At 37.5% G+C, this 253,976-nt stretch overlaps 6 protein-coding genes, 1 long non-coding RNA gene and 1 other non-coding gene across 16 annotated transcripts; 5 read left to right on the top strand and 3 right to left on the bottom strand.

Moving 5' to 3' along the window:
* Window positions 1–10,836: 10,836 nt before the first annotated feature.
* On the top strand, window positions 10,837–81,982 carry unc79 (UNC-79 domain-containing protein). Of its 8 annotated transcripts, XM_089237774.1 has the most exons (53): window positions 10,837–11,006; window positions 11,161–11,244; window positions 14,493–14,613; window positions 15,789–15,949; window positions 16,085–16,255; window positions 17,850–17,939; window positions 19,070–19,125; window positions 21,948–22,077; window positions 27,023–27,130; window positions 29,837–29,901; window positions 31,687–31,848; window positions 32,975–33,189; window positions 33,811–33,985; window positions 34,577–34,643; window positions 36,370–36,407; window positions 36,791–36,894; window positions 37,005–37,092; window positions 37,223–37,311; window positions 37,454–37,577; window positions 37,697–37,972; window positions 38,406–38,639; window positions 38,736–39,042; window positions 39,220–39,389; window positions 41,102–41,250; window positions 41,876–42,033; window positions 43,876–44,057; window positions 44,192–44,393; window positions 44,805–44,981; window positions 45,957–46,082; window positions 46,378–46,499; window positions 47,105–47,161; window positions 49,550–49,638; window positions 50,596–50,638; window positions 51,729–51,911; window positions 52,632–52,770; window positions 55,730–57,571; window positions 57,704–57,812; window positions 57,964–58,203; window positions 58,385–58,423; window positions 61,344–61,459; window positions 61,636–61,721; window positions 66,453–66,695; window positions 67,722–67,832; window positions 68,579–68,683; window positions 69,110–69,190; window positions 70,577–70,666; window positions 70,772–70,947; window positions 71,609–71,798; window positions 71,937–71,987; window positions 74,242–74,382; window positions 77,944–78,021; window positions 78,880–78,924; window positions 79,737–81,982. In XM_089237774.1, exons 2-53 carry the CDS (start codon window positions 11,223–11,225, stop codon window positions 79,914–79,916), a joined length of 8,523 nt encoding a protein of 2,840 aa, XP_089093900.1. In that variant the 5' UTR covers window positions 10,837–11,006; window positions 11,161–11,222; the 3' UTR covers window positions 79,917–81,982. The 8 variants fall into 8 exon arrangements, with proteins under 8 accessions (XP_089093900.1, XP_089093901.1, XP_089093903.1 ...); XM_089237775.1 differs by having other exon boundaries at window positions 10,837–11,244; window positions 21,948–22,062; XM_089237777.1 differs by lacking the exon at window positions 27,023–27,130 and having other exon boundaries at window positions 10,837–11,244; window positions 21,948–22,062.
* Window positions 60,452–60,525, top strand: TRNAT-AGU (transfer RNA threonine (anticodon AGU)). The gene has a single exon. It is a non-coding gene; the product is annotated as a tRNA-Thr (tRNA).
* An 8,266-nt stretch (window positions 81,983–90,248) lies between the features above and the next one.
* Window positions 90,249–111,578, bottom strand: LOC149081034 (SPRY domain-containing protein 3-like). The gene is made up of 10 exons (XM_089237773.1): window positions 111,415–111,578; window positions 108,303–108,445; window positions 107,495–107,698; window positions 107,259–107,409; window positions 105,800–105,985; window positions 104,226–104,375; window positions 101,802–101,859; window positions 99,933–99,995; window positions 98,543–98,736; window positions 90,249–97,761 (listed from the first exon to the last, which is right to left on the bottom strand). Exons 1-10 carry the CDS (start codon window positions 111,454–111,456, stop codon window positions 97,627–97,629), a joined length of 1,326 nt encoding a protein of 441 aa, XP_089093899.1. The 5' UTR covers window positions 111,457–111,578; the 3' UTR covers window positions 90,249–97,626.
* Window positions 111,579–115,803: 4,225 nt separating this feature from the next.
* LOC149081033 (store-operated calcium entry-associated regulatory factor-like) lies at window positions 115,804–129,391 on the top strand. Its single transcript, XM_089237772.1, has 8 exons — window positions 115,804–116,008; window positions 117,514–117,701; window positions 118,313–118,423; window positions 118,521–118,606; window positions 120,997–121,241; window positions 123,365–123,479; window positions 125,275–125,396; window positions 126,730–129,391. Exons 1-8 carry the CDS (start codon window positions 115,948–115,950, stop codon window positions 126,753–126,755), a joined length of 954 nt encoding a protein of 317 aa, XP_089093898.1. The 5' UTR covers window positions 115,804–115,947; the 3' UTR covers window positions 126,756–129,391.
* A 6,387-nt stretch (window positions 129,392–135,778) lies between these two features.
* LOC149081032 (uncharacterized) lies at window positions 135,779–139,179 on the top strand. Its single transcript, XR_016193350.1, has 3 exons — window positions 135,779–136,193; window positions 137,412–137,488; window positions 139,079–139,179. It is a non-coding gene; the product is annotated as an uncharacterized LOC149081032 (long non-coding RNA).
* A 42,754-nt stretch (window positions 139,180–181,933) lies between these two features.
* On the bottom strand, window positions 181,934–184,081 carry LOC149081031 (vacuolar protein sorting-associated protein 51 homolog). The gene has a single exon (XM_089238286.1). The coding sequence runs from the start codon at window positions 184,079–184,081 to the stop codon at window positions 181,934–181,936; it is 2,148 nt and encodes a 715-aa protein (XP_089094412.1).
* A 13,031-nt stretch (window positions 184,082–197,112) lies between these two features.
* alpha-PheRS (phenylalanine--tRNA ligase alpha subunit) lies at window positions 197,113–215,756 on the top strand. 2 transcript variants are annotated; one of them, XM_089237771.1, is made up of 12 exons: window positions 197,113–197,376; window positions 200,775–200,912; window positions 202,310–202,411; window positions 202,542–202,660; window positions 203,900–203,992; window positions 204,192–204,320; window positions 207,156–207,271; window positions 208,859–208,943; window positions 209,050–209,149; window positions 212,114–212,279; window positions 212,425–212,617; window positions 215,541–215,756. In XM_089237771.1, exons 1-12 carry the CDS (start codon window positions 197,230–197,232, stop codon window positions 215,644–215,646), a joined length of 1,494 nt encoding a protein of 497 aa, XP_089093897.1. In that variant the 5' UTR covers window positions 197,113–197,229; the 3' UTR covers window positions 215,647–215,756. The 2 variants fall into 2 exon arrangements, with proteins under 2 accessions (XP_089093897.1, XP_089093896.1); XM_089237770.1 differs by having other exon boundaries at window positions 197,114–197,376; window positions 212,111–212,279.
* Window positions 215,757–221,578: 5,822 nt separating this feature from the next.
* Window positions 221,579–231,344, bottom strand: LOC149081029 (uncharacterized). Its single transcript, XM_089237769.1, has 5 exons — window positions 231,037–231,344; window positions 229,183–229,380; window positions 227,816–227,949; window positions 227,436–227,702; window positions 221,579–223,979 (listed from the first exon to the last, which is right to left on the bottom strand). The coding sequence occupies exons 1-5, from the start codon at window positions 231,112–231,114 to the stop codon at window positions 221,714–221,716; spliced, it is 2,943 nt and encodes a 980-aa protein (XP_089093895.1). The 5' UTR covers window positions 231,115–231,344; the 3' UTR covers window positions 221,579–221,713.
* Window positions 231,345–253,976: the final 22,632 nt, after the last annotated feature.

Genomic DNA, 253,976 nt, shown 5'->3' with positions numbered 1-253,976 from the left:
TGCTTGTGCCCTTAGGGAAATACTGTTTGAAAATGACCCTCCCTGAATGATCGCTTTACAATGTCTCTTCTTTCTTTGTCGGGGAAGAACTGGCCCTTGAGAGCTGCGTCTTGTAAATTGTTCTTTTCTTTCAGTTCCCGTTTTTCTTCCATAACTCATACGTACAGTATACAAAAAATAACAAAAATAAAAAATAAAAAAAAATTGCGGTTGAAAAAAAAAGGGAGAGCAGATACTGTACTTAGTTCAAGAGATTTGTTGATGCGCATGTAAATTCATATGTAGGATGAAGCACACAACTATTTGGAGGCCCCCCGCTCTGCCGAGGCCCCAGGCGCGCGCCTCATGCGCCTGTGCGGTAATCCGCCACTGTGCAGACGACAGAGTAGCTGATGCCAAGGCCATATACTATAATATAACCGTCCTGATCTGATGCGTCACGCTAGGAAAACACAAACGCGTAGCGTGATTATATAACAAGTTTCTGCCGGCGCGAAATGGTCTAATTCGGTTCACGCGGCGCAAAAAACCTATTCCTAGGAAAACCCGACTTTAACTACGATTAATTCCGTGAGTAAGATTTTCGAAAGAATTCTTTTGTTCAGACTGACCTTCAATTTGCTTTCAATACAATTTATTTCCTCCAAATTTTTAAGGTTTCAAACCTAAAACTGGCTCGGAGGCTTGCCTTCGGGATATTATCTCCTTTACTACTGAAGCTTTTCGAAAATCTAAATCTATTCATCTGGTCGTTCTTGACATTACAGCTGCATACGGCTCCATTTGGTTTAATATTCTCTTCCAGAAACTCAATAATGGGTATACAGGGTAGATTCATCAGTTTTGGCTTATCCAATACGGCATGGGCGGAGATACGGCGTCAAAGGTGGAGTCGACTGATCTAATGTATATATGAATTGACATCATCATCATCTTGCCCCCCCCCCCCAGACTTCCAAGTCTATTTCCGCCTATGCAATACGGCCACTATATTCATTGGAGAGGCTCTTCATCCCAAAAATCCCCCCCCCCCCCTCACGTGGCTTAATTCATGGTTCAACCCTTTCTCCTACCCTTTTCACACTTCGCATGCTAGACTACATCGCTTATATTCCACCGTCCGTTCATGGCCGGATTAAGCAAAATAAGCACGTGCTTAGACAACACCCCCTATAGATAAGATCTTATCTGTAGGGGGTGTTGGCTTAGGGCATCAGTACAAATTGGCTTAGGGCATCAGTACAAAAGGGGCACCAGAAAAAGATTATTTGATGGTATTTTTTTTAATGCACAATTTTTTTTCAACATCGATCATCCTATAGAAGATCCTAAAATTTTAAGAACACTTGTTTGTATAGTTGAATGATCTTCAACTTTAATGATGATCAACTCTAATGATCTCAACTTTAAGGATGGCACAAAAGATGAGAAACTAATAATATTGCAAACTAAGACTTCACATTATTGCTGAGTTTTTCGATTAGCTTTTCACAATTTTCGTAAAGTACGCCCACATACAAAGCGATTTTTCTGAGAGAGGCACTACTACCTAACTAAAAATTCCTACCTACCTACCTATTTGCATATTTACTCTTAAAAATCGGAACCAGATCTAATTGTCACTTGACACCCCGGAGAAGTGCCCAGATGGGCCCATGCAGTAAACCAAGTTCTACAGAATAAGGGCATGATTTTTGTGGGTCATTAGTGGATCAACTGTGTAGTTTGATCTGTAGAAGTAAAAGAAATGCCACCAGGTGTAAATTACAAACTTGAGAATGTATCTCAAAAAAATACCCAATATAGCGATGATTCATCAGAAATAAGATACATATTGGCAGAGTCGCAACTGGATACTTGGTTAGCCGGGGTAACTACTCATTTAGGCATCCCCGCCCCGTAATGCTACTACTAAACCATACATGTACCTCGTCCATATTCCTCTGCGGAACCTCTAACGAATTGGTACATGTTGGAATGTGCGTGTACGAGTAGTGAAACCTGACGTGAAGTGTGTTTCTGTGTAATGCTTGTTATGTGTAGTGCTGCCATCTGCCACCATTTTTTTCTAACTATGAGTGAAGTGTAATGATTGAGTAATTGTATCGTTGTAGGACTGTTTATCTCTGTGCCCCCGTAATGCTGAAAGATAGGCTAAATGGTTAAATTTATGATGCGTCCGGGGCACCAGACTCGCCTGCTCCCCCCACTAGTTGTGGCCCTGCCTATTGGTAATATTATGGCCATTCTAAGATTCAATGGTTTGTCCTTGGAGTGTTGTTACAACAGCCGTTATCTCATCGATCGTTCGTCGTAGTGGTATGGTTCTAATTTTAAAAATTCTCAAAATGTGACCAGAAATCACCCTGTACGAGTTTTGAGGATAAAAATACAGTACACAAAATGAAAAAAATTTAAATTTTTTACGATCCCTCGTCTGCTCTTTCTCTTCTGAGCAAAACAAACAAATTGCATATTTTAACCGGATTATTCCCTGAGATATTTAAATTCAAAAATGAGAGACATGTCCGTGCTTAGTAGTATTTCGCGGCACCTCTAATAGAAATTTTATGTAGTTGCTCCCCGACTTACAAACTTTTCGTGGACAGCTACGGACATAAATCTTGAAGGGGAATTTTTTTTTACCCTTCAAGAATGGTCCATCTGCTGACACTTCATCATGGCTCGAATCATATTGAACAGACAGACATTTTTGTCACACTTTTAAAGCGCTTCATCATCTCTTTAAAATATCGACTATATTGCAAATGTAAGAATTTTGTTAACCCGAATGTTTCGTCATAAAAAAATTTTATGCTAAAAAATAACAATATATATCTCTCTCTCTCTATTTTATTTCATCATTGCATGAGTTGCCTGAAATTTCGAGATTAGATGGCAGCACAAACAGTATGTAATTTCAGTAGATAATTTCAGCATTAAGGAAAGAAAATATTCTAGAATTAATGTAAGAGATAGTTTCAGCATCAATGAAACAGATAATTTCAGCATTAATGAAACAGATAATTTCAGCATTAATGAAACAGATAATTTCAGCATTAATGAAACAGATAATTTCAGCATTAATGAAAGAAATAATAATAAAATTAATGAAAGATAATTCCAGAATGAAGGAAAGAGATAATTCCAAAATTAATGAAAGAGGCAATTCCAGAATTAATGAGATATAATTTCAGAATTAATGAGATATAATTTCAGAATTAATGAGATATAATTTCAGAATCAATGAAAGAAATAATTCCAGCATTAATGAGAGAAACAAATCCAGAATAGATGAAAGCAATTATTCCAGAATTAATGAAGGAAAGAGAGAGAGGTAATTTAATCTTTTTCACCTTTAGAAGAGTTCGCTATCCTTTTTTCAATCTTTAAAAAACAATATTTAGAGACCGAACAGTACATTTCTATGGGCAAATTGCCAGGCGGGAACTTTGTTTTCATTCAGTTACGTAATTTCCTTGCATTTGATTTCGCTGCCGTCGCGGCGGCTAGAAGCTCCCTCCAGTAATATAAGCAGTGGCGGATCATGATTTTGGGAGGCCCCAGGCACAACCTAATCTGGAGGCCCCCCTATCAGGGGCGGATTAAAGGTACGGGCTGTCACCCCCCCCCCCCCCCGAGAGCAGAAAAATTAAATGGAAAAAAAATATATTTTCTACGTTTTCGACTGAATAACAAACCAAGAAAATAAATTTGCTTAAAAAAGGGGGAAAATTCAGAATTTTTTCCAAAAAAAATCAGAACCGTCCTGAAAAATTGAACACATGGTCACAACCACCGCCCCCACCCACAAATTTGCGTTTATCCACCACTGCACCCTTTTGGCCCTAATAAGAACGAGGTGGTTCACTAAAATGAACAATATTATGAAAATCATAACTTTTTTTTATTTTTGCATCACCAAAACCATAAACACAAAAATAAGATAAGGAAATATAATGATATTCTCTGGTACTAGATGAAAAATAATCACACTCCCATTAAAAAAAAAAAAATCGCAGTAAAATTCTGCATCATATTTTTAGTAATCTAAAATGTCCGTCCTGGTGCCTTCAGCCACACGGCAAAAATGGAGATCCGTCATAGTTTTAGTAATTTAATATTACTGATTAATAAAGATTTGATAATATCTCAAATATAATATATTTGATTTGATATAAAGATACTGATAATATTTAATAGAAAAACATTTCTTCAATAGAGGGAAGAAATTATATCAGAGTAAATATAAGAATTATATTTTTAATGGAAGAAATTAGGTCAGAATGAATAAAATTTAATAAAAGAAATTAGGTCAGAATGAATAAAATTTAATGAAAGAAATTAGGTCAGAATGAATAAAATTTAATGAAAGAAATTATTTCAGAATGAATAAAATTTAATGAAAGAAATTATTTCAGAATGAATAAAATTTAATGAAAGAAATTATTTCAGAATGAATAAAATTTAATGAAAGAAATTATTTCAGAATGAATAAAATTTAATGAAAGAAATTATTTCATAATGAATTAAAATTATTGTCAATGAAAGAAATTATTTAAAAAATTTTTTTTAAAAATTATTATTTTTTATTTGTTTATTCTATTTTATTTTTACTATTATTATATGAATTATTATTATTATTTCTTTCAGCCACCTCGTTGGGCACTCTGCCTGTTGTGGCCTTTGCCTTTGTATTATTTGTATTCAGAGTGAATAAAAATCTTCTATATTATGCCCCCCCCCCGTTTCGTTTAATAACGAAAAATGCCACAGTATAACATTGTGGCCCGCGTACTTTATAAAATGTTTCAATATGGCCTGCTATGCCTCAAAGGTTGAAGACCACTGCAGTAGACTCTCGCTAATCCGGTACGTATTAGACCACGGTGTGCCAGATTTTACCGAAATTGCTGGATATACTTTGAAGAAACCCATTGAAATAATATATGAAATTTCGTGCAAAGACATAGTCAGGACTTGATCAGCAATTAAGAAATATTAGAACGTGTTAAGGGGTTAGGGCATCAGGAGAAAAGTGACACCACACCACCTAAATATCCTGGACTACTGGACGTGCTGGATTAGAGCACGCCCGAATTCTCGAGAGACTACTGTAGTTGAATTGAAATGCTCAAATAAAAATTTATCAGATAATTTATATATTTTTAGTTTTGCTTACCGTTATTTTTGGAGATTCTGCAATCTAAATCCTAAAGGAAATCTTGAGGATCGGCATGAAATTTTTTTTCATTACAATAACACACATTACAATTACATTAACAATAAACACTTTTCGGTCTGACACAAAGATGTTGTCTACCCAAGCCTCCTTGACCAATTCAAAAATGTAGTTTTTTTTTTTAGAAAGAAGGAAAAGAAACCCCCTTGATTTTTTTCAGCCGGGGAGGGAGTGTTAAAAGAGAAACAGAAAAATCACGTGATTCAGAATGCATGTCATTCAGCATTCATTTCAAACCCCACTTTTTTTTGTCATATGGTCTTATGGTTCCAGTCATAGATTGCAAATGTATATGTGGTTTGAACCAGCTTATAGTATTTCATTCAAACAAGTGGGAGACAAAATCACAATAAGAGCTCTACTACATTCATTTTAATTAGTACGAGTGTCTCTTCCTGTCGATGTCGCCGCTTGCCGATAGCCATCTTGCCATCCATTATACTGTATACAAAAGCTTACACCAAAGCTGTCATATTATCGGCGCCCATAAAAGCATTTAATACTGTGGAATGAGACATCTGTTTATGCCTTCACTCCAATTTGCATTTCGGACAGACATTAGGACCTGCTGTTCTCACCCCTCCTCCTGCTTGTGCCCTTAGGGAAATACTGTTTGAAAATGACCCTCCCTGAATGATCGCTTTACAATGTCTCTTCTTTCTTTGTCGGGGAAGAACTGGCCCTTGAGAGCTGCGTCTTGTAAATTGTTCTTTTCTTTCAGTTCCCGTTTTTCTTCCATAACTCTTATACGTACAGTATACATAAAAAAAAAAAATTGCGGTTAAAAAAAAAATAGGGAGAGCAGATACTGTACTTAGTTCAAGAGATTTGTTGATGCGCATGTAAATTCATATGTAGGAAGAAGCACACAACTATTTTGAGGCCCCCCCGCTCTGCCGAGGCCCCAGGCGCGCGCCTCATGCGCCTGTGCGGTAATCCGCCACTGAATATAAGCTCGATGCAAGCCTCAGAATCTCTGTCGTCGGCTTCTCTCCAGGTTCCTTGTTTTGGACGTCTCCTTGTTTCTTGAAAAAATTACTGAACTGAAAGTTCAAACTGCCAGTTCTGTTTGTGAGCTAAGCTTGTAGGGAACCGAACAAACCGACTTCTTGTCTGTCGTCTGCTCATTAAGAGGTTCTTTGTTTTGGACGTCTCCTTATGCTCAATAAAAATAACCGAACTTTCAGTTTAAATTTCCAGTTCAGTTTATGAGCTTTGTTTATAAGGAACTGAGCGGAATAAAGAATATATTTTTTTATTTAAACTTCATCATCACCACATGAGTCACTTTTAAATTTGAGATTAGATGGCAGCACATAAAGTGTAGTGTGGAAAAATCACTGAGCTATAAGTAAACCTCATTGATAAAAATTCACTTTTTACCATTTTATCTGTCGTCTGCTTATGAGGAGGTCTTTTGTTTTGGATGTCTCCTTGGGTCTTGAAAAAATAACTGAACTGGAAGTTTGATCTTTCAGGTCAGTTTAGAAGATTTGTTTATAATGAGCAAAGCTGAATGAAACATTTAGTTTTTTACATCCACTGAGCTATAAGTAAAGCTATAAGTTTACTTATAGCTCAGTGTTTATACCTGAGCTTCGTGATCACCACATAAGGCATTTCTAATTTTGAAAGTAGATAACAGCACCAACAATATTTTTAAAAACGAATGTCTTAAAGCAGCGGTTCTCAACCGGTGCTCCGCTGGACCTCCCAGGGGCTCCGCGGTGACTCGAGGAAAATAAAATGAATCGGTAAATTTAATAGATAAGTAAATAAGAGAGGTCTACAAGGTTCTGCCATAAAAATTATGTACAAAAAAGTGCTCTTCGAATCAACCAGGGTTCCATCACAGAAATTATATACTGAAAAGGGCTCCGCGAGTCAAAAAAGGTTGAGAACCGCTGTCTTAAAGTATTCTAGTGCAGCAGTTCTTTCTCTCTCTCTCAACCTTTGACTAGTGGAGCCCTTTTCAGTATGTAATTTCTATGGCGGAGGCCTGTTTGATTCGAAGAGCCCTTTTTTATACATAATTTTTATGGCAGAACCCTGTAGACCTCTCTTATTTACTTATCTATCAAAATTTACTGATTTATTTTACTTTCTTCGAGTCACCGCGGAGCCCCTGGGATGTGCACATGGAGCCCTTGGGGTTCCGCGGAGCACCGGTTGAGAACCGGCTGTTCGAGAGAGATTATTAAATTAATTTTAATTCCCTTAAAATTGTTAGTGCCATTGTGAATTCGCGGCAAATGCTACAAGGCAAAAAAAAAAACTGCTATTGGCGGACGGCGTAACGTTTCAAGTCACCCGGTATATACGGGACTCATTACTTCCTAGATAAAATATCTATAGGATGTACTGTAACTGTAAGACCAGACGTGATCCAGGCTCTGTCCCAAGTGGGATATAAGCCTTTTACCCCGAGGGGTTGGACCACGCTGGAGATAGCCAACTGCGCCGGGTTGTCTTGCAGCAGGGGCCACTAGGCTGGGATCTTTGTTGGGACCTTAGAGGTCATATTTTTCACTGGTCCCTCGATAAAGAATTTATAGTATGAAAAAACAAAATTATAAGAAACTAGGCTGAAGCCTTTCAGCCGCCCACAGAGGCCGTGCGACCTGTGCAGCCACATGGGGCACCTCTCCGGGAAAGGATGCCAAATCCGAGTTGGAAGGTAAAAAAAATTGTTGAGCTGAGAAATGTCATCGGGGCACCAAAAATAGATCCCGCACGGGCAGAGATGCCTTTCTTTTTTCTGCCCCTACCCATTGGTACATCAAGGCCACTTTAAGACCGTTGTAGACCCAGGGCCACAACTACAGGTTTGGGTCAGCTATGTCAAACAAGCATTTTGGCACTCTCTTGTAATTCCTCCCTCTGTCCAGCACTCGATTCACCAAACCAGCCGGCCTCGTTGCGGCCCTGCATAAGCCCTGTCGCGAAGTGATTTTTCTGATTCCCCCCCATCCCCCATCTGGTTATAAAAAATACCTGCCTACCAATTTTTGCGTGTTAATTCTCAAATTTTTCTATCGGATTGTATATTCATGAGGCCCATTTCTACAGTCGAGCCCCGTCTCCTCCCGGCCGTGCTCGGGTGGGCCCCCCGAATTAAGACGGCACTTCCGAGATGGGGGGAAGGGGGCACATAATCAGCCGATAAGGTACCTGTCAATAGGGAGTTTCCCAAGCCAGGCAAGTCAATAGGGAGTTTCCCAAGCCAGGCAAGTCAATAGGGAGTCTCCGGCTCCTTACCAAGCGGTAAGGAGCCGGATTGCAGAATTTCATATGTTACAAGTCGGAACGAGTGGCCCAAAGGGGCGTCCCCTGCTGCTTTGCCAGCCTGATGGAACGGGACGGGATAGGGGCCCTCAATATGGTTTTAATATGGATAGGGGAGGATAGTGGGTTGGATGTGACGGAGCGGGGAGCCATCGAATGTATCTCGAGGGCGCCCCGGTCGGGCACATTCAGCACTCTCCAGCACGGACCAACTCATCATTTGCCAAAGTGTGATCTTGCCCGGCTGACCAAGCATCGACCTTGTTGCGATCCTGCTTGTGGGAAGGAGCCTATGGGGGTCCACCCAGGGACGTAGCGTGCCTTCTCGGGGCCCCGGGGCAGACTTTCTTGGGGCCTCTTTAAAAAATTTATTATCATGCAAAATAAGTGCATATTTTTTGTTAGCCCCCCCCCCCCCCCATTTGCTCGAGGCAGTACTCTGGTTGCCCCAGCCCTTTTACGGGCCAGCGTCCACCTGGGGGGGGGGAATCTCAGGATAATAGGATTATGTGAACGTTTTTTCAGAGCATTTTTCATGCAAATTATTAGATGAGCGTTTTCCAGCCAGAAGGGGGTGGGGGACTAAGATATATCACTTTCTTCGGGTGCAGGGTCGTCTTAAGAACACCATGGTCTCCCGAGCCAAGTGATTTTTCTGAGGCTCAATCTGGCAAATTTACATGTATGCTCCTCGAAAATTTCACTTTATCTCATTCCCCTTTTCTCTTGAGGCCCCACGAGCCGTTCCCGGGTAGATCCAAGGGCGTAGCGAGGGGGGGGGGACTTGGGGGGTCTGGTTCCCCCCCCCCCCGAAATGTGAGAAAATGACCGAAAAAAGGGAAAAAGGTGGCCAAATCCATTGTTCTGTCACTTTGGTTCCGCCCCCCCCCCCGAACAAAATTTCTGGCAACGCCCCTGGGTAGGTCCATGCGTTAATACTGCACTGCTGACAGGGCTTCAGCCCTGGGATCCGGAACAAAAACCATCATTTTTTTTCATGCGATAAATTCATTACAGAAGGCCGCGTGAAAAGTCTGGCTTGGGGCCCACTAAAGATGTCAGCCTAGGGGCCCTGCTCCAGGATGTGGGGAGGTGGGGATGTGGAATTCACAAAACTAAAGAAAAACATTCTGAAACACGTTAGAACTACATCTGAAAATTTAGATTAATTTAAAATTACTACAGCATATTCCAAACTTAACACACATTCCCACTTAAAAAGTTTTCTCGCTTAGTACGACTTATTTTCGTGATCCTAACTTTTACTAACACTTATTGAAATTTCCCGTTTAAAACGTTTTCCTGCCAACAACGTTTTTCATGAGTTTTTGGAAAACGCTATAAGTGGGGTTCACTGTATATGAGCCTTTCAATGTTATTACTTGTTTAAAACCGTTTCTTGCCACAAACAAAATCCAATAAGATTGCAATCTGAATATTTGAATATTCAAATTCGAAATTCAAGAATGCGCTCAGGTTGTGTCGAATATTAACAACACTAGCTGCAATAAGCCTAAACCTCATATAATTTATTTAATAGTAGGCAGTGAACTACCGGGGCTGTAAGCAACGTAGCCTACATCTTAAATGTTCGAAAATTTGGTGCTCTTCAATGTTTTTATACATGAACTCTCTATTCATGAACAGGATCGGTTCTGGAAATTTTTCAAGTGTAAGCGAAGGATGCTTTGGAAATTAATAAAAATCACCACTTTCAGTCGGCGCCTTTTGCAGCCGCGTAGTTCGCAGGATTCAAAAAAGATCCAATTCTGTTCACTAAGCAAAATGTCTCTAATGTTGGTACTGTATGTACTAGGTGAATAATTAGGTTGAGGAAGAAAATCAGAGAAACGTCTTACCTTTTTTTTGGAAGTTCAGTAGTAAAAATGATCAAAATTTGAATTTATATATTGTATATCCTTCTTTATTCAAAATAAAATGATAAACGAGAAAGTAATGATACTTCTGAACTTTCCATTGTCATCGCTATGTAGCCAATTTTCTGTAATACCGAGATCCGTGGTTTTAAATTCAAATTTTATTAATTTAAGCCATAATCAAGGTGGCAAAAAAAATTGCCAGTAAAGATCCCTGTAGAGTACTAATTCAATAGAGTACTAATTAACTATAGTCTGTAAATAAATAAGCAGGTTTGTTGTTTTTTTTATTTAAAAAAAATTATGGTCAGCTTAGAATCATCCTGTTTTCTGTCACTCAAAGTGATGACGTCAATGTGAGATGTCTCATATGACGTAAATAACAACTACGACGAATGTAATATATTTGTTTACAAACAAAAAATACCACTGCAATGCAGCTGTTGACATTTGGTTGATGGATAGAAGAGAGTTAACAAATATTAATCCATAAAAATGGCAATTTTTTTAAAAATTCAATTGAAAGATAAGACTTGGAAATGAAAACATTATTTATGAACATTGATGAGACATTTCGGGAAATTCATGTTGAGAAATAGAAAGTTGTTTTAATAGTCAACTTATATTCCCCCCCCCCCCCCTTCAACTAGGACTTGAAATATAAAAAAATTAACTTTTAATTGCAAATAAACTACCCTTTAAAATGTATCAAATAATTCAATTTACTCGTTACTGAATTGGAATATTTTTTTTCAGGCTAGAGGTGTCGTCGCAGTTGATTAATCTGTGATTAAATTCGAGTAGGGCACAACTCAGACATGGGGACCAGAGCTGCTGCTTGTAAATATTATATTGCTGTTATTTTCATATTAATGTTAAATCGCGTGTGAGAGAGATCTTTATTATCCGGAGGTGATGTCACTTTACACTATTACTATGATGGTTTCAGCAGCTGGTTGATGCTAAGATAAGTCTGGTGGTAGTAGTCTAGTACGCTCACCCGGCAAGTGAGAGGACGTGGGTTTGATGCCCCGCAAAACCAGTAGAATTTTCTTTCCTGGACTTATTTTCGCATCAACCAGCTGTTGAAACCTATGTATAATGACATCATCTTCGTATAAGTCGTTATCTGGTGGCAGTATCAGAAATTGTGAGCTTTAACCTGAGTTAAGTCTGACTGTCTTTGTACAGCCCCATTCAGCGCACATGAGCTCCTGGAAAGAGGATTTGTTATCTTTATAGTCCAGTGGTCTAAAGTGCTCACTGAGCAAGCAAGAGGATGTGGGTTTGATTCCCCACTGGGCCAGTTGAGTTTTCTTTTCTGAATTTATCTTTGCATCAACTAGCTATTGAAACCTTTGTAGATCCTTATTAGTCATACCCAATGTTACATTGTTACAGATTAGCTTAATTTTCAAAATTTTTTATCTATGCCAAACCCTTATACAGTGGTATCTCGAGTTACAGGTTTTTCTACTTTCGAGCAACCCAAACTACAATACAAAAAGTATTTATTAAAAAAAACTATAGTTCACGAGAAAATAGTGATCTCTCACTTATACATTGGGCCAATGGAACAGGAAAAAAAAACGTATAAGGGAATAGAATTATTTACATAAATCTTTGAGCTTGTCGTAGTAGAAAATCACCTTATAAGTAAGAGAAACATTTAAGTGAGAGAGTTTATAACTGAGACACCACTGTAATCAATCCATAACCTTGAAATGAACCAGAAAAAGCTCATTTGATGTACTAAAGCTGGGGTGATTTCAACAACTTAAAGCCAGTGATTGTCAGACTGTTCTGTATAGGTCATGGTCCCCACAAAAGGGGAGCTGACAGGACTTCAGCCCGGGGGCACTCGAGTCAATTTTGCCTTTTTCTTTTGTCTTAACACTAGCTGTAAATTCACTATAAAGGGGCCTTTGGCAAGTAACCTGAGGCCCAATAAAGATCTCGGCCTAAGGACTCTGTCACAGGATGTGTAGGTACTCTTGATAACCATGTCATGAAAGCAAAACTACTTTTATTTTGCACAAATACGACTGTATTACAGTGCTTGACAAATCCAAAAAAAAGGTGGCAGTTAAATTTGTTTGGAGTCAAGCTTTTTTTTTTCAAGAGAAATAGTCTAAAATAATGTTTGTTTTTTCTAGAACTGCACCATAGGCGTTGGTTCAAGACTTCAAAGATTGGGGGGCATGGTGGGGATTTTGTGGAGGGAGCAGGATGATGATTATATCATTTCATATATACATATATATTAGATCAGTCAGCTAATCATTGACGCTGGGGGGGGGGGGGGTAATGTCTGCTCCCCCACTTCTGCATCTCAGCCTATAGACTTAGCAACCCCTTCTATGTTGGTAGGCATAATGACATAATTTCTGAAAAATTATCATGTCCTCAGACTTCAATTTATTAATTGCATTTACAAAACTGTACGTGCCAATAGACAATGATTTGGCTGCCATGGTGGCTTGCAATATGCCAAACTGTACTGTACCATTTTAAATGAATTTTATATGGCAAGAAAAGAAAATGTGTAAAAAAATTCTCTATTTAAATTCAACAAGGAAGTTGGCTTTGAGACATAAGTTTTTGATATAGGGCTGTAATTATAAACAAAAATTAATTTTGCTTATATTTTTTGCTCCATTGCTCATAATTTTTAACGGAAAAAGAGTGAACTCACTGTGCCCTTCCTGGTCCATTGTCCCAAGGCACCAGAATCCCCCCCCCCCCACCTTAGTTGCAGCCTTGCGAGTAACTATCTTTATTATTTGTATTACGGATAGATTTATGATATATGATTGTTGCCAGAGAGCTATTCAATTTTTTTTTTGCCATTCTCCCGTACTAATTAAACGTTTTCACCACTAATTGCTAAAATTTGCTGCCTCCCCCCTTCAAACTCGCTGCCCTGAGCTACATCCTGCTAGTGCTGTCTTAATGTATAGGCCTCACAAAAATGGGAACTTGTTGAAATTTTCAAGAATTTGCTGGGTAGGGCTTCAGAAAAATCACTTGACCCGAAGGTCCATGATGCCCTAAAGACGGCCCTACATATTGCTTAGGCCCCTTGTGAATATGCCTCTGAGTTATGGCATCAGCAAAGTATTTTTGTTCTTAAATTAATTTTTGTGTTATTATGGATGATTAAAACTTATTCATAAGTCCAAAATTTTGATTATTTATTCATTCTCAATCAGCCATCCATGCTCATTCCTCATATGGATGACAGTGTTAAACTCAAGTTACAGTATAATATGTTCTGAAAATTTGTCTTATTCATTGTGGCAGAGCTTTCAAGTGTTCAATGAGTTTTTCCCCCATATATTCCAAGGTCTTATGCTCAATATTTGCTCTCAAGTTCAGTCATTCTGAATAAATAATTTTTGTGCATAACTTTTTTCTGATTAGTTACAAGACACTATAGCTACTTACTATCATACAGGTTGTCTGGAACTCTGTGTACAAACTTGGAGGGGAGGTAGAGAATATCGTCAGGAATCATAATCACATAGGAAAGTAAGTCGGAAATGCCACCTTCACATGATAAAGACACAGTAAGGACACAATAGAGAAAGCAGTGTAAAACGCTTTATTAACAAAAAAGAGTACAGTAATAGTTACAAGCATTACAGGAGGTGTTCAAAATTCCGCCCTTTGGCATTGATGTATGCATGACGTCTACGGCATAAGGATTGACGAAAATTTTCAAAGATACCAGCCATTTCATGGATTTTTTAGCAGCAGCACTGGCAATTCGTTCCACCAAGTCCATGTCTGAATCTACTGCCGTTTTATAAAAAATGACTTTCAAGGTACTCCAGAAAAGAAATCAAGAGGAGATAAATCTGGGAATCTTGGGGAGGGATGCAACAGACAACCACGCTCAATCCAACTACTTTCGAATGTCTGTACAGCGTCACCTATCCATTTTCGACCATGCTTTCCTGTGGGATTATATGATTCCTAACGATGTTCTTTACCTTTCCTCCAAGTTCGTACATGTTGTTCCGGGACACCCCGTATTTTTCTTTTGTTTCCATTAATACATTGTACTAATTCTATTTTATTGTCAGTCACTGCAAAAATCCATAATCTTCAGCACTACAACGCAAGGATCCAGACTGGCATATTACCCTTGCCATCTGGTGATGACGTTGCCAATACTTTGAAGTATTTCTCACAGACATTACTGAGGTGAGCAATTTGTTAGACTGTCTGACAGTTCTATTAACAACCTGGCTGTGTGAGATTTCTTCTTTATATGTGCATAATACCATGCTCTGCATACAAGCTCCTACCCAGATATTTCTTACTACAGTGGAATCGAATAACAGACACCTGTTAATGAACACTTTTTTAAAATTCTGTCTATGGGCCCCCCCCCCCATGTATTCTACTACCTGTTAACAAGCACTCCCTGTAAGGCCAGTCCACACCAGTAGTGCTATGCCGCGTCGATGTGAGGAAAAAAACCAATAGTGATGCAGAAGAGTGCAGAACAACTTAACAGAGCAAGGTGTGAGTGGTCGAGAAACTTGTTCCATATAAAGGGAGTGTTAATACTGATCCTCACACGAAACAGTGACAAGCGTTGAAAGAAGAAAACCTTGTCTAAATAGAATGTACATGAATGAGCCAATTTCTTTGCTGTACCGACTCTCAGCTCTGAGGAAAACAAGGGTACGCAATGTTGCGCTGTTAACCATCCCCATTGATATCTGGGTGCAGCTTCATCTCAAAAACCTGTTTTCCTCTGTGCAGTCGTGGGACCTAGCTTTAGCAGACAAAACTTATGGTCCCAAGAATGCCCTTTATTGGGAGGTTCTACTGTACCACCAGGTTGCGCAGAACAAACACCGAACAGAAACAAGGATGCATTATTGGAGAAATACATGCTATAAGGATGGCGATAGAGTTTAGGATTCACAGATTCCAGATGAATTTATCAAAATTAAAAAAAAAAGATTGCCAATTGAATGGATTTAGTCAGGGGTTTTAATCATAACCCAAAATTAACAACACGATCAACTTCGTGACCAAGGGTCTGTTTGTTTTTTTAAATTAGTGAAGCCAGTGTCACAATAAGCACATTTATAACAGGAACGTAAGTGTATTTGTACTGCCTATCACAAAATCCCCAGTGACCCAAGTTTAGGTCGTGACCCATGGGTTCAGAACCCCCTGGACTAAACATTTTTTTATGATGTGGATTTCTTGTTTGGGAGAGGCAAGAAGTAACAAATTTTAATAATTTAAGAACCTTTTTTGGTAGGTAGAGCAGTTGCTCTCTACTTGAGTTCACAACTTTAAAAATTTTAAATTTGTTATAAAAAAATTTCTAAATTTCATTGGTGTTATTATTATCATAGTGTCTTGAAAGATGTCCCGAGTATTTCACTTGAGATGTTACGATCTGTGGACAGGGATTTTGCACGAACATCATTGTTTCCAAGTTTGGACTATAAAGGCTTGTTTCTTGCTATAGTTGAGCTGGTAGATGCTGTCCCACTTGTACAACATGGCCCACATGGTAATTCTTTCTCTGTTGTTTTTGCTTAGATGAATATCAACTAAGAAATGATTTTTGTTTGCCTGTTAGGATTTTTTAATGTATTTTAATAATCAATCTAGTAAATTTTATGGATGAATATTTTTCCTCTTATAGTTCTGGGACAAACAATACTGCACACTCTTGCTTGTTTGGTGCCGTTTCTTGAGCATGAGTACATGGATACATTACCGTACTTGCTTGCATCATCCTTGACTCTTTTTCCTATTTCTTTGCACAAAGATATTATTGACATGCTCTGTAGACGTCTGCTGCCATTCACATACAGTGAGTACTTGTGCATCATTTAACTTTGTTCATTCAGTTGTGTGTAAAACATGGTTTGTGGTTCATAAAAAAAAAATTTCAAGTCAGTGGCATATTTATAGGAGGGACTGATAGGTTAGATCTGTCAACTAACAGTGAAATGCACATGTACAAAAGAAGCTGTATCCATTCAACTTGCACTGTGTCTTTTTTGCTGACCTCATTCGTTTGTCAAGGTGACAGATGTGGTTGAAGATTGGTTTAAACAGCACAACCACAGTTTTTCTTTGTAAACAAAAATCATTGCTATGTAATGGTCCAAGTTTGAAGTCTAGTATCTTCATGAAGTTATCAGCCACTTCACACATTTGCCCAGACTTCAGACACTAGCCACTTCATAAAGTGGTCAACCGATTGCCAGAAATTTCACAAAGACACTAGATTTGGACATGGATTGTAACAGCTATAGTAGACTCTTGATAATTCGGCCTTGTGCTAGTCCGACTCGTTCAGTAATCTGGTGTTTTTGGGTCTTTAGGTGTTCGAGTGTTTTTTCTTTGAGCGTAGAAGAAGAGAACATGTCCCTGCATATCTTTACGCTGAAGTTTAAATTATTTAAATGGCCTTTTTGAATTAACTTCAAGTAATCCGGCACACCCTGGTCCGATATGTGCTGGATTAACAAGAGAGTCTACTATATACAGGGTGTCCTGTAAGTGCTAATACAGGCTTTATCTCATCACTCTTCCATTGTAGAGACGTATAGTTTCAATTTACAAAATGCTCAAAAAGCATTCAGAAATTACCCTGTACCATTTTTGAGAGTGCAAATACAGTATATAACAAAATAAAAACAAAATTCTAAGAAATAAAAAAATCTGTCCTACTTCCAATTAGAAAGGTGTTGCCCTGTCTCTCCTGATGACAACAAAAAAAATTTTTTTTAAGTTTCCAAGTGCAATATTCGTTTAAACATTTGCATTAAAAAATTGGAGAGAAGCTGGGAAAGAACAGCATAAATGATGGAAAGGAGCACTGCCCATTAGTTTTTTGCGGTTCTTTCATAACTTTTCTCCAATTTATGAATATAAATATCTTAGCAAATATTGCACTTAGAAATATGGAGTTTTTCTGTTGGTCTCAAAAAATATGGGGCGATAACCTTCTAATTGAAAGTGATGGGATAAGAGGGGACTGTTAAAAATTTAGATTTTTTTATTTTTTGAAACACTTTTCACTCTCAAAACTGGTACAAGGTAGTTTTTGAGCGCCTTTTGAGCATTTTTTAAAATTGAAATCATACTTCTATGATGGATGCTTGATGAGATAAAAGCTGCATTAGCACTTACAGGACACCCTGTATAAAAACATTCAAATGTTTGCCCAATATTGTTTAAAAGAAACATGTGCCACAATGTGGATTGAATGATTTATCCAAAAAACTGGTTTTTTTTAGCTCAATTATAATTGAGCTCTGATATTAACAACATAAAGTTTTTTATGTTCAAGCATCGAAATGTTCAATTATCTGAAAAAAAAATGGAGAGAATTGAAAAATATTTTTTGGCATCAGACATTTTTCAACATTTAATTCAGAACTTTTCCAATTTTCAAGGGCTTGATACTGAAACTGAGATGCAAAGCTATTCAAACATGTCCACACCAGCAATACTTATGATGATCTTTCAATACACTGACTGTTCAGGTATTTAAATTTCATTACTTAAATAATTGTCGCTTGTATGTCTTGTGCATTACACTGATTTATAATGTGTGTCGATAATAATATGCTGTAATTTGAATTAATAAATTAATTTAGTAAATTATTGTGATATTTTAATTTTTTCTTGTGAAATATAGTTAAAAAAAGTATTTTAAGGCCACAGGCCTACTGCATGATAAATATTGATATATATATATCATGAATATTTTCTGTTTTTATAAATAAGTGATGCAATGAAGTAGTTATAGTTTTTTCTATGGTGTTCTTCTTTATACTAAGATTATATGAGTAAATTTTGTATACTGATATATAGAGGGTATACGTAAGTCTGTTAAAAAAGAATTGGTGGGGTGATAGTACCATCAAAACAAACAATATTCATAATGAAAGCTATGGTCATAATCCACTGAGTTCAGAAAATCTAAACTTACTCAGAAGCACGTCCAACAAGCACAAGTCTTTGCTTCAGACGTCATTTCCACTCTGCCAGAGAAGCAGAACTTTCCTAGAACATAATCGTTAACCATTTGCCGTATGCAAATTTCTAGTGAGGCATGTCCTGAATGCCAGATACCCTGAACTGTTGGATGTGATGGACCAGTGATGTGGTCTCCATGCTCATTGGACCTAAATCTATTTGACTTCTTTTTGTAGGGACACATGAAAGCATTGGTGTATGAGTGGCCTGTAGACTGCAGAATATCTCATAGTAAGAATTCTTGTTTGATGCAGTAGAAAAGATCAGTATGACACCAGGAGTCTACAAGGTGCATTCATTGTGTATAGTAGTAGTTGTCTTTCAATTGGTGTAGACTGTGCCACATGACCCACCATCAGACATCACTTTGAGCATCTCCTCTGTGTCTTTTGCTGATCTGCTTGGGTTGTGCAACTTTTGATTTTCTTGTGTCTTTTTTTTCACTTCAACATGGACAATTTACTTTACGCTTTTCTGACACTGAGTGAATTGCGACCATAGGGTTCATTGTAAATATTACTTGTCTTGACGGGTACTATCACCCCCTCTAATTTTTTCAAACAGTTTATGAACACCCTTTATACGATTGCTATAATAAAATTGAATAAAAATAACTGACTTTTCCTTCTTACAGCATTCCATTGTCAAGTACTAGAGTGTTACATGAGTTTGAAGAAAGATGTTGTAAAGGTTTGACTTTAAACTTTCAAGACATTTTTTTTCATATAATAAATGTTTTATTTAAAAATCAATTAAAAAAATTAACATACCAAAAAAAAAATTTTTCAAAGATTCCATCTTGAAGCTTATTTTTTTCTTCATTATTTACACGTGCATTTTCCATTTTTCCATAGTTTTTATTCCATGTATTAAAAGAAAATCTACAGTATTCCCACTCGTCCTACTTTTTCTACTTTTTTGGTAAAATGTCCTACTTTCTCAGTTTTTGTCCTACTCTTCCACCAAATCCTATCTACAAAATTGGTGCAATTGGTTTTAATTGAGCAGGGAATCATTGATGTATTGCCAAATAGTATAAATGTTGTAGATTGCAATTTTATGATTCTGCCAAAGCAGAAATTTTATCGTTTTCAAGGGTATTTGGGGGGCATATGTGGACCATTTGGTTTATTAATTTTTCATTTGCTTAGTTTGAGATTTCAACAAGTCGAGTAGTAATTTAAAAAAATGTGGGGGGGGGGGCTGGAAAACATTATTTTGTATTTACTACTTCGTGGTCTTGGACAATGACATTCATCATTCAAAATTATGACACACATTTTGTGTATAGGTGAAACAACAGTTTGCATAACAAAGCAGTTGTATACATAGGCCTATTCTAGGTTTGGTGATTCTGATGCTACCCAATAGCATTCCATTGTCTTCTGTATTTTTAGGGTATGCAGAGGCATAAACAATGTACAGAATGCTTCGCAAAGAGCTAGAAATGAAAGTGCTTCATTTTTCAAAAATGATTACACTGTCATTGAACAGTAAAATATAAACAAATCCCTTTAAAAAAGGGATGTCAACGCAGTAAAACCATCTGGTTCACCTTGACTTATTTATATCGGAGCTTGTAATTTACACATTTTGCACTGTGTTTTCGAAAGTGGTCTTGAAGGAGCATCATTCTTGAAAATTTTACATGGCTTCATAATTTGCTATGTGCATTGTCAAAGAGAGTTGACAGATTGGACTGTGGAAAACTCAAAAAAAAAAATTAATTTATATTGTGAGGAGAACACACAAAAAAAAAAAAAATTATCTGCAGTTACTAGTTTTGGCCAAAAATTGTTTTTGTAACCCAGTCATTTCTGTCATTTTGCTTTGACTTGAGTCAATCTTATAGGATACTGAAATAGTGCTATGGAAAAAAATATATAATTTTTTTTTTTAAATAAAATTTTTTTAGGATAATTTTTGTTGTGTTATGATTATGTTGTCTAAGGGGACCCTCCCCATCCTACTTTTTAGTCCTGCTTTTTCCTACTTCCTGTAATTTTTCGAGTGGGAGAATCTACTTACTGTACTGTCACTATTGTCATCAATAATTACAAAAAAACTGTTTTCTTTATTGGGAAATCATGTACAGATCTTGCAAAAAGATTAAAACTATTGAGAGAATCATATGATTTCTTCCTGAAATGGTTTTTGGAGGAATAGAATTTTCATGAAATTGATTAAATATCAAAGTATGTTTTCCATTGATTTCACATGAAATATTTTTATCTATTTAAACCAGGCTCTTGAAAAGTATTAAAATGCATTATGTCACTAGTTATTTGTCAATGTTATAAGACTTTCTAGTGTGTTGTTCTCTAAAACATTTTGTGATCTCTATCTGAATTCTCTCAGATAGAGTGGAATCGCTGTGCTCCTGCTGTATACTACCAGGCTATCTTTCCACCTTAGATTAGTGGCACTATTTTATATTTTTCACACAATATAGTTTTGTCTGATGTCAATATAAGGTGCAAACAACACTGTAGGTATATAGTGTGGTTCAGAAGTCTTGACCTCTTTAAAAAAAAAAAAAAATTAAAAAAGGCTATCTCAAAGATAAAGACAAAAGACTTGGAGCATTAGAAAAAAATGTTTCAAAGTTTTTTATTTATTACGAACTAAATTTCTATATGCACTCTTTTAGTGACAATGTCAAGTCTAAATCTACATAGTATTTCTTGCCATGTAATTTGCAACATGGGTGTTACAAAGAATAGAAGTGAGGATGAAAGTGAAAAAAAAACCAGTTTTTTTAAATACAAATATATTAATTTAATTCCTGTTAGGCAGTTGTCGTTTTAACTTTTCAACTGAATTTATGGATTTTTTTATTTCTTTATATATGTACTTGCATTAAATTCTAGATGATCCAGAAGTCTGGAGCTTGTTTTGAAAAAAATACATTTAAAAAAACTGTTGAAGATAGAGACAAAGCATTCTTATCTTAAAGCATTTGAAAGGAAACGTTTCAGAGTTTTTTTAACTTTCATTTACTTTACTTCCATCCTTTGTAATGCCCATGTTGCAAATGACATGGCAAAAAATGCTATGTAGGCCTGACATCTTTCGCATCACTAAAGGTGCACATGTAAAAATTTTGTAGTAAGTAAAAAAGAAAGAGACAGAGAGAGAGAGAGGTTAAACCTTTTCTTCCAAATGCTTCAAGCTGTTTGCGTCTGTCTTTGATGGCTTTTTTTTCAAATATTTTTTTTCAAAAGAAGTCAAGACTTCCAAAAATCACCCAATATATCATGATGCAAACAAGGTTGTCATATTTTAGTGACTTCTGAAGTGGGTTAATGCGCATATTCCTTGAATGAGTGGGTTTCAGCCCTGGGTTCCTTTGGAAAAATTGCTTTTCTTGACTTGTACTATCACATGTCTCATTTTGACTGTAGAGTTTTGGGCCACCCTGTATATGATGTTGAATATCAAACTAATTTTTCAAAGTGTATCTGATTGTTATAAATTTTCTCTAAAATTTTGTTTTATACATTTCATTTTAGGACTTACTTTGTGTCGTTGCCCATGGAACAGCAAAAGTTAGGGGTCATGCAGTAGAATTACTTTTCCAGTATCTGCCTTCCCTAAACCCAGCTTTGTTGGATAGAAAAGGAATTGGTAATAAGCTTAATGGTGTGTTCTGTTTTAGATTTTCATGCTTTTCCAACTGTGATGTCCTGTGACGTGACGTGCCCCGTGAAGTGAAGTGACATGCAGGATTTGTTTATGGGCCATTTGTTGTGAGCAACTCTGCTTTTTAGCTTTTTGATATTTCCCATTTTTATTTTTTTTAAATTTTGAATATTTTCTTTTTTCTCATTCTCTTATTTGTAATTTTTTACTTACCTATAGTTAGTTTATTTCCCTTATCTGAATCTTAGTGCTGATGTATTAGCATGTAGCTGCAACCTTTCCATTGTGGCTTCTTTAGTATGAGGTGTTTTTATAATGGTTATTTAATCTTTTGATGTTTGACTTAAAATATTATTACTGGTCACATTGTTCTTTAATATTCTACCGATTCTCATGATTATGAGGCAGTTAAAAAGAGATAGAGCTGTCAATATTTTCAAGTACAGGTATATATGTTTTTGAAACCACTTTAACCCTTTAACACCCAAAAGATGGCCCAGATAAGGAGTATGGATATGTTTTGGATGCTTTTGTGAATGGCAGGGAAGAAGATAAAAAAATTTTCTGAGGCTGGAACTGAAAAGCAGGTATAAGTCTTATAGAAGGGTGAGGAGAAAGATAATAGTGTCAAAACTTGAATGAGTCCATTTCGAGAAGAAATGTCTGAGTGAATAATTATAATTCTGAGAGTTAAACTGTTTGTTTATGGCAGTTATTCTTAGTGGGTGTTCCATTAGTGGCCAGAGATGTTACGATATACTTTGGGGATAAAATTATATTGAACATAGTGATAGGACAATGATTTCCAATCAATTTTGGCACTTTAGGGTGGCACTGACGTGTATCAAAATTAGTCAGGGGTGTATCAAAGCATTTGGAATATTCAAGCGAGCCACAAATGCAAAATGTTTGCAATTTTCTGATCTATGGTCTGAGAAAGGATGGTGACAAAAAGAGGGAATAATTTTTAGGGTTCGGTGCATATCAGAAATTCAATTGAGAGTGAGACTTTCAATGCATATTCTTCACATTCTGTATGCTACGAATGTTACTATTTTATGTAAGCATGATTAAAGAATGTAAGTAAGAAAAAGAACAACATCTGAATGAACATGATTTAGCCTACACTAAAAGTAATGAGGTTGTTATACATCAAAATAGCAAAGCATATATTTATGTTAAACTCTGACTCATTTACAATCTTACGCATGAGAGACATTTTTTTTCATACTTCTATCACACATTCAGTTATCTTTCGTAAAAGTGTTATAAGCAATTTTATACTTTGGCCTGAAACAATGCGCTATAATAATTTGGCCTATAAATAGTATGTGAAAATAGCCCAGCTGCAGTTATAGTTGGTGATCTCTAAACATATATCTATCCCTGAAAGCATGTGTCACCTATAAAAATGAAAAGGAGATAAATGCCATAACAATGAAAAAGAAAGGGGGAAAAAACATGTTTCTCACCATGTTTTTGAACTATGCATAGTTCTGGGTGAGTAATTCTTCCTTTTGCCCTTCTTTAAGGAGGGAAAAATTATTTAATTTTGTCACAAATACCCGGTCAACACAACTTCGTTGCATTTAGATCAGTTTATATTTAAATTTTGTTTTATCAATCAGCAATCCTCATTTTCAGATTGCATCATATTGAGATCGTATCTAGAATTTTTTTTCTTATAAGTAAATCCAAACTTGTGAGATTATGATTAATAATATTCACAAAAGGGAGAAAAATATATTTTTTGTAATATGATATATATCTTAGATATTATCATGTATTTAAGATGTTTAAGAGACAAAATGTCATAAAAACACTTTCAAATTATTTTAACCTTTTCAAGCTCAATTTAATCTAGGTTTGACTCAAAAAAATATCAAATTTTTTAAACATAATAGCAAAATGAACAGGTATGGCTTATGTGCAGCACTGCAATCTATTAAAAATTTTCTAATCCTAAGCTCTAAGCAAGTTACATTTGAGAAGTGCCAGGATGGCAGGTCAGCTGTGCCTGAGTGGCGCAGTAGTAAGATGCTCATCTTCCACTATGAAGGTCCATGGGGTTTGAATACGGGCAAGGAACATCAGAAACAAGTTCTTTACTTACTGTGTCTAGGGTGACCATCAGTAGATGGTGCCTTCATTTCCCACCCAACTTCACTGGTTGGAAATTGCCATATAGCTTTATATGACCAGAGTTAGTGTGTGGTAAAATAGTCAGAAATAGATTGGCAGATCAGTTGTGCTCAATTTCAACTTAGGTTGAACTGGAAAGGAGGTTGAGAAAAACATTATTATTTTTTTTTTTTTCAAACTGTAAACTGATTGGGCATCTCAACTTTGCCATCACTCTATAAAATAATTGCTCTCATATTTAGCTACTACCACATCCAAATCATGATAGTTTTGTTTCTTGATTTATATTTAGTGACAGCTTTAGCAAATTTAAAAAATGGAAAATTGTGACTCTAGTCACTGCAAAGAAAGATTCTTGGAAAATTTTGTGGTGGAATAATATCAAAATATATACAGCAATTTATTAAACTATATGTTTATAGAATTTAGGTTCTGGGAGTACCGCTGTGGTGGTCGAGTGGTCATAGTGATAGAATTGGGTTTGAACACCACCATTGCCATAGTGGTGGTTGACTGAAGTTGGTTTTCTGTGGTTTCCAGCTTTGAGGCGCGAATGTGAGTTGACTTTCCCGTTGAAAAGTCTCGCCACAGAGAGCAACAGGCCTCTACAACAATACCAGTATTCAATCATTACATTTCACTCATAGTTATAAAAATTGACAGCAGATGGCAGCACTACATATAACAAGCATTAAATAGAAACATCCTTCACATAAGGTTCAAAACACATACATGCACAACTTCCAGCAAGGCCCTGGTCTTGTTCAACCACCTGCTAAAATCTCGTCATTCAGACAGAGTGGTGGGCCATGATATGGTTAGAAGGAAGAGGTTCTGGGAATTATTGGTTCCAAGAATTCTAAGGAGGTTAAACTTGTAATGTTTGAAGAAAGAAAGCACTGGATTTACCATATTGTTTATGTACCTGTAAGATACGTATATTGTATATGTGGAAGAGCGGGAGTAGCCAAGAGAAAAATAAATCCTCTGAAAATAGTGATTAGATGTGGGATTTTCTTTTTGTGTTAAGGGTTTGGTCGCTGAAGGAGTCCCACCCTCAGTATGATGAACTCAGCCTATTCGTCTTATAACATTAGCAGAAAACATTCTTTTTTTCTGCAGAGTGTGAGATAAATGGCCTGTGAAAGCAATGATTTATCTTTAGCATGATGAGTAGGAGAACATAGCTGCAATATAAAATGTGGGAGAAATTGGAAGAGTGAAACGTTGATGAGGGAGTATCTTGCACATAGTGAGGTGTTTGGAACTACTTCACCAAACACCAACTCTGGCCATATCGCAATTTACTGCCATTAGAGAAAATGGGTTGGAAGTGAAGGCGCTGTCTATCGGTGGTCACCTCGAGTTCGTTAGGGAAAATATCTTATCGATATCCTTCCTTGGGTTCGAACCCGTGACCCTGACAACAACCTTCACGATGGTAGACGAGCATCTTACCACCATGCTACTCGGGCACGGTGTTTGGAACTGGGGCAGTCTAAATTTTGAAGTGTTTCTGGTATTTCTTTTAGAAAAGATTGCTGAGAAATAAAATGCGAATCAAATGGAATAGTCTACAGATGTTATAGAGAAAAATTTTGGAAATATCCTATGTGGAAAAATACTTTTTCACGATAGCTTTTTTTAAAGTAAAATATATATATATATATATTTATTTATTTATTTATATATATATAAGTGCTTCATCTCATAAGTAACAGATCCCGAAGATTTCTCCCACGTTCACAAGAATGCTGATCTTGATCCCATAGAGTGTTTTAAATAAAAATATTGTGTATTAGTAATGTCCATGTTCATCTTACTTAAATGTAACTGCAAAAAGAAGAATCATGTTGAAGATGTCATTTTTTTTGTATATAGCAATGATATTGTCTCGTGAATGTCATTGACCATATATTCAATACAGACCAGTGTCTTTGAAATCATTGTTCTCTCTGATTTCTTTGTTTGTTTGCTCGCTGTCTAACTGTGTTCAGCCAAACAAAAACATTGTTTATGAACAAAGGGAAACCAATGTCAAACATTCAGATATTCATTGTTGAAGCAGAAAAAATATTTTTTTTTTGTTAAACAGTTTTTGACAATTTTGGACATTCGTCAAGTTTTTAAAGTATCCCCTCATTTAAATCAAGTTTTGTATGCTAAATTTGGCGCTGATTGGTCAAGCAGTTCCTGAGACATTTCAGGGTTGCATAGAAATATTGCATAAAGCCATGACAGTTTTGAGCGAATATTTTGTAGATATGCAATAGGCAATTGAAACGCTAAAAAAGTGACATAGACTAATGCACATTTTGAGAAGGAAAAATTATACTGAGACGTATGTGATAGAACTTCTAGCTATACAATGCATCTGTGTCCCTAATTATTACTCTAGCTAAAATAATATATTATGCCACATTAATTTAAAAAAAATTATTTCTATATCAAAGCTAAAAGAAAAGAAAATATAATGTAATGAGATACTTGCAGCTTATGTGAAAAGCAATTGTAAATGTTCAGCTTTGTTTCAGAGCTGATAAAAAATCTGCTTTATCGCTTTGCTTAATTTTGCATTTCAGTCTTTGTTGCGAAAATGAAGGTTGCTGAGTGCTACTGATGTCATTTCTATTTTCCACCTTGATGTTTTCCCTCTCTCGTATCAAATGCTTCATAATATTCATGTTTCATCTTTTTTTCACTTTCTTTCAATTTTGCTGTCTGTTTTCTGTTTTTTTTCTCTCTTTTTTCTGTTTCTGTTCATCAATTTTTTTGTTTTCATGCTTCCTCATTTGCCTGGTAGGGTGGCTCCTAGACTCTTTGTGTACTCTGACCTGCCTTGTTCTCTTTCCCACCTTCTCTCCGAGTTCTGTGTCACCTTCTATACTGCCTACGGGATCTTCTCATACTGGTAAGAACTGTTCTTAAAATCTCTGTCTTCCACATCTCTTTTTCCAGTCCTTCATTCTTCTGCTTCACCCCTTCCTTTTCGTTCTAGCTGCCACCCCTTGAGTAACATGAATCTTAATCATTGCAATTGCAAGGATGGATGCTGTGTTGCATGCTTAGGCATGAGTGCTTGTATTTGTCTATGGAACTCATACATACTGATACAAGTAAATTGTTACCCTGTATGTAGCATGAATTTCTTGCCTTTTCATCAAAATTTGCAAATAATATCTGTATGATTGTTTTATGCACTAACACATCAACAAAAAAAACAAAAAAAACTACAACATTAAAAGGTCTTGTATATATTTCCAAAAGTATTCTATGTAATCATTTATGACACCGTGAAAATAGTTAGAATTTGTTTTACATCTATTTCATATTCATAAATCACCTTCACTTCTAATATTCTTCTTTTTTCTGAGCATATTAAAGTATCAAACTTACATTTGAATTTAATGTTTGGTAATACTTATGACAATTTTTTTTTGTGTAAATTTTCTTGAAAGCAAAAGAAATGGAACTTTGAATTAAAAAAAATAGTTTTGTAAATAATAAAAATGTTCCATTAAATATCACGTTTTTTACAGAGTCAGAGAAGGAAAAGTGATTTCTAATCAAAAATAATAAAAATGATTTCAAAACATAGGATTTTTGTCCCATCCTTAAAGTATGGTACATAAAAAAAAAAGGGGGAAAAAATACTGGGGGGGGGGGGAAACTAACCAATTCATTTTCCAAAAAAAAGTTGTGTAAAATAAAATAACTTAATTTTTTATTTGATTCAATAATATACTGTAAAAGCAGTTGAATTATAAATCTTTCTACAGGATGGTTTTACATGAAACAACAGCCATAGTTCTCTTCTACAGAATGTTCACAGTACTGTACCTCTATATCTTGGACATCTAACTTGGACAAGTTTTATAGAACTGTAGATGTCCAACTTAGGTTTTACTGTAGTTATTTCAATCAAATAAAACACTATGTTAGCATTAAATTGGCAAAATCTTAAATGATTGCATGAAACGTATGTAAGTTTTCTACATTTTAAATTAAAGCTGTAACTTATGCTAAATAATTTGTTCCTTTATACTTCTTAAAGCTAAAATTTTAAAGATTGATTTTCTTTTTTAATTTCAGTGTCATTCATTGTTGAACTTCTTATTTTAAGAATTATAATTTACTTAGTTGGCCTATATTGAAAAAAAAGAACTACCAAAATTTAAAAAAAAAGTTCATTTGCCTCTTATAAAACTTATTTTTTAATTTTTTTAACATAAAATTTTTTTGTTTTAATATTGAGGGGAAGAAAATCTAACACTTGGCATGGCAAATTATTTAAATTTTTAGTAAATTTAGTTAAATGACTAAAGTAACAGTATTTATTAAAAGGAACTGAAAGATTTTTTTTAAGACCAGTAGTTTATAAAGTGGAACATTTGAAAAAAATAAGTTAAATTAATTACTGTATATCGTCTCTTATTATTTATAATTTCATTGTGAGAGGGATTGCTAGCATAAAATAATTTCACAGTTGGTTGCGTTATGTTTTGTGATGTGCTGTGGATTCCCCTGAATTTGTGGTTACAATGAATTAGTAATTACTCAGATCAATAAAGATACAGATTGAGTAGAACTTTCAATGTTAGTATTATTGTGAGCATAAATTATTTGATTCTGAATATCCAACATCAAAAATCAGAAACTTGAGAGAAACAGGGCAAAAACTTCAGTTCAATGTTCCTGACCTTGAGTTTCCTATGATTCTCTTGGTCTTACAAAATTTTGTTCAGAGAACTTGATATCGCTGACTTGATCCATATATGTGACTCGTGGGAAACCTCATTATTTATATCATTCACTGAATCTACTTACTTCAGTAGTTGCACTAGATTGCATGGCTCAGACCAGTAGAATTAGCAACTGTAGATTTTTTAGATACATTTTCTTTTCAAGTTTATTACCAAAATTATTCAACCTCCACTCTTTACTCTCAAACCTTGCACCGCATAATTTATTTTCAATATAAAAGAATCTATATTAGAATACCTAGTCTAGTGCAATTAGCTGTAGTTTATCTGCACAATTTTTTTTCTTCTACTGCATCCCTTCCTTTCATGTTTGAAGAAAGATTTGTGGGGGTTATTTGTGAGATATTTTTTGCACTAGAAATAATAAAATACTATTTCTTATTATGCATATTGTATAATTAACTGTTGTCACTTGTGTTTTGGGATTTTTAATAAAGGTTTTGTAAGAATAATTATCTGAAGGTTTATTCAAGTCAAATTAATTATTTTTTTAATGTAATAATTTGTCAGCAATAATGACATTTTGAAATAGTCAAAATTATATTAATTTTTTTTATGACTGTCATTTGTTCACTCATTTTAATTTCGATTACTATTGGATTTTCTGCATTCAGTAGTTTCTACAAAATAAATTTCCTTACAAGTGTGTTGTAATCAATTTGATTGCTCCATATTCTAACACACAGTTCCATTTATATACGTATCATAAAATTTACCAAAATGTATAAATGCTATGATGAATGCATAAATTTCCATATATCCTCATGTATATTAAATACATATATGAACATGGATTCAAGATTTTTGCAACAACTGAATTTTTTTTCATGTGAATAATCTTCTTTGTGTTTTAGGATGGAAACCTATGTCATGTCAACGGGAGTGTTGCCAAAGTCTTGTAGGAAATGAGGCTGTTAAGGTATTCCTATAAAATACATAACAATTCAATAATAAATTAGTTAATAAAATTTTTTTTCTAGAAAACATTTTTTTTTTCATCTAGGGGTAGAATGAATAGTAATTTGGCTGAATAACCAAATACCAAATATTTGACTAATGTTTTGACCGAATATCAATTTTCTTAAAATTCATCATAATTATAAATAAAATGGTGTTTTTAATTGAAAATAAAATTATAGGTAATTTTGAATGATGTTGAATTTTAATTATGCAATTTATTATTTAATGAGAAAGAGATATTGTAGTTTAATATTACTTACAGAACCAATTTTTTTTCAATGCTTGTTGCCAAGTTTACATCTAATTCAGAAAATGCCAACCATTATATACTTCCAACTAGTAATGTATTATAAAATTTATGACTTATTTTTTTTCTTTAGATGCTCTTTGCCCCTTTTGCCTCTTTCAGTAGCTCAATACGTATCTTGTCTAGGTACAGGGCATCCATAATTAAAAGACCCTATTTTAAAGTAGCCTACAGGCAAAACCAGTCATCAGAAAAGTGTGAAATTTTGTGGAAGACTTCATGAAGTGATGGGAATTTGTTTCAGGAAAAAAAATTAGTTGCACGTGTCGCCACCAGAGGGCGTTTTGCTTTGAATACCTGTAGTAAACATGTAAATTTATATGATTCGATGGGCCTTGGAATATCCTCTGGTCAGACGAAGCGCATTTTCACTTGGATGGTGCAGTCAGTACTCACAACTGCCGAATTTGGGGAACCAGGAAATCTACATGCCATCTTAAAGGTTCTGTTGCATTCACCAAAAGTGACGGTATGGTGTGGATTTACTGCATCATTTTTTCTTGGTCCCTACTTCTATGAGGAGTTACGTTCTACATGTCCAGTGCGATCACTGGGAAGCGATATGCATTGCTGTTATAGAACATAATTGTTCCAGCTCTGGAAGCATTGCACTTCTCAGTTCTGCTCTTTAATATTTAAAATTCTTTATGGGAAAAAAGATCTTGTATGATGCCCTAACCTAGTGATAGACAAACTATGATCACTTTGAGCCCGCTGCAGATTTCAACATGCAATAGTAATGCATACTGTGTTTTGAATCCATATTAAATTATATTTGTCTGCCAAATGTTTTAAATGGTTTTTTTGGCCCTCTCCTAAAAATGTCCATCACTGGCCTAACCCATCAAAAGTCCATGAGAAATTGTCTTTTTTCCGTTCATCATTTTTATAGTAGTGTGAAAGGTTGATCAACTATCAAACAGTCCCCTCTTATGGACTATGTGGGCATCTCATTTTCGAAACTTGTGTTTCTAATCATCACATCTCATTAATTCTTGTTTACTATTATTGTTTTTTGTTTTTAAAAATGTTACCAAACCATAATAACAATAATTTCAGGTTTTTTTTTTTCTTTTTTCAGCCAGTAGATGATATTGTGAAATGGTTTAGGCCAGTGGCCAGAAATTTCGTTCGGGGAGGGGCACTTTCATTTTTTTGGGGGGAACCAAACCGATAGAACAATAGATTTGGCCATCTTTTTCCCTTTTTCTGACATTTTGAGGGGGGCCAGGCCCCAAGTCCCCCTCCTCGCAACGGCCTTGAAATGGCTAGTAAGAAAAACAAACCATAGTTCTTTTATTCTTACTGGGCACTGACATTCAAAAAACACAATTTAGTTGATATTCCCCTTAACTACTGGTAAATTTTTTTTTTGTGATTGTGGTTTCATTATTATTTTCATCATGAAACTGAAATAAATCTATATACTCAAAATAGATGTGTTTCAATCACTCAATTGCCATTGGGTCAGCAGAACAACCACCTCCTTTGTATTTATGTGAGCCTTGTTCTGAAGAGATCACCAAAGAATATGGTCCCCAACATATGATTGATATACTCCTACCTATGGACAAAGTGTCTGTGACTTGTGAAAATGCTGTAAGTATAGTTGTTCCTCTGTTGCTAATGCTAAAATTAAAATAAACAAAGTTTCAATCTAACAAATCTTTATAATCATTTTGATATTACACTGTTATTGCATGCTATCTGTAAGTGCATGTCAAGCAGTAATTTAAATTTGAAGATTAATACTCTACTACTCTACTTTGTAGAAATTTTAATAGTATATATTTAATAAAATTTGCAATTCAAAAAGTAAAAGTACACACTAGGCTAATTATGAGCCAAAGGGGAAGCAAATCCAAATACAGTGTATGCTTGTTTCTACATACTTAAATGGACTTGTAAAATTAGTTAGTAAAATCAAAAGTTCCCAGGCTTATATGGAAAAGACAGACAAAGAAATAGCATCTTGTTTCTGACAAGTGAAAACGTGTCAGTTTATAAATTGGAGGTTTATAAAATCAAGCCCCGACTGTAGGTGGAAAAAATCTTGAGAGGATCTATCATTTGTTGAAAGTAAATTCAATTTGAGCTTTCAGGTGATAACATTCTCATTTGTAGACACAACTTCTTTAGTGAAATTAAACACATTCACATATGCATCAAAGTTTGTGCTTCGTTGAAATTTTCAGCTAGTCTTGATTATCTGAGCTTCATCTAAATAGGAAATTAAAACAATACATCAACACTGCAATTTCATTAATTGGAGTGAATTTTTTTAATTAGCTGAAATGGTTAATTTAGGGCAAAATATGCTGTTTGCCTTTATTTTATTATTACCTATAAACAGATAAAATCTTGCTTAGCAAAGTTGAATAGTTGTTACTTTAAACTTTATTAACGATTCCCGCAATTTGGTGGGATTTTATGTCTCTGAACAGGTAAAATTTCAGTAGCACAAAAAAAAAAGGCACACACAGGTAATCAACTCTTTCTAGAAAAATAGTTTTGTATTGCTGTATTTTGTACTAAAAAAAGATGGACTTCTAAAATACTAAAATTGAGAAAAGAAATCAGTATTATGGGTTTTTCGACCATATGTATATTCAAATATCATATGGGATCATAGAGGATTAAGAATATCACCCCAATGTTCCTTTTTTGAAATTTGTGATGCATTATGTTGTGTGCATCCTTAATCATTTTTTATGATTTATCAAAGGACTGTAAAGCAACAGACAAATCTGCAGTTGCAACATGTTTCTCTGCTGAATGTGCCAACCTCAACAGTCACAGGCCTATAAGATATTGCGCCCAGTGTGTTGTGCAATTTCACAATGATGAATTAGGAGTAGATCATCTCATACATACAACCATTCCATCCCCATGGAGTATGGATAAAGAAACGCAATCGTACATGGTGGAAGCTGTTGTCAGGTAAACAATAATAAAACTTTTACATGTGAGAATTTACAAATATTTTCTTGAGTTTGCCATATAATTTACTTTAATATCAGATTCGAATTTTCTAATGTGTTGATGGTGATAGTTTTTTTTTTGTTGGAAATTTTTTGTGCAAGTGTTCAGTGATTTTTAAGATGTACATTTTGATTTGATTTTTCTCATTGTTTGACAATTTGCTTGACTAGAGTTTTTTTTTTAACAAAACATTAGTGATTCTTGTGTGATAGTTAATTTTTTCACAAATACAAACTATAATTATTTATGGTAAAATTTGTTATAATATTCAGTATCTTTTCCATGGAAATCGGGTGAGTGTAGATTTAGTCAATCTTCAATGTTTCCAATATGAATGGACCATAAGATGTAGATGACAAAATAAGTTAGAAAGTTATCCTATTTTGCAGTGGCCATGTGGGGGGAAAATATCCTTGAGCGTGGTAAAAGTTAAAATAAGTAATTAAAAAAAGAGGAAAGTTAATCGTTCTGATAATAGTAATAATAAAAAAACTCATTCTTTCAAAAGTTTTCCAAAAATTTACTTTGGAAAAGAATTATTTGATTTCTGAAATTATTTTTTTTTTGAATACCGATTAGCCTTCTTCGAGAAGCTGAACCACTGAATGACAAAAACATTAAAGAGCAGAACATCAATCAAGATGATGCAGAAGAGAGTACTGAAGTCAATGTTGTTGAGGAGCGGCAACTATTAAGCCGGTACGGAATTTGGCTTCTTGTTGGCTTGTGCATGCCAACTGATGACACTCCTGATGTAAGCATTTTTTCTCCCCCACTTATTGTTCAATTAATGTAGTGAAATGCCCATATAACAATACTCAAGGGACCGGAAAAACATTTTATAAAGGAGTTATCACTATAGATGGAGTATATTAACACTATACTCCATTTATAGCAATAATGCCTTTAACATGGAGTATATGAAAAGTGCATCTGGACCAAAGAGTAATATTGTTATATAGGTGATTATTGTTATAGAGGATATCTTTATATAGGTGATTATTGTTATAGAGGATATCTTTATATAGGTGATTATTGTTATAGAGGATATCTTTATATAGGTGATTATTGTTATAGAGGATATCTTTATATAGGTGATTATTGTTATAGAGGATATCTTTATATAGGTGATTATTGTTATAGAGGATATCTTTATATAGGTGATTATTGTTATAGAGGATATCTTTATATAGGTGATTATTGTTATAGAGGATATCTTTATATAGGTGATTATTGTTATAGAGGATATCTTTATATAGGATTTTCACTGTATATTCAATTAACTCTTCATCTGAGATGTGTTATGTGACATTATTTGCTTTATAAGAACATCATTTTTTGGCAGGATTCATTGGGGCGTCTTCTAAGCATACTTTTCCAATGGTTTCACTATACTGCTTGCCTACCTGATGGTATGCATACAAGTATTTGGATCAGCTGCTTTGAATTAAATTTTATTTTGAGTACAGTAATACCCCAGCTTACGCTATTCCGAGTTGCACAATTTCAGAGTTAACAATCTTTTGTTAGAAATGCATATTTCTGAAATTCAAGCATAATCACTGAACTATTGCTGAGATAGCAGAGATTAATAAGTGATATCACGTCAGAACCGCTTCATTCGATCAGAACATCATGTGTAATGAAACTAAATTAATTTTTTGAGTCTTCACATTAAATAAAGATGTAAAATTTGCAATGATGTTAGAAATGGAATTCCAAAGCTTGCAAGGCATCTGCCATTTTTGCAGAGAAAGTCATTCCCAAAGTCTAATGTTAACGCCAGTCTTGAATAAAGTTTGTTCAATGTGAGGATCTTTGATGCATTTTGCAATGCACCTCGTGTGCAACTCTTAATTTATTTCAACCCACAGATAAAAATTGTTTTCTTGTCTCCAAGCACAAGCAGCTCATTTCTTTTGATGGACCATGGTCTTATCAAAATATTTAAAGTGACAACACATGACTTTTATTTGCACAGATTTTAGAGAAAGTTAATTTTTATGAAATCTTAGGAAAATACTTCAATGGTACAGCCATAATAAGGAATAAAAAGTCAGGTATTTTTCTGAAATTTTGGTCCCAATTAACTGATATTTATAGTTATTTGTATGCAAAATTGCACCCCCCCCCCCAATTTATACATACTCATATGGCATCCCACCTATTACGTAACTTTGGGGTATTACTGTATCCTTAAAAAATTACTCAATTGAAAAATAAATAATTGTATTTTATACTTTTTTGTATTTATTATGATAATTATAATTATTTTTTTAAAGTCTTGGGGTTAGAAAGTTTGAAGGGACTTCACTGAAAATTCAAGTCACATTTAAACTTTTTCAGTGAAGTTATTCCAAAACTATCACACTTCTTCCTGTATGGAGGCGAATCAATTTGTTCTGAGCAATTTTAAAAAAATGCATATAAACTTCCCCGTTGCAACTGCAGAGTGAAAGTTAATTTTTTTCTGTGTCATTTATCTCAGCATTATCTCTCCCATTTTTTTAAAATTGAAAATCATGATAAAAAGCTGTTTGATGAGTTCATAATGGGTAAATGAGATAAAGGAAGGGTGGTGAATGCTTTAGAAGAGTTCGAATTGATAAAGACACAGCAGTAAAATTTAGTCTGAAAAATTCCATTTTTGCTAATTCCTATGTGTAAATATAGTTTCCAGTTTTGAAAGATTTATCACTGGGACTTAAATTGTGCATCGTCTATGGATTTTTAAGAGAAGGGGGCTCAGCTGTGATCCAGAATTCAGTGAAATTCCATAAAATATAGATACATTTTGAGATACATATCCAAAATGATATGTGCAAGAATGAAATTTTGTTAAAAATAAATGTTATTTCGGTTTTTCCTGTATTGGTGAATTTCATACAATTTGCATAAACAAGAAAAAAATGTTTATGTAAATTGGTGATCATTTTGAAATTAACCTTTTTTCAAGGGACCTCTATGCTTTTATTTTTTGATTGGGGTTACAATGTCATAGATAGTTTTCACACTGTTTGTTCAATAGACTTTATTTATCCAATATGTCGGATCCTGATCTCTAGTGAAAATTTAATTTATGATTTTTTAGGTTTTTAAATTAGTATGTTGATATTTATTATATATAAATGTTTACAGATCAAGCTGGAAATGCTCTTGAAAGACTAAAAGCAGAGGTATGTGTTTATAGCATTTAAATGTAAAAAGTTGCTTCCCTCACCTTTCTTTTTTTCCCTATTGATTCCTGTGGTCAAAATTATGTTTTTTTGTTTCACCTTTTCTTCCATGTAATTTCACTTTCAATAACTGTTTCTTCTCACTTTCATCTTTTAACTGTTATATTAAATACATACATACAGGTTTTATTGACTTCTCTTGTTTTTTACGATTGCTCCTTGAAAATTTTTAAAATAATCTTTTTTTTAAAATTAAATTTGTATATTTTTATAAAAATTTACTGATAAATTGCAACAGATACTCAATTGAAATCAGTGAAGCTGAAATCAAGTTGAATAACTCACTGTAAGCACTCATATTAGCTTTCATGATTTTTTTTAAGTACATACATGGTTGGCTGATGGAGATAGTGAAAAGCCACTTCAATGTTTTTGTGTCTTGTTTACTTCCTCATCCAGCTGAATATGCCAAAATTGGAGGCCACTGGTAATTTTCTGGATTATAATTCTAGATTCAGTAACTTTCTAAATTAAATTATAATTAATCATGGAGTTTTATTTGCATAATTTTTTTCATGAAAAAATGGTATTTTTAAGGGAAACTTGGCCATCTTACTCTAATCAAATAAAAGAAGGTTTCAAGCGACTTCTTTGCCTTGTACCATATGACATCATAACTTTGGAGGTGAGTGTTAACCACAACTGCTTTTTCCCTACTGCTGATAAGAGATATTGTTTTTGTATATGTTTATTTGTGTGTTCAACGTATTTTACTTTTCATATTCCATTAAAAGTTGTTGTATATCGTGTTAAAGGTGTGGGAACATATCATGCCATATTGGATGGAATCATTCCGTCATGAGCAAATGGAAGCCGATTATGCTGAGCTAAAAATATTACTTAGGTATTATTATCTTAATATTGTTTAAAAAAAACTTAACAGTTATTCTTCTGTTATTTTTCTCAGAATTTTATTAACTATTATATTGCTAATTCATTATTTTGGTGTGAAACTGAAGGTTTGCATTTTCTTTTTCTTTACATAGCAAAGTGTTTGATCCAGACTTGAGTCCACTTGGGTTTGAAACAAAGCAGATGTATAGATTTTTAACTCTTCGCTTCGAAAACAACTCTTTGACAATCCGTGAACAAGCCCTGTCATGGCTTCAGGTAAAAATTAATTTGAAAGTTTGAATCAAATTTATCTCTCTTATGTATTAAACCTTTTTTTAATGTCACTACGGGGAACTTAAGGTTGAAAGGCTAGTTCATGAATAACTTTTCCTTAGGTTCTAACTTTGCTTGAAGTTCCAGTGCCATTAGAGCTACTTTATGACATGTTCACGAAAGGAATTGAAGCTGCAAAAGCAGGTGATAAAGAATCAGGAACAACAACCTGTCAGATTATTCCACCTGCAGCTGAAATGCAGCGTTACTTCACTAGCGAAGCTTCCACCAAATCTCAGATAACTGCTGCGCTCGAGAAAGAGGCGGCTTCAGAAGAAACTTTGAAGGAATCAACAATATCCTGTTTCATTTTAATGTTGGACATCTTGATTAAACAAGTAATGTCATATCTTTTTTTTAATTACTTTCTTTCTTATTTTTTCCTTCCTTTACTAACAAGAATAATTATTATTTGCAGATGGGAATGAATTACATTTTTTAATTTATCAATTGAAAATCTTATATCAACAGATTAATCCCATTTTTATTTTGTTATTTCTATACCATTTATAATGAACGCAGTATTGATAGCTGTATACAGTAAAAAAAATCCCTCTTTTGCAGACACCAGTGAGGCAAAAAGAATTTGTCTTGTGACCATAAAAAAAATGGGTTTTTATTAAAGATTTTGTTTTTTTATGTAATTTTTTTGGCTGTAAAAGAGGGGGTTCACTTTAATATGAATTTCTTTAAAAAAATTATTTTATTTATTTATAATGAATTTGATACAACCAGGTTGTATTTGATAATTTTGTTTCGTTTTTTGCTCAGCTGGAATTACAAGAAGTAGCTTCTCATAAAGGCTTGTTGCAAAACGATGCACAAAATGTGATGAAGCTTGCTAGAGGAATGCTGAAGGTCAATTGCTTTGGTTCACATACATGCACTGCATCTTCAGAAGAAGGAAGCCAGTGTTCATATTGTGAAATTTGTGCTATATGGTTCCAGCTGTGTCTTATGATTATCAGTTACTTTTGTCCAGTTATGGAAGTTACAATGGCAGATGTGAGTGATTTTTTTTTTCATTTTGGGATGGCTGGGAAGGTAAATTCCTAGTCTAGCAATAATATTGCAATGATTTTTATCATTTCTAATTCATAGGTTAATACTGTAGCCACTCCAACACACATGGTTATTGATGAACCCGAACCCTCAGCTGAGGAACTGAATCAGGAATCCAGAATGGAGTATGATATGGCAGAGACAATGAAAGTGGACATACCACTACAGGAGATGTCTTCTGTTGAACAGATTCCCGAATCAGTCTCTGATAGAAAGCTCTCTGGGCCACTTATGGCAGCTATTGTTCAAGATGTCTGCCCAGAACAAGACACTGTTGCTTTGATGCCAACTGAGAGTGTTGTTGCTGTTATTGCTAATGAGGTCACCATAACAGAAGATGAAACTGGTATGATTTCAGAGATTTATTAAACATACATGATCATAAAATGCATTAGCAATATCTATATTACATGGTCACTTGTTGCCATTTCATCCAAATTTAACTTTTTTATGAATTTTTGCTAATATCATACTTGAAATTTTTTTTGGTCTAGTATGAATATATTAACCTTTGTTTTTGTAGCTCGAGCAACATGTAATGTGACTGAAGCCCAGATCTTGGATGAGAACAATCAGCCAGTACCTCCTTCACCGGCTGATGATACTGAATTTTGGTGCACTAGTGAAGGGAAATACAAGTTCTCTCTAGAGGAATTGCCTCCACAGATGCAACTCCTGTTTGTTCTGTTGAAAGTAAGTGCTCATTTTGAATGAAATATCAAATATTTTTCGCAAATTAATTTGATCCTATAAAGATTATTCATTTCCAAATAATTATGTTTTCAATGCATGCATGTTTATAAATTGCAACTGTTATTATTGCAGAGTGAAATTCCTATATAAAGATACCATCTATAACTATAATTACCAATTCTGTGTCATTTAAAGGTACATTTTGGAAAAGCTCATTATCACACGTTATTCAATTCATTATCGTTTCTATGGATCTTTATATTTTTACTACATTGCATTTGCTAGTAAAATGTTGCAAAAGGAAAGTAATCTTCATTTTTTTTCATGATTCTACCTATGGTCAGAGCTCGAGCCCCAGAAGCTAAGACGATTCTTATAATTTTTTTCTTTTTTCACAAAATAAATTCACTATAGAGGAGCCTCTGGGAGAGGGGCACTAAATATAACAGCCTAGTGGACCTAGCCGTTGTGGTGGTCGAGTGGACTCGCATCGTGGGTCCACTCGACATCCATATTGACGGACTCGCATCGCGGGACCCGGGTTCGAGCCCCACCGTCACCACAGTGGTAGTCGGCTGAAGTTCTTTTTCTGTGGTTCCCAACTTCAAGACGCAAATGCGAGCCGATCTCCCCGTTAAAAAGTCTCGCCACAGAGAGCAACAGTCCTACAAACAGTACAAATATTCAGTCATTACACTTCACTCACTTCACTTCTGAGATATAGATGGCAGCACTAAAAATCATACACAACACACACTAGATACGCACTCAGACTGTTAGGTATACCTACTCACACTTCCGGCACAACTCACTAGGTAGTAAATTGCCCATGGCGATAGACTGAGTTGTGCTCGGCTTGAAAAAAAAAAGCCAGTGGACCTGCTGAATGATGTGATAAACTATTAATTTACCACATATTATGCTTTTGACTGAGCAAAAAAAAGAATTCTACAGTTGGTAAGCAAGGGAAATCTGGGTCTTGAGTACCATGCACATGAAAAACTAAAATTGTGGACAAAAGAAATTTATGTGAAATTATGAAATTTCATTACTCTACTACTGAATGTTGTAGATGTTTTTGACAGAATAAATCCATTCAGTGCAAAATACTATTAGCATTGAAAAGCTGTCTGTCTCATGTATTTTACGTTGCTCAGAATTTGGCAGCTACTCACGGTTTTTCATTCTGCACATGCAGAATGAAATGAATTTAAAATTTCTCAAGTGAATCATACATCAAACTTTGTCAGTGGACTGCCAAATGAAAATGAAGCCACGATTTACAAGAGCTCAAAAAATCATAGTCAGACCTTTTTTAAAAGTAACAAAACACAGGATTAGTCTTTGTCATAACAAGCCCTTTTGTCCAAAATTCCAAAAAATTTGTGCATAAACAAGGGTTTCAAGTACAATAAACAAATTCCAAGTACAATAATCCAAAATAAAAAATATTAAAACATGAAAAAAAATAAACTAAAACTAAACTGCACTGCCCATAAAAACAATTCGTTTTCATCCATTGAGAATGGATACTTTCTCGATTTGTCCCAACATGAATGCCATATTTCATTTAATTAGTCGATACATTTGCATAATCATTTAAATGGCTCTCCACAAAACCATTTATTAGTTGAAACAAAAGAGGAAAAAAAAACTGAAAAATGGCTATCACATTCCTAATTATTTTTCTTGCTGTGATTTTTTTTTTCAAGTCACTTGCTGTACATGAGGATGCAGAGGTACTATATCACATCCTGTCTTGTATCAAAATGATGTGCTTACATTCTGAAATACTGAACAAAGCAGCCCAAACAAATCGAGGGTTTGTTGTTTGGTGTCAAGAAAATCTACTTCTACCAAAGTAAGTAAGAGTTTTAGATTAGTTTAAATGATTTACTATTTGCACAGACTTTTTAAATTTAGCACTTGTGGAACAAGACATGATGCACGTTGTGTGGAAAAAAAAGAAATTTATCTAGTTTTTGAAAAGTTCCTGTCAACTTTTTTCACATTCATTGAAGAAAAAACATATACTGTCATGTTAAAAAAAAAGATCCTAACAACTCCCTCAAGTTATGTCATTGAATGAAATCTGAAGAAAATTATATTGGTATTAGATGTAAATTTTTATATGGTCCCTTGAAGCTCTGCTGGAATAATGCATTTCCTGGCCAGAAATTTGCCTAAAATTTTTTAAAATTCTAATGTTTCTCTCATAACTTGTCACATAATTTTTCTTCTTAAGAAGAAGTTTGTTAATGAATTTTTGAAGTCAGTTTTTGTTATTTGCATACAGTTTTCTGTTTAGATTGTACCAGATTTATTAATTATGCTAACATTCATTGATTATCAACTTCTCATTAATTATGCTGTCTTAAAATGGGTCTTGTGCAACGGGATCTTAGATGTTGCTGTTGTACAACAGAATATTTTTCAGTCATTTTCAAAAGAATTTAATTTAGTAACTACTTTTATTACTTTCCCAGCTTCTGGAAGCTCTTACAAGGAGAGTATTCGCACATAGCACAATTAAGCACAGCGCTTCTTCTTCATTCTGTGACACTACCTGGAGGATCTGACATGTTTTGGAAGAGATTGGAAAATGAGTTTTATCATGATTCTTGGAGATTAAGATATGCTGCTGGTACTGAAAGTGTTACATTTCAAAATTATTAGCAGAAATTTGCTTGAAAATTGTATTTTTATATATGATAAAAAATTTTAATAGGTATACCAGTGATTTTGATTATTTGAAATTCACAATCAATCACTATACAAGCATTAAGCTTAATTATTTATTTACATTTCTTAAAAATTGTGTGCTTTGTAGGTAATTAGACATAGTACATTTTAACCATCTATATATCAGTTACTGCCAAAGCCTGAAATAGGCCAGTTTACGAATGGGCAGGCCATTTCACATATTAGTCAATTTCGCTGTAAATTTACCAGCCGATGTGTGGATTTATTCTTGATTTTGGGCTTTAGCCAGCCAGTTTGTGAAATAGCATAGAGTGATCAGTCCGAGTGGAAAGAAAAAAAAGGCATAATATTAAATTTATTTATTTATTCTTTGTCTATTAATGGCTCAGGGATCCATGATGTTCTTAAGTCAGCCACCTCGTTGGGCAATTTGCCTGTTGTGGCGTTGTATTTGTATTTGTATTTGTATTACCATCACTTGCTGCAACAAGGTGAACTTCTATCACATTTCAAATTGCTCAACAAACCAGAGATGATAAATGGGCCACTTACCAGACTGTCTCACATCAGCACATCAAATTTTGGCCAGGGATCTCCATCCACTTTAGGAAATGACTGGCCAAAGCAGAAAAAACACTAGTGATTTCTAATAATCACACCTCTTGGCCAATACACAAAATGGTCGGTCAATTCGCATATACTGGCCAGACTTTGGGCTTTGGCTGTAACATATCCAAAAAATAAGAAAAAAAAATTAGAATTTCACTCAAAATCTGTAGTCATTTTAATGGTATTACTAGCAATACATTTCATGCTAGCCCATTCAGATAATTTAAATGCTATATCTTTATTAAGCCTGTAATCTCCTTGTTCTTGGACCTCTTGTTATTTACTTTTCTCTTAAAATAACATGAAAATGATTAATAATTGATTAAAATAGCGTTTCCTCAACCTTTCTGAATACAAGGACCAGTAAAATGCCTGAAACATTTTGACGGTATTATGGAACATTCCTGTAATTTTCATTGTTTCAATTTTTTAATGCATTTGTCCCATTTTTTCCAGTGGTAATTATTAAAATTTTTAATATTTATCAACATCTTGAACACACACACCGCAATTTAAAAAAAATTTTTAATTATGATTGGTGATTGCACCCACTTCTGACAATGAATAACAATGGCGATTTCCGGCATTTTACGGTTTATTATTTAGGATCTTAGTTTGCCGTATTTTTCCTCAATGAAATATGGTCATCAGATCATCTGAATATTTTTTCCATGAAATACATTTTTTTACTGTGATTTGTAGCAGCTCTTTCACATCCTTCAGCAATTTTAGCATTAATTAGCAAAGTGCCTTTAAAGCAGCAAATTCTGCTTTTAAGTAACAAACAAAGTTGCTTTTAAAGCAATAAATAGTAATTTTTGGCAAAATTTAGTAATATCTCGTATTTAAGATTGCAATTTCCTACATTCTCCTTGATGATGTTTGGTGAATCTAAGTTTGAAGGAATAGTTTTATTGGAACCCATATGGATATTACCAGTTATCAGTTGCAATAGATGAAGAATTTTATTGAGTCTGCCTTCGGGGACCACCTATACCATCATAGGACCATAGGTTGAGAAACGCTGGATGAAAGGTTTAATGCACCATGCATGCTGAAGTTTTTAATCACAATTGGCATGCGTAGTTACATTTTAGATTGATTTTTTATGCACACCATAAAGCTCACTCGTTCATTAGGATTCAAATTTTCTTTACTTTATTTTTTTAACCAGTGGAAAAAGTCACAATGATCGCCCATTTTATGGATGCAACTGCTATTAAAGCGAGTCCTCTTCTTCAGTCAGCTCTTGCTAATGCTGTGTGTTACCTTGTGCGTTGCCTGGATGATTCTCAGCCAGTTGTATCTCAGAGGGCCCTTCTTAATCTCGATTCAATCAAAACATCTTCTCTGAAGGTAAATTCTGTATTTTTTTTTAATTTTTTATATTATGAGAACAGAGAAAGATTGAGAACTGGTTTTTCACGATGCAGCTTCTGTGAAAGGAATGTTTGATTAAAAGTTCTCACAAGTATGGCATATGCTTTTAGGTATTCTTGTGGTGTTTAGAAGTTCAATTTGACTGCAATATCTTGGATAGGCCAATGATTTTACAGACTGTATCGCAGATGTATAATCACTTGAGTCACAGGCGGTTTGTTACATGGGATTTCTTCTTGACAAGATTTGATACACTTTTTATGGAAGCGCAAGTTTTGCTTGAAAAATATGGAGAAGTTTCCTACATTAGAGGTTTGTTTATTAAATTTTTTTTACTATTTATGAATGTTTAGTTATTTTTTGAGGGAAAAATATACATCTTTCATGCCAGCGATTACCCATCAAGTGTAAATTTGGCTTTCCTTAGTTATAGTTACTGAATAATTTCATTACTCAAGCTAAGTAATGATATAATTTCATCTGCTAATACTTAACCTAACAAAAACTACTTAACACATATGTTATTAAGAGAATATAAAGCAATCAGTAATTACTAATTATGTTTTAAGAAATGAGTAAAAATTATTTCTAGATCATAAAAACTTACCTTTTATTTATAATTTTCTTGATCTAAGTTGCTATTTTTTTACTTGTATGTCTAAAATGAATATCGTACCACAAACTAAACCTCTACTCAATCATTATTAATTATGAATGTTCCAGATTTGAAAAACACAAACACCAACAGTGAAATGTTCCAGAGAAAATTAAAAAGAGCTAATGAAGCTGTAGCATTGAGAGGGAGCTGTCGCTCGCTAATGGCTAGTCTTGGAGTCAAATGGAGTTGTCAGAGAGCTATGTCTGCACCTGTTAGTATGCTGTCCAGGCAAGAAAAAATTGGTTGGTATTTGTGTTATATATATGGTATTACTAACATTAATACATAACGGCAAAAGTACTGCTGAAATTATGAATGTTTTTCCTAAGAAGAACCATCAATTCTAATCTTATTTTTTCCATTTCCTCGAAGTAAAAAAAGATTCCAGTTTTGGAGAATTTTTTCTGCTTACTTTAAGCAAATAGTAACCCTTAATTAAATATTATGAACCCCAATTATTAAAACCTTAACTATAGCAAGCAAACGTTAACCCCTTTTTTGATAGAGTTCTGGCAAGAAATTTGGAAAATAAGCATATTTTTCAAATTTCTTGCCAGAACTCAAGACTCTTCACTTGCCAAAAGGGTTAATATTTGGTTTCTACATTTTTCATACAAATTTCCGTTTTGTTTGCATTTTTTGATTTGAGCTTATTAGCTCAATGCTTTATAAAACATTATTTTTTGAATTATATAATTATTGTAAGAAAATTTAGCCATTTCTTATAGAAAGAAAAAAGAAAATGCTTAATGAGTTTTCAAAAAGGAAAAGTTTAATCATTTCTGTAAAGTTTCAATTGTATTGTCAGGGAAAAATAGTATATTACACAGGGCTATGACAAATTTTGGGCGCCAGGTTGACTGAAAAATCGGCATTGGTGACTGAAGTGTGCGGTGACAATTGGCTAAATTAGGGACTGAGGACAATGCAAATTTTTCTAAATTTTTCTTTCTATCAACAGGGAATAAGATCACCAAGTCCCGGAAAAACCTATAAAAATTATTTTGATTCTCTTCAGAAAATAAATTTTTTGGCTCCTGGAAAACTTGGCTGATGCCTATTTTTTTTTTTTTCAATTTGTTACACTCTGATGTTTCAAGAAGTTTCATAATACCAAAAATTAAGTAATGTTTGTACTTTTTTTCTGTTCAAATTGTCTTATAATTTAATAACTAGTTTGTTGAATCAGAATTCTATTTCTTAATTGTTTATGGCAGATAAAGATAAGCTATATGAGAGACAATCATCTGCTCCAGTTCTGAAAAGAAAGAGTTCAAAACTAATTGGTAGCACGATATCATCATTGGCTCCTGTCCAGCATTTTCCAAACAGTTTCTTTACAGGTGAGAAATTCGAAACGATCATCATTTTAAATTTTCAAATAAAGAAATCGGAGCATGTAATCTTGTTCCTTGATTGTAATCTTGTTCCTTGATTGAAATCTTGTTTTTTGTAACTTAAAATACTTGAAGGATATTTATTTATTTTTTGGAATTCAGGTTTTATAAACACTGAAAACTATTGTAAACTAACAGATTGATGATTGTGCCTAGGTGAATACCCACAGACGTTAAATTGACTGATATTGAAGTGATGTTTTTTATTCTGTTTTTTTTTTTTCTGCTATTCCATTTTTAGACAGTCACCTGAAAGAGACAGTGCAAGAGGAGAACCATTTCTTGAATGTTCTGCATCGTTCTATGGATCTTGAAGAACATGATAGAGAAACCCTTCATCTGTTAATTTTCTTATTCATGCAGGTTTGCGAAATAAATAGTCAAGTATTTTCTTTATGTCTTTCTATCAGTTGCTTATTTTTCCCAAGGTAAATGAGATTATTTCTTTGCTAATAAGATTTGATTCAGAAATGTAATAGCTGATTGCTAAATTTCTATCTTTTGAAAAACAATTTTTCTTTGATGATGAAGCTGATTGATATTATCTAATGTGCATCCAAACCAACAAAAAATTTTGTTAGCCGACTCTGCATTTGTTAGCCAAGGCAGAAAAATCACTAAGGAAAATCTTTATTATCCAAAAAGTTCGTAAGCCGAGGTGTTTCTTAACTGATGTATCACTTTATAGACAAAGGTGCAGTAAACTTTTTTAGCACTTGAATAAATCTCTTTCTCAAAAATATAATCACATTATTGAGATTTCATTCAGTAGAGTTCTACTTATGAAACCAAATTTTTACTTGTTTGTTCTATTTATTTAATCGTTCTTGTTCTCAAATTGAGCATTTCAAGTTATTGAATTGTATTCAAGTATTAAGATGAATTATTTTCTTGTATTATGGTCAAGACTGCTTTCTTGTTTTTTTTCTTTCTCTTTGTTTGGTTTGTTTTTGTTTTGTTCTTATCAGTTTTTATCTAGCCCAGATCCTTCCTTCCATACTGAGGATAAAGTCTCAAGAAGCCAGGTATTAATTTTTTTAATTCCTTACAGTTTGTTTCTTTAGATTTAATGTTTATGCTAGAATTAGAAGAGCTGTGCAGATTATTATTATTGGAAATTCTAATCTGAATAAAGCAAGTTGAGAATATTTTTGATAATATGTTTTATTACTAATCTATATAAAAGACATATCATATGCAAATAGGTAATGTAAACAACAAGCTTTAATAAAGTTTAATATACTCTTATTTTGAGTGCTATTCATTTACAAGGCATTTAGCTTATCTCAAAAGTTCAACTTACATTAGTATGTTATTGCCAGACTTGTTTTCATACAGACTGTCCAAAATTATTGACTTTAGAAGCATACTTTCTGTTACAAAAATTTTTCAAATGATGTACAATTACTCTAAATGTTTTAAATTTCCCAAGGAGTTGTATACATAATAAAATAGAAAAAGTAACTTTTTATGTAGACCCTTGTGTGCTAGAACTTCCAATTAATGAAATATAAATGTGGCTGCAAAAAGCCATTTGCGAAAAATGGTATATTTTTAAATGCAATATTTACAAAGATATTTGACTTTTAAGTTTTCAGAATTTGTCACCAATGATTGAGGATGTAGTTCGCAAATTGTGAAATTTCAATTCAATCAAAAATTGTAAAAATTTGGTAATTGTCAAAAAATTTAATTGCTATTTATTCTATTTGTGAACAGTCCCTACAAAAGGCAACTTTTGAGCCAATCAAAATTTTCCAAAACACAGTGATAAGTTGCCAAAGCTTAGTGATTTCAAATATTTAATACAATCAGACTCGCTTATAACAAAAACGGATATTACAAATTTTCACATATAATGAAGTTTTCCCATGTCTCGTGAATTTTGTATTGCTTATCGGTGTCATTTTGATTGGTTATAATGAACACCTATTTCAGCAAAGTGCGCCTATAACAAATTTTCAACCGGTTTTCGAACAGGAATTGTCAAGCATTCCTGTGTAATCTTATCTAAATCTATTACTAAATCTGAAAATTTACCTTCAACAATTCTGAGCTACAGCTAATGATCTTTACCACTTTGTGCTTTACCTAGATTTAGACATTGCTCTTGGTGGTGCCATCATGTGCGAGGGAATTTTGAGAATATTCAAGCACTAAACACTTTCTATTGCTTTCAAAATTGAAGCTATACAGTTGGTTTAAAGCCAAAGAAGGGCAAAAATGAGGTATCAAAGAAATTTGGGATTATACTCAAACTTGGTAATTCATGATTTTGAAGAGCAAAGAGGAATTGAAAAAAAAAAGTTTCCAATTGAGAAAAAAGAAAAATTAGATGTGGTGATCATCTGTAAGAAAAGATTCAGAAAAGGAGCTCATACTGATGTGAAAGCTGTTCTTTTTAAACGGTTCTCTGAAAAATGAGAAGATAATACGTATGTTCCAATGACCTTGCTATAAAAAAACACCCTGTTTCACATGCATATTAGGTATAAGTAATCCTAACACAAATTATTTAATGTCCATAACCATATCAAGGAAAAGGAAACAAGTAACGGTCAACACATTTTCATTCACGTGTTCAATTACGTAAGATTTCAAACATTTCAATAGATAATCTTAATTTAATATAATAATCCATTTATTTTTAAAATGCTTATGCAGTATTGTATATATGTGCTTGTAAATTATGTTTCATTTTACTTAAATGCATCATTTTCCAAGTCGGTACAAATATAAAGAAGTTTGCTTATAACAAACAAATTTGCAGTTTTTTTCCGACTTCCTTGTAAGCAGGTCTAATTGTATCTCCATAAATATTGCATTAAAAAATAAAAACTTTTTGCTAACAACTTTTTAGAGCAGAATCTACATTTCAATAATTGGAACTTTTAGCACATAAGGACTGTATAAAAAGTTAATTTCGTTATTTTTTTATGCACGCGATTCCCTCAAACAAATTTTGAGATTTTAAGTAACTGCACATTAAAACTTCCGATAATTGATTTGAATGGGAACTGCGGTCTTAATGATACTAGAGTGGAGATTAAAAAAAACTAATATATGAGTTTGCGGTTGTATTATGAATTCATCTATTTCTCAGTGTGGAATAGAGTAGAGTAATCATCAATGGCCACTGACAGACGATCTAAAGACCGTAGAAAACTTTTTGTAATTTCAAGTATGCTTCTCTAAAGTCAATGGTTGCAGATATCTGATGTGCAAACAATTTAGGACAGCCTGCATAAAAATTTGTTTGCGACATTAAAAACTTGAAATAACATCAATATGCATAAGATGGTATTCAGTCCTCAAACTTTACCATTGAAAACATCGAAATATAGATGCCTTTTAATATAATCTAGTTGAAAAGTAAGTTTTTGTAATCACAAACTTTCGCACCCTCTTTCCAGCATATCGTGTTGAGACATTTGAACTTTTTGCTTGGCTACAGTCAAACACAGAGTGAAGGGAAATTCCTTATTCCTCCTCATAAAATTAGGTACGTCTATCAAATTTTATATGTGTACATAAGTTTTTCTTATACTGTGAAACCTCACTATAATGATACTCCATATAACGAACAATACTACAATATTTTACATTACCCTCTACAACAATATTTTTTTCATGTTTTGTTTTGAAATGCCTGTACTGCAGGGCTGGACAAACTGCAAAAAAATCTAGGCACCAGAAAAAATTTTTAGGTGCCAAAAAAGTTTTACCCGAAGAAAAAAGGTCCAAAATAATGCTTCTTTTTACTTTTTTCAGGGCATAGTGACCCTCTTTCATGTTGGCAGGTATGCTTCTATAAACTCAAAACATTTTGTGCTGCTCTCAGCCTGCAATTTAGTAACTGCACAAAGAAAATTTTAAGTGCCAATACCAATTTTCTAATCACCATGGCGGCCTGGCGCTTGTCCAGCCCTGCTGTACTATAATGTTAAACTGCTGCTTCTCTCTCTTGATATAGCGATAATCCCTCTAAGACATTATTTTTTCTTGGTCCACAGAGTATTGTTATATCAAGATTTTACTGTGCTGTATGAAACATAAGTTTCATTTGAATCATTTCTATTTAACAGAGATCATTTCTATTCATGATTAGTTATAAGTTGGGTGTGTGATCTGCATTTTCCAGTCCATTCTAGTGTTTTTATCGAAATGACTAATTTTCTTGTTTTTAACAAGGCAAACTTTCATAACCCTGACTGAAATCATAGATGAAGATTATTTTCATAACTTATAAATTATATTAAGATAATGAAATGAAAAGCTTTTGCAGCCATCAAAACATGGCTTCCAGTTTATCAGGCTGACATGGTTGAAAGTTTTCCAATTGTTCCAATATTGTTTTCCATATACCGTTCGCATGATTGACAACAAAGATTATTATACGTTAATTTTCCTGCATTTTTGGTTTATGTTAATAGACATTGTTCTTCTTTTCATCAATTAGAGGCTCTGTGGTATTTGATGCTTTCATGATGGCTCTACCAAAAGTAAGTATTACTTCTCTTAACTGATCTGTAAATGTGCTGCAGACCACTTATGTGATCTGAAAATGTGCTGTGAGCAAGCCCGTCATTTCAACATTTTGGGGGGGGGGGGTGCAAAGAACATATACTCAATATATAAATATATATTTCACCGTGTTTGTCCATTTCTATTGTATTTTTTAAAGCCGGGGGGGGGGGAACAATTGCCTTCTGAATCCCCCCCCCCCATCCCAAATGACAGGCTTGGCTGTGGGCCACTTAAGTGATCTGGGAATATATCACAGGCCACTGAAGTGGTGTGGAACTTCATTGCATTCACTTAAGTGGTCTGGTAATGTGCCACGTAGTTTATTTTTACAAATGCATGTTTGAGGTTACAGGCAAGGGCGTCGGAAGTGTTTTGAACCTGTGGGTGCCGGTCTTGAGATTCATGCAGGAAATTTCGATTTTTGAATCAATTCTGTGGGTGCTCGGACCCGTTCTACAAACTTCCGTGGGTGCTCGAGCACCCACAGCACCCCCGGCTCCGACGCCACTGGTTACAGGTCATATCAGAGGACTCTGGGGGCCAGTGGCATTGAAGCTGGGACTGTCGTGGGTGCTCGAGCACACACTGTATTATGTTGCAAGGGTCTGAACACCCACAGAATTTATTCAAAAATTTAAATTTCCTATGTAAAGCCCAAGACCAGCACCCACAGGTTTGAAACGCTTCTGACGCCCATGCTGAGGGCCACATTTGGTCCGCGGGCCAGGGGTTGAGCATATGCAATCTTATACTGTATGAAAGAAATGTATATTTTACCCTGTTGAGAAATATTGGGGGTGACAAGTAAATAATTTTTATGGAAGTTGTAAACAAAAATCATTTTTACACATGTGTGTGAAAAAAAAACCTAATTTTAATTCTTGACTTAATTAAGTTCTCCCTGGATTTCCATATTATTTTACCTTAGCCTTTGGAATTACCAGAATGACTAACTTTGTTTTTGCATCCAGATGGTCGCACACATTTTCTGTTATCATTATAAAGGGTCCACAATATATGATGCACTGATGAAAATAATAATCTACCCTTCAATTCTTTTTCAAGGTTCTGGATTACAACTTTTCGATGGGAAATTTCTTGCTCAGCACTTGTATGTCTCTTTTGGTATGTTGTCCATCACCACAGAGGTATCCCAGTGAACATTATCCTCCAACATATACATTGTGGCTTTTGGAGCCATACTGTCGACATTCTTGGCTCTTGTCTGTACTAGTGATCATGTATAAGGTAAATTCATTCCTAAATATGATTGCAAATAAATTCCATACAGCATTGTTTGCTTAATAATAACAAGTTATAAGGAAGTATCACTTTATATCAATATATTATAGTTTTTTTTTTTTTTTTGGTTCTGAAAGATTACTTCTGGTATCAACTTATCATTCTTATTATTTACTCTTTTACTGAATGCATCAGCATTCAATTACAATTTATCTACTTCAAAATAGGCTGTATGTAATTGAATTTTAGTGTTCTGTTTGACTTCTCTTCGGTTCTCAAACATACAGGGTGTAAGTAGGATCACCTTTTGGAGGGGGCACACTGTTTGGGGGAAGTAGGCACAAAGAATTTCTTCCAGAGAATTTTGAATTACCAACCTGTAAAAAACATTTTAAATCAATAGAAATTTATTAAGATAGCATATAAAGCTATTTTCTGTTGCTGTTTTAATTTTTTTACAGATATATTAAAAAAATTCACATTTTGATTGTCTGGTGGGAAGGCCATATGCCCCTCCTTGTGTATGCCTTTGCAAGCATATAAACTTTTTCTAAATGAGGAACAGTGAAAATATCTAAGAAACAGCAACATGTGGACATCTCTCAAAGAGAAGTTCCTCCAGTGGCTATTTTTTATAGGTTATTCTGAAGCCATTTTACTCTCTCAGATAGATAGATACAACTGGTTTATTCTTTTTTTCTTTTCTTTTTTAAATCTTCACTCTAGTATCATTATGACAGCAGTCCCTATTCAAGATATATCCACTGGTTGATAACGATAGTGCTCAACACCCTCAAAGTTCAATGGCACAAATGCAAGCTCAGTCATGAGCCTCTTTTGAGTCCACTCCCATCAAGATCAAGAGGTGAAATTCTTTTTTCAAGAACATAAACATTTTTGTAAAAATACTTTTATAGTTCCTATCGATGTTATGTTTTATCCAGGAAAAATTCATATAAATATTATAAATGTGAATTTTGCATACATTAAAAATATATGAATGTGTATATATGCCTTTCTCCTGCTTAGTTTTTTTTCTAAATAGTGATGCAAAATTTATCAGACAATTTTTTTATTCCTCTTAATTGATACCAAGTTGAAATTAGGATTTATTTTTGTTCTGCTCAACCGTCGATGGTCCATCCGCTGTCCAAGCAAAATTGCGAACTCGATGACATACAATTGTACAACTATGGTACTCGGATGGATATTCAGCTCCCGAAGCTCATCTGTTGAAGCGAGATTCCTGTACACCCTTGAATCCCATTTATATAAGACTTCTAGAAATCCCTCCCTCCCCCCGAATGTAAGTAAAACTTTTGCCTAGGGACTATCGGCAAGCAAATGCCACAAATCTCTTGCCAAGAAAGAAATCTTCAAGTCACTATTGAGCCTCCTAGACTTCGAACAGTTTCAATCTGGAATACATAGTCCACGATCGTACTGCCGATAATAACGACAGACAGCGGCGCAATTACATACATTGGCCCTACATTCCATTCCACAACGTGGAGCCGGAAGTAGAGGGGTGGCAAACTTTAAGGGTAACAGTAAACTTTTCCCCGACTTCTTATCGGTCGTAGGTCCTCGGCTGTACCTCTACTACGATTTCAGGACGAAATAACTGGGTTCTAGACTGCCAAAAAAAAAAAAACGCTTTATTTCATTTATTATCAAACACCTCCAATGAGAAACCATCCCGTCTCTTCAGTACAAACCTTCACACTCCTCTCTCTTTTTCGAATATCTTAAATCGTTCTCTTTTCTTTCTCTCGCGACTCCCGTTTTCTCCCAGGCCTTCTTTCCACTCTTTTTTCCTGAACCTTGCAGTAACAAAGAAAAATTTCACAGTGCAGAGAGGGAAAAATCACATTTGCGCCCCCCCCCCCTTCCAAAAAAAAAAAAACTGTCTCAATTCCGGTGTCGCAATAAATAGTTTTGATATTAGACTAAAATTTGTGTTCTCATCAAGCGATTGGTATAAGCAAGAAATCAGCAAATTTCAAAATCGCATTGGATTAGTACCTGGTATTCTCTCTGGTATTCGTTTTCATTGGTCAAGGGATTCTTCAAAGACTTGTACTTGAGTTGTTGTGATAAGGGGTTCACTGGAAACTAGGTGGAACCGCAAATGTTGGCTTCTTCCAATGTATTGTAAATGAACCTGTAGTGTTCCTGTTTCGATTGAACAAGATGCTGAAGTTATTCTTTATATCAGGAGGTATCTAAACCTTTTTGTGGGTTACATTGGGAGAAAAGAAAACACTTTGGCCCACACTTGAGCACATTGAAGGTACATTTACTGCTTGAAGTAGGAAAAATCTACTTGGCCAAAGTCCTTGAAAAAAGTAACATACTTAGTGGCAAAAGAAGCTTAAATTCGATGGAGAAACGTTATTGAAGTACAGCAGTACTCCAGTCTATGTTCTCGACTTGCATCACCCCATATTTACGTCTCATCCTAAAAATGATTTCGTTCAATTAGACACAATTTGATCAAAACTTAAAGACCTTTGACATTACGTTCTTAGAAAGAAATGTTTTCCTGAAAGAGTCTAAAAAAAACCAAAAAAAAAATAAAAATCGGGTAAGGAAGAATAAAATTTGCATATTTTCCTGATACACCTGCATATTACTCGCTAATGCAGAGGAGGAAAGGGCAATATCATTGGAAAAGTTTACCTTGACTTATGTTATTAGTCTTGGAATGAATAACCAACTTAAATCAGAGTATCACTGTATTTATTCATGTTAGTTTGAAATTGCTTGTTGTGTGTGGGCCGCATTTGTATTTGTTCTGGACTTCATATCCTTGCTTTACATACAATCATTAACTGATCAAGGCACCTTAAAGCCAAACTAAGTAATTTAAAAAAAATCACCCAAGCACATTCTTTTTTTTTTTTTTTTGAAACTTTATTTAACATGATGAAATAGCACATAATAATGAAACTAATTCATCAAGAGATCCTGTGGATCTGTACTGATGAACACGAAGTATCAATGAGTAATTACAATGCAATTTCAAGGACAGAACAAACAAACAAAAACAAAAGAGGGGGGGGGGAAAGATTGATAAATATATCGAAATAATTCAGCATCTGTGAGCAAGTATTATATTACAATAGCAAGTATTTAGAATACAATACAGCATTTCAGATATACAGTATGCTTTCATATACATTATAAATGAAGATTATGGAATGCTAGAGTAATGCGAGAATTGTTTAGCGACTTCTGCGTGTGGAGGCAAACAGCAAGAAGTGTATTTAGACATTTATAAAATTCAATTTAGCACTGACTGATAAAGCTCTGTTATTGTTGTTTTTTCTTATTGTTTTTCAAAAATGATCATTGATGTTAGCTATTGAGAAAAGATAATTTTTTTAACGTTTTTTCAGTAACGGTATTGAAGGGGTATTCTCATATTCTTTGAGGATAAAAGAATTATTCAAAACATTATCAAGCTTACGGATGAATTATTTTTTTGTTAAGTTAATATTGTGTCTAGGAGACTGCAATCATGGCTGTTCTGGGCCACATGTGGCCCACTGTTAGATACTTCTGCTTTGTGTAGTACTGTCAGGATTTTACTTTTTTTTATTATTGTTCTGTTCAGGCTGACAGTAAATGTAGAAGTATAAAAAAATTAAAAGTTTAATTGTCAGGCTTAGAAATTGCTTTACTTGCTCATGATTGTGTTCATCTAGACTGAAATTAGAATTTTCAGGTAATGAATGCATTTAAGTTAATATATAAATGTATTAAATTACACCAATAACAAGTAAATCTGATCAATTTTCTTTTAATTTTCTTCATTTCAGATTTCAGTACTCCATCTGCAGATTTAGAAAATGTTCAGGAAAAAGAAAGAGAATCAAGCATCGATGTGGGATCCATTCATGATGAGATTATTAAGCCATATGTAGGAAGTGGGATAAAGCTAAAAAGTTCGAAATTCGGATCAACTGAGAAAAGTGATGATGTAATTCTTGAGCAAGTGCAAAAGTCGAAAGATAAAAGTGAAAGGCAACAGTGGAAACCTTGGAAAACTTCAGAAAGAAGTTGCTCAAGTGAAGGGGAAGATGCTGAACCGGAACTGGAAGCCATTCCTGAAAGTCCTAAATCAGAAGGATCTGTACAAGAGCATTTTCAATCAGAATTCGCTGTTGATGTAGTTGGGCAAGCATGTGTGCAATTGGTGAGTAGTGGTTTCGATGCAGAAGAACAAATTATTATCACCGATCCAGGAATTCAGGTTTCAGAAGATGCTCATTTAGTCTCAAATGTGCCATATGATTATCAGGATAGAATGAATACAGGATCATCAGAATGTAAATCCCTTCATTACATAGAGAAGGCTAGTATAGAAATAATGGAAAAAGATGAAAATGTAAAAGAACAAAAGCAAAGCAAAATTCCACATGCTTTCACAACACAGTTATCCATGGAATCCAGCAACCATGCACCTGGAGATCAGAAAAACAACCATGTAGCTTCTGAAAATCATCAGATACATTCAGAACGTGGTGCAAGTAACACTTCTCCTAAAGCTATCAGAGATTTTGGTTCATTAAAGTCAAACAATACCCATCTCTCAGAAGTTGCAATCAGTCACAAAGAGCCAGATGTACCATTTACTGTTAAGAAGAAAACTCTCACGCACAGCTTAAGTCTTCCCAAAAGTGAAGGGTCAGGCAGATTGTACTCCAAGTATCCACGGCCAAAACTGTTTCAGGGTAGAAAAAAAGACATTCACAAAATCTCTAGCCAGAAACAAGATGCTCAGGACACTGATATTCCACCTATGACACTTTTCAGGCCACCACTGGAAAGACTGTTGCCAATTGGGATGGATAAAAATAGAAAATTTGACGCTTTTGAAAGTCGTCAGTCGATGCATCATGCATTAGAGACGCCACTTCCAGTTCTTGAGGACAAAGGTGTTCAGGCCGGTGGAGGGGGGTTGCCATTTGATTTACCCGCTCCAGAAAGGCTTTTACCTATCGGGCCTCCTCCAGGCAAAAAAGATTGGCTCACAGCACCAGTTTTCAAAGGAAATGTGGGTTCTCTGGATGACCAAAGATCTTACATGAATCCACAGATGTTTCAACACATTTCAGAAACATCAAAACCACCCATAGACAGCTCCTCACCTCCTGAAACTGCCAAAAATACTGATATGGATCAAGACAAACTATCAACACCAGCAAAAGAGGGAGAAGAAAAAAGAACAAGCAAATCGCCTAACAGATTACTCAGGCAAGCGTCTATTCGTGAAAGCAAGACTGAGGATGAAATACGACAGACGCTGGGATTGAATCTGGAATCTGTGGAAGGAATTCAGAATGATACTTTCAAAGCTAGCAAAACATTCTGTAGTTTGCCTTCGACGACAGGAGATACTGAAGCTGAGACAAATGAAGAAGATGCCAAACCTGATGTAATTTCTTCTAGTTTCGATCTTTTCTCGTCTTGCAATAATGTTTTTGAATCTAAAGATGGAGAGAGTCAAGCAAAAAATAGTAATGTCGGAATTGGAGAAAGATTTAGTAGCACAAGCTTTCATAATGTGAGCAGCATAGCCGAGATGTTACAGAACGAGAAAGCAGAGGTTGTTGGATTCACTTCTGAGTTTGATCTCTCTTTAAAGCATTCAGAAAAAGGTAAGTATTCTTATGTTCATATAGGCCTACTTTCCCAATTCTTTATTTTTATAGCTATCAATTTGAAAACTGGATTATATAAAATATTTGATCTGTCAATATTTATAAAAATTTCCTCTCTCACTTTCTCAGATGAAGAAATAAAATGCAAACTACCATTTCGACAACGCAAACAACGCAAACCTGGATTGTGCTCTTTGGAACCACAAAGAAGTTTCGACTATCAAAATGCTGGCTTACGGTATGTTTTTATAATCTTTATTCAATACTTCAGCATCAATTGGCATAGTTTTTGATAACATGTATTACAAAACTTTGTTTTTTTTAAAATCATGATTTATCTTTGTATACTTCATGTACGGGTATTAATATTGGATTTTTCGTATTTCCAGTCGCATGAGAAAAGCGGATAATACTAACCTCATTGGTACACCAGCCTCTAAGAGATCTAGCACAAGTGGAGCTAGAGCTGAGGACGTAGTGGTAGAAAGGTGCACTGAGTGTGGAACTATTCTGGAAGAATACAGTGATGAGGAGCTAGGATTGTGCGTTGTTATCTTGGCTACATTTGTGCACAGAGAACCTTCTATGGCAGCTCCATTCCTTCCGAAAATGCTAAAAGTTGTTTCTCGGTATATGATCTATTTTATTATTTGTTGATTGATTATGATTAACAAATTTTCTGTATAAATATGAAATTTAAGTTGAAAAAGATTTCCAATAACAAACATAATTAGAATGTGATTTTAAATTTTTCAAAAGAAAATAAATGTTTTTATTAAGGAAATCAACAAATTTTTTGTTTGTTTGTAGAATCGCATCTACCACAAGCTATCCTTGGCAGAGTGAAAGGTATTTTTTTATAATTTATTTCTTGACAGATTTAAACAAAACTAATGTTTACACAGCTATAATATTTCAATATATTATATTATAATATGCGACATAATGCATATACACAATAAAACCCCTCTTAACATACATCCCTCAGATGCAGTCACCTCTCTTTTACAGCCACATTATATTTTTCCCTTGTGTGATAAAAGTATGCATTTAAAACCCTGACTAACGGTCACTCCCCTCTTTTATGGATGAATTCTTTTGTCCCGCCATTGACTGCAAAAGAGAGGTCTTACTGTAATTACACTGAACAATAAATTTTCACAAAGTTTCAGCATTGGAAACAAAAATAGTACTTATGTAATTCAGTACACCGAACACAAAGTTTGCCATAAAAAAGCTAGTTTGACTATGGTTTTCTTTGAAATTGCATATTTAATACACTTATAATAACACAATACAACACTTTTAAACACAACATCAGTATATAGAAAGCAAAATAAATAAATAGAAAAACACAACATATATTAGTGTATAGAAGTACAGCATTAATATACATAAAAACACAACACAAATACATACAAAAAACAAATACATTATAACACAATTAATTTATCTGAATCTGACACATTACTTTGTTCTCCATTATGTTTGTACTAAGCATAAGGAGTATCTCTTACAATTATTATTAGCCAACAGTAGTCAGCCAGCATCAAGGTCAACCATATAAATCCCTGATAACTGTGTTATTTGGTACTTTTTCTCTCTACCACTTTTTCACACTATACTAACTCTTGTACCACACTTTTTTAATTGTTAATATGGTAATATCTAAAAAACAAGAGAAAATAAAAATATTTTATGGTCATATTCGTATTCAGTAGGTCAAAATTTTTGGAATTGTATATTTTGATGTGCGATGCAATTTCATGGTTGTCCAGCATTATTCATCTCAATCCAGTCATTTGAAATTTTGAAATTAAAAAAAATTTTCTATGTTATTGATGATAAAAATTTTTAAATGATGATTCAGAAAAATTTAATTTCTGCTGAAATGAAACTTTTTAATAGTTATTTTTTCCATGTTTAACTGAAACATAATTTCAAATATTTCTTTTTCCTGCAAAGACAGCGCTCCTAGCGAATTTGAAAATCAGGAAAAAATTCTGTAAAGGAAAAAAAAAACTCGAAAAACAAACACTTGGAAACAGTTATTTTCCGGATATTATGCTGAGGTGAGCTCGGAAAGAAAAGTCATCACGTCTCCGCCGGGACTCGAACCCAGGCCCTCTTGCATACCGGGCAAGCATGCTACCATCTACACCACTGGAGACACATGAATCTGCCTTCCTAATTTCACGCACTGTGTCGTGAGGCGCTGAAGTAGAGGCATTAGTAGCCTCTCTTAACTTCAGGAAATGGCCCCCGGGTGGGACGGTTTAGAGAGATTTAGATGGCTTTTTTCTCAGCCAGAGATATCAAGGAAACAGTTATTTTCCGGATATTATGCTGAGGTGAGCTCGGAAAGAAAGTGAGCTCGGTGAGCGGCGGAGACGTGATGACTTTTCTTTCCGAGCTCACCTCAGCATAATATCCGGAAAATAACTGTTTCCTTGATATCTCTGGCTGAGAAAAAAGCCATCTAAATCTCTCTAAACCGTCCCACCCGGGGGCCATTTCCTGAAGTTAAGAGAGGCTACTAATGCCTCTACTTCAGCGCCTCACGACACAGTGCGTGAAATTAGGAAGGCAGATTCATGTGTCTCCAGTGGTGTAGATGGTAGCATGCTTGCCCGGTATGCAAGAGGGCCTGGGTTCGAGTCCCGGCGGAGACGTGATGACTTTTCTTTCCGAGCTCACCTCAGCATAATATCCGGAAAATAACTGTTTCCTTGATATCTCTGGCTGAGAAAAAAGCCATCTAAATCTCTCTAAACCGTCCCACCCGGGGGCCATTTCCTGAAGTTAAGAGAGGCTACTAATGCCTCTACTTCAGCGCCTCACGACACAGTGCGTGAAATTAGGAAGGCAGATTCATGTGTCTCCAGTGGTGTAGATGGTAGCATGCTTGCCCAGTATGCAAGAGGGCCTGGGTTCGAGTCCCGGCAGAGACGTGATGACTTTTCTTTCCGAGCTCACCTCAGCGTAATATCCGGAAAATAACTGTTTCCTTGATATCTCTGGCTGAGAAAAAAGCCATCTAAATCTCTCTAAACACTTGGAAATTTGGAAGTTTAAGATTTTGAATTCTTTTTTCCAGAGTTTCATTCAGGGAAATTTTTGAATTTTTGTCAGAAAAAATGATCAAGCAGATTTTGCTGGCAAACCTAAAAGAGCTAAAATTATCATATTACTCATAACTTTTCAGTTATGTAAATTCTTGTTCTTGGTCAGCAATGTCAACAGCAAATTATTGTCTGAGGCCTTCATGCAACTCAGCAAATTAGAATATTAAGGATTATTATTATTATTTTGAGAAACTAGTTGAAAGCCTCGTTATATTTTTTTCATGAAAAAAAATATTTTCACCTGAATTCAGGTGAAAATGTGCATTCAAATGCATTCAAATTCTTTCAGTTTATCATAACCTTGGTCTTTCAAAAGTTGTGAATTTTTTGTGTATATTGGAATTGTGAATGGAGAGGTTTTTCTATTCACAATAACTTAAAATCAAAATGCTTTCTACACATTTCTGTAGGAAATCTGTTTTAGTTTTCTGAAATAACAATCCTTTCACAAGTGTTCCCTCCGAATGTAAAAAGAAAGAAAAGAATATATTTGTGATATTCTTTTTTTCTTTATTTGTGATATATTTTTGATTACGTATATTGCTCTATTGAAAACAATCATGATGTCCTATGATTGAATCGATGTGTAATTATAATCTATGCCCACAAATGATTAACCAAATTTCCTAATAATTTAATTTCAGTAACGTTCATCTTCCTGGTGGCTCAGTGAGTGTTGCACGGCAGTTCCTCAGATGTATGCTTCATCAGTTGGCACCGAATGATATCTTCATTCAGATATTCCAGTCACATACACTTGGTAATACCTTGTAACTTCTTTTGATGACCATTTTAAAATTACGCTGCTGAGTACGAAATGTGAGAAATGAATATAGTATGATTGACTTTAACAAGAGGATAATTTTTTTTAAATCTTATATATATATATATATATGTTTTTTTGGTAATTTCTCATAATAACATAATCAATTTCAGATCCAGATTTCTACAAAACAATGGCTGCTGCTTTGGCTGACTTCACAGAAGTTAATCAGGTTACACCACTGTTGAGTGTCTTTGAGGTATTTTTTATTTTTTTGCTATCTATCTATCTATATACATATACACTGAAGAGCCAAAAAAACTGGTTCACCTGCCTAATATCGTGTAGGGCCCCCGCGAGCCCACAAAAGTGCCGCAACACGACGTGGCATGGACTCGATTAATGTCTGAAGTAGTGCTGGAGGTAATTGACACCATGAATCCTGCAGAGCTGTCCATAAATCCATAGGAGTACGAAGGGGTGGAGATCTCTTCTGAACAGCACGTTGCAAGGCATCCCAGATATGTTCAATAATGTTCATGTCTGGGGATTTTGGTGGCCAGTGGAAGTGTCTAAAGTCAGAAGAGTGTTCCTGGAGCCACTTTGTAGCAATTCTGGACATGTGTGGTGTCGCATTGTCCTGCTGAAATTGTCCAAGTCCGTCGGAATGCACAATGGACATGAATGGGTGCAGGGGATCAGACAGGATGCTTACGTACCTGTCACCTGTCAGAGTCGTATCTAGACGTATCAGGGGCAGTGCCGTCTTAACGCATGGGCCTACCCGGGCACGGCCCCCAAGAGAAGAGGGGCCTCAGAAAAATGAGAAGTAGTTGAATTTTTCGAGAATTTGCGAGGTAGGACCTCTGAAAAATCACTTGGCCCGGGGGCCCATGTTGCTCTTAAGACGGCCCTGATCAGGGGTCCCATATCACGCAAACTGCACACGCTCCATACCATCACAGAGCCTCCACCAGTTTGAACAGTCCCCTGTTGACATGTAGGGTCCGTGGAGTCATGAGGTTGTCTCCATACCCGTACACGTCCATCAGCTCGAAGCAATTAGAACTGAGACTCGTCAGACCAGGCAACGTGTTTCCAGTCCTCAACAGACCAATGTCGGTGTTGTCGGGCCCAGGCGAGGTGTAAAGCTTTGTGTCGTGCAGTCATCAAGGGTACACGAGTGGGCCTTCGGCTCCGAAAGCCCATATCGATGATGTTTTGCTGAATGGTTCGCACGCTGACACTTGTTGATGGCCCAGCATTGAAATCTGCAGCAATTTGCGGAAGGGTTGCATGTCTGTGGTGTTTAATGATTCTCATCAGTCGTCGTTGGTCCCGTTCTTGCATGATCTTTTTCCGGCCGCAGCGATGTCGTAGATTTAATTTTTTACCGGATTCCCGATATTCACGGTACACTCGTGAAATGGTCATACGTGAAAATCTAAATTTCATCGCTACCTCGGAGATGCTATGTCCCATCTCTCGTGCGCCGACTATAACACCATGTTCAAACTCACTTAAATCTCGATAACCTGCCATTGTAGCAGCAGTAACCGATCTAACAACCATGCCAGACACTTTTTGTGTTATATAGGTGTTGCCGGCTCTGATTGGTTCCATATCTCTTTATTTGCATACGCATGCCTGTACCAGTTTTTTTTTGCTCTTCAGTTTATATAATAACATGTCCTGAGTAATTGACTGACTGATTAATCATCGCTGAGCCAATACGGCTGAAGCTATATGTATGAAATTTGGTCGGTAGTTTTATTTCATGACTCACTAAGAATTGGTTTTCCAAAATTTGATCCCTAAGAGGGTCATAAAGGGGTTCAAAGGTTATACAGAGAAATCATGCCGTGCCGAAATTGCTGGAGCTATCTATATCTATGAATTATGGTGCAATTATATGGGGTGGTGATTATAAAACTAATTTATTGCCTTTATTTTCAATACAAAAGAGAGTTTTCAAAATTTTGAATCGGGGTCAGCCTCATTCTTCTACAATTTTTAGAAATCTTAATCTACTTCCTTTACGCCATAACGCTCTTTTTTGTATTATTCTGTTCTTAAACCGTAATAAAGGCTTATGCAGTTTAAAAGATAATGTTTCCGAGTGAAGACCTCATATGATTTACCGTATTCCTACTTTTAGGAAAGAAATTTTTCGTAAACATTTTTATTATTTAGCTCCAAAATTATATAATTCACTACCACTAGAAATACAAAATATACCCACACACGCGGCATTTAAAAAATCATTATTCAAATTATTAATTTCAATAGACGATGTAGACTCTTATTTTGACCTTTAGTAGGAGCAATAAATTTATTCAATTTAGCTTTGCCACTTTAATTATGTGTATTTTTTCAATTAAAAAAAAATTGTTCTTGTTTGTGTGTGTTTATGTATGTGCGAATTTCATTTTTTTTACTCATATAATTTTTATCTATAATGTTTTGTTTTATTTTACATTTCTCGCCACGCATTAAGAACTTTGTCTTTTTTGTGTTATGTTTTTTCGTTCTTGATTTTTTTATCTTTACGTATTTTTTTATTTGACAGTGATAATTTTGTCTCTTTTATGTTGTATATCTGTCTCTTTTTTTTGTTTTATGTTTCTGTTCATGTCGTATGTTTTATATATTTTATTCATTAATTATCATATAAATTTTCAATCATCCGTACAGGCATCACAGCCTCTGGATGATAAATATGTTTTGTTTTGTTTAAACTAATCTAAATCTCTGTATGTTGTAAATGAATAAATTGATTTGATTTGAAATTTTGTCAGTTTTATTTCCTGACGTAGACTCACTAAGAGGGTTTTTTTTCGAAATTCGGCCTATAAAGTGGTCATGAGAGGGAGGGGCTGAAAGGTTATATGGGGCAATCATCGCTGAGCCAAAATCATCCAAACTATAAATATGAAATTTGGTCAGTAGTTTTATTTTGTAATGTGAAACTCATTAACGATGAATTAAAGGGGATGGGGGTTCAAAGTTATATGGGGCAATTATTGCTGAGCCCAAACTGCTGGAAGCTATAAATATGAAATTAAGTCAGTATCTTATATATAAATGTGAAAGTATGCATGTATCTATGTATGTATGTTTATTCTTTATACAAATCTATCATTTTAGACCAATTGTGGCCAAATTTTGCACATGTATCACACAGGACCAGGATTGAACCATAGGCTACTTTAAAAGTTCATCAGAGCAGGGCAAATGCCCAAAATGGGTAAAAAATCGTCTGGCAACAATGGTTTCTTTGCCTTAACAATCACTATCGAAATGTTTATACAAATACAACGCCACAACAGGCAAATTGCCCAACGAGGCTGCCGACCCAAGAACATCATGGATCCCCGAGCCATTTTTTGGAGGCCCTACCTACTACTACTACACCCAGACAACTTGTGGCAACATGTGCATTACCTTACTAGGACTAAAAGCTAAACTAAACTTAAATAGTTTTTTTTTGTCTGAATATCTTTTTTACACAATAAGAAACGTAATTATTGACACACAAAAATGTAGCATAACAAACATTCGGTGCGCTTCCAGTATTGAAATATTGATGGTACACAGAAAATTAATAAACAGGCTGCTAAATTTCACACAGAAACAAACATACATGAGGTTTTTTTTTTATTCAGACTATTCTTTTTACATTTTCCCACACACGATGCATGTTAAATTAGCGTAAAACCCAAAATTTATTTATTTATTTACAATAACCCCAGAAGGCATGAAATGCACTTATACTAAAAGAAAAATAATAACAATAATAGTCAGTACGGGAAGCACTTCGCATACGGAGTCAGGTCGAAATCCTCAATAGTGGAAGCGAATCTTGCGTAGGAGGCACATACAAGTTCTGATGGAAGACTGTTCCATATTCTTGCCACATGGCATCTATATCCGTGGAAAAAGCAATCCCTTCTAGCCGTTGGTATTCTTATTTGGAAGCGATGCCTACGTAGGTTAACACGCCTGTCTATGATCTCAAAGAAAGGCTCTCTCGATGGTAGATAAACAATTTGGTGGACTAGTTTGTAGCACATCTTCAGAACTGCAGTGATTCTACGCCATTCCAGTGAGTGTAAACCCAGAAATTGAAGTCTCTGGCAATAAGATAGACCGCTCATGCCAGGTATTCGTTTAGTAAACGACCTCTGTGGCTTTTCGAGGAGCTGTATGTCCTTGATTTTGTAAGGGCTCCATACTTGCGAACAGAACTCCAGAGTCGGGCGAACGTACACACAGAAAGCATATGACAATGTATGCGCATCACACTTACGGTATGCCGTACGTAACATATATGAAATTCTATTAGCTTTGCAGACTATGTCATGATAACTATATGAAAGATGATACTATAATATAAATCATTTTTGGTTTGGTTAAGCATGTGAACATAAAAATTTATGAAAATTATTCATTATTTGCTGTTTCCATTTGATCATCCGCACCATTTTGAAGTATGTTGAGAACTAAACATATACGATTCTGGTGATATTTTTGGTCTCACTACGGTTTTTTTTACAGGGAAAACAAACCCTCTGACTGTCATCTTGAAACCACACCCAAGCGAACAGAGTTAGATGTGTCTCTAACATCTAATTCCATATTCTTCCATACATAGTTGTATTGTATTTATTCGTCTAACGTATTTATGTTGTTAAAACTATGCTTGTTTCGTGTTATACTGGAGCTGCCTCAACTAGTTAGCTACAAGATAACATAGAGCAGGGATTTCTAAATTTTTTATCCTCATAGTACCCATGTCTGATCATTGATTGCAACACTTTGAATTGATTAATCATAGGTCCCATTACTTAAGGATGTCCACTGCTGTTTTGGATAAAATGTTCATCTTTCAATGTTTAGAGAAACTTTTTTTTGGCACATTTTTTAAGACAGACCTCTTTACTAACATTTTTATACGTTCCTTCATTACCATCCTATTTTACTCTTTTAGAATCTGAACGACAAGAAGCATCTCCATCATGAAACAGTCTTCCATATTCTAGATAATGTATCAGCATATTTAGGATGCCTACCATTAGAGAGCAGCATCCCACCATGGGGGTTGTTTCTCCAACAGCTGGAGACTTTCCTCAGGAAGCTTATTTTTGCTCTACCTCAGGCACCATGCCAACTGAACAATGTTTTGCAGATCATGCTGGCTGCATTGAAAACTCCTGTTATCAATAGCTCCAAGGTATGAAAAAACTAAGGTCCATTTATTCATTTTATTAAGTGAGGTTATTTATATTATACAATAAGTTTAATTTATTTAATGCTTCAAAGTGAATGCTTTGTTTATCTGTCAGAAACCCAGAGCCACTCTTAAGGGTATGTGACAGGTGCCACACTTACAGAATAGAAATGAAAAACAATTTTTTTGTAAGGTGACTGCTCTTCAACTATAAAAATGATTAAAACATCATTAAATGGCTATTTGCACAATGAGATGATTACATAAATCAATGGAATACAAATTTTGTCTGCAAGGGGAGATTGCCAGTGAATAACATTATGACCTTAAGATTTAGGGAGGTTCTGAAAAACACCTATTTTAGAGGCCATTAGATGGGCGATTGACAAAGATAACAATTATTTTCCTGTTGCTTATGACATCTCCAACATCTATGAGGCCCAAAGTGGTGCATAGTTCAGTTTTATGTGAGACTGCTGCTGTCCAGGATTCAGAAAAATGACCATTAATGGGAAATGCTCATTCTGGGAGTTCGATGTATAATGAATTTAAAATCATTCTTATTATGAAGATAGTTTTATGATTATTTCCACAATGGGCCTCAAGTCTGGTAAGAGTGGTCCTGCAGAAAAAATAGTCTTCCTTTTGCCAAACAGTCTATGAACATAATTTTTATTATGAAGGTTTCTTATAGGAGCTTTGAAGCCTTTCAAATTCCATACTAATTAGTTGATATATGTGTTTTCAGGATAGTCACATTTCTAGAAGGTGCAAGGGTCATCATCTTTTACTAATCAAGAGTCGAACCTAGTTGCTCAGTTGAAAAAGTGAAACATTCACTTAACTTGGAAAAAAAACCCAATTTCTTGTGTTTCACTTTGTAGGCTGAAATTTTAAAAATTTAACCTGTAAAGCAAAACACGAGAAATCAATTTTTTCCCCCTTTTCATTTACAAGAATTTTTGTTTACAAGTGATTATAATGAATGCAGCAAATTGAAATTTATATTATTTGTAACTTTTTTTTTAGTCTTTGTTGGATCCATTTTCAAAGATACTAAGCCATGCAATTCAACATTCTCAGCTTGATTATCAGCAACTTGTTGACCTTTGCAGATATTGCTTCCGGAACATTGTGAAAGTGAGTTTTTTAACATCTGTTGTTTTTATATTATTTTTTATTACATGGATATTGGTGGGAGCTGATCGCCTTGTTAAAAAGTCTCTCCACAGAGAGCACCAGACCTACAACAAATATTTAATCATTACACTTCTGCCCACAGTTTGAATTGGTAGCACTGAAAAATTCACACACAATGCTAGATATGTACTCAGACTTAAGTACACACACTTATGCCACAACTCAGTTGGCTGTAAATTGTCCATGAGGATAGACAGGTGTTGTGCTTGGGTCAAAAGAAAGAAAGATAGATATGCGGGAATGTCCAATTGTCATATGCTTCTGTGTTGATTAATTTTTGGCATTAATTGAAAAAAACTGTTCAAAATTTTACATTGCTTCCTTTATATGGGAGAAAATTCACAATAAAGGTGAATATAATGAGGAAAATAGACACAAATTTCTTTTTATTTATCTTAATTGTAGGTTGTTTTTTTTTGTTGTGATTTATATCAGAACATTACTGATCATTGGCGTACGCAAAAGGGAGGAGGAGGTTTGGGGTACTAACCCTCCCCCTCTCCCGAGCCAAGATTATAGTGTTATTTTTCAGGAAAAAAAAGTAAACCCCCCTCAGAAGGAAAAAAAATCTGGAACCCCCTCGAGAAAATTCTGCATACGCCTATGTTACTGATTATTACTTTTTTTATTGCTTTTGTTTCTGTATTCACAATTTCAAAATTTTCATCTCTCCCAATTTCAAATAGGAACGAGACAAGCTTGTACTCACTCGAACATCAGTTTTTGAACTCGTTCAAGCCCTCAAATTCAAATCCTCGGTTCCTGATGCCAATCTGTTGATTTTAGTTCAGGTAGGAAAGTAATCTTTTTATATATAAAGCAGTTACATGTTTACATGATTTTAGAATGGCATCAGAATGATTCATGATTTTTTTTCCTTTATTGCAACTATTAACCGGATTACTGTAAAAATGTTTTCAACCAAAATTTTTTTATTTCAGAGCAATACCAGCGGTGCACAAAAGTTTCTCTGTTTTCAAATATTTTTTCACCAGTATAAAAATTTTTGTGACATCATTTTGTATGCCATTCTCAACAATATGATGTGCCACTTTCTGCAGGTTTGCTTACCCCGTGGTATTGACAATTCCAGTCAGAGTATCATCAACACCAGAGTGTTTAAATTGAACTGGAAAAATGAGCAGTCATGCCAAATTTTTGTGTGCTGCTAAGTTTTCACTGTTACTATTCTAAGTGACTATTCTATTTCTTTCAAGTTTGTTCTTGAAGACGCTGGTGGATGCTTGGGGCCCAATATAATAGTTGAAGATTTCACTTCAATAGGAGAGAGTAATATGGTAAATTGATTTCATTTTTTTAATCTTTTTTTGTGTGCAATAGTTTGTACTAGAGCTCTTTGAAATACCAGGCTGCATTTCATTCCCAGTGGTGGCACTACTTATTATCGCTACTTAAATTCCCTTAAAAAACTCTATTTTATCATCATTAGAGTTATTTTTTATTACAAATGTTGAGGCAAATTTTAAGAAGAAAAAAAGGTTTCCAATATTATAAATTATTACCAATGAAAATTAGTACTAGAAGCAGTTTCAAGATTAGCAGATGTGGGCACTCTTCTTTATAGGAGAAACTTAGTTTGAAACATGCTTTGTTTTGTGGTTTTGGATTATTGCTTCATAAATTGATTGATTAGGTCTAAAAACATATTATAGGAAATGAAAGACTTTTATATGATGCAAATATTTTGTTTAAATACTGATTCTGAATGGGATTATCAAGTGCTGATAATTGACCCCCATCTTATATTGGATATACAGGGTGTTCCTAAACTGCTTGGAAAAAATTGGAAGGGGGTGATAGTGTCCTGTGAAGACGAACAATATTTATGATGGAATTTATGGTTGCAATCCACTTAGAGTGTTAGGAAAGCATAAAGCAAATTTTTCAGTTGGAGTTTCAACAGTTAAAAAAAAAGACATTGAAATCACAAGTTTCGCAATTCCCATGCAGATCAGTGAAAGACTCAGATGCTCAAATTGACATCCAAGGGTGTCATTGTACAGTTCCCATCGGCAAATGAAAGACTGGTGTACTCCTAGTTCTGGCAGATATAGATTCTTAGTGTCCTATATCTTGTCTGCTGCAACCAGGATTCTTCTGATGAGATCTTCTGCTTATGCAGATTTCTCATACACCAAATGCTTGCATGTGCCCCTACAAGAAATCCAGCAAATTTAGGTCCGGTGAGCATAAATAATCAAGTTTGCTTCAGCTGGCTTCAATGTTGGTCAGCCAATCAGATGCTTCTTCTCACTAGAAATGTGCGCATACAATGAATGATTGACTGTTATGCTTTGGAGAAGTGCTGCTTCTCTGGCAGAGCAGAAATGACTCTGCAGAAGTAAGGACCTGTGCTTGTTAGATGTTTTTGTTTAACTTTTCTGACACTAAGTGTATCGCAACTATAGGTTCCATTATAAACATTGTTTATCTTGATGGGTGCTATCACCCCTCCAATTTTTTCTAAAACGTTTACAAACACCCTGTATATTTAAACCTTGAATATTAATATTTTCCAATCTGATGGTATGAAAATGCTCAGGGTGCTTAGATTTAATTCTTTACAAATCTGTAATTGAAACTGTGTGTATGTCGAAACATGAAAAATGTTCAACTGGTGAGATTGTATTTCACAACTTAAATTCAGTTATTCTCTCCATTAGTACAATACATCTTCAAGTGAATGCATGAGACAATATTTGAATGATGTCCTTGAGTTTGTTGCTGATGTTCATACTTTGAATAAAGTTAAAGTAAGCTTGGGTTCGCATTATTTTTAAAGAAAGCTTTGATATATCAAATAATTAAAAAACAAATTTTAATTGGATCACTTCTGATGTTTGCTTATGACTTTTCAGAATTTGCTGTGTGGTAGTTCAACTCATCTCAACGAAGAAACGCTTGGTGGGCAACTGAAAGCGGGTATGGCCCAGTATTTAGCGATTGAAATATCCAAAGGCAATGGGAGAGACAATAGGGCTATTGGGCGTTATCTACCATGGCTCTATCATCCACCTACAGCACTTCAACAGGGGTATGTTTAATATGAGTTTTAATAAATTGAGATTAATTTATGCTTTTTATTAATTATAGAATTCAGAGGATTGCATGTGTCATGACCAATGGCAGAAGTCTGGTCAGTTCTCAAATTAACTTGTTAAGGTCCAGATTTTCCCCCATACTTCAGACTGTAGCCAAATGACTTGGTCAATACATAGAATGGCTGGCCATTAAGAATTAGCCAGACTTTGAACATTTGCTATAACATACACGGTAAAGTCTTGATTAACCGAGGCCTCTATTATCAAGGCACAGGGCTAGATCAAAGTCAAATGGCTGTGCATACCTTTTACTGGTGCAAAGCAGTGCACGATGGGTAGGGAAACCATTTGAATCAATAATTTGAAAATATTTCCAACATAAATCTTGCAATACCATTATGTAACAAAGTTCGGTTTTTATTTGTTTGTAATAAATTTCACCTGGGATTGACAGACTGTTTTTTTTTTCACATTTGCAGGTATTACCTGTATTAACTGAAGTGATCCAGAACCAATTATTACCATTTAATCGAGGCTTTACTGTATGAAAAATACAGTTGATCATGTTTTTCATATTATCGCCAAAAGTAATGTTCTCTATCACAGTTACTATTTTCAATTTAATAGTAAAACATTTATACTATACATTTTCAGGCCAAAAGAGTTCATAGACTGTGTGAGTCATATAAGGCTTTTGTCATGGTTGCTGCTCGGAGCACTAACTCACAGCTCACTTCTTCAGCATTCAGCATCTTTTGTTTGCCAACCGATACCTTTGGAAGCTAACAGCCATGTTGCTGAGCATATTCAAGTTATTCTTGCTGGCTTTGCAGAGCAGTCAAAAGTAAACCTTACACTTACATTTCTTCCTAAGCATTATTAATTTTGAAGTTATTTACTGTTATATCATTTTATCGAAATTCAGCTTTACATAACCAATGGTGGTAATAAGGATTTTCAACAGAGCTCTAATATGTTGCAGGTATCAGTTCTTCATATGTCGTCATTGTTTCATGCATTTATTCTGTGCCAAGTGAGTATTGATTTCTTTTATTGTTAATTGTATTGATATATCTTTTGGTGCCCTCAGAGAGATTTATTGTAATTTCGTCTTTATATTATAATGTCGGACCATATCAACTCTGTTTAATGAATTGCTGTATTCTTGTATGAAAATTCAAATCAAAAATTTTCCTAAAACTCCCACCGTTCATCTCAGTAGTAGGAACTTGCAGAATACAGTATTTTTGTTATTTGCAAGGTTATTTGGAAGAGCACTTATTGTCACTTTTTTTGTACATAACCTTAAATACAAATATAATGGCACAGGCAAAATTCCCAACGAGGTGGCTGAGGAAAAAGATGCCCATAACAAATATGGATGTTAACCATCCATGCTGACTGTTGTCTCCCACCTCAAACTGTGAGGATTACAGCTTTGTAGTAAAGTGAGCTTCCATGAATGACAGAACTTATCCATAAAAGGTTTGTGATAAAAAAAAAAGAAAACACTGGTCAGAAACCGGTTTAGTCTTTCGTCAAAGAAGTTTTTGATAAACAAATTTATCTCTCCGAAAACTTTTTGTTCCATCGCCCCCTTCTTCAGGAATTTCTTTTTCTCATTCCCCCCAAACTCAATTAAGCTAGCCTATAGGATCCTATGTTGCACCCATAGTTCCTACCACTCACCCCTAGACCATGATTGCCCACTTTGAGAACCAGATATAGAGTTATGCACTTGAAAAATAGTAAAGTATTAGTGCTTCACAGTTTAGTCAGTCTACATCAGTGTTTCCCAAAGTGGGCAATATTGCCCCCTGGTGGGCGATAGAACCTACTGATTTAACATAGAATCCTATGGTTTTACTTCAGTTGGGGGGCGATGAGAGAAAAAAATTTCTGATGAAGGGGGCGATGGAACAAAAAGTTTGGGAGATTATGGTCTACATCAGTGGTTCTCAACCGGGGGCCATATGGCCCCCTAGTGGTACTGGGATACTTCAGGGGTGGCCACAGAAGAAAATGTAGAAAGGGGGCCATGACAGGTGGTTTGGAGGGATGCAGAGAGCTGAGAAGAAAAATTAAGGTGACTATTCACTTACAGAATCTAACAAAACCACCCATAAAACCCAGGGCCGTCTTAGGGTATGGACCCACCCATGCCTCACGCCTACATTTTGCAGCAGGATCCTAGCAAGATCCCTAGGATGGGGTTTTTTTGCAGGCCCTCGGCTACATTTTGCACAGACCCCTCTTCTATATTAAATTATAGTGTGAAAAACAAAAAATTATGAAAACCATATCAGGCCCTGGGCTGCAGTTCTGTCAGTTCCACTCTTGTGAGGGGTCATGCCCGGAGGTCTCATGTCCATAAGTGGATCCCACCTTAGTACAATAAATTTTGAAAATAAGTAGGAAATATGTAGGCTGCTTATTTCCAGCTAACTATGAGACTACCATAGCATCACTTTGCCTGGGGGGGGGGGGGCCATGATGTTGAGATGGCCCTGAATAGAACTCGGACTAACGGGGAGCTCAATAAATTATAGGCCAGTGGTCTGGAGGCCAATCTTATTTGCAAAATTTTCGTTCAGTATAAATTCAGTGAAAAAATCAATTCAATACGTATAAAGGATCTTGCTTCTAGATGAGGGTCATAAACTCTGGGTAAGACAGGGGGGCCACGAGAAAAAAATATGGTTCAAAGGGGGCCACGGGCAAAAAAAGGTTAAGAAACACCGGTCTACATTGACAATGAATGATGTCTACGGATAACAATATGCTATGAATATTTTAACTAATTTAAAATTTAGAAAATTAAAATTTTATATCTAATAAGTAATTACTAAGGGTTTTTTCCTTCTTTTATTTACTTAAAAAAAATTATAATTTTGGCTTAAGCCTCCTCTTCAGCCCTTGCATACTCCAGTGGTAACTATACAGGAGCAACAGAAAAAAATCTATGGATGTAAGAGTTAGCCGCTTATAGGAATCAAATCGCTGAACCAAAGATAATTCTTAGGAATGATGGCTACTATAGTAGGGGTACCAGGAGCTGTAGTTGTCCTGGGGGACGATTCCCCCCCCCCCCAAAAAAAATTATCTTGAGGAATTTCAATTTCTCTCCTGAACTTTAGGGAATTTTGCTTTTTTACTTTCATGGGACATTGCATTAATATTTTCAGTGAAACGGGACTGCATCTGGGATTACATACTTTTGAAAAAAATATATAGTTAACTGGTGAGCGAATAAAAAGCAAAAAATTTTTCTCTTTTCCTCTTATCAGCTGTGGACTATGTATTGTGAACATATGGTGTCACTTAACCCTCCAGGAAGTGAGCAAAGCCAAAATTTCGGACTGACTCTCACTGATTTCTGGTCAAAAGTGACTCCGGGTATTTTGCAGCTGGTGTGTCACTCAAAAGTGGTGAGTGTGATCTTTGTGTATTTCCTTTTCTATCAAATTGTTCCTTATGGATTTTTGAGTTCTAATGACTATTTTTTCACTGAAAAATGTCTTTTTATATTTAATGACTATTAACGTCACAACCAGTTTAGCAAGACCTCCACATTAAAAGAATACTTCCCTGTTAAAATTTTTACTGCATCATCATGAACATTTTAGGCTATATTTAGACTAGCAATCAACACTATTCCACCTTTTTGATGCTTTGGAATGATATCAGCTTCATAAGTCATTTCTGGTATGACATACCACATACACTACATCAACCAAGTTTTTTAACTAATGCAGCTTATTTAGGGAAATGTCAAAGGGTAATTTTTAGCTAGATAATACATGTAGGTACTATAGCGTAGGGGGTGGTAAGTGTTCAATCTGCAGGGCCAGAAACTTGTGTATATGTAGCGGTTATAGGGTGATCATTGGGAATTTTACTTGCATTTGCAATTGTTTTGGCGATATCCTATATGGATTCCTATTCCCTATATTTTTATGAAGGTTATATGGTCAGCTCAAGTGTTTATCATATTGTATGAATTGTGATATTTTTCTACCAAAACGCTTTTCCCAAGCCAGTTGGAAACCCTCGGGCTGGAAGTTGTGCACCCCCTGCTGTCTAGCTACACTTGCTAGATTCACTATGTACAGAACCCATTCAGGATCGTACGTGGAAAATAGAAAAATAAGCTCCTAAAATGCCTGTGTAGTCAAACTAGATGTTAAGAGTTACCATGCACATGTTCAAGTGTAGGCTCTTTCTTTAAATATGTTTTCTTTTAACTTAACCTTTCATTTTGTATGGAATGGCGCAAAAGCTTTCTGAAAAAAGAAATAGAGATATACATGAAAAGTGATCCCAAGCCGAACACATTCAAACAAATTTAGCTCGAGTGACAGATTATTTATTCATTTATTTACATCCACAAAAGGCTGGTTGCACTTACATTGCGGGAAAGATAGAAAAAAAAGCATGATAAAAATACCTAATTATGACATACTGTGCATGCATGGGGAGGGCATTAAATTAAAATGGGTATCTGATCAAGAAACTCGAAATGTCGAAGCTTGATAGTCGTTTGCAAAATAAGGTGTACGTCAGTGTACAAACGAGATCAGATGCAAGTCTATTCCAAGCTGTGCCTGCCTGACATAAAAATGAATACTGTAATCAGTTTCTTCTCACAAATGGAATATGTATGCACAGCTGGTGACTTCCGGTACAGAGTTCATTGAACTTTATGTTCAATGAAAGTCTATGTACAGGCTAGACCACAGACAATTTTATACAGCAGTCTCAAGTCATTGATCAATCTATGCCATTCTAGAGAATGTTGCTCCAAGAGTTGCATTTGTTCAGAATAAGAGATGTCCTGGAGACCACGCAGGCACTTTGTAAAATGCTCTTTCTTTTGGGCTTTTTCAATGAATTTGATGTCGCCAATCAAATAAGGGTAAACAATTATGATGATGATTGCATGAAAATTCAGCTCAAAACCGAGCTATGTTATGTTAGCACATGCATCCATATCACCGAAAATGTTAGTTAGCCGAGGCTGAAAAACCACAAAAAAATCTTAGTGAGCTAAAAAATTTGGGAGTAGAGATACTCTTTCACCAAGGTATCTCACAGCTTGTTTTTATGTCAAATTTTATAGAAAAATGAGTATCTTTTAACAGAGTGGCATTTTCTCTGTAAAATAGCTAGCAATTATTATATATTTTTTGCAGAAAATGTTTTAGCCAAGTTTACCTTGCTAATACAGACTTGTTTTTTTTTTCTTCTGAAAGCTTGTGTAGGACCTTGCATCGATACTAACACTTATATTTCTTCTTACCTATCTTCCTTTCCACCCCTTTCTGATGCTATTCTCCTCGCTAGGAAGAACAAATTCAGGTTTGATATGTCTATTATGACCTCTGCTTTCTTTCCCTTTCTCTTCATTCATAACAAAAAAAGAACACATTTGACAGCAAAAAGCAGATCCCAAATAGAATAACTTAGAATCCTGTCATCACCTGCAATATAGAAATAGAAATGAGGGTTGAGGTTTTAATAGTGGTAGCAATGCTTTATAGATGTCACGCAACAGAGCAACACAATGCCACCGCATATACCATGTGTTAGTTGATAATGCCTACTCTGCATCCGAGAAAATTTACTTTTCCTTTTCTTACCATATATGTGTTAGGGCCGCCCTTACCAGATGCTGGGTGTGATGCAAAAATAATAGCAGGGAGGTCCCTAGCCCGATTTTTTTTTCTGTGATGGAGGGAAATCAAAAATATTCAGAAAATAAAAATAATGAGAATTCAGAATAAAAGAAAGAAATAGTTTCAGAACTGATGAAAATTCATAATTTGTGAAAGAAATTATTATAACTGTAAATTCAGGGTCTGGTGTAACTTTGCCTGTAGCACGCCTCCTAAAGACAGCTCTGACATATGTGCAATACGTCGAAAAGAATGGAGACTATTAGGAGTGAGTTGGCTGATGTAGTACAATAATGATATTTCCGAAACAACAGCTCGGCCTACCACAAGAAGTGATTTACTGCCCTTTACCCAAAAGGGTGAGGTGACGGAACAACAGCAGCAGAACTTTATAGAAATTAAATGTGCTAATGGTGTTACTACTGCTACTTAACCACACATATGCCTCATACATGCCGGAATGTATGTTCTGAGTGTATGCATGGCTCTAACGTCTTTATGTTGTCAGAATTGTGCTCGTTTTGTATTCTCACTGGTGCTGCCATCTGCCTTCTATATTTTGAAGTAAAGATGGTTGATACTTGATACTGTGGCAAATTTTAATGGGGAATGAAATAATCATTAAAAAATGATGGAGTTTTACAATGAGGGTCATCAAGATCACGCTTGTCCTCCCCCTCCACAAAATTCTTGGTTATGGCCTGGCCTGCCTTGCTTGCAGGCTGAGAATTTTGTCCCGAGCCGTCACTGGATGAAAGAACCGCATCCTGGAAATCGCTTCAGAAAAATAGCAGACATTGTTGAGCCTGTAGCCTGCTCTTTATTCTGATCATCAACAACAGATTAAATTAGTGGTTCTCAAAGTGTGCATCGCGATGAGTTGGCGATATTGATATGCACCTGTTTGGGGGTTTTGAAGTGGTTCTTTGATAGACTATTCTGGGCATTGCGAATAAATGTTGAACAGGGCAAGGAAGCTGCACAGGTAACCAATTATATCAATGTAACTCAACCTTATCAAGAATACGGGGCCACTTATGTGATTTGATAATATTAGGTCAGCATGTATGGATTTGCCAGCGGCAACAGATTGCTTCCACATCAATTTAAAAAACATTTTACCGTATACCGGTTATTACATAAAAATCTTGTAGAACTAAGAAGCATGCATTTCTTATGTTCTAGTGAATAAATAATTGCTATCACTATCAGAAAACCAACCCTTTCAGTTAGTTATAGAGCTTGCTTTCTAGTTGTGTTTTTTATGTTGGAAAATTGCTTAATTTCTGAACTGTACAAAGTGCTTTATTACAGCTTGCGGAAATGGTTAGTCTTCATTTCTTAAGTTTAATGGAAGCTCTGATGGAATGCAACTCTACAGTTCTTGCACGAGTAAGTAAAACTCTGATACACTATATTGTCAAAGTCGTCTTTTTTGAAGTACAGACATTTTCTCAAATTTCTAGAAAAGTATTTGGCCAATTGTTCTGAAATTTCAGTCACCTGAACCTTATGCTTGTGCCCATAATTCCCAGTGAAAATTTAGTCAGGAGTGCATATAAGAGCCTGATAAAAAATTAACTAGAAAAAAGGCTTTTCATCAACCCTGTATCAAAAAAAGCTGGAAATGATTTGTAACTTTCACAAAACATTGTACTAACTTGTTCGCATGCGAATAGGAAATATTTATTTTGTTTTTGGTCGCTAGATATATAGTGCAACTCATATAAAAATTCCAGTTGAATGTCGCAAAAATTCAGAAAGATCTACATGATATCGTGAGCTGTAATTTAAGTTACTAGCTGAGAGTTCTCCGGATGATAAGTAATTTTCCACAAATGCACTCATGACTAAATTTTCACTGGAAACTGTGAGTACAAGCATAGGGTTCACGTGACAAAAATTTCAGAGCGATTTGCCCGGTATTTTTCCAGAAGTTTGAGAAAATGCCTAAACTCCAAAAAGGACACAGACTTTTGGAAATATAGTGTACTTCCTATTTGGGATAATGATATCAAATTTTAAGCATGACATTTTTGAATAAGTGTTCTTGAATGAGATCAGGTTTTGGGTATATTTTTCATCAATGGGTTATGGTACTTCTCGTGTTACGGGAAGATATTTTATTGAAGATATATATCTAAGAGAATATATCTAAGAATATATCTAAGAGTATATTTTGTGGCAAAATATATTTTTGTAGCTGAAATATTTCATCACATTTCTTCCGCACCCCCCCCCCCTTTTCAGCTACTTCCGATGTGGACTCCTGTGCTGTACAGCTTTCAGGGACAGGTAAAAAAACCTTCATTTAAAAAATTATTCTCTCTTATTACAAATATGATTTTATTTGAGGATTTTTTTTTCACGAACACACAAGGATTGAGCAAGAAAGAATGTTGGGGCAGCTATAGATTCCATACTTGTCAGGAATAAGTTACATGATTGTTGTCACACCAGGTAAATAGATGTTGCTAGTTGTTCAAGACATTCATATGGAACTGCTGTGTCTGGTGCTCATAAAAGCAAAACAAATGGTGCTGCAGATAGAAGAGTGGGTATCGCAAGTGAGCGAGTCACCTAATCACTTTGTCGTTCAGTTACATACTCACTCTGTCAATAACTGTGTGACTCACCCTCACTTATACGGTTACTCACTCACTCTGTCATTCTCATGGTCACTCATATGGTCAGTGACTTGCTCAATCACTCATTCATCAATTCACTGGTTTTCTTATACTGTCGCTCACTAGCATATTCAGTAGCTCATTCACCAACTCATTTGGTTACTGACTCACTCACACATACTCACCTGCTCAATCACTCATTCACTGGTAACAAACTATCGTTTGTTAATTATCCCAGCCGTGATTTTTCTGTTAGGGAATTTCCTCGCTGTGAGTTGCTTAGCTGTGAATTTTCAGTAAATCTTTTTATTCAGCCATTTTTCTGACCCTAATAATCTGGCTTATCCAAATATTGCAGATGCCAGTCAATATTTGCCGTGCATTTCTGCCCATTAGCTATATTTTTGTTTTTAAGTCTGGAAGTGCCTTTATTTGTATTTTTGTGTGTATATGGAGGCTATACTTGTATTTTCTTGTCAGCTGCCGAAGAATTTACAGTTCCGACTGCGTGCGTGCATAAACAGTCCACCTACAGCGCATACTCGCGAGGATGCAACATCGGTGAGCACAGCGTTTCTCAGGTGGCTGCAGAGGCTGCAATTCAAGATGGGCCAAATAGAAGTGCAATCGTCAACTGCTACTCAGTTCTATTCCCTATAAGCGCTAAGAAAAGAAAGAACGAAAAACGCTTTGAACCTTGAGCATATACATACATACACAGGGTGTTTCAAAATTCTACATAGTGATTTGAGGAAGAGAAAGAAGGAGGACACTGTAATAAATTATATCCATAATCAAAAGCATGACCGTAAACATTCCTGGAAGGTTATAGAAGATGTTGCAGTCATATCAGGCCTCGGGGATATAGGGATATGAGACTTCCTTTCAGCCTCTCTTATAAATAGGCCATCAGTCTTGACAGATCTAATCTTAAAAAATGAGCCAGTGATTCTCAATATGTGCTTTGCGGTTCCCGGGGCCAACCTCTGTTAGGTGCATCGCGAGAAGTTGGTGTAGTGCAGGGGTCTTCAACTGCTGACTCACAATGAGGCAACATTTTCAGTTCCAGCCAGGCCCACAGGTTATTTAGCTATATTACACATATGCTATCAAAGAGCTTCGCAAGCCTCAAAAATCCTGTGGGTGGCCATGCATTGAAGACAGCTGATGTAGTGATTTGTGCCTGTTCAGTGCTTTGAAGTGATTTTTTTCTGGACTATTCTGGGGAATCTGTGGGAGGAAAACGTTTAAGAACCACTGAACTAAGAATATTACATTAACACTTAAATGAGCACTCACAAGATTTCTCTTGTTTCAGTGCTGAGACATAAAAGACCGGCAACAAGATTTCTCGATTTTTAATTTCCTATATGTATTTGTTTTTAATTTCCAAATAAGAAAATCACCGGTCTTAGTAAGCCTACAGGAAATAATATGCTGTCGTTTAAGTGTTAAGAACAAAATGGAGGAGACTAAAGAGCAAGTATATATGAATACATAAATCTAAGGCCCCACCCATACATAAGTCTAAGGCCTCCCCACCTCCTAAAAACCTATTTCTATTGGGGTTCTTTTTTTGCATGATTCAGGTTTTTAGTAATCTGAGGTGTCCTTTGTCCCATTCACCTTTTATTACAGAGACTACTGTATTCCCCAGTGCTCCTGGTGTGTTTTTTTTATAGAGAAGAACCTTGGTGTATGAAATACAAATACCTACTCACTCTGAAGTGAACCTCATGGCAATATCGCCATCACCACTGCTGATATGCGTAACTTCAGGTGCTATGTGGCAATCAATACATTGCTAGTGTCAGGCATACATCAATCAGGGCAGTTCTTGGACCGTGTGACCCATGCGGCCGCACAAGGCATTAGAAAGGCTTTAAGAGGGGGTGCCAAATCTGAGTTGAAAGGGTGGAAAATAAGCTTTGTTGACCAAAATTGTAGGAAGGAAGGGGCGTGAAAGATAGGTCCAGCACGGGGGGGGGGGGAGATTTTTTTCCCCGAGCCCCCCCCCCGGCATTGATGTCATGCACTAATACTAATTACGGAAATTCTTGTTACAAGGTTTATTTCAGAGCAAAAGACATTGCACAGGCTTTTCTTCTACCGAAAAAAAAAGTTCCAATTGTCCACCTAAAGCACTGGTGAGAAGTTCCTGCTATAACCTTTGGATGGTGTTTCTGTTGATCACTTTTGTTGCACCACATCATTTTCTGCACACGAGAGGTAAATAGATAGAACCCTCAATGTATTGCCGATTCTGAAAGGCAGTGTTTGACATTTTGCTTTTCTTTTTTTAATGCTCACCAAGGGGTTGGTGTGTTAACCTCTTGGTGTGGGACTCCCTACAGTAACAATCGTTTTCTGTGGTCATGTTGTTGTTGTTTCGGTCGTACCCCTGCCTGCAAGAAAGTTTCTGATAAGGACAAATCAGGTATCGAACTCGTGACATCTATTCCTGCTATGTTAATTTAAAAATATTCTATTGAATATCAACATGAACGTTTCGGTCATGTGCTTTTGATCATTTTGGTTGTTTTTTATCTCTTCCTTACACAGATTTTTGAGCCACCCTGTATACAGTTAACGTTTGCCAACATTGTAAATATAAAGATATATATATTTTTTGTGTTGTATTAACCTCTGAAAATAATGTTCGACATAGAATAAGAAATATATTACCAATTGAGAATTTTAAAGTGAAATAAATGACACTTATTGCATTGATAGTATTCTAAAATTGTTACGTCCTACCATACCATAAAGTGGAGTTCACAGTGGATGGATACTATAGAATGATATGATATGCAACATCGACACAGATTGTATCACTTATTGTTTGGTCCAGTATTAACCCGGCCCAAGATGGAACTATTTTTGAAATTATCAAAAGTATATTTAGTTATTGCTGAGGTGAATCAAATACCACTCTGGCAAAAGATATCAGACTTTTTTCATGGCCATTGTTGGTACAGTGGAAATATTTAACAGTATCTTTATAACAGTGTTTTCCATAGTGGCGATGGAATAGAAGGTGGTGAAAGCTATGGGGGTATTAAATGTAGTTCTTCGTGTGGGCTTGAGTTAGGTGCGATGAGACAAAAAAGCTGGAGGGATGCCAGAAAAAAATGTTTGGGAAACTCTGCTAAACTTTTTTGCATAGGTGGAGATAAAAGGCGGTGAAATGTGCAGTGAAGATTTCCCCCAGCATCGAAGATGTGCACCGGTGACCTCTTCATATATGTATTGCAGGGGCGGATTTTTTTTCAACATCGATCATCCGGTGGAAGATCCTAAAATTTTAAGAACACTTGATTGTATAGTTGAAGATCATTATCATAAGGATGGCACAAAAGATGAGAAACTAATAATATTGCAAACTGTATTACTTAGACTTCACATTATTGCTGAGTTTTTCGATTAGCTTTTCACAATTTTTATGAAGTACAGGGCTGTCTTAACATTATCATACGCCCACACACAAAGCGATTTTTCTGAGAGAGGCACTACTACCTAGCTAAAAATTCCTAACTACATATTTGCATATTTACTCTTGAAATCGGAACCAGATCTAATTGTCATTTGACACCCCGGTGCCAGAAGTGCCCAGATGGGGGCCCATGCAGTAAACCAAGTTCTACAGAATAAGGGCATGATTTTTGTGGGTCATTAGTGGATCAACTGTGTAGTTTGATCTATAGAAGTAAAAGAAATGCTACCAAGAGTAAATCACAAACCTAAGAATGTATCTAAAAGAAAAAATACCCAATATAATGGTGATTCATCAGAAATAAGATGATATGAAAATACAGTGTACACAAAATAAAAAAATTGAAATTGTTTTATGATCCCCCTCCCCCCTCCTCTAGCTTCAGATTAGACAGTTGTTGCATTTTCTCTTCTGAGCCCAACAAACAAATTACATGTTTTTAACTGCATCATTCCCTGAGATATTTAAATTCAAAAACCGGTGACAGGTCCGGGCTTAGGAGAATTTCACGGTTCAATGCAAAAAAAATTTGGTGTAGTTGCTCCCCAACTTACAAACTTTTCGAGTTACCAACATAAATCTTGAAGGGGAAATTTATTTTTCAGAAAGAACACTTTCTATGAACACTACAGAAAGAACACATTACTTTCATTTTTTCAAGAACGACTTGATAGTCTGGATCGTAATCAAACACGATCCATTGAGAGGGAATGGCATTTAAATTAATTTTACGAAATTCATAAGTTATTAGTAGAGCCCGGATTATATGCACTAAAAAAGTGGCAAAATATGCTCTCAAAATATGCAAATATGCACTTAAAAATGCAAAAATATGCACTTATAAATGCAAAAATAAGCACTTAAAATTTAAAATGTGCACTGAAAATTCCAAAATATGCATTAAACACCCCAGAATATGCATTAGAAATCTTGAAAAAGTCAAAAATTCCGAAATATGTATAAAAAAATGGAAAATATGCATTAAAAAAGAGAAAATATGCATTAAAAAAGAGAAAATATGCATTAAAAAATACACCATGCAAAAAAAAGTGAATGTGTTTTTAAAATACATGTTTTCTATTAGTGCATATGTATTTCATTTTTACCAAAAAATATCCCCTCATATATATGTATACAGCATATGCAAATAACTACATATTTTTTATTCAGGCATTTTTTTTAGTTTTCAGTTTGTTGTAGCTGCTCAATAACGAAAATAGCAGTAATAAAAGAATTTCGACACTATTTCTAAAAACAAAATTAACATTTTGACACATCTCTAGAAATAGCCTTACAATAAAACAGTTAGTAGTTGTAAAATACTTTATATCGGCGTCCCAACGCCCCTCGCCGAGAGAAATTCAAATCCCGACAGAAATCGCGAAATGCGGCTTATACATGGAAATTGAATTGACCGTGTCGGGATTTTGACCATGTCGGGATTTCGACTTGTCGGGATTCTGACCGTGTCGGGATTTTGACTTGTCGGGATTTCGTCCGTCGGGATTGTGACTTGAGCGCGACACGCCGCCCACTCACCAATAAGAAAAGCAGCATGATTGTTTTCCTACAGAGCGCAATACGCCTTACGACAGCGCTTTACGTCGGGCGTGATTGGCCGACTGCTTCTGGAGGAGTCAAATGCGTCGGGCGCCACGGTTTTGCCGATATTCTCTTCACTCTTGTGTGTTTTTTTTCCCTTCCCTTCAAACCGGAGCACGCAGACGACAGAGTAGCTGATGCCAAGGCTTTATATAGCCGCCCTGATCTGATGCGCCTGGCTAGGGAAACACAAACGCTTAGCGTGATTATATAACACGTTTCTGTCGGCGTGAAATAGTATAATTCGGTTCACGCTGCGCAACAAACCTATTCCTAGGAAAACCCGGCTTAAGGTTCGCACCAGGCGTCGTCCTTTTTACAGTTTCGAATCTGGTAACCCTATCTGAAGACCACATAATCCGTACTTTCACTTATTTGTTCAATTATCCAGTCCGAATTTTTTTGTGGAAACAAATAATTATTTTTTCTACATAAAATCGATTATTGCAAATGTATGAATTTTGTTACCGAAATTTTTGTCTCAAAAAATTTTATGCTAAAAATTAATTAAGAACTCTTTTTCCCCATCATCACATGAGTTACCTGAAATTTCGAGATTTGATGGCAGCACAAACAATGTATAAATCGAGCTACAGAATCTGTCGTCTGCTTCTCTCCAGGTTACTTGTTTTGAACGTCTCCTTGTGTCCTGAAAAAATTACTGAACTGGCAGTTCGAACTTCCAGTTCTGCTTGTGAGCTTGGCTTGTAGGGAACCGAACAAACCGACTTCTTGTCAGTCGTCTGCTCATTAAGAGGTTCTTCGTTTTGGACGTCTCCTTATGCCCAAATAAAATAACCAAACTTTCAGTTTGAATTTCCAGTTCAGTTTATGAGCTTTGTTTATAAGGAACTGAGCGGAATAAAGAATATATTTTTTTATTTAAACTTCATCATCACCACATGAGTCACTTTTAAATTTGAGATTAGATGGCAGCACCTGCTATGAAGTGGAGTGTGGAAAAATTCACTTTTTACGATCTTAGGGGTCATTCAAGTATTACGTAGGGAAGGGGTTTCGGATTTGCTGACTTTCGATGACGAGGAGGGGGGGGGGGTTTGAAGGTTGCTTATGTTCCCTTTTTTAAGATATTAAATATTCTAGGCTGCTGACGAAATTTTGCTGGGAGGGGGTCAAAAATGGCTGAAAATCTGCTTACGTAATACTTGAATGGCCCCTTACCTGTCGTCTGCTTGTGTGGAGGTCCTTTGTTTCGGATGTCTCCTTGGGTCTTTAAAAAATTACTGAACTGGAAGTTTGATCTTTTTCAGGTCAATTTATAAGCTTTGTTTATAAGAAGCAAAGCTGAACGAAGAATTTAGTTTTTTTATACCTGAGCTTCGTCATCACCACATAAGGCAATTCTGATTTTGAAAGTAGATAGCATCACCAACAATATTTTTAAAAATAAATGTCTTAAAGCAGCGGTTCTCAATTGGGGCTCCATGTGAACTTCGAGGGGCTCCGCGACCTCTCGAGAAAAATAAAAAACCCAGTCAATTTGAAAAAAAAAAATATATTTTTGGAAATAAAATAAATAAAAAAATGAAATTAAAAAAATAATTATTAAAAGATTTTTGAATAAAAAATAGGCGTCCGGGGCTCCGCCATAGAAATTGCATAGCGGAAAGGGCTCCGTGGGACAAAAAAGGCTGAGAACCCATGGAGGAATGAATAATAATGGTTATTCATTCCTCCATGTTGAGAACCGCTCTCTTAAGTATTCTAGAGTATTAAATTAATTTTAACTCCTTTAAAATTGTTAGTGCCATTGTGAATTCGCGGCAAATGCTACAAGGGGAAAAAAAACTGCTATTGGCGGACGGCGTAACGTTTCGAGTCACCCGGTATATACGGGACTCATTACTTCCTAGATAAAATATCTATAGGACGTAATGGCCTAGTCGGGAAGACTGGATGCATTTATCACACCCACGTCCTGTCGCAGGGGTCACTAGACTGGGATCTTTGTTGGGGCCTTAGAGGTCATATTTTTCACTGGTCCCTCGATAAAGAACTTATAGTATGAAAAAAAAGAATTATAAGAAACTAGGCTGAAGCCTTTCAGCCCCCCACAGAGGCCGTGCGACTTGTGCAGACACGTGAGACACCTCTCTAGGAAAGGGTGCCAGATCCGAGTTGGAAAGTGAAAAAAATTTGTAATTTGTTAAGCTGAGGAACGTCATCAGGAGCACCCAAAATAGATCCCTCACGGGCAGAAATTCCTTTCTTTTTTCTGCCCCTACCCATTGGCTCATCAAGGCCACCTTAAGACCATCGTAGACCCGGGGCCACGACTAGACAGGTTTGGGTTAGCTGTGTCAAGCAAGCATTTCGGCACCCTCTTGTAATGTTGAAGCAGAGATTAAACGGTGAAATTTGTTCCCCCCTCTGTCCAGCGTCCGATTCACCAAACCAGCCGGCCTTGCATAAGCTCTGTGGCGAAGTGATTTTTCTGAGCCCCTCCCCCATCTGGCTAGAAAATAATACCTGCCTACCAATTTTCGTGTTTATTCTCAAGTTTTTCTATCGGATTGTATATTTATGAGGCCCCCTTTTCTACAGTTGAGCTGTCTCTTCCCGGCCGTGCTCGGGTGGGCCCTCCGCATCAAGACGACATTTGCGAGAAGGGTGAGGGGGCACAATCAGCAGATAAAGTATTACGTACTTTCAGGGCCGCAACTAGATACTTTGTCAGCCGGGGCAAACCGGCATTTTGGCTGCCATGTGGAAGAAGTGGTTAAAGGGCGAATTCGGCGCCCCTACTGGTCCGACGCCCGAAGCACCAGACCTGTCTGCTCCCCCCTAGTTGCGGCCCTGCGTACTTTATCGGTATTGACAATTGTCAATAGGGAGTCGCCCATTAAATTATTTTCGTAAGTCCGGTATTACATTATAAAAGATTGACAAAAGTTCTTTTATAGAACTTGAAAAATTCAACCAAAAAGCGTATCGGTTTCATTCTTGGTTCTTACAATTTCATCAAGATCTCATTTCACGACCCCTTTACTGTGCCCGGGTGGGCCCATGCGTTAAGACGGCACTGACCTTGGGCTCCGGCAGGACGGTAGCGGACTTGGGGATCTGGCCCTCCCCTAAATGTGGGAAAATGACCGAAAAGGGGAAAAGATGGCCAAATCTATTGTTCTATCACTTTGGTTTCCATGTATGCCGTGGTCATGATGTGGATGCACTTACAATTCAACTTTATTAAACCAAATACGCCCAACATTAATATTCCTGAGGAACTTCTAACGTATAGGGGACACGCTGGAGCTTGAAATTCACCAAAGTTAGCAATCTGACCACTGTTCATAACATTTTGAGGTACCCCCCACAGCCAGAAGTTGCAAGGGTTAAGGTTAGGTGAACTGGCTGCCGGCCAGTTGTCATATCATCCTGTTATTGTCAAAATAGTTCTTCAGCAGCTGCTTTGCTGATATTACAATGTGATCTTGATAAAAGTTGTTCTATCCACACACTAATGCTGTTGACGTGCCGAAATAATGATGTTGCACAAAATAGATTATACTGCTGGCCAAGTACAGCATCATCTATACTTGCACATTCTGCACTACTAGCACTTTTTTCTTTTGCCAAAGAAATTTCCATTGTTTCAGAAGTATCCATGCAAATTTTCAAATCTTTCTGACCAGTACTTATTGTATAGTTTTGGAATCAAAACCTTAAGTATAATCACCCTGTATATAGCTGATTATTTTTCATAAATCTGTTACTACTATACAGTAGAACTTTGATTAACTGGACTTAACCATGAAAGTATAAAAAAAACTATTGAATATTTAGACTGGGTGATATACAGTGTGAGATGTTCTACTTCCTATGAGAAAGAAAATGAAAATGTCTGAGGTAATGTAACTACTAGTAGACTGGTCTTGTGTCCCTGAGGGGCAGCTGGTGTCTTTATTGGATTATAAGACCATCTGTGGCCCCCTAGCATGATGGTGTCTCTACTGTTGCTTCTTTGTGAGGAAAAAAGCAAAGCAAAAAAAACCCTGTGAGAATACACCACTACATTTAGATGTGATGCAATCCTTATTAATGAATTTGCAAAAGATAAAGCATCAGAATTTAGCCAAAGGTTAGAACATGTGGTAAGAATGAGACACGCGTGTGTGTGTGATTTTGGCTCCTTTACATAACTTTAACTTTAAAATACTTCATATGAATATACTGTATATATATATATAATATATGTATATATATATTCAGGCCACTTTTTTTATACTTTTTGGAGAAAAACCACTTATATCATCTAAAGATATACCATCTGAATGTACCAAGGATATATAAAATGTGGTAAGAATGAAAAATTTTGGCTAATAATGAATTATAATATTTTTCAAGGAAAGAAATTATATTTAAACAATTTTTATTTGATTTTTTTTAAAAAAACGAAACTATTTTTTAAAAACCACTTTTGGTTAAAACCAAGGTTTAAACCAAACAACCTTGCTGTGTTACATCAAACTTGGCCAAGGATCTCCAGCTTCTTTGGAAATCGGCCAGCCTAACCATTTCTGAAAATCAGAATTTGGCTGAAAGTCTCTGCCAATTCATGAAGCGGTCGAGTGACTTCGGTAGTATTGACATTGTTTCCCCCCATCCCCAGACTTTCAAGTCTATCTCTGCCTATAGCCAGGTTTTCCTAGAAACAGGTTTCTGCAGCGCTTGCAGTGAAAACTCTGATTGGTCAAAAAACCTGAATTTCAAGATTTTAACCAATCAGCGTTTACACGCTGCACATGGCACAGAAATTCTACTCCTAAGAAAACCTGGCTTATGCCTTAAGACAATAATCGCCAGACTCACTTTTTTATAGTGTTAATATATTTAATCTATAATGGGGCAACTCCTTTACAACAATACATTTCTCTGGTCCCTTAATCATTGTCACTGGATTATGATAAAAGTATATTGGTTGCTCAGCAGGTGTGTGTGAGAGAGAAAACGAATGAATAAACGCAACATTCTGCTGGCACAGGAGTGACAGGTTTCTGCTGGAATTGATCATAATCATCATTGTTTGATTACTGACTTCTGGACATGGCCATCACTTGTGTGGGTGAAATGCCAAGTTAAGTACTCGTTCACAGTAGCCAAACAGTTCGAAAACATTCCACTACAATTAGGACTTTGATGTTAATCTATCTTTTCTCTACATTTACAACTTCTGGTGACAGAACATAGCACTGGTGTACCAAAGAAGTTTATGTGATGATTAATAACTTTTAATGCTACAGATGAATAGTCAGTTTACCAGTGAGGAAAATTCACAGACAAGCAAATTCATTGACAAAGTGAAGTAGTGAGTGGATGAGCAAGTGAATGAAGCGGTAAGCGAGCAGGTAAGCAAAAGAATGAGTAGGTGAATGAACAGGTGAGCAAAAATGAGTGAGTAGGTGAATGAACAGGCGAGTAACTAAGGAGTAGGTGAACAAGTGAGTGGCAGTCACTTATTCGCTACCTCATTCACCAACTCATGCGGTCACTCAATCCCAGGTGAGGAACTGCTGCTTATGAATTGTCATGATTTTTCCTGTTGGTGGATTACGTGGCAGTGAATTGTTGTCTGTGAATTTTTCATAAATTGTTAGTCACACAGACGAATCCTGAACTCCAGAAAGACACCCACACAACCTCCACATTGAAGAGAAATGCAGCGAAATCCCTGATGAAGCGACATAGGTTTTCTATGTATAAAAAAATCTTCATACAAAAGATTACAACAGGCTCAACTTTTATACGACTTTACTCCAAACTTGTTTAAAGCGCCAAAATTCATGAACAGATGTTAGCGACACAACAGGGGTTTGATTGAACCATAACAAAAAGATTAACATCTCACAAATAAATAACTCTGATTCATTTTTTTTAATGAAAAAAAAAAATCTCATTTATTCCTTCATTGTCAAATATGAAATTCCATTTACACATAAGATTGAAAACAAAATTGATTAGCATTCGAACAACAATGTGTTGATTGACCAATCGAAACAAAGTATATGAGAAACCATTAAAAAAATAATAAAATTTCATGTCAATCAAAATATAATTGAAATTCTACAAAAAAAATCTTTCGACCACCTCGCACATACAGACTAGTCACTAGTGTTTCAAATAGGCGTAAATGACAGAATCATTTAGCACCGCTCGCGAGAGAATCGTGCATTAAAAACCCACATGTTTTGGGTGTTTTTTCTTCTATTATATAGCACCATTCTCACAAGGTTCACAGCATTGCATTATTGTAAAGCGAGAGAACTTTCTTCACACCTCCCTTGCATAGACGTACATGTGATTCATTCCATCAAACAAAAAGCTATTGCAAATAAAGTACCTTTTTTCGGTGATTTATTGGTTCTACAGACAGTTACAGATAAAACGGTAAATTTGCATTAATGAACAAATGCATAACCACAATCTAAGAACAATGAGGCGGATCCGAAAAGAAACCAAACTTTCGGAATATGATTCGATTTTTTTTGACAGATCTTGCATGTTTCAAATTCGATGAAAAAAGGGTGGATCAAATGGGAAAACGAAGCTTATTATAATTCGGTTTATTTTTGTATGAATGTGGCGAAAGTCTGTGTAGAGGTAGAGCGGGAGGTAAGGAAGGCAACCCCCTCTACTATGGAATGGTCTTACCTGTGGTCCGCTATCTCAAACCTAATTTTGTAAAAATTAAGTAAACTTCACATTTGCAGGTCAAAGCGACCTACTGCACACAGCCATGGCACATTTACAGAGCATTTAAGCTGCTTGTAACAGTTCCAAATCACTTAAGTGACCCACAACATATTTACAGATCACATAAGAAGCCTGTGCTACAGTTTCATATCCCCAAGTGGCCAGCAGCACATTGACAGATCACTCAAGTCACTCGACTCCTTTGGCACAGTTCCAGATAACTTAAGCTGCCCGCAATGTGTTTTCAAACCAATCAAGTGTGGCCCACACTCTCTCCTAAAGATTAAGCACTCTTGACCAAGGGCAAGTGTGCTCCGCGCACAGTAGGGGGTAACCTTCCTTATACACAGCTCTACTTCTATCTGCACAAAGTTTTTGACACGCTCGTACAAAAAATTAACAGAATCATAACAACTGTTCTGTTTCCATTTGATCCATCCTCATATCTAGATATTTACACATAATAATACAGATTGGCACACTTTGAAATCATAAATATCGACAAATTCATCCAAAACGGCAAAAACGAGAAGATTCTGCCTTACGAACACTTACAAATTTTTTATGAACCGTCGATTAATAAAAAACCGTAACATTAATTCAGCAATAATCGAACAACAAAAAACAGCGCCTTCATTCTGCTTGAATTTTCAATCCATATCTCAACGTCACAAATGATAACAGTCAATAATAAACCATATTTTGTTGATTATGCACTTATATATCAATTCAAAAATAACACAGTAGAACCTCTCGATAACGGACACTCTTGGGACAGAGAGGATTTTGTCCAGATAGTAAAATTGAGAAACGTCAACATAATTTTCAAAAAGTGCCTGTAAATGGGAGGAGTCTCTACTAACGGAGTGTCCATTATGGGAGGTTCCAGTGTATTCATATTCTCAACTCAACAAATACGGTCCAACCTTGGACGTGCTTTCTGGATATAATTTCGAGTTACAGTACTTTGATCGATCGAAGATGTACAGGGTGCACCAAAAATGTCATCCATGACACATTAAAATAATAATAATCAATATAAAACAAACCAACTGGCATAGGAGCGCATGGCTCACAGTAAAGTACACGCCACGATGATCAAGAATTTCGTTTGAAAACAAATGTTGGTTAAAAATTCGAATTGAATAGACGGCACTGTATCATACATGCTCAACCCACGGCCTGTGGCTCATGACCTCAAACCTAAGTTTGTAAAAAACGAACTGATCGGTACAGTTCTACATCACTGAAGTGACACGCAACACATTCATAGATCACTTAAGTTATCCGAGGCACAGTTCGAGTGGCCTCCCAAGTGGTCCACAGCACATTTTCGTACGACTTAAGAGGCCCATCACATATTTACAGATAACTTAACTTACCTGCAGATTATTCACAGCTCACTTGAATGACCACTTAAGAGATTCATGGTACATTTACAGATCGCTTAAATGACCCGCAACACATTTTCAAGCATATGAAGTGGCCTGCCCTCTTCTAAAGGTTAAGCACCCCTACTCTAAGCCAAGCGTGATCAACCTTTAAGCGAATGCAATCCACTTCATTGGTTTGAAAACGTGTCACAGGTTACTTGAGTGATCTGGAACAGCATAGCAGGTCTCTTAGGTGATCTGTGAATGTGTTAAGGCCATTTAAGTGCTCTGTGAATTTGCAGTGAACTTAAGTGATCTGAAAATGTGTTGCAGGATGCTGAAGTGAAAATCTTCAAATGTGCCACAGGGCCACTAAAGTGACGTGGAACAACACTGCAGAGGTATGTGGCGTTCAATTTTACAAAATTAGGTTCGAGGTTGCATGCAACATCAAATGACTCTGAGGGCCACATTTGACCCATGGGCTGAGCATATATGGCCTAGAGAGTTTACTTCTAACAATGCCGCAAAGTCATAAAGCACAATTACTTTTCGATTAATCAGAAATCTAATGTCCCGCATGTTCGGATAATAAAAGGTAGAATAGGAATATTGTCCAGCAAAAAAGACGACAATATGCATGAACAAGGTAACACTGAAAGCACCTTTCGAGATAAGGAATCCGTTTTGGACATTACTTCATCACATACTCAATACATTGAATATATTATATGAAAGCTTGATTTCTTAAGCTGAATCAAAACAACAGACCAGCTGCTTGAATCGTCAATAAAAGATAGAAAACAATCGAAGTAAAATTACATAAGATCGTAAAAAAAGTTGCTCAAAACCAGCACAATTTCAATAATACAATGATCAACAGTAAAATTTGGTGACATGAAAAGAAAAAAATTATTTGCCAAATTTATAGAACCTTATAACCAGCTATTACGGCAACATCAAAAAACTTCAAAAGGCGATTAATATGAAAAATTAAGTTTCACTAACACAACTGTTCCGAATTAACCCTTTTTATGTGCATCGTTTGATTCCTTATCGGATGGTGGCTACTGATAACCCTACTGGTCAGAACTATCGTCTTTACACACACTACTCCGTTTTACAGGACCAGTTGTGTGGTATATTAACAGATTTTGATTTTTCATATATATATATATTTGCCGATTCACAAAATGGCTGGCCACGTTTAACTCTAGCAGAGTGATGTGGTCGAAGTATTTAACGTATATACTTGTGTATAAGAACGCCCCCCCCCCCCGTATTTCCAGGACCACCAAAACCGCAATTTTAAATTAAAACTACGTATAAGTCAAATCCCCTCCTGCCAACAAAAAAATCAGCACATTTTAAAGTCTTCAGTTTTGTTCATCGCATTCCTGAAACAATGCTTTTTAAAGGATTTGATCATTTCGGTGGGAAACAGCTGGATCCTACGCCTCGGGAATCCACTGGCACACTAGGTCAACGACAAGTTTTGTTAAGACAGCGATTCTTTTTGTCTTTTTATCTTTTTGACTGATCCATTCAGTCCATGAATTTCTTAAATAATCTTCAAAAGGCTTGCTGATGCTCACATCTAAAGCTGTAAAATCGATGTTAGTTACCGGGTATCAAAACCAACAAGGTTTTCGATTTTTTTCACTTTGGCTTTAACATCATCGGTTCTGTGGGGTTTGAACATAGCTACAAAAACTACTGTACCGATTAGTGACGCTATCTCTAAAGTAGTCCAATGATGTCGTAGATCTTCAAGATAGCTGTGTGGAGGTAATATAGCGAAACGATTTAGTAAAGGGAGGGGGGGGGGGTCAATATTTTCTCCTCAAAAACTGACCCATGTATCAGCCGACACCCAAATTATGGAAAAAAAATTTCAAAAAAAAAAAAAAGGCTTATACACAAGGACGTACAGCACTAACATGTTTTTTGGACTTGAAAGACTGAGTGGCTGGACTAAAAAATACAGTGAAACTTTGGTTAATTAGTGTTTCTCTATACAAGCAAATATTTTGAGCAAATTTCAACTCAATAAACGACAATGATTCGCATTACAAGAAAACCCTTGCACTTTTATTACGCGATCACAACCAAACTGATGGGTCTTGACCTTTGCCCACTCTACCAAACGCCAATCTTATTATCAACTACAAATTCCGGACAGTGTATTTTCTATAATTTTTTTATTTATAAATTTAATTAAGGCTATTTAACGTTTAAATCTGAAATATCTTCAAATGAGTCACCTCCAACGACCAAAAATAAAAATTTCAACCAGCATGGTCAGACTTGGGTATAACATCACTGAATAAAACAACTTTATAAGCAGATCGACTTAGTAACGAATCCAATTTGCTAATTATGGTAACATAACAACATAACCACAGAATGATGTTAAAAGTGATAGATGTCATACCAAAGTCTGATTGTATTACACTTAAATGCTTTTTAAGACAATAAAAAACCTCGAAATTAAGATTTTTTTCCATACAGCTATTAAGTGATAATATTTATCTACTTTAAGAGCTCAATGCATTTCAATTTGATCTCGGCATGTTTCCTAACCCCTTTCCAGACAGATTTTTTGGCAGATGTAGTTAAAGTTCCAAATGTAAATTCTTAAAATCTGGTATCTAGGAAATAGAGGGGAAAACGATGAGATTTCCTCAATTTAACCAACAAAGGGAAAGCTAGATTGATCGTGGTCCTTCTAACTAGATTAGGACTAGTTATTTTGCCCAATGTCAGGAAAGTGGTCAGTAGAATTTGTTCAATAACAGGAAAAAGTGAACAACAAACTTTTAATACATCACAATACTACTACACCGCTTCATTAGAAGGAAAATTTCTAATTGACCTCGACTAAAAATTTGCAAATAAGTCAATCCCATTGTCATTCAAAGACTATACAGTCATTAGATGATTTTCGAAATTTTTTTTCTCTTTGCAAAAAAGTACTCAGACAATATATTGTCCACCTTGCGCCAGAAGCATGAATGTGTAAATTTTCACTTCTTGGGATCATCAGCTAGTTTGATCCCTTATTTTGTTATCCAAGTTTTTCCAGAAATGAATGTTTAACCCCCCATTGACACGCCACGCATGTTACAGAGCATTTTAAGAAAATGACACTCATAGAACAACATTGGTAGAGTAAACATTAGAACGCCATTTCCTAGGTTTCAGAAATTTTCAAATTCATGCTTCTCGCACGAGGGAGATAACATGACATTAAAATTAGCAGCTTACAAACAAACGAAATCTTTCAAAACCTCATCACTGTGACAATCACACTTCACAGCAGTCCACACAAAATATTTCAGGAATCAATAAGTTTGAAACAGCATTTCACAATTTTACTAGTTCTCAAGAAACATATTTTTGGAGTTTAGTTTATGCCAAATGAACTCTGAAAGAAAAGTAATCTGGTCCCCACTTGAACCCAGAATCTTTTGTATTCCCCCCCCCCCCACACACACACAGGCACGCTTGCCTGAAATGCAAGAGGGCCTGGATTCAAGTCCCGGTGGAGACCAGGTGACTTTTCTTTCAGAATTCACCTCAGTATAAAACGATATACGGAAATAGGGTCCTGTAGCTCAGATAAGAGAAAACAATATATTTTTTACATCATTAAACCTTGTACTAATACAAAGTCATGACAGAGCTCCAGACTTTTTTTTTAAAATGAAAAAAAATTCTCACGTTTCTTCCAGTATTTTCAATGAAGCTAACCTGAATACTATTCACTGGAATTAGGCTGATTATTATGACTATGAGTGTTCATTTCACATATTTGTGATCATAAATGTTCTTTTTTCGTGGAATTCATTTTAATCCACTGTGATATATGCATACTTTATTTCCCCCCGATTGGAGATTTTTCAATAATTGAAAACTTTGCTCGGTTTTGGAATCATATTTCGCTTTAATTGAGCAATTTCTCATATTTTTCTCGAGAAAACAAGGTCCTTTTGAGATCGCAAGGACTGAAAGATTTTCTTTATATTTAATTTCTCCGAAGCACAATTTGAGGATTTTTAGGGATTTTTTTTACAAAGAAATCGGAAGATTTTGGTAAGGCTAAAAAAAAATCAGACGCAGGCAAGAGAGAATTCATAAATCTTTTGAGAATTTAACTATTGTCACAGATTTCCATTTCATAAATTTGAAACCTTTCAACACAATACAGTATATCTACAGCAAACCACTGAGTCTTCAGTTATAGCCAAAAAAAATTCGTGCTCAAAGAATAATACAATGGTACATCAGAAATTCCTCTACCATAAAATATTCTTTGTCAATCCCCCCCCCCCCATAATTTTGAAAATTTTCTCTCGCAAACTTTCGAATAGTGCTCTTTGTACCGAGAGGTACTACTGTGGCACACACACACACATAACAAGTCGGCCACCCCGACCTAAACTGCAGCGATATTCCATTTACTAACTGCTTGACACTTATTGCTGGTTTTATTGATTTCTTTTCTACTGATGAACTAGAATTTTTCAAAAAAAATTTAGATTTGCATTGAACGTAGATTTCAAACATATTCGATTTCTACTCACTAACACACATCCATCGAAGTTAACTTTAAATACTAATCACATTCATTTAAGAAGCAAAAATCCAGCATATTGAAAGCTGCTCCGAAAAAAAAAAAATGCATACATGCGGCACACACACTCATAACTTCAGGGTATATATATATATTATATATATGTTATAATTACTTAACTCCAGGAAGCTCATAAAATAACAATTATAAACAACCGAAATAATTATATACAAAACATCCCTGTGCTGATCATCAAAGTAATAATAATATATAAAATTTCATTAATATTAGCTATATTTAAACATTCTGCCATTATTTTTAAATCTTCCATAATCGTCTAGGATACTGGCATAAAGCGCTATACCAATGACTCATAAAAATAAATTTGATGTAATATGTACAACATTTATACAGGACAAAATGCACACAGATTATTAGCCTATCATAGACGATATTAGCTTAATAAACACAAAGTAAATCGGGGGAAATCATCTCGAAAATTTTCTTCACCGTAAAAACTAAGGTGGTCGGAAATCGTGAAATTCTTCAATCATAATTATCACAAAGACGATTTAAAAAAAATTTGCATAGTTTTTGGATATTGCAGATATATCACCCGCTGAGTGGATGGAGGTCAACTCTGACCTTCTCTTCGCTGCTGAGCATGCCCACGGTGGGGTAGAAACCTCCCTTTGGTATGCAAACATCTTTTTGGCCGATGGTCCTTCCGTTACGCGTGAAAAAGACCTGAAAGAAGATGAAGGCCATTCAAATAAAACTGACCAATCATCCAAAAACCGATTTAAAAACAGAGAGAGGGAGGAAAAAAAGAGCTTGGCTTCTGAGAAATTTGGGCTGGCGAAAAAGCACTTTTTTTGGCTTTATCGAGCCCTGATATATACTACTCCATAATATGTTACAGGACTGGACAAATCCCAGGTCAAAATGGTGTCTAAACATTATTTTTGTGTAGTTACTAAATTGAAGGCTGAGGGTAGCACAAAATGTTTGGAATTTATAGCAGCATACCCATCAACATAAAAGGGGTCACAATGTTCTGAAAAAGCCGAAAGCAACATTATTTTGGATCGTTTTCTTTGGGTAAAAACTTTTTTTGGTGGATAAAATTTTCTTCTGGTGCCTAGATATTTTTGCGATTTGTCCAGCCCTGCTGTAATATACTTTACATCAAGGCTTCACAAATCCCAGGTGTCAGATCGCCATGGCAACTAGAAAATCGATATTGGTGCATAAAATTTTATAGAGATTGCGAAATTAGATTTACAAAATTTGATAACAGAAAATTTTCGGATATAATGACAGTGCATCTTGTAACATGGAAAAGGGTCATTTAAGTCTCTGTTAAAGTTGGCTATTTTTCATAAGAAAAAAGCCACCATAGGCTCCTAAGGAATTTAGCTGGTGCCTAAATTACTTTTTGATTCTCTTTCCAAGTCTTGCTTCACATCCAAAACTTATGAAAAGCTAAGAAACATATATCGAGCCAGAATTTATATTTGAAACTCACCTGAATGTTAGCACCAACTTCGATATTTTCTTTGCCCTTGTCCCACCACTCTTCATCCTCAGAATCACTGAGCACACCCGAGTTATCGTCCTCCAAATCCCCATTAAAAGATGAAGAAAAGTCCTGAGAACTATCACTGTCATATGAACATACGAAGTCTCTTGGGAAGATTATTCCACAACCCATGACATCACCTACAAATACAGGAACGACGGAACATATTACGAGTCTTTTTTCTATCGCTATATTTTTTTGCGACAAAGAAAATTCACTGCTAGGCTATTCATGTTCACTAAATTCATGATAAACAGACACATATTCATTTGAAAGCATATTTATTTCAGCATTGAGTTCTGTTTTTCGGTAAAGGGGCTGTTCAAATATTACGTCATCATCGATGGGGGGGGGGGGTTCTGATTTGGATAATGCTTACGTCATCAACCACCCTTCATGAAAATATGAGTAAGGATTCGAACGCGCAGAGCTGATGACGAAATTTTGCTGACGGGGGGTGGGGGGGGGATGGGTCAAAAATGGCTAAAAATTTGCTTACGTAATACTTGAACGGCCCTAAAGACACCGAATTAATTGAATTAGTAAATTAGATTTCACCAAGAATCTTCAGTTTTGAATCTCAAAAATTATAACATAGAATGTCAGAAAAACTATAGACTGCACTTTCATCAGCGAAACATTTTTATAAGCTCAGTGGAACTTGGGAGAGTTGAAATGCCAAAATTAGAGTCAAATCTTGATTAGTTACTTATGCAACAGCTGAGGAAAAACTTTGATTCAGACAAATACTTCAATCACACTTCCGGCACAATTCACTTGGTAGTAAATTGCTCATGGCAATAGACTAGAGTTGTGCTCAGTTTGAAAGAAAGAAAGTGTTTGATTTAATTTTTTCCCAGTTTAAGGAAAAAAACACAAGTTTTGTACGAGCAGACCTGGGTAGTTCGGACAAAAAAAAATCCTTCAAGATGGCAGACTTGGCCTTAAGTATGCTGTTAAACAATAAAACCAATAGAAAATAACACAAAAACGTGTCAGTAACCTGACATATATTTTCAGAACACAATATGTGGGCGTGTTTTCTTTCTATAACTTTAACATTTGGCTTGAGCACACGTGCTGCCATACTTGAGCAACTTGTGGAGAAGTGTCAGGCTAGCTCTGACTGAGACCAGGTCATATGATCAATTCCTAATCAAGTGTGAATGCTCATTCTTTTAAAAACAGCACCAATTGTTTACCGAAACGTATCTCAGAATTTCCTTCGCTCTTCCCATTTGATTTATCATTTTGTAAATCCAGAAAACTGGAGAAACCAAGAGATGTTCTAATTTAAAAACTTATTTGTACAATATAAATGCAAAAAAATACATACCTTTATGGCAACGAGGTCCAAATGGTTCACCAACACCACAGCCAACAAATATTTTCCCATCATCTGATAATCAAATATTGAAATAAGACTTTTAATGAAAACAGAGCAAAAATGTGAACAAATTTCAATTTATATACAGTCGGCCACACTCTTAGTGAGAGTTGTTTTAATGAGCAAATTAATGCATTTTGTTTGGTACAATGCATCGACCTCATCGCAAGAATCTCTGTCACAGCTGGAAACATCAGTGAAATGCTGGGTATTTTTGAAAGGATTCGTCAATCAATTCGTCGCCATTGTGAAGCGTGCATAACTGTGGATGGTAAGAACTTTGAGCACTTGTTGTGAAACTCGGCATCTACACATACTATCCTCGTGTAAACTATAGCTAAATAAAGAGTTTTTCCCACCCATTATTGGTGTGTCATTTCTGCATCTTTTTTTTTTTATTATCCTCCAGCTTATCAGCTTGGGGTTTCCGATCATACATTTCTAGGTGATTCTGTTTGGTGTTTTCTACTCCCCCTAACAGTTTGCACGTTGAGTTTTGAATAACTCTGTATACAGTGAAACTTTTCTACAACAATATTCAATATAACAATAAATCTGTCTACAATGATATTTTATCATATACTGTTTGGCAATGTCTGTCTCTAACATTAAACAGTTACCTCGATATAATGATAATCCCTCTATAACGATCTTGTTTCTTATTCCGTAGAGCATTGTTATATTGAGGTTTCACTGTTCTTGTTATAAGCTCTTAATTTTTTCACTAGATATGGATTTAGCGAGTGAGAGACTGGATTTCACAAGAATTTTCACTGTAAACAAGCTCCTTTTTATAAATGGGTCAGACTATATGTCTAGATCATTGATTCCCAACGTGGGCGTTAACACCCCAAGGGGGCGGTAGAAGCAAAGGGTATAGCATAGTATTCTATGGGTTGGAATGCGTTGGGAGAAAAAATTTTCTGAAGAAGGGGGCGATGGGACAGAGAAAAGGTTGGGAAACTATGGTCTAGACTATAACCAATTTCTATACTGATATAAAAAATTACATATGAGTAAGAATCTGTATTGCAATATCTCCACTTTTTATTTTCTTAACTCCTCAGTGCTCATAAATACACTTGAGAACCGGTAGTAAGAAAGAAATTAAAAAAAAAACCAAAAGAAATCTCTCATGTCTGAGTGTGACAAGCTGGCTTGAAAAGTTGGTGCTACTGATCAGGTCGAATTAAAAAACAAAAATGACCAGGAACTTGCAAAACTTGAGCAAAAAGTTGTCCAGATTTATCATAAACCGAGACTTTCTAGGGCATTACTATAGAATCTCATTTAGCTTCTTAGAATAAGAATGAAAGGAAATATTTATTTTAGGGAGTTTTTTCTTGGAAGAAAGCAAGTATTAACCTTTCAACTCAGAGGCACCCAATTTCTTTGCTCTATAGGCCAGATATGAGAGACGGCTACTGCTCATGAGCCACAAACTTGTGAACTTGATTTATATATAAGTACACTTCTCACGAGACGGGTGGAACCCTTTTGTGAGCCACAGGTTTTGCGAACACAAAAATTTTGTTTTTCTGTCTCATTATATAGATTTAATTTTTTATGAAAAATATTCCAAATATATTTATTGAAGAAAAATTACTTTCAGATGAACTGTCATATAAATTTTCAAGAAGTCACAATGTTTGTATTCTTTTGAAAATCTAATTTTCATTGAGACTTAAAATGCCATATCAATCGCTCACAGACAGTTATGAAGTTTAAGGATTTAAGGAATAACAAAAATTTTTTTTTCTTCTTTATATAAAAAAGATTAAACAATGGAAAAACTATATATTAGTAATGGATACGTGCCAGCATGATATGCGATCGATCCTTTGTTCCATCCTGGATGCCTATACTTTGGATAATCCTGGAGAAAAGAAACATAGCTCAAACCTTTACTCAAATTTAAACATATTCACAAATAAATCAATTAATATAAGTATATATAAAGTTTACAAAAATTGCTGACATAAAGAAAAATTAGTGATAAAGTAATTTCTATTTTTTAACATGAAACAATCATCACACACACACACACACATCAAACTACTGTATATATAATCACCCTTCATTATATCATGTCAGACACTGTTTCATCCAAGCTGCATGAAGGGAAAATGCTTCTGCACATGCAAAATCATAAAATATGACAGGTAGATATGGAATATTGCCATTCTATGCACAGAAGAAATAGGTCTGTGAACATAAAACAAAAACTATAGGGAACTGAAGAAAAATTGTGCGATACACATGATGTAACACATAACATTATCTAAGGTCAATTAATTAATCAACATTATCTAATATCAGTTGAATTTTTAACAGCAGTTCCATTAAGAAGGACTCAGACATGTTTTGCTTTTGTAAGGTGATGAATTTTTCACAAAAGAGTGTCAGTTGAGTGGCGATGAATGCCCATGCTCCCATGCCACTCATATTCAATCTAGAGCTATTGAACTATGAATTAGCAGTAACCTCTGCTTTCCACAGTAACTTTCTGGCATGTACTAGAGTAATAATTATGAGATGTACGCGAGGTTTAGTAATAGCTACTGCTGCCGGGCCACTTGAAGTTATAAAACACATGCTTTTAAATGTGGCTTTTATATGGCCGCTGTGGTGGTCGAGTGGTTATAGTGCCGGACTCGTGATGCGAGGATCCGGGTTCGAACCCCACAGTGGTGGTCGGCTGAAGTTGGTTTTCTGTGGTTCCCAACTTCAAGGCGCAAATGCGAGCCGATCTCCCTGTTAAAAAGTCTCGCCACAGAGAGCAACAGTCCTACAACGATAAATTATTCAATCATAACACTTCACTCATAATTAGAAAATCTGGGGGCAGATGACAGCACTACACATAACAAGCATTACACAGAAACAAACTTTACGTCAGGTTGCACTACACGTACACGCACATTCCCGCATATACCGATTCGTTGGGGGGTTCCGCGGAGGAGGGGGGTGCATGTGTGGTGTAGCAGTAGTAGGTAGGGGCTCGGGGATCCATGATGTTCTTAAGTCAGCCACCTCGTTGGGCGGTTTGCCTGTTGTGGCGTTGTATTTGTATTTGTAAATGCATCTATACAGAAAAAGTTTTTTATAACGAGAGCTGACAATTGTAAAAACTTCCTACTATGCCTGCATTATTTTTTAGAACATTTTGCTTTAATGTTAGAATGGATAGGACTAATTTCTGGAAATAGATTTTTGGTCCCCCAGTAGTGGTTGACATTTTTGCATAAAATTCATATTATTAAAGTGATTTGGCAGACTGGCTAAACAATTGCAACTCTCTATTATATTACTACTATTCTATGGCTATATGTGGACTTGTATACATTTTTCTAATCAAAGACTTTTTAGCATGATTTGTTTGGCCTTCCAGAAAAGACTTTGAACTGTAAGTTCTGATTCAACAAGCTCTGGTAGTTATTATGGTCTGTGGGAGATACAAAGTCAAATAAACATCCCATATCCCATGTGTATAAAAGAAAAGCCTATAATATGAACAGATGGTAAAAAATTAAACTTTTCCAAATCCATCCATTGTTTACGAGGAGCATGTGTGATGTCATGGTAATCCACCTTTTAAGTTCAACTCTTCAAGATAAATAAAGAAAAACTGACCTTTATGGAGAATTTTGTTGACATTATAATGAAAGCTTCATTATTTTTCAACTAGCTACAACTGAATATTTTTGCATCTTTAACATTAGCTATTTGAAAATTGCTCATTATAGCAGACTTTACAGCATTTTTTGAATATGCAATGCAAGTAGCTGTTGATAATCCTCTTAATCATCCAGTAATCTGCCATTTTTAGGTGGGTTTTCTTCAAAAACATGTCACTGCATGTTTGTGTGCAGAATTTTATATTACTTAGAAGAGCTTTTTCAACTGCCTTCCAGTAGTCCAGCAAATTTGGCAATCCTGCACAAACCTGTGTAGCTGGTCGGATATCTGCCTGATTAGTGAGAGTCTACTGTTCATAAAATTTACGTAGCAATATTGTGCCATACTTGTTCAATAAAAATTTTTGTTGAGTATTTGATTGTCATAAAATAACAGTTGTACACATTTTCAAGCATTTTATCACTGGTAAGCTTTAAATGGGTATATATAAACAAAACAATAGAGAGATAAAAACACACCGCTACAGTAACGCAGTAATCAAACAATGCGATAAACATTTCCATCATAAAACAAAAATCTACGTTTCAATTTTGTGATACTCACTCTTCTCGCAAGACCTATGGCAATGTAGCAATTTTCACCTGGACTCATGATCTCTATTTCAAAGTAATAACAGGTAGTTGTTAGTGGGAAACGTGCTTGAGCTAGACCAACATCTATGATGCTTTTACCCCTACCCGCATACTCTAGAATCTGTAAATAAATAATGACACGAATGTCTAAATGACAAATTATAACCCCAGCAAAAAAGATATATATTGTGAATCATACTTAATACAACTCCCGGCCCATACAACATAAATTTATTGAGCTGGAAGAACATCCTAATTGAGAAATGTTTAAGTATTAGAAAAAATTTGGAACTCTTTTTATATCACTTCTTAATCCCTTCATATACAGGATTTTGGCAACAAATTCGGACGATCTGTACTTGTATCAGCGAGGAATCTAAAAATCGGGTTTCCTTGTTTGCATGCTAGAAATAGGGGAGTGCAGATTTTCCTTTTATAATTTCTAAGGAAAAAAATCAGTGAAGTGGGAAAAATATTTACACAGCTCCAGAAAGAGACGATAAAAGAAGGAAAAATACTGAAGTGAACGGGGAGGGGGAAAACAACTTCCATTCATAGATTTACACCAAAGCTTTGCGATGATGAGAAAACAGAGAGAGATGGAGTTAATTTTTCCCATTTGCACTCGGATGAGCATAGGTGCCGATTCGTGGACTTGAAAAATCTGTAGGTTATCACATGATGACACATTCCGCATCAAAGAAAGCATGTCAAACAAATAAAAGGATAAACGTGAACACTTTTTGTTGAAATTTCAATGGATGATCATATATGACCCGTTCCTCCGGGATGCATTTTTTGCTGTCCCGATTTTTTTTCGCTATAATTAGCCACTTCGCTTGCTTTTGGTATTATATTTGGCGACAAATACCGATTTTTCATACTTTAAATCATGATTCCCCATATTTTTCTTGAGAAAACGGGGTTAGCTTGAAATTGCAAGGACTGGAAGAGTATTTTCTTCAGGGATTTTCCATTCAAACAAAGCTTAATTTGAAGACTTTTAGGGGATTTTTCTACGAAAATACAAAAAATTGGAAGAATTAGATTTTTGAAAGGAAGATTTTAATAAGGCTGAAAAATCGGAAGCATTGGCACCTATGGATAAGATATCCTGTCAAGGGGTTAAATGGGAAAAAGTCATATAAGTGGGAGAGTTATTTACTAGAATTTCCACTGTATTTATTTAATTAATGTACCATAATTTCCTGCTTAAAATCTGTAAGCACGAATTCCACAAATTTGAGGGATAAAATTCCTCTAGTTTTTTCCAGCAGAGGCATTTGATCTGTAAACAAAATATCGCACAGTGAATGCTCCTGTGGACCTTATACTTGAACCTATAAGTCATTCGAAATATCTAATATGGATCAATGGACTGCTCAGAAAAAAGTTATGGATGATAGGTAAACGCCTATAATACACACTGAGAGAAATTATTTTTTTTTATTTAATATATATTCTGCAGATTATAGGCAGGAGATTACGGTAATTATTTGCTACAACATCTATAAATTCAGTATTATATTATGAATTCATACTCACAACACCATTAAGCTTGATGTCATGGAGTCTGGACCAATCATCTTCGTTGCTGTCTATACACATGAGAATATCTTCCTCTGGCAGCCACCGGACGTCGACAGAAATACGGACCTCCTCCCCCATAGACTGCAGACTAACAGCAGGGAAGAATCCACTGGCCGGAGATGGATACAGTGTTGAGCCAATCTATGGAATGGTGGCAAAGAGATACAATCGAAACTGACATATTGATGAGAACATAATAAAGCTTTTAATCTATCGTTAAAATCCTCTCAATATATAATGTCTTTTATTGTTTTAATCATTTCTACAACGATATTCTTTTAAGAGATTTCAAAACCACTACAACAAAATTTTTTTAATATCTCACTCAAAATTACCTACAATATTTTTAAATTCCCCGCTGGTTGTTGTTTGTCCTAGGGCAGTGGTCGGCAAACTCATTAGCCAACAGAGCCAAATATCAACAGTACAACGATTAAAATTTCTTTCAAGAGTCACATTTTTTTAAAGTTAAACTATATAGGTAGATACATTGTTATTAACTTAATTAGGGTACTCCTAAGCTGGCCTTTGTTAAAAACGTCCTCGATCTGATTGAGGTACGTTCGCTGAGGAACACCCCTTCAAACTCTCCCATCCACACTTGTCTTGTATATGACCGATGTTGGATGCGGAGGGAGAGAGGTGGCCACGGGAGAGACGTCATGAGAGGTGGTGGCCCAGGTGCGTTGTTTTCTATGACCTGGTTGGGTAGAGGTTGACGTTCCTTAATATGGAAAACATTGCATGTCCCCCCTCTCATGTTCTGAGAGGAGACTCGTCTTTTGCGCTTATCTGCTCCCAAGTACATTAAGAAAAAAGCCTCATTTTCGACAACTTTTTCCCCGAACTTCCTAGTTTCAACCCACCTGATTAGTCGCGGAAGTGTCACATGACAGCAGCGAAAGGCTTTCGACAAAAGCCCACGAAAAAGATGACACTAAGGAGCACAAAAATGGCCAAAATGAGTGTCTAAACATGATTTTTCAAAAATCTGGAGTTTTTGTGTGCCTGAAAGTGGTATTTTGTGGAAGAGCCACACTCTAGGGGCTCACAAGCCACGGTTTGCAGACCACTGTCTTAGGGCATCTAGAAAAATCACTACTTTGCCATACTTGCCTGCTGCCCCTCCCAAATGTTAATAAATTCATGACAGTTGTCACTTTCTGTGTAAGACCCAAAAATGGGAGACTTACACAGAAAGCTACAAGTACTAGCTACACAGTTAATGCTACAATTTTGCGGTCACTGAATATCATTATAATAAAGTTTGATCAGATATAAGTTATGGTCCACTTTGCAAAGTGGCCAGTGTATGAAGTCTAGGTAATGTACAAAGTGGCCGACCACTTCCTGAAGATACCAGATTTCTGACTTAGAAAGTACCACATAGTAGATAGATGATATCAACACCCACCTCTTTCCGATTTTTTGTGAAGAATACCTCAACACAAGGTCTTTGGTTGTCCTGTGATGACGAAATATCAAATTTGACCCCACAACCTATTCTATCACCAGTTTCACATTTGGGACCGAATACTAGACCTTTAGGTGTACCTTTATACAGCCTGCAAAATATATATATATATAAATGGTAGGAAAGAAAAACAAAAATATAATAAATCAAAAATTTCCTCAAGTTTCCGGCTTTACCTTCCTTCGCTAGTGTGGTAACCAATGGAATCTGGAACCCAACCAGGATGCTGGTTCAGAGGATGTGTGGCAGAGACCAATCCGATCGCCATGGATCCGGTAACCCCCATGTCGAGGATTTCCATTTCAAAATAGTTACTGTCTGGAGTCAGAGGATTTGGTGCGATGTACATACCAACGCGTTCTGTTTCATCTGGTGAATAACTGAAAATATAAATTTGAGGCGATCAACCAAGAACTTCAATTCTCTGCCCACCCCCCTCATTTTAACAAATCTGCAGACCTGACAGTATCCTTAAATGGTAATTGGTGGTAGACAAGCATCTCACCAATGCACCACTTGTGTACCCCAGAAACTTAATACTTTCTTTCAAACTGAACACAACTCATGTATATTGCCATCTATGGGCAATTTACTACCTATTAGTTGTTCTAGAAGTGTTTGTGTACTTAACAGTTTGACTGCGTATCTAGTGTTGCAAACTTAATACCAATTTTCTTTCCTATTTATTATTCGACTAAAATCAAACCAAAAACACATACAATAAATATTTCTCTGCATTACCTTTGTGGAGATGCTAGTGCTGGTGGATGTGTCTGGTTGTTATTTCCGAAACATGCAGTCATGACTCCTTTCTTTTTTTTAGTTATTTAATAGAAGAGAGAGAGATTTTTACGACATGTTCGGTCGACAGTTGGAGCCAGACTGAACTCCAATACAAGAACACACTAGATAATGCCTAGCTAGGGAATGGCATAAAAAATATAATAAAAATATAAAAATTGTACAAGACAAGCAGTGCCACACCTTAATATTTCACCATCCACAGACACCCTGGCATGGCGCACTTTTCTTTTTGATTCAGCCAATTTGTCAACAGAATCTTTCCTGTATAAACGAGAGAAATGTCTTTGGAAAACACCATCCATCATGCACTTGAAACGGGAATCCTAGAACGAGATTGGGAAAAATATAATGAGTGATGATATTCTATAAGTTCAGCTAAACTAACGGAAATACATTGTATCAAATAAATGTCTGTCACATGTCTTCAAAAGATCCGGCTAGGTGCATGATGTCACTGCAAGTCTTCTGCTGTACAATGGTGCATAAACATTCAGCTCTGTATCCTCTGTCTTTATTTTTGCGGCCCAGAGATAAGAAATTCTCGAGAATAATCTTTAGGAGGATATTCTGTGGAACGACTAATATAAATAACTTGAGAATATTCTACAATTATTTATAATACTAGTCATTCCAGAGGATATTGTCCAGTTATTTATAATTAGAGTCCGGAAGTTCAGGCAAATTGCCATAAATGCTGTTTTTTGCCTATTTTCAAACGTTTTTGGTAAAAATGCCCTTTTTGAAATTTTTGTGCCATAAATGCCTATTTTAGTATACTTTTAAGTTTATTAGTGACTTTTAGAGGCTATAATCTGTACAACTCGGGCATTTCGAGCATTGAGAACTTCAAAAAGTATTGCTCTTTTAAAAATTTTCCAACTCATCAATAACTAACTCAATCAGTTATCATCAGAAAGCCTCATTTAAACTCAAATAAGTGATCTGAGATATTGGTGTTGCCATGCATTAACTTTGCTTTGACAGGATGGGGTTAGACGTGAATGATTTTGTTTCAGATCAACAAAGCCCATGTTAGAAAAGAAGAGGAAAATTAAATTTTTTTTGTTTCTCCACACACTTGACATGTCTAGCTCAGGCATTGGACTGCGTTGTATATATATAGCTGACTGATGACTGTCCCTAGAGGTCATGAATTGACGTCATGGCTCACACAATGCGGGATAGGAGCAGACAGGGCTCTGGGGTCCATGTTGCTCTGATTTTGTTTTTTATACATATATGCACTGCAAACCACCATGGCTATTTATTAAACTACATATTTAGTATTCGATTAAATTGATCAGAGTCACCATCAGGGGTGTATGATAGATGTGACCACACAGGACTCGCATATCCTGAACTTGCAGTCCCGCATATGTGGTAATATAAAAAATTACTTTTTTGTTTCACAAAAATAGAACAAGATAGCTATGCTTTAACTATAGAAATGACAAAGATTATTCATAACAATACAACAAATGAACGAGGATTATTCATAACTCAAAGGAGCCCCCCACACAGATAATTTCTCTACTGGCTCGGTGTCTGGTAATGGAATTGCCTAATGCTAAGGGTCGACTAATGCCCGTCGGTTTTTCACCCACACACACATTTCGGGCACTTGCCCAGCTCTGATGAACTGTGGCCTTTTATGTGGGGAAAATACCTACCGCAAAATATTCTGGAGAGCTACAGATAAACCATGAATTGAGGAAGGGAGCCACGGGTGGAAAAGTTTGAGAACCAATGCATTAGAAGGAATTCTTTTAGAACTACCAAAACATCCAGAAAAAGAAACTCTCTGCGGATTTTTTCTTCATATCAACAGTCACAGTAGTAATAAGGCAGAGATTCAGATGCTTTATATTAAAAATTTTCTCTGTTCATTAAGATTATGCAAATAACTATCATGTGAAGCTATTTTGTGCAATAAGATTAAGCACAAAATATTGCTCTATTCAAATCTCTTCCATTACTCTAGAAATCATCAATGACATATTTCTGCAATAATTACACTTATGAAGGTTTTCAACAGCTGGTTGATGCAAAGGTGAATTTGAGAAAGAGAGAAAATTCAACTGCCATTGCGGGAAATCGAACCCACATTCTCTCACTTGCTGGATGAGCGCCTTAGACCACTAGACTACAAAGGCAACAAATTTTAATCCTTCCTTATAGCTTGTGTGCACTGAGGGACTGTTCATGAGTGGATGGTCTGACCAACTTTGTACTCGCCTGGCAAGTGGTACCTAAGGAAGTGGATTCGGTTTCTCACAAGGGTAGTTGAATTTTCTCTTTCTTAAATTCGTCTTCACATAAGCCAGGTACTGAAAACCTTCATATGGATAGCGAACAGTGACATCATCCTCGGAGAAGTAGCCATCTGGTGGCAAATGCCAGCAATTGGGAGCTCTGGTCTGAATTAGGTCCAACTGTCCAAGCATGGTCCCGTTCAGTACACACAAACTCTAAGGAAAGATTGAAGTTTGTTGCCTTTGCAGTCTAGTAGTCTGAAACACTTACCCGGCAAGTGAGAAGATGTGGATTTGATTCCCCGCAAGGCCAGTAGAATTCTATTTCCTGGATTTATCATCACATCAACCAACTGTCAAAACCTTTGTAGTAATAGCGAAGAGTGACATCATCCACGGACAAGTCACCATCTGGTGGCAGTGTCAGAAATGTGAGCCTGAGTAAGGTCTGGCTGTCTTTGTATGGTCCCGTTCAATGCACATGAGCTCTAAGGAAAGAGGATTCATTGGCTTTGTAGTATAGTGCACTCAACCGGCAAATGAGAGGAAGCGGGTTCAATTCCCAGCAAGGGCAGTTGAATTCTCTCTCTTTTCTAAATCCGTTTTCGCACCAGCCAGCTGTAGAAAACCTTTATATTGATAATGGAAGTGACATCATCCTCGGTTAATTACGCTTTCTCAATGAAATGTCATGAACCATATCACTATATTCAACACTACATTTTAGACAATCACTTGATAAAATAAACTAATAAATTTTTACATCCTGACATCGCGAAAAATACTTTTTTAAACGAGAGGATAGCCGATGTGGTGGTACAATCTCTCAGAACCCGAGGCAAAAAAACCCTCGACAGAGGACGAAACACGATAACAAAATCCTCAACAAGAGATAGTCATTACAACCAAAGTAAAACCATACACAAACAAACAAATTTTGGTTATTTTTCGTTACTTTCAAAACATGGAACAACAACTTGTAAACAAATGACGTAAACAAAATCATAAATAATCAACTATTTTTTTTTTTTTGCACTCACCCAAACACTGCGGGAATGCGGTGCTATGTCATGTTGATTCATAAGTTTCTAAATAGACACTTTCAAAATTAAGAAACAACGTACTGACGACAAAAATTTACATGATAAATATACCGACATAAAAAAAAAACAATTTTTTTATATCACTACTATTGACTACTTCATTGCTGGTTGAGGAATATAATCACACGAGTGCTCTTTCATCCCTCTCGCAAAACTGGTGACTTCGTCACCATAATATAATCTTGGGCAAAAAACGTGTTATTATAGATGAAATAATAAATTATGGTTTAAAGTAGAATTTAATTTATGATCGAATGAATAATTTAACTGAAATTGTAGAAAATGACTAATTAAAACTTGTACGGGAAGTCCGTAGAGTCATCCTGGACAGCGCGACAGGGATGTCGAATTGGCAAATTTCTCGCCAAATTAGACGGTTTGAAAAAAGTTCGGCGGGAAATTTATGACTTTTTTTTGGCATGAGACGGTTTTTTTGTGTGGTTTTTGCAAAACAGCGGTGGTCATGGCTATTTTCTCTCTAATTTTTTTCTTTGCTTTTCAGAGCAAACGAATTTTTATTGTTCCTTTGACTTCCCACCTGGTGTGGTGTTTTCTTCCTGAGAGGGAGCAGTCCCAACCCACCATGACCGCAACTAGGGTAAAGAACCTGGTGGGTCTCATAGAGGAAAGAATAACAGGAGGTGACATCAGGCACGAAAATTGAAGCCGTTGTGGCAACCCTATGGGCTGACAAGTAAACACAAACAAACCGCTCTTTTCCCTATACTTAACATGTATTTTGCCGGATCGAATTCTCTTAAAATATTAATAACTAAATAAATTTAAGCACCATGACTGTTTAATTCATCTTCAGGTAATCTACATGATCTAATAAAGGGGAAAAATAAAATCTTATCCTTATATAAGTGGTTTTTATATTTTTAATTTATTTTTGAAAGGGGAAGATCATTTTTCACTCTCAACTCGTCATAAGTTTTTAGTTCAGTGCCTTCAATTTATTTTAAAAATTCGATGTATCACATTAATTTCTATGGAAATATGGTTAATTAAAATAATATGAAGCTGCAATAAAATGCAATTTTCATAATTTTCTCTTTTAACTGTTTATTTTGCCTTTTTGTGTCGTTCGTCATTATCATAGATCCGGGACATTTCGAAAGTGTTTGAAGCCCGTGGGCGCTCGTATTAAGCTTTACATGAGGAATTTTGATTTCTGAATTATTCCTGAGGTGCTCGAGCACCTTCTGACAGGGCCGTAGCTAAGATTTTTGCTACCCGGGGCAAACAGCATTTTGCCGCCCCCGTGCCTCAAAGTACTGGAAGTGCTCGAGCGTCCTCCGCCACTGTGTATTTATGGTTTTGCTGCCTGTAGGCTGTACAAATTTCGCCAATCTTCTTCCGTTCCACTCTCATATTCTTGAATACGTATTACTGGAAATATATGCCGCTCATCCGAACCTTCCGCTATGTAGATGTAGTATTGAGAAAAAAAAATATTAAAAATAAAAAACTTTTTTTACGAGCCACGATAAGTCATCTCTTTGGCCTATAGTATTTAGGAAAATAATCACTTGGGCTGTTTTTTTCCCCCTCTTCATTTTGTACCTATTATTTTGCTTATAAAGTGATATGTGTACGAAAATTTGACAAAAAACAGTTTCGAATTGAATTTGAAATCTAAAATTGTCTGTGCTCGAGTTTTTGTTGTTCTACCTGGACTGGAAGTATTTCTACAATATTTTAATATAAACAGCTGAGAGGCATTATATATGCTAATGTTTTGCATATATAACGTTTTTCGCAAAAAAAAAAAGTTTTTCAAACACCGATTTTTTCAAATACCGCTTGTTCAAGTGTCTTTAAACATTGTCTCTCTCTCAGCACTGAGGTATTACATGTTTGGCATAATTTTTTTAAAATTAAAATGCCGAGAAGGAATTTTGGGGTACAAGATATGGGTAAATATTGGTTATTTTTGCAAAAGGTTCCATGTTGAAGTTAATACTCGAAAACAAACAACAACTAAAATTGTAAAGCTCTCGTTCAATTGTATAAATATATCCACAGAATTTGAGGGAAAAAAATCGAGTTCCTAAAGTGAATAGTAAATTTTTAAATGATTTTTAAAAACGGGGATGTTTCTCATAGGAAAGCATGGGAAGCCACGGTTTGTTTGGGCTTACTTGGTCCCTTTAATAGAGCAATCACTGGCTTCATTTGGCAACCCAGATTCCCCATGCTTTCTCAACGGACGCGCTGATCGCGTCACCTCCTGTTAGGCAAAGCGCAAATTGAGCCGCGTGCAGCGTTCGCGACACGAAGCAGGGCAGCACTCTGTTTTGCAGCCAACGGAAATCAGAGTGACAGCGCAAATTGAGACACGAGGTGACACTACACTAAGCGCGTGTACGCGCGCACTCTTTGGCGCTGCTGTTGAGCCGCAGATTTTCGTGTCCCGCGCGCACGATTCTTCGTATTCGGTAGGGGTTTTTTAAAAATTAAACCGTAATTTTGATAGAGTTCGTATTCTCTTATGAAAAATGTTTAATATCAACGTTATTTACATATATTATCAATTATTTCCATAATTATTTCCTGAATTATTTTCTTTCTTTCTGAGTTTTTATTAAATATTGTTCTTCCCAAGGTTTTGACTTTTCATTAGCTCTAAATTTTAATTCATTATGGAGTTATTTTTCGGAATTCATTAATTTTGGAATTCATTAATTTTGGAATTCATTAATTTTGGAATTCATTAATTTTGGAATTCATTAATTTTGGAATTCATTTTGGGATTCATTAATTTCGGAATTCATTATGGGATTCATTAATTTCGGAATTTAAAAATTTGTCATTAATTCTGAATTTTTAGAGAAAAAAAATCCACTTTTGTTTTTTTAATAGCCTACGAAATATTTTCCATTAAATTTCCGAATTCGGCTTTAATTCCGAATATTCATTAATTATATTTAATCGATCGATAGAGGAATAATTTTTCATTAAATCTGAAATTTAATTATTAATTTCACTAATTCTGGTGTTTCATTGATCTATTTTTCCATTAAATATGAATTTCCAGCAGTTTTGGAATTATTTATTAATATTAAATTGTGATCAATCGTTTCATTTGTTTTAACTTTTCACAAGTTCCAAATTTCATTCATCATGGGATTAATATCGGGAATTAATTTCGGAATATTAATTCATTCCAATTTCTGTTAATTCTATAATATAATAATCTTCAATTAAGTTTATTGTGTGATTCATTCTAAATTTTGAATTTCCTTAAATTTTATATTTTCATTAATTTTCGTAAGCCCTGAATTTTCATTAAAATTTTTATCCCTCCTAAATTTATCTCAATTTTTATCCATTTTCAATTTAGATTAATTAACGTAAAGTTATCATTAATTTATGTACCTTTAGTTTTTTTAAGGAATAATTCATCAGAAACATCTGAATTTTCAATAGTTTAATTATTCGCTAATTTTGAATTGTCATCAATCCTAATTTTTTATTTCTTTGTGTTCACGTTTTTATATACGGTATTTTAATGCATATATTTTCAACGCATACTCGTATTTTCTTTTTAATTAATGTTATGTCTTCATTAATGTCAACTTTAATGACCAATAATCAGGATCCGGGAGCCTCCCAAATGACAAGGTTCCAGTCCCCGAAATCGTTTCCTTTCGAAAACGCTCCTGCACTGGGACGCGTTCCAATATGCGCATCCTCTCGCTACGCGTAGGGCGTGTTGACGTCATCGCACTCGGGTCCCGCCCACTCGCGAACGCTGCACGCGACTCAATTTGCGCTTAGCCTAATTTCCTCCATGGGTGGGTTTGGGAGTCTATTACCCCAGGGTCGGCACCCTCTAGAGATAGTCATCGAAGAGTTATACCATCGGCACGTTTTTTCCCCAACTGGCTTTTTTTTTAGGAGAGTTTGTTATCTTGTTGCCGCTATCTGTAATATCGTCCGGAACACTCCATTTGAGGTTGGGTGCAAATTCAAAAGAGGGCCTCCATGGTTGTTGATGAAAGAATTCGGACGGCTTTGACTAGCTGTGAAAAAAAATCTTTATGCAGAGTTTGCTGTCATCTATGCTTTGGAAATAGTACTAGTCCATAGTTTTTCGTTCGCTTTTTGAACAGTAGATAACAGAACATCCTGTTCGTGATCTATCAATTAAGTTCTCAGGTTACTGGATAGATAGCAGCAAAAAACATTATGGACTTCAAATTGCATTAGTGCATGGCTGACCATATGCAGTTCAAATATTTTGGACTCCTTCTTGGCTACTTTTGAGGATGATTTTGGCTGGAAATTTTTTAACGGTCTGGCAGCTCTGCTGTGCTTGATGACGTATTTCTTGTTTACGTCGGTGTTAGCGAATGAACGTGCCACTCGTGTTTATTTATTTTTTATTCTATAATGGTGACGGTGAAAATAGGAAACATGTTTTAGGCGTGATTGTGAGAAGTTTATTTTTAGGCAAATCACAAGATGGATGTCATTTGTTTTTGGCTGATCTCATTGGCTGTATTTGGCAGTTTGGATGCTTGGGGTGAGTTTTGTTTAATTTAAATAATTAAGTTATGAAGTAATTTAATACAGCGATATTCACAAGTAGGTATGTTGAGTGTGTAGAAATGTCTTGATTAGTTTGCTTTGTAATTAATGCTTTGAGTAGTTTGCTTTGTAATTAATGCTTTGAGTAGTTTGCTTTGTAATTAATGCTTTGAGTAGTTTGCTTTGTAATTAATGCTTTGAGTAGTTTGCTTTGTAATTAATGCTTTGAGTAGTTTGCTTTGTAATTAATGCTTTGAGTAGTTTGCTTTGTAATTAATGCTTTGAGTAGTTCTTCTGTGAAGGTGCAGTATCTACTAAACTACTGTTGTTAGTATAGATACAAACGAGTGTTGTCGTCCATGAACAGGAACCGAGGGCCAACTGCGCTAACTGCAAAGTCAAACATAGGCGTCTAAGATCTCTCTATACACTGTGGCAGTCAGGGACCCTCTATCAAACACATGGTGGGCTGTGCGTCCAACATGATGCCTGCCTAGACCATGACACCACCATAGTGGTCCATTTCCCTGATGTGGGAAGAATCGTATCCGGTCTGAGGCTCTCTCCAGATGAGGGTAATAATAAGATGACGGTGTAAATAGAAACAGCATGCAAATTCTCTTAATCTTGCACACGTGTGTATTATATTTTTGTCCAATCGTGTTTTCCCTTAGACCTCAGTTTTAGTTATCACAAGAAGTAAGGAATTTTTGAGACGCCAATACCAGTGTTTTATGACATGAATGTCGCTCTTCACTTGTTAATACAAGATATACGGAAGACTGGATGTTGGGAAGATATTTATTATTTGAGATGTTAATTTTTTTAAGGAAGGAAAAAACTCATCTCTGCCTCTACCAGGAGTCGAACCCGGGTCCCTCGATTGCCGGACGAGTGCTCTGACCACTAAGCTACAGAGGAGATAGAGATTTTCCTTTGCTAGAGCGTAATATATGTGCCGAACGGGACCGTGCAATGGACGGTGAACCGATCAGCCAATAGCTCATGTCATATATATAGCCATCTGGTGGCTCGTCGTCCATGAGCTATTGGCTGATCGGTTCACCATCCATTGCACGGTTCCGTTTGGCACATATACATGCTCTAGCGAAGGAAAATCTCTATCTCCTCTGTAGCTTAGTCAGAGCACTCGTCCAGCAATCGAGGGACCTGGGTTCGACTCCCGGTAGAGGCAGAGATGAGTTTTTTCCTTCCTTAAAAAACATCTCAAATGATAAATATCTTCACAACATCCAGTCTTCCGTATATCTTGTACCAGTGTTTTAGTCGCTGTGGCTGAGATTTGCCAAGCACTCCAGCGAAGATTTGCTGGAAATTAATAATTGCTAAATTAGAGTACTTTTCAATTACTGTCAATATAAATCAATAGATGAATCTTATGCGTGTTTCATTCATGAATCTTTACAAAGTAATTATGCAATGCAGTTTTTATGTGTTTGTAATTGTTTTTTTCCCCCCACTCATAATTTTACTTTACAGGAAGTAGTACTAAAGTTAAGCTCACAGATGTCAAAGCCTTAACGCTGTATCATGGCCAGATGACGACAGGCCGAAGGTCCAAACCAGTGCCTCAACTACAATGCGTTGGAGGTACGGCTGGATGCAAGAAATTCATTCCTCAGGTCGTACAGTGTTATAACAGGGGGCATGATGGATACGATGTGCAGGTACGACATTGAGTTTTCTGGAGTTGTATTATTGCGTTTTCAGTGACTTTAGAGCAGCGGTTCTCAACCGGTGCTCCTTGTGCACTTCCCAGGGGCTCTGCGACAATTCAAGGAAAATAAAATAAATCAGTAAATTTGATAGATAAATAAAAAAAGAGGTCTGCACAGGGGATCCGCCATAAATATTATATACACAAAAAAAAAAAAAAAAAAGGGCTACTCGAGTCAAACAGGGCTCCGCCATAGAACTTATATACTGGAAAGGGCTTCACGAGTCAAAAAAGGTTGAGAACCGCTGCTTTAGAGAATTTGAGATATCCTAGTGACCAGCGGCAGCACTAGAGTCATGTGACATACCCCGCAGCCGCACAGGGCGCCAGTCCAGGAGGAGTGCTAAATCCGAGTTGAAAGGGGGGAACGGACCTTATTGACCGAAAATGGTCAGGGCGCCAAAAATATGTTTCGTACGGGTAGAGATTTTTTTTTTCAAGCCGCCCCTGCTGTTATCTAATGTTTAATCTTCTATTTTACTGTGTTGCATTGGATATTTTATTGCAGTATATATTTTTATTTTTCATGAATCTAAACACTGTTTTTCTTTCTTCATGCAGTGGGAATGTAAAACAGACATGGACAATGCCTATAGGTTCGGAAAGATAGATGTCATTTGTGAAGGCTATGACTATGCAGATGATCCCTATATTTTAAAAGGATCATGCGGCGTGAGTACAAAATTATCATTTTTTCCTGCAGTTTTGATGCCATGAATTTTTATTGGTTTTTCCAGTTCTCATCTGATAATTTATTTTCCTCTACCAGCTGGAGTATAACATTGATCTCACCGAAGAGGGACTGAAACGGCAAGGGCAAAGTCATAATTACTATGGAGATAGTCACAGCTACAAGTAAGACGAATTCATCTTTTTACCCCCATTTCTGAGTGTTTTAATGTGACTAATAGAAAATGTCAGGGTAGTTGGAGTTTTTTTTGCAATGGAGCTACAAAAATTTGGTATTTGCGGATCTACCAGCTCTCCAGATTTAGGCTGGAGACTCCAGAATTTTTACCCTTCCTCCAGCTCTCCTGATTTTGGCAGAGAATTAGATTTGGAAGAAAATTACATTTTTCATGCTCTGGTTAGGAGGAGGAATCTGAGGATCGTTGCCCCTTGAGAAAATTCTTTATCTGAGGCAAAAAAGGAAAAAATAACATGGGTGTGATCAAGGGAGTAAGCTAGTTGTGGAAGTATCAGAATGTGATGTTTTTTACAGGTAATCTGACACCAGGAGGGACTTGTGAGTCTTAAAATGTCTACATGATTTGGTGAGATGCAGGCAACCAGATCTGTGGGAGGCCAAGTTGCGAGTACTTCATCAGGATAATGCACCCGCTCACAGCAGGATTGCTTGTCAATACTGCGTAGAAGTATCACATTTGATACTTCTACAACCAGCTTATTCCCCTGATCTTGCCCCATGCGACTTTTTCCTTTTACCTCGGATAAAGAATTTTCTCAAATGGTAATGATCTTTAAGTTCTGAAGAAGTGCAGCGAGTAGCAATGAAGTCACTGGAGGATGTGGCGAAAAATGGCTTGCAATCTGCATTTACATCTTTGTATGAACAATGGCAAAAATGCATAATGACATAGGATAGTTACTTTCAAGAAAACACCAAATAAATTGGTTATATCTGTAATTCTTCCGTAATAAAATAAGTTACAGAACTTTTCGAATGTAGTAGTATATGGATTAATATGGTCTATTGTTGTATCACTTTGTCTCCCCCCAGAAAGAAATTTCTTGGTATGGCCCAGCCTAGGTCACCATGATAACTAAAAAGTTTGGAATCTAACATTTTCCGTGTATGATGATATAGATGGCAGCATTAAAAATTCACACACAACACTAGATATGCACTCAGACTGACAGGTACACGCCCACACACACTTTCAGTGCACCTCGTTCGATAGTAAATTGCTCATGGCGATAGACTTGAGGTGTGTCAGTATAAATGAATGTGTACGATGAAAACTGTTTGGAGCCCAAAGGCGAGGCAGAATTTTTGGAATTTGTGTACAAGTTTTTATCAACATGTGAGAAAGTCGCCAAGTTCTAGAAATGCCTAAAACACTTATTTAATTAGTTTTTATTTTTAAGGGGAAAAAATGAACGGCTACTTGGAAATTTAGCTGGCACCTAATTTTTTAAATATTATTTCAACCACTTAAAACATACATGCTCAGCCCATGGCCAATCAGGCCAAATGTGGCTCTTGAAGTCATCTGATAGGATGACAAATTACCATTGTCATCATATATGATGACAAAATACCCATTTAAATGGCTTGCAGCACATTTCCAGATCATTTAAGCTACCCATTGCACATTTCCTGATCACTTTAGTTAGCACCATTCATAGATCAATTTGGTGGCTCTTGGCACATTTCCAGATCATTTAAATTCATGGGCCTCACAAGCACAGGGCTGATAGGGCTCTAGCCCTGGGATCCGGGATGATTCTTATAATTTGTTGTGTTCTTTCTCATACTATAAATTCACTTTAGAGGGGGTCCATCAAAGATCCCAGCTACAGGATGTGGGGGGGGGGGGGTGAGACATGCTTAAATTGCCAGTGGCGCATTTCCAGATCACTTAAATTGCTCACGTCATATTTCCAGATCAGTTAAATTACCCGCAACACATTTTCAGATCACATAAATTGTTTGCGACACATTTGAAAATTACTCAAATTTTCCAGCACATTTCCAGATCACTCAATCAGCCTGTGTCATACATTCAGATTAACTGAGTGATTCCCAGCACGCTTGCTGGTAACTCAAGGAGGGCCCATTACACATTTTCAAACCATTGAAGTGGCCCCCACTCTCCAAAAAATTGAGCACCCTTGATTTAAACCATAATCCCCCCAAAGCAGAATATGCTGAAATCTGTGATGTACTTCGCAGAACAATCAATGCTTCTATGGAAGAATCTGAAGAAAAGTGTAGAAAATATTATTACTTGTATTTTCACTGCAGAGCGTTTCCAGTCAGCCGTGGGCTTGTTGTAGAACAATGCAAAACATTCTGCTTTGGGGATCATAATATGAATATGGTATATTTTGGAATTATTATTTAACCTTTGAATATAAAATTTCTTTACTACCTGTCAATAAACTTTTTCAATGTTTCTTCGTAAAACTGCTATCAAAGTATACAAAATCCATGGTTTGTTTTTTGCATGTATGTATGTGCAATAAATTGATTTTTAAATCCACTATTTCCCAAATTGCAGAACAAGCTATCATACGGGAGTTCCAAATAGTACCAAGTCTTCATGGTTTGGTGATACCATCCTCATCATTATCCTTGTTTTGCTCATTATCGTCATCTTCAAAAAGTGTGTAGGGCACCGTCAGTACAGTCCAACTGATGGCGATTTCAGTGACCCATCCCCGGGACATGGTGCAGGCGGCTTCTTTGGTCGCCAACCTCCTCCTCCTCCGGGATTCAGAACCGACTACGATCAAGGAGGTTATGGTAAATAAGTTTATACTTGCGCTTTTTTTTGAAAAATTGAATTTTAATAATTGTTATATTAACATGTAGAGCATGTTATCACTGTGCTTTCTCTAGGTTTTTAATTTTTATAATTTTGAGTTTGAATGAAATATTTTGAACCATATGTGATGGACTGTCACACAACCGGGATCTCAACTGAGTATCGCGAGACAACACGAGTTGATAATTTGCGAACTCAAAACATTAATTTTTGTCTACGACCATGAAAGTTGTCGTCAGGTCTCGGGTTTGAACCAGGGAAAGAATATAAGACTATATATAGGGGAAGATAACAAGATATTTTCTCTAATGAGCTTGAGGCGGCTGCCGATAGATGGCACCTTCATTTTTAACCAAACTCATTATCTGCAGTAAATTGCAATATAGCAATATGACCAAAGTTGGAGTGTGGTGAAGTAGTCCTGGAGATCAGTACACCCTCGACCCAGTATATCATCAACCAATCCTTAGTGCCCTGTAGCCTTACGATCAGGAAAGGCTGAGGAGTCGTTTCATGGTTGGAGACTCCCAACTCCTTAGATGGAGTCTACCGACTGATCAAGACTGCGGAAAACTTGGAATGCAATCTGATGATCTCAGCATCACCTTATTTATGATCTGCTGTTGGCAAAACGAATAACTGGTGACAGCATCTCATTAGCATATCCTCTGGATCTCTTTCATTGGAATGGCATGTTGTTTAACGTAAACAACAACGATGAGGCGAGTGTCTCCCAATGATGATATGGCTTCCATGCGATAGTGTCCATCAGGTGATACATCTTGGGATTACATATGAATTTATTAATCCATGAAAAATATCAAATTTATTAATACAAAAGCATTTATTTGCAATGGTACAGGTCTGATACGGTTACACATAATTAAAAAAAAATTGCTGTAGAGTGTAATAAAATGGATATAGTACTCATACAGTAAAACCCCTCTTTTGCGGACATCAGCGGGACAAAAAAAAAGTTGTCCTTAAATTAAGAATGGCTGTTAATCAGGGTGTTTCAAATGCACTATATTATACAAGGGAAATTTTTATTTGGCCATAAAAGAGGGGATGACCATTAAGTTGGATTTTACTGTATAAAACATGGCTGGGGACAAACAGCAAAAAAAACTAGGTGCCAAAACATTGTTCACCTGAAGAAAACAGTCCAAAATAATGCTTCTTTTGACTTTTTCAGGGCTTAGTGACCCTCTTTCATGTTGGCAGATATGCTGCTATAAGTTCCAAACATTTTCTGTTGCCTTTAGGCTGCAATTTAGTAACTACACAGAGAAAATTTTAGGCACAAATACCAATTTTCTGGCCGCCATGGCAGTCTGGCACCTGGGTTTTGTCCAGCCCTGGTATAAAGTTACATGAAGAATGATAGTGCATTCACAGTTAACAACTTTCTGAAGATTACTCTGCATGCAGTACTCTTTGCAGACCACTAAAAAAGGGCTTTCAATGTTTTCGGTTGCTAAGCACTCGTAAATGATTTGGGTGCGGTAGCCCAGGTCGATAAGATACTCGCCTAAAGTACAGAAGGATGTTTAGAGGTGTCGAGAGTTCGATACCCAGTTCGTCCTTGTCAGAAAACTTTCCTGACACGTGTACAACAGAAACGGCAGCATGACCGCAAAAAATTGCTATACCAGGGAGTCCCCCATTGAGGAGTTAGCGCACCAACCTCTCGATGAGTATAAAAACAAGCCTGCCGTTCGGAATCAGCAATAAATTGTAGGACCCGGTCTTATTAGCCCTTGGGGTGCAGAAAATGACCATGATGCGACAAAAATGATCAAATGATCATAAATGATTTTGGAAACACCACGGTGCCACTACCTGGCTAACTTCGTTGTTGTATCTAGGTTTCATTGCCTTTTTGATCTATCAATTTGCTTTCCTCTCATAATTACTGATCTTCATTTTCTGAAATATTTCTGAAAATTCTGATAAATATTCAATATTCTATGTGATGTGTATATCGGAGCTCGTTATATTTAGGGGGGGGGGAGATGGCTGACTGTATTTGCATAAAGAATGTGTTTCTAGTTTAATTTCTATGATGTAATTTGAATACAAATAGTTTCTACTTGATCAGGTGGTTGTGGTGCTTCTACGATGGGCCCATCAGGTAGTTCTGGTAATGGTGGTGGCTTCTGGACTGGTGCCATGACGGGAGGCGTACTCGGATACATGTTTGGGAACAGCAACAGGTGAGGGTTTTGCATAGCATCTTTTTTATTAATTAATGCATTCGATATTTTCTCTGTGTATAGCGTAACATAATTCAGTATATACAGTGGAATAACTTTGGTTTATGAACGTAATTTATTCTGTAAACCGGTTAGTAATCCGAAACACGTGTATCTTGAATCTAACTTCTCCATAAGAAATAATGCAAATTCAGATGATTCGTACTAGGACAGTCTCCCTTACGCTAGCCATGAGCCTATTCAAAGATACAGTGCAAGGTGTTTTATTTTGAATTGTATTTGAATTTATTTTATATTGATAAGGCTTGAGTATTTCTGGAACAATACAGAAGAGCAGGGTCTTCACTTTTAAATCCCTGCATGCATTAACACACAATAGGTGTGAGACAGCTACAGTGGTACAAATCTTCAATCATTACTCTTCACTCACAATTTGGAAAATAGATGGGCAGCAGTATAACAAGCATATAGAAACAAACTTCATGTTAGGTTCACAACACGAATACGCACATTCCAACACGTACCAATTCGTTAGAAGTTTCGCACAGGAATATGGATGAGGCGCATGTGTGGGTTAGGGCTTGGGCCATGACAACCAATCTCAGTCAGTGAATACTTATGGGCATAAATCAAACAAGGGCCTAAATCTAAACTATTGAAGGATTTCACTTATATGTGCATACAATATATTTTTGGATTTGGTCTCTCTCTAAATTATGAAAAGGAGTCCCAAAAATGCTTGGATTTGCCCCCCCCCCCCAAGAATTCATAATTCTTGTAACACATACCTCTTTGCCCCACTACGAGTGCAGCCTAAGACAGCCTTGCCATAGTGATAGGAGACAAATCCGCTTTTTTTAGTTGCGATCACATATAGCTTGGGGGTCATTCAAGTATTACGTCAGTATCAGGGGGGGGGGGTTGGATTTGCTGACTTTTGATGACAAGAGGAGAGGGGATTTGGAGGTTGCTTACGTCATAAACTACCCATTTTGAAGATATGAAATATTTTAAGCTGCTGACGAAATTTTGCTGACGGGGGGGGGGGGGGGTCAAAAATAACAAAAAATTTGCTTACGTAATATTTGAATGCTCCCATGATAGACAGGGTGAATATGCAAAGCCTCATATAGACTAGTGCTTATCTAGTCTTTGCCATTTGTACTAATCGTATATATGAGGAGTATGTCATTTATCAAATCAAATTCTGTTAATAAAAATTTCTAATTTTTGCTCATCTTGCGAGACATTGCTTGTATATCATATCAAAATTTGTTTAAAATTTTTGCTCGTCTCTCAAACTGACTTACTCTTTATTCAATGTTCTACCATATTGCTTTTGATGGACTTATTATATTAAGTGACTGTATAATAAAGTGAATGTTCCCAATCAGATTCGACAAATGGTGCTTCTCTTATAACCTATTTGTTTCTATCTCCTTGATTTTCCACTTTTCATTGTCTAACTAACAAAATCCACCACTAAGAGCCCTGGCATTTGTTACATCTGATTGGGTGCATTGACATTACTGTACCCATCATCTTATCTGCTTGGCTCTGTAGCTCTTTTTTCCTTTCTTTGGGGTTATTGAAGGGAATTTTCCTGTGCATGCATCCTGTATGTTTGTGTAGTGAGCTACATTTGGGTGCAAATGTCAAACATTATGAGGTGTCTCATCATTTTTTATTCTGTGAAAAGAAAAACCTCTACAAAGTGAATCAAATTTTTATTATGTCCTGAATTTCTTATGTTTACCTAGACTGTTAACATTGTTTGGTTCTTTTTAATTTTTAGAGGCCGGTATGGATATGAGCAGCCATATGCTCAACCTCGTTACAACACAGGAAGTTGGGGCGGCTCTAGTTTTGGAGGTAGCGGCAGTGGTGGTGATAGCACAGGCACAAGAACTGCATCTGGTAAGACTGAAATAGATCTTTTAACCACACAATACTTATAAGTTATATTTTTTTCATTGGATTTCTAACATCTTAACTGTAAATATCTCTTTTATTACAGTAAAACCCTCTTTTAGGGCCAAATTATAATTTTCCCCTTTACATGTAATAAAAGTATGAATTTCAAACCCCCTGATTAATGGTCAATTTTTTTTTTGTCCCACCGGTGTCTGCAAATGAGAAATTTTAACGTATATGGATGTGTTTTCTCGAGTAGCCAGATTCCAAATCTATGTGATTAGTGGACTAAAAGATACTGATTTCCAGCCCGGCAAACATAATTTGCCATACATGCCATACATGGTTACCCAGAAGGAGCACTTATTTTCTCCGAAAATAAAGTAAACTTTACATCCTACTCCAAGCATAGCCATTAGCATCTGGCAAGCAGCAATTTAGTGCCTCCTGGAGTTTATAATAATTATCTTACATTCTGTCATTGAATTGAAACATTTATATGCATAAGTGATACATATATACAAATGTTTATGCCAGCCATTCCACCTTTCATGAGCAGGTATTTGGAGAGGCTGACAACTTCACTAAGAAAGAGAATTTCTTTGAATGCCCCCTACTCCAAAGCAGAATATGCCAAAATGTGCGACTTATGTCGCAGAACAACCAGTGCTGTTGCAGAACAATCTGGAAGAATTTTAAGAAAAGTGTAGAAAAACGCTATTATGTATATGCGAATTTTTACCGCAGAACATTTTAAGTCAGCTGAGGGCTCGTTGCAGAACACCACAAAATATTCTGCTGTGGGGCCCCCCTATTCACATATCACACTATAGATATACATTTTCAAAATTTGACATTTTCTGCCGCATTGTTACTATGACTTATTTTTTATTATTTGTATTTCGATGCATGAATAACATATGATGTGTTATCCGACTTCATATTCTATCCCATCAGTCTGACAATCATTTACTCTTTTTATAAAAAAAATTCTATAAATATCAGGTCTGAAATATACAGAAGCAAGTCAGTCTGTTAATTACCTAATATTCCACGAGATTGAAAAAAAATTGTTATATACTTCTTAAAATTCAGTCGAACCCCCATTGTAGCCCACCAATTGTAGTGCCAAACCATATTCTGCAGTGGAATGTGTATGAGGTGCATGTATGGTTGAGTTGTAGTAGTGTTTGTCAGAGTGGGCGGTATCAATCATTTTGGGGGGTATGGAACTGATCAAAGGGCAATAGAAACTAGATAAAACGTAAATCCTTTTGTGGTTGTGAATCATTCATGTTGATTATAGTACAAAGTACTTTTTTATTTCATTTTTCAGGTTTTGGAGGCACGAGGCGGCGATAAGAGAAGATATTAAAATGGCTTCTCAGTGTTTTAATAGAAAGACTTTTTTGTAAATTAAAATTATTTGCTTGCTGCAAGGATAACCTGGTGTGTGCGGCTGTTCGATGAATTATGTATATATGTATTATACAGTTGAATTATTAAATTATTCCAGTCATATTATATTTGAAACATGTTTATGCACTGGGTGTTCATAATTAAAAGTTCCCATGTTCTGAAGTGTTTACAGTCGTAATTATTCATCAGAAAATTTTGAAACTTCGGGGAAGTATTAGTGAAGCGATAGATTGAAAATCTTGTGCATTCGCTAAAGTGTGTATTCGTGAAAGATTTCTACTACCACATACAAATCATGTTCTTGTAAATTCAACACGTCTCATGTTTGCAAAAATACTTGCGTGTGAACTACTGTTTGTGTGGAAAGAAAGCCCTCTAATTTTAAAATGTTGGAACTGATTTCTCTCCACTCAGTTTCTTTCCTATCCCTTTATTAAGACATTTCCAAAATTTAATATCTGTCTAATGAATAGTTATGGGTGTAGGCAGCTCAGAGCAACGGAACTACTAATTATAAGAACCATATACAGTGAAACCTTGTCTGACAACAACAATCTATGAGATAAAAACCAGTCTTTAACAGAATCAAAGATAATCCTGTCGATAATCTATGCTTTGATGGGCACCTGTATAAAAAGTAAATCTGTCTGAAGTAGTTAATTATTTCAGTCCCTTGACACAGGGCCGTAACTAGAATTTTTGTGAAGTGATGGAAAACCTAATTTTTCCCCTCCCCCACTGTAAAACTCAATGATTTTAGTTTTTTTCCCAACTAAAATTTACTGCCGCTGTGGTGGTCGATTGGTCATAGTGATGGACTTGCATCGCGAGGATCCGGGTTCGAGCCCCACCGTCACCATAGTGGTGGTTGTCTGAAGTTGGTTTCCTGTGGTTCCCAATTTCAAGGCGCAAATGCAAGCCGATCTCTCCATTAACAAGTCTCGCCACAGAGAGCAACAGGCCTACAACAATAAATCATTCAATCATTACACTTCACTCATAGTTAGAAAAACTGGTGGCAGTTGGCAGCACTACACATAACAAGCATTACACAGAAACAAACTTCACGCCAGGTTACACTACATGTACACTCCAACATGTACCAATTCGTTAGAGGTTCCGCAGAGGAATATGGACGAGTTGCATGTCTGGTTTAGTGTAGTAGTAGTAGCTAAAATTTACTGCCCCCTAAAGTTTGGGACCTGGGTCAGTTGTTCCCTCCCGATAGTTTCAGCCCTGACATAATATGTCAATTAATAATTTCATATAGGTTTCACTGTATATTAGACATTGATTCTATGCTGTGCATGGCCCTACTGAGTAAAAATGCTTCTACGCACAGAAAAACACCAATGGTATACATGGCATATTGCCTCTGATCTATCGTTTCTTTGATTGTAATTGAAATACTGCAACTTGTAATGCAACATTAATTGTAACATAGATAATTTAGTTTTCGGCTGTTGTTTCTGAACTATATTTAATATTATAAAGACTCCAATATAACGTCAACCACTTTTAACGTCACACTGTTTATAACATCAGTTCTTGAACATCACTGCTAGCATTGAGTCACCCTGCTTGTGAATTCATTTTTATTCTATCTTTAGGGGTGACGGTGACTTTATAATGATGTCTGATTACAGCTGTTTATATATATATATATAATTTTCTACCATTTCTTGAAGTCTAACGTTCTGCGATTGACACGTTGGTGTCTCTTTTACCAAAGAAATGTCTTTCTCGAATTGTGTGCGTGTGTTCACTTTAAAAAAAATTTGTCACAAAAATTGTATTGAGTTTTTTGATAATTACAGTGAAACCTCTTATAATAGACGCTCCCCATTAGCGGACACTTTTTCAAATTCTGTCAACAGGCTTCAATTTATTTTACTTCTCGATTTTGTGTGTGTGTGTGTCTTCGAAGAGGATTTTTAATAGTATAAGGATCTATACCAGTTTTACTTTAGACACATATGTACATGTTTTGCTGACCATATTTCATGAATATAATTATGTCAAATTGACATCATGAATGTGGGACATTACGATTCTCACCAAACATGGGAAAAAATTAGATATGGACGGGAAATAAAAGGCTACTGCCAATCACAGTGAATTTTTTTCACGAAAGAGAGTATTGAAAATAACAAATATGCGAGATTGAAAATTTATGTTGTTATAATTGTAATAATATAATTTATAAGTTATGAATAACAAAACTTTAGTAAATTATCTTCATCTTTGATTCTAGAAGGGATAAAAATTTAAGTAAGGGTTTTTGTTAAAAAGAATGAAACATCTCTGTGAAAAAAATCGGTAGGATCAAAAACAAATATTTTTGGTTAAATGGGTCGCTCTACTTATACATGTTTGATTTTTTTTTTATATAGGTGATTTGACCGATTGACTTTCAAATGAATTCCATGTTTTGCATGTTTAGCCATAGTACACAAATTACTTTTTGTCTGCGTTATTCAAATTTGCTATTTTTGTACGTTCTGTACTGATCGAGTGAAATTTTACTCGTTTGTATTGCATTAATTTCGGTATCAGATTTGATAAAATACTGAACTTTATTTATTCTTTATTAATTTGTTTTTAATGCTTACAAGTGGCCATGATAATTATTGTTCCGTTTGACTAATTACGATCCTATTGAAAGATCACGGCTCAGCAGTAATGGTGTAGAATTGGGGAGAGATTACGCCTTATTAAAAAATTTTTCTGTTATATATATGGAGTTATGTAGCTGAAATCAAGTCAATGTTTAGAGGATTTATTGATTCGATCGCAAGTGTAACATAATGATAAATTTGAAGCAAATGTTTTCTTTTATTGGAGGTCTGGAAACTGGAGTTCTTCCATAATGACATTAATGTGACAAAATAATCAATGGTACTCAAGGGGGCAGTGGTTATGATGTCATAAAAAAGTAAGACATTGAGTAATTTTTGTTACTGTCTTTGGTGATAATACAGTCAAAAACCCAGTTATAACCAGGACCGCAACTAGATACTTTGTCAGCCGCGGCAAGTACGCATTTTGGTACTCCCGTGTAATGTAAAAGGAGCATTAAAGGGGTGAATTTAGCTCCCCCTCTAGCCCAGCGCCCGAGCACCAGACTTGCCTTCTTCCCCCTCACCCCTCAGTTGCGGCCGTGGCTATAGCTAACTCGATCCAGAAAGGTATCTTAAACAGAAGTGCGCAGCATCCAGCCCACTAAGGGTTTCGGTAGAAAAAGTATCAATACTCATAACCAGGGCTTGATAAGCCTCAGGCACCAGGTCGCCATGGCAACTAGAAAATAGATATTTATTTTGCCTAAGATTTTCTTTTTGTGATTGATAATTGGAGTCAAATGAGTGACATAAAATTTTCTGATTTCATGACAGCATGCCATTTAACACAGGGACGGGTCATTAAAAGTCCCAGAAATGTCGGGAACATCATTAAGGACAGTTTTTTTTTTTCGAGCAAGAAAATATGCTTGGCTCCTTAGAAATTTGGCTGACTCCTAAATTTTTTTCCGATTTATCAAACCCTGTTCATGAGTCGATATATACTTCGGCTGATCAAATTTCCTCGATAAACACAATTGAACTCTTAACGGACACCCCTCACATGCGGTCACCCCTCTTTGACGGCCAAATAATTTCCAGTTGTGTAATAAAAGTGTATTTCAGACCCCTGATTAACGGTCACCCCTCTTTTACGGACGAATTTTTCAGTCCCGTCGGTGTCCGCGAAAGATAGGTTTTACTGTATACGGTTTATCAGGATATCTTCGGAAAAATACAGGGCATCACCAAATGTGGTTGACAACAAATTTTGAAAAATTTTCTGCGTCGTGAATAAAAATAGCCGACTTCTATGTGATTACGGTAATTACAGTAGCCCACCGCTTATAAGAATCACGTTTTGTTTAGCCATTTTGATTCTTATAAGTGATTCTTATCTCCGGAAATTTTTTTAATGTTACCACGCAAGGGGTGGATGGGCCTTTGGGCGAGATTATAATGCTTTTAATGTAAAAACCGAAAAAAAAAAAAAAATCCTCAATTTCTTATTGAATATTTTTAATTTTTAAAATTTCCAATTAGTTTAAGCATCTATAGCATAGTCTCCCAAACTTTTTGTTCCATCGCCCCCTTCATCAGAAATTTTTTCCTCTCATCGCCCCCGCAACTCAAGTAAACCCATAGGATCCAATGTTAAATCAGTAGGTTCTATCGCCCCCTTGGATCATTCCATCGCCCACCAGGGGGCGACATTGTCCACTTTGGGAAACACTGATCTATAGCATATCGTTGTCCTTAGTCATCGTTCATTGTCAGTGTAGACTGACTAAAATGTTACGCAGTAACTCTATCACTACTGCACAATTGTCATCTCTCCACACACACAACCACTGTCAAGGGTGGGGCTTACAGACAGGGATTGGGACTGGGGATGAATCTCATCATTTATTTTTTTTTTTCATATTATGAATTCACTATAGACGGGCCCTTGAAAAGCTGGCCCGAGGACTCAAAGATTCCAGTCTAGGGGGGCTCTGCTCCAGGATGGGGGGGGGGACATGATCATTGTCCGAGAGCATAACTCTAGATCGAAGGTTCCCAAACTTTTTGTTCTATCACCCACTTCTTCAGAATAGTGTTTTAATCATCGCCTCCCTCCACAACACAAGCCAACCCATAGGATCTTATGTTATACCCGTAGAGCTTCTACCACCCTCTGTACCTTTCTATCGCTCCCAGGGGGCGATATTGCCCACTTTGGAAAACACTGCTCTATTCTTTATCAGTACTACTCTACTTCTTTCACTGGAAGACTACAATTTTTGTTTTTTTAACCAATAATCTCTTGCGGATAAGTTCTGTCATTCGTGGAAGGAAGCTCACTTTATTACAAAGCTGTAATTTTTACTGTTTGGGGGGGGGGGGGGAAGAAAGATGTCTCAATATGGGTTGGTTTTACTACAAAGGTAAAAGTGACAATAAGTACTCCTCCAAATAATCTTGTGAATAACCCAAAAATTAATAACCAGCACCTAAATTCTACAAGTTTCTACTACTGTGATAAACAGTGGCGCAGTTTTTGAGAAAATTTTTTTTGGTTTGATTCTTAAGCGACGATTTTCCTATGTTAAAACAGCGTTTGGATTTTGTGCAGCTGATTTGATTCTTATAAGCGGTGGCTACTGTACTATGAAACATCAAGCATTTGAGCGTCACCAATTACGACCAAGAAGTGGTAAGCGGAGTTGCCATTTACCACTGAAAAATCGCCAATGGCGAAAAATGAAGCCCTACTGCAAATCGCAGTGGATTAAAATGTAATTCGCGAAAAAAAAAAAAAAAAGCTTATAGTTTGACAAATATGTGCGATACTGCAATGATATAATAACTACCATAATTTCAAGGTTTGAAAATCTTAAACCTTGATTTCAGTAAATACAGTAATAGAAATTCATGAAACCTGCTTTGGAAATGTGGGAAAAGCGAAACATAAAAAAAGTCGGGACGCCTAAATTACGGGAATGTAAAAGACGGGTAATATGGTCACCGCTAGAACCAGTTTTTGGCCCGCCGGATGAAAAGTTTGTGCACACCATTAAGAAGAAATACAATATCTCCTCTAGGATGTTTTGTATCTCTGTCTATTTCTCCTCTAAGATGCACATCTGAGCTTATGGAAAAATTTTGTTCGCAATATCCGGAAGTTCGTTATAGCGTGGATCGACTGCATATTACAAGATGTCAAAATAGCAGGGCATTGCACAGCACCGTATAATAGAAGTAATGTCCTGTCTCTGGTCTGGCGTCGTCTCGCAGCATACGCTGCTAGAGTCGATCGTTGGTAAACGGAAAAGTCATCAATGAAGCTCGCCGGTTAAGTTTAGTTGCCGACCTTAGAGGTTATATTTCTTAACTTCTACTCATATTTCTCCTCAATATGTTGCCGATCCAACACAGAATTTAGTCAGCCGTGCCCTATCTTCTCATCACCCCCAGAACTCAAGCCAACCCATGGAACCGCATACTAAACCCAACAAAGCTTCCACCGCCTCCTGGCAAAGCTGCCTAGATAGACGATATCTAGGAGGCTTTGCCCCTTGTCACCATATCCACAGTCAAGCTAAAGATTTTTCGTGTCTCCGCCCCCTCCTTAAAATTTGCCACTCTCAAAAGGTTAGCAACGCCCCGTCGTATCCTTTCTAACCATACACAACTACGGTCCGTCGTCATGGGGTATTTACTACCGATTCAATTGTGCCAGAAGTGTGTGTGTGGGTATCCCTAACAGTGTATCTAGTGTTGTGTGTGAATTTTTAGTGCTGCCATCTATGTTTCAAATTGTGAGGGAAGTGTAATGATGGAATATTTTACCGTTGTAGGCCTGTTACTCTCTGCGGAGAGAACTCCCCCACTAGTTCCAGTCCTGGAATGATCTAATATAGGAATGCAAACCTTTTTTTTCCAAGTCCGCGGGCCAGATATGCGGTATTTATGCCACTCGCGGGCCAAAAACTTACAAATAAAGTGTAAACCCCATACGATCCCTACTTTACGGGATATTTCCCGTAATTTTTGCTGTTCTAACTTTTTTTTATAAAATGACCCGCTTTTTTTCACTTATTTTCAACAAGGTTTGCTCGAATTTTTGAAATCAAAAAGTAAGATTATTTTCATTACTTATAAATCGTATTACGATAATTATGACTCAATCGTAATTAGTTGTATAGTCAAATAAAAATATTTATCAAACATATTTGTCAAACATATACTTTTTTTTTTTTGGTGAATTAAATTTTCACTCATTGCCGACTTTCAGTAAAACTCTTTTATTTCCCGTCATTGGCGATTTTTCAGCAATTATTATAGCGATATTTGGTAATTTTTTTTTTGGCTTAATTGTCAACTTTACTTGCCTTTGACAATTATTTTGGGTTGTCATTTGTAACTTTACTTGCCCTTGACAGTAGGTCATTGAGTGGTATACCACATATTGTGGTGTTTAGATATGAGATGCCCCATTTTCGGATTTGCAGCTCATTACAGGCCGGGGAGTCGGAAGTGTTCAAAACTTGTGGGTGCTCGTCATCAGTTTAAAAAAAAAAAAGGAGAAAACTTTGATTTTTTGAATCAGTTTGAGGGTGCTCAGACTCAGGTCACAAATTACCTTTACGAGCACCCCCCCCCCTTCCATGACGCGGCTGATTACAGACGATGACGGAATTTGAATCATTTAAGGTAGACGCAAATAAGCGATTGCGTCGGCACGTTTTATCGGAAATGATCGTCGCAATCGGGAAAATTCCCTAACAAAGAAAAAATAAGAAAAATAAATGCTATTTTTTTGTTCTTGATGCACCCTGAGAGCGGAAACTGAAAACCGCAACCGAGAACATTTTTAGTTTTGGTTCCGACGAAACTAAAACTAACCCCTCCCCCTCCTCCTTTCTCGTATAACATTCACTGAACCTCACACATACAGGCATGTCATGAAGTTATCCTATAAAGCGTCTAATAAGACAGACATTGTCAATACAAACGGATGATTTTACTCGATACGAATTCGGTGAGTTTTTATCCTTTTCTCTCGCTGATCCAATCGGCTATTATTATAAGCACATAGGCAGGACTTTAACTAAAAGGGAGGCAGAAGGGGCAACTGCCGCGGGCGGAAAAATTTAGGGGATGGCAGTTTTTTTAAGTGGGAACAAAGAACATCGTTATAAAATTATCGAATTTTTAAGTTGCGGGGGCGGCACAGTAATGTTTGCCCCGGGCGGCATAAATCCTAGTTACGGCCCCGTACATAGGTTCCCAACTGTTTAAGGTTTCGCTGTAAAATGAACCGTGCATGATTACAGTCAGTGGTGGCGCGTAACAAAATCCTTATCCGTGCGGGACTTTATTTTTGGTTCCCTCTGCTCACTGCCTCCCAATCCTTTTTTCGTCTCTGATTTTTCATCCCTCTTTCAGGTGACAGAAATCATTTTCCCAAATTCTTTATGGTCTCCAAAAGTTTCTACACACTTTGATGTTGGATTTGGCACCTCCCTCTTTAGAGTGGACAGAAATAATTTTCACTGATTTTTTTTTGGTCAACGTTTCTTCACGGATTCGGTGCTCTTCTTAACCCTTAACTGGCGTTGTGAAAATTCTGTGCGTAACTGGTGTCGTGGGGTGATTTGACCCCAGCAAGTATTAATGCATTCTAAAAAATAACAAAAAGAGTCTTTACAAATAAAAGCAATGGGTTTTTTTTACATGACTCCGTTCATCAAACAATCAAATCACTATATAATTTTTCAATTTTTTTTAATTATTTTCTCAAAATTAGTCTTTTATTAAGACACACATTCGAAAAAACTTGAGGGATACATGACTTTTTTGAAATTTTTTTAAAAATATTTATTAAATTTTTTGAACGCAACTTCCATGATGAAAAAATGAACCGATATGATTGAAATATACTCAGAAAATAAAATTTACAAATTAAAATAATATTTACTTTATTTTCACGAGCACCAAAATTAGTCAGTCTTATTTCTAAAAGTCGGTAACGAAGTACAGTGGAACCTCGGTTAACTAGCTTAATTCGTTCCGAGAACGTGCTCGTTATACGAATCGCTCGTTATTCGAATCAATCTATAGGAAATAATGGAAACACGGATAATTCGCGTTCCACAATTATTCATTCACATAAAAATGACTGATAATAACGGCATATAATCAATAATACAATGCAATAATAATAATAATAATAATATATAATGCAATAAAATACATATATTGGACGAGCCAATGAATTTTCAGAGATATTGACCTTGGCCCGTGCTTATTATGGGTTAGAAATCAGTGAACTTTCCTCTTGCGGGGAGGGCGTCTCAACATCATGGGTCCCCAGGAAACGTGCAGGGGGTGAACTATCTCTGTGGTCATTAGCCGAAAAAAAGTAGTTAAGCGCCGATTTGTCCTTAGCTGGCCAGTAGTTCGACTTTTCGGTACTATCTCTACGCTAAGGACTTTTTTTTAGTAGTTACTTAGGACCGCTGCTAAGGACTGCCTAGCACCAGTCCTAAAGCAGCAAGAAAAGTAGTTCACGGCGGCCATCTTGGAAAAGAGGAAATTTCGTCTCTGGCCGCGAGTTCTCGCTGTGATATTTAGCGATGAAATATGCTGTTCTTTTTTCGAATTAAAAAATTTTTTACGATAATAATGACAGATAAAACTTGGATTATATCTTCGGTGTCATCAAAGTTGAAGTGATTCATCGTTATATCCTCCAAAACCTGCTGTAGTATACATACGTGTATGTTGACATCGGCGATCGAAGCCACGACGAAGTGCTAGCATGTTCATTACTGAGGTAAGAATTATTTTATTGCTATCGAACTATATAAGAAGAGTGTTAGAGATATTATTAATATTTTTTTGCTCGGTAAATGCGTTATTTAAAAATATAAATGGGCATAATGTCACGCAATCAATAGGGCAGTGGATCCCACTTGGTAATGCTGGAAAAATATCAAATAGCCCATGTATATTTTGGGTTGTATTGAAAATATTTACATGGCGAATGAAAGATGAATCTTCTATTACGATAATATCAGATTGAAATTTTACATTCTATGTTTTTTGCTACATTAATTTTTTTTAATGAAAAATTATGTCTAAATAAATTGAGCATGTGTGTAAATAAATAATTTGAATATTGTTGGCACAATAAAACTTGTGCTTGGAGATGACTATGCTATAAATAATCGCTTATAAATAAATAAATTGAAAATTTGTGTTTTAGATCAACCTCCCGTCAATGCACAAAGTAACCAATAAGCTACAATTCATTGATAATAAATTATAGCACCTAAATGACAAAAATTTTAATTAATATTTTTTTGTGATGAGTAAAGGTGAAATTGAAATAAAGCATGGTAAAAATTGGCAGTAATGTTAAATATTAAATTTTGTAAAACTCATTCACTAAATTTAGTGTAAAGGATTAAACTTTAGATTTGATATTTTGAACTGTTCAAATGAACAATATTCTAATACTTAGTGAAAGTTAAATTTTCAGAAAAAAATCATATGCTACTACTTTAAAAATTGCACTCTGTAACTCGCTCCGAGATGAAGAATATTTAATAAGGAATCATTATATTGCTTTGTTGATATAAAAAATGAAATTCGTACAATGGGACTAAAAAACAAAGTTTTAATTTCAGGCACAGTTTTAAGTGTTGAGGTATATACATTATAATGAAAGGAAGCAGATTAGTGTTTGAAACATATTAATACTTCAGTATTTGGGGCCTTGCTGTGTGTGTTCAAATTTAATTTTTTGCCAAAAATTATTTTTGATTGTGTGTATGGGTAAAGACAAAAAAAAAAATTTCCATGTCGAATACTTAAGAACTTTAAAATATAACATTTTGAGATGTTATGGAACTGAATCTTTTAACATTTAAACTTTTAACTTTTAACAATCATTTATTTTTTAACGATGTTGTTAGTAAACAGCTTATATATATATATTGTATATACATTTGTGAGACTTTTCTAACTCTAGAAAAATTTTGTTTCCCAGGAACTTGGCTGTAGGTAGCTACGAAGTTATGTGAAGGTTTTCAAAGTTACCAAACAATTTTACCAGAGCAAACAAAGGTAATTTTAATTCTTTGTATTTGACTTTGAGCAACAGTTTCCATTATTATTTTCATGTAAAATAAAATATTTCCATGCATGATTTAATGACATAAATTTTAACATTATGTCGCATCATTTTCACTGATTTCATTTGTATCAACAACCCTAGTGGAACAAAAAAAGTCAAACCCCAATTTAACGCCACCATCCCACCCAAAGAATTTTGGCGTTATATCAGATCGCAGACATAATGGCGTTTCGGAGAGACTGTATTACATAAATTCACATGTTTATTAAGAAATGTATTTCAGTGTCTCATTTATGTTGCATGATGAATACAAAATTCATAAAAATTGTAAACTGTAAAATCACTTGAATATTTCTCAATATAAAACTTAACAGAAACATACTACCCTCTGAAATTATTGTAATTTCAGCAACACGTTTTATATGTGCAAAAACAAAATAAGCAGGTAGGGGGAAAGGTGGCATTGTTTTTAGTCCATACCATATTGGTTTTTCTCGAGAAATATCTTGCTATGAGTAATTTTCTTTATAATCATAATTTTTTCAGATACTATTGAAAGAACAACTCTTTTTGACATAATTGAATTGAGCAAATTAAGATAGATGATTTCTTAATGGCTACTTGTACCGCTCAAAATTTGACCAGTGCAAATAAAAACATGTACTATTGAAAAACTTGTCTTGGCTATACGTATAAATGAAAGGGGAGGACATTAAAAAAAACCTTTAGAAGCTTTGCTAACTGAAAAGCAATATTAATTCTTTGAAAATGTTATTATCATATTTACTGATTAGCAAATTTTGTGAATGGAAATATTAAAGCAATTAATATAGTTGACGACAAATAATATTATACTTTTTAACTAGCGAGACCATACAACACTGCAAAATTTGTATGTTAATTTAAATAGGGGTTCTCCGATCTACAAGAGGTTGCTAAGGATGTGTTCTAGAGCAAAGCTGAAAGTAGAGTGAAAATATTAAGTAAGCTGCGTGCCAATAGGTTTTTTCACTTTATCTGTCTGACCAAAATTTTAGGGTAGAAACATGGCTCGAAAAATTGAAAAACATTTTAGGCGCTGGCCAAATTTCTTGGCAGCCAAGCATATTTTTAGGAGAAATAATCCAAAGTAAAAAAAAAATTATATTCAACTTTTTCAGCACTTAGTGATGATCTTCACATATTGGAAGATGCAGACATAAACTCCAAATATTTTGTGATCTACATAGAAAATTTTAGGTGTCAGTATGATTTTCTTTTTTGCAATGTTGGCTCCTAAGATTTGTGAAGCCCTAGGTAAATACATCTAGACATGAACAAGTGCATCTGTGTGCAATGCCAGGCCTCCCTTGTAAAACACAGTTGATGTATTTTGGATCCTACTGTGATAAAATGGTGGCGAGTCGACAAAGTGCTATTGTGCACGAATCTACTACTCTACTTATCTCTATCTATCTATCTCTATCTATCTATCTCTACTTATGCAACTAAAGACTGTTATAATTTGAAATCAAATATACAGTACATTTAAAGATTGATAAGCATAATAAGTGTTTTTTTCTTCCTCTTTCTAATTTCAGGTAAATCAACATTTGAAGATGCAGATGAAAATTAATGAATCTCAAAAAATTATATTCTTGAAGGGTGCGATTTCTAAGAAAAGTGCAACAAATAAATTGTGATTATGATGACTCTATGAACATATGTTTGAAATAAAATATTTTTGTATGACAAATCATGTGTGCAAGCTGTTATTTAATTCATGTTTCTATTAATCAACTTCAATCAGTCATTTATCTTCTAATCAACTGAAATGAAATATACGATCAAATGAAAGTTATCAGGTGAAGTTATTTGTTGGAAGCTAAATATGAAACAGATAAATTGATGAAAGATCTTTAATATAGAAGTATATATCTTTTAAATATTGAAGTATTCACTTGCATTAACAGGTAAGTGCTCATTCATAGAGAATCATGTTCTGATAATATTTTTTAATACTGAGGAGAAACCCATAGTTTAAAATACAGAACTACAATACGCAGCAAGGCAGTTAATTCTTTTAATTAAAAATAATTATCTTGTAAAATTATCAATAGTTTATTATTTTAGTTGCTCCAGAAAGAATTTGCAATTCGTTGTTTCAATGAATTTAAAAGGAATAAAAATGGATAAAAAATCATTTAACAAATTGGTCTTTAAAAAAAAGTGACACTCAATATTAAAAATAGTATTCAGCTGGGGCCTCAAGTAGGGCTCCCGAGGTGAATAGGATGCCCAAAAATCTATAATTCTTTTGCATAATAACCCTTTCAAGAAGGGAGTCCCGCCCCCCAAAAAAAAAGGGAAAGTCTGCCCCGAAAAGGCACATTACGGCCATAGGCTCAACTAGTGCCGGTAACCTTAATTTAAAATCTTACATTTGGTTGTAAGAATTTTTTTTTTTTCAAATTTTGATTTCATCAGTATGCGACCCACTTATATGCAGCTGGGGTCCCATATACTCGCTTCTTCAATCATCTAAAAGTGGGGTCCATGAGCTCGGACAAGAAAAATACTTTGACTATACTATACTGAATCTTATTCTAAAAAGAAGTCGCAAGATGAAAAATGCAACGTCCTCATACGTTTACAAAATAAACTAGCCAGCGATATTAGAGCAAAAAAAATTGCAAAACACGGGTGACAAAAAAATGTATGGAGAGTCCCTGGGAAAAAAAAGTTTGTTTACAACATGTTTGTTTGTAAACATGAAATCGCTGCCACAACCCACTGCGAAAAAACGATTGTTAAATAATTAGTAGTAGTTGTAAGCTTCAAACAGCATCCCGATTGGTTAGAGATCTGTTACTCTCGAAACCAAAAATTTTCTCCCCCTCTAACTACTGTTTCACGTCACGTGACCTTAAGGACTGGTAGTACATAGTACCTCTTAACTACTAGTAGTTGAAGCGGTCCTTAGCTTCAGTCCTCCGACCGGTAGTTCATTAGGACTAGTAGTTACTAAGGACTGCAGAGATAGTTCACCCCCTGGGTCGTCTTTAGAGCCCCATCGGCTCCCCCCCCCCTGCCTCCTTGGATACAGTAATTTTTGTGAGGCCCCGTACTTGGATAGAAATGCTGGTCTAGTATGCTATTCACGTATTGAAGCTCTCGGAAATTTTGACCAAATGTCGTTATCATGAGCACCCGGGCCGTTCCAGGGTGAGAAGGCTATACGGCGAACCACTGCAATCTAACATGTGTGAATAACATAACTTATAAATCTGGAATATCTGCTGCCACCTAACGAATAAAATTAATATTATTTTTTGATTGACAGTGGTAAATGTTTTCCCGACTGATGAAATATATTGAAAAAATATTATAATATGGTATAATAAAATATTTTTATAAACAATAATATATATTTAATTATTAAATTTGCGTTAAAATTTTAACAGATGATTTTTTATAAAGTAAAAAGCATTAGTAAATTTTCAAAGTGAGATCGTCCATGGGTTTTTTTAGGTCGTCCTGGTTTACGTCCTCTTTAACCTCAATCACTCATTTCCGTAAAAGACGACCACGTTTGAAAAAAATTACTAATACAAATACAATGCCACAACAGGCAAAATGCCCAACGAGGTGGCTGATAAAAAGATGCCCATAAAAATATGGTTGTCATATGTTTCAAAAATACAGCAACCCAATTAAAAATGCAATTAACACAAATTACAAACAATATATACACATGATAAAATATTATACAATGCCCATAAAGAATACTTATGGTTGTCTTATTCTAAGAATGGATAGCTTCTCGATTTACCCCAACATGTTTATCGTATTTCTTTTTAAACGTGTCAATTGTGTTGCAATTTACTACCTCCGGGGGTAAGCTATTCCATTTATTAACAACCCTATTGGAGAAAAATTCCCTGCGACACCATAACCTTGCATTGTCCCTCACCAATCGATACTGGTGTCCCCTTGTAAAAGCAGTCGATTGGCGGTGTACTAAAAGTTCATGGTCCATCCTATCCATCCCATTGAAAATTTTGAACACTTCGATCATATCTCCTCGAAACCTGCGTTCATCCAATGTAAACATATTCAAAAAATGAAGTCTTTCTTCATAACTCAAGCCCTGTGTGCCAATAAGGACACGCGTAGCTCTCCTCTGCACCCCTTCAACCAAGTCTATGTCCCTCTGTAGGTATGGTCTCCAAAACCTTACAGCATACTCCAGTCCAGGACGAACTAAGCCTCGAAAAAGCGGAAGAATGACTTTAGGAGAACGCGAAGAGACCTTTTTGAAAATGAGACCAAGCATTCTATTCGATTTTTTGACAACCGCTGAACAATGTTCAGAAAACTTAAGTCGCTCGTCAATGAGAATTCCCAAATCGGTGACTCTAGTTGCATCCGGGATAGTGACACCATTCAACTCGTAAGAGAACCGTGGGTTGTTCGAACCAAAATGAGCGACCATGCACTTATCTACGCTAAACGTCATGCTCCATTCATTTGCCCATGCTGCAATCTTGTTTAAGTTGGTCTGGAGCAACTCCCTATCGCTTTCATTTCCGATTACCCCCATTAGCTTCACATCATCTGCGAATTTGCTAGTAATTCCATCGATACCCTGATCGAGTTTGTCGATAAAAAGTGAAAAAAGTATGGGGCCAAGGACACTTCCCTGAGGAACTCCACTTGTGACGTCTGTCCAACCAGAGAATTCCCCGTTCACCATAACTCGTTGCGACCTATCTCTTAACCACGATTCTATCCAATTCAGCAAGTTGCCCCCTATTCCAATCTCGTGTAAACGCTTCAAGAGTTTGCCATGTTGGACCCGATCGAATGCCTTCTGGAAATCAAGGTAAACAACGTCTACATTTTTGCTCTTACCCAAAGCCTTAGTCACGTAATCATAGAAGCAAAGGAGGTTAGTTACACATGACTTCCCCTTCCTGAACCCATGCTGATTATCCGACAATACATTATTCTCGTCTATCCACTTCACAAACTGCCTTTTGATGATAATTTCCAAAATTTTCGAGAGGGAGCTCGTCAAACTCACTGGACGATAATTAGACACCACTTCTCTACTACCCTTCTTAAATATCGGAACAACGTTAGCCAGTTTCCAATCTCTCGGGACGATACCCTCAGCAACACTACTCCTGTATATCTGTGCGACTGGCCCCAACAATTCATTAGCACCTTCCCTGAGAACCCTGGGATAGATATCATCTGGTCCTGGTGCTTTGCTTGCACATACATTTCTTAGAAGATTTAGGACCTCCACGTCTTCCACTTGAATATCGTTGAGCGTTTTATTACCCCATTGACGTATCGAAAAAATGATTTTGGGTCAGAGCCAATGTTATCTGCCAACCTAGATTCAACTTGCTTTTTACTATCCCTTATCGCTTTCTTCAACAGTCTTCTTTTATCAGTAAACAATGATAGGTCACCTCGTCCACTTTTATACTCTTATACTAATATCATATTACTGTACACAAACATCAACTGATAAATTTTTTTCAGTAAATTTGTTAATTTTATATATGTTATTACTTTTTAAAACATTATCAATATGATAAAATATTTTTTTTATTATTTTTTTACGTTATTCAGAAGCCGGTCAGTAACTTCAATCGGAAATTTATGACAGTTTTATTCGATAGGTGACAGCAAAAGTTCTTGTGAAATGATTTTTCTTTGCATGTTATATACTACAGTAGCTCGCAACCAGATGCCATGTGACCCGCTTGTGGGCCTGGGATACTCTAAAAGGGGGAAGCCACGACAAGTGCTGAAGGAGGCCACACACACAGAAAGAGAGGTGAAGAATTAGAGCTTTCAAGTGAAATATGTAATAACGCCATAAACAAACATGCGATACGATATATATATAATGCAAACAAATGAACTTACTCTAAACAACGAGAAAGAAGAGGACTATCTAGTGTTGGACGATTTACGGACTGTTGTTGCATTTCACTGTTGTTTGCATTCTTATTCTTTTTGTGTGATTTTAAAGAATGTATCCATTAACAGGAAGCTTTTTGCCTCCTTTTTAGGATTTCTCGGAGATGGGAAATTGCATTGTTCGTTAGAAAGATTTATTGCTTGCTTTACTGTGCTCCTATTTCATTGGTACTTTTCTGCAGAATTTTGCACGGATTCCAACATTTTACCCTTCACTCTAATCACATTTGAAAAGTGAGTGACTTCTTTCTTCCTCAGAAAAAGATACCCTCAGTATAAAATCTTGCTGTAGCGTGCAATGGAGCTCCATCAGTTGGTCTATAGTCAACTCCTGGCCAAGCAGAATGTACATAAAAAACAAGCGCACATACGCGCGATTACAATGCGACATCTAGTTTCGTATAATAGACACACTCAATTTTACCAGTGAGGCGCGCTGAACGGACACTGTAGGGGAGAATATTACCTACAATTCCACAGTACGCATGTGCACGAATGCGAAAAATCATCAGCTTAGTTGTCAAAACGTGACAATAAATAACTAAAGCACAAAATTTTTGCTCGTAATGCGAATCAACGAATCATCGCTCGTTAATCGAATCAATTTTTGCTCGTTATGCGAATTGCTCGCTAACCGAACCTCTCGTTAACGGAAGTTCCACTGTACTTGCAAACAACATCGTGACATGTTATCACACAGATCTTACGTATCACTTGCAACACTATCCTCATGCCCACCTCGGATATCCGATGTTTCACAACCAATTTGAAACTGTTATCGAGAAAACTGGCGCTCTTCCGATACGCTTTTTAATCTGAACACTCCTGCCGTCAGGTAAAAAAATACTTACGCAAGCACTTTGAGCCCACGGAAACTTTCATGAATGATATAGAGAGAAGAAAAAGTAGAATAACATCATAAGTTTGTTAAACAACTGCTTGAAAGGGTATTGAAAACAAGATGATCCAGATGCATTTTTTTCTCAAGGGGTGGCAATATGAAGAATGCGTGGGGTCTGACCCCACGCCAGTTAAGGGTTGAAACTAGCAAAAATAGCTTTCTCAATTTTTTTCCCTCCCCTTTCACCACTTTACGAGCAAGGACGTAATATTGCGTCCAAACGCCAGTGGAACAAATTCAAACAAGTTCTTTTCGTTCTCTTTCCTCTCTTTCTATCATCGCGAAGCTTTGTTGCACCCTATGAAAAAAACAGCGTACCTCTGCGATATACCCTTCTACTATATAAATGTAAGAGAGAAAAAAAGAACAGGTAGGTGAGGGTGAAAAGACAGAAATCTACTTCGTATCTACTCTGCAAGTATGATAGATAAGAAAGAGAGTATAGTATAATAGATAATTATATTTCTTATGATTATCTATTATACTTCTTCCCCTTCAATTTGTTTTCTTCCTTACTTTTCTACTTTTCCCCCCTTAATTTTCTTTCCTTTTTTAACGTGCGGTTAAATTAGGATAAGGTTACCATATTTATCGCCGATTCATCAAACGAAGATCATCCGAATTTTTCGCCAATAGCTTGTAAGCGAAGGGGATGATCTCGAATATAGCGTCCATCAAGTTCTAGTGGGCAGTATGTTTTATAACTGCAACACAGTGGTTCTTAAAGTGTGCATCCCGGCTCCGAAGGTTGTCGTAACTATTCTCAGGGGCAAGCTGGCGAAATTAACGCGTGCCTATTCAGTCTTTGAATTGGTACTTTGTTAGACTATTCTGGGGAAACCGCCGATAAATGTTGACTATGGTAAGGGAGCTACGGAATCAGACATAAGCTTAGAACCGCTGCTGTAACAAATAAAAATGTCTATGTTCGAGAAATATTTGTTCAGGTTCCCTGTGAAACAGCGTTGTCTAACGGTTGAAGACAGAATTCTCATTCATGCGAGCAAGGTCGGAATGAAAGGGGGGGGGGGGGTAGTGAAGGGGGTTACTGCCCCGAATGGCAGATTTTAGTAGGAGGAGGGAACAAAAACACAAAAAATTGCCGAGGGGGTGACAAAATTACGTTTGCTGCCCTACAAAAAAATTATGGTACTGAAACGGGAAATATAGGTTTCGAGATACGGAAAATTGTCAAATGTTACCAAAAATGATGCCAAAGGTCTGCAAAGTTGCCAATTATTGCAATAAAAGTACCAATTGTGTGTGAAACGAGCACTACCAAAGCCTCCATAGATACAATATTCCAGATCACGGGGTGGCAAACCTTTTTCCAAGTCACGCCACAATCAAGATTATTTTCGATACGCGTGCCACTCTGTAGATTTAAACATCCAGACCATACGTCCCGTTTAACGGGACACGAACGTTCTCTCCGTTTCTGAAGAATATTGTTCAGCTGTTCGCTTTTTTCGCAAAAATGTTCAGTTTTTGCCGCTCTTTCAAGTTCTAAATTATTTTTATGTTTGAGTCATAAATTCGACTATCGCGATGCAGATTATTTATGTACCTATTATATCGCTAGAATCATTATCGCTATCATTCCTACACCACGTTGGGCATCGTGTTGACACCGGAACCTGTGGGCTCGAGGTGCTCGCGCCAAAAGTCGCGCGGAACAGATAAAACATACAGGAAACATCCCGTAAAATACAAAACACACAGTCACGCCGTTCTCGTAAGTTAGTGGTACGTCGAATTGTTTCAGACATTTCACTGGTCTTTGGGTTCAGAAAGGTTGAGAAACGCTGGTAGTCTTTGTTGACCTAACGTTATTTGCACATTGCCCTAACGTTTTTTAATGTTGTCATAGTGTAGGAGAAAAATGATAATCGTGTAATAATAGTGTAGGAAGAAATGGTAATTATTTATAATTATAACAAAATGGAATCGCTAAATTTGTTTTTTTCCTGCTCCGGTTTATAATGTATAGGAAGATAAGGAGGTTAACTAAGCGGCCAGCACGATGCCCACGCTACCGCGCGGTGGCACTACCGCTAGTCACAGAATTTTCTGTATTTAAATGAATTCTGCGAAAAAAATAAACGTTTAAAATGATAAATATGTGAGATGAAAATTTTTATTTACATCCATAACTGTCATGATGCAATTTACACAAGTTATACAAATATATACAAATACAAATACAACGCCACAACAGGCAGATTGCCCAACGAGATGGCTGACTTAAGCGTCATCAAGAACATCATGAACATCATGGATCCCCGAGCCCTACCTACTACTGCTACACCACACATGCACCCAGCCGACACCCCCCCCCCCCGCGGAACCCCCAACGAATCGGTCAGTAATGAAAATACTTTATTTGAATGAAGAATAGAATTTTTCTATAGTGGGGTTTCATTGAAAATACGGGAAAATATAAAACGGACATTTGTATTAACAAAAAAAAAAGTTACAAAATTACGTGAAAATAGGACAATGGCCCGGGAATTACGGGTCATATGGGCCATATATATACCTCCCCCATAAGGATTCGGTATTTGCGTTCTTCTCCTTCAAATCCAGTAGTTCTCAAAGTGTGCGTCACGGCTCCTAGGGACGTCGTGGGGAACTGGTGTCTTGATGTGTGTTTATTTGATGCAGTAAAAAATTTGGTGATTCTTTTCCCAGGCTATTCTGGGAAGCCGTGGATTCAGGTATTAAAGCGCGGATCATGCAATGAAAGCATTTGCAATTGGTTGTTCAGTAATTAGTACGGTACTGTGAACGATTCTTGAGCTGTTTCAACTGGACCCACTTGGAATCGGTTTTTTTCAACGGGCACAAAGGAAGTTTGTGTACCCCCACGAACTGATTAGAACCGCTGCAGGGGGGGCCCCGTACGTTGCGCGCTAATGTATACATGGGTTTAACCGCATCATCGCCTCATGAGCCCCTACAAGGGCAAGGATGACAGGGCCCCGGGACAAGTCTCACAATTTTTTGCCTTTTCATGCTATAAATTAACCATAGAAGGGTCCGCGGAAGTCTGACCGGGGGGGGGGGAGACGCAAAAGATCCCAGCCTGGGAGCCCTACTCCTGGATGTGGGGGCCACGCATCCCTCCCCAGGCCTAGTGATGTTCTGATGAGCCCCCCCTCAACCTGAACGCAAGTACTAGATGGATACATACCTATTGCTTACGTAATTATCATTCAAATCCCTCCCCTCCCGCCTAGTCATCGGAAGTCAACGAATGCGACCGCCCCCCCCCCTTCTCCCATGGATGCTTACGCGTTTTACAGATTATGGCCCTTAGCAAGATGAGGGTTGAACGTGGGTAAAGAAGGCAACATGTCGTAGGTGGCAACTTGAGGAGGCGGAAATTTTAGAGGTGGGGTTGTTTTCCAACACAATTTGCAAGGCCGCACCGGTGGACTGAAGGTTTGGGGGAGGGCAGGGTAAATCTTTCGAAGTTTTAAGTTTTCAAAAGCATTTTTACCAACAGAACAATTTTTTTTTTAAAAAATATTTTAATTTTTAATGTTTTAAGGAACAATGGTCCCCTATACTCCAGCGATGTTCCTCTGTGACTATTCTTCTGTGGTATAACCCCGAGGGCCACATTTGGTCCGGTCCGCGGTCCATGGGTTCAGGTCACATGGCAAGAGCAATGAATTTCTCAAAAAGAAATTTTGAGTTCTTAGCATTGTAATTAACACAGTAATTTTTAAATTTCTTCCGAAATTTTATATAATTTTTAAAATGCCCCCTTCGCATCCCGCCGCGTTCGTCTCTGATAGTTAAATGCATCGTGCGCCGCGCCGTTTCACCGATGTTCATTTTATCGGAGCATGCAGCCGACAGAATAGCCGCCCTGAGCTGATGCGCCAAGCTAGGAAAAACACAAACGCGTAGCGTGATTATGTAACACGTTTCTGCCAAAGCAAAATGGTCCAATTCGGTTCGCGCGGCGCAAAAAAAAAAAAAAACCAACCTAATTCTAGGAAAACCCGGCTTTAGGAGGTGGGGGGAGGGGGAGAGCTGACAAAATTTTGTTGACGGGGAGGAAGGGGGGGGGGGTTGGAGTTTTGCTGACGGCGACGGGGGGGGGGGATCAAAAATGGCTAAAAATCTAACGTCTGAAAGTGAAATTCGAATGTGTTCAAATCTAAATCTGACGTAATACTTGAACGGTCCCTAACCGAGAGGTAACTCGTAAGATGAATCTTATAAAGGAAAAAGCCATATAAATGAAAATCAAATAAGTAGCAATATTTTTTTTCCTATCCCTTTGGCCGAGAGTGCGGAAAATCATCTCATAACCGAGAGAAATGTATAAATGAGAGAGTGTACAAGTGAAAGGTCACTCTATATGAATTGAATTGCATCAGCATCGTCATGCACCCCTCCAGCCTTTCAAGTGTATCTCCGCCTGCGTTAAAGACCAGTATTAGTGTAGGGCTTTGGCTCATCTTACTTAATCTTGCTGAAGGAAGAGGAGGGGGGAGGGGGTGAAGATGGCTGAAATTCTGCTCACACAAAATTGTACACCCACGCTAAGTTGGCCTCTGACTACGTCATGAAATGTCACGCGATGGGTGATTCCATTTATCTTCTTTCGCTAAAAAGGTCGCAGGGAAAAGGAGCAGGTTGACATTTTCCAGTGGCGTCTCTTGCGCTATTACAGCGATTCCCCCCCCCGTCCCGTCCCCCTTGGAAAATGAGCCCTCTCTTCTCGCGTCAAGGTCAGAGGCCAACTCAATATGGGTATATATTACTTTAACGTCATCTCTAAACGATGACAATGCGGAGGGAGCCGTGGGAAGAAGTTTGGGAACTACTGTACTAATTAAATGCCGAATGATATCGTATATTTTTCTGTAAAAAAAGGCTGTATACGAATAATAGCGATCTTATATGTTGTTTATTTATGTTTTATAGGCATTTTCAACCAGCTGAGGAATTAACAGTCGTCGGAAAACTTTTATCGTCAGCTCATCCGTGTAAGACTTACATTGGCGCCAGATTATAACTAATATTATGACTATGACTGTGCGTGGCACAAATTAAAGCGGAGAAAGTTCAGAAAACTGAACAGTTATAACCTAGTCAAATTGGACACCTCATTGGAGAGGTAAACACAACCACTTGTATCGAACTGATAATCATTGAAGTATGTTCGAGAATTTGGACGATTGCGACACGAGTCGCGTGAATTCCTTACAGAACATAGCCGTAATAAATGTGGTCGCCAATATTTGGACAATCGTTCTGACGAGCTCCACCAGAAAGTAGTCGAGAAACTGTCCCTCTTGTCGTTACCAACGCCCCTGCACGTTGAAGTCGGAAATGCTTTGATATGTATAGGGCGAGACGTTTTGGAATTGGTGGCATGCACGAGTTATTCTTACCTACACTCGTTCCTTGAGAAGTACTTCACACTCGAACAGCGCGTGGGGCTTGTAGGCTCCGTACATTTCGATGGGTGGGGACTGGTAGACGTATCGAAAATGCTCGAGCTGCTTCTGGTGCAAGAGTATTCAGAGAAGACGGATCAGTTCATACAAGATGCTTACGAGCTAGCGTGTGTGTACAGTCAAGAATCTCTGGCAGCCTCACTGTGGGAAAATCTTCGATATAAACTGATGTGTGAAATATGCGTAACACTGGGTGACGATTTCGTTAGGTATTGGACACGTTCGTTGATCCACTCGCGTACATTTACAGGCGAGGAATGCAAGGATTTCGGAGAAACTTCATACTCTGATATGATGCTAGCGTCTATTGGTGAAGGTCTCTTCAGCTCGGTGATGTATTTTTGGTCGAAATTGGGAAACGAAGAAATAAGTCAAGGATTAAATTCCTTTATACATGAAGCGGAATGTCGTGTGATTTACGAATGTAGGAGCCGAAACGGAGTGAGCACCGAAACAACGGTCTTGTTTCATTTTTTGTTTTCTCAATTGAGCAAAGATCAGAAAAGGCAGACGATAATCAATTTGCTCAACAGATTATTTATTCCATTTAGCAGATGGGCATCTTTGTTTCTCCGGTGGCATTCGCGATCTTTTTCCGCACCGATCTTGCAAGTCGTACAAAGCATGATGGACGAATGTGAATACCATAACTTCCTGTTAACGATCGGCCGTGAAATAAATTACAGAAATGCTTTCGCTAGTTCCGTACTAGCGGATGTTTGGCGTGCGAGCTCAGCTGAATTGAAAGAATCTTTCATCGTGGGAAAAGAATGGGTGACGGCTTTATTGTTGACTGACGAAGACATTGAATTGTATATTGAAGGACCGGACACAACCCGCTTCACCCCGCATCAGAAAAATGACATCTCAGTTCCGTGTCTAATATTAGGCGATGCTAGTGACGATTTCAAAGTAGAAGCCATGCAAAGAACCTTATCAAAGGCGTATTGTATTTGCAGAATACTCGATCACGGCAAGTTGCAGGTTCTGGACGAACTTATGGTGAAAACATTGGGATCAGCAACTGATATCACGGACCTTAAAAAACTAGCAGCCGCAGCGTTCACCGTCTTCGTCGATATAAACTGCACCGGAAGGAATCGTCTTCCTGCTCAAATATCGTGGGAGAAAACGCTGGAACTACTCAGCTGGAGTCTCGGGAACCAAGACCAAATAGGGACATTCAAACAAGAAATGGAAATGTCATATATTATCAATAAAGTAGTTTTATATTTTAAATACTGGAATGGGTACCGTGGTTCCAAAATCGCTATAAAACATCATCAACTTCTTCGGCCTAGTAATTCCGAAGATGCCGCGAAACATCTGAGAAATAAATGTCATATCGACAGTATCGATCACGATTCCGATGCGGAGAGAAATTCTGAATACTTGGGTAAATTTCTGGACTGGTACTTCGACGAGTTCGGAGAAGAGAAGTGGAAGATGATGCAAAACCACGTCATAAGCGATCCCAGTCCATCCATGAAAAGTTTCAAGGACTGGAAATCGTTCGAATCTTTCGTAAGTTGCTGCTTCGGGTCTTCCGTTCATGGGATGGAACTTTTCAAATCGGCCGTTCGTACCGTGGAAGTGATTCGCGATATCTTATCGAACAGCGGCAACTTGAAAGAAATTTTGGACTTTGCGGATGAAGTTTTAACTTGGTGCTTCGACTCTAACAGTAGTGAAATCGAGAAGTTTAAAAACGACCTTTTATTTTCCAGTTACGGGCCGACATTGATAAGGCGATCCATATATTTTAGAAAACCAATCCTTCAAAAAACTCACACTCAACAATTGAAGAAATGGTTCGAACCATTTTTGGAAACGGGAGCTGAGAAATTTATGCAGATCGTCAAAAGTCACCAACGGTATGTCGACGAGATACCGGATTTTTGGGAAAATTGGAGTGATGATAAGGGTAAGCCCGCATTGCTAATGCTGGTAGCAACAGAGTAAGGGGTCATTCAAGTATTACGTCAACATCGGGGGGGGGGGGTTGGTTTGAAGGTTGCTTACGTCATCAATCACCCTTTTTGAAGATATGAAATATTCTAAGCTGCTGACAAGGGGGAGAGGGGGGTCAGTGTTTTGCTGACTTTTGCTGACAAGGGGGGGGGGAGGCGGTTAAAAATGGCTAAAAATCAGCTTACGTAATACTTGAATGGCCCCTAAGTAGACGTGAAAATAAACAAGTTAACACACGTTGTGCTTTGAACCGTCTCAAGAAACTGCCATTATCGATAACACCCTGAACACTTAATTATGTAATTTTTCTGTTGGTAGAAGATCGATGAAAGATTTCAAGGATTGAGTAATCATTAGGGATACGTAAATTTCGTATTCACGAAATAACCGCGATAAATGCGAATTTTGACGAATAAATGGGAAAATTTGAATTTTTACTACTTTTCCGAGAAATCTCGATAATTTAAACTTTACACTTAGACATCACTAATTCTTCCGAGTGCTCCCAAGCCTGAGACACCTTAAAATAATACTCTGAAGTAAAGGGCCTAGTATCAGATTCCGTGTGTTATATATATAACTGCATGATTTAACTTATTAAAAATATTTATTGGTGACAACATTTTGTACTACCAATGCCGAGCGCATAAAGTGAATCTCGTGGGTGACGTATTCATTGAAGGAAGTGTTCAAAGAATTGAATTCTGTTGTGGCCAAGACAAAGACACTCATTTTTTTGCACTCAACAAAAATGAAAAGTACGAGGCCTATTTTTAAACTGCCAAAAAGAAGAAAATATCACAACTTTCGCTGTCAGCAAAACTCTTCCCGACGCTCTCTAGTAATCAGGTGGGATTCGTGAGATTCAAAGATGTAATTTATCTGACCGAATATATGAAAAACACCGTTGCTTTTCCTCAATGAATATGAAAGCGATAACTCGAACATTTCGTTTGACTTTCGTTTCCAAGTTCCGTAGAAAGATTATGGAACTAATCGACGATTCGGAAGGATCAAGCTATTCATTTGCGCCACAGACTAAAGATATAATTCTAACTATAATATAGATTATTATATAGATTAGATAATATTATTCTAACTCTGTGATTTGCGCACATTTTGTGGAGTAATTCAGTAGACTCGAAACTTCTTTTGAGCGCCAATTTCAAAGGCGTTTTTGCGAAAAAAAAAAACAAAACATTTTGAAAGTGGTGAAAAAAAATGAGAATGGTGGAATTGGTGAAGAAAGCATATTAGAATGATTAAGACACAGCAGCAGCGAAGAGTTTAAATAAATTGTGTGTGTGTGAAAGTTTACACAAATTAATGTTTACATTTTATAATTAAACATAAATAAATAAAGATTATGATCTTTGTACCGAAATTTATTATCAGAAAGCTTCTCCAAAATACTTTTTTTTTAAATTTGAAAATCGTTTGTGTGTGAACAAATGCAAATTTTTTGATTTGAAATGTTTTGTTCATTTTTTTTGAACAAATGCGAAATTTTTATTAGAATTTTTTTTGTATTTTCGAATTTTTGTGAACAAATACAAAGTTTTTGATCTGATTATTTCTTTGCGAGTAAATGCGAAATTTCTGATTTTTGAACTTTTTTTTTGTGAAATTTCAAATTTTTTTTTTTTTTTTTAATTTACGTATCTCTAGTAATCATGAAGGAAATTCTCTGTCAAACAATATGATGACATTAAAATCGCATTCTATCCTAGGATGCTGCTGTCCGAGCAATTATTTAGGAAAACAATACGCGGATGGTTAAGAGTACGCACACAGCTAAGATGTGAGATTCCTCTCTCTTCGTTTAGACCTTGTAATTAGCAAACATTAAAATATCCAAAAGGAAAAAAAATTGAGGAATTAAATCAAGCAAATAAGATGCTTGAACATGACATGCTCAAATGCTGTTACATGACAAAAAAAAAAAAAAAAAAAAAGTAAAATATTGCCAATAATTACTGTTACAATTTGAAATTAACCGATTGCTGCAAAATAACACCAAGAAATTCGCCGAGGTGTGCTAGCGAACGAAATGCGTCTTAACTTACGCGCGCTTATAAAGCGTGTTTCTCTACTGGCTCCCCCTACACACACGTAACGCTTAAGTATTTGACATACAAGATTTGCAGTTTTGTCTAGAAGCAGTGGTTTTACATTCAGTTCAGTTATTTTCATGAAATTCGATAAAATATGCAAATTCTCTTAATTTATTTCATCAGTGTATGTGAAAATACCCATGCACAAAATAATAGATTTTAGTTTAAGCATCAAACTCATAATCGGGGCGGGCTTAAGTATTTTGCGAAAACAGCTTTGCGGCCCTCTGAAACGAAGTTTCACGACTCTCCAGTAACCATGAACCCCCTGGTGGAACGCCAGGCTCACATTTGGACCCAATAATGAATATCAAACTACTATTTCATGGTCATAAAAAAAATCAGTCGAGAAAGCCATTCGACAATAAATTTTAACAATAGTGCCCGCTGCCCAGCGAAAAAATTTCAAGTGTGCCCCGAGGAACTTGAAGGCTGTTGGGGGGGGGCGGGACTGTCAGGCTAGAGAACCGATTGTCTACCCAGGGCCACAACTAGATAGTCTTTCAGCCTGGCAATCATGAATAATGCCTCCCTGGTGTAATTTTGAATAATTTTAAAAGAAGAATTTAGCTTCTTTATATGGTCCAGTGCACGCGGTACTAGATCTATCTGCATCCTTCTCTTGGCTTGGCGAGGAGTGGGGGGGGGGGGTTTCTGTGGAAACCTTAGTCCAGAGGGCTCGATGTCAGAATTTTAGAGTTCTTGGACATTATTTTAAGCTATTTGCTTTGTTAAAAATGTTTAAGCCAAAATGTAATTAAAGTATTTTTCTTTCGTTTTGTGGCCCGATGCGCCCGCACCCTTCGCACCTGCTCAAGTCCGGCCCTGCTCATAATTTATCTTAGTTTACTAATAGTTATATTAGTGTAGTCTTTCCATTTCAAGTTGGACGAGATAACTAATCCAAGATATTTATAATTTATTGTTATTTCTGTATAAGTGCAATTACATACAATATTAGGGTGAAAATCACCACGTTCATGAAATTTAATCTACGTTGTACTTAAATTAAGCTGTTGTAGAAGGCTTTCAATTATTTTATTGCAAATGTTTTTTTTCTAATTATTTTTATCAACTCTTCAGTTGTGTCAGCAGCACAAATTAAGACGGTATCATCAGCAAATGACACTAAATGACCAGAAATATTAACAGTATGAATTTCATTTATATAAGTCAAGAAAACTATTGGTCCCAAAACCGATCTCTGTCAGGTACATTTTTTAAAATTATTTTAACCACTTTACGATCAAGGACGTAATATTGCGCCCAAACGCCAGTGGAATAAATTCAAAAAAATTCTCTCTGTTTTTTCTTCTCTTCACATCACAGCTTAGGGGGTCATTCTAATATTACGTCAGCATCAATGGGGGGGGGGGGGAAGGGAGGGGGTTTCCGATTTGCTGACTTTTGATGACAGGGGGGGGGGGTTTGGATGATGCTTACGTCATATTTCAGCGATCTCTAAATGTTTCACGGATATATTTAGTTATTATGGATCCATGAGTTATTTCATTTTAAAATCACAGCGTCTTTTGTGGGACACCTTGTACATGTTTGAAGCAATGCTGTTGCTTCAAAAACGGAAAAGCCCCCTTGAGTCTGAAATCTATATGCGTTATCGAAACTGAAAGTGTGACACAAAATAATGCATGAAACAATTGAGGGAGGGGGAGTAAAGGAAAGTAATCGGGAAATTCCCTTAACCACAAAATACAACCGCAGGGGGATCTCTCAAAACAGATGTCATTTTTCTTGATGACACGCACAAACGAATGATTTATATTCAATACAGATTCGGTAAGTCTTTGTCCTTTTCCTCTCAAGATCCTATCTATATGCTAAGGGGGTCATTGAAGTATTACGTCAGCATCGGGGGGGGGGAGGGGGTTTCAGATTTGCTGACTTTTGATGACAAGGGGGGAGGGGGGGGGGCGTTGAAGGTTGCTTACGTCATCAACCACCCCTTTTTGAAATATATATGAAATATTCTAAGCCGCTGACGAAATTTTTCTGATGGGGGGGGGGGGGGGGTCAGTGTTTTGCTGACTTTTGCTGACAAGAGGGAGGGAAGGGGTCAAAAATGGCTAAAAATCTGCTTACGTAACACTTGAATGGCCCCTAATATACAAGGTGATTCTAAATTAGTGAAGAGAAGTCCCCCTCACTTTTCAGATGAGAGTACAGAAATGTATAGAATGTGTGAATCTGTGTGCAAAATTTTGTTGAATAGAACCAAAGCTGTATCAAAGCGAGTAATGAATCTGTCCAACGACAATGTAATTTTCCTATTTCCGAGAAATCCTAAAAAGGAGGCATATCCAAGGGTCATTGGATAGGTTCTTTCTCAAAAAGTCACACACAAAAAAATAAGTTTTCAAACAACAGAGAGTTCTTATAAATCGTCCTATAAATAATAGTCCTTCTCTCTCTCCCGTCTTTTAGAGTAAGTTAATTGTCAACATCTCATTGTATTCTATGTTTATTTATGGCGTTATTATATTATATATATTTTATTGTATTATTTATTATATTACTATTGGGTTGTATTATTGATTGAATGCCGTTTTTATCAGTCATTTTTTTTAATGTAAATGAATAATTGTGGAGCGAATTATCCGAGTTTCCATTATTTCGTACGCGAAATTATTCGATATACGAGCGATTCGAATAACGAGTACGTTGGCGGAACGAATTAAAGTTCGTTAACCGAAGTTCCATTGCATCATGTTTTTCTATCAACCATTCGAGGGTGCATATGCACCTTCGGATTAGATGGGAGTTTGTTTTTTTATTGGTGCACAAGTGCCATCAAGATTATGCTGCGTCAAACAGTGATGAAGTGGTATAATGACGTATAGTATAATTTACGTTACCCAAGTGGCGCCATGTGAAGACCTATCACATTGCAATACCCTGATACACTCTCAAACAGTTGATTTCACTTATCGCAGAAAATCCGTATGAAAAATGTGACATATTTGCTTTTGGCGAAGCGCTGTTGTGCACCCTCTAACACCCTCTACCACCTTTGTTATTGTGATTCGACTGCACATTCTATGACTAAAAATGCTTGTTATGAGTCATATCACCTTCTAAAGTTTGTCTCGTGAATTTAGAATCACCCTGCAGATCGATAGTATCGGTGCATAGGTTTCCAACTGGTGCACAGCGGAACCTCGAACCCCGCTGTAAAATAAACCGCGGACGTGTACGATTATTAGGTATTTATGAAATACGTATTAACCATCGAGCTTATAATTACTGGGGGAGTATCCAGCCGCCGCGCGACGACAGAGACATCCAATGCAAGGAAATCACGTGACTCGGTGAAAACAAAGTTTGTTTGCCTATAGAAATGAACAGTTCGGTCTCTAAATATTGGGTTTTGAAGATTAAAAATAAAGGATTGGGAACTCATCTAAAGATGAGAAGAGATTGAATTATTTATTTCATTAATGCTGAAAAATTTCTTTCATCAATTCTTGAATTTTCTTGCATTAATTCTGGATTTCGCTTCATTAATTTTCCTTAATTAATTCTGTAATTATTTCCTTTATTAATTATTTCTTTCATTACCTCTGGAATAATTTCTTTCATTACCTCTGGAATAATTTCTTTCATTACCTCTGGAATAATTTCTTTCATTACCTCTGGAATAATTTCTTTCATCAATTCTGGATTTGTTTCTTTCATTAATGCTGAAATTATTTCTTTCATTATTGCTGAAATTATTTCTTTCATTATTGCTGAAATTACCTCTTTCATTGATTTTGGAATTATCTCTTCCATTAATTCTATAATTTTTTCTTTCATTAATCTGGAATTATTTCTTTAATTAATTCTACAATTTTTTTTCCATTAATTTTGGAATTATCACTGAATGATGAAGTGAATTATCACTTTCATCATTCAAGAATTATCTTTCATTAATGCTGAAATTATCTTTCATTAATGCTGAAATTATCGCTTTCATTAATGCTGAAATTATCGCTTTCATTAATTTTGGAATTATCTCTTTCCTTCATTCTGGAATTATCTTTCATTAATTTTATTATTGTCTCTTTCATTAATTTTATTATTGTCTCTTTCATTAATTCTGGAATTATCTCTTTCATTAATTCTGGAATTATCTCTTTCATTAATTCTGGAATTATCTCTTTCATTAATTCTGGAATTATCTCTTTCATTAATTCTGGAATTTAATTCTGGAATTATCTCTTTCATTAATTCTGGAATTTAATTCTGGAATTATCTCTTTCATTAATTCTGGAATTTAATTCTGGAATTATCTCTTTCATTAATTCTGGAATTATCTCTTACATTAATTCTAGAATATTTTCTTTCATTAATTCAGGAATTATCTCTTTCATTAATTTTGGAATTCATCGATGCTGAAACTATTTCTTTCATTAATTTTGGAATTATCTCATCGATGCTGAAATTATTTCTTTCATTTATTTTTTTAAAATCCTGTGGATGTCATAAGAAAATAACGGGGGATTGTGGTTGTTTTCACCGAGTCACGTGATCTTCCGACGAAAGATGTTGGGGAGACCGCTGACGTCATACTCTCTCCAGTAATATAAGCTCGATGGTATTAACCCTTTCACGCACAGGCTTTTGGACAAAAATTTGGACAATCTGTATTTGAAGTATCGGTGATATATCTCAAAAAACTGGTTTCCTTGTTCGCATGTTAGAAATGGAAGTGGGGGGGGGATATTGCTGTAGATTTCTCTTTCGTGATCAACCGCACATTCTTCCCCTCTCTTTTATGTTCTCTTCCTTTCTCATGTATATATGTAGACCTACACTATATAGTCGAGTCCCGATTTAATGAATCAGATAAAACCAAAATTTTTTTATTCTTTGAATCTAAGGAAATCGTTATATCGAGGTTCCGATTAGCACAAATATACACACAAAAACTTCAAAAAAAAAAAAAAAAGTTTAATCGACGAATTCGCTAAATCAGAGTTCGTTATATCGGGCTCTGGCCAGGAAAGGCTTGAGCTCTCGCCTGCCTCTCGGATGCAAAGCCTCATGTGCCTCCCCAAGGACGAGGAAGGCTGGAAGGCTGGTCGAGGAACGACTGTGGAAGGCTGGAAGGACTTTTCATCCTGGGGAACCCTCTTGGGATAAACCTTAGGCCCCTTTCACACGGAGCGGATGCGGACCCGGGTCCGGAAGAAGTTTTAACAATTGGAATATACTGAGCTTATCAGACGAACCGAAATTTCCTCGTCAGATCATTTGGGATTTTAAGTGATCCGTGGCATATTTGTTGATCACTTGATTAGGTGTACAGTGACACGTTTTTAGATCAATGACGTGTCCCGAATTAAACTGATAGAATTGAGCGCAGGGCCCGGCGTTGCCGGGTTTTCTTCTATGAGGCTTTTTGGATCACGTGATATCTCCCTCTTTCTTTGAGGGATGTACAAACCGTGTCCAAGTTAACCAATATGGCGACTTTCTGCACGACTCATGAAATAAACAAATCTAGATTTAAAGAAACGTAGAAATTACTATATATTTTTTCTTTTTCAAGGGGTGCTAGGTATTTCGATTCCCCCCCCCCCCCCCACTTGAACTTAACGTTATCCATCTGCCTATTTCAGCTTAAAAAAATGCTCACTTAAAGCTGTGGAATTTCTTCGATGTAATTTAAAGGTCCATAATTAATTTTAAAACAACCTAAACTGTATGAATTTATGCAGTTGGGTATTAAAAGACAATACACATTTTCACTTTTTGGAGCTTGAGAAGAATTCAATACAATTTCTAAGACTATTGATGCGGCGGAATACCCGACTAAAGTTCCACATTTCTACAGTAAAATTGGCAATTTTAACACTGATTTCTATGGGGGAATCATCCTTTGTCTGTCCCCCAAAGCGATGCTGATGATGATTATGACGTCTATTCGAAAAACCTCATTACTGAGAGTTAAGACTTCATATGCTGTATTAAAGAGTTCTACTGAGAGTATTGAAAATGTGGCAAACTATTAGAAAGGCATAAATTATTATACATATACTGGTAGCGTTAAAGAAGTGACAAACCATTGTAAAGGCATATGCACGTTTGAAACGCATTGCTAGGGAACCACGATATCTAAAATAAACATTCCGAAAGTGATCGTTGAGGCCCAAAAATCAGTGTTGCACGACAGTTTTTTTGCCCATTTGGGGCATTTGCCCTGCTCTGACGAAATTTTAAAGTAGCCTATCGTTCAAGTCGGGTCCCATTTGGTATATATGCAGAATTTGCTGACGACCGATCTAAAATTGTAGATTTTTATAGAGAACACGCACGCACGCGCAATCAATTTTACATATATATAGATTTTATATAACAAGCGAAGGTAACTTCTTCTTCTTCGGCATTCCAATGATTGGAAATAGAAAAAACGCCGCAGTTCAGTTGCACTTACGTCATTGATGTAGACATGAAATTGCATGTAAAAGATGTAACGTAGAAATCTGTTCTGGGCTTTTTCTGGAATCAGTGAGTCTAGACTGTTGTGAGGACTCCATATAATAGTGCAGTACTTCAGTTTCGGGAGCACATAAGTCCTGAAAAGGACTTTCATCAAATCTCATCACTAGAGCCCGGATTATATGCAAATGCATATGTGCATATGCATTTGCATATTTTGGCCTTTTTTAGTATTAATGCATATAAATGCATAAAATCAAAGAATTTCCAGTATAAGTGCATATTTTTGAAGGTTTACTTAAACTCACTTTTTTTTTTATAATTTTCCAAATAAATATTGTTCGTAATATTTTCATAACATCGATTTTTTTTCCCGGTATGTGAAATTTAGTGAATTAATACATATTTATAAAGTATTTTATGACTACTAACAGTTTTATTGTAAGGCTATTTCTAGAGATGTGTCAAAATGTTAATTTTGTTTTTAGAAATAGTGTCGAAATTCTTTTATTACTGCTATTTTCGTTATTGAGCAGCTACAACAAACTGAAAACTAAAAAAATGCCTGAATAAAAAATATGTAGAAGTTATTTGCATATGCTGTATACATATATATGAGGGGATATTTTTTGGTAAAAATGAAACACATATGCACCAATAGAAAACATGTATTTTAAAAACACATTCACTTTTTTTTGCATGGTGTACTTTTTAATGCATATTTTCTCTTTTTTAATGCATATTTTCCCTTTTTTTATACATATTTCGGAATTTTTGACTTTTTCAAGATTTCTAATGCATATTCTGGGTTGTTTAATGCATATTTTGGAATTTTCAGTGCACATTTTGTATTTTAAGTGCACATTTTGTATTTTAAGTGCACATTTTGTATTTTAAGTGCTTATTTTTGCATTTATAAGTGCATATTTTTGCATTTTTAAGTGCATATTTTCGCATTTTTAAGTGCATATTTGCATATTTTTAGAGCATATTTTGCCACTTTTTTAGTGCATATAATCCGTGCTCTACTCATCACATTATCAAACTTACATTGCGTAAAAAGAAGAAAATCCATCCAAGGGATCGTTGTCGATCCATACTGGTGGACACGATCATTATTGAGTTAATTTTCAAACACGAAAAGAGCAGATAACAATAATAAACTAATCGTAATTTAAAAAACAATGAAAAAACCCAAGACAGAGAAATCATCTATGAATATGAACATACACACACACACACACATATACGCAGGCACAAAATATTACATTGATTCAAATTAAGATGAGTGATTTGTTTTATTCCTATAAATAAAATAAATTATAAATGAAGCAAATAATTAGTATTAAAATAAATAATGTGGCAACACCGGAATTCACCGACTCAGTTTAAACTACAATAGCATGTTAGAGGATGAGAGATCGACACGGATTGGTTAAAATCCTGAATTTAAACCAATCCGTTTCGATCTCATCTCCTTTCACTTGGGGGCCGTTCAAGTATTACGTAAGCAAATTTTTAGCCATTTGACCCCCCCCCCTCTTGTCAGCAAAATTTCATCATCAGTTCTGCCCCTCTGAATCCTAACTCATATTTTCATAAAGGGTGGTCGATGACGTAAGCATTATCAAACCCCCCCTCCCCCCCTTGTCATCAAAAGTCAGCAAATCAGAAACCCCCTCTCTCCCCCCCACCCCCATCGATGATGACGTAATACTTGAATGATCCCTTACGATGAATACGGCTGTTAAAGATGGAAGGTTTTTGCTGAATCGGTTAAAAAAAAAACCTGCATTTCAGGTTTTAGCTCTATGGCGTGCAGTTTTGAGACGGGGATACAATTCGTTAAAAAGAATTCGTGTTCGTAAATTCGAGGTTCGTAAAATCGAAAGTCGACCGCAATAGAAATATTATGCGGGGAGAAAATCAGTAAACAGGAGTATAGAAGGATATGAAAAAAAAAACAACAACAACAAACTTTTCCGTTCAAATTGGGTTACAAATTAAGCATCGCGATGATGAGAAAAGAGTTAAAGAAAACAGGGATATAGTTGTGGAATATATTTCTTCCATTTGCATTGGGAGATTTCTCGTCCCTGATCGTTATAGTAGGAGAGTTAAGGTATCTGTGAGATTTTTTCATTACTGTAACAAATAAGAATATTAATGTTAGAGAAATATTTCGTTTAGGCTCCGTGGAACAGCCCCCCCCCCCGTGCAGGGTCAGCTGTAGGCGAAATTCTTCTCCATGGAACAATGGAATAGGAGACACAACTGCCTCAGGCGGAAAACTTCAAAGGAGAACAAAAACATTGTTATGAAATCATCGAATTTTACGGTGGTGAGGGAGGCGAAATTACGTTTCTCCTCCCCCCCCCCCTCCAAAACAAAATCTAGTACGAGCCCTGCGTGCGAAACATTTTTTCATGTGGAGTCCATTGAAAATACGAGAAACAACGGGATATTTAAAAAAGAAAAAAAATGATGTGATGGTCAAAACTACGTGAAAATACGGGTCATATGGGGATACCCCAATCAGGCGCTTTCACGAAATCTCACTGATAGAATTACCGTATCGAATTCAGTGTTCGCGCGCGTGTGTGTGTGTGTGTGCGCGCGCGCGTCCCCTGCTCTTACTAATCCCGTGGTTCTCAAAGTCCGTGTCGTGACTCCCAGGGGTTTCATGAGGAATTGGTGGCTTGATTTATGCTCATTCATCGCAGTTAATGTAAAAGGATTCTTTTCTAGACTATTCTGGGCAGCCACGGTTAAACGATGGCAAGGCCGAGGGAGCCGCGGGTAAAAAAAGTGTTTGAGAACCACCGTACTCATCAAATACGTCAATTACTGTCATTAATTCTTTTTAAAAAAACAGACTGTCTACGATGCTGCTACGGTTTTCGAGTGGTCATAGTGACGGACTCGCATCGCGAGGTCTGGGGTTCGAACCTCGCCATAGTGATGGTCGGCTGAAGTTGGTTTTCTGTGGTTCCCAACTTCGAGGCGCGAATGCGAGCCGAGTTCCCCTTTAAAATGTCTCGCCACAGAGAGCAACAGGCCTACACACACAAAAATACAATTATTCAATCATTACACTTCACTCATAGTTCGAAAAGATGATGGCAGATGGAAGCACTAAACACAACATACATTACGCAGAAACAAACTTCACGACAGGTTCACTACACACACACATTCCAACATGCACTAAAAGAAATTCCACAGAGGAATATGAACAAGGTGCATGTATGGTTCAGTGGTAGTAGTAGTAGACTGTCTACGATTAATAGTAATCTTATGCATTGTTTATTTACGTTTTCTAGGCATCTTCAATCTGCTGAGTAGTAGCAGCAGCTGAGAAAATACTGTATTGCTGTATCTTTGGACGTCTGAAAATGTTCATCATCATCAGCTCATATCTGTAGGATCTTATACCTACATTGGTGGTGGAGAAAGATAAAAGAAAACCCGACAGAGTTAAAACCTAGTCAAATTGAACACGTCATTGGAGAAATAAACACAAACACGCGTATCGAATTGATAATTTATTTTTTTTTTTATTTATTATATACAAACCTGTGCAAGGCCAGTAGGCTCTAACTCCACAGGTGCACTATTCAAACAATCAATAAAATTGGAAAGAGACGGCAGGGAACATCAGTACACATTCATACACACGAATATATACAAAGAGAAAAATGCATAAAAGATGACGCCAATAAAAAAAAAAAAATCCCCGAACACAAAACAACAATAAAATAAACATGTTTACACAATAAAATTCAATACATAAATCAGAATAAAATACATGTATATATATATATATTTAAAAAAACACAAAAAAAAATAAACAAACAAATAAAAAATCATCACATGCAATTCCAAATTGAAATAATCAATAGAACTGATGGAAAAAAAAAAGTTATATAAATAAAACAAGCATATATGCACCAATAAAACCCGACATGAACTAAAATGCATAGCACATTAAAAATGTTGAAAGATCAGAAGCGTTGAGAGAGTGACAGAATCTGTGATATGTAGATGAACACACGAGATCTGGTGGTAATTTGTTCCATACTCTTCCAACTCGGCATCGGAAGTTATAAAATTTAGCATTGTTCCTGGCAGTTGGAATTTTTATTTGTAATGAATGTCTTCTCAGTGATGGTCTGGGATTGATTTCAAAAAATGGAGTTGACTGACCCGTATATACTAAGTTGTGTACAAGTTTGAAGCACAGCTTTAAGTCGGCTTCAAGGCGACGCCATTCTAAAGAGTGGACGCCGAGACATCTCAGCCTTTCCTCGTATGGGCGATGACGCAGACTGCAAAACTGTTTGGTAAATGACTTCTGGACCTTTTCGATGAATTTTATATCTTTCACTTTGTACGGAGACCATATTTGCGAACAATACTCCAGGATTGGGCGTATAAAAATGGTAAATGCGTGCATGAGTGTAGCGGTATCACATTTTCCATACGCTTTCCGTAGGACATAAGAAGCGCGTCTCGCTTTACACACTATATTCGAATAATGTAAGTCGAAATTTCTGGTATTGCAAATGGTGATCCCCAAGTCAGTGTAGGAAGTGAACCTCTGGAGCTCTTCGCCACCCATCGAGTAGCTTGGACTCATTCTGTATCCCCCTATGTGCATGACACCACTTTTGTTAACGGAAATTGGAAGACGATTGACCACAGTCCAGTTGTGGAGACGTTGGCAGGCAGAATTAAGCTCTGTGTGTTCAGACGTGGGAAAAAACAGTTTAACATCATCAGCAAATTGTACTAGTGGAATTGGATGAGTGTAAAAAGCAATGTCATACGTGACTACACCGCTAGATACGCATTTTTTCCCAGAGAGGCAATCTTCAACACGAACCTGAAAAGTTCTAGAGCCCAGATATGACTGCAGTATTCGGCACATCTTTTCTGGCACACCCAAGTTCAATAGCTTTGTGATTAGAAGAGAGCGGTCTATTTTATCGAATGCTTTGTGAAAATCAATAAACAATATATCAATTTCGGTTTTTTTCTTCAACGGCATTTGTCCAATAGTCGTGGCAAATTAGCTGTTGGATTAATAGTGATCGACCAGGAACAAAACCAAATTGATTAGATGGTATAAACCCTGAATTGATAGCAAATGTAAGAAGTTTTTGGACCAGACATCTTTCGAATATTTTAGAAGAAATATCAGTCAATGATACCGGTCGATAGTTTTGAGGATCAGAACATTTGCCTTTATTTTTGAAAATAGGACGAACTATGGCATTCCTCCAGGAATTGGGTATCATACCAAAGTCATAAAAATACTGGAACACTGCACTCAGGAAATAAGATGCCTCGTCTCGTAAGGCCCTGTAGAAGCTACCGGGGATACCATCAGGCCCAGTAGAAGAGCGAGAAGGCAGTGCATCTATTAAAGAAGCGATACCTCTAGCATCAAACATATCGATGAATTGGGAATGGTCTTGCATAAGGCCGCCATCAAAATGAACTTCTGTCGCGAACGGTAACAAGTAAGCGTCTGAAAATATGTCCGCAAATATATCAGCCTTAGATTGACTGTCAGTAATTATAGCTCCATCTACAACAAGGGATGATATAGATGCAGCCGAACGTAGTTTCCGTCGAGCGTCTTTGTAGAAGGCCAAGGAATTATTATTGCCACAAATCGAACGGAGGTGTGCACTCTCGCTTGATGCAACGTACGCATTGTATTCCTGAGCCATGGCACAATATATTCGTTTGTTTAGAACACTCGGATACCTCCTCAAATTGCGCCAAGCAATCAGTTTCCTCTTACCGATTAGTCGCAGTCTTTTATTTGCCACGTTGCTAAGTTTTAATGACATACGAGGAATATACCTCCAACAATTCAAAAAGAAAGTTTGAAATGCATCGAGGGGAGACATGCGCTTTTCCCGGATAGAACCAAAGAGATCATGTAGTAATAGAGAAAGAGCGTCATAATCCGCACTCCTAAAGTCATGTTTAGCCAAGCCTGAATAATTATTGGCTATTAAATTAGGCAGTCGAAAGAGAAATGGTATATGCGGTGGGTTGTCACTATTGCAGAAGGGTGGCAATGATCGTATGTCGATTATAAATTCGGGAACAGTGCACAAAAGAAGATCCAAGAAATTCTCTCCCTTAGTGGGAAAGTCAACAAGTTGACTGAATCCCAAGTCTGCAATAGAGGCAAGAAAGAATCTGTCAGTTGCATAATCAATATAGTATGTTCGAAGATTTGGACGATTGCGGCATGAATCGCGGTAATTCCTTACAGAACGTAGCCGTAATAAATGTGGTCGCCAATATTTGGAAAGCGCCTGATCTGAGAGACGTGATAGAGCGTCACGTGAAAAAGAAGGAAGACGGATTTTATCGTTCTGACGAGCTCCACCAGAAAGTAGTCGAGAAACTGTCCCTCTTGTCGTTACCACCGCCTCTGCACATTGAAGTCGGAAATGCTCTGATATGTATAGGTCGAGACGTTTTGAAATTGATGGCATGCACGAGTTATTCTCGCCTACACTTGTTCCTTAAGAGGTACTTCACACTCAAACAACGCGTGGGGCTTGTAGGCTCCGTACATTTCGATGGGTGGGGACTGGTAGACGTATCGAAAATGATCGAGCTGCTTCTGGTGCAAGAGTATTCAGAGAAGACGGATCAGTTCATACAAGATGCTTACGAGCTAGCGTGTGCGTACAGTCAAGAATCTCTGGCAGCTTCACTGTGGGAAAATCCTCGATGTAAACTGATGTGTGAAATACGCGCAACACAGGGTGACGATCTCGTTAGGTATTGGACACGTTCGTTGATCCACTCGCGCACATTTAAAGTTCAAAATACTAATTTCGGTGATACTTCATACTTTGATATGATCATAGCGTCGATTGGTGAAGGTCTCTTCAGCTCGGTGATGTATTTCTGGTCGAAATTGGGAAACGAAGAAATAAGTCAAGGATTAAACTCCTTTATACGTAAAGCGGAATTGCGCCTTTTAACCGAAATCGAGATTCTTGACGGAATAACTAGCGAGACAATAAACGATCAGCAAAAGACCACCGTGACCCTCTATCAACACCGGGGATCTACCGAATACCGTGCACCTGTGGTCAGGTATATATTGGAACCACAAAAAGATCTGTGGCCACGAGAATAAAAGAGCACGAACGATGTTGCAGAATGGGCCAAACAGAAAAGTCGGCGGTGGCAGAGCATGCGCTTTACGACAACCACAGTGTACAGTTCAGCAAAACACAGGTAATAGCTAATGTTGACCACTTCTTCCCACGAATCTACAGAGAGGCTATTGAAATATACAAGCACAAAAACAGCTATAATAGAAGAGAAGAAACTTTGAAATTGAGCAGATCCTGGACACCAGCTCTCAGAAGAACAAGAACCTTCCCCTTCAAGGTCCAGCAACAGAATGATGACAACAGCCAATCAGATAACTCCACATCTCTCGGCCAATCAGGTTCTATCAGCATAACAACTGTTTACAATACGCTGCCAGCCATAAAATCAACTGACCAATCACAAAACAATAGTGTAGTTCAAGCCACTTATGTGCATAAATACAACCTGAGACTTTTTTATGATCAGGGGTACATCACCTGTATGACAAGAAAAATGACAAGGAAAAAACAGGAATCAAGACAATTAACGAGCTCAAAATTGAACTGGAACAGAAGTTCCAAGAAATGGAAGAGGAAAAACGAGAAAACGAGAAATCGAGCGGAGACTCCAAAACGGGTGCACAGATATCTCAGACGAGGAATCAAATTATGACACTTCCACAGAAGATAATGCACTAGACACCCAATGTAAACAAACCACGCCCACGACAATTAAAGGGCCACCAACACAAAAACCAGACGAAGAGGAATCACAGCAAAAGGCCGTAATAAATAAAATTTTAAATCAAATTCCACCGGATCTAATCCCGGAACTAATTCAAGCACTAATAGCCCACACCACACGAACCAAAAATTAATACACAAAACAACCAAAGTCAAAAGCCCTTATGCATAATGGCGTGGAATGCATGCGGGCTAGGGCACAAAAACTTCCACGAAATTCAAGAAGAATTACACGCAAACGAGGTAGACATATTCGCAGTATCAGAAACTTGGCTAAACTATACGAATAATACCCCAAAAATTTATGGATACAGCTGTTTGAGATCTGACCGAAACGTCGGACGCGGGGGGGGCGTAGCCCTGTTTATTAAAGAGACTATCGCTCATACGCCCCTCCCACGAATCTTCTCCGACCAATTGGAAACAGTGGGAGCAACAATATATATTAATCGATTATCGCTATCGATATACTCGATCTATCGATCACCAGGGACCCGTTTCGATGAATCTGCACTGAATTATATATTCAACACACATCTACCAGTTATTGCAGTCGGTGACTGGAATTGTAAAAACCCTATTTTCTATAGTAAAACATCAAACAGAATGGGAATAAAACTGCGGAAATATGTACTAAAAAACCTCCTAACAATTCATTCATCACCGACAGAAACATTCATACCACGACAACAAGCCTTCAGACCAGATGTACTGGATTTTGGACTCTCCAAGAATCTAAGACGGTACGTACACACACACACGCAGAACATATTAACTTCAGATCATTGCCCAATCTTTATACATGTTGATATACAGCTCCCAGCAGCGCAACAAATAATAAAAAGAATAAACTGGGAACAAGTACAGGATGAACTCAATAGTGTTTTAATACCGCCACTGAACAACCCAGAAGCGGCGGACATCGACAACACAATTGTCACACTTACAAATGCAATAAACGACATCTGCCATAGAGCCACAACAGAAAAACGCTGCACGGAACGTAAATTTGGACTACCAAAAGACCTTCTCCAAAAGATAAAATACAAAAACCGAGTACGAAAACAATGGCAGCACTATAGACGTAGGCAGGATAAACGTACAATGGAACGTCTCATAAGGGAAATAAAACTAGAAACAGCGGAGTATGTCAATAACAGATTCATCAATTTTGTGCAAAATGCTACACACTACAACGGCGATGTATGGAGGCTATGGAAAATTTGTAAACCTAAGACAAAACCTATAACTAAAATAATACATAATAACACAGTGGCGTATACAGAGCGGGATATAAGCGAAATATTCGCGTCGGCATATGAAAGCCAATTCTCGCCCAATAATATTCAACCTCCGGAGCTGGCCAATGACATACGTAGCAGAGTGGCTAGATACATACACGAGCACAGGGAATGCACTGACCATATGCCCCCCACAAACATACAGGAAATTAAAGACATAATTAAAAAACTAAAAACAAATAAAACACCAGGAGCCGACATGATCACGAACAAAGTTATTAAGAAATTCCCGCACAAAATTCTGATTACCCTTGAGGATATTTTTAACAACTCCATCAAATTAAACTATTTCCCAGCCCCATGGAAACACTCAATCGTTAGGGCCTTACCTAAAGTCGGGACTGACCATAGACAGGCAACAAACCATCGCCCGATCAGCTTACTTTCAAATCTATCTAAAATATACGAACGCATAATTGCTACCCGTTTAAAAGAATACATGGAAACACATCAGGCCATACGTCCCGAGCAACACGGGTTCCGCGGAGAACACTCCTGCGTAACGCAGTTGCTCAGAGTAACTGAGTACATAACGAAAAACTTTAACCTCAGAGACATTGTAGCAGGACTCTTCTGCGATATAAGTAAGGCGTTCGACAAGTGTAGCCACGCAACCCTCCTTGATAAATTAATAACAAAAAATTTCCCACCAAACATTATAGTTTTCCTCTATATCTACTTAACTGGAAGGACATTCCAAGTGAAAACAGGGGGTACGCTCTCATCCAAAAGAGCAATAAGAGCTTCCGTACCTCAGGGCAGCGTACTTGGGCCCTTACTCTTTCTACTATATATCGACGATTTCCCCGCGCCACAGAATGGGCTCCTTGCCCTCTTTGCAGATGACGCTGCTGCCCTCTGTGGCACAAAAAACACACTAAAAGCACTACAAAACCTGCAAGAGACAGCAGACCAAATAGAGGAATGGTGTAAATTATCAGATATCAAGATGAATTACGAAAAATGTAAATTCATATGGTTCACCAGGAAGATTAAACTTGATGAAGAGCTTTTCCTAACATTCGGGGATACCATACTACGCCCAGAGAAATGTGTCAAATACCTGGGATGCCACATTGACAAAAAACTTATGTTTAGAGAACAAACAGCATACGCCGCGAATAAGGCATTTAAAATTATGGGCATGCTAAACAGAATACTTTTTCCAAAAGCCAAACTCACCACCAAAAACAAAGTTACATACTACAAAACGATACTCCGACCCACGATGCTCTATGCTTCTCCCGTATGGACCCACACACGACTCCGAAATACCATCGCGCTCCAAAAAACCCAGAATAAAATCCTGCGGAGATTAATGAGAGCACCATGGTTCCTACGGAACATATGCATAAGACGGGACCTCGGAATACCAAAAATTTTCACATATATTAAGTACTTAAATCAAAAACAATTCGACAGAATCAGTGAATCGAGATTTGATCACATAAGAGATATCGTGGACTATCAGATAAATGAAGAAAACACATACAGAAGACCGAAGCAAATAATGCTTCTGGATTGGGAAAACAAATACTAACTGTTCCTCCCGATAGATGGCACCAACAGACCTCAGAGCCTGCCTTGATATCAAGCCTTAAATAATTCCCTACCTGGGAACTGTCCACTCAATAATCCCCCACAGATGGCGCTTGCCACCCCGACTGGTTTCTGTGATAAAAATCGTCAGTGACAAGATAGCAACCAAGAGCGAAAAGAACAGCAAACGAACACCAGAAACAAGGAAAGATATCGATTCAAGGAAATATACATCGATGGAAAGAGACCAAGGAATGTAGCACTTTGCCTGATGGAGATCACGGCACTGAGCTGCAAAAATTTCCATGGTACCAAGAAACCCTAGTACCGCATTTGAAAAAGGCCTAGCATCGAGCAACGGAGGTTGCCTCGTTACCGGGCTATACAATGTGAGGAAAAGGTAAAAATAAAAATAACTCCCCCGATCAAGTCATGCATCGAACGATGGAGATCGTCTCGTTGCCGGACAATAGACGGGGTGTAATGATGCAATGATGAGATTATTTTAAAAACCAAATAAGGAGGCGGCATAGATACCTCCCTATAGACTTCTTAAAAAAAAAAAAAAAAAAAAAAAAAGGAAATATTCAACTCCGAGAGGCGGCATAGAAACCTCTGGAGGAAGATACAGACCAAAAAAAAAAAAAAAAAAAAAAAAAGGAGATCAATGCTGTCCGCATGAGAAAGAGACGAGTCGGGTAAAATCTGTGGAATTGAATTGTAATTACATGGCACGTTCTTTAATAAGAGCAGAATACTTCTGTTTTTGCAAATGCCCAATAGATGGCACTCCCAAAATGTAACATAACCAAGGCAGGATCTTGAGATCCTAATACATGACATCTTTCACCGAACCCTTGCCACCTCTAAATTCACAATTCAACAATTAAATTTCATATGTGATCAAGGATTGATGCAATCACTGAAACCTGGAACCAAATGCGATAAAAACTCACCACAATGTAACATGGAATACGTACTGGCATAAAATTGCAGGCATAACTGCTACTGGAAACATTCTTAATTTCGAAAAATTGTATAATATGTATTTTTCACCTTTCATTCCCCCCTCTCTATCCTTTCTCACTCTCTCTCTCCCCCCCCCTAACAAATTACTAATTTTCGCTGTCTCTTCCCCCCCCCCACTCTACTCCTCCAAAAGCGTCCAATCAAATAACAGGTATGATTCGACCAATGGCGCTCCAGAGAAGTGACTTCGGTTACATCTCTAGGGGCCCCCTTTTCACTTTCCTCCGAACTTCTTCTACTAAAATGACTAAAAATGCTCGTCCAGACATGTTTAAATAAGGCTAGGCCCATGATGCCAGGACTTCTAAGAAATTTTTTCGATAAACATACATACACAGCACAAAAATACAGACATCTGCTCTCTTGCCTTACTCTTCGCAACAGCCCCCCGTGGGCTGACATGAGGGCAGCTAGTGTCATCCATGACAGGTACTGCCAAAAATCCCCATTCGTATTCGTATAGACTTTTTTATGAAATTGCAAAGAATTACATGACCAACATTATGAAAGCCACCTCACGAAAAAACAAACGAGAACTTCTGCAAGAGTTCAAAAAAGAGGCTGGACTGATTCTTGCGCACTGAAAATTCTATGAACAACTTGCAGAGATAGCAAGCAATTATCGAGAGACTTTTTGCGCAGTAGCTCCCAGAAACCTAATTTCTGAAAATTTTTGTTTTTCCTCTATCTTTTTCTTCATTTCCTTTCCCCAACTGTTTCAAAAATATTTTCTAAAAAATCCCATAAAAAACAAAAAATTGTTTCTAATTGAAAAATTGGAAATGTAAAAATTCTCAAAAATATCTTCTTCATCTGTCCACTACCATCTTTTTAATAATACTAATTCTATTCCCCATTTTTTCTTCACCTCCTAATTAATTTTGAATTAATAATTGTACTTTTTTCTTTTTGTATGTATGCTCTCTTTTCAGCCAATACCAGACTGGCAACTCATCCGGCCAATGAGGATGAGACACGGCGAATCCAAGATGGCGCCGAAAAGCAGTTTACTTTTCCTGCCTAAAATATTAATAATTAATATGACTAACCAAGCTCGTCTAGACATGTTTAATTTATAAAATTCCTAGTTAATTAATGATATTCTTTAATTAACTGTGGGTTCCCCACTAGACAGTTCTCCCAAATTCTGACCGACATACACGCACTCTACACTTACACGAACACTTGCGCCCTCGCCTTTCTCTTCATAATGGTCCCCCGCGGGCCGGTTCTGAAGGCGGCAGATGTCTGTAAACAGATAGGCCCCGCCAGAAATCTTTAACTTGTAACTTGTAGACTCCGGTCTCCTGCAGTGATCAGAACACATCATCACGTCGCCAGACACCCATGGTGACGGTCACGCAAATCTTTTGCTCCCCATGCTAGCACAACCCTAGCTCTACGGGCCGTACCCAGTCGGACCCATGTAAAATTTTCTACCCTCAACTTTAGCAGTTCTTAACTTTTTCGCGTTATGGCCCACTCAAACGATATGGATATTATCCCAGTTTGTTTCTTTCACGATATAGTGGCAAAACCAGACAACTTTGGTTGGCACAAACTGGTGGAGGAATTCAAATCGCAGAAGACCATAGCAGAACATGTCCAGTCAATGAAAAATTTCTTCGAAAGCATCGGAGACGACTATAGCTCTCTACTAAAAGCTAACAACACGTCATCCAAAGCGTGTAACAAGGGTCTAACCTTTCAGAACGCCTTCATTGACTTCGGGAAAATCAAGGAAACAGCGGAGCCAAAAGAGATCAAACGACTGCAGTATCTCACGGAAGGAGGTATAAAATATCTCATCAACTTCCCAAGCCCATGTTTCTACGATGAGTACCCTGGACTGGCTAAGATGAAAAGAAACGAAATCAGGAAAAACCTGGAAAACCTTGGGACAAAAAAGCTGTCATTCACCTCGTACAGCGAAAGCCAAAACACCACTGGCCCAAATAACCCAGCTGGATTCGTAACACTTGACGAAACTTATTCATCCAGAACTGAATCGGGAATCTCAACCCCCAAGATTTCTCCAGGAAAAGTGGATTCCGGAATTGCTCAAGAATTAATCCCAACGGTCGTATTCACAAATTCAACTTCAGGAAAAGACCCAGAATCCACCGCGACAGGCAGCGTTCCTTCAAACGAAACGGCGAAAAAGGACCAATCAAAAAGCGTCCCAGAGCAAGCCACCACGCCTCCCATGGTGAGTGACAGCCAGCCGGTGCCGACGGAGGAAACGCTCTGCCTAGCCGTATGCGCTTCGGGCAACGACCGATGGTTTCAGATCGCGGATCCCCTTCGCGAAATTTGTGCGGAAAATTTTTCAGTGAAACTTGAAGGCGAATCCTACAAGATTAAGTTTCACAGCAAAACGGATTACGACCTAGCCGTAAATTTTCTTCGCAAACAACAAGTCGAAATTGTGCATTTCTCCAACCGCAATAACGAGAACTTTAGTGTCGTGCTAAAAGGCCTTAGCACCCATACGCCGACAAAAGACATACAAACCGAACTCGGATACAACGTCGTTGGCATCTCCCAACTCAAATCAAGGCGAAAATCGGCGCGAGGAAAGAAAATTCCGCTCTGGAAAATTACTCTCCCCCGTGACCATTCGTCCCGCCAAATCACCGATCTCAAAGTGCTGAAATACATCTCAGTAAGTTTCGCACCCTTTAGACGAAACCCAAATCGGCCGAACCCCAAAAGGTGTACCCGATGCCAGCGCTGGACTCACCGAGCGGACACCTGCACGAGCGGACACCTTCGAAGAAAGGTGCATCAAATGTACGGGACAACATAATGGTCAGCCGTGCCCGAAAGTTCGCGGAAAAGATCAGCCATTCTGCGTAAATTGCAATTCAGAAGGACACCCAGCGAATTTTAAAAAATGCAGTGCATTTTTAGCCGAACTCCGGAAATTAAAATCGGGAAACACAAGCCCGGAAAAATTGCACACCACCCGTTCAATAAACCGTTCGTCACCACAGAACGCAAAGCCGACGGCAAAAAGCACCGACTTCATCCCCAGGAGTGTCCTGAATAAAGACAGCAGTACTGGTGTAAAATCAACCCCGCGGAAAAGAATATCAGCTCCATCGATAAATCAACTGAACTTTGAAAAATCGAGCCAAACAACACCGGCGAAAATCGACAAGTCCAACGTGAAAAGTGGGCCCAGCAGAAACACAAGTCCAATCTCTACGGACTTCCGCTCACCTACTCGATCTACGGACTTACGAAAAAACTTAGAAAATTTCCCGAAGCCTATAGCCGAAAGCAGCCCAGTCACCGAGCAGCAGTCAAGAGATGCCGCACCCTCGCCGGCACCATCAGCGATCAGCCGCGCTGAACTTTCTGGACCTTCGACGGATGACTCGGCAGAATGCTCAAATTCGACATATTACGTCTTCGAATTCGCAAAAATATGCTTCGAGGACATTTTAAAACTGAAAACAAAAAAAGAGAGGCAAGCCGTCTTTGAGAGATTTCTCGCGGAAGCAGGAAATATTCTAGAAAAAAAAGATTAGGCCTCCCTCTGAATTTCTCGTAAATTCACTATTTAATCGGATTTTTCTTGATCTTTTTTCTTTTTCCTTTCCCCATCTTTTTTGTTCTGTCCAAAAAACCAAAAAATCGTTCTTCAAAAAAACTTTAAAAATTTTTTTCGTGACTTCAAAAAAAAAAAAAAAAAAAAAATCGTGTTCGTAAATTTTTCTTCTCTTAATCGTTGTTTCTATATTTTTCCCAGCTTTCATGCATAACCGTACTAATACTTTCTCTTTTTTTTTCATCATTGTCTTCTAACACTTATTTTTGTGTATGAAATATGTATTTTTACAGGTTCCAGCCAATAGGGAACTGAGTTAGCGTCTCAACCAATGAGAAACGCCAAGGACGACATCAAAGCGTCGCCCGACCGGGCTTCTTCACAAGCGAAGCTAATAATAATAATACTAATAACGTAAGGCAGTGGCGGCATTTCACCGATTTTAACTTTAAAATTTAAAACCGACAGACCATTTTGTGACCATAGATCTTTTTAAAAGAGGATTTATTCCCAAACCTTCCCTTCTCATACATGCACTTTCACAACTACACATACATAACTCTCTTGTCTGTCCCTTCATCGGGGGTCCCCAAGGGGCCCCAGCCCTTATGTTGGCTAATGGCCCGTTTTAAGGGCCAGTCACCATCGCAAAATTTTAAGTCTGGTCTGGTCTGGTCTCCTGCAGATTTCTGGTGCCAACCACTAGTGTTGGGGAAACGTTGAGAACAAACTCAAACGGACGACGGTCTTCGAACCCGAAAAAACAATTTTTATCAAATGATGGCCGCGAAAACCTTATCAACTATTTAGCGAGACAATGTTCATGTTTAGTTTTCTGTTTTCGCAATTGAGCACAGATCAGAAAATAACGACGATAAACGCTTTGTTCAGATTCGAATGTGGCAGATGGGAATCTTTGTTTCTCAGCTGGCATTCGCGATCGTTCTTTGCACCGATCTTTCAAGTCGTACAAGGCATGATGAGCAAATATAAGTACAGTGATTTCCTATTACTGATATGCCATGAAATAAATTACAAAAATGCTTTCGTTAGTCCAATACTAGTGGAGATTTGGCGTGAGAGCTCAGCTGATTTAAAAGAATCTTTCATCGACGGAGAAGAGTGGATAACAGATTTCTTGTTGAATGACAACATCACCGTTCCGTGTCTAATATTAGGCGATCTTAGCGACGATTTTAAAGTAAAAGCCATGCGAAGAACCTTATTAGATGCGTATTCCATTTGCAGAATACTTGATCACGACAAGCTTCAGCTTATTGAGGAGCTTATGGTGAAAACATTGGGATCAGTGACTGATATCACAGAGCTTAAAAAATTAGCAGCGGCAAGGTTTACCGACTTCGTCGAACGAAACTGCTCCGGATGGAATCGTTTCCCTGCGCAAACATCGTGGGAGAAAACGCTGGAACTACTCAGCTGGAGTCTCGGGAATCAAGACCAAATAGGGACATTCAAACAAGAAATGGGAATGGAATATATGATCAATAACGTCGTTTTATATGCTAAATACGTGACTAGGTACCGTGACTCCGAAGACGCTGCAGAATATCTGATAATCAACAACATCGACAAATATATCATTTCCGAGAGAAATTTTGAATACTTGGGTAAATTTCTGGACTGGTACTTCGACGAGTTCAAAGAAGAGAAGTGGAAGATGATGCAAAACCACGCCATGAGCAATCCCAGTTCATCGATGAAAATTTTCATGGACTGGAAATCGTTCGAATCTTTCGTATGTTGTTGCTTCGGGTCTTCCGTTGACGGGATGGAACTTTTCAAATCGGCCGTTGGTACCGTGGAAGTGATTCGCGATATCTTATCGAACAGCGGCAACTTGAAAGAAATTTTGGACTTTGCGGATGAAGTTTTAACTTGGTGCTTCGACTCTAACAGTAGTGAAATCGAGAAGTTTAAAAACGACCTTTTATTTTCCAGTTACGGGCCAACATTGATAAGGCGATCCATATATTCTAGAAAACCAAACCTTCAAAAAACTCACGCTCAACAATTCAAGAAATGGTTCGAACCATTTTCGGAACCGGGAGCTGAGAAATTTATGCAGATCGTCAAAAGTCACCAACGGTATGTCGGCCAGATACCGGATTCTGCATAAATGAGATGCGTAAGCCCGCATTGTTTTCACTAACGACAACGAGGTAAGTAAACGTGACCATGAACAAGTTTTCACACGTTTTGTTTTGAACTGTCTCAAGGAACTGCCATTATCGATAACACCCTTGATGTGCTCAATTTATTAGGCAAAATGTGATTTCGTCACGATAACTACATAATTATGCAATTTATCTGTAGGTAGAAAAGATCGATGAAAGCTTTTAAAGATTGAGCTATTACAAAGGAAATTTTCTGCCGAACAATATGGTGACATTAGAATTCAACTCTATCCGAGGGTGTTGCTGTCTGTGAGCAATTGTGTAGAAAAACAATACGCCGGTGGCTAAAAGTAGGCACACAGCTAAGATGTGTGAAGTTCTCTCTCTGTCTCTGTTGACCCTTTAATTAGTAAGCATTGAAATATCCAAAGGAATTCATATCAAGCAAATGAGGTACCTCAAATGCTATTTTACATGATAAAGAAATAAATAAATACAATGTTGTCAATAATTAAAAAATATAAATATTGGATTTTGTTCTACAGGCAAAACACGTATTTATATTACGAGGGGGTACCCATAAGTAACCGGAATCACCTTACGGTTAAGCGAAGCATCCGTAGAACGCGGTTCTACAAGGTAAGCGTAAAACGAATCCTCCTGAGTCAACGTGCCGAGTGGCGTGGCTTGGAGAAAGGGTGCACTGTTCCAATCCGTGAATTGTTTTTGTGGAAGATGTTTAACTATTTCTCGTTTTTGGTCATGGCAGACTCACGGGAACAGTGTGGAATTTTGCTTTCTGCTAAGAAAAAATGCAGCAGAAACTGTTGGGATGTTAGAAACAGCTTACAGGATGCTGCTATGGGTAAAATTCAAGTGTGCGAATGCTTTTTTTTACAAGCTAGCTTCTAAAAAGACAGTGTGCGAAGAAAAGAGCTGATCTGTGAGAGACGGGCGACTAGTTTTTGCATCATGACAATGCTCCGCTTCACACATCCTTCGCAGTGCACCAATTGCTAACAAGAAACAGTATGACTCTCATGTCCCACTCGGACTATTCACCTGATTATCTCCGTGTGGCTATTCTTTATTCCTACGGATGAAAAGGAACCTGAAATAAAAGCATTTTGCCAACATGGATGAGGTGCAAACAAAAACGATGGAGGCGCTCTGTCCGGCATCACGACAGATGAATTCCAAAAATGTTTTCAACAATGGGAGGAAAGACTTGACAAGTGTATTGGCTCTAATGGAGAGTACTTTCAAGGGAATTCAAGAATTAGAAAAAAAAAAATGAATAAAAAAGTTTTAAAAAGTAAATTCTCGTTATTTTGGGTCCCCTCTCGTATTTATATATGTTACAATAATATAGAAATGTCATTTGCTGTTTGCCAACTTCTAAAGAAGTGTATTACCCTACAAATGCACGATTTATTCAAAGTTGTGTATTTTTTTCACAGAGCCACAATTTAATAAAAATTTAGAGTTGTCCAGTATTATCCCTAAACAGGGGGATAATGGCAGTCAGTCATTTCACCCATTTAAAATCACATGAAATTTAGGAAAATAACACGAAACACCAGTTTTTGTAATATAGCGATAGCTGCGTCAGCGGTTCTCTACACGGCCGTGAGACTGCAGCACTCATCAGGCACTAATCCCTACACAGCATTGCATGTTGGAGAAATACGGTCTTCCCCGTGACAGGCATTACCCCGGTCTTCCCTATCTTGACGACCGTTCTTGTTTGGCTTGGCAACACATAGAAGACATTTGCACTTTTGAGCCATCCTGCTGGTGATTATAACTCTATGAATAGCTCACAGGAAAAAATCTAATGTTTATGAGTTGCTTAGAACAGTGTTTCTCAACCGCCGTGTCGTGAGTGATTCGTCATTTCATTTTCTACCATTTTACTGGGTCTAGTTTGTGACCGGGCCTTCCAGTCAAAAAAATATTAAGATTGAGAAGCGCTGTCTTAGAAGCATCAATGCCGAAACGAGCTCAAAATATAAAGTATGAATTTCTTAAAACCATGATTAGTGATACTTGGGTTCCAACGACTAGTGATAACTCGTCAAATCCCCTTCATTATTACCCTGTCGATTCTACGAGCAGTAGTGCAAAATGCCATGACTAAAATTTAGTCCTGACATTTTGCACTACTGCAAGGTATCACCAACCTAATGCACTTATTTAATAAGTTACACCTTAAATTCACCTGCCACCACTATGCTTACTTACTTATTCACCAGACACAGCCAGGCTCTGTCATTTGAGCAAGTCCAAATTTTTTCATAATATTCAATATATCGCCACTATGGCTACGAAAGGATGGTGTGAAATCTTTAGCCCATACCAAAATAAAATAGACAGTAAAACATCTAGAATGGACGGGCAACTTAGTCCCTAGGGGTCACAGAGGGAATGTTCCTAATTTTATGTTTATTTCTATGGTGTATGTATTTTTGTTCTGTGTCACCGTTTTTGTCTTCTTGACTAATAAACTCCTGTACTAATTTGTCATGTTGTCGACAAAATTAAAATAATAATAATAAATAAATGAACGAAAGATTTGCGCTACTGTAATCCAATATCAAGGGATTAGAATGATTAAATATGAGTAGATAGCTATATATACATTTGGAATACCTAACCCCCATCATTCTCAAAAACGGGAAAAAAGCATAAGATGGCAGAAGGAAATATATTTTTTGAAAAAAAAACTGACTTCATCAGGACAAATAGGTGAGTGCAATTCCAATAAGGGGCCATTCAAGTATTACGTAAGCAGATTATCAGCCATTTTTGACCCCTTCCCTTGTCAGCGAAAGTCAGCAAAACACTGACCCCCCTCCCCCCGTCAGCAAAATTTCGTCAGCAGCTTAGAATATTTCATATCTTCTAAAAGGGGTGGTTGATGACGTGAGCAACCTTCAAACCCCCCCCCCTTGCCATCAAAAGCCAGCAATTCCGAACCCCCCCTCCCCCCCGATGCTGACGTAATACTTGAATGACCCCCTAAATTGCAATTCCTAATTTTCGTCGAAAATATACTTCGACAAACACTTATTTCAGTAATGTAATTGTGTGAACAAAAGGCCAAATTTCTGCTCAGCCAGAACATCGATACAGTTTACTGTAAGCTCTTTCGAAAGCTGGTGTAATGGGCAAGTTTTCGGTAAATACAATTTGACCGATTGTATCTGGAAGGGTGTTTGAAGAATCGGCGATGAAAAATTTTGGTGACAATTCAATTTTGAATTTGTCAATCTTTCAGTGCTTGTAGCTCGCCATTAAATCTGCATATTCTAATGAAATGGTGACACCTCTTAAAGGACTTTTTCTGCTCTTTCCAAATATGTGCTTAGTTTGCGTGTAGGTCTCTCAGAAACTTCACAAATTAATTTGGGGTTTTTTTCAGACTTGACGAATTTTTTTTCCCCATACTCAATTATCCACCATAACCTGAAAACGATTTGAGTTAGGACAGGGTTGGTAGGGTGTTTCATATTCTACTTTTGAGCTACTTTACCGCACACTAACTTCGGTAGTATGTCACCTTACGGCAATTTCTAACCTGCAGTTGAATGGCAGTGCAGTTGAATGGCATATGAAGGTGTCATCTATCGGTGATCGCTTCATGCTCGGTAAGTAAAGAACTTGTTTCTGATGTTCTTGCCGGAATTCAAATTCCACTTGGGCTCGTCTATCACCTCCTTTCGTTTGGTAGAACATGTCACGTTCACTCTGTTTAAAAGACAATAAATTGCAATATTTAGAGATTAAGCTGTGCGTTTCAATGGGGAAATTGCCTGGCACGAACTGTGCAGTAAACTCTGTATTCGATGCTACTACCATCGCGGCGGCTTTTCCCTCTCTCCAGTAATATAAGCTCGATGGGCCCCCCAAGGACTAAAGAAGTTATGCACCCTTGCCCTGCAGTAATTACGTTTTACAGGCCCAGCCCAATTATTGTTGAAAGGCTATTTAGTTTAGTTCCCAAAGAAAGAAAAAAAAGCAATAAAGCTCCAGTTTACTTTTTAACATTAAATCGACAATACACTTGTACACGAGGGAAAAATTGCGGCTTCAGATAATACGTCATTTTAGAAATACGTAGCCACTTCGTTGCATATCAGGTCTAGAAGCACATCTTCCATGAGCTCACCGTTCACATTCATGCAGCGCACCAAGCAGCTGTTGAACAACTGCTCGAGGAGCACGAGGATGTCGCTGTCGCCCGTCAGTCTCGCGATCCGACACTGCATGTAGTGTATGTCCACCTGCATCTGCTGCAGACCGTGCTTGCTGAAGGTCTTCAGCCTGGCGCACTCCAAGTACGCCTTGAGGCCGAGCTTGGCGACTCTGGTCACGACTGACTCCCCGGAGAAGTCTAGCTCACCCGTGAAGTCGACCGGTCCGTTGAAGAGATTGCGCATGCATTCGTCGAAAACGCCACGGTCGTCGTCGTTGTCGAGGAATGTGAACGTGTCGAACGACGATGCTCTCGCCGACGTCATCCTTGAGACGGCGTCTCTCTGAGAGTCGCATCGGTCCGGATACAGTCTGTCCGTCGCGTCTCGGATCTCCCTCAGCTCCTCCTCCAGCCTCTTCGCGACTGATCTGGGCATTCTGGGTTCGGTGCCGCAGTGCGTCCAGTCCTTGCTGTCCATTCCCACGTGTACCATCCGGATGATGTAGTCGGTCTTCTTCTGGGCATACGACTCCAGAAGCTCCATCGACGCCCTCTCGCACACGCCTGTCACCTCCATGTCCAGCCTGAGGATGTCCTCCTCGCTCAGGGGAGAGGACCAGTCTCTCAGCTCGAGTATCTCGGACACGGGGACGTTCTGCAAAAGGTGGAAGAAACCGGACAGCAGCAGCTCGGTTTCCGCCATCGATTTCAGTTTGGCGGAGGCGGCTTGGATCATGCTGGCATGGTCCAAGAAGGGTTTCAACACGGAGTCGACGGCACAGTCGTCGAAGATCCTCTTCCCGTAATGTTCCACTCGGACAAACTCGAGGTCCTTGCGCACGAATGGCTCGAGCTCTTTCATGGCTTCTGTAAGGGCTTCGGTGAAATTCTCCAGTAGGACTCTCTTGAAGTCCAGGTTCGGTTCCGACAAAAGTCGCTTCTTGCTGGTGAAGGTCCCGAGTACTTCGGCGAAGCTCTTCAGGAACCGGGTCCTCATCGTGTTCAGTACCATCGCGCTCTTCGTCTCGCATATGTCGACGACCCTCTCGGCGAACTTGGGGAGGATACCATTCCCCCTCACCACGCAGGCCCTGTGGTAGATCTCGTCGATTAGGTCCACGAGCTCAGTCGTGTGTTCGAGGAGGTCTTGGCAGCAGAATCGACGCCTCATGCGGTCGGTGAACAGCTCCACCATCTTGTTGACGAACGAGTTCAGGATGTCCAGAGCGACATCCCGCTGCTCCCCGGTCGTTCCCTCGCGGTTCAGGAAGTTCTCCCCGTAGATGTCCGCGAAGTACGAGATCATCCGCAGGACCCTACAGCAGCAGCTCTTGAAATCCGCCAGGTCCGCGGCCTCAGTGACGTCCATGTCTGCCAGGCACTCGATGACGCTGTTGTCGACGCCCCTCAGGTATCCCTCGCACACGGAGCTCACGGATTCCTCGAGCTTCAGGGACAGGTCTATCGACTTCTGCAGTTCGTAACTCGAGGCTTCCTTCTCGTAGAAAACGTTCTGGATCTCATTCCTGAGAATCCCACCGAGTTTCTCCGCCTCGAGGCGGATACTCTTAAAAGACGGAATGTGCTCGTATTTTTTGAGGAACTTCGTCCCTGCCAGATAAGTTTCTACGGCGCTGTCGTATTGTCCCCGACGTATCTGTCGGTCCAACCTCGCCGTGAACTTCACGACGGGTTCCAGCATCTTCAGGGTCTTGCTCTTGCTCTCCAGGCTCGAAATGGCGTGCTGCATTCGGGACGTCGTCCTGGTGATCTTGACGCTGCTCGACCTCATGGTCTCCAGCTTCTCGGACAGATCCTTCTCGTAGCGTTCCACACCCGAGAGGTCACCCCGCCATTTCCCGATGGTGTCCGACGCCGCCAGGAACTTGTTGTAGTTGTCGTACAGCAGGGCCCTCACCTCTCCCTGCAGGCACCTGATCTCGACGTCGAGGTTCCGCTCTTTCTCCATCAGCCTGGTGACGGTGCAGTCCCGGACGAGATTCTGAAGGTACTTCCTGGATTCGAAGTCTTTGGTGTCCAGGTCCCGTACCAGAGACATGACTTATGACAAAAATGGATGAACAGTGACAGAGACAAAATGTCTTCTTAGGATGTGAAAAAGCTCTTCACTGATCGGAATGATTTCCTTTTGATAAAAGATGCCTTTGTATCAGCTTGTACATTGTTCTAAGGACGAAGAAGAGGGGCAGGAGGAAGGGTGAATTTGTTTCGGCGCCTGGGGCACAAGACCGACCTGCTCTCCTAGTTGCGACCCTACGTGTAAGTGACCTACAGAGCAAGGGACTAGGTCAGTGAAAGATTAAAAGAGTGACCTAGAGAGTGCGCAAACATGCAAGCAGTCGAAAGAGTGACCTAAAACACGTGCAAGCATGTGAGTACTTTTATGGTGGGGGGGGGGGATTATTATTATAGTCCGGAGAGGAAAATTTGAGGAATGATTGGTCAATTAATAGAATGGGAGAAGAGCGGCAAATTTTTTGTGTAGCTCCCGAGGCGGTAAAACCATGAATTCGGCTCTGCATAGAGATCGAGGAACCTGCCTGAGCTGTGCCCGGATGAGTCCATGCGTATAGGTGGCCTTGTTTGTTCCGTTCGCAGCATGGCAATAACCTTTATTGAGGCTCATATGGCTCCCTTGTGCTCATGGGACACTATGAAGCGGGCAACGGGTGAAAATATAATGAATGGGGAGTCATGATAAGGGCCACAGAGAGCTATGAGAATATTCAGATGTGTAGAAATAGTTTTTAAGTGAAATATACGATGGGAAAATTGTAACTAATTTCAGAATCCAGCAGAATTATCCGACCCATAAAATCAGGCCACCTTAACGAATTGGCCCATCTAGGCATGGCCCGGAGGAATCTAGTATCCATGGGGGGCTATATAGGGCCGAAACTAGAGCCCCCGGGCGCAAATTTTATGTGGGAACGAAGAACAACGTTATGAAATTATGGAATTTCAAAGGGGGGGATAATGTTTGCCCGGGTAGCAAAAATTCTAATTACGGCCCTAGGGCTATATGATGTAATAATGCGTAAGTATGTTATTTGTAAGCTGTACTTCTCTGGTTTTTTATGGGGGTCCCATAATGTTGAAACGGCTCTACATGGAACCAATACCCGAAAAAATTTCACTGAACTCTAAGGAGTCTAGAGATCGACATTTACTTAAAATTTTTTGTTCACTATAAATTGAATCAAAAAAGAGGAAGGCTCGTCTTAAGAGCCTTATAGGCCCCAGGGCAAAATGATTTGTAATTTGAAAATTTACAAAAAATTTTAAGTGGAAAATTTTAACCATATTGAATTTTTGTGAGGCGCCGGACCGTACACTGGTGGACCCATGTGATAAGAGGTACTGGCAAGTGCCTCGTAAAAAAGTGATTGAAGCAAAAAATAATTTTATTTTGCAATAGTTTTGTCCACTTCCGATAGTTTTTTTTTGGAATGGAGATGGGCCAGTTGCACTGGAAGGTAGGCTTGGCTATCGAATTGCACTGCTTCACTCTTGTTATCTATGTCCGAATTGCACTGGATGCCTCCTCTCCACTTCCCCTGCTAATACCGATTGTTGATAGATAACTTTTTTCCCCCTCTCTACGCACATTATTTTTCCTTCACACTTCATCTATGCTTAGGACAGACAGTGGCATGCAGTCATTGACGTGAAAATTTATATTAATTACTAAATATAATATAATTAATAACTAAATTAATTATCCAATAATTGATTGTTATAAAAATTTCAAACTTAAAATATTTACCCTCTAAATTGCAAAATTAATTTATTGAAAAAAAAATGCACATGGGTATATCAATGCAGCAGAATTAAAACTACTGTACATGTTGACATTTTTGTGATTAACTTATTGTTTCTTTTTCATAAAAAATGAAATTTTGTTTGAAATTCTTTCTTTGAAAATGCTACCTGCATATCATCATGTACATTCAAGCGATTCGTGGTTACAATTTTCACAATCAAAAGTGATGAAAACCCCATTTCATAAATGAGTAGCGACTGGTAACAACTAGTAAAAGTGTTTTCAAAGCTGTCTCCCCAAGCGTTGGAAATGGTTCCAACTGAGCACACGCAAATACAGTAGTTCTAAGTAAGAGTTTTGAAACTCCAGCTCGTATTTCAATAAAATAATTTTCTATTAACTTAACCATCAGTTATTATAAGTTTAAAAAAGAAATGTATCTGATTTCACTAACAGATAAAGAAACTTTAAAAAATGATGTAAAATAATTGCCTGTAAATGAAAGGCAATACCTACCATAAAGCCGCGTTCACATCTACAATAAAACATCCCAGTAACGGGGATTTTCGCTACAGACCGTTAACATGTCGTTAAGTTTATGCCGGTAATCCCCCCTCTTCTTTCCGGGAAGTCGTCACTGGTTACGTAGGTTGAACGGAAGTGATTGATTCAAGATGGTTGACGAAGGAGCTTATAGCAGTTTTCGCGGCGCAAAGGATTATGGGAGAGAAGGTCGGTGTCGACCTCCAATCCACCCCAAGAAAGATGGACTTTTTTTGATGAGCTTCTCTCACACCTTTTTCTTCCCTACGAGGGGAAAAAAGTTGTCATGCCGGTAATTACCACCAAAGCGACCCCCAATCTTGCACATGTGAACGGGGCTTAAGAGAGTCGTAACAGCAACTCGCCGGGTTCGCGCTGTGGACCCCGACTTCTGAAGAGCAAAACGTAAAACCTTATCACAAAAACATCATTCGCTTACACTTGAAAAATGTCCAGAACCGACCCTGTTCATGAATAGAGAGTTCACGCATAAAAACATTTAAGAGCACAAATTTCCGAACATTTAGGATGTAGGGTACGTTGCTTACAGCCCTGGTAGTTCATTGCCTACTATTAAATAAATTATACCTGAGGTTTATGCTGATCGCAGCTAGTGTTGTTAATATTCGACACAAACCTATTCCAGAGCGTATTTTTGAATTTCTAATTTGAATATTTAAATATTGAGATTGCAATCTTATTGGATTTTGTTTGTGGCAAGAAACTCTTGGTTTTTTAAACAAGCAATAACATTGAAGAGCTCATATACAGTGAATCCCACTTATAGCGTTTTCCAAAAACTCATGAAAACGTTTTAAACGGGAAATTTCAATGAGTGTTAGTAAAAGTTAGGAGATCACGAAAATAAGTCGTACTAAGCGAGAAAACTTTTTAAATGGGACCGTTAAGCGGAATATGCTGTAGTAATTTTAAATTGATCTACATTTTCAAATGTAGTTCTAACGTGTTTCAGAATGTTTTTCTTTATTTTTGTGAATTCCACATCCCCCTTCCTAGATCCTAAAGCACGGCCCTAGGCTGAGATCTTTAGCGGGCCCCAAGCCAGACTTTTCACAGGACCTTCTTTAATGAATTTAGTGCGTGAAAAAAAAAAGATGGTTATTGTCCTGGAGTTGCTGACATCCTGTCAGCAGTGCCGTTTTAACGCGTGAACCCACCCGGGCACGGCCCGTGGGGCCTCAAGAGAAAAGGGGGGTCTCACAAAAATGATGTGGTTGAAATTTTCGAGGAGCATACATGTAAATTTGCCTGGTATGACCTCAGAAAAATCACTTGGCCGGGGGGGGGGGCACATGGGGCTCTTAAGACGGCCCTGGCACCCGAACAAAGTGATATATCTGAGCCCCCACCCCTTCTGGCTGGAAATGCGCACCTAATAATTTGCATGAAAAATGCTCCGAAAAAAAGTTCACCAAATACTATTATTCTGAGTCCACTCGGGTGGACACTGGCCCGTGAAAGGGCTGGGGCAACCAGAGTCCTGCTTCGAGCAAATAGGCGGGTCGTATGTATATTTTTTGTAAGCCGGGGGGGGGGGGGCTTACAAAAAATATACACCTATTTTGCATGATAATAAATCTTTTCAAGCGGCCTCAAGAAAGTCTACCGCGGGGGCCCGAGAAGGCACGCTGCGTCCCTGGGTGGACCCCATAGGCTCCTTCCCACAAGCAGGGTCGCAACAGGGTCAATGCTTGGACAGCCGGGCAAGATCACATTTTGGCACCCTTTGTAATGTTTGGTGCCCTCTCTGGTCCTGTGCCAGGGGCACTCGGCCTCTGTGGGGGCTGAAAGGGTTCAGCCTAGTTTCTTATAATTTTTGTTTTTTCATACTACAAATTCTTCATCGAGGGACCAGTGAAAAATCTGGCCTCTAAGGCCCCAACAAAGATTCCAGCCTAGTGACCCCTGCTGCAGGACGTGGGTGCGATTAATGCATCCAGTCTTCCCGCTAGGCCAGTACGTCCTATAGATATTGTGTCTAGGAAGTAATGTGTTTCATGTATACCGGGTGACTCGAAACATTACGCCGTTCGCCAGTAGCAGTTTTTTTTTTTGCCTCGTAGCATTTGCCGCAAATTCACAATGGCACTAACAATTTCAGGGGGGGGGGGGTTAAAAAATTAATTTAATACGCTTAAATACTTTAGGACATAATTGCCTTATGTGGTGATGACGAAACTCGGGTATAAAAAAACTAAATTCTTCATTCAGCTTTTGCTCCTTATAAAAGCTTATAAACTGACCTGAAAGATCAAACTTCCAGTTCAGTCATTTTTTCAAGTCCCAAAGGGACATTCAAAACAAAAACCTCCACTCAAGCTGACGACAGGTGAGATCATAAAAAGTGAATTTTTCCATATTCCACTTTATAGTAATGTGCTGCCATCTAACGTCAAATTTAAAAGTGACTCATGTGGTGATTATGAAGTTTCAATTAAAAAAACTACATTCGTTATTCTTCCCTGTTCCTTATAAACAAAGCTCATAAACTGAGCTGGAAATTCAAACTGAAAGTTCGGTTATTTTTATTGGGCATAAGGATGCGTCCAAAACAAAGAACCTCTTAATGAGCAGACGACAGACGGTTTGTTCGGTTCGCTACAAGCTCAGCTCACAAACAGAACTGGAAGTTCGAACTGCCAGCTCAGTAATTTTCTCAGGACACAAGGAGACGTCCAAAACAAGTAACCTGGAAAGAAGCAGACGACAGAGATTCTGATGCTTTCATTGAGCTTATATTACTGGAGGGAGCATCCAGCCGCTGCGACTGCAGCGACATCGAATGCAAGGAAATCACGTGCCTGGATGAAAACAAAGTTCCCGCCTGGCAATTTGCGCATAGAAATGTGCAGTTCGGTCTCTAATTATTGGATTTTAGAGATTAAAAAAAGGATGGAGAACTCATATAAAGGTGAAAAAAGATTAAATTATTTATTTCATTAATACTGGAATCATTTCTTTCATTAATTTTTGGATTTTCCTTCATTATTTTTTGAATTTTTCTTCATTATTTTTTGAATTTTTCTTCATTATTTATTGGACTTATCTTCATTAATTCTGGAATTATTTCCTTCATTAATTATTATCTCTTTCATTAGTTCTGGAATTATTTCCTTCATTAATTATTATCTCTTTCATTAGTTCTGGAATAATTGCTTTCACCAATTCTGGATTTGTTTCTTTCATTAATGCTGAAATTATTTCTTTTATTAATGCTGAAATTATTTCTTTTATTAATGCTGAAATTATTTCTTTTATTAATGCTGGAATTATTCCTTTCATTGATTCTGAAATTATATCTCATTAAATCTGAAATTGTCTCTTTCATTAATTGGAATTATCTCTCTTTCATTAATTGGAATCATCTCTTTTTCATTAATTTTGGAATTATCTCTTTCCTTTATTCTGGAATTATCTTTCATTGATGCTAAAATTATCGCTTTCATTGATGCTAAAATTATCGCTTTCCTTCATTCTGGAATTATCTTTCATTAATTTTATTATTGTCTCTATCATTAATTACGGAATTATCACTTTTTTATCAATGCTGAAATTGTCTCTTACATTAATTCTGGAATTATCTCTTACATTAATTCTGGAATTATCTCTTTCATTAATTTTGGAATTATCTCATCGATGCTGAAATTATTTCTTTCATTTATTGTTTTAAATTCCTGTGGATGCCATAAGAAAATAACGGGGATTGTGTGTGTTTTCACCGAGTCACGTGATCTTTGAACGAAAGATGTTGGGGGACACCGTTCTCAGCCAGCACCTCCTAGAGATCTATCTCTAGAGGTGATGTCTCAGCACTGCCAAGACGGAGACCGCTGACGTCATACTCTCTCCAGTCGGGGCTAACGAGAAAGAGAAAGTTGTTAAGTCATTGTTTTTTTTATAAATTGTTTGGGGCATAACATGCCCAAACAGAATGCGTATTTATATACTGCGAAAGATCGCAGAGAACGTTCGAAGAACTTGGTTATTGCAGTGGATGTGTTGCAAGAAAGCCATGTTACGGGTGCGCTTGAGGAACAGGGAAGAAAGTTAGGACCCAGTTGGTCACGTGATCATCGTTTCTGCTCCGAGTGCCATAGCCCTGTCTTTCTCGTTAGCCCCGCTCTCTAGTAATATAAGCTCGATGGAGGCTTGATTTATGTACTGCTGGAGCTGCCATCTAATCTCGAAATTTCAGGAATTTAACTCAAATTTAACTCATGTGATGATGAAAAAATAGAGAGAGAGGGGGGGGGGGGGGTTTGTGTTATTTTAAAAATTTATTATGAGACGAAAATTTTTGTAACAAAATTCGTACATTTGCAATAATCGATTTTTTATATGTAGAAAAAAAAATTATTTCTTTCCACCAAAAAAATTCTGACAATATGGATGATCGAACAAATAAGTGAAAATACGGATTATGTGTGGTCTTCACAGATAGTGTTATCAGATTCAAAACTGAAAAAGGAGGACGTCTGGTGCGAACCTTAGACAGTGCCGTCTTAACGCATTCCTCCCCCACCCCGGGCCGTGCCCGAAGAGCCTCAACAGAAGAGGTGCCTCATCAGAAAAACGAGGCGTACTTGAAGTTTTCGAGAATTTTGCAGGTAGGGCCTCCAAAAAATCCCTTGGCTCGGGAGCCCATGATGCTCTTAAGACGATCCTGCCAGTCAGCCCTACCCTTTGTGGGGGGGTCATGGAATTCTAGGATTTACTTCTATTAATTTAACAAGAACATCAATAAAAAATTCGAAAATGATCAGTTATCGAATTGCAACGTATATTTGATAAAGAGATAATGAAGCGCTTTAAAAGTGTGACAAAAATTTATGTCTGTTCAATAAGATTCGAGCCACGATAAAGTGTCCCCAGGTGAAGCACGTGCTAATTATTATTAATAATTTATGAATTTTTTAAAAATAATTTAAATGCCATTCCCTCTCAATGGATCGTGTTTGATTACGATCCAGACTGTCAACGCGTTCATGAAATAATGAAAAAAATGAGTGTAATAAAATGCGTTCTTTCTGAAAAAAAAATTCCCCCTTCAAGATTTACGAGTTCGTAACTCGAAACGTTTGTAAGTCGGGTAGCCAAGTACATAAAAAAATTTTATAGGGGGCCTGCAAAACTTTTTTTTTTGCATTGGACCGCGAAATTCTCTTTAGCCCGGACCTGTCTCCATTTTTGAATTTAAATATCTCAGGGAATAATGCAGTTAAAAACATGTAATTTGTTTGTTGGGCTCAGAAGAGAAAGAGCAACAACTGTCTAATTGGAAGTTAGAGGACGGGGGGGGGGGGAATCGTATAAAAGTTTAAATAAAAAAACATTTTTTATTTTGTGTACACTGTATTTTTATCCTCAAAACTCGCATGATTTCTGGTCACATTCTGAGAATTTTTATTACGACGAACGGTTGATGAGATAAAGGCTGCTGTAACAATACTCCAAGGAGAAACCATTGAATGTTAGAATGGCTATAATATTAACAATAGGCAGGGCCGCAAGTTGGGGGGAGGGGAGAGGGGAGAGCAGGGGGGTCTGGTCACGACCACCTAGATAACCTACATAGGTTATATAGGAGGTCGTGGTCTGGTGCCCCGGGCGCATCACAAAAGGGGGCGTATATTTAACCATTTAACCTATCCTTCAGCATTACGCGAGTTGGTTTGGGAGGTTGCCTAAATGAGTGGTTGTCCCGGCTAACCAAGTATAGTCCTCAGATTACGAGAAGAGTTACGCGAACCCCCCTCTCTGGAGAAGGTCCATTTCGGCGCGGGGAAAGGATAAAAATTATCCCGGGTTGCCAGTAAAGGCTGTCTTTGCGCAATTCTCTGTTATGAGGGTATTCTTCACGCTTCAGTCAACTCCGTCAGTCGAAGACACGCTTGAGTGAGCTGCGCTTTTTGTGTTGGCGTTTGTTAAAAGATGTTCCTCGAAAATCGTTGTTATAAATTTTGGAAGTAAATTAAATTTTTTAATTTAAAAAGTTTGAATTTTTATTAAATTTAATATTTTGAGCTAAAATATTTGGTACAGAAAAAAATTCGAAGGGAGTAGCGATCATTTATTAATAAAAGGGAGAAAAATTACTTTAAATTAATAATTAAATTCCTAAAATAACAAAATAAATTAATTGTTAAATTACTTTAAATTAATAATTTAATACAAAAGGAGTATTATTAATACAATAATAATAATTTATTACTACCGTAAATTATATGACATTTTCTTCGGTTTAATTTCTATACCGCAACAAGAGAATGCCACCTGCTAGCAATTAGTCTTCTGTTTATCTTCTCTTATAGCCATATCATCGTCTTTTTTCCTTTTTTAATTTCTCCTCAGAAGCTACTCATATGGGCTTTTTAAATAGGTGGCAAATGCAAGAGTGACAAATAAAAAGATTGAACATGCCGGCTTGTCAAGTTTGCAGTTACGTCTATAGCCACATTAAGGGCATGTCCCCCAAGGGCAGGGCTGACAGGGATCCAGCCCTGGATGATTCTAATCATTTTTTACAACTATAAATTCATTTTAGAGTGACCCGTCGAAGATTCCAATCTGAGAGCCCGGCTGCAAGATGTGGGGGCCATGCTTAAGTGCATCCGAAGAATGGTCCTCTCATGCTGCAGCCGGGATCTCTCACCGGCCGTCCATTCTGAATTTACAGTGTGGAAAAAAAAAGAAAATTATAAGAATTCTCCTATAGGCTGGATTTTGTCAGTCCATCCTTCGTCTTCAGCTCGTCTGCCACTACGAAGGTTACCATCAAGGTCCATGGGTTCGAATCCCGGCATAGAACATTGGAAGTAAGTTCTTTACCTACCGAGCCTAGGGCGACCACCGATGGATGGAGCCTTCATTTCCCACCCAACTCCACTGGTTGGAAATTACCGTATGGCGATATATGACCGGAGTTGGTGTGCGGTGTAGTAGGCCATGGTTTCTGAAGGCCATGGTTGAAAATGTTTTATACGAGCAGTGTTCGGCTTCAGCTTGATGCATGGAACTGATTATTTAAAAAAGGCTGGAGTTTTCGATCCCTTCTGCGGAATAAAAAAATATATATTTTTGTATTAAAATAATGTGCCGTAAGTGCTCGAGCAGCCGCGGGCCGTCTTAAGAGCATCACGGGCTTTCCCGGGTGATTTTTCTGAGGCCCTACCACGTAAATTATGGAAAATTTCAACCAGATCTTATTTTTGTGAATCTAATGCGACAATGCCTTAAGACGACACTGTCGAACAGCTGGTGTTTAAGCAACAAAAACACTGCGATGACGACGTTATCGAGAGCACTGCCGTGGCGCTTTTAGTGAAATTTCTAGGAGGCCAAAATAGTGCTAAAGACGCCAAACGGGAAAACGCCGTTGCTCTTGCTCGTTGGGCAGTTGCTTTACCTAAAAGTAAATAATAGAATCGCCCGACGTCACGTAACGTGACGTAGCCAGTGTTCTTCTCGTGATCAGTGGACTATATCCAGTATAACCATACCCTGCCAGTATCTATTTCTGACGAATCACCGTTATATTGGGTATTTTTTCTTTTAGATACAGTCTCAAGTTTGTAATTTACACCTCGTAGCATTTCTTTTATTTCTATAGATCAAAGTGCACAATTGATCTACTAATGACCATAGGCGGGTTTTGACTTGGAAGTCTGGGGGAGGGCAAGGTCATTATTGCTGGGGGGGGGGCACGATGATGATGATGTCAGCTCATATATACATATATACATTAGATCAGTCGACTCCACCAGTGACGCTGTCACAGGTGGAGTCTCCCCCCCCCGTATCTCCGCCCATGCTAATGACCCACAAAAATCATGTCTTATTCTGTAGAACTTGGTTTACTGCGTGGGGCCCATCTGGGCACTTCTCCGGGGTGTCAAGTGACAATTAGATCTGGTTCCGATTTTCAAGAGTAAATATGCAAATAGGTAGGTAGGAATTTTTAGCTAGGTAAGTAGTGCCTCTCTCAGAAAAATTGCTTTGTATGAGGGCGTATGATAATGTTAAGACATGAAAATTGTGAAAAGCTAATCGAAAAACTCATCAATAACGTGAAGTCTAAGTAGTATAGTTTGCAATATTATTAGTTTCTTGTCTTTTGTGCCATCCTTGTGATCTTCAACTGTACAATCAAGTGTTCTTAAAATTTTAGGATCTTCTATCGGATGATCGATGTTGAAAAAAAAAAGAAATTACATTAAAAAAACCATTTGATGTTCTTGCGATTTCTACAGACGCAAGGTGTAGCAGAGTAGATAACGGAGTTTGCAAAGTAATACGAAGTGGTTCATAGCTAATTATTATTTTAATTAATAGTAAAGTGAAACAAAAAATATTACATGACGCTTAGCACATACACAATACACAACCCAATCTCCGCGAGTACAAATCTCGACTAATGACGAATGAACTGACTTGGCGGTACTACATATTTCGGTCGCTAAGTCACCGCTACGGTTGGCGAGATATCGTAATTCAACAGATATCTTTTTTGTGGTGCCCCTTTAGTACTGATACCTTAAGCGCGTGCTTATTTTGCTTAATGGGTACTCTGGCTCTGGGGCTAGCGCACCAGCCTCTATTTGACTATAAAAAAAAAGGCTGTCGTTCGGAATCAGCAAGAAATTGTAGGTCCCGGTCAAATTAGCAGAAAATGACCGTGGTGAGACAAAAATGATCAAACAAAAATAATAACATCAGAAGTAGACGAGAGATAAAGAGGGATTTTTACTGTGTTACTCACACCAGGGGTTCTTAAACTTTTTCCACCCGCAGCGCCCCTTTCCCTAATCAACGACTATCCGCGGCTCCCCTAAGCAGCTTAACGGAGAATCTGTATGGAAAACTTTGTCAAAGCCAGCCGTAGCTCCGCAATGCACCTGACCAGCAGGGCTGTCTTAAGAGCATCAAGGACCCTCGGGCCAAGGGATTTTTCTGATGCCCTACAAAACAAGTTCTCGAAAATTTCTACCAGATCTCATTTTTTTGAGATTCTCACTTTTTCTCTTGAGGGCCCCCGGGCCGTCCTCGGGTGGGCTCTTGCTTTAAGCCGGGTTTTCCTAAGAATAGGTATTTTGCGTCGCGTGAACCGAACAGTATAATTTCGCGTCGGCAGCAACGTGTTACATAATCATGCTACGTGTTTGTGTTTTCCTAGTGTGGCGCATCAGATCAGGGCGGCTATATTAAAGTATGTGGCGTTGGCATCAGCTACTCTGTGTCGTCTGCACGCTCCGGTTTGAAAGGAAGGTAAAGAAAGCACTACAAAAATGAAGAGAAGATCGGTGAAACGCGTGGCGCACGACGCATTTGACTCCTCCAGAAGCAGTCGGCTAATCACGCTCGACGTAAAGCGCTGTTGTGAGGCGTATTGCGCTCTGTAGGAAAACAGTCATGCTGCTTTTCTTATTGGTGAGTGGACGGCGTGTCGCGTTGGGCGAATCACGTTGCGCGCGGCACAGGAAACCTGCTGCTAGGAAAACCCGTCTTAAGACGGCACTGCTGACTAGGGTGCCACAGCGAACAGTTTGGGAACCCTTGACTAACACTGTTTGTGCTGCCATCTAACATGCGTATTGACACTGACTTATTGGGTGATGATAGAGTTCGGGTTAAAGCCGGGTTTTCCTAGGAGCAGGTTTCCTGTGCCGCGCGCAACGGGATTCGCTCAGCGCGACACGCCGCCCACTCACCAATAAGAAAAGCAGCATGCCTGTTTTGGGGCCGTTAAAGTATTACATAAGCAAATTTTTAGCCATTTTTGACCCCCTTCCCCCACTTGTCAGCAAAATTTCGTCATCAGCTCTGCCCCTCTGAATCTTAAATCATAAGCATTATCCACACCTCCTCCACTTACCCCTTGTCATCACAAGTCAGCAAATCGGAACCCCCCCCCCCCATCGAGGATGACGTAATACTTGAACGGCCCCTTTCCTACAGAGCGCAATACGGCTGACAACAGCGCTTTACGTTGGGCGTTATTGGCTGACTCCTTCTGGAGGAGTCAAATGCGCCGTGCGCCGCGGTTTTCTCGTTATTCTCTTCACTCTTGTGTGTCTTATTTCCCTTCCCTTAAAATCGGAGCATGCAGACGACAGAATAGCTGATGCCAAAGCCATATACTTTATATAGCCACCCTGATCTGATGCGCCTCGCTAGGAAAACACAAACGCGTAGCGTGATTTTGTAATTCGTTTCTGTCGGCGCGAAATAGTCTGATTCGGTTCACGCTGCGCAACATACCTATTCCTAGGAAAACCCGGCTTTAAAGAGCAGAATTTTTCATTCAGTTCCGTTCCTCAAAAGTGAAGCGCATAAACTGAACTCTATAAACAGTTCAGTTATTTTTTCGCAGTGTAAGGACACATAGAAAATGAATAACCCCGAAAAAAGCAGACGACACGTAAAGAAAGAATATCTGCTGTTTGATTGACACTGTTGGTACTGCCATCTAATCCTGAAACAGAGAATTTCCCATATTGTGATGATGATAAGTTTTTTTGAGATATTTGAGTGATGACTAAAATGTCTTCCGGCGGATAACGAGAAGCACACAAGGCATTTTGTGGACATCTTTTGAACTACGGTGAAGCCTGTGAAATGTGGGTCTTATGGTCATAACGATTCTCTGCATCGCACACGTAGCCCTCTAAATTCTCAGTAGATGACGCTCCAGCTGAACAGATTTTTGTTTTTTTTTACCCCCATCACATTATGAAGTTCTGAGTTCTGACCGTTCCGATGTTTCTTTTTCGGAAGTTTGCGTCAGCTGTAAACAAAACGTGGTTTGTTTCTTAAAAATTGTAATCTCAGTAAACAATTTCTGTCCATTAGCCGATTGAGTTATGGAGGAACTCGTCGAAAAGATACTGTGTTTCCTTCACGAGAATGGCGATGCCAGTGCTGTAGATTCCCTGCATTTATCACGAAGTTTCGATGTGGACCATCAAAAAATCGTTGGGGCCATTAAAAGTCTACAGTCTTTGGGAAACGTGAGATAAATAATTCATTTATTTATTTATTTTCATATAACAGCTGCTGCATGGGTCCGGCCACTTGGCGACTTTTCGTGCCTTTTTTTTTTCTCGGCGCCAAACATGTCTGATGGCCTGACGAAAAGTCGCCGATACCGTCAGACACTTCTGAGGGTGGGGGGCACACGATGACGATGATGTCAATTCATATTAGAGTTGCCAGATTGGCGATTTCCCCGCCAAATTGGGCTGGTTTGAAAATGGTTCGGATGGAAATTTTTGGCTTTTGTGGGTGGCGGTTTTTCCAAAATTGTGTTCATGGCGAATTTCTCCCCATTTTTCTTTATTTTTCTTTGCTTGGGAGCAAAGAAGTTTTTCTTTTTTTCACCTTAGTCCCCACCTCATGTTGTATTTTCTTCCTGACAAGGCAGAAGGAGTGGGGGACGGGGGCATCTCACCCAACTATGGAAAGCCTGAACTTTCAACCATAATGCCTTTGCCACCCAATGATTGAAGGGACCGTAAAACAAAAACTTGGGAACTGTCCTAGGTTCTAGATCAGTGGTTTTCAACCTTCATGATACCGCGGCCAATCGGTTATAATATATCCAACACTATAAGGGAGACTTCAGTGATGTCACGAGCTTCGCGCGGAGGCCTTCTGCTATAGAAGGTGTTGCTCCGTCCCGACAGATGGGAAACACAGTATCTAGACCACAGAAGCCTGTGAAAGAAACTGTAGCCTCCACAAGCGTGGAGCTGGCAGGGCTCAAGCCTAGGAACCAGTTCTGTCTTAACGCATAGGCCCACCCGAGCATGGGCCCGGGGGCCTCAGAAAAACGAGAGGTAGTTGTATTTTTCAGGGATTTTCCATGTAGGGAATAAGAAAAATCACTTGGCTCTCGGGCCCATGATGCTTTTAAAATGGCCCTGCCAGGAACCCAGAAGAGTTCTTAAACTTTTTGTTTACTAGACCGTGAAAAATCTGGTCTGGGACCCATACCTAATTTTTAAAATCATTGTACCAAATTTCGTAGGCACCTATGCACAATTTGAGGCAGTGTCGTCTTGACGCATGGGCCAACCAAAATTTGCGAGATTAAGCATGTGAATTGGTAAGTTGGCATTTGCAGTCTCGATAGAGGGCTGAGCAGAATCAATTTGTCCGGGGGCCCATGATGCTTTTAAGACGCCTAGACTCAGGCCATATCTGGGCCGTTTTTCCAGGAGAAAGAATGTGTAGCCCTGACTTTCGCAAAATTCTAAAAAAACATTTTTTAACGAAAAAGTGAAAAGGGGGGGGGGGGAGTTAGTGACTATAACAGGAAAAGAGTTATAAGCCACTTTTGGAGGATAGAATATCGTCAAACTGTAGCTCTCTTGTTGCTTCATAGATGGCAGCACAAGTTCAAATATTTTGGGCTACTTTTTGGTTATTTTTGAAGAGGATTTTGGCTGGAAATTTTTTAAGGACCTGGCAACTCTGATTCATATATGCATATATACATTAGATCAGGTTGGTACGGGGGTGTGGGGTGCCCCCTTATCTTCGACCATGACTATGGGCGCCAAAAAAAAAAACATCATTAGCATACAAAACAAAATAATAAAAACCACCAAGCATATTAATAGCAAAAATATCGCTTTCTAGACTAAACATCAGTATGAAAAAAAAGAAACCCGGAATCATTTTTTTCAATAATAAAGGGATCGAGCATAAGGAATACCAGGCATGAAAGTTTCTCTGGGTTCCTTGTAAATAATAATAAATAATTTAATAAGACAAAAGGCATGACAATGGATAAATAAGTAATAAATATAACGAATTAATAAAATGGAACTATACAACTTGACCAGTACAACTTGATAATAATCCAAGCGACAAGAGAAGGGAGTGATATAATAATCTAAGAAATGGAACAATGGTTGCTTCGAATTTTTGAAAAAATGCTGTGAACAAAAGAGGAAACCATTTTGGCAATGCTAGCACCATCTGGTATTCTCCAGTGAAAACTGGGAAGATGCAAAAAAAAAAAAAATTTTTTTTTAAATAGCAACCCAGAGCCCCATTATGATGGTCTTGGCGACTTACCATAAGGAAAAAGTCACTGAAGTCTTGGCAGACCATACCAACTGCTCCATTTTCATAATCAACCAGTGCAGGTAAACTAATATAGGGCCATCTTAACAGCACCATAGGCCCTCAGCCAAAATGGATGTTTTTGGGCTCTAGTTACGAGTGCTTATTTACATGCTGACTCTCGAAAATCATTGTACTAAATCTCATTAGGCCCCTGTGCGCTTGTGCCCTATCCAGGACAAGGTGACGGGAGGGGCGAATTGTGTAAGTTCACAATTTGATTGCCCCATATTTTATGGCTCATTTTAGACAAAATTTTGTATTTTGGTTGCCTCTTGGAAGGGGGTCACTATTTCCATGGCCCCTATTGTTATATCTGTGCCTGAGTGAAAGCAGGCATCTTCAGCACCGAATGAAGCGGAAACAGGCATCTTCCAATTCAAATTTGGATGAAAGGCAGACATCTTCAGCTGTGAATGAAGCAGAAGTAGACATTTTCAGCTGTGAATGAAGCAGAAGTAGACATTTTCAGCTGCAAATAGATATTGCTTCAGTGTGTACTGTGCCTTTTTGTGTGGGTGCATCAGATCATCCTAGATTTTATGGGACAGGCGAATTTCCCTATATTATGCGGTTCTTGGGAGGGACGATCACCCTCCCCCTGGATCTGCACTTGGCCCTCCCCCATAGCCATGCACAGATAAGCCCCATTCTTTGTTCCTCATTAGTTTGGGCAAACAGGAATTCATTCCCATTTTCTACAGTGAAACCTCGCTACAACGACAAATCACCCTATAACAATATTTCTCAAGTCTTAGTTGGAAATGCCTATACTCTAATGTTAAACTGCTGCCTCTCTCTATATAATGATGATCCCTCTTCAACAATACTTCTTCTTGGTCTGTAGAGTATCGTTATTTTGAGATTTCACTGTGCAGCATTCTTTGAAGCATAGTTACTTGATTATGTGTAACTACTATCGCAAGAGATGAAAGAAGTACAGGTTGCTTTTAGCTTATTTTGCACCTTCATAATGGTTTCATGAAATTCATCCAAATGAGAAAGTGGCAATACTCCAGAAAAAAAGAAGGGGGGGGGGGGGAAGGAAGACTGAAATATAAAAAAACAGCCAATTTTGCGGCCCTAAAAATTTGTGCCCTGGGCGCATGACCTCTTTGCCTATGCTTGAAAAAAGCTCTGGTTGGTCCATGCATTATGATGCACTGAGACAATCTCTCTCTGTGTATGACTAGCTAGTGAATAAATTATATTGGATTATTTTGCATATTTTTGAGTTCCCTAATGCAATTAGTAAAGAAAATTGTATATTCTTCAGAAAATAACAGCTGAGCAGAAATCTATCATGACGTGGACGTTGACTGAAGAAGGTGAAGAAATCGCTCAAAACGGCAGTCACGAGGCTCTGGTATACAATTCTATCCCCGCTGATGGGATACCTCAACAAGAATTGATGGTAAGTGAGGTTGATGATTAAAAAAATAAGATTTTTCCGAAACTAACAATTTTTTTTAAAATGTTGATAAAGACTATGATTCCGTACTGACATGCTGAGTTGGATCCCAACTTTGAGGTGCGAATGCGAGTTGGGTAAATTAACAATATACGGTATACTCTGTTTGTTGATAATTTTTTTTTTTGTTGCTTGATTTCACATTATTTGCAGCTTGTTTTTTGAGGAATAGGGTGGGGGAAATTATTATAACAAACGTTGACTGTAGGCCTATTATAGACTGTATCTATGAAAATGAAAGATTAAACACTTTGATGTTAGTATATGTTGAATTGCTCTCAATGTTTCAAAACAGTATTACATGAAATCAGACCTTCGCACCTTAACTGTCTGCAAGGGTGGATCAAATGGAAACAGAACAGCGGTTATAATTTGGTTTATTTTTGTATGAGTTTTAAAAATGTTTGTGTAGAGATAGAGCGAAGTAAGAAAGAGGTATGACATTGCCCTAGTTAGTTGCTCGGAAGCTCATGATATGTGCTGGCGGTTGGCCAACCGCCAGTTGGCAATTGCTGTTTTTTAATCTGTGTTTGAGGGTAAAGGAGAGCAACATAGTTTTTGTTTTTTAGTGGGAGAAGGAGTCAGAGTTCGCGAAGTGCATCGGCGAACAAAGGTAGTGTATAAAAACTGTTTACCGTCAATGACTCGTATGCAGGACTGCCACAAGCGTTTCTGAAATGGACGAGAATCTGTGAGTGATGATACGTGACCTGGTCAAGGTCACTTCCCCATCCCAAATGCTTTGATGAAAGAAGTCGGCCAGATAATCAACCTAAACAGACAGTGCATAATAAGGGACTTCAGCTAGAAGTTTCGAGTGAGTTTTGGTTACATTCATGCCATAATTACAGAGAAACTCCATTACAGGAAAGTGAGCACACAGTGGAAACGCTTGTGCCAGTCCTGCATTTGAGTCAGTGACAGTAAATGTTCTCCATACACTGTCTCCGTTTGCCATGTTACTTTGCAAACTCCAACTACCTCTGCCACTAAAAAAAAGAATAACACCACATTGCTTTTCTTTACTTGCAAACATTATGCAGACGCAGATGAAAAGCAACTGATTACCTGTTGAATGATACTGTTGGCCGATCGCCAGCACATATGTGATTCTGTATGACTACCTTGGGCAAGTCCATTCCGAAGTAGAAGTTGCCTTCCTTACTTCCCGCTCTCTACACAAAGTTGTGCTACATTCTTACCAGAATGAACTAAATAATAACTGCTGCTATGTTTTCATTTGAGCTTGTACCAATAGTTGCATTATTAAGGACATTGCATAGTGAGGACTTATTGTAAACGTTGGATGACGTATTGAGCATTGATTTTTTGTTCTACAGAAGACTGTTCCCAATGCGAAAGTCGGATTCAGCAAAGCGATGTCGGCTGGTTGGATAAAGATAGATAAGACTGGTGGCTCTGGACCGAAAGTTTTCAGAAAAGTTAGTGAAAGCTTTTGTTTTTCTCCTCTGCTTTCAAAATCCTCTCCTATCTTAATTAAATACTTTTTCCCCCACAATGGTGTTAATCACTAGCACTCGTCGATTTCATGTCTTGTGTTAAAAATTCCAGGTTAACCAAATCAGCGACAAAGTTCAGGAAGCTGCTCTGAAAATTAAGAACTCTAATGCAGATGCTGTGCCCAATAAATTGAAGCAAGATCTGAAGAAAAGAAAAATTCTGCAGGAAGTGTAAGAAGAAAAAGTTTTCATTTTTATCAAGGTTCTGGAATATACAGCAGACTCATGATTATTCACCAAGTTAGCAACGAACAACAAAATTGGGAACTTGTGCCTTAGAATATATTAGCTTTGTACATATTCTACATATTAAGGTCGTTCAAAATGAAAATAAAATCTTAGAGATAAACCACCCACAGATAATCAGAAGTCTATCATATTTTTGATGCGCCTACTTTTTCTATAAAATGCCATAGCTGCCAAACTCTCCCGAATTTCCAATTTATCTCCCAAAATTCAGAAACATTTGTATACCTCCCGAATCTTTACTGCATTTGCAAAAAAAAAGACATCCCTACGTTTAGAGAGGGAAAAAATGTGCTCCCGAAGAATATACCTGGAAAGAGTCTGTTAACTGTACGAAAAGATGGTATACACGTATGGTAAGTTGTCACCAATACACCAAATCATAATCGAATGTTTCATTTTGGCAAGCAAACGGGACCAATTCTCCCCTCTGGAATCCAATGGATGGATGACCATGCATTCAGTTTTAAATACATTTAAGCCTATACATTTTTTTTCACTCGATGGCAATACTTTACTGAGGAATTTAGATTTAAGTGTAGTAATGATTAGATAATTTTACTTTGTGTTGGGTGATGGCTGGTGTGACATCTCAATTTTTTTATGATCGACCAACCTATGAATTATAATCTCAGAGTTTCTTTTCGCTAGTGGTTTTTGGTCTATTTTGTCTATTTTCCCCCCACCTAATTGGCGCTAATTTTTTGTAAATATTTTTAAAATACTTTTTTGATACACTATCAGGTCGCCATTAGAATTTTCAGTTATTACTCCTCTCAGTAGCATATGCAGGATTTTCTTGGGGGTGGGGGTCATATTTTTTTTCCTTATCACTGGGGAGGGTTTTTATGTTAGGTACATCATAATTTCGGTTCAGGAAGAGTGGGTGGGGAGTCGCTCAACTCTAGAAACCCCTTTCCATATACCAATGATTTCACTCAAGATAATGAAGAAAAAAATACTTATGATTTTACTTTGATTTAAAAAGAAGTCCCTACTTAGTTTCCGAAAATCCCTTTAGTATTTATCTATCTGAGGTTTTGTGCTGTATTTATGTCAGCGGAAAAATTTCCCTGATTTTTGTTTTCTAGGGCAGCTGTAGAATTATTTTCATAAAAAATTGCATGTAAGAATATGTTTTTTAAATTTTGTTTCGAATTTCAGTGTTGTGAAAAGCTATAGCATCGAGAAAGGACCAGACTTCAGTACCAAAATAGTGAAACAAGAAACAGACTTGACACCAGAAATGCTATCAAGGTATACTCTTACTTTTGCATCAATGTTGTATCTTTTGCATGTGCCATGTGCTACCACACATGCACAGCTTTTAGAATCGCTGACAATATCAAGAATGAATGAACATTTTCACACAGCTGAGAAACAAGGTGCTTTCATTGCATTCAAGTGGTTATAGTAGTTTTAATGATGCTCTGTCTTCATACGTCTCTCTCTGCAGTGGTTCCTGGAAGGATAAGTCATTCAAACCTTACAACTTCAAGGCTCTTGGGATACCGCCGGATTGTGGCCACCGACATCCTCTCATGAAAGTTCGAGCTGAGTTCCGGCAAATTTTTCTCGAAATGGGGTAAGTTAGTTTTTCGATAATTATCTTAAGCCTCCCAAGTGGTTCCCAACTTTGAGGCGCGAATGCGAGCTGATCTCCCCATTGAGAAGTCTTGCCAGAGACAGCAACAGGCCTACAATGGTACAAATATTCAATCATTGCACTTCACTCCTGAAATATAGATGGCAGCACTGAAAAATCAAACCAACACTATATACACACTCAGACTGTTAGGTACACACACTCACACTTTCAGCACAACCCAGTAGGCAGTAAATTGCCCATGGTTGTTAACCAGAGCTTGGCTTGAAAGAAAGAAAAGATCTTAGGCATCGGCTCCTACATAGCTGCATTTGTAGTAATTTTGTTCATTAATATGTCATAACTGCCAAATGTCAGGATTTTCTGGGGGCGCTCCCAAATTTATAAGCCATCGCCTGGACTTTTGAAAAATTCTGGTATATCACACATTTTGACCCAGATTGTTGAAAATTCCTAATTTTGGGAGAGAAAAATAATTTCCAAAGAATTTATTCAGAAAAAGACTGCTGCTTTTGTTTTTACCCCACACCCCCTTCAAAAGGATGCCACAATTGGGTCAAATCACAGAGAAATGATTCATTTTGGCAAGGAAAGACAAAATTTGCCAAACAGCCAGCATCAGTTTTCCTTCTCAACAGCTGGATCAGTGAGATGTCTCGTACCTTTACTGAACTTGCATCCCGTTAGGTCTCTATCATATGCACCGGAACTTAGGGGCTGAAGTCATTTGACTCGTCCAATATGTTTTGTAACGGGGCTGAGATCCCCCAGTAATTTCCAAAAAAAAAAAACAAAAACAAAGAACAATGCAATGCACTTTCCCTCTCCTGTGTACTTGAGTCCCGTATATACGGTATGACCCCTCCAGCAACTTTTAGCTACCCCCAATGTTTTCTTCATGTCAGCGCCTCTGGTCTCTGTCCCATTCATGAGCCAGCTGGAATTTTTTTGTTGCTGCGATTTGATTTGAGTGTCTAAAATGACAGGTAATTTAATTTTTTGTTTGGCAATTTCATGCAAAATTGTTGATGGCTGGCATGATGTCGCATTTTTCCAAAGGAGAAAAAAATCCCTATGATTTCTTTTAACATTTAAGAAAAATCGATTTCATTTTTTCAAAATTCCCTTGTATATTGTATTTACTGGTATATAGGAGATCTAGACCTGCCAACTCTACAGATTTAGGCAGGAGACTCCAGATTTGTTAAAATTTCTCTAGATTTTTGCAAAAAATTAGATTTTACCCGAGCTTTCACGTACTTGTGACGTCAATGACTGCTGTCGTCGTTAGGGAAAACACCCATAGAGGACAGCCGTGGTCTTTCCCATCGAGTAGCCGTAAAAAAGGGTCTTGGTGACCGCATTTAAGCAACTGGCAAAGACGTGACTTTGTTTACATAGCGTTTATCAGCAATCATTTATCAGGGGTGGCAACCATTATCGGCAACCAAGGTCATGGTTGCCGAAATTCCTGTATAATTGTTATTGTATTCCATTAACAGCCGTGTGGTAAACACAAGTTTTTTCGTCAGCAGCTTTATATTTGGAAGTTTTATTGAAGTTATGATTTTTCATCAGTACTGAATTTTCAATGAATCCCGAATTATCATTTTCAATCAGCTGAAATTATCATCACTTCTGGAATTATTATTTCTTAAATTAATTCCCATTTTTAATTTTTTTGTCTTTCAATGGAATTTTTTTATTTAGATATTTTCTTACGCATGCAAGACGACCTGGGTTTCTGAAGCAGTGAAAATTGAATGAAAAAACCTCGTCCTATATGCGAATACACACAGTATTTGTTTTTGTATGGAATTCGGATCTGCATGAAAATTTCGCTAATTCTTATTCTCTGAAGTGATATGATATGTGTCTCCACAGAAAGGTAGCTTCAACATGATACTACTTCACCAAACACGAACTCTGGCCATATCGCTATATTGCAATTTACTGCCATTAGTGAGATTGGTGGAAGTGAAGGCGCTGTCTATCGGTGGTCGCCTCGAGTTCGTTAGGGAAAATATCTATATCCTCCCTTGGGTTCGAACCCGGGACCCTGACAACAACCTTCACGATGGTAGATGAACATCGTACCACCATGCCACTCGGGCACCATTCAACATGATACTGACATAACATGAAAATTCTGGGACTGGAGCACTGGAAATTTTCACTTAAAATTGTGGAATACAGATGGTAGCAGCAATATAGCATGAAACAAGCATAACTCTGACAACATAAATATGTTAGGACCACACACAACATGTTTTGGCACATTACCAATTCATTAGAAATTCCTCAGAGGAATGCTTACGAGGTGCATGTGTGATTAAGTATTTGTAATAACTATGATATATAGTTTTACCTCACAGTTTGCTTATCTGATGAAAATGCCATTTTCCTTGATGCTGCAGCCGACTTGTTGTATCAAATGTTTTAAAAAAATAAAATTTAGATAATTCATTTTTTTTCCCCGTTGGAATTTCCCTTCTTTATGATTGACCACATAAAGAACAGATTTTGTCTGTTTCTTCGTATAAAAAACAGGAAGAAAAAACAAGGAGTGGGGGCTTAGCCGAGTTTGGTCATTGCAATGGATTGAATGATGTTCACGTGTTGTTATATTGGGTAAAAAATAACATGGCAGAAATAAGAAAAAAATAGAAACCATGTCATGTCATAACAGTTGTTGCAATGGAACGGTCATTATAATGGTAGGTATAACAAGCATTCACTGTATAATGATAATCCATATTATTATGTCTTTAAATAAAACTATACAGAGCATTTGGTCTTTTTTCTGTTTCACAGCTTCACAGAAATGCCTACAAATAATTACATTGAAAGCTCTTTCTGGAATTTTGACGCCTTGTTTGTACCGCAGAAGCATCCAGCTAGAGATGAACATGATACTTTCTTTATTTCAGGTAGTTATAATGCTTTTGATCAATCTTTCGAATATTATATGTTCAGTAAAACTCTGATATAGTGGTATGATCAATGGTGGATAACTGAAATAAATTCGCGAGTTGTTAATTTATGAAACACACCAATAAAAAAACTGTGTTTCTCAAAACTTTCATTGGCTTAATCTTTTTAACCATTGTTCATTCGTAATCATTCGATCTTGACAAGCTCACATGATGAAGGCTCGGCTTAAATTATGGTACCATAAAACATCTGTAGTTATAATTTGTAACTAAGGGATGCACAACCTCCAGTCCAAATTCAGCCTATGAAAGGGTTTCATCCGGCCTGCAAAAGTTGGTTTGGAAGAAAAATGTCAATACACACACGGCAATAGATATCTAGGCTGACCATATCACCAAACACCAACTCTGGCCATATCACTATATTGCAATTTACTGCCATTAGTGAGATGGGTTGGAAGTGAAGGCGCTGTCTATCGGTGGTCGCTTTGAGTTCGTTAGGGAAAATATCTTATCTATATCCTCCCTTGGGTTCGAACCCGGGACCCAGACAACAACCTTCACGATGGTAGACGAGTATCTTACCACCATGCCACTCGGGCACTTTGCTTACCAACTGTCACAAAAATTTCTGAAAAACACTAATGACAGGAAACGAAGAGCTACTGCTAGTTGAAATCAGTGAGAATGTAATTCGCCAACAAACATGTGGGATGAATATATGACTATAATTAATTACGATAGAGTCATAATTACATAATATAGTTTATAAGTGATGACAATAGTCTTAGTTCTTGATCTCAAAAATTCAAGTAGACTTCGTTGAAAATGGGGAAGAAAATTGGGCATTTTCTAAACAAGTTGGGACAGCAAAAATTAAGGAAATGTTCTGTAAAATACAAATCGTATGGTTACCATTTCATAAAAGTTTCTGGCATGCAAGCAGCAGAAATACTGTATATCTGGCCGGCAGACTGATGAGGCATCTCTTCTTTAGCCCCCCCCCCCACCCCAACAATCAGGGACAAAATATCTCAGCTCAACATAAATGGAAGAAATTTATTCCAGCTTTCACTGTTTTTTTAACCTGTTTTCTTATCATGGCGAACTCCCCCTCACCATTCCCCCCAGTGTTCCCCTCCCCATCTTTTTTTTTGTGGAGCTATGTAAATATTTATTTATTCTTGCATGACTGATTTTTTTCTCTCAGAAATTATAAAATAGAAATGCACTGCATTCATATTTTACCCCCTTCTGTTTCTAACTTGTGAACATACAAACCAGTTTTTGAGATTTATCGCTGATACAATAAAACCCTCTTAACAGACACCCATCAGATGCGGTCACCCCTCTTTTACAGTTAAAGAATAATTTCCCCGGGTATAACAAATGTATGCATTTCAAACCCCTGATTAACGGTCATCCCTCTTTCACAGACAATTTTTTTTGTCCTGCTGCTGTAGAAAAAGAGAGGTTTTACTGTACTTCAAGTACATATTTTCCAAATTCGTTAACAAAAGCCTGTACATGGGGGGATTAAGTAAGCAGGTGGGAAAAAATATATAATTCTTTTTATTTTTGCAGATCCCCCAAAAGCTGAAAAATTCCCAATGGAGTATCTTGAGCGAGTTAAAGAGGTTCATTCGAAAGGTGGCTATGGTTCACAGGGGTCAGTCTTTTTCCTTCGATCAGTTGAATTCATGATAAATTCTATCTTGCATTTAAATCCTGTATTTACTGGTTTCTAAGTATGGTGTTTGTTTAATGCTTCTCAGTTACAACTGTGAGTGGAAGTTTGAAGAAGCGCAAAAGAATGTGTTAAGAACTCACACAACTGCAGTCAGTGCCAGGATGTTGTACAAGCTTGCACAACAGGTATAAACTCTACACATTTTTTTAATTCTATTAACTATGGCCTGGGTAAGCAGGACATCTCACAATAAAGTAATAACTAGTGTTTGGGTTTTTGTGGCAGGTCATATTTTAGACCTTTTCGAACTATTGGTCATATTTGAGCATTTCTGAATAAATCAGTCACAGTTATATTTTAGGAATTTTCAAGCAATTAGTCATGTGTTTTGGTCATTTGTCACTGATAATTTTAACCTATAGGCATTTTCTCCCAAGTTTCAGTATGTACATACTTTCTTTACTCGTCTTTTTTTTGTTTGAAAAGAAAGAAAAAACCTTTGCTTTACTGGTAGTTACTACTTAGTTCCGGGGTCAACCACTACCTCTTTCATATATTCTACATTCTTACCTATATTTATTGTATATAGGAGGTAGTTGGCAACCCCCTTTGCTATGTTTCAGAAAGAAAACCATGAATGGCTGGCCAAGGGCTCATGAAAGATCTTTGGACACACAAGATCTTTAAATTGAACTTGTTTTTGTCATACCTGAAGTCAGGACCATAACTAGAATTTCCGTCAGGAGGGGCTTGGTTTTTCCCTGCCATGTCATTGTTAATGCTCTATAACTGTGTTTTGCATAATATATAAAACAGTCATTGGGGGGTTGTTACCTTGAAAGGAAACATATAGGGTAGTAATTTGAAACATTGGGTAAAATTGAGCATTTCAATCCCAGTTCATTGTAATAGAATGGTCACCATAACATGTCATTATAACAAGCCTTGATTGTATTTTGAAGTAAAAATCATTTCATTTTCTTAGCCTTGAAATTTGTCACCCTCTCAAGATATTTGCCTCCTCCCTTCTAGTTCTGGCCGGGTCTGAATTTGTGTGTTCAGAGTGCAAAAAGTTAAGGAATTTCTTGCAAGAGTTTGGTGACAATATTTTCAGCACAGATGGTACTATTTCATTTTGTAAAATATGTTAAAAGTTATATGCGGAAGTGACTTAATGTGGAAGAGTAGATGACTTTGCCTAATAGTACTCAAAAACTACCCAGAATCACTCTGAAGACGACACCCATAGTATATCGAAATGCATTAAGAAATTTTTAGTATTTCCTGGTATTTGCCTTATTCGTTGACAAATTTTTGTGACTTAATGTATAGCAACATTGCTAGTTAGCTAAAGGAAGAATCAGTGAGATTGCAAAAAACCAACAAAGTCTGCTTTATGACAAGAATTATTAAGATATTCTGTGGTGATGTTTCAAAATACCTTTGTAAAATGATTCCTTCAAAAATTCCTTAAAAGGAAAAATGGTTATTTCTCCCCCTTTATTTGAACATTTAAAAATACATCTCGTAATTCAGTAAGTGAGATTCTAGAATGTAGGTAGGTGTGACTTTTATTTGAATTTGGTGAAATTGATTAAATTAAGTTACATTTAAAAATTTTTAAACATACAAAAATTATATTGTCATATTTTAACATCATATTTCCATGTTTTTCAGGTCATAAATGCTTGCATATTTCTAAGATTTTTAGGTCACAGAAATCTGATCTCTAGTAATAACCATCAAATAATGTTCTGTATTCAGATTTTTGCTGCCCGGGCAACAGCCCCCCTTCCAGTTCCAGCTCTATAATGAGCCCATGCACCAAGACGGCTCTGCATCATCGAATCACGATGAACTTGTGCGATTTCAATCTGGCATGTTGAATTACAGTTTCAGCCATGCAACTGCCTAGTATAGTTGGAAATGGGACAAATCATTCCATGGTATTTGCTCCTAATTGCCGATAACCCTGGGTGGGGAGGCTCAAAAACGTTATTAGGCATTGATAGCTTTAAATAAATTAGACACAATTTTTCAAAACTTAAGGAACAATTTAATCAAACATAATTAATTATAAAAAAATGGTCATATTCAAGGAAGAAAGAGAGCGATAAAGAACATGCTTTCAGGATGGCGTGGCCCAGCCAAGTGTGTCTCGCAACAGTAAGTCATTCGTCACAATGTGCACCCGTAAAGTTGAAGAGACAACCTCTTCAAATGAAATAATGACTTATCACTGAATGCTTGGTTAGTGGGAGTTTGTTTTTTCAGTTTGTAGCCAAGAATTCATGAGAGATTAACGATTTCACTTTTATTTTATCACTAGCTATAATAACTGGTGCTGCCCAGGTTTTCTTCAATTACTGGGAGGATTGAAAAAGTGACAAACCATTGTAAAGGAATAAACTATTATACATAATACTGGTAGCATTAAAGAAATGATAAACCATTGTAAAGGCATATGCATGTCTGAAATGCATTGCTAGGGAGCCACAGTAATCAGTAAATATTCTGAAAGTGATTTTTGAGGCTCAGAAACCATTGTTGCCCGACAGTTTTTTGCCCATTTGGGGCATTTGCCCTGCTCTGACAAAATTTTAAAGTAGCCTATCGTTCAATCCTGGTCCTTCAAAATTTGACGATGATTGTTCTGAAATTGTAGATTAGTATAGAGAAGTGTTTTTCAACTGTCAGGCCCTAGCATCAGTCAAACCTGGCCGTGAGTTTTTCACAGTTTCATTTTTATCCATTTATTTCACATTAGTTGTACGTATCACTGGGCCTTCCACTCACAAAAACAAAATCAACCAGGCCCTGGGCTTCCAAAGGTTGAGAACCGCTGGTATGGAGAAAATATGTACACATAAACACTGGAAATCAATTTTATATACAGTCGATCCTGCTTATGTTTTTCGTAAAACCATCATGAAAAAATGTAAATGGGAAATCTTAATGAGAATTACTTAAGAGTTGAAGTTGAGACCACGAAAATATGTCGTACTAAGCTGGAAAACATAAGTGGGAATGTTATAAGTGGGATCGACTATATATAAAAGATAAATCATAACGTGTCCTGAGAATAACAATTTTTACTCATATTTTTTAAAATAATCACTGACATCTCTCGAATCATTTTTTTTCAGAAGGAATTCAAGCCAGCAAAATATTTCAGTATTGATAGAGTATTCAGGAATGAGACACTCGATGCCACTCATTTGGCAGAATTCCATCAAATTGAAGGAGTAGTGGCTGACTACGGGATATCGCTGGGAAACCATATTGGAATTTTGTACCAATTCTTCAATAAGCTTGGTAACTGTCATTTAAATTATAAAATTTTTTGATTGTCATCACAAAAATTATTTTATCAGAATTCCTTGATAGAAAGTACTGTAAAACACACAGACAAATAATAAAAAAATATAATCCATGATAATTTCATTGTTCTTGTTTCTAGGTATAGAGAAGCTCCGTTTCAAACCTGCATACAATCCATACACAGAGCCGAGTATGGAAATATTCAGTTATCACGAGGGTCTGAAGAAGTGGGTGGAAGTTGGAAACTCTGGTATGTTCCGACCTGAATTGCTTCTCCCGATGGGTTTTCCTGCAGATGTCGTCGTTCTCGGCTGGGGGCTATCATTAGAAAGGTATCAATATATTGACATATTTTAAACAAAATTAACCCCTTAACTCCCCAGAAAGGGAGTCTGTGCGTCAATTGCCATGGGTGTATGTATACATCTTTATTCTTTGTGATCGAAAGAGGATGGCACTGTGGAGCGGATCGTGTAAGATTTCATCGGTAGTTAAGGGGGGTTAGGATGATATTGCTCACACAAACACTCCCAGAAACACAATAGCGGTTGGGAAATAGTGGCTAAGATTCAATAAGCAGGATTGCGCAGAATTTGGAGATTATTAATTTTGCCAAGGTTTTTGCCCCTTGGCGACACAGAATTTATTTGCTCACCAAACATCTTCAACATCATGAAAATCAAGATGGCCACTTAAAAAAAGAAATACTGTAGCATTCAAATGAACAAAGGAACACAAATTCAAAAATTGATCAAGAGAATATATGTGGCTAGAATATTCCAGCTATAGAACGTTGCGAGGAAGAATTCTCTGGAACTATGAAAGAGAAAGTATTGGTCTCTGGATTCACCAATCCATTACACTGTATTTGGATTTGATATTCCTATATTAGCAAACTCGATGCCAACCAAATTCGTAGTGTCAACACTATTCAAAACCATGCTAGCAGCATATTTCGGCCAAGAAACTAGTTTCTTTTGCAGGTATCAGGCCAACTTTTGTCAAAAAGCGAAATATTTTCCCTCTGAATAAAGAATGCTCATGCCAGTGCCGTCTTAATGCATGGGTCCACCTGGGCATGGCCCAGGGACGTCAAGAAAAGAAGGGGCCTCACAAAAATTAAATGTGGTTGAAATTTTCGAGAATTTGACTGGAAGGGACTTGGAAAAATCACTTGGTCCGGGGGCCCATGATGCTCTTAAGACGGCCCTGGCTCATCCATTAAAAAAATTTAAAATCCATGAGAGCGAAGGATGTATGATGACAAACACGATAACAAGACTTAAGACAGTGGTGCTAAAATAGATAAAAAAGGCACGTTGCCTTGAAAAACATTGTCGCAATTGAAAAGGGCTGAAACACCAAGGTAATCGATTGGTGACAGAGGGGGAAAAAAGCCAAATTTGGCACAAGCAGGAGTCAAAGGTCAGGTTAGTCAAAGATAATGATGCAGGTTGATTTTCATGGTGTTTAATTTCCGAATACTAATATAAATATGTTTTACAAAATAATTTTAAATATCCTCTAACCTCGAATCTAAAGAAACTGGCAGTTTCATTTGTTAATTTAAATTTCAAAAAAAATTCCAGCATTTGTTTGATCAGGGTCAAGATGACCATAAATATACTCTCACAAGGACTTTACCCTTTACTTATGTCCCCTAGACATATGCTGTCTCATACTGAAATTGATTTTTTTTTCCATTGAATCAGATGAACTTTCAGCAAAGTTTGAAGCTTTTGACATCACATTGTTAGGAGGTCAATGTTTGTTAGTGTGCAAAGAAATTCACAGAGAACAATTCACTGAAAGGAAAATTAACTGACAAACAATTCATCAACAAAGTTGATTGCAGTCGAGCGGTTAGGAAGCTAGCCTCACTGTGCAGGTCTGGGTTTGAATCCCGGTTCGGGCATGGATGTCTACTAACATTAACAAATTCCCTCAACGGATCATGCTGATTCCTTGGGAATGTGTGTGGATCACATTATTTTTTAAAGTAACATGGTGAGTTAGTGACTGAGCAAGTGAGTGGATGAATGAGCAGATGAGTTACTCATATGGATGCTCAATTTCTCACTGTTGTCAGGGAATTTTCCCAGCTGTAATTTTCCCATCTGTGAATTTTCCTATTGATGAATTATGTAGTGGTGAATTTTCCATAAATCATGTTTGTTTCTCTGCAGAAGTTACATTAAAGAGACAAATAGATAAGAAGTAACAGGGACCTGACCATAAAAAACCAGACCCTTATTTTGAAGGACATTCCCATTTCCTATAACTTATGTCGTCCTGCTTCTTTCCCCCCCCCCTCCGCAAAATATCTTATTTGTTTTTGAACGAAAAATCTTGACTGAACTCATACACTGAGATACTTTTTATTGCTTATAAACTACATAATGATAATTATGACCATAAATACAATCAAATCCTGTTATAACAAACTCCAAGAGACAGGAGGAATCACTTCGTTATAACAAAATTTCGTTATAAAGGAATTCTAAGTTTTTGCACTGTTTCTATGTAAATTTCTCTGGGGGGATTTGGAAAGTGTTTGCGTTAAAACAAGATTTTTGCTATAGCAGTATTCGACTGAAGTAATACAGATATTCATGTCACATATTTGCCATGTCCTTTTTTTGTGAAATACTTTTTAGTTCAATGCATATTTATTATAGCCTTTTATTTCCCACCTGAAGGCAATTGCTTTTTTATCAATATCAGCCGTAATTGGTAATTTTTTCCATGTTTGGTAACTTTTGTTTTTGGCAAGAATCAGCAATGCCCTCGATGAAATACGATCAGCCAAAGAAAGAAAAAGAAGTGAATGGTTCAGTTTCAATAGAAATAAATTCTATTGAATTATGGTAGTTTATATAAATACAAGAGGTTGATTTTTCGATGAATGCCTCAGTATTTTAAAAATGTATCGGTAGAAAAATTTACCCAGACTCTTGTTGGTCTTGGAATGAATCACTGATGTTATAGACATATCACTGTACTTAGGTTCTTCACAGTCATCTTTGCGAATGTTCATTGTTATTCATCTCAGAGAAGCCGTTTGAGCATGACACTTGTATTGTTTTTCATGTTTAGCTGTCCACAGTCATTAACACCATGCTTTTTAATTTTTAGGGCATAAAATTAAATGCACAGAAATGATCGAAAGTGTATACTTTGAATGTTGAGCTAACATTTTGAAAGTTTATTTATTCTTTGTTTTTTGTATGAAACTTTTTGATTTCTCCTTCTCAGGCCTACCATGATAAAATATAACATTGACAACATTCGAGAACTTTTCGGACATAAGCTCAACCTCCACATGGTGAATAGCAATCCGATTTGCCGGTTAGATAAATAAAGGTGAACAGAACTATGTTAATATAGAATTTATTTATTCAAACGAACGACTCTTTCTCTGTATATTCTGGCGATATGTTTTGAATAAAACCAGAGACAAATGCTTCAGTACCTCTGTATGCAGCTGTGAGCATGTTTTTTTATTTTATTTTATATAACCTAGGACTATATTTCAAATATATACATACCTCTACTCACATCCCAGGATTGTTTTATTTGTGTCTGTTATATCTTGATGAAAAATAGTTATTCTAATATTGTTTAACATGTCATGCATAGCATAAACAGTGTATGTTAATTGGGAAAAGTTCTCAATGCTAAAGACCATTGGTATAAAGTAATTTTACTTAATGTTTTTCCAACACCAGCTGTTGACATCATCAGGTGGTGTCGTAACTTGATACTAAATTTGAAGATTTGTTTTCTAGCTGGAAATCCAAGACTTTTTGACACAGTTAACCAACCAGCCAATGAGCACAGCGTGTGCTTATGCTTTTCAAGCCTATCAGATGCCGCTTTTTTGATCGGTCACATTCAGTATCAAATTTTTGATATCCCATGAGTGGCATCTTTCATCTTTACATCCGTGGACAAGAAGCAGTGAGCGATCTGATTGGTTATCTCGGTAACTTTGATGATGGTCTTAGAATGAAGAGGGTCTGATGTACTTCAGAGCTGGTGGTATCCACATCTTGCTGAGTTTCATCGCTTCCTGTCTCTAGTGGTGGGGATTTTGATGTTTAAATATTTCAGTGGCCTCTCTGTACATCTGAGGAAAAACAACTATTTGCTAACACCTGGTTCTGGCTTTCTTTGCATGAGGCAGATTTTCATAGGCGCACACCGGTTAGACAACTAGGCAAGACAACTTTAGACAAACTCAGTTATTTCTACTGACATTGATTTCCACGATGTAGTGTTTCAATTTGTCTGACTAACCAGTGTGTGTTGCACCATACAAATTACTGTAACCAATAATGACTAAGCTTGTTTTGCTTGTCTATCTGGTGTGCGCCCAGCCTTAAAGGCCAGCATACAAGTCAGACTGGGGTTCAATAATTATAATTTTTATCACCCTTTATATAGGAAAGATTTCCAATTTTCTGATAAATTCTTATACCTTTCTGGCATGGGTGCAGGCAATTGTCCTCCCAAAATCAAAGGTGTTTGTGCGGGTGATTGCATGAAAATCATAGTGCCCCCCCCCCCCAAATACCTTCAAGTTTATCTCCGCCTATTAGTATGAAAATTAGATTCAGTGAGTTGTTATATTCAAGTATATACTGCAAGCAAGATGCGTGTACAGTAGAACCTCGATTATCTGAAGAATGGTGCGACTTCAGATGTGTGGCCACATGACTCATCGGCTGGGCAAATGTTTTTCTCTATTTGTATCATTCTCATTGTACATTTTAGAACTGTGCAGAATGGCTGACAGGAAAAGGATAACTGTGTTTTTTGGTTATCACCATCAGTCCAGATAATCGAGGTTCTACTGTATTTATAAAATGAGAACCCATAAAAACTTTTTAAGTAGCAAAATTTAATGCCTTTCTACAAAACTGGAGAACCAATCACAGCAAAATTCTTTTTTTGAGCATAGAAAACATCAAAGGGTATCGTTATGATAATAGGGAAGAAAACGAGACAAAATATTTCACATGCACACAAATATAGCAGAAAGCCTTTTTTTTCTGAAATGCTCGGCATATTTGACTAGAATCTCAAAATACAGTGAAATATAAATTTGATATACATTAAAATCATGAGTTTTTTTTTAAAATAAGACTTACAAAATATACATTTTTATATGAACCTCACCTTCTCGATAAAATCAGTAGTACAGAATCATCATGAGTTATCTGTTGTAATCCAAAGAGATAAAAAACATTTTTGCTATCGGGAATCGAATTGTAGTTTTATTGTCAAGCTGAAACAAATTTCACCACTTTACATCAGGGAAATTACATCATGTCCAATCTTCAGCCAACTATGAATGCAGTGCAACCAAAAAGTGTGAAGTACTATACAATGGGCTTAAGTAATTAATACTGTTTTATTTCAATATGTAGTAAAGTCTGACCCTGAAGCAGTGTCAACTGTGCTTAGTGCCAGAAATTTTCAGAAAAGCCCTGTTTTTTTGCGACGTGTACAATGTGAATCACCTAGCACAATACGTTCTTCACTTAACGAATAGCAAAAGCAGTATGAGACTGCTTTCCTACCGAGTGCAACATGCTCAGCTCCAGTGCTTTATGTTGGGCGTGATTGGCCTACTGGTTCTGGAAGAGTCAAAGGCATTGTAACACAGCTTTAACACAGTGATTTGATATTAACACAGTGATCGATACAATGCCAAACTTGATATAGTGCCAGAATTATGCAAAGTAAATGGTGGCATAAAATCAGGGTTTGGCCTACTGGTTCTGGAAGAGTCAAAGGCATTGTAACACAGCTTTAACACAGCGATTTGATATTAACACAGTGATCGATACAATGCCAAACTTGATATAGTGCCAGAATTATGCAAAGTAAATGGTGGCATAAAATCAGGGTTTGGCTGTATTTTTTTCATCACTAAAGGTGGAAAATGTGCTCGGCTTGCTTTATTTGGCTTGTGCTTAAAATGCTATCATCAGTTATTGTTTGTATTTTACATGTGGAAGCAAAATTCAACATAAATCTAAATGCCTGTTTACATGAGTTTCAGCGATTGAGTAGCCAACTAACCCAGTCTAGTCACAGTGATCTGTAAATATGCCTTGGTTCACTTAAATGATCTGAATGAGCTAATCTTCAGCCGAGTACACCAACATTACTGTCCAATTTGTAGCAAAATTTTATGTTTGTTAATTTGATCCAATGTACTGTGAACACTGCCTTTCATTCTGAATTGACCGCAGCAGGTTTTACCCCCTTATGGTCACATTTATTCACCCCAAGGGATGCTCGTGTGTTACGGGGACACCTGTCCCTTGGACAGATTTTAAAATAATTGGAAACCTAAAATTGGGCCACATAATTAACTGATCTAAAACAGTACAGCGGGCCACTAAAGTGTGCTATAAATCAGGGCTGGACAAATCAGGTTGCCATGGTGACTAAAAAATTAGTATTGCTAAATTGCTGGCTGGGAGCGGCAGTTGTGAATTCATAGCAGCGAATCTGACCGTTGCCACAGTGGTGGTCGACTGAAGTTAATTTTCTGTGGTTCCCAACTTTGAGGCAGAGAACCGATGAGAACGATCTCCCCATTAAAGTCTCACCGCAGAGCGCAACAGGCCTACAATGGTATACTATTCAATCATTACACTTCATGCATAGATAGAAAAAATTCATTGCAGATATGGCAGCGTTACACACATAACAAACATTAAACATTACACAGAAACAAACTTCACGGAAGGTTCACTACATGCACACACATATTTCAACTTGTACCAATTCGTTAGAAGTTCCGCAGAGGAATATGGATGAGGTTCATGTCTGATTTAGTACAGGTGAATCCTGTTATAACGAACGGCAAGAGATCGGAGGAAACACTTTGTTAAAAAAAATTTCATTATAAAGGGATTCTAGGTTACCTAGCATTGTTCCTATTTAGAATTATTTGGGGATTAGAAAAGTGTTAATTAAAATGAGATTTTGGCTATAATGGTAGTCATTAAAACAGGATTCGACTGTAATAGTATATCTGCTAACATGAAAAAGGATCACTATGCCCTGAAAAAGTCAAAAGAAACATTATATTTTGGACTTTATTTTTGGGTTAGAATTTTTTTGGCGCCTAGATTTCTTTGTGATTTATTCAGCCCTGCTGTAAATGTGTTGCAGGTCACTTGAGTGTTCTAGAACTGTGCCGCGGGTCATTTAAGTGTTCTGAAACTGAGTCAGTGATCTGTAAATATGCCTCTAGTTCAGCGGTTCTCAACTGGTGCTCCGTGTGCACCTCCCAGGGGCTCCGCGGCGGCTCGAGGAAATGAATCAGTAAATTTGATAGATCTATATATATAAAATTGATTTTCTTTCTGTCTGTCTGCGTGTGTGTGTATGTATGTTCTCTATACAAATCTACAATTTTAGATGGATCGTCGCCAAATTTTGCATATATATCAAATGGGACCCCGACTTAAACGATAGGCTACTTTAAATTTTTGTCAGAGCAGGGTAAGTGCCCCAAATGGGCAAAAAACTGTAGGGCAACAATGGTTTTCGGGCCTCAACAATCACTTTCCGAACGTTTACTTTGGTTACCGTGGTTCCCCAGCAATGCGTTTCAGACGTGTATATGCCTTTACAATGGTTTGTCACTTCTTTAATCCTGTTAGTATATGTATATGTATAATAGTTTATGCCTTTATAATGGTTTGCCAATACTTTTAATACTACACAATACTACTATTCAATACAATTACATTTCAATACTCTCAGTAGTGAGGCTTTTTGAATAGACGTCATAATCATCATCAGCATCGCTTTGAGGGTCAGGAAAAGGGTGAGACTCATAGAAATCACTGTTAAAATTGCCGATTTTACTGTAGAAATGCTGAAATTTGGGGGGGTTTTCCGCCACATCAATAATTTTAAAAATTGTATAGAATTCCCGATTTCTGAAATATTGTGTTTGCTTAGAGGTATACTAAGCCCAGGAGATTGAATACGAAGTAATTAGCCGGACCTACTTTTGAGTTGGGTATTCATGTAATAACATTGATTTCAACTTTTTATTTATATCTTCTCAAGAATGAAAATTAATGTCTCCGTATTATCTTCTGATATTCAACTGCATAAATTCATATAGTTTAGGATGTTTTAAAATTAATTATGGGCCCGTAAAAAGTACATTGAAAAAATTCCACAGCTTTAATTAAGCATTTTTGAAAGCTGAAACAGGCAGATACTTAACTTGAAGTTCGGGGGGGGGGGGCGAATAGAAATACATAGCGCTCCTTAAAAAAGGAAAGAAAAATATATATTCATTTCTATGTTTCTTTAAATCTAGATTTGTTTATTTCATGAGTCGCATAGGAAGTCGCCATATTGGTTAACTTAGACACGGTTTGCATGTCCCTCAAAGAAAGAGGGAGATATCACGTGTTTCTAACAGCCTCATTGAAGAAAACCCGGGCAGCGCCGGGTATTATAGCTAGTAAGTAATAAGAGATTCCTACAAGGTTCTGCCATAAAAATTAAGTACAAATAAGTTCTCCTCGAGTCAAACAGGGCTCCGCCATAGAAGTTATATACTGAAAAGGGCTCCGCGAGTGAAAAAAAGGTTGAGAACCGCTGCTCTAGTTACTTAAATGATCTGTAAATGTGCTGTGGGTTGCTAAAGGGCTCTAGAACTTTGCCACAGGGTCACTCAAGTGATCTTTAAAAATGTGCAGCAGCCTCTCAAGTGCTCTGAAACTGTGCTAAAGGCCACTTGACCACTCTGTAAATATGCTGTGAGTCACTCAAGTAATCTGGGAGTATGTCACGAGTCAATCAAGTGATGTGGAACTACACCACGTATCACTTTAGTGACCTGGAAATGTGGCGCTTAGTTCATTTTACAAAATCAGGTTTGTGGTTGCATGCCATGAGTGGAGCATATACATCAATCCTATTTTGCTGGCCCGCCCCTAGAAGCATACAGCGGAGTGGAACATATAATGACCTATGCCATCCATTCGCTGTGTGAAGGAGGAGATTTGTATGTATTTGTTGTGCATGTTGTATAAGCGGTTCGGGGGATATGCATTCTTGCTCAACAAATCGATTTGCACATTGTGGTTTTAATGTCTTAGCTCGACTCTACACATATTCAACAAAATAAAATTATGACGAAGATTAGCTTATTTGCTGAGCAAATTGAGTTTGCATTGTATATTGCATTCATTACAGACCTTTATGATTAGAGGTCCTCTTCAGACACTAGTCATCTAGAATCATCTCCGAACAACTCTTCCTGGTCTAATTAGCCGATCTGATCATGCAAAAGGACCATAATGCAATCAAACACAAACATGACTAAAAACACATAAGTACACATGCACAAGAAATATTTTGATTTTGCCACATTTTTTTTAGAACAAGATGCCGATGTTCGTGCTTTTGCATTTTTTCGCTCGATCGTCAGAACTCTGTTCTGTTTGGATTTTTTTCTTCATGTCCCCGGCAGATTGCAGCCCGACGAGTTTATTGTTATGAACTTTCCGACGGAACATTGGCATTGAAGATTTAGAAAATTTCCCGAACGAATATAGCGCATACTCGAACGACGAGTTTGAAGAGAGTTTGTCCAAGTTTTTGAGGAACGTATCAAGTGCTGGCACGTAGATTTGAGGCGTACGTGATGTTCTTTGTTTCATCTTCTTGGAAATTTCTTCTATGAGAGCATGGACGGTTTGTTCCGGGGTTTGAGCGATTCGATCAGCCTCAGGTTGCACGGGTGGCGGTGGAGGGGGCGGAGGTTGTGAGTGGATGATCTGCTGCTGCTGCATTTGGTGGTGAGAGTCCTGTAACGTCTGGCAGCTCGTCCCGGGATGCTGATTAAGTTGCGGCAGGACAGTCTGGGGAATCGAACATTGTATTTCCGTGTGGGACAGAGAAACTGTGTGATGCTCCATACTTTGTGAAGGATGCTGGTTCAGTACGTCATTTTCAGTCAGCGCCTGCTGATTTAACAAGGCGTGATGATGGTGATCCAAAACGTGATTATGCTGGGGAATCGTTTGATGGTCGTGATGGTTCATAGGAACATGGTGAGAATTCAAAATTGCTTCATGATCGATGAGTGAACTTTGATTTACGGCATCACACGTGGGTGAACCATTGGAGAGAAAATAGCTACTATCAGGTCCTGCTAAGTCTTGAATGTTCAGATCCGATGAACAAGAGTCATTCAAGATTATGTTCTGGAAATTGCTCGATACATCTGGCAACATGGAGTTCTCAACTTTCTGGCCAGTAGCCAATTGAAGGACTAGAGCTTTTTCCTCTTGCGTGTTCAGGGGAACGCATTCGTAAGATGGTATGCTGAAGTTACGAAACACAAGCAGCTGGTGTTTGCACGGCGCACCGTACCTGCCTACCCTGCACTCGCACATGCCGAGAGTGATGTCCAGATGGTAAGCAGTGTCCTTGACATCATTATGCACCTCATATTCGTTTTCAGATTTCTGGGTGATAGTGTAAGCCTCCTGCGGCATGTCAATGAATAGGAACCTGGAGTGTTTCACATTATCGAGTCTATTGTTCGCGAGATCTATGAGTCGTCTTTCATAGTACGTGTCCAACCGGGAAAGAAAATCCATTATCTGTAACGGGTTATATATCCTCGTGCAGCTAAGGATTGGATCCTTCAGCAGTATTATCGACGCTTCCCAGTAAATGGATTCGGACAGATCATCAATTCCAGGAAGTAAGTGGCGCCTGTATGCCAAACACCACTCGTGCCGTCGGTTGTAGATACTGTTATAATGATCGATGAATACAGAATAGGTTTTCACAAGGCTGTCTTGCATGCAGTAAGCATAGTTTATCTCTAGCTCGTCGATACTCTGCGAGAAAAGTAGAATTTTAACCTTCGAAAATAGAGAAGATCTGTGTTCTTTCTTGACAGCGCTTTTACGGTCCCACAGAAAGCACCAGGATGACTGTAACAAATGAGAGATACACACAAAAAGATGCGAAGATGGGAATACTGCTTTGAGACTCTGCTTTTCGCTTTCATTATCACTCGTCAGGAAGATTTGGGGTCCTTCTTTTTTTCCACAGAAACAACCGTCAGGAAGAATCTGTTTCCATAGGTCAAAAGCAGCTTTCATGCATTCCAATGAAATGGAAGTCGTAACGAAGCAACCCAATGGCAAAACACCACCGCTGGTGTAGGTCAAGAACATGAACACCTTGCAAGAATTTGGTTCTTCCAGTTCCCCGTAGGTATCGATGAATACCAGTTCAGAACTCTGGCTGATCAGAGTGTGGACTCTGTGCATCAGCGGCGTACACAGAGCCATCACAGTGTCCTTCTCAACGAGCTGCATCCCGGCAAAACCGCCGCTTTCGCAGAACTTCAGAAGAACCTTCTCGAGCTGGTTTGTGATTTTGTCCTTGCCGATCATCATGCTTTCGAGTTTCCTCTTTTTCTTCACTTTCTTATAAGGCATGTCGTTGTTAATGAATTCGTTGGCAGCTCTGTCATCCATGGAGCTACAGTCCGGTAGATTCTCTATGCCATTCTCAGTCTTCGATTTGAGCTTCAAATCCAAATCTACATCGCTTAGAGCGGAGTCTTGGGAGTCCCCATTGGTGATTGCTGCTCTGCGCCTTAATATCTTATAGTATAACCTGCAACAAATTACAGAGGATTTTAATTACCTTTTGTTGCATATTATCATTGTTTGACATTGATGTAATAATTGTAAAAACTCATTTGCATTAAAAAAAAGGTAAATCGAACAAAATTAGATTATCTATACTCAGTCTCCTTCGATATTTTTAAATCCAGGAATTGGATCACTTGTTTCCATGGCAACAAAAGCCCCAACCAGGGGGAGAACAACCTTTTCAGTCAACGGGCCAGATATGCAGTAATTCTGCTTCTCACAGGCCAGAAATTTGTACACAGTAAAACCACTCTTAATGGACACCCTCTCAGATGCAGTCACCCCCTCTTTTACAGCCAAATTATAATTTCCCAGTGTATAATAAAAGTATGCATTTCAAACCCCCTGATTAATCATCATCCCCCCCCCCTCCTTTATGAAAATTTTTTTCTGTCTCACCAGTGTCCATAAAAAAGAGAGGTTTGACTGTATATGGGGTGGCCATCTGACCCACAATTTTACGGGACATTCCAGTGAGTTTCGTCCCAAATTTTTGAAAACTAGATTTATTTTCGTGACTAAAGCTGGGTTTTCCTAGGAGCAGGTTTCCTGTGCCGCGCGCAACGTGATTCGCCCAGCGCGACACGGCGTCCACTCACCAGTAAAAAAAGCAGCATGACTGTTTTTGTACAGAGCGTAATACTCCTTCTGGAGGAGTCAAATGCGTCGTGCGCCGCGGTTTTGCCGATATTCTCTTCACTCTTGTGTGTTTTATTTCCCTTCCCTTCAAACCGGAGCATGCAGATGACAGAGTAGCTGATGCCAAAGCCATATACTTTATATAGCTGCCCTTATCTGATGCGCCTCGCTAGGAAAACACAAACGCGTAGCGTGATTATGTAACTCGTTTCTGTCGGCGCAAAATGGTCTAATTCGGTTCACGCTGTGCAACAAACCTATTCCTAGGAAAACCCGGCTTTATAAACTAATGCCTTTGACAATTTTTTTCGCTCTACTTAGTGATTTCCCATATTTTAAAGAAGGAAATATGATCAGCTTAATTAATGTGTTGTGTTTATTGATACTTTTCTACCTGAACACTTTTTGCCGGTCCGATGGAACCACTTGGCGGGCCATAGGTTATGCATACCTGCTCTAAACCAATGTCTCAATATTTAATGAAATATGCCCAATTCTCGCCAAGGTTGGCGCTCACTGAGGTTGGGGGAGGGGGAGAAATGTGTACCAAAAATATTGCAAAATAGGGACAATCAGGGATTGACACATTAAAAAAATTCTTTTAGCATGAGCCAAATTTCATAACACCAGAACAACTGGAATTTCACACTACCTAGAATGATGGATGCCGGCCATATATAAAAGGCACCTGGGTATAATGGCGATAGAGAAAAATAAAATAACTGTCCATTCCCTCCTCTTGCTCTTTCATTTGTTGTGTTTTTTAGATGATATCTCATGACCATTGCGTTTCCAACCCTGCATTGCTATGTCATTCCAATTCGTCTTTCAGTCACCTACTCCTCCCAGAATTTTGTACACTGTGATGGTGAATTCCTGTATATATGTTAATCCAATCAACTTGTATGACATGACATTCATGTTCTTTTTTAACTGGGCCTTTAATTCTGTTGATGTAAACATCATGTAATAAGAGTTGAGTGAATTAACATATACACAGGAATTCACTATCACAATGTACAAACGTCTGGGAGAGTAGGTGACAAAGTGTGGCCAGTTTGTGAAAAGTGGTCGAGAGTTTTGGCCAGAGTTTAATTTTAAGAAATATGATTTTTTGGGCTTAGGCTGGCCAATTCCCAAAGTGGCTGGAGATTCCCAGCTAAAATTCAATGTGCTGATGTAAGACAGTCTGGTAGGTGCCAAATACATTTTTTTTCATCACCAACGTGTGATACATAGATATATACAAGCTTAACCCCGAATCATGCCTTTCTTTTCAGACCTTGGCCAGTGATCTCCAGCCACTTTGTGAACTGGCTGGCTAAAGCCCGAAATTTAGACATTGCCCAGGCCAACTTATAACAAAGTTGGCCAATTAGCAAAATGGCCAATTTCAGGCTTTGGTGGCAACCAGGGTTCATGCTGCCTTTGCGCCAAATCATGACAAAATATTTAATTTGGCACATAAGTGAAAGATCAAATTTGCCAAATTGTGAGTATCCATTCGGCCTCTTGATGGTTGAATCTGATATTTGACATACCATATATACTCGTGTATAAGCCGATTCGTATATAAGCCGACCCCCCACTTCAGGACCACCAAAACTGCAATAAATTGAAAACCCGTGTATAAGCCGACCCCCAAAAAATCAGTGCGTTTTAGAGAATTTTTTTTTTAATATTTTCATGCAAAATGAATATCTTACGGAAATTTACAATAGAAAATGATTCAAACTTTTTAATCCATTTCTTTTGAGTCCCCAAGCTCACCCTAATCCATCAGATCATCATGGGGATGCGGCATCTTTGTTTTTATCCTCATCTGGGCTGTCATTGCCATTCTCACTTTCAAAGAGGATATCATCTTCAGTTCCGTCCATCGCATTGCTGATGCAACACTTTCTGAAGGATCGGATGATAATTTCGGCAGAAACAGAATTCTACGCCTCATGTACCCATTGTCACACTAGGCCAATGTAAGGTTTCTTCAAGGCACCACTTTTTATATCATCGGAACTCATCCATTTGATCCACAAATTTCTCAAATAGTCTTTGAGAGGCTTGTTCATGCTCACATCTAAAAGGTGTACAATCTACGTTAGCCCACCTGGTATTAAAGCCAATGATATTTTCGATTTCTTTGCCCTGGCTTTGACATTATTGGTTCTGTGGGGTTTGAACATATCTCGTACCAATAATGGCGCTTACAAGAATGACTACTGATTGCAGGGGGTCGATATTTTATCATCAAAAACTGACCCGAGTATAAGCCGACCCCCTGACTTGAGGAACAAATTTTTCCACAAAAAAACTAGGCTTATACACGAGTATATACGGTAGTTGCTTTGGAATTTGCATTTTATGATGCATCAATTTGGCTAAGGTTTTCTCTCATTTGGCTACAAATTTTTCCATCTAATTAGCCAAATTGCTACAGTTGATAAGAAGTGAGGGAGAACCCTGATTGCAACATACACATAACCACGCTAACATGCCATTTCTAGCAGCACCATGCAAAACCGAATAAAACCAGTGCAGTAGAGCAGCTCGGCACAATGCTCACAAACATTGATATACAGATAATTACTGGATCATGTTTATCTGAGTGTAATGCACAATGTTAAGTAGTTTACAATCAGAATTGCCTCTATTATGTTGAGCCTCTCATCCAAACTATTTTTTTTTTGGTTCGGTAGTGCATGATGCGACTCAGCTTTTGAATTACATCAACACATAACTATATTTTCAAGCTAAAAAAAAGTGATTGCAAATAATTCACCTGTAACAGAATTGTGGGTCAGGGAGCAAGGCACGATCTTGACACACTTTGCTGTAGTTTTCTCCGTGTTCGAGCTGCAGGTCGTACTTGTGCATATCTAGGGCAGTGGAAGGATTGTGACCCAGCCGGAAGAGGCTCAGGATCTTTCCCTTGACCTCAGGAAGAACGCTCCGATGCCTCAAGATCTCTGGAGTGGATATCGGGTGGTTATGAGAGAAATCCATTTGCAGAACTGTGGGGTAGTTGGGCAGATGTGGGTCTTTCGATCTGAAAAAAAGAAGACAATGAATGACTTTAAATATGTTCCACATGCAATATGATGAAGAAAATAATGGCTTAGATGGAAACAGGCTTGCTTATATATGAAGGTAGATTGATACCTGCTTTTTCTCTCTGTCACCACACGTTTCACGGTGATGCCCATCTTTGCTGGACAGTCAGTATTTTTACACCTGTCTTTTTCTCTAACCTTGTCGCTCCTAGGTCTTGTGTTATGCTGGCATCGCAGATCTATCTGTGTGAAATTAACTATATAAGGTTTTTTTAATCAGGTACAATAACATGCATATATCAGACTGTCCGTTCAGCACATTCTCAGAGATGAGTGAAATGTACATTAAAGCGGTGGGTTCCCGACAAGATGTCCTAGATATGGTTAATGAAGAAGCCGTATTGACAAAACTTTATCCCACCCTACAATCTCTATATGGGAGATTTTTTCACTGAAAATTTGTGGTGGTAAGTGGGGTTGGCGTTATAATGGGGTTTGACTGTATCAGGTTTATGCCGGATTTGGCAATTTGTTTGGTGATAAGTTGGCTTTTTTAATAACCCGGATCAATTGTATTATGGGATATTTTTCCCTCTGCACTAGATTGTGATATATTTCACTCTCGGTCATGAATGTTTGATGTGTGAATGTTTTAAAAAAGTCCACAAAATCTCCAACATGCACGTGATACTTCACATTAACCAAAAAGGAAAGTGCAAAGTTACAAACAGAATCCAAAAATAAATATTATTACATAAGAACAAAAAAAAAACTTGTGTTCAACAACAAGGGTGTTATTCAAGTGATCTGGCACAGCCAGGGCTGCAACTGGGGAGGGGGGGGGAAGGACACAGTCGGTTCTGACACTGTCGGCACTGGACTTTCATCCTTTAATTGCTTCTTTTACAAGATGGGCGCAAAAATGTATGCTTGCGCAGCTAATGAAGTATTCGGTTGCGGCTCTGGAAACAGTGCTGCAAGTTACTTAAGTGTAAGTGATCTGTGAATGTGACGCAGGTTCCTTCAGGGATCTGCAACTGTGCTGCCGGTCACTCAAGCGATCTGTGAATATGTAAATGTTCTGTAAATATACGGCAGGTTAATTAAGTGTTCTGTAAATGTAATGTGCCTGGGGTCACTTAAGTGATCCAGTAATGTACTGCAGGTCACGTAAGTGATCTATAAATGTGCTGTGAGTTGCTCAAGTCCTCTGGAACATGCCGTGGTAATTTGTAAATATGTAGCAGGCTATTTAACTGATCTCTGGGAATGTGCCACTCAAGATGTGGAACTGCACTGTCGGCCACGTAAGTGATAGTAGTAAAAAATTAGGTTTGAGGTTGCAGACCACATTAGATGACTCAGAGGGGCCACATACGGGCTGCAGGCCATGGGTTGAGCACGTGCGTGTGTGATATAGATCATTATTCTTTTGCCAGATCATTGGAAACATGAAAAAATAAATAAAATAACTACCTTGAAAACATTTTTCGTTCCACTGTGAGGATACGTCCGCTCGACTCTCATCGTGCATTTTGAATGCATCTGGAAATCCTCCAGCCATTTCTGCGCTTGCTGTTGTTCCTTACCCGCAGTCCGAAGCCTGGTTTTGAAGTTTGAACCGTTCATGGTGAAACTGCATACCATGTATTCATACTCTTCAGGCAAATAAGACTAAAATGAATGAATGATACCATCATACAGTCAATGAAAATCTTAACATATTAAATTAAAGAATGTGATCATCACAGAAGGGGGGAAAAAACCAACAGGAGGGCTAAGTGGGCCATAGCTCGGGGAAGCATAAAATTTAGGCGATGAGTGGGGAAAAAAATTTGACGAGAATGGGAGGACTTCAGAATTTGGTTTTTATGATTTTGCCGCCTGCAGGCTGCATAAATTTTGTGGCTCTTTCATTCAAGTTCCATTTTATTAACTCAAATTTGCAACCCTGCACTAAACAGGGCCACCTTAACGCATGGGCCCACCCGGGCACTCAAGAGGAGAGGGGCCTCTGAAAAAAGGGAAGTAGTTGGATTTTTCGAGAATTTTCTAGGTAGGGCCTCAGAAAAATCATTTGGCCCGGGGGCCCATGATGCTCTTAAGACGGCCCTGGCACTAAAACCTGCTTGGTCTCCATCCTGATAAATACATCTGTCTCCAAGTCACTTACACACTCACACACACTCTAGGTCACTCTTTCGGTGCTCACTGACCCAGTCCTTCACTCTCTAGGTCCCTCCCATGCTCAGAAACTCCCCAGGTCATTATTTTTGTCACTCATTGATCTAATCCCTTGCTCTTTAGATTACGTTTTTGGTCATTCACATGCTTACACACTGTTTTGATTATTTTTTTTGTCAGGCATTGACCTGGTCCTTTGATCACTAGGTCACTATTTTGGTTGCTGGTCCTTTGATCTCTAGATCACTCTTTTGGTCTAGCACTGACCTCGTCCTTTGCCCTCTAGGTCACTCACTGACTGACTAGTTCTTTGCTCTTTTGATCACTCTTCTGATCCCTCATGTACTTGCGAGTACTCCAAACAAGTGACCTCCTGAAAGAGTGACACTTAGAGCGTGTGCGAGCCATATGCAGAGATGAACATGAAAGTTTGGGGGCGGGGCATAATGATGTCAATTCACATACATTAAGTGAGTCGGTTTCACCTTTGATGCTGAGGGGGTGCAATGCCCCCGTATCTCCGCCCATGGTGCGAGCATATGAGTGATCGAGAAACAGTGTGCAAGCATGTGAATGACCAAAACAGTGTACAAACATGTGAGTATGAAGGTTTCGACAGTTAGCTGATGTGAAGATGAATCCAGGAAAAAAGAAAATTCAACTGGCCTTGTGGGAAGGTTGACTTGCACGTTATCTTTGGATAACCATCTGAATGATAAAAAAAGAGTGACTGTAGAGACACAGGTGTACTTGCAGGAGTGGGTTGGGGGAAGGCCAAGGGAGTTATAGCACAGGGTAGCAAATTCAAAGAAAGAGTTAATAAAGAAAATCGGACTAGAATGGGAGAAGGGCGTTAGCCTGAAATTCCAATAGCCCACGGGCGGAAAAACCCATAAATGAGCCTCCGCCCATTTGATTCTCCCTCCCTAGTTGCTGCCTAGGGTATGGTTCCCTACAGCCTGGTACCTAGGCTGGGAACCCCCTCAATAGTAAATTTATAGCGTGAAAAAAAAAAAAAAAAATCGGCCTCAGGGCTAGAGTTCTGTCAGCCCTGACCTTGTGGGGAAGGAAGGAGGGGGGGAGTCCCTTAAGGGCCCATACTTTAAGGTGCCCTGAATGTGACTCTATCGAAAAAACAGAACTTACCTTTAGCAAAGAGAAACTGTCCATTGCGGATGGTTCACAAAATTTACATTTCATGATGTTGTTGTTATTGCATGACATGATTGAACTCGACTATAACATTTAATGGCCTCGAAACTTACTGTTGATTTAGAGAAAATAAATAAATTGTTTCTTTTTTTAAGGTTCTACACATCACAGAAATTTAAAATTAAATTATTCTTATTTTATAACAATAATTTTATTTTTGTTGTTTTAATATTGACAAATGTCATTTAAACTTCCTATAGCCGTGAAACATATCAACAACAATAACAAAGTACGCCATCTAGCGTTAAAATTTGTGGACAGTAGGGACGTCCGTGAATCCATTAATTAACGTGATTGGGCTTTTGACTATGGTGACCATACGTCCCGTATTTTCCGGGACAGTCCTAGTATTTTTGGTTATTTTGGTTGTCCCGACTTACTGGTGAAAGTGTCCCAGTTTTTCCCGTATTTTACACGAAGCCTAATTGAGAGTTTTTATTCTTCATTGAAATCAAAATTGTCATTATTTTCAACTCATAAATTATTTTTTGATAATTACAACTATAAATGAGAATATTAATCTCCCACATTTGTTTCGGTGAACGTTTTTTTTTTTCGTGGAATTCATTTTAATCCACTGCAATTTTCAGTAACGGTTCATTTCCCGCCATTGTTATTTTAAGGTACTTTCAACAATATTTGGCAACTTTGTTTGGTTTTGGCGTCATTTATGGCGATAATTGGCGATGTCACGTATTTTCCCGTATTTGGAATCCCAATTTCCCGTATTTCTGTCGAGGAAATATCGTCCGCCTACTTTTGACGTGACGTTCATGGAAAAAATCCAAGAAATTTTTTCGTTCAGAGTTTCGCCGCCAGAAGATATTTTTCTTTGGTGTAGTCGAATTTTGTTTGTGTTATAGACGAAAATTTGCTTGTTCACATTACATTCAAAATGCTCAACACCAGAACACTTTTTGAAATTCTTTGTCATTACAAAAACAAACTCAATAACCACCATATGAGTCGTCTTTGATCGTGAAACTAGATGCAGCACCAATACTATAGATAAAAGCGAAACCCTGTCGTCTTATCTGTCATCTGCCGCTTCTGAGATTCTTCGTTTTGAACGTCTCCTTACGTACATGGATAAGAACTGAACTGGTGATGAAAACTTTGTGGATACTTTTATACAATTTAACGAGGACTTTTAGGGTTCTAGTTGTTGGTTATTTTTTTTTCTTTCGAATTTTAACTCATATAGCATGCAACCTGCTCAAAAATCACCAATATTTACCCATATTTTGTATCAATTCTTTTTTTGAATCATTTTAATAACAAACCCTCTCGTTAAATAACAGCTCGGTGCTGAGAGTTGGTTTCAAGACATTTGAACAAGTGGTGTTTGAAAAAAATGTTCCTTACCTGAAAAAAAAAAACCAGTTGAAAAGAGCATTTCATTGGGAAACATTAGCATATACAATGTCCGCCATCAGCTAATATTGAAATATTAAAAAAAATTTAGTGCAGGTAGAACAAAAACTTGAACCTGGATAGACGCATAAATTTTATAGTGCTAATTAAAAGTTGAAATATGTGTAAATTTTTGGAAAATTTGCGTGCACCAACCCCTTTAATACGCAGTTCGTGCCAGGCAGTTTCTCAATTGAGATGTATGCAGTTCAGTCTCTAAAGCAGAGGTCTTCAAATTTTTTCTAGTCGTGAGCACCGTCTGTATCCACCATAAAAAAAGGGGAGCATCCGTTTAGTTATGCATTGAACTGTACATTTTAAAAATTTATAATAGAACAAAAATATCAATTACATTTTAGGATTTGGGATAAATTCTTTTATGTCTATCTTGATTGCAGGAAACATAAAATCCTATATATACTACACAGCGCTTTCATACTGTATAGTATAAGATTTTATTTTTTGTAGCAATAAAGATAGACATAAAAGAATTTATCCTAAAATCCAAAATGTGTCCAATGTTTTTCTTCTATTATAAATTTTTATAAAACGTACAGTTCAGTATATACATTAATGAAATACTCGTCTGTGCGTAGAGGTCAGAAAATACGAATAGGAGTGGGCTTTGGTATGAAAAGAGTGTTTTTCTTTGATGTGGGTGGAGGTAGAAAGTGACCATTTTTAGAAATCCGGCATACCCGGTCTACCACATTTGGCAGGATAGTCCAGAGTCCAATAAAAACAGTGGTGCATAGGAAAGTCCGTTTATCCTGGAATATTGATGCTCACGAATACTGATGCTGCCATCTTATCTGAAAAATAATAACTACCGTATACACTCGTGTATAAGCAGAGTTTTTTTTCTGGAAAAAATTCGTTCTTATACTTGGGTCAGTTTTTGATGAGAAAATATCGACCCTCCGCAATTAGTAGTCATTTTCGTAGCAGTGCTCGAAAAACCTATGGCATTATTGGTATGGGATATGTTTAAACCCCCACAGAACCGATAATGTCAAAGCCGAGGCAATAAAAACGAAAACAACATTGGCTTTGATACCAGGTGGGCTAACGTCGATTGTGCAGCCTTTAGATGTGAGCATCAACAAACCTCTCAAAGAGTATTTGAGGAATCTGTGGATCGAATAGATGAGTTCCAATGATAAAGAAACTACAAAAAAATGGTTCCTTGAAGAAACCTGACATTGGCCTAGTGTGCCAATTGGTACATGAGGCGTGGGATTCTGTTTCCACCAAAATTATCATCCGATCCTTCAAAAAGTGTTGCATTAGCAATGCGATGGACGGAACTGAAGATGATATCCTCCTTGAAAGTGACAATGGCGACGAGACAGCCCAGGTGAGGAAAAAAAACGAAGATGCCGCGCCCCTATGATGATTTGATGGATTACGACGAGCTTGGAGACTCAAAAGAAATGGATTAAAAAGTCTGAATCATTTTCTATCGTAAATTTCCTCAAGCTATTCATATTTTGCATGAAAATATAATAATTTTTTTTTCTCTAAAATGCACGGATTTTTTGGGGTCGGCTTATACACAAGTATATACGGTATTTGTGTGGTGATGATGATTATTTAAAAAAATAAAAGCAGAATATTCCATTCACAGTGTGGTTCGTTCTGAGTGAAGCTGAAGAACTGAACTGGATCTTCGAATTCACGGTTCCCCTATTTTTTCGGTACATAAGCAGTTTCCCAAAACAAATAGCCCTTGTAGAAGCAAACGACAGGCGAAAAGCACTGAGCTATAAATAAACTTTACTTATAGCTCAGTGGCGAAAAGTTCCCCTTTTTTTTATTTTACTACTGCTGCCATCTTATCTTGAAAATAGTAACTATTTATTAGGTGAAGCCCAATTTTTAAGAAAATCAGAATACTTCATTCATTCAAGTTCCTTGTGGTAGAAGCCCAAGAGCTGAACTGGATATTCTAATATACGGTTCAGTTATTTTTCTGGTACATAAGGAGGCGTCCAAAACAAATAGCTTTGGTGGAAGCAGACGACATGTGAAAAGTAAGAGTTTTCCTCTTTTCTATTCTACTACTGCTGCTGCCATCTTACACAACAAATAATAACAATTTATAAGGTGAAGCTCATTTAAGAAAAAAGCTGACGACCTCATTCAGTCTGGTTCCTTATGGATTAAGCCAAACAACTGAACTGAATGTTGCAATTCACAGTTCAGTTATTTTTTAGGTACATCAGGAGATGCAAACAAACGACCTTTGTAGAAGCAGACGACCATCGAGATTATATTACAATTAAAATGACCATATTTTCTCAAAAGAAATACGGGAAAATACGGGACATCCCCAATCATTGCCAAAAATGATGCCAAAACCGAACAAAGTTGCCAAATATTGGTGAAATCATTAAAAAACGTAAAATTCGAGTTTGAAAACGAATGTCGAGTAGACACAGATAGGTTCCATTTTGAAGCGAAAGGAACATTGCAAAGAAGAATGGCCGAAAAACATAAATCAAACTTGGAAAAATGTTTCCTAAGATAAAAAATAAAACGCGATATTGTACAATTTTGGCACGTATCAGCAAGATTTTCTGTTTTCGACCCGATTCTACATGAAAAGAGTTCGAGGAGCTGCAAAAGAACTCTCGGACTCACATCGATTTCGAAGCTTCATGTGGTTAGTTGGACCGTTTTCATGTGCGCCACGAATTTTTATTTAATTTTGAAATTATGCGGTGAATCTGCTGTTGTCAATGATGAAGTGTGCGAAGAATTAATAATGTGCATAATAATTATGTACTTTCATGCCACATCTTATAAGTCCGAAATTTCGTTCATTTCCAAACAAATAACCATTTCCGCTGTTATTAATCCTGTGTTTTACAGCTTCAACAGGAACCTCCTTTCTCTGATGCAGTCACCTCTCTTTTACGGACGATTTCTTTTTGTCCCGTGAGTGTCCGCAAAAGAGGGGTTTTACTGTATCTATACAACCTCTGACGTCTATACGTTATATGAATACTTTCCCTAATTGGAAGTATGCCTCTAGAATCAACGGTTAGCCAATAATTTGCCACCAAGAGACTTGAGGCATCACCCTGTATATGTTTTATTATATTTTTTGGCATTCCTGTGGATTTTGTGATAAAGTCATGCTATTTCGCTTGTCAAATTCTTCCCAAAAATACTGAATCATGGCTCAAAAGGGCCCAAAAATGTCTGGGTGGTAGGATATAAAATTTGTTACGCCAGCGGCGTAGCGATTAGATATATAACAAAATTGAGAAATTGGATATGAACGACCCATCTCTAGGAGTCTGTGGCTATACCATTACCGTTCACAATGATCTTGAAATTATTGTCCACTACCGGAAAATGCAGGTTGATGCATCGAGATCCCGTTCGACTATATTCTTTAAGCTATATATTACAGGGTGTGATCCAAAAATCACGCAACCCGTTCTAAAATATTTTATTTTTAAAATGCTATCAAGAAATAAAAAAAAAAAAAAACGGTATAGTTCGAATAGACAGCATTTGTGGATACAAAAACAAAGTTTGTTTCAAAATGTTATAACGTGTATTCAAATTGTGAGCCTTTTGTATGAATGCAAGCGCGCATTCTTTTTGTCAGGTTTTCGACCACATTTCTCTGGGCACTCACCTTTTCAATCTTCTCTCTCTCACGATTGAATGCTTTTTTTTTAGTTAATTAATAAAATGGGGATTATTCTTGTGCATTTGTCTTCAGGCGTTCCCCCAAGAAAAGTCACAATTCTTTTGGAATAAAGTGATCATCGAGAAGTGTGTGTGTTCTCATGAGACGTATGGCAGGTTGCTCCATTCTGTTGCAAAAAGCAAAACGTTCATTTTCATCCAACAGTGCAATGAATTACCAGAAAATATCCTTTTCCAGTTTCCCGTTCACTGTTTCTTACAAAAAAAAAAAAAAAAAAAATGGACCCATTTTTTCCGACGGCGTGAAACTGAGCACCACACACCGATTTTGATCGAATGCAGAGGCTTTTCATGATAGACGTGCGGATTTTCGGTGCACTAAATTTTGACGTTTGATTCGATCCGGAGCTTTTAACTCCGGAACAACCGGAACACGACAGGCGCTAAACTCCAATTTCTTCAGGGCTCTATGAACATTACAGAATTTCAACATTTTGTCCTTTAGTTCACGCATTCCACGCTAGCTCAGTAAAGACGGACGCCCACTTCACCTGCGGTCTTCAGCATTTCCAGTTTCTCGAAAATGGGATACCAATCGGAAGACTGTTGTCTTATTGGGCACAGAAACATTTGGGTACTCATTTTTGAATGCCTCAATAACGGCTTCAAATGAATGAGTTGAAAAAAACCCTCTGAGAGTATTAGTGTGAGAATGAAAAATACAACCTCTGACAATAAAGGTTGGTGAATAGTCCTGTAACATTAACGTAGATGAAATGTTAACGAAAGTTACCTTACTGTCCTTCGAAATAGTCCCCTCCCATTACTATGCATCGCTGAGATCTCCTATCCATGTCCTGGAAACTTTGCAAGAAGTCTTCTTTTGGGATGGAGTTCAAAAGCCTCGTCACGTTTCGTTGGATGTCAGGAATATCGTCAAATCTCTTTCCTTTCAAAGCGCGTTTGAGTCGTGGGAATAGGAAGAAGTCTGGAGGATTGAGATCTGGTGAGTATGGTGGATGTTCAATTTGCACCACCCCCTTTTTTGCCAGGAACTGTTTGACGATATTGGCTGTGTGAGGGCGAGCATTGTCGTGAACAAGAAACCATGAACCTTGTTGTGCGTACTGAGGTGGTACCCTGCGTAGACGTTTCATGAAACGGGTCAAAATTTTCTCAATGTTTTCGTCACTGACGGAGGTCGCCGGTCTTCCGCTACGGGGGTTGTCAGAAACAGTTTCCCGGTCTTCTCTAAAACGGACGAACCACTCGTACACACACTTCATGGACAGTGCTTGATCTTCATAAACACGTACCAGCATCGCGTGAGTTTCTTTCGGTGTCTTGCCAAGCTTAAAACAAAACTTTAAATTGATCTTTTGTTCGTTCATTTTCCTGTTCTTAGTTAAGAACCAACGCACTAAACAAGCACTTTGTAAAACAAGTCTTTCACGGAACACAAACGACGCTCAACTGAACAACGGTGGCGGCAGATGGTCAACACCTGCTGCTACGCATGCGCAGCGTTTTGCTTCTCGCCAGTGTTGCCAGATCGGCCGTTCTGACTTCATTTACCGAACTTTATTGTCAGAGGTTTCATATAAAAAAACGTCTTTCTTCATCTTGAACAGTATAGTACTGCTGTATATGAAAAAGCTTTTCATTTACAATCCGTAGAACTTCACAAATTAATTTTGTGATACATACCCTGTATACGTCTACCCTACGGCAGCCACTATTACTAACCTAAAGGAAGCAATTATCAATTTAATATAATTATTTGGTACTTAATTATGTAATATTCCGTAGAGATATTCACTGTGAAAACTTTTTCTGAAACTTCTAAAAATATCATATTTTAAAAGGTGTTTATGATACATCCGCTTGAGAAAAAAATTCTGAACTCCAATACTTAATCAAACAAAAATTTCATTTTCTTATATGACGGGTAGATGACGCACGCAGCACACTATCTACGATTTATTAAATTTTATAAAACTGATGTTCAGCGTGTCTTTACATTTTTCTATCTGTATAATGCGTGTAATCGTGAGGAAAATAAATGTTTTGTTCAAAACGTCGATACAAAATACAGGGGAGAGGGAGGGAGGTTGTGGGCTCGACTTACATAAGGGCCAGATTTTTCGGAGAAAAATTGTGATCCGGGTTGTGTTTTTGTTGGTCCTCAAGGTGAAGGGAGGAGGTATGGTAAATTTTTGAATTCAAATATCTCAGCGAATATTGCACTTACAAACATGGATTTTGTTATTAGACTTAGGAGGGACACGGCAACAACTTTCTTATTGGATTTTTCAGCACAGGGTGTCCATATAAAAAGTTTTTTCTATTCTAATGACTATACAATCACAAGAAATTTAAATAACGTATGTGAGATATACACGTTATTTTGGCACTTTTTATAATTGGAAGTATGCCTCTAGGACAATTGAACAACGTTGGCTGTTCAATTGTCTTATCTAACCCAAAAGGTAATTCATTTTCTATGCCTCTAGGATCAACAGGTCACCAGTAATTTGCGTCCAAGGGACTTGAGGTATCATCTTGTCTATTTTTTTTTGACATTGCTGTGCATTCTGTAATAAGGCCATTCTGTTTTGTGATTTCAAATTATTCCCAAAAATACTGAAAATGGCTTAAAAAGGCCCAAAAGATGTCTAGGTGGTAAGCCACAAAAATCGTTAAGATGTTCCGCAAGTCAGTCTTGCACTGATTTGAATGATGCATCTTTTCTTTCAAACCGAGCACAACTCAGGACTATCACCATTTATGGGCGATTTACTACCTAGTGAGTTGTGCCGGAGGTGTAACTGTGTGTGTATACCTAACAGTCCGAGTGCATATATAGCGTTGTTTGATTTTTTAGTGCTGCCATCTATATTTCAAAAGGGAAGTGAGTGATGTGTTTTGATTGAATTACATTTGTGCTGTTTGTAGGTCTGTTGCGAGACTTTTTAACGGGAAGATCGGTTCGCATTTGCGCCTTGAAGTCGACCACCACTATGGCGATGAGGAACGTCTGTGAAATAAGTTTAGGGGCCGTCACTAGCGACACCGGACTCAAACTTGAGATAATTGTCCGGTCCCGTTTCATAAGTTATCACTACTTGCAATGATAATCTACTAATATCACTCTAAAATTTAGTCCAACATCATCTCTAGGTAGGTATTACATGATAAAAAATTCCTTGAACATATATTAACTGGTGTTTTTAAGTTTTCAAAATTGCTAAAAAAATCTATAACTTTATACGTTATGTTTGTTTTGATGCATCAAAAAAGAAAGAAAAAGAAATTACAGAATGTCAATATCAAATTCAATACCAATTTTATTTCCATATATTGCAGATAGATAACGCAATACAATATTCATGACTCATTTACCTTTGTTATGAAATTGATACAGTGTGTCTATGCAAATCTTTGTTTTCTGCGTATAGTCGGGAAGAAGTCGAACTCTTTTTTTGTTCAAAAAACAGGCCGTTCCAACATTTGCAAGGGGGAGGGGGGTGGTTCGACTTACACAAGGACCTCCTCCTCCTAGCCAGATCATGGCCCGCCGCTGTACCAGGTGGTCGAAGAAGACCTGGGCCATGTCGGGAACTGGGTGTTGCGAACTTACCGTGAAGTTTGTTTGTGTGTAATGCTTTCGAATTATGAATGAAGTGTAATGATTGAATATTTGTACCGTCGTACACGTTTTGCTCTCTGTGGCGAGACATTTTAACGGGGAGATCGCGGCTCGCATTCGCCCGAAAACCAATTTCTACCGTCCACCACTGTGGGGTTCGATGGCGATTAAGGGCCCTGATCCGAGTTGTGGTTTTTGAGGTCCCCAAGGGGGGGGGGCGTGTGGAGTTATACACATGTGTATATAGGGTTCAGAGAAAGCCCCTTTATCCTAGAATGAACTGGCAAAGAAAAACATCATGCTTTGAATGCTATGTTCATTGAGATGCTTGGATTCGAATAGCGCTGAAAATGAAGGATAAATGAAGCATATTCAAAAATTTTAAACTCGCCATTTAGTTTATACTGTTTATTCACCTCATTTTCGGCAATTTTTGATTTCAAATACGTCAGCGAATATTGCAGTTTAAAAAAAATGTTTTTTTCTGTCGGGCTCAGGAGTGATAGGGCAACCACTTTCCTAATGAGTTTTTAAAACTGGATATCCATATAAAAAGTTTTTATTTTTCATTTTAATAACTGTGCAACACGAATAACGTATCTGAGGATAAGGAAAACTGATCCTAACTGGAAGTGTTTCCCTAGAAGCCATGGTGTACCAGTAATTTGGGGCCAAGGGTCTTGAGGCATTACCGTGCATGCATTTTTTGGCATTCCTGTTCATTCTGTAATAAGGTCACGCTATTTATTTTGTCAAATTCTTCCTTATAATACTGAATCATGGCTCCAAAGAGCACAAAAAAATCTTGCTTGGTAGGCCATCAAAATCGTCAAGATGCGCTTCAAATCAGTGGTGGAATAGATTGGATTGTGTAACTAGATTGTTAGTGGATTTGAAAAACACCCATATCAGGAGCCTCTGTACACCTTGTCGATAACGGACACTCTATGGTAGGAAAATTTTATCTTTAAACAGAAAGTATTCGCGATTTTTATGCTAATGCATAGAGGCCCTGTGACAGACTACTTTGCCGCACACTCATTCCGATCTTATAATGCCGTATGGCAATATCCAGCCAGTGGAGTTGGGTGGGAAATAAAGGTGCCATCTATCGGTGGTCGTCCCAGGATACCTCAGTACGTAAAGAACTTGTTTCTGATGTTCTTTGCCCGGATATGAACCTTGACGGACTCCTATGACAGACTGTTACCATGAACATTTGCAGCGGTTAAACTACATCAACCACTGTTATAAATCCACGTGTAAAATTTGGAAAACAAAATTGCGAATTTTCAGCGGCTTTTGAATTTAAATATCTCAGCGAATATTGCACTTAAAAATATGGTGTTTTTTTGTTGGACTAGGGAGGGACAGAGCACAGCACCACTTAGTGATAGAAGGCCTCCGCAGTCTGCTTGTGACGTCAGTAAGTAGTCCATTTTCCAACAGAAATATTCCGGAAAAAAAACATTCCCTGCTTGTACCAGTATCACCATTGTGAGGAAAAGAAATGATCGGGGGCTCAGAATTGGCGATTTCTATGCCCCACATTCAATTACTATGCGGTATTTGTGAGCCAATCAGGAAGATTCTACGCCAAAATAAAAAGAAACGAAACAGGCTGCTGTCTCTAGGAGGTGCTGGACAGAGCAACAACTTTCTTATTGGGCCTTTTTTTAGTACAGGGTGTCTTTAAAAAAATGGTTTTCACTTTATGTCAATAACTATACAACCCCAAGAAATATAAATGACGGATCTGAGGTTTACACGTTATTTGGCCATTTTCCGTATTTCGAAGTATTTCCCTAGAATCCATGGTTCACCAGTAATTTACGGGCAAGGGATTTGAGACATCATCTGCACGTATATATATATATATATATTTTTTTTTATTTTGCCTTTTCCCGTGTATTCTGTATTTACGTTCTGTAGTTTTATTTTGTGGTCTCGCCACAGACCTACGAACAATACAAATGTAATTCAATCATAACACATCGCTAACTTCACTTCTGAGATATAGATGGCAGCAATTAAAAATCAAACACAACACTACGCACGCTCACTAGGTAGTAAATCGCCCATAGATAGCGATAGACCTGAGTTGTGCTCGGTTTCAAAGAAAGGAAGTTTTATTTTTGGGACGTCCCCATTCCATCCACTCAAATGAAATTGGAATAAAGCTATATGCCTAGGTTCGATAAAGCGAGTAGATAATATATTATAGGAATATAAAATACTCGCCAGAAATCCACTAACTAATAAAAACAGCAGGAAAAACTACAAAAAATCGTAGATACAGACGGCTCTTTCTCCTCAGTCCAATAGGCTTATATCGATGAATATTTTCTGGATTTCATGCCGAGGTGAACTCGGGGGAAAAAAAAGTCATCTTATCCCCGCCGGGACTCGTATACGATGGCTCTCTTTCATTCGTGAAATAAGAAAGGCAATGTCGTGTCTCCAGTGATGTAGATGGTAGCATGCTTGCCCTGAATGCAAGTGGGCCTGGATTCGAGTCTCCGTGGAGACATGTTGACTTTTCTTTCCGAGTTATCCTCGTCATAAAAACCCAGAAAATATTTGTTCTCTGCAACAAATTCACACCTTGAAACGTGTATATATGATACGCGTTTTCGAAAAAATTTCCGATTTCCAATATTAAATCAAATAATAATGTAATTTTTATGTATCGCAAACAGATGGCGCAACACACATTCATTTCTTTTTTAAAATGAAATTTTACAGTGTGTGTTGCATTTCTGTCTGTATATATACTGTGTATACTATAGTCGTGAATGAATACAGTGGAACTTCGGTTAACTATAAAATTCGAATTAAGCTATAAATTATAGCTTAATTCGTTCCGCCAACGTGATCGTTATCCGAATCAAACTTCCCCGTAGGAAATAATATAAATTCGTATAATTCGTTCCACAATTATTCATTCACATAAAATTGATTAATAGAAACGGCATTCAATAGATAATAAAATAAAATAATAATTATACATAATGCAATAAAAAATATTATACGTAATATAAATAATGCCATAAATACACATACAAATACGATAATGTTTACAAATTAACTTACTCTAAACCACGAGAGAGAGAAGAGGACTGTTGTTTATATATAGGATGATTTACAGAGTCACTGTTATTTGCAAACTTACTCTTTTTGCGTGAATTTCAAAAAGAACCTTATCCAATGGCACTTGCTTTTTCCTCCTTTTTAGGATTTCTGGGAAATAGGAAATTGCAGTGTTCGTTGGACAGATTCATTACTCGCACATTCATTACTGCAGCTTTATTTGGGTGATTCTTTTCTACAGAGTTTTGCACAGATTCTCACATACTACACCTCTCTAATCTCATTTTATGTGTGAGGGACTCCTTACTACTCTCTTCCTCAGACGAGATACCGTCCATAAGCTCTTGCTGGTGCGTGCAAAACAGATCCATAACTTCATATAAAGTCAACTTCTAGACAATTTTCACCACTAGTTCTTGAATGCCATTCACATGAATCTCCAGTCCATGGTTTTCCCCTAGGACAAAATCTCTTCGACAAGTAGTCTCTCTTGTTATTGAGTTAGCATCCTCAAAGTCACGTTCAATAATGCAATCAGCCCACAGTTTTTCCCCCAAGCAGAAATTGAAGAAAAGAACTGTGCATATACGCATCGCTGCTATGCTACATCTAGTTTCGTATCGTAAATATTCATACTCGCACGTGTGTTAATTTTTCAACTGAGGCACGCTTACAGGAGACAGCAGGGGAGAATAATACCCAAAATTTTATAATACGTGTGTGGGCGAGAGCAAAAATCCATCAGCTCAGTTGTGAAAAAGTGAAAACGTATAAAAAAGAGCAAACTTTTTGCTCGTAATGCGAACCGTCGCTCGTTAACCGAGTCAAAATTTTGTTCAAAATTTTTGCTCGTGATGCGAATTGCTCGTTAACCGAAGTTCCACTGTAGAGTTTTTTTGTTATTGCAAAATTTAGAGAAGGGCTCGCTTTCTTCGCGGAGAAAAACCCTGATCCGGGTCGTGGTTTGCTGTTCATCAAGGGAGGGGTGCATAAGAATCAGTGTTGATCATAAAAACATACTAAAAATTAGAGAAAAGTGACACATATCTGAGGAGTGATACACATGTGAGGTGTACACGTTATTTGGATACTTTTTTTTAATTGGACGTGCCTGTAGAATCGAGTTTGTCACAAATTTACCGCCAGGGGATTTTAAGCAACACCTAGCATATTTTTTTGACATTCCCGTGCAAAAAAATATGCTAATAGCATGACCTTATATGAGAATAAAGTCATGCTATTTTGTATATATGTCAAATTCTTTATAAAAATATTGGTCGTGGCATGTCGGCGAATGTCTGGGTGGTGGGCCATAAAAATCGTTAAGACGCGCCCCTAAAACCAGAGACGCAATCGATTGGATTTATTACTAGATTGTAAGTGGATTTGTGACCCTCTTGATACTGGACACAGCGAACTTTAAATTTTTGTCGCTACCGACCGGATAGTTTCCCCTTCAAATGCTATGACTACTTGCAGCAGCCACTTTGATTGCACCGACAACTAAATTTACACGGATTACAAGGTAATTCGATGTTGGTAATATATAATAAAACATTCCATAATCGTTCACCAACTGTTAAAGAGTTTTTGAAACTGCTAAAAAAAAAAAATCTCGAATTTATGTATAATAATAGTCATGAAAATTCGTTCCAAAGTGTGGGGGGGGGGGAAGAGTTCAACTGAAAGTGGATTTGAACGACCCATCACACACAGGAGCCTCTGTGACACAAGTTTGGTTTGCGACCCTCTCGATAACGAAATGTTATGTTACATATTACCTCATGTTACGAAATTTTTGTCTTCGAACGGAAAACGTTTGTTGATTTTTTTGTGCGAATGCATCAAGGCCCTGCTCAACAGACTTCAAATATGAGGTACATGATATAACCACTTTCGCAAAGTAGATTATGTCATTCTACAAATCAATGCCGTTGCTAGTTGATGCGAAGTACTGAGCACTGAGCTCTCGTCTTAATCGTTTCTCTACTTAGGTAGAGATATTGATCAGTCAATGGCGAAATGGTTGCTTAAAAACAACCACTGGTAATTTTGAATTCTTAATTATATATAACCCTTTATATATAAAATATTCTCACTAATACAAAACAATATCAATATACTGTTAACACAGTTTTCGGGGATTAAAACATCTTCTACCCCATCAGATTTGACCCACTTTGCCACAAATTGCAAAAATTACCAATGCTTTACAACATAAGTTTATAGCATATTTTGCAATATATTTCCATTTAGACAAAAAATGATATGTGTATACACATGGAAACTCCAACAATGTCACCAAAACCATTCAATGTGATTTCAAAACATTTGACAAACATATTTGAAAAATAAATAATTATAAAATAGAAAAATAGAGTAGAAGGTTATACAAATGGTCATTAGAATTTACAGAACATTAATACACTCCTCATAGTCCCATCAGAATCATATGACGTAACTTTTGAACATCTGACTATTATATTAGATTAAAAAATCTATGCTGATTAGGTCACATAACAAATGGTTATATAATTCCCAAAGCGTTCATATCATATACCTTTCAATTAATAATCAATTTTATGAATAACTGTATTTACATAAACCATTCTCACTCCACCAATGTTAAAAATGGAATTGATTGGTAGTGATTAACATTTCCAGCATTTTAAAAAAAAAATTTGATGAAATTTATTTATATTAATATTTATCTATACTATGCTGTGGTACATTATTAATAAAAAATACAAGGTCTTTTCAATCATAACGAATTTTCCTGATTGGCTCACAAATACCGCATAGTGATTGGATGTGGGGCATAGAAATCGCCAATTCTGAGTCCGATCATTTCTTTTCCTCGCAACGATGAATGCGAGCAGGGAAATTTTTTTTCGCTGAATATTCTGAGGGGAAATGGAATACTTACTGACGTCACAAGGAAGTGCTGGAAGTACAGGCTAATGCAACGACGTCTCGTTCAATCAGCCGCTATTAAAACTGTCACCGAGTTTAAATACGTGCAACCATTATTATGGTAAGTAATATATAATAAAATATTCCGTAAACATTTTTCACCTGTGAAAAAAGTTTTTGAAACCGCTAAAAAAACCCTGAAAACTCCCATTTTAGAAGAAGTATATTTTTATGAAATTTGCTCAAAAAAATTACGAACTCTTTGCTATTGAATCGAATAAAAATTTTATTTTCATATATCGCGAATAGATGACGCAGCACACACACTTCATCATTTATTAAATTTCATAAATATAGTGTGTGTTTGTATTTCTATTTGTATACTGTATGTCGTGAGGAAGTTGAATTTTTTGTTCACACTGTCGTTCCCAAATTCAGGGGGTTGGGTTCCATTAGATTTTTGGGGAGAAAAATCCTGATTCGAGTTGTGGTATCGCTGGTCCTCGGGGGGAGGGTGGGGGGGAGGGCTATTGACTCACAGACGGGTATACAGCCGCTGTGGTGGTCGAGTGGTTATAGTGCCGGACTCGTGATGCGAGGATCCGGGTTCGAACCCCACAGTGGTGGTCGGCTGAAGTTGGTTTTCTGTGGTTCCCAACTTCAAGGCGCAAATGCGAGCCGATCTCCTCGTTAAAAAGTCTCGCCACAGAGAGCAACAGTCCTACAACGATAAATCATTCAATCATAACACTTCACTCATAGTTAGTAAAACTGGGGGCAGATGAGAGCACTACACATAACAAGCATTACACAGAAACAAACTTTACGTCAGGTTGCACTACACGTACACGCACATTCCCGCATGTACCGATTCGTTGGGGGGTTCCGCGGGGGGGGGGGGGTGCATGTGTGGTGTAGCAGTAGTAGGTAGGGGCTCGGGGATCCATGATGTTCTTAAGTCAGCCGCCTCGTTGGGCAATTTGCCTGTTGTGGCGTTGTATTTGTATAAGAAAGTCCCTTTATCCTGGAAAAACTCACGAACAGTTGATCATAAACGTATATATTTCTAATTATGAAAAAAACTATCTAAATAACGTGGACCTCAAATACGTCATTCATATCGCAAGAGGTTGTATAGCTATTGAAATTTAAAAATTAACAATTTATTTTCACTCTATATACTCAACAACCGAGTTAGAAATTTGTTACCCTGTCTGTCCTTGAGCCCAAAAAAAAAGACTCCAGGTTTTCAAATGCAGTATTCGCTGACCGCTGGAAATGAGGGAAAAGAACAACGCGTGAAGCGTAGAATGAGCTTGCCTGTTACGCTCTTCTTTCCCCCTCATTTTCAGGGATTTCTGAATTCAAAAATATTTCAGCGAATATTACACTTAAAAACATGGAGTTTTTATTGCTGCTGTTGGGCTCAGGAGAGACAGAGCAACAGCTTTTTTTTTGGGGTTTTCAGGACAGGGCGTCCATTCTTTTTTCCTAATAAATATACAGAAGCAACTATGCACAAGAAATTTAAAGGACGTATGCGAGGTCTACACGTTATTTGGGTACTTTTTCCTGATTGGAAGTATGCCTCTAGGATCAACAGGTCACCAGTAACTTGCGGTCAAGGGGCTTGAGGCAAATCGTCCTGTGTAATTTTTTTTACTTTGGGACCGTTCGTGTCTTACGTCAGCAAATTTTTACCCATTTTTGACTCCCCCCCCGTCGGCAAAACTCTAACCCCCCTTGTCAGCAAAATTTCGTCAGCACTGCCCCCACCTCCTAACGCATATTGGTGGGATCAGAAACGTACGCGGGAGGAGAAGGCGGTATAGGGGGCTCGTGCGCCGCTCCCGACGAAAAAAAAAATCTTTTTAATGCAAAATTTAAAAAGAAAATACCTTTATATGTTATTATAATCGATTTCTGTTAATTTCAATGCTATCTGAAGGGTGAGAGCTCAAAATTTCTCTTTAAGAAATTCATTGCGACCCACCCTTTGAGCCATGTATGGTAAACCCTTGATCCGCGGACTAAATGTGGTCCTGAAGGTTATCTGATGTGGCTTGCCCACCCCCCTCCAAACCCAATTTCGTAAAAATTAACTAAGCGGCACATTTTTACAGATCGCTTAAATGACCCGTAGCACAATTCCAGAGCATCTAAGTGGCCCGTGGCACATTTTCAGATCACCGAAGCAGGCCCGTGGCACATTCAAATATCACTTAAGTAACCCGCGACACAGTTCCAGAACACTTAAACGATCCGTGGCACATTTAGAGATCCCTCGAGTGACATGTGGCACAATTTTAGAACACTTAAGCGCCCCCCCCCCCCGAGTGCGGTTCTACATCACTCAAGTTACCCGCGGAACATTCCCAGATTACTTAAGTGATCCGTGGCATAATTACGGGTCACTTGAGTGATGCGTTGCACAGTTCAAGTTCACTTATATATATATAAGCGGCCGCGAAACATTTCCATAGCATTTAAGCAGCCCGGACAAATTTAGAGATCGCTGAAGTGGCCCTGTAAGGGATTTATCATTAGGGAGAATGTTAGTTTAGGCGCCCACAAACACTAGCGAAAGATTTTTCTATTTTTTTGGCGCACCGAGTAAGATACCATTTAGAATATTTCATATTTCCATAAAGGGTGGTTGATGACGTAACATCATCCCCCCCGTCGATGCTGACGTAATACTTGAATGACGTCTTTACCGCACACCCATTCCGGTCTTGTAATGCCGTATGGCAATTTCCAACCAGTGGAGTTGGGTGGGAAACGAAGTTGCCATCTATCAGTGGTCATCCCAGGATCAGTACGTAAAGAACTTGTTTCTGATGTTCTCTGCCCGGATTTGAACCTCGACGGTGACCTTCAGAGTGGAAGACGAGCATCTTACCACTCCAACTCCTGTAAACATGAAGCATACGTTACTCTACAATAGCCACTATTATGAAACAATCAATATAAATGAACTACCCACCCAAGAAAAGGTACATATATATTATATGATAAAATATTCGATAAAAATTGACTAACTGTTAAAAAATTTTTGAAATCGCTAGAAAAAATAAGAAATGTATACTACAAAATCATTTTTGATATCTATTTGGAAAACAAAATTGCGAATTTCCAGCGGCTTTTGACTTCAAATATCTCAGCGAATGTTGCACTTAAAAACGTTTTTTTTGTTGGGCTTGGGAGAGTCAGAGCAACAACTTTCGTATTAAATTTTTTAGTACAGGGTGTCTTAAAAAATGTTTTTCATTTTATGTCAATAACTATACAACCCCAAGAATTCCCCTAGAATCCATGGTTTACCAGTAATTTACGGGCAAGGGGTGTGAGGCATCGCCAACTGGGATAATAACCGAAATAAAAAACGGTTTGCAGGGTTAGTATCGTTGAAAAGGTCGCGGGAATTTTTTTTAAGACAGGAAAAAACTAAAAAAAACAGCTAATAGGTGGCGTTGACGTGCACAAGTCAAAGAAATGCGTATCTACCCAGTCCATACTCTGTCGGAACTGAAAGATGCGATCCGCCGAGAGGTGTCATGTATACATCCGGACCTGCTGCACTCTGCCATCGCTGAATTTGTGACTCGCCTGCAATGTGTTATCCCCTGTGGTGGCGGTCATGTGGATCACATACTGCTGTAATAAACGATTTGGAGGCATTCTGCTCGTTATTTGCGTATCTTCTCTTTGACTTGGGTACGGCAGCGCCACCTATCGTCTGGTTTTTGAATTATTTTTTTCTGTCAAAAAAATTCCCGGGCCTTAGTGATGCTCATCCCGCAAACCTTTTTTTTATGCATTTTTAAAGTTTCTACGTACTATTTGCCCACCCTGTACATTCGGTAAAAACGTCAGCTATTTTTATCTCGCACATGAAATAACTCGGTACAACGTATTAGAGTAATAGTAAGGAACTACTATTACGGAGTTATTTTCGATACAGCTCAGATATTACGCGGTACATAATATATGAAAAAATATTCAATAAAGATTGATTAATTGTTAAAAAATTTATAAAATTGCTGAAGAATTTTACAAACATATATTCAAAGTTATCTATATAATACACGATTGAAGAAACAAAATCATGAATTTAAGTGATAAATCAAACAAAAATTTTATTTTCTATTAATTGCCGATAGATGACGCGATAAAAAATATTCATCATCGACTTTTTATGAAATTGATAAAATGCCTTTGCATTTTTATACGTATACCGTTTGTGTAGTCGTGTATTTGATCGAAAATTCATTCCAAAATTGTGTGAGCGACTTATACACGGGTCAGTTTTTAGCGTTGTGGCTTTGGTGGTCCTCAAGTGGTGGTGGGGGTTAGGTTGACTTTTGTAAGTTAAGACAAAAAACCTTAACTAATAAAATAGTTAAAAAAATTGTCCATTAATCTCATATATACTGAAGCTTTACTTGCATAGTCGCCGCGCCAGCCGTGAACAGCCGCAATTCGGCGCTCTCATTTGACCATGTGAAGCCCTGGTTTTTCCAATTGTTTCTACCGTGGATTCCAAAATAGAAGGTATTTCATACATGGTGTTGAGGACGAGAGAGCTCTGGAAGCTCGGGAAATGTGATTGCACTGCGAGTGTTCTCCAACAATACTAGTGCCAGCCAAATCGAAAAATCTCTGAACGATTCTACCGGTGTCAGTTCGAAACCGGGCTTCTTGTGGTGTCCTCACATCCTGGCAGGCCCCGTATTCCGTATGCCACTGACGAAGTAGCCCGTTTTGGACAGATAACGGTGTAATTCCTCAGGGGTTTTTCGGTACTGGTACGTGTCTTGCCGGTGCAGTCTTTGAGCTTCCATTCGTCCACAACACTATACATAAAATTCATGCGCCCCCCCCCTTCCATCCCTTCTGCAATACACGATAGAAACTACGATAAGTGGCGTGGGCAGTGAAACTCCGTTACAATGGCATTCAGCGGTTGGTTTCAATGGTTTTGATACTTATAAATGCGGAATAACGATCAATCACGCGCCTTCAATGACCCATTTGGCACGATTTGACCCATTGAAAAAACAGCTTTCATTTTCCCCATTGATTCAAAGTTTTGATACTTTGTTCTTCAGTAATATAAACTATTCAAGATCCCATGATGCACACGTCAATAAATAAATAAACAAATAACCAGAACTTGCATCATACGACTAATAACATTAAGGAACGTGCCACATTGTGACTTCGGACACGATTGCGTGAATGGCCCTGAAAAGTAACCTAAAAACACACGAAACATTATCAAACAGAATTATACGTAAAAGAGGTGGATTAAAAACTGTATTGTGGTAGCATTTCGAGTGGAACCACAAAAGTAAAGACGATTGTTAACTAGATTTTGAACGCGTTTATGCATTATAAGCACAACGTTTTTTTATTTTCTTCAAAACCAATTGTCTTGCTTTTTTATTGACCTATCGTCTTGGCTCACGATGCGGAACGGATGGCAAGAATTCTTATGAGGAGAGTCAGAAGAGGTTGACTTTCTTGAGGTTTGTCGTGGAAGGAAGAAACTCCCTTGAAAATAAATGAAGCTGCTTCCAGAAAAATGAAATGCGCCTTTGTTACGAAGCAGAGCGTGACTAGTAGTCACTTTCACTTCCATTCCGTTCTAACGGGAAGTCTGACATAATCATCATCATCGTCGATCTACTTTGTAAGGCAAATTAGTTGCATCTCGGAGGTAGATTAACCTTCAAATGGCCCAATAAGACACGTATAATGTTACATTCGGTGAATGCTAATCTAATGTATAACTTCCAATAAAGGTACGGAGGAAATTGGTAACGATTGACGTCATTCTCTTATGGTGACGTGACTTGATATTAACAGTGTTTTTGATGTCGTTCACTCACTCGCATGCGAACAGAACATGCCGATTTGCCGACATACGCCGAATAACACGATTTAGTGATTTTGAGTAATTCAAGTCGATGCTTCTATGGTGAATGGGACATCTTCAGGGATTGATCGTGCATTGAGAAGGATGCATTGATCGTGCATTGAGAAGGATGCATTGATCGTGCATTGAGAAGGATGCATTGATCGTGCATTGAGAAGGATGCATTGATCGTGCATTGAGAAGGATGCATTGAACGATCGTGCATTGAGAAGGATGCATTGAACGTGCATTGAGAAGGATGCATTGAACTTGCATTGAGAAGGATGCATTGAGCGTGTATTGAGAGGGATGTGTAGGCAAATTGTACTGATTGTGCCCGGTGATGTAACTCTGTACAGCATAGGTCTTCAATCTTCATCACCTCGCAAGCACTGCATATCTACATCATCACGAGAATTGGTGGAACGCATCAATTCCAACGCAATGTTTTTGAATAAGCACTCACCAGAGGACCTCTTGGTTGATCGCTGTGGGTATTGAGGACCTCCTGCACCATGAAATGGCCGTCCGTGAGACGGGAATGTCCGAAATTCGGACACTGGCCGGGTCAATATTTAAAGAAATTGACTACTTCGCGAAGTATCCGGCCCTGTTGCGAATTTGCCAGCCCCGTCGTGAATTGGCCAATTTCGGGCTTTGGCAGTAACATATATTCAAGTTAAGGGGGTTGGTGCACTCAAACCATCCCAAAAACACATTTTCGAATTTTTAAATTTTCCAACACCATGAAATTTTTTGCGTATGTGTTGAAGTTTTTGTTCTACGCCCTGTACTAGGAATGATTTTAAAATACACTCATGTCCATAAATTGAGGATAATGCCAGCTCCGGCAAATAAAGGTTCAGAAACAAAACAAACGTTACTTATTCATAAAGCCCATTTATTAAACAAAAGATAAAGAACAAAAACAATGGTGTATGTATGATACCATTCATAAAAACTGCGATTTTTGCTCCCTGGAGCAATTGTAAAAAATATCTCCTTTACAAAAACTTACTATTACATGGTTGGTATGATGGTTAATACATTGCATGTCTCCCATGCGATGAAATACAGTCCGTACAACGCCTAGGCATGCTGAGAATCAAATTATCGATCTGATCTTGGGGAAGATCACTCCACTCAGCAAGCAATGTTCTCCGATGTTCCGGTACACATGTAGGAGGTGGTTGACGGGCTGCAACTCGTCGGCCAAGCATGTCCCACACATGCTCTATCGGATTCAAGTCAGGTGAGAATGCTGGCCATTCCATACGGGTTATATCCTCAGATTCAAGGCATTCGTTTACGATGTTTGCTCGTTGAGGACGGGCGTTGCCATCCATAAACACAAATTCTGCGCCCATGGCACCCCTAAACAAACGTACATGTTGTTCCAGAATGATGTCCCGATAAACTTGGGCTTTCATAGTTCCGGTTTGAACATGCAGATCTGTTCTGGAACCCAGTATAATTCCACCCCAAACGAGCAATGCTGCACCACCGTAACGGTGTCGTTCAATGATGTTGTCTTGGTGGTAACGGGTACCTGGCGTTCTCCATATGAAAGTCCGACGTGAATCAGACTGCAAGCTAAACCTGGACTCGTCGGAAAACATCACACAAGCCCACTGTGGCGATGTCCACATTGCATGCTCTCTACTCCAGGCTAATCGCTGCCGACAGTGAGTTTCCGTGAGCGGAACACATCTGACAGGCCTGCAAGCATATAGACCAACATCTCCCAAACGTCTGTACGCGGTTTGTCTTGAAACTGTGGTACCCGTGGCTGCAGATAGCTGACTAGACAGGTCGGATGCTGTGCTCCGTCTGGTTGTTTTGGCAGTTACTGCCAAATACCGGTCTTCATTCAGCGTTGTTACTCGGGGGCGACCTGTACTGCAACGTCTACTGACATTTCCGTTATCTTGGAATTTGCCAAAGCCTAGAGATGACACTTTGGGCAATGCCAAGTTCCTCGGATACTTCCATCTGAGTACGCCCACATTCCAGTATAATTCTACCACGTAAAAAATCATCCACATGCGTCCTCTGTGTCATAACTATTCGCTTATGGCACTGATCGCCTTACAGAAATCTTGTGAACAATTTCACTTCTTTGCCACCATTCCTTATATACCTCCCCCCTCTTACACTCTCGTCATTGTGACGTACTATCGGCATCATCTGGTGGCTTCCTGAAATTTGCATACCATTCATGCA

This window comes from Pholcus phalangioides, unplaced genomic scaffold (genome assembly GCF_987345545.1).
Source record: "Pholcus phalangioides strain wild (caught in Gottingen) unplaced genomic scaffold, Ppha-v1.0 ptg000010l_1, whole genome shotgun sequence".
Taxonomy (NCBI): domain Eukaryota; kingdom Metazoa; phylum Arthropoda; class Arachnida; order Araneae; family Pholcidae; genus Pholcus; species Pholcus phalangioides.
The sequence above is the reverse complement of the archived record's forward strand: the minus strand, read 5'-3'. Positions and strand labels throughout refer to the sequence as shown.

Bases quoted from the DNA above. Each gene is read 5' to 3' on its own strand.
- unc79 (XM_089237774.1), top strand. From the start codon at position 11,223: ATGGGGACCAGAGCTGCTGCTT. The intron at 39,390-41,101 runs GTAAGTGCTCAT...TTTTTTTTCAAG, and splicing joins TCCTGTTTGTTCTGTTGAAA to TCACTTGCTGTACATGAGGA. The intron at 67,833-68,578 runs GTGAGTTTTTTA...AATTTCAAATAG, and splicing joins GCTTCCGGAACATTGTGAAA to GAACGAGACAAGCTTGTACT.
- LOC149081034 (XM_089237773.1), bottom strand. From the start codon at position 111,456: ATGAATCAACATGACATAGCACCGCATTCCCGCAGTGTTTGG. The intron at 108,446-111,414 runs GTGAGTGCAAAA...ATCTCGTTCTAG, and splicing joins CGCATTCCCGCAGTGTTTGG to GATTCCCGTTTCAAGTGCAT. The intron at 107,699-108,302 runs GTGTGGCACTGC...TTATATTTTCAG, and splicing joins GTGGATGGTGAAATATTAAG to TTATTCACCAGATGAAACAG.
- LOC149081033 (XM_089237772.1), top strand. From the start codon at position 115,948: ATGGATGTCATTTGTTTTTGGCTGATCTCATTGGCTGTATTTGGCAGT. The intron at 117,702-118,312 runs GTACGACATTGA...TTCTTCATGCAG, and splicing joins ATGATGGATACGATGTGCAG to TGGGAATGTAAAACAGACAT. The intron at 125,397-126,729 runs GTAAGACTGAAA...TTCATTTTTCAG, and splicing joins AGGCACAAGAACTGCATCTG to GTTTTGGAGGCACGAGGCGG.
- LOC149081031 (XM_089238286.1), bottom strand. From the start codon at position 184,081: ATGTCTCTGGTACGGGACCTGGACACCAAAGACTTCGAATCCAGGAAG.
- alpha-PheRS (XM_089237770.1), top strand. From the start codon at position 197,230: ATGGAGGAACTCGTCGAAAAGATACTGTGTTTCCTTCACGAGAATGGC. The intron at 203,993-204,191 runs GTATACTCTTAC...CTCTCTCTGCAG, and splicing joins ACACCAGAAATGCTATCAAG to TGGTTCCTGGAAGGATAAGT. The intron at 209,150-212,110 runs GTATAAACTCTA...ATTTTTTTTCAG, and splicing joins TGTACAAGCTTGCACAACAG to AAGGAATTCAAGCCAGCAAA.
- LOC149081029 (XM_089237769.1), bottom strand. From the start codon at position 231,114: ATGTCATGCAATAACAACAACATCATGAAATGTAAATTTTGTGAACCA. The intron at 229,381-231,036 runs GTAAGTTCTGTT...CATTCATTTTAG, and splicing joins ACAGTTTCTCTTTGCTAAAG to TCTTATTTGCCTGAAGAGTA. The intron at 223,980-227,435 runs GTGAATTATTTG...AATTTGTTGCAG, and splicing joins GACCCACAATTCTGTTACAG to GTTATACTATAAGATATTAA.